At 40.9% G+C, this 215,000-nt stretch overlaps 4 protein-coding genes and 2 long non-coding RNA genes across 10 annotated transcripts in view; 1 reads left to right on the top strand and 5 right to left on the bottom strand.

Annotated features, from left to right (window-relative positions):
- Positions 1-45,435, bottom strand: part of begain (brain enriched guanylate kinase associated) — a 67,296-nt gene extending 21,861 nt beyond the window's left edge. Inside the window, exons 1-4 of one of the 2 annotated variants that reach the window (XM_089005142.1) lie at positions 43,764-45,435; positions 36,975-37,006; positions 16,182-16,343; positions 13,374-13,440 (exon numbers count right to left, since the gene is read on the bottom strand). In XM_089005142.1, coding sequence (XP_088861268.1) covers positions 13,374-13,440; positions 16,182-16,343; positions 36,975-37,006; positions 43,764-45,380 — 1,878 coding nt within the window. In that variant the 5' untranslated portion in view covers positions 45,381-45,435. Of the gene's footprint in view, positions 1-13,373; positions 13,441-16,181; positions 16,344-36,705; positions 36,818-36,974; positions 37,007-43,763 lie in introns of those variants that run through there. The other variant, XM_089005143.1, reaches the window with a different exon arrangement.
- A 16,805-nt stretch (positions 45,436-62,240) lies between these two features.
- LOC148893569 (uncharacterized) lies at positions 62,241-81,764 on the bottom strand. Its single transcript, XR_016116032.1, has 4 exons — positions 80,601-81,764; positions 79,473-79,581; positions 77,087-77,187; positions 62,241-62,813 (listed from the first exon to the last, which is right to left on the bottom strand). It is a non-coding gene; the product is annotated as an uncharacterized LOC148893569 (long non-coding RNA).
- An 801-nt stretch (positions 81,765-82,565) lies between these two features.
- dlk1 (delta like non-canonical Notch ligand 1) lies at positions 82,566-93,355 on the top strand. Its single transcript, XM_089005153.1, has 6 exons — positions 82,566-83,056; positions 83,340-83,417; positions 83,530-83,587; positions 83,840-83,970; positions 84,306-84,447; positions 89,308-93,355. The coding sequence occupies exons 1-6, from the start codon at positions 83,005-83,007 to the stop codon at positions 90,095-90,097; spliced, it is 1,251 nt and encodes a 416-aa protein (XP_088861279.1). The 5' UTR covers positions 82,566-83,004; the 3' UTR covers positions 90,098-93,355.
- Positions 93,356-98,974: 5,619 nt separating this feature from the next.
- LOC148893566 (uncharacterized) lies at positions 98,975-154,476 on the bottom strand. Of its 2 annotated transcripts, XR_016116027.1 has the most exons (4): positions 154,401-154,476; positions 117,199-117,309; positions 112,601-112,739; positions 98,975-99,917 (listed from the first exon to the last, which is right to left on the bottom strand). It is a non-coding gene; the product is annotated as an uncharacterized LOC148893566 (long non-coding RNA). The 2 variants fall into 2 exon arrangements; XR_016116028.1 differs by lacking the exon at positions 112,601-112,739.
- On the bottom strand, positions 103,007-104,677 carry dio3a (iodothyronine deiodinase 3a). Its single transcript, XM_089004636.1, has one exon. The coding sequence runs from the start codon at positions 104,427-104,429 to the stop codon at positions 103,644-103,646; it is 786 nt and encodes a 261-aa protein (XP_088860762.1). The 5' UTR covers positions 104,430-104,677; the 3' UTR covers positions 103,007-103,643.
- A 7,527-nt stretch (positions 154,477-162,003) lies between the features above and the next one.
- On the bottom strand, positions 162,004-191,627 carry ppp2r5ca (protein phosphatase 2, regulatory subunit B', gamma a). Of its 3 annotated transcripts, XM_089004528.1 has the most exons (16): positions 191,327-191,627; positions 191,063-191,125; positions 189,053-189,203; positions 176,213-176,412; positions 172,340-172,450; positions 172,007-172,099; positions 171,208-171,338; positions 170,720-170,779; positions 169,255-169,363; positions 169,045-169,098; positions 168,180-168,350; positions 167,966-168,093; positions 167,023-167,124; positions 166,852-166,924; positions 164,718-164,834; positions 162,004-162,343 (listed from the first exon to the last, which is right to left on the bottom strand). In XM_089004528.1, the coding sequence occupies exons 1-16, from the start codon at positions 191,513-191,515 to the stop codon at positions 162,209-162,211; spliced, it is 1,887 nt and encodes a 628-aa protein (XP_088860654.1). In that variant the 5' UTR covers positions 191,516-191,627; the 3' UTR covers positions 162,004-162,208. The 3 variants fall into 3 exon arrangements, with proteins under 3 accessions (XP_088860654.1, XP_088860652.1, XP_088860653.1); XM_089004526.1 differs by lacking the exons at positions 189,053-189,203; positions 191,063-191,125; positions 191,327-191,627 and adding an exon at positions 184,235-184,425; XM_089004527.1 differs by lacking the exons at positions 164,718-164,834; positions 189,053-189,203; positions 191,063-191,125; positions 191,327-191,627 and adding an exon at positions 184,235-184,424 and having other exon boundaries at positions 162,005-162,343.
- Positions 191,628-215,000: the final 23,373 nt, after the last annotated feature.

The raw sequence follows: 215,000 nt of genomic DNA, 5'->3' as shown, positions 1-215,000 counted from the left end.
TGACCGTCATCCCAAAATAATAATAATAATAATAATAATAATAATAATAATAATAATAATAATAATAATAATAATAATAATAATAATAATAATAATAATGATACTACTACTACTACTACTACTACTACTACTACTACTACTACTACTAATAATAATAATAATAATAATAATAATAATAATGATAATCATGATAATCATAACAATAATGATAATGACGATGATGACAATGATAATTATAATAATAATAAATCTTCAGCTGCTTTAGGCCATTGCTAATGTTGTTTGGGGGGAAATCGGACCGTTATCACAAAATGATAATGATGATAATGACGATAACAATGATAGTAATGGTAATAATGATGCTAATGATGACAATGATAATAATGATAATGATAATAATATATATATATTTTTTTATTCTTTTGACTTCAAGACGGCGCCGCGAGAGTGGCTGCCTTTCCAGCCGCTCCTGTATTTTGTTTTTCTACTTTCATTCCTTTCATAACTTTGCTGCTGTGAAATGTAAATTTCTCCACTGCGAGACTAATAAAGGCAAATCCAATCCAATCTAATAATAAATCTTCAGCTGCTTTAGGCCGTTGGGGGGAAATCGGACCGTTATCCCAAAATAATGATAATAATGTTAATAATGTTAATAATGCTAATAATGCTCATAATGATCATAATGATCATAATGATCATAATGATAATAATACATCTTCAGCTGCTTTCGGTCGTTGTTTACAACTTAGACCCACAGGGATGTATGTATAAATAAATAAATAAATAAATAGCGGACAGTTAGGATGGCAGAAAAAAATAATTGGCATCGCCCGACCCGCACTCTCGATGTCTTGCACACTGCACGAACCAAGACAAGGGCGCGTAAAATCCTTCTGGACCCTCTGCACCCTGCCCACCCCCTATTCCAGCGACTCGCCTCAGGCAGGCGCTTACGAGGCGCCTGCAGGCGATCCATGCACACCAAATCCAGCAGACATTTAAAAAGCTTCCTCCTCCGTCCCTGTTATCTCTCTCAACAAATGTATATAAAACTGTATCGTGCCTCTTTGCAATTTTGCTCAAACCTGTGGAACAGCATCCAGTTAAAATAATTTCAGCTCTAGCTCTGTGCTCACTTGAACCACTGTTACTGACCAATACAATCTCCAGCCTTTTGAGGCGCTCAAGGACATCTACATAATTGCACACGTGTTGTACCACAAATACAGCGACTGATCACTTTAAAATGTGTTCATTGATTTTCTGCACCAACTATACAACTGTTATCATTCTACCACTGATCACTTTAACGCTGCTTTATACTTTGCACACTTGTTTCTGAGAGGTACCACTTACCTTCCATACGTGTCAAGATTGTTTATGATAATACTAGAGCAGCATGTTCTACCGGAGACAAATTCCTTGTTTGTTCGACTCACTTGGCCAATAAAGATGATTCTGATTATGATTCCGAATGAATAAATAGATACATCAATCAATCAATCAATCAATCAATCAATCAATCAATCAATCAATCAATCAATCAATCAATCAATCAATCAATCAATCAATCAACCAACCAACCAACCAACCAATCAATCAATCAATCAATCAATCAATCAATCAATCAATCAATCAATCAATCAATCAATCAATCGATCGATCCATCGATACATCGATCGATCAATCAATACAAAATTTCCTGAATTCAAATGCACGCATGTGCAGTATTTTCTTTCGCAATATTTCAAATCATGAAAAACAATCCATTTGAAACATGTCGTCGACCTGCCGTCAGTTTAAATGGATGAGCCAATTGCTGTATTTAGTGGAAGTCAGGGCATTCTCAAACTGCATTGATAGAGCAACCCCCTTGAGATTAAATGGAGCTTTGGGGCTTCATAATTAAACACACAAATAGTGTGTGCGTGTGTGTGTGTGTGTGGGGCGGGGGGTGTTGGCCTGGGCTACAGATTAATTGCAGCTCGGAGCAATGCTGTGTGATTTGCTGTGCTGTCATTGATAAGCCATAACTTCACTTAGCCATAAAAATATACACACAAAATACGCCTTCCGGTAAGCCTAAAATACATTAGAAGTATTTTGTCACCTCTATCTCTGGAATTGTATTTTCTATTTCCTGAAACGTCATAGATAAGAATTACATATGTGGTTTTTTTTTTAAATGGGGGAAAATACAGCGTATCTCCAAAACCTGACTCCAGTGGACACGTTATCATGTGAAAAACAAGTCCAAGATGGCGCCCGAGTAGGCAGCCGTCGGCAAGTGCTCTCATGAGTCTTGCTTTTTTTTGTTATTTTTGTTTTGTTTTTGTGTTTTCTTTTGTCACTTTGTGTTGTTGTGCATCGTGTGGAACATACGGATTGTTTGTCAGCATTATTGGCCACGACATTCATCAAGGAGGAGACTGCGATGGGTGGTTGCCGCACAGTTTTTGATTGGTAGGAAATTTGTACGATCTGTATGTAGAACTGTTGCGGCTTGGAATTAAAGCGGATTTACGTGGGAAAGGAGATGTGAGACAATCTCTTTTCGTCAATGGATGCTACAGCTTCATGTTTGTTTCCAACATTTAGATTGTAGTAGACGTGCACATTCCACCATGACATCTCTGATCCACTGGTGAAAGAATGTTTTGATCCTCTCCTCTTTCATCAAGAACTGCTTCATGCAGCAAAGCGGGTGGATTGGATTAGCCTTTATTAGTCTCGCAGTGGAGACATTTACATTTCACAACAGCAAAGTTTTGAAAAGAAGAGGAAAGGAAAGAAAGGCGTAGAAAAACAAAATACAGGAGCTGCTGGAAAGGCAGCCACTCTCGCGGCGCAATCTTGAAGTCAAAAGAACAAAAAATCTAAATAACAAATATGACAGCACAAAGACACAGATAATCATTCATTCTTAAGATCTTTCTGCACCCTTCTTGTTTCATGAAGCAGTTGTAGTTGAAAGATGAGAGGATCAAAGCGTCCTTTTCACCAGTGGATCAAGGACGTCATGGTGGAATGTGCACGTCTGCTACGAGCTAAATGTTGAAAGCATACACAAAGCTGTAGCATCCATTGACGAAAAAAAGACTGTCTCACATCGCCTGTCCCACATAAATCCGCTTCAATTCCAAGCCGCGACAGTTTCACATACGCATCGGCGCTCTACGCTGACGCTCATTGAATGACTGTCTGTGTCTTTGTGTTGTCATATTATCGGTTATTTAGTTTTCTGTTCTTTTGACTTCAAGATAGCGAGTGGCTTCCTTGACAGAAACTCCTGTATTTTGTTTTTCTACTTCTTCCTTTCCTCTTCCTTTCATAAATTTGCTGCTGTAAAAGTTAAATTTCTCCACTGTGAGTCTAATAAAGGTGAATCAAATCCTGTCAAAGTTGCTTGTAAGGACACATGAAGCCATCTCTGAGTCATGCTCTTGACTATGAGTAAGAATGCTTTTTGTGATCATGTAATTAGATAAATATGGATTTGGATTTATCGACATGGCACTGTAGCACGCTGTTATATTGCGTTTTTTTTCTACGGTATTGATGATTTCTATCACGGTGACCTGTCATTTGTTGTGAATAGAAGTGGATTACAAGTCCCCACCGAAGGTCCGCATACCAATTGTACGATCAGCCACTGACAAAACGTGCCCATAGAATGTTAATGTTGGCTCTCTTTCACTCGGTTAAAAATAGCCCTTTCACGACTCTGCAATGAGCAAGTGCATGGCAACAGCAAAAGGTTCCCCATTTGTCTCCAGCACAGAACATGCACTACAAATCCATCCCGCTGCCCCCATTTTGTTTTTCCCAACTTTTTTTTTTTGCAGCAGATGCACATTGTTGAATGCACTCCATTGCAGGACAAAGTTGGGCGACTTCCCAATGAGGCGAACAGTCATCTTATTAGGAGGAGTGAGACTTTGATTTCCTGCCAGCGGCCGAGCGGCAGTGAGTTCGACGACCCTGCCAAAGACTCTTAGGAGTATTACAGGAGGAAACAATTATTTGCAGCCTTTCGCAACCTATGCGTGCTTTTTTGCTTTTTTTTTTCATTTTGTGGGGAGGCCATTTGATGCAGCAGTTTTTTCATAGCTCTTTCGCATTGTAATCATAACTTACATTATGTTTCAAGAAAGGAAGTCCAAGATGGCACAGAGTCGGCAGCTTTCAGCAAGTGCTCTCACGAGCCTTGCTTTTTTTTGTTGTTTTTGTGTTGTTTTTGTGTTTTCTTTTGTCACTGTGTTTTTGTGTGTCATGTGGAATGGATACGAATTGTTTCTCAGCATTTTTGGCCACAACATTCATCAAGGAGGAGACTGTGCAGAGCGGTTCCGCCTTTTTGTCAGCACGAATATGCCAGTACCATTTTTGATTGGGAGGAATGTCAGTATAGTTTGACTGGACAGCACAGTTTTTAATTGGGAGGAATGCCGGTATAGTTTGACTGGCCAGCACCATTTTTTGATTGGGAGGAATGTCTGTATAGTTTGACTGTTATTGCTGGACAGTTCTGGGGGCGATTGTGCTTTTTTTTGTGCCTGTAGTAGGCAACATTTTCACAGCCCCGCTTTGTTCAGCAAAAAGGTCAGTGCTGTTGGACAGTCTGCCGCTGGATGGCTTGAGAAACCCACGATGAGAAGAGAGGTACGGTAGCGCAGAGCGCAGGTGTGTTTTCTGTATTTTGAAGGTCCTGATATGTTTAACATTCCTGTTGTAGTAGAGCAAACATTATTACCATTATAATCCATATCGTCCCAACCGTAGAGCAAAAACATGTATATGTGTGTGTGTGTTTTGTGTCTTTTAAAGGTCCTGATATGTTTAACATTCCTGCTGTTAGTTGCAAATGTTAATTGCAGGCGTCATGTGATCAACAACCAAACTGGAATGAACAACTCAAGGCTCCTCAGTTTTTCTATATTTCAGTAGAGCAAACATTTTTACCCTCATAATCCATATCGTCCCCACTGTAGAGCAAAAACGTGTATGTGAGTGTGTGTATTTTAATGGTCCTGATATGTTTATCATGCCTGATGTTAGTTGCAGGCGCCACACGCTAAACGACCAAACTGTCATGAACAAGTCAAGGCTCGTCTGTGTTTCTATGAGATTTCAGCAGAGCAAACATTTTTCATTTATCATCATAATCCATATTGTCCCCACTATGTAAAAACGTGTGTATATATATATATATATATATATATATGTGTGTGTGTGTTTAGTGTATTTTAAAGGTACTGATATGTTTAACATGCCTGATGTGAGTTGCAGATGTTCGTTATAGGCATCCCGCGCTAAACAACCTAACTGTAATGAACAAGTCAAGGCTTCTCAGTTTTTCTGATATTTCAGTCGAACAAATATTTTTAATTCACCATCATAATCCATATAGTCCCCGCCACGTAGCAAAAACGTGTATAGGTATGTGAGTGTGTGTGTGTCTTCTGTATTTTAAATTTCCTGATATGTTGAACATGCCTGATGTTAGTTGCAGGCATCACAAGATAAACCACCAAACTGTAATGTCAACTGTAAAGTCAAGGCTCCTCGGTTTTTCTATGATATTTCAGCAGAGTAATCATTTTTTTAATTTCCATCTGAATCCTTGCAGTGTCATCACAGGTGCTTCCTGTCACCTCAACTGCGATAGGTTTTGTCACTCCTTGGCGCCGACCTTGCACGTCCTCTTATTCTTCTCTTAATTACGCCTCTGATTTCATTCTTATTGCAAAGGAACGCATCCCCGCCTCGCACTGCGCTTTCACCCGCCATGACATCAAACCAAACGGCGATGTCGCAAAGCCCGCTTCCAAGAGAAGGAAAAAAAATTGAACGCTGTCCCAGACAGGTGCTTTGAAAGGATGACAATGTTCACCTGCTTGGAATGTAATCACCTGTGTGTGCATGTGTGTGTGAGAAACAGCGTAGATGAATGGGCCGTGATGGGAACAGGCAATTATTCAACAAGAAGGATTGCTTCACATTTGCACAAAGCACAGTGGTGTCTGCACACCTTGTATTTTTTGGGACGCTCGTCTGATTTTGGAATTCTTCTTTCTTTTGTCGACCGTACAAAAATCTCTCGCTTCTTTGTGCGTTCTCCTCGTCACAAATCCACTGATTCGTGTTTTGTTTGGCTCTTACCGCAGCACTCTAAGATGGCTTAAAATGATTCCAAAGTTGTGTTTAGAGTAGGAGCTGGCCTCAAGCAAGTAAAATGTAGAGAGCAAGCTGTTCTGGAGAGACTCTCGCAACTTCCAGTAACACCCCTCCAGCTAAAATGAGCTCCTTGGTGGTGCATGTATATGTATATGTATATGTATATGTATATGTATATGTATATGTATATGTATATGTATATGTATATGTATATGTATATGTATATGTCGTCGTTTACGTAGCAGAGTCTTTACGAACTGAAACCTGAGGATTGCCGTATACAACGCAGTATGTCTGTCCACTCTGCTCTATGGGGCAGAAACATGGACCATATATCGCCGGCACATTACCACCCATGAGGCCTTCCACATTCGGAGCCTGCAGAAGATCCTTGGCCTGTCCTGGGAAGATCGAGTTCCCCATTCAGACATCCTTTCAGCGCACAAATTCCATCTGCGTGGAAGCGGCAGTTGCCAAGAAACACCTTCGGTGGATTGGACACACCATCCGCATGCCACTGCCTGCCCCGCCAAGTCCTCTAGGGACAGCTGAAAGACGCAAAGCGCTCTGCAGGGGGGCAAAAGTGACGCCGCAAGGACTACACCGGGGACCTCCTCAAACGAGCCAACATCAACACCGTGCAGCTCGAAACTTTGGCCTCCAACCGACAAACCTGGCATACCACTTGTGCCAGGATAGTCTCTGAAATACATCAAATCCACCAAGACAGACAATTAGAGAGACGCATTCAACGGCAACAGCGGGCGGCTGGTACCCCCCTACCATCCGTCTCCATGCCATGTTCCATCTGCGGACGTGTCTGCCCCCCCCCTCCCGCCCCAACATCCCCTCCCTTGGAGCAAGCGTCATCATTACCTATGATGGACAGCTAGTATATGTATATGTATACGCATATGCACATGCACACGTACACGTACGTATACATATACGTATGCACATACGTATACATATACGTATGCGTATACCTATGCATATGCATATACATATACATATACATATACATATACATATACATACTAATCAGAATCAGAATCATCTTTATTGCCAAGTATGTAGAACACACAAGGAATTTGTTTCCGGTAGAACACGCTGCACTTGTATCGTCGTCAAAAAAAACTGCTAAGTGGCACTATACAATTATAAATATATAACTATTTTATTCAAACGCCAAGGATGCATATAAACCCTCCCCCCTCCCCCCTCTCGGAAGAGCAGACCACAATATGGTTTATCTCCAGCCTGTGTACAAACCCCTTGTCCAGAGGCAACCAGCTGTGACCCGCACGATCAAAAGATGGTCCACAGAAGCTGAAGAAGCTCTGCGGGACTGTTTTGATTCAACCAGGTGGGAGCTCTTTACTGAGATTCATGGGGAAGACATTGACTCACTCACCAACACCATCACAGACTACATTAACTTTTGTGAACAAAACACCGTACCCACCAGGACTGTGCGGTGTTTTGCCAACAACAAACCATGGATTAATCCCGACATAAAAGTCCTCCTGAAGGAGAAGAAAAGGGCTTTTGTGTCGGGCAACAGAGAGGAACTGAAGGCCGTGCAGATCCAACTGAGGAGGAAGATCAGAGAGGGGAAGAAGGCCTACAGGATGAAAATGGAGGAGCAGCTGCAAGCCAGCAATGTCGCTGGTGTCTGGAAGGGCCTGAAAAACATCTCAGGCCACAAAAGCCCAGTGACATTGAACGAAAAAGACAAGGACTGGGCAGATGAACTCAACCGCTTTTTCAATCGGTTTGACAAGACGCCAGCCGCCCCCGGCCCACCGTCAACTTCACCTGTAGCTGCACCTGCACCAACTCTCACTGTGGCCTTACCCTCCCTGCCCCCTCTCACGACCAGCTTTCCACAACCAACATCTGCCCTCCCAACCGTTGCCACACCCTCAGCCGCCACTCTGCCTCCTGGTTCCTGCCTGTCTGTCACAACTGCGCAGGTGAGGAACCAACTGAGGAGGATGAAGGTGAGGAAGGCAGCAGGTCCGGATGACATCAGTTCCCGACTCCTCAAGACCTGCTCCGACCAGCTGTGTGACATTGTCCAGCACTTGTTCAACCTGAGCCTGAAGCTGGGCAGAGTTCCACAGCTGTGGAAAACGTCATGCCTGGTCCCAGTGCCCAAGATTGCCAACCCCAAAGAGCTCAACAGCTACAGACCGGTGGCACTGACGTCTCACCTGATGAAGACGCTGGAGAGACTCGTCCTCGCCCACCTGCGACCGCTGGCAAGCTCATCGCTGGACCCGCTGCAGTTTGCCTACCAGCCCAGCATCGGTGTGGAGGATGCCATCATCTACCTCCTCCATACGGCGTTGCTGCACCTGGAGAATGCTGGGAGCACGGTGAGGATCACATTCTTCGATTTCTCCAGTGCCTTCAACACCATCCAGCCCAGTCTACTGGGGGACAAGCTGCAGCATGCCGGAGTCGACCATCACCTCACATCCTGGATTACAGACTACCTCACAAACAGGCCACAGTACGTGAGGGTAAAGAACTGTGAGTCGGACAGGCTTCTCTGCAGCACCGGAGCGCCGCAGGGAACAGTCCTGGCTCCATTCCTCTTCACCCTCTACACCTCGGACTTCAACTACAACACCCCAACCTGCCACCTTCAGAAGTTCTCTGACGACTCAGCTATTGTCGGCCTCATTACTGAGGGAGACGATAGGGAGTACAGGGGACTGACAAAGGACTTTGTGGACTGGTGCCAGCAGAATCACCTCCAGATCAACACTGGCAAAACCAAGGAGCTGGTGGTGGATTTCTGCAGGAAACAATCGTCACCTGCACCATTGAACATCCAGGGTTCGGACATTGAGAGGGTGACCTCCTACAAGTACCTGGGTGTTACTCTCAACAATAAACTGGACTGGACAACAAACACGGATGCCCTAATCAAAAAGGGACAGAGTCGCCTCTTCCTCCTCAGGAAACTGAGGTCTTTTGGAGTTCAGGGGTCACTCCTAAAGACTTTCTATGACTCTGTGGTGGCATCAGCCATCCACTATGGCATTGTCTGCTGGTCAGGCAGCATCACCACCCGGGACAGAAAAAGACTGGAGCGCTTTGTCAAGCGGGCCAGTTCTGTCGTGGGCTGCTCGCTGGACTCTCTTGAGGAGGTGGGCAACAGACGGACGCTAGCTAAACTAAAAGCTATGACGGACAGCCCCTCCCACCCCCTCCTGCCCATCCTGACAGCTCTGGGTAGCTCCTTTAGCCAGAGACTATTACACCCGCGCTGCAAGAAGGAGAGGTACCGCCGCTCGTTCCTACCGACTGCTGTCAGGCTTCACAATTCCCAATGATCACATGTGAAAAAAAAAAAAAAAAAAAAAAAAACTGGACACTTGTAAATATGGGTTGTTGCAATATATCTAAATGCATCTCTTGATTCTGCACTATGTACAGTCTTGTTTATAGAACGGTTTTTGCACATCTACATTTGCACAGTATACAGTTGACATTTTTATTTTGTTATGCTTAGAATATCTTGTTTTCTATCCTTTCACTCCCACCCCAACCCCATCCCTCTTCAATTGCTGCTGTGGACTGCAAATTTCCCCATTGCGGGACGAATAAAGGTATTCTGATTCTGATTCTGATTCTGATTCTGATATACAGTTCCATTTTGGCTACTGTTGAAAGAGTTCAAAGAGTTAATGGCTTGGAGGAAGAAGCTGTTTAAATGTCTGCTGGATTTGGTACGCATGGATCGGTAGCGCCTGCCTGAGGGGAGTACCTGGAAAAGGTGGTGGGCAGGGTGCGGAGGGTCCAGTAGGATTTTCCGCGCCCTAGTTTGGGTTGGAAGTGATATGCGAAAGAGATGTTTAAGAATGTTCGTATAGCGAATTACCCCAACACATACATATGCATGTGCATGTGCGTGTGCGTGTGCATGTGTGTGCGCGTGTATGTGTATGTGTACGTGTATATGTATATATGTATATCTTCTTTTCCTTTCGGCTTTTCCCTTCAAGGGGTTGCCACAGGGAATCAGTGTCCTCCATCTTCAGAGGTTTGATCCACATGTTTGTTTTGGCCAAGCTTTTACGTCGGATGCCCTTCCTGACACAACCCTCTGTATTTATCCGGGCTTGGGACTGGCACAAGAAGACTTATGTCCCCTTGGAGCTACAGAACAAGCAACTCGCTCAGTAAAAGGCTCCCAAAATGGTCATCGGCACAGCAACAATCAAAAAAAGCAAAACTATACTCACCACTTGATGTCAATGCTCTGATCTTACCGTGAAATGGGCATCTCTTTTTGATAATAATGATAATAATAATAATGATAATAATAATGATAATAATAATAATAATAATAATAATCATAATAAAGGGTTTTAATCTTTTTCGATTTACGACCATTTGACTTTGGACCGTTTTGTCGGAACGGAACCCGTTTGTAACTCGGATGTTACTTGTATTTTTTTCCACTAATAGTCATCTGATCTTTTTCCCATTTTGCTGGCTCAAAACAAGTTTCAATCAAATGGATTTGTCAGGTTGCTATGACAACCTGACAAATCCAATTGATCCACGCTGCTTCTTTGAACAAGCCTTTGGCACGGCGGACTCTATCGAATTCGGACATGAAAGCGAGGACAAATCAGATGACCCCCCCCCCCTTCCTCCCATGCCCCCGTTTGCCCGTTTAGCTTGGCGTGGGTCAATATTCCCGCGCCCGGCTAATCATTTCCCATAGTCTCTTTTCATCGTGGTGTGTGCGGCGGGGCCGACAAGCACCCCCGTGGATCAAACTCGTGATGAGATTACGATCCACTTTAATCGAGATGCTCGAGTCACACGGATGGAGCTGGCTTGTAAGGGTCCATGCTCATCCTCTCCTCTTCCTTTCATAACTTTGCTGCTGTGAAATGTAAATGTCTCCACGACGAGACCAGTAAAGGTACATCCAATCCATCATTTAGGCCAGGGGTCGGGAACCTATGGCTCGCGAGCTATATATGGCTCTTTTGATGATTGCATATGGCTCGCCGATAAAACAAAATACATATTCTCGCTTTTTCGCCGTTCATTTCCTGTTGGGGCTGCAGTTGGCGGAAAGTGCAATTTTGATTGGATGATACTGGCCGTCATGTTGAAACAGGTAAACGCCCCTTTAAATTAGCCCAACAAGTAAAAAAAAAACGGCAAAATGTGCGAAGATGATGGCTTTAGGATCCAAGGAACTGCTTTTTGTAACCTGATTTTTTTTTACATACCAATGCTTCGTTAATTCTGTTAAATTTCATATGTTTTATAATGGCTGACTGTTTAAAAACTGGGGCAATAAAAAACCCAAAACAATAGAGTACATCCCACAAAAGCTGAATCGATGTCTATCTCGTAAAAGAAGTATGCCGTAGGAGATCAAACTTTGGATCCTAAACGGTTTAGTTGTACGCCGTCTGCGTGGGAAATTGACACACACACACACACACACACACACACACACACACACACACACACACACACACACACACGTTTCCCAAATCCGCACGACCTTCATGCATCTTGTCTGAGAGTCTTGGTGGGAAGTGTTTGTTCTTCCCACAGCGATGAGGATTAAACATTTCTTGTTGACTATGAAACACAAACAACCTCTTAACATCTGTACTGAGAAAATCTCCAAAAGCAATGTCTGTAATAACGCCTGCCCGGCCGCCCGGGGCGTACAACTTTTACGCCGGGCGTACAACTTACAAAACGTCTCTGCCCGGGTGGCTGACAACTTCTTCAAGAGAAAAAAAAAAAACAACAACAAAAAACAACTAGTTTTTTTTTTTTTTCAAATCACACGTTTGCTTTATTCAATAAAGCAAACGTTTGAACGAAGATTTCGAAATTGGAATAAATTAATCTTTGTTCGGTTTGGAAATTTCTGAATTTCAGTCCGTTTGGAAATTTGCATACTCAACACGGCAACCAATCAGAAGCCTGGTTCATGCTTCCGGACTTTCCCAAGCATTATAAGGTCATGCATTTGCATATCATTTTCCAAAGTAGATGCACAGAACCTCAGCCCCAGAAGAAAGATTCAAAAGAAGCTAACGAAATTTATGACGCGACGAAACATAAACGTACATTATCCCGTGACTGTAAAGTGTACTTGAGAGTTTTGAAAGGCGCTTAGAAATTAAATGTAATATTATTATGATTCAAAGCATGGTGGAAAGAGTAGTTCACGTGGCTTGTAGCAGGCGACACCACACAAACATTGCATTGTGCACCATGACGAAAGGTGAATGGACAAACGACAACTGGAGCAAAATAATCAGCAAGGGATATTTACCATAAATTAAGCAAGGGAGTATTTGTGGTAGGTACATCCTTAAAGGACAACCGACGCCTCCGGACAAGTTGTGTCCATAATTTGTAAAATCACTTCAAATGACTTCTACTGAGCGTATTTTACAAAGATTCCATCACATATACAGTAAAGTCTCGTTATATCGATATTCTCGGGAGTCGGAAAAAATATTATATATATATATATATTATATATTATATATTATATATTATATATTATATATTAAAATATATATAACCGGACTATCGATATATCCGATATATCGTAAAAGACTGGAACTTTGCCGGGGTATAAAAATAATATCGTAATAAGCAGTACTATCGATATAACCGATATCGATATAACCGATATCGATATAACGAGACTTTACTGTAGCTATATTTTATGTTTTAAGACTTGCGCTGAATATTCAGGAAGTCTTGTTTTCGAGTTGATGACGATGCCTGACGTGACGTCACATCTGGAACGCCCCTGACCGAGAAAGCGACACACAATGCATTTTGGGTACTTTGTTTGGTCTGAATACTTCGAGTTGATCTGTGTTGATGGCGAAATCAGAAGGAAAACATAAATAACGCCATGGTGAATCGTTGTGTGTTGCACCAAGACAACTATTTGATATTCGCTGACACAAATTCCCAACAGACAAATCAGCCCATTTCCAACAGATCTTGGGCGCCATTTTGTACATTTTCTGGGACGCTACATTGGAGTCCTGGCGGCTCGAATTTATACGGGAGGACTTCTTTAATCGATTGCAAACATTTATGCTTTCCTCTTCAGAACTATTTGAATCATACATAACTGGATGAGTAACAAGAAATGTTAAGTCTCCTACCGTCCTGTGCATCTTGTCCTCCAAATCTTGATTGATCCTCTGCAGAGCCGCATAGCTGCTCTGGATCCTAAACAAAGAAACAAAACAGTTGCAGCCGTCTTACAATACAAAGCACACAAATGAACTAGTAATCTGCGCGTATGTTTTTCTTATTTTTAGTTTGTAAACCAAAGGCAGATCTTCAATGACTGCTTTTTAATGGATGACATCTGCTGCACGATTTACTCAGGTTTGAAAAAGCAAATCTGCTCCAGATGAAACGTAGTGAATTGATGCTTTGCAAAGAATTATGCGTAAATATTTAACGAGGAGACATCAGTAAGTTTGTGCAGCATGTTTGAGCTCTTTTGTTTCACTTTTCTTCTCCTAAAAGAGAAGGAAGCAAAAAATAAAATGATAACTGGCCTCCATTTTACTCTATGCGTCTCTGCTCCAAAGCTTTTTTAACTCATTCACTGCCATCCCTGAATGTATACAGGAATTGCAAATATGACACAGCAACATTCCCGAATTTGTTCGGGTTTTAGTATTTCTTGCGGTAGTGTCAATAAAGTGCTGGTCAGACCTCTGGCAATGTTTTTTTTCAATTACACAAGGGGGCAGCATTTCCCCCTTTTCTATTTTAGCGCTTTGTTCTAGCTTCAGCTGTTGCTAAAGCGCTACATAAACCAATATGTGTATGCATTGCATTGTATTTTGAACAGCTGTCTTCATTTCAAAATCCTATAACTCCAGACCCATACAATTTAGGAATTAACTCTTTGTTTCTGATGAAAGAAGAGAGTAATGTTTCTTACACTGCATTGAATGTTTACATAGTCCTAAAATTCAATATTCTGTGGGTTCTTGAATTCAATATTTTGTGGGTCCTGGTATTCCAGTGACAATGACAAAAACCCTGGCACTGAAGTGCACACATTTTTGCACATCATCTGCCAGTGAATTATTATTATTATTATTATTATTATTAGTAGTAGTAGTAGTAGTAGTAGTAGTAGTAGTAGTAGTAGTATTTTTAGTATTATTATTATTATGATTAAACTATACAATCATTGATTGTATATTTTGCGGACCCCCTAGTTACGGTCAGGTGACCCTGGTTTTAGTACCGTCAAGCTTTTATGACTCTGAGACAAATTATTTATTATTGAGGTCAACCAATGTCGCCTAATATATATATATATATATATATATATATATATATATATATATATATATATATATATATATATATATATATATATATATATGTGTGTGTGTGTGTGTGTGTGTGTGTGTGTGTGTGTGTGTGTGTGTGTGTGTGTGTGTGTGTGAGACTCAAGAGGTACTTTTTGTCGTTTAACAGAAGTATACTATAAAGGCTTAGGTATAGGAAGTCTGAATAAGAGCTTCCCCGCTGGCTATATGTTAAATTTAGCGACATGATGGTATCATCGATGGAGGAAGAAATAATTTTATACGACTTAATCTTTCTACAACAAGGAGCACTAAGAGCCACACGAGCGCAGCTCTTATTGCTGGTCACAAATGAAAACTCAGTGCCTTAATGGCCGCTCTCCCCGCACTTGTTTGAGCTCCATCAATTTAGCGTTGACACCTCGTCCCTGCCTTCCCGCCCACCACTGCCACCGTCGCCACGTGTTCATTTACTTGCCTCCCTCACCCTTCTCCAACCTCTCTCAGGTCGTTACTCCATCATTTTTGTCTGTGGCTGATTCATGGATTCATTAAAGAAAAAAAACACACACACACACACACTGAGGCACCTAAAGCGGTGGGGTGAACAACGTTATGGAGTGGTAAAGAAAAACACTTTGTTGAGATCTTGACAACAAAGTGTGGCCCTCTTCTTCCATTAAGACTGTGCCACGGTGTACTGTGAAAGAGTACACCGATGCTTCCTAAAGTCCTAACCAAAATTTTAAATCGTCCCATGTAAACCACTATAACAATAATTACTTTTTGACTTCAAATTTGAAAACTAGTTCCTCATTAATTTGTTGTGGAGGGAATTAAACATTTTAATGGTTTCCCCAATTTCATAACGGAGTCAGTATGTGTCAATTTATGTTTCGGACTATGGTATAAAGTAGAACAACAGAGTTTGTACCTTCAGCAGATCAAAATATTGAGGAATTGGGAATGGTGTGGGGTCCTGTTTGTTGATTAAAATTAAAAAAAGTTGTAATGTAATTCGAGGAAAAGGTTTCTTCAGCCTTCATCTGTACGTCTTTGGAGGTGTTGGACGTTTCGCTCCTCATCCGAAGAGCATCGTCAGTGAACTCAAGTTGTGCTGGTAACCCCTATATATTGAACACCTAATGGACAGAGGTGGCTGTGCCAGTGCTCTGCTCTGATAGATCCCTGTGCAGGACCCCTGCTCTGATAGGTCCCTGCCCCAACGGTTGGGCCCTAAGTTAGGCCGATACCACATAGTCTTAGTCATGCTAATGAGGTAAAACCAGATCAGGGATAGAACAATAGAGGTAACCAGATAGGCTTCAGGGAGTGGTCCACTGCTCCCCCAACCTTAGGGCCAGGGTTCCGAGCACAACTTTAATTTGCAGACGAAGCTCTTCGGTTGAGGAGCGAAACGTCCGACACCTACGAAGAAGTACAGATGACGGCTGAAGAAACCTTTTCCTTGATGGACCACGACTGAGAGCCTACACAGAGATATTGTAACGTAATGTATTCATATCCTATTAGGCACACTTACAGGGATATTTGAGGGTTTTTTTCAGGGAGGCGGGCCGACATTTTCTCGAAGCGGCGCTGCCTATAAAATCCGACAATACTTGAACGCACCTGCGTAACTTCTCCGTAAACTTCTCCAGCTCCTCCTGGGCCCGCCGCAGTTCCGTCTCTAGGTACTGACGGGTTGAGTCGAACTCGCTCTCCACCATCTCTAGCTTGTGCGTAGTGTACGACAGCCGCTTGCGGAGATCCTCCTTGTGGTCGTGGAAAGAGCTGAGAATGGCAAAGGGGAAGCGAGAAGTTAGGAAGTTGTTCAGTGAGCCGAGCAGAGAAGAATAGGTGGAGTAAACAGGAAGGTGCGTGTGTGTTTGTTTGTGGATGGAGCGTTATTCAGTCTGGAAGTGAGAGCAGCGACAGAGGTACCATGAAGGAGATGGATCGACCAGGAATACAAATCAGGAAACGTTCACAGGGAGGGGAACCGTACTGAGAAACAACCTCCCTCAGAGGTGCAGTGGTAATTTCTATTCCAACAACCTGCCTGTTGAATTTCTCAGACAATGGAAAATACTGTTGACTGACCCTATGCGAATCCTGAACATCACCACTTTCTGTACACTTATACCGAGGGTGTCAAACTCATGTTTTGGCGTCGGCCACGTTGGAGTTATAATTCCCTCTCGGGGGGATGTTATGAATTTGGGGAAGCCATTACAATATTTCAGCCCCTCCATAAATTATATACAGAGCACACAAGAAATGAATGACGAGTTTTCAAATCCGAAGTCAAGAATATTGACTGCTACAGACGCTCCACACCTTACGAACGAGATAGGTTCCGAGCGGTCGTTCGTAAGGTGTAATCTTTTTTGTATGTTGCTTCAGTGCTATATTTTGTATAGAATGTATGTTCAAAGGACAACCAACCTCACTTTTTTGTTTTTTGACTGACACCAGAAAAACGCTTTATAGCATCTAAAAGAGCCAAAACACGCAGTCTAATATATTTAGTCAAAGGCAAAACACAGATAAAAATGACTTAAAGTGTCCAAAATCTGCAAAAAGTTGAGCTGCGAATTGGGCATTTTCAGAAAGTCCCGCCCCCAGTTCGTAACGTCACGCCAAGACGTCTTGCATTGCTAGTGAATCAAAACAATGGCTTCATATTCGGAGAATATGCTTTCTTGTTACTCATCCGGTTAAGAATATGATCCAAATAGTTCCGAAGAGGAAAGAATACATGTTTGCAATCGATTAAAGAATTTATTTGTGCCATTTTGAGGCAACATTGGGGCGAAATCTCTCACCCAAAAAAAGAGGCACAAAATGGTGACCTCCTGTGGCCACCTCCATTTCCATAGGCTAATAAATTCCTTTTATGGCGCTTGGATGCCCTCTTCTGGCCTTCTGGCGGCTTTTGGGTGCAACACAAGGTCCCCAGACCAAACAAGTACAGCAAAATACATTGACGTGATGGAAGCACAGCTACAAATCGTCTGTTTTACGGTCAAGGGCGGTCCTTTGCTGACATCACATATGGACTCGTCACCAACTCAAAAACAAGACTTCCTGAATATTCAGGGTGAGTCTTAAAACGCAAAATATAGCTATATACGGTGGAATCTTTGTAAAATACGCTCAGTAGAAGTCATTTGAAGCCATTTTACAAATTATAGACACAACTTGTCCGGAGACGTCGGTTGTCCTTTAAGTAAAACACTGAACGGGGAAGTATAAAAAATTGACACTCTAACAAGCGTAAAATAAATTCACACCTACTGTAGTATGATGACATATACCCTTTGGTCTTCAGTAAGTCATTACTGCAGGTGTTAGCACGTAATTACTGAATTACGTGCCAGCTGCCATTACTGTTATGCATTGCGTACTCCTGGAGCGTCAACTGGGAAGAGGGATTTCCTCCCCGCCCACATACTTTACGGAGCCAATTGTAAGCGAGCTCGGCGGATCGGGCCCTGAACTTGTGGCAACACTTCAGGCAGAAGTGCTGACTGGTCAGCCTTGGTGTCCGTCGCGTAAACATGCAGCCCTTGTTACCTCTAATGTGTCTGTGTGTGTGCGTGAAGCACAGTACACGGCCAATTGCAAGTGAGCTCGGCCAGAAAAAAGGCGCGCAATACAAACTCTAACTTACAGCATCTCTGTCCGAACATACCTGGAAAAATGTTTGTATGTACCGTTATTCGTACCTCGAATGTTTGTAAGTTGGGGAGCATCTATATTGTGGTTTTCATTCGACAATTTGAACATTTGTTCGGGATTTTAGCAAGCATCATGGAAATTGACATACTTGATTTGCTTTCGCAGGCCGAATAAAATGATGTGGTGAGCCAGATCTGGTCCCCGGGCCTTGATTTTGACACCTTTGCTTTATACATGACGATCCGGTAGGGGTTTCGTGTCGTCAGTGAGGAGTGTCTGTACTGTAATACGTATTTTTATGAACCCTATTTGTAATTTAACCTGTGGCACTTGTGGTTTGTAGTTTTCTGTACTGTACTGGATCATCATACTGAGAACTCTGATGTTTATTGTATCATTGAATTACTCATCTCGTACTGTATAAGCACTTTGCAAAGTGCACTTCGGCGCAACAAAAGGAGGCTCGGGAAGCCGCCGACCTCTGTCAAGGCTTGAGGCACTCCCACATTTTGACACTGTGAGCATTGAGCCCCGGTTTTTGTACTGTAGATGCTTGACGTGGCCCAAGGGGCGCAACGCCGTGCAGCTGAGCTTGGCGCACTAACGCCTGTCGTGGCGTGGTGGAGCGATTTCCAGCACGGAGGGGAAAATCAAAGCGGTGTCTGAACGACTTAAAGAGAGATACGAGACAGATGACAAAATCGTTGTACTAAATTCATCCTGTCTACTTGATAACTAATGTTAAGCAGATTCCTTACTTACAGACAGTGTATTGCGGAAGTAGTCGCCGAAACATGTCAGGTATTTGAACACCGACAATACACTGTCTGTAAGTAAGGAATCTGCTTAACATCAGATGACAAAATGATGTGGTAAAAGAGAGACTCAAATATGAGCCTAACTCACCCCCCCCCCCCCCAAGCTGCTGTCCACTAGCGTAACAAAAGACTACAGGCTTTTTATTGTATTGTATAGTTGATTGACAGCCAGCACCATTGAGCAATTTTCTAAATTGTTCTTAAAAGCCAGCAAAAGCAAACATCCATTGGAACGGTTCTTTCCAGAATACTAGGCAAAAACCACTTCTGAGAGTGAACATGAACTAAAATGGTTTCAAAATATGACTAAGACATAGTTAACGCGTAGATTTACATTGGACAATTTCCCAAGTTCGATTTGCTTTCACGGGCCGTAGAAAATGATGCGGCGGGCCAGATTTGGCCCCCGGGCCTTGACTTTGACACCTGTAATATAAATGATATACTGCACATCTAATTTTTAAATTGAGTAAATGTGTGTTTTTTTAAAACGTATTAACTGCCATTCACAAATTTATTCAGGAATTGAAAATATGATGGGTGCCGATAAAGCGCTGGCCTGACCTCTGGCATTGTTTTTTTCCCTTCCACAAGAGTGCAGCATGTCCCTTTTTTCCATGTTAGCGCTTTGTTCCAGCTTCAGTTGTTGTTAAAGCGCTATATAAACCAAGATGTATGTATTGCATTGTATTTTGGACAGCCGCCCTCATTTCAAGCTCATATAACTCCAGACCCATATCATTTAGGAACTATTTTTTTGTCTGACGAAAGAATAGAGTCTAAGGTTTGTAAAGCTGTATTAAATGTTTATGTAGTCCTAAAACTCAATATTCTGTTGGTCCTGGAATTAAAGTGGCAATGAAAAAAACCCTGGCACAAGATTGGACACATTTTTGCACGTCTGGCAGTGAATGAGTCAAAAGTTAAATGAGCTTCATTTCTATGTATTGTTTTTTTTACATTGTACACAACTATAATGTATTGGGAAATAATATAATTGTAATGTGTATTTATCACATATACATTACATATTGATGCATTTTTATGCTTCATAAAATATGGATGTCTAAATTTTGGATTGGGTTGGATTTGCCTTTATTAGTCTCGCAGTGGAGAAATTTACATTTAAATTTTGGAGGGGGGCTTGGAACGGATTAGAAAATGTACATGCAAAACATGTCTCTACTTACATTTTAGTTCATAAGTAGAAGTACCACAGTTTTTTTAATTATTTTGGGGCCATTCTAATCATAATTTGCTCAATTAAAAAAAAACAGATGGAAGAAAGAAAAAAGTGACAAATCGCACTTCCTCAGCTTCCTCCCACATGATGTTTAAATATGTCGAAACACTTGTTGTGAATGTTGCCATTCAGCTGCTTTGTTATAGACCAGCAAGTATTAAAACAGAGAGTGTTTGGACTCGAGTAAGAGTCGGTTTTGCCTCCGATTTGCCATGAGTGGCGAGGATGACAAATGGCGATGAAAAGATGCCACATTAACTTGAAATGGCTTTTTAATGCCATTGACTCCCCACAGTGAATTTGTTCCCATTCGTCCTAGTGGATGAAATGGATCCCGCCAGCCCCCTCGTAGTCATGAGGAACGCGTCTTACCTTCTTTTTTGATGTTTGAAACCATTTCTCGGGCTTTTGATGGCTGTTTTGCCAATGTATATCTTTTTCATAACTTTGTTCGACTCGCTTGCTGTTGCTGCTGGCAAGATTGAACTTTAAACAAAAAACAAAATCACTTTTAAGTTTTGTCCGGGGAGGCAGACAGCAGTTGTCTATCTGGGATGACCCTGGCGAGAGAGTAGAAATGGGGGGAAACAAAACAAAAACAGCTTTTGAGGCGACACACAGTTGGCAGAACATTTTGTTTTGGTTGAGCAAAGACGATTTGTCTTTGTTTGAGTGCTTTCGTAAAAGCTCTTCAAAGTGTGCGTAGCAGCAGGTGTGAGTCAAGAGAGGTTATGATTCTTTTCTGTTTAAGTTTCCATTTGAAAATATTGTAGTCATGCAATTATCCAGAATATTTCAAAGCCTTCAAAAACGTCATGCAGTAAATGCATGCAATTTAGAATCTTAAAATCTTAAATAAGTGGAAAAAGCAGTTACCGTTTATGAAAAGACTGAATATATAACTGTTCTTATTTTTTTTTTTAAGATACTGTATGTCCCGTATTTTCTGCTGTATAAGGGGCACCCAAAAGCCTTAATTTTCCCCAAAAGAGGATAATAATAATAATAATACATTTAATTTATCAGCGCCTTTCAAAACTCTCAAGGACACTTTACAGTCACAGGATATTTTTTCTGCGGGTGAGCAGCAGCAGCCACACGCGCCAGCGTTCACTCAACCCGGAAGTAATAAAGATATAATGTGGTGTGCCTTATGCAGTATTTGAAAAATGTTTATATATTATACAGTATTTGGAAAACCTTTTTCATTCATTCAAGTTGCGCCTTACAGTCCGGTTCACCTTATATATGGAAAAGTTTGAAAATACACCATTCATTGGGGGTGCACCTTATACTCCCGTGTGCCTCATACACCAGAAAATCTGTTTTTTTTTAAGATAAAATTGTGTACCATATTCATATATTTAAATTACAGCTTTTTCTGCATCATGACGTGGACGAAAGTGATACAATCTGTAATATTTCTGAGGGGAGAGGGAAAAATAAAATCCCATTTTATATTTTTATTTTTAATCTCAAGAGGACGTCTTTGGTGACAGGACGGGGTTTCTGCCCTTAAAATAAAAAAAATAAAAAAATGTTGTATTTAAACCGGTACAGGAGTATAAGGCACACCCCTATACTACGGTGCGCCTTATACACTGGAAAATACAGTAATGATTGTAATTATTATTACATAATGTAATAAAAATTAAGACACATTTTTAAATGTGTGTGTGTGGGGGGGGGGGGTCTGAATTATAATTATTATTGGTAATATGAGGTATAAACCAATTCTGTGAAAAATGTATTCTTTTTTTTTTTTTTTTACTACTATAACAGATTAGTGTATTGCAAAAAAATAAAGTTAGTTTGTTTGCGATATTTTGCAGGGGGGAAAAAGTCTAGAAAAAAAATGGGGGTTTAAATAAGTGTGTCCTATGACTGCTTTTAAAAATACAGAAGCATGAAAAAAGACTGTCGGCTGATATTAAGGTAAATAAAGTGATGTTAAAAGCCTCAACATGATCAAACTGTGTTCAGGCATTGACAGCAATATGTACAGGGAGCGTCAATGGAAGAATAAGTACTCATTAAAAAAGGGGGGGGTGGATACTGACTGTATGTCAAAACGTGTTGACAGGAAGTTGAACAAAAGCTGACCTAAGCTAACCTCAAATGAATTACAAGACAGAAAATACATTTTTTTTTCCTCCTTCAAGGCGGTATTTCATGAAAAGAGGCACGCTTCCTACAGACATATTGAGCTATATTGACTGGCGGAGTGCAGAGGTCATTCTTCCAGTACATCCATGCGATGATGAATACGTGCGCGTGCATATGTTGGCCTACCTTGAGCAAACTCGATAAACCAGCAAGAGTTAATGTAAAAAAAAAAAAACAAAAGAAAAAAAACAAACAAACAAACAAACCCCTCAAAAAAAATCTAATTGCGTTCTCACTTTCTGCTGCTATATTTTATGAACCCAGTGATTGGAAATTGTCCAAACTTCTGACTCTAAGTGAAACAGCTAGCTCATGACAAGGAAATTGTTTGGTATCAAAACAAAAATAGAGTTCCACTGTAGACAAGGAAACATGTTTATAATTCCCCACCCAAAAACTACAAAACTATTTTATGTATTTCTTTCTTTTTTTGTCAGTGTTTGTGGAACCGATAGTATGTAAACAACATGGAATTGTACAAAAATGGAGCATCATGGACGATATCTGTTTGTCAAAGGCACCAGCTATCTTGATCGCTACTTTACAATCTTTACTGCAGCTACAGCAGTGACTGAGACTCATGTAACCGATCTCTTGTTTCTATTTATAGTTGTATTTTATTTATTGTATACTATTTGTGATTGTATTTTATTTATTATAGTACCGATGCCTGTCTGTTGTAAAGTGTCCTTGAGAACTTTGAAAAGCGCTAAAAAAGAAATTTATTATTATTATTATTATTATATTATTATTATTATTATTATTATTATTATTATTATTATGAAAAGTGTGGTGTGATTTACAGTAAATGGCGGACTGTAAGTGGCGGACTGTAAGTGGCGGACTGTAAGTGGTGGACTGTGAAGGCCTGCAATGCCTTCTCTGCTGGCCTAAAAATATCTGAATCACGGACTGATGTTAACTATATTTTGTCCATGAATTCTTATCAAATAAATCCAAATTGTCTTTCAGCTTCCTTTCATTACTTTTCCCCTGTTGCGCTGCTTCTACACATGCGTGTTTTCGTATTTAAGCATTTAACCAATCACATTTCAGCTATCATTTGTTACCAGGTTCAGAAATCTACCTGGACGCCTTCACAATAAGTTCTGCGGGTCCTGTCGCATCAAATGTGTTAACCAATCAGACTCCGAGTTGGCAACCCAAAAGGAGTACCAATGCCTTCTTGAAGGCACTGGTAAACGTCAGAGTTTTCGCGAACTATGACTAGCTCGTCACTAGCCAATCATAGTTTGCGAAAACTGCTCTGATCACAAGACGCTAGTGACACGAGCATACTGGCCAGAGCTAGCACACAGAGCTGTATTAGCAAATACATTGTTTTGATTCAATCATAGTTTTGTCAACCCACAATGGCTGAAGGACGATAAGAAATGGATTTGGTTGGAGATTTACAGTTAAAGCCATTCTCAAGATGGACTTTTCAATAAAAAATGGATATCATTACGAAAGGTTGGTCAATTATTTCCTGGCTAATGGTACTATCTAGTGAACTTGTAGTAAATCACACCGGACTTTTTTCAGTCTGGATTGATTCAAAAGTAGCAATACTGAAGGCCTAGCGATGAAATCCACTGCCCGCCAATGGATTTACTACAAGTCTACTAGAGGGTACCATTAGCCAGAAAATAAGACCCGCGAGAAGGTCTTTGTGTCTCCACCTCCAAATCTGATTGGTTAAAGCAAGTTTTATCGACACTTATTTTATGCTCCACGGCCCGCAGAACTGATTGTGAAGGCATCCAGGTAGGTTTCTGACCATGGTAACAAATAATGGCTGAATTGCAATTGGGAAAAAGACATCTGGAAGTAGCACAACAGGGTAAAGGCAACGAAAGGAAGCTGAAAGACAATTTGGAATTATTTCATAAGAATGGACAAAATATAATTCACATCAGTCTCAGATATTTTTAGGCCAGCAGAGAATGCCTTGAAGGCCATGTCGGTCCACCGCTGCGATTCGGTGATGAAATGTAAAGTTGACTCCCATCCTGTGGGATTCCCCAATAATATCAAAGTGAAAGCGAGGGCTGAATGTGGCCCGCCAGCCGCCCGTTGCCCATTCATGATATACAATTTTCGGCAGGTGAAAAGCACGACATACAAACAGGCTTGGCCCTGAGTCCCAACATTTATCTTCTCTTGCAGAGTGTCGCCATTGCGCCTGGACGACAAATACATGTAATGGCCTGTCGCCTTTCCTTAATGGCACCGCAATTTTCTTTTTAATCTTCCTCCGACAACGGCTACGGAAAGAAAATGGTCTTCGATGTGTTTTTATGTGTATATATATGCGTTGGGATTTTGTTCAGTAGTGTTACAGATTTAAGCAACTTTTTCTTGTAGCCATACTTTTCTTGGCCCATTATTATTATTTCAAAATGGCCAAACAATGCCCTCATACTAATAATTAATTCAACTTTCCAGAAGATATTCATCCAAAATGGCATGCTGGGTATTTCAGCAACTCATCCGCGTCTTCTCTTGAACAGCATAGTAAGCATATGAAGACATAAATTCAAACCGGCGTCGCCAACAGCACTACTTTTATCCTCTCCCGCGGAGTGTCGTCGTTGTGGTTCAATGCCGAGCCAAAGTTTACACATTTTCCTGGGCTGTCAATTTTCCTTAATGGCTCGGCGAATTATTATTTTTAATCTTCTTTCGCCACCGGCTTCGGAAACAATGGCTGTTTCTGGAAGAGCCGCTAGTACGCTCGCTATATGGCTTTTCTTATCTGCGCAGACCCGGAGGCAGAGTCGGCACAACAATTTAAATAGGCGCCGAATAGCAAAAGAAGCGTGGCCGCGCACACTACACACAACCCTCGCACAACTCCTCGTGGTGTGTATCATCTCCTAGAGGGAGGGGGGGGGGGATAAACGAGCTACCTCAGGTGCTGTTTGGCCGCGTAAACACAGCGAGGAACAAGTTTTAAGTCCTCTCCCAAGTCCTGATAGGATGCTGCGGCACAGTTTGTAGATCAGCCTCACGCTTCTCTCAATTATCGAACGCATTAAGACTTGTAAGTGTGCGCAGCAAGTACAAACACTTCCAAGTGAGACAATCCGCACACATGACGCGAGCTGCTTGTTTTTCCCGCGTGTTGTACTGTAATCTTATTCCTAGCTTGTAACACCTTCCGTTGCGACTAAACAGTAATCAAGCTCCTGCGTCCGCAGGCGGCAAGTGTACACACATTTCTACCTCAGTCGAAGCGCAGATTAAAGTACAAACTGTGTCTTCTTTTGAACTCACAAAATGGAACTCACAAAAAAGTCTATCCCCCCCCCTCCGAGTTTAAATGCCATTTTTTTGTGATAATTTAAAAACATATCCCACCTTTATTTTGAACACGAATCCATGTATATATGTTCAGCAATATAAATATAAATATAAATATAAATATAAATATTACTGTATGTATATAGGTGAAAAGTTTGTGAGCTAAAGCCTTCGTAAGCCGAAGTATCACCGTATATATATATATATATATATATATATATATACAGTGTGTGTGTGTGTGTATTGTATATATGTGTATTGTATATATGTGTGTTGTATATATATATATATATATATATATATATATATATATATATATATATATATATATATATATATATATATATATATATATATATATATATATATATATATATATATATATATGTGTGTGTGTGTGTGTGTGTGTGTGTATGTATGTATATATTGTTTTTTTTTTTTGAATCGTAAAAAATTTGAACAACAGCTACATATACCGTTAAGTAGCACTAACTTGTCAAATATTCCAAACTTAGCTCGGCAGAGCCTTTTGCTGAATTTTGATGACAAGCATATCACATCAAACTCTTAAAGTTGAGGTTGGAAATTCAGCCCTTAGGGCCAGCTTTACTTAGCATTCAAGTCTTTTTGTGGCCATGTCTATCAAGACACCCCCCCCCCCCCCCCCCCCCCCCCGACAAAAAAAAAATCAACAACCCGTGCTTGAAAGGTCTCCCAAAAATAAAGAAATAAAACCTCAAGAAGCCATGCCTGAAAAGTCTCGAGAAATGTGTGAAGTTCGAGCTTTTTCAAATTTTTAAATCACAATTCCCAGACGTCCTTTAAAAGTGAACTCATGCATCTTGTCCGATTCCTGTCAAATATGAATCGTTCAAGCCAAATTGTGGTAATTTGTAGATTCTGTCATGTGGATTGAGAATGTGCAGAAGAGATCGATGACTCGCCTGACATTGCAAAAGAATAATCACTCAACTCCACATCGCCTTGATGTGTGATGAAAGTCCCTCCTGGGAACTAAATACACAAGTACACAGTCAATAACAGCTCTCCCAATCATCTTCATATATCTCTGTACGGCACACGTTCAATCCCAGTTGCAAATCCAAAAGATTTCATTTCCGAGCACCTAATACACCATGATCTCTGATCCACTGGTGAAAAGGACACTTTGAGAAAGTGCTTAAGGGACAACCGACACCATTTTTTGTTTCCTAACTGACATCAGAAAAACGTTTTATAGCAACTAAAATACTCAAAACGTGCAGGCTGATATTTTTACTCAAATGCAAAACACCAATAAAAATGAGTTCAAGTGTCCCAAAACTACTTCAAAATGACCCTGGAAATGGCGAGTTTGAGAAGGTCCCGCCCCCTTGTTCGTGACGTCAGGCCAGGACGTCTTGTCGTCTAGAATCAAAACAATGGCTTCAGATTCTGAGAAGATGCTTTCTTGTTACTCATCCAGTTATGAATATGATTCAAATAGTTCTGAAGAGGAAAGCATAAATGTTTGAAATCGATTAAAGAAGTCCTTCAGGATCATTTTGAGGCGTCTGGACTCCAATGTAGCGTCCCAGGAAATGCACAAGATGGTGCCCAAGCTCCGTTGGAAATGGGCTGATTTGTCTGCTGGGAATTTGTGTCAACACACAACGATTCACCATCATGTTATTTATATGTTTTCCTTCTAATTTTGCCATCAACCCGAAGTTTTCAGACCAAACAAAGTACCCACAATGCATTGTGTATCGCTTTCTCGGTCAGGGGCGTTCCATACGTGACGTCATGTCAGGTATTGTCATCAACTCGAAAACAAGACTTCCTGAATATTCAGCGACAGTCTTAAAACATAAAATATAGCTATATGTGATGGAATCTTTGTAAAATGCGCTCAGGCGAAGTCGTTTGAAGTGATTTTACTAATTATGGACACAACTTGTCCGGGGGCGTCGGTTGAGGCTTTAAGGATTGAATGACTTACTGTGTGTTTGTGTTGTCATGTTATTGGTTTTGTTTTTGTTGTTGTTTTGACTTTAAAATGGCGCCGCGAGAGTGGCTGCCTTTCCAGAAGTTCATGTATTTCTTCTTCTTCTTCTTCCTTTCCTTTCCTCTTCTTTTCGTAACTTTGCTACTGTGAAATGTACATTACTCCACTACGAGATGAATAATGTCTAATCCAATCCAATCCTCTCGCAAACAAGTTGTTTATACATAAAAAAATGGCTCCCCTTCACAGTCCAAATGTTTACTCAGTACGTAATACCAAAGTCCCCATTGAGGTTACCGCAAAAATGGCGACCTACGACAAAGAAACCTCAAGGGTATTTCGCCTCTTGTGAAATGCTGAATACGATTCGCAGAATATAACCGACCGCTGCCGGTGATCTTTGGTTTTTCAATCTGCATATCAAACGAAACCTAACCTTCAAGATGTGACATCTTGAAACATGCATAATGCTCATTATGTATGACTTCTTACAGAGAGAGGCTCGACATGCTATACTTTGTTTAACTTGGATCTTGTATCTATGTTTGCGGGGGCCCTGGCAGCTCGTGTGTTTGAATTCGTTTTCAGGCTTGTCACTGCTCTCGCTTTACCAACACACACTGGAAATAAATTAACAGATAATGAAGAGCCTCCCCTGCTGACTCATAAAACTCCCTCCATTCTTTCCTACTGTATATCCGCGAGCCCTTAAACGGGAACGAGCGGCGCACTTTTGATTTGCGTTGTTGAGAAACGAGAGGGCGCGTAACGAGCTTAGGAGGAGAGCGGCGAATGTTCAGTCAATTTGGAACATTTGATCGGAATGTATTGGGAGCCTCCTGTGAGGTTTGTTGGGGCAGGTTGGAGCTTTCCTTTCATTTTTCTTTTGGAATCATTTGGGGTTGACCAATAAACGGCTAACACGCTTGTTTGTTTTCATCTCGCGGATATTTTGATTGCATTTTGTTTGTGAAAGAGAGTCAGCAAAAAAAAAGAAATAGGAAAAGAAAAACTGTCGCCGCTACGAATCGCAAATGATGGTTCAACAACAGAAGTCCAAGACGGCTTCCGAGTAGGTAGCCGTTAGCAAGTGCTCTCATGAGCCTCGTTTTTTTTGTTGTTTTTGTGTTTTTTTTTAACTTTGAGTTGTTGTGCATCATTTGGAACGGATACAAATTGTTTTTCTGCATTTTTGGCCACAACATTCTTGAAGGAGGAGACTCTGCCGAGCGGTTGCGCCTTTTTGGCAACACGAATGCGCCAGCACTGTTTTTGATTTGGGAGGAATGTCAGTGTCATTTAACTGTCATCGCTGGACAGCTCTGGGGCCATTGTGCTTCTTTGCGTCATTAATGGACAGAATTTTCACAGCTCCGCTTTGTTCAGCGGAAAAGTTGGTGCTGTTCGATGCTGTTGCTGGATGGATGAATGGCTTGAGGAGCATCAGCGCAGAGCGCCTATGCGTATGTGGAACTGCCGCGGCTTAGAATTGAAGCAGATTTACATGGGACTGGAAAATCTCTTTCGTCAATCGATGCTACTGCTTCGTGTTTGCTTTCAAAATTTAGCTTGGAGCAGACACATTTCACCATGACGTCCCTGATCCACAGGTGAGAAGGACACTTTGATCCTCTCCTCTTTCATTTAGAACTGCTTCATACAACAAAGACGGTGCAGAAAGTGCTTAAGATTGAATGGCTTTCTGTGTCTTTGTGTTGTCATATTTGTTATCTATTTGTTTTTGTTGTTTTGACTTCAAGATGGCGCGGCAAGAGTGTCTGCCTTTACACCAGCTCCTGTATTTTTTTCTACTTCTTCCTTCTTACTTTTTTTCTCTTACTATCATAATTTTGCTGCTGCGAAATGTGGCATGCAGAGCCGGCGTCTTCCATACTTCGTGACCCCAAGCGATACTTATCGGTGAAATATGCTTGAAAACAATATCTTATAATATATGCACATTTATATGGCCATAAGTGGCTCGTTCTCTAACGGCAAGCATAAGCAATTTGGCCTTTATATCCTCACGTACTATCATATTGTTCTGCTGGCCCAGTGATATTGTGTTACATGTACAGTCTGACGACAGGCATCCTGCTGTGTTCGCCTTCTGGCCGTCTGTCTCTCCCTTTTTTTTCTTTTTATTTTTTTTATCATCATAGCACAGACTGACACCCTGGAATTTCGCCATGTAGGACGTAGGACGCCACCGGAGGGAGTTTTGGTCGAAATAGTGTCCATGGTAGTTGGAACATCACGCAATGGGGCTCTGAGGGTGCACCAGAACTGTCTGGTCTTGTGAAATGAGTGCGGTTGATATGCAACCCCCTTCAAGTGGGTGAAACGGTGTGATTTGTAGGCTAGTTCGACACTCAAAGCGAGTGAAACATGGATGAATTTGTCAGATGTAAAGTAAAATGGCACGATCCACTTTGTGAATTTTGGATATTTGAGATCAATTTTTGTTGTGTGGAAATGGCCGACAGATGTTTTATGGCGATGGTTGCCGAGTGTGTCCGGAGTTGTGCTCCAATTCCTCCCAAAATGTGCCCTACTTCCCACGGCCTGTTCCTAAGAAAGACACTACGTTGTCCATCAAAGCAGTACCCCTCATCCTCTATCCCCCTTGACCCCCATGACAGTGTGGAGAGGCCACTTTCTAGAGATGAAAAATGCAAAAAGGGCTTTTTTTTTATGTCATTCTGGAGCGCACGTCAGCCGTCTTCCATTCACGAATGGCTTTTCCGTAAATCCTTTTCTAATCTTCGGTCTCTTAAGATGTAATTGACGGCAGAGGTAAACTGCCGCCGGCTCGCGCAGCGTCTGCGTGTGGATGTTAAATGCCAAAGTTGGAGGCAGGCGACCGATGAACCAACTGTGCTGTGATGTCTCCCAATGGCTGATGGTGTGCTTTTAATTCAATTGCCGTTTTTAACCCTTGTTTAGTAACGCTATGAAATGGAAATGCTATTAAATAGAAACGCTATTAAATGGAAATTGTGAGCTGGGTTTACAGACTGTTTGAGGATCTTTTCATTGCATGTGGTCTTTGATAATTTTGTCAGGAATGTGATGATCACCGATCCCTTGCTGAGGTGCGGATTGAGATGTAAGATATTTCTCTTGTAACAAGAAGCAATATTTTCCTTTTGAGGCATTTTGTACCTTCCAACATTTTTGTATGAAGGTGTCAGTAAAAATCGGTGTATTGAACTTCTACTGGACCCTCTGCACCCTGCCCACCACCTTTTCCAGTGAGGTGCGACTGGTCCCTGTGCACCAAATCCAGCAGACACTAAAACAGCTTCTTCCCCTTAATCATTAACTAGCTAAACAGTAACCCAAATATAACTGTATTGTGTAAATTTAGCCCAACTCTGCGGAACAGCATCACATTGTAGCTCGAGCTCTGTACTCACTTGAACTACTGTCTGCTTGATACTTTGCACGTTGTCTCACAGTTATTCCTAAAAGGTACCATTTACATTAAGGGATTGGATTAGATGAAACTTTATTAGTGTCCTCCATACTTATTTGTCATGTCTTTTTTTAATGATGATATGAGAGCAACGTGTTCTACCGGACACAAATTCCTTGTTTATTCTACATACTTGGCTAAAAAAAGATTATTCTGATTCTAATTATGATTCTGAACAATTGCTGTAGCACAAGTTAACAAAAAATGTATGGCAAAATGTGTAACTGTTTCTTTAGAGAAGACAATTGCAACAATTATTGCCGTTAGGTTACAGAAGTGAGCAACATGGGGGCCCAAGTTGTTGATCACCAAAGCAACTTGTACTTCCAACACAACTAATAGCGAAAAAAATACTGTCATCAACACAACTCAGACTACGTTCCATAAGTGCATAACAATCAATTCCAAACTCGCATTTGACAAAAAAAAAAAAAAAACAATATGGCACTTCTCATATAAGGCGCACCGGCATACAAGGCGCAGGGTCATCTCTTGAAGAAAATCAAGGCTTTTGGGTGCGAATTATAGATAATATTAATATTAGATAATACGGTTATCAAATTCAGAAAATGGGTTACTAAAAAAAAAAAAAAGAGGCACAGACTAAATTATATTATACCGACGCTCCCTGAATTATGAACATTTGAGCTACGAACAATGGTACAACATTTTTGTAGTAGCATATGTAGTATTCTCTCAGTTGTACATATACCTGTCTTTATAGAGCATATATTTGATTAAATGTTTATTTTTCAGTACAAACAAATACAGGTTACTTATACAAGCCTTAAAGGACAAGTTGTGTCCATAATTTGTAAAATGACTTCAAATGACTTCTACTGAGCGCATTTTACAAATATTCCATTGCATATCGCTATATTTTACGCTTTAAGACTTGCGCTGAATATTCAGGAAGTCTTGTTTTCGAGTTGATGACGATGCTTGACGTGACGTCACGCCAGAAACACCCCTGACCGCGATAGCAACACACAATGCATTTTGGGTACTTTGTTTGGTCTGAAAACATCGTGTTGATCCGTGTTGATGGCGAAATTAGAATGAAAACACATAAATAACGCGATGGTGAATCGTTGTGTGTTGCACCAAGACTACCAATTGTGGTAAGACCATACAGAAGTTCCCAGCAGACAAATCAGCCCATTTCCAATGGAGCTTGGGCGCCATCTTCTGCATTTTCTGGGCGCTACATTGGAGTCCAGACGGCTAGAAATGATACGGAAGGACTTCTTTAATCGATTGCAAACATTTATGCTTTCCTCTTCAGAACTATTTGAATCATATTCATAACTGGATGAGTAACAAGAAAGCATCTTCTCCCATGAGCCCATTGTTTTGATTTTTGAGCAAGGCAAGACGTCCTGGCGTGACGTCATGAACTGGAGGCGGGACTTTGTGAAAATCCCCAGTTCCGATGTCATTTTGTGGCAGTTTTTGTCATTTTGTGGCAGTTTTTGTCATTTTGCGGCACTTCTGAAATTTGAAGCCATTGTTGTGATTCTCTAGCAATGCAAGACGTCTTGGCGTGATGTCACGAACTGGGGGCGGGACTTTCTGAAAATTGCCAATTCGCAGCTCATTTTTTTGATTTTGGACACTTTAAGTCATTTTTATTGGTGTTTTGCATTTGACTAAAAATATCAGCCTGCGTGTTTTGGGTATTTTAGATGCTCTAAAACATTTTTCTGATGTCAGTTAGGAAACAAAAAATGGTGCCGGTTGTCCTTTAAACATACTTATGTAAACCCCAAACATACTTATATAAGCCTTAATCATACATTCCATACAAAATATAGCACTGAAGAAACTTACGAACGAATTCACCTTACGAACGACCGTTCGGAACTTATCTCGTTCGTAAATTGGGGAGCGTCTGTAATTAAAATTATAATACAGTAAAGTCTCGTTATATCGATATCGGATATATCGATAGTCCCGGTTATATCGATAGTATTTCTATGCACGCACGGAGAAAATTACATGCAAACAGGGTCTGATATATCGATAGTCCCGTTTATATCGATATTTTTCGGACTCCCTTGAATATCGATATAACGAGACTTTACTGTATCATTATAAAATATCATATACAGTTATACGTCTGTGTAAGCTCTCAGTCGTACAGGAGTGGTCCATCGATAAGAAGGTTTCTTCAGCCGTCATCTGTACAAATTTGAAGGTTTCGGACGTTTCGCCTCCTATCCAAGAGGCTTCGTCAGCAGATGTCAACCTTCAAATGTGTACAGATGACGGCTGAAGAAACCTTCTCATCCATATACAGTTATGGTCAGACAAATAAAGGCAAATCTAATCTATTCTATATTTATACTAAATCAACTTTCCTGCTCTGTGTCTTGTTTTGTTTCAACTTTACAAGACAATTTTGGCATGTTTTTACCCACACGAGATTATCTCAATTGAATTGCGATCAATCCGGTTTCGGCCTATTAGTGAGCCGCAACCCTCGCGGGGTGTTCGCTTTTGCTTTATTATCCATGACAAGAATCATTTGAGGGAAGCAAGGAGGGAGGAAGCCGCACAGAATGTTGTTGTTGCCGCCGCTGCCAGACACGCCGTTTGTTTGGATAGCCTTCAATGGCGTCGTGTGTTGGACCAAGAGATTAGTCCAGCATTTCCTCAAAGGGTTTTGATATTCGACGACACAACGGTTTGTTGCGGTTAATTAGCCTCTTGGCGATTGTGTGGCGTTAATGTCACTCATAAAACGCTTTCAACGGTCGAACCCCCCCAAAATTAAAATAAACTTACGGGGGTTTCATTTAAAATTGCGTCAGCAGATGTCAATAACACATCAGCTAAGCGAGAAACACAGCACAGCCACGTATAATCACATTCAAAGCTTCCAATCATTTTTTCCCCTAATTTGTTTAGTCATGACGGCTTGATGGTAGTCAATGATGAATAGAATCTCCCTAGGTGACTTTTGACCCCGTTCCCTGAACCTCAATCATAACGGGGTGTTGACACAAGGCAAAATGTGTTTTAATCAAACCCAAATGTAAATTTCTCCACTGCAAGACTAATAAAGGCAAATCCAATCCAATCACCCCCAATTTTAACCCTCAAACTCTAATCCTAACACGAACCTCCACCCTTTACATAAAGGACAACCGACGTCTCCGGACAAGTTGTGTCCATAATTTGTAAAATGGCTTCAAATGACTTCTACTGAGCGTATTTTAAAAAGATTCCACGGCATATAGCTATATTTTACGTTTTAAGACTCGCGCTGAATATTCCGGAAGTCTTGTTTTCGAGTTGGTGACGAGTCCGTACATGACGTCACTGAAGGAATGCCCCTGACCGAAAAAAAGGACACATTGTAGCAGTCCTTCCATCACGTCAATGCTTGTTTGGTCTGAAAACCTCGTGTTGCACCAGAAAGAGCCAGAAGAGGGTGCCCAAGCTCCATATAAGGAATTTATCAGCCTGTGGAAACGGAGGTGGCCACAGGAGTTCGCCATTTTGTGCTTCTTTTCTGGTGATCGTTTCTCCCCAATGTTGCCTCAAAATGGCATGGAATAAATTCTTTAATCGATTGCAAACATGTATGCTTTCCTCTTCAGAACTATTTGAATCATATTCATAACTGGAGGTGGAACAAGATGATTCTCAAGCAATGCAAGACGTCTTGGCATGACATCACAAACTGGGGGCGGGACTTTCTGAAAATGCCCAATTCGCAGCTCAATTTTTTTGCAGATTTTGGACACTTTAAGTCATTTTTATTGGTGTTTTGCATTTGAATAGAGATATGATACTACGTGTTTTGGGTATTTTAGATGCTATAAAACGGTTTTCTGATGTCAGTTAAGAAACAAAAAAGTGACGTCGGTTGTCCTTTAAACATTTTTTGGTGAGCCCTCAGGTGTTTGCCCATAATACAATTGTCAGACAGATAAGTCGTGCCTTCTTTCTCTGGTTGTTTTTCCTTTGGTGTGGTGGTTTCTTGATCATCAAACCATTGGGACTAAAAATGATTTTTTTTTTTTTTTTTTTTTTTTTTTTTTCATTCATTGCCAGACGTGCAAAAATGTGCCCACTCCACTGCCAGGGTTTTTGTCATTGTCACTCAAATTCCGGATGCGCAAAATATTGAGTTTTAGGATTACATAAACATTCAATGCAGCATAAGAAACATTAGACTCTCTTCTTTCATCAGAAAAAAGGTTAATTCTTAAATGATATGGGTCGGGCGTTATATGAGGTTGAAATGAGGGTGGCTGTACAAAATACAATGTAATATTAGTTCATATAGCGCTTTAACAACAGCTGAAGCTAGAACAAAGTGCTAACATAGAAAAATGAAATGTTGCCCCTTGTGGAAGGGAAAAAACATTGCCAGAGGCCATGGCCAACACTTTATCAGCACCCAAATAAGAAAAAAACAAAACTCAAACAAATTCAGGTATGGCGTTTTAATTCCACAATACATTCGTGATTGGCAGTGAATGAGTTAATCATGCTCCCCATGCACCCCTGTCAATTCATAACTGTTATAATGAATATGATTAAAAGGTTTTTTTTAGATTGGGGGAAATGCTAACTCTAACTTTAAGTTAGCATGCGTTTTAGCGTGTTTTTTGTGGTAGTTCGGAATGCAAATATGAAACTTCAAAAGTTGCCTCACATCGCATTTTTTGAAGAGTGGCGGACATGGTAACCCTAACTTTAAGCTAACTTGTTTTTTTATGCTAGTTTGGAATGCAAATACATGACACTTCAACCTTGCCTTACATCACTTTTTTTAAGAGTGGGGGAAATGCTAACTCTAACTTTAAGTTAGCATGAGTTTTAGCATGTTTTTAGGGTATTTCAGAATGCAAATATGACACTTCAAAAGTTGCCTCACATCACCCCAGCGGATCATTTGTACTCTTGGGTCATCTTTTAATACAAGCAGAGTATGACGTTTACATCCTTTTATATATTTATTTATTTTTAAACCTCTCTCATCACCATAATGGATGTTTAACTTTGCAATAATATGACACACTCCAGCAGGCAACACACTGATAAATACTTTACTCTGTACTCATGCAGGAGAAAAATGTAATTGATTTCTCATGCTGCAGTTCAACTTTTTGTCTCATAATTGCCTCCTCCCCTTCGCCCTCTTTATTTTAATTTAATGTCTTAATTTTTTTTGCAGCGACATATCGGGAATTCATGACATCTGTGAAACCAACTAGATGAAAGCAATCAAATCTAAATGAGATATCATACAAGTGAGGCATAAGAAGCAGGTTCAGTTGACAGCTGTCGAGATGTCAAAATTCATACGCACACACGCACATGCGAGTGAATAGACAACCATGCAACACCTGGTCACAGCTGTTTCAACCAGCATTCCCACCAGTAGGTATGTGTGTGTGTGAAGGGAAGGGGGGGGGGAGGGTTGTCATGCACACATTTATTAGCCTATACGCTCTTACCGTCTCAAGGCTTTCCGCCTCATTTTGGCCGCATGTGGATCCCTCCAGAGTGGCATGCATCCCTTCTCATTGTGAGTGAAGACTCAACCGGCATGCACGCGGAGTCAAAGTGAGGATTGAACGGGAAGCGGAGGGAGGGAGTGTACGCTGAGAAGGATGGGGTTGGGGGGGGGGGGGCTAAAGATAAAGAGAAGAAGTCGAAGAAGAAATGCTTGGAGGTGGTTGGTGACTCTACCAGGAGGAGAGAGGAGGAGCGAAAAGTGTCTAACCTCATGTCACGCTGCGTCTTTCCATCACAATCCTGGCGGGAAGAGAGGAAGAAAAAGATGGGGCGGGGCGAGCGATTAGATTTATTTGTAAGGCAGATTTATAGGCAGGAGCTCGTCTCATGTGGCGTTTAACGAGCTCTCCTGTCCCGTCAAACAAACACATCCTTTCTGGCTCCCCGTACCGTGTCACCGGTGAAGATGACGACAACGGCGGAGTGGGAAATGACAGATGAAGCAGCATTGCAAAAGAAAAAAAAATGCTGCGCCCGGCAGAATTGGGAGAAAGGGACCCGAAGGTGGGAGGCAGACTCACGTAGAACACTTTGATAATCCATTATAGAACTGTAGGGAGCCCTCGTTTATCACCAGGGTTGCATTCCAGACGTGGCTGTAAATCTGCAATATGGAGAGCATAGCTTTTTTTTTTAATTTCTTGGTCATTTATTGAGTTTAATCCGCCATTGTAAAATCGATTGCTGTAATTTTACTAGTGAGTATTTGGACTCTTGGTGTCACGATTTGCGAGGTGGTGATGGTGGTGCACCCCAAAAAAAAGCAGGCAGGAGGGAGCAGGGTGTATTCGACAAATTGTATTAAAATAAAGTCAGCATCACAGTCATCAGAACAGCAAAGTCCAAAGTATCAAACAAAACCATGAGTAGAAATATGACAAGAACAAACAAACCTGACAGGGTGAAAAAAATAATGACTCGACATTGAATGGTTGGGTCAGGAATCCTTTTAACTGCCACTGATTAAAACGACCAACAGCTGTGCAGCTGCAGGCGGCGCCCTACAGTGCCGCCTGTTGGATGCCAACCAAAACTTGACAATTGGGGTTTTCAGTGAAATGGAAATACAGTAAAGTCTCGTTATATCGATATCGGATATATCGATAGTCCCGGTTATATCGATACTATTTCTAGGCACGCACGGAGAAAATTACATGCGAACAGGGTCGGATATATCGATAGTCCCGGTTATATCGATATTTTTTCGGACTCCCTTGAATATCGATATAACGAGACTTTACTGTAATTAAAAAACTATATTCTCAAGCTATATTTATCACATTTTTAATTTTCTCCCAAATGAAGTTTTATCATTTGCAACATGTTGGGGCAAATCTAGATGAAAGACGAGAGGATCAAAGCGTCCTTTTCACCAGTGGATCAGGGATGGTCATGGTGGAATGTGTGTGTCTGCTACAAGCTAAGTTTTGAAGACAAACAGAAAGCTGGAGCATCCGTTGACAAAAAGAGATTGTCTCACATCTCCTGTGCCACGTAAATCCACTTTCGTCTTGCAGTGGAGAAATTGACATTTCACAGCAGCAAAGTGATAAAAGTAAGAGGAAAGGAAAAGAAGAAGTAGAAAAACAAAATACAGGAGCTGCTGTAAAGGCAGCCACTATCATGGCGCCATCTTGAAGTCAAAAAAAAAAATCTAAATAACAAATAATTTGAAAACACAGACAGTCATTCAATCTTAAGCACGTTCTGCACCCTCTTTGTTGTGTGAAGCAATTCTAGATGAAAGAGGAGAGGATCAAAGCGTCCTTTTCACCAATGGACGTCATGGAGAAATGTGCACGTATGCTACAAGTTTTGAAAGCAAACACGAAGCTGTAGCATCCATTGACAAAAACAGATTGTCTCACATCTCCTGTCCCACATAAATCTGCTTCAATTCCAAGCCGCGATAGTACCACATCCGCATCACCCCTGATCCACTGGTGAAAAGAACGCTTTGATCCTCCCCTCTTTCCCCTCTAGATTTACCCCAACATGTTGCAAATAAAAAAAGACTATTTGGAAGACAACGTTAAATTAAAATGTGATAAATATAGTTTGAGAATATATTTTTTTCATCTAGAACTGCTTCATACAATTAAGAGGGTGCAGAAAGTGCTCAAGATTGAATGATTCTATGTCTTTTGTGCTATGTCACATTATTTGTTATTTAGTTGTTTGTTGTTTTGACTTCACGATGGCACCGCGAGAGTGGCTTCCATGTTGCAACTCTGTATTTTGGTTTTCTACTTCTTCCTTTCCTTTACACTTCATTTCATAACTTTGCTGCTGTGAAATGTAAATGTCTTCACTGTGAAACTAATGAAGGCTAATCCAATCAAATAATGTTTTTCACCTATTCTTACTTTTCCTACCAGGCCTAGGTGATAATTTGGTGACAGAAAATTGACTACTAATCTTTTGATCAGCTAAAAGCAGTTCTAAGTTGTGGTGTGGGTGTTGTCATCCAAATTTGGTGTCTCTAATTGAGACGGGAAGGGCGTGGGGATCATGTTCATTCGCAACAATAATGGCACACTTCCTATTTTCACCTCACAAATTTTATGTCCATTAAATCTGGCTGCATGTGAGCATTTGTAATTTTAAATTAGTTACTTAAATTGCTATTTGTCCCTTCCAAATAGACATAGCAAAAAGAACCACTAATTCCTCTTTGGCAAGACAAAATATATTGAGTTCTTTGGTTTTGTGTGAATGGCCGTAAACCCATTCTCCTTTATTGTCTACTCGGTTTAGTTTTTAACGCAACACCATAACCTGTCACTGTGTCAAAGCCGACACAATGGAGCCAAGGTTCAAAATAAATGTCCAGCTTTTACTCAGCCATCTGCCATCAAACCTTCTTGGGTTTTACGATCATCATCATAAGAAGGTGAGAAGGATCTCTTCGTTTTTATGTGTGTCACATCTAGCACTTATCCTGGGAATTTATAGTATAATTTCGAGGTGATAAAATACTGTAGCGCCGTGATGCGCTTGCAAGTGTGTGAGAAGAGTGAGTGAGGTGCGACGAGGTGCCGCATGGACGTCACAAAACACAACAGGATGAGTCATACGCAGACTGAATGAGGCTATGCTCGATAATCCATTCTTTCCATCCCATTATCCTCCCCTGTGTGTGTGTGTGTGTGTGTGTGTGTGTGTGTGTGTGTGTGTGTGTGTGTGTGTGTGTGTGTGTGTGTGTGTGTGTGTGTGTGTGTGTGTGTGTGTGTGTGTGTGTGTGTGTGTGGTTGGTTCAAGGAGGATCAGCATTCCAGGAAGGCATAAATGACACCTCATGATATGCAGCTAGCTCATTATGGATAGGGACAAGTTAATTCAAAAAAATAAACAAACTACCACAACTTTAAAGGACAACCAACACCATTTTTTTGTTTCCTAACTCACATCAGAAAAACTTTTATAGCATCTAAAATACCCAAAACACGCAGGCTGATATTTTTAGTCAAATGCAAAACACCAATAAAAATTAGTTAGTGTCCCAAAACCACTTCAAAATGACCCCGGAAATTGCGAGCTTCAGAAGAACCCGCCCCCTTCTTCGTTACGCCAGGACGTCTTTGCCTTGCTCTCGAATCAAAATAATGGCTTCAGATTCAGGGAAGATGCTTTCTTGTTACTCATCCAGTTATGAATATGATTCAAAGAGTTCTGAAGAGGAAAGCATACATGTTTGCAATCGATTAAAGAAGTACTTGCTTATCAATTCGAGCCGTCAGGACTCCAATGTAGCGTCCCAGAAAATGCACAAGATGGCGCCCAAGCTCCATTGGAAATGGGCTGATTTGTCTGCTGGGAATTTGTGTCAACTAGTATCAAATAGTAGTCTTGGTACAATACACGATTCACCATTGCGTTATTTATGTGTTTTCCTTCTAATTTCGCCATCAACACGAAGTTTTCAGACCAAACAAAGCACCCAAAATGCATTGTGTATCACTTTCTCGGTCAGGGGCGTTCAATACGTGACGTCATGTCAGGCATCGTCAACAACTCAAAAACAAGACTTCCTGAATATTCAGCGCAAGTCTTAAAATGTAAAATATAGCTATATGCCGTGGAATCTTTGTAAAATACACTCAGTAGAAGTCATTTGAAGTCATTTTACAATTTATGGACACAACTTGGCCAGAGGCGTCGGTTGTCTTTTAAGCAAAAAAAACCTTCACGCAAAAAAAAAAAAAAATTGAATGAATGAATTTAAATCTGCATGCTTTGCTTTCTCTTCTGTTGTTACCTGTGTTTACCCACAGATATGCTCTGAAAGACGAAGTTGACAAACAAAGCGCCATTTTATAAGGTGTCACTCTCTCGAAAGTGAAAATTCTCAAGAATGTGCTGTTTATTTATGGCTTTATTCATTCGTGTCGCAAAAAAAAAGTAATAGTTTTCCATTTTTGGATCATTTCCCACATGCTCTTCCTCTCTTAGTTAGTCATTTGGCTAAGCTAGCATTAGCTTAGCTACAAAGCGATCACTTGCGACCTCAATAGCTGTTTAGCTAGCTATATTGACATTCAACATGATTACTCATTGTTCTCTTCAAATCTATTCTGCCGGTATGTACTTGGTATTAGATACTTGGTATTTACTTTAGAAGTTGGTCAAAAGTGCAGCCAATTGAATGTGAGAGGTCATAACAAAGAAAGATGATATATGTCCACACAGGAAGTTGATTTATTTGTCGCCCCTAAATACAACTTCAAGCTGGAGGCGAATTTGCGGCAAAGGTCGAATATATTTTTGAATATTGCATGTTACTTGTCCCTCTTTGTTCATCTCTGGATTGGTGGAAAGCTGGGAGGCTAGCGAAAAGAAAACCGCTAATGCATTTAAATTGGAATTAAAATTTGACCTTTACCGTGGCCCTTTCACAAACAACCTGGCGTGTGACTGTCAATTGGAGGTTCAAATATTCAGTGAAGGTTCAAGAAAAATACAAATTAATTTTTTTTCTGTAAAAACTGAGAAATTTTCTACACTCATTTTACCACACAGACATTATGTCAATTTATTGCTAGTGTTTTTCCGCATCTTTTTTTTTGTTTTGTTTATACTTTAACTCACAGGTGTCAAAGTCAAGACCCGCGGGCCACATCCGGCCCGCCACATCATTTTTTTCGGCCCGCGAATGCAAATCTAACTTGTGAAATTCGATGATGATTGCTAAAATCTGAGCCAAAATTTCATATTTTTGGATGTCAACCACAATAAAAGTCATTATTCTTGACTTCAGATTTGAAAATGAGTTATTCATTAATTTGCTGTGTGCTCTATATGTAATATTTGAAGGGATTTAAACATTCTAATGGCTTCCCCAAATTCATAACGGCCCTCGAGAGGAAACCATAACTACAATGTGGCCCGCGGCAAAAAAATGACTTTGACACCCCTGTAAGTCATTCACTGCCAGACATGGAAAAATGTGTCTACTCTACACCCACAGAATACCACATAAAAAGTCAATGCAGCATAAGAAACCTTAGACTCTCTTCTTTCATCAGAAGAAAATTTATTAATTCCTAAATTGTAAGAGTCTGGAGTAATATGAGGTGCAAGTGGGGGCAGCTGTACAAAAGGCACATGCTTCCCCCTCATGGAAGGGGAAAACATTGCCAAAGGACTGACCAGCGCTTTATCGGCACCCCCCGCAAGAAAAGCTAAAACCCGAACAAATTCAGGAATGGCGTTCCACGTCACCTTTTAAATTCGGAAATGGCAGTGAATGAGTTAAAAAAATTTCCAGGGACAGTGATTACTACAGTGGACAGTTTATCTTGTCGTCGCGGTACGGGCTTCATGAAAGGCTTAAATGCTTCTATTCAAATATTTTGAAGGAATAAGACTGAAGGCAGGGATGTCCAAAGTCGGTCCTCAAGGGCCGCTGTCCTGCCTGGTTTCCAGCTCTCCCAGTAGCAACACACCTGATTCAAATCATCAGGACTGTTTTGATGCTGCATCAGGGCTGGTAGATGAGCTGATCATCTGAATCAGATGGGTTGCAGCCGGGTCAGATGGAAAACAGCCAGGACAGTGGCCCTGCAGGCCTGGAGCTCGACATGTCTGACTTAAAGAACAACCAACACCTTTTTTTTTGTTTCCTAACTGACATCAGAAAAACGTTTTACAGTATCTAAAATACCCAAAACACGCAGGCTGATATTTTTAGTCAAATGCAAATCACCAATAAAAATGAGTTAAAGTGTCCCAAAACTACTTCAAAATGACCTCGGAGATGCCGATTTTCAGAAGGTCCCGCCCACTTGTTGTGACGTCACACCAGGACGTCTTGCTTTGCTCTGGAATCAAGACAATGGCTTCAGATTCGTAGAAGATGCTTTCTTGTTACTCATCCAGTTATAAATATGATTCAAATAGTTCTGAAGAGGAAAGCATACATGTTTGCAATCGATTAAAGAAGTCCTCCCGTATAAATTCGAGCCGCCAGGACTCCAATTTAGCGTCCCAGAAAATGCACGAGATGGCGCCCAAGCTCCGTTGGAAATGGGCTGATTTGTCTGCTGGGAATTTGTGTCAACTAGTATCAAATACTAGTCTTGATGCAACACACAACGATTCACCATCGCGTTATTTATGTGTTTTCCTTCTAATTTCGCCATCAACACCATGTTTTCAGACCAAACAAAGTACCCAAAATGCATTGTGTGTCTCTTTCTCGGTCAGGGGGCGTTCCTGACGTGACGTCACGTCAGGCATCGTCATCAACTCAAAAACAAGACTTCCTGAATATTCAGTGTGAGTCTTAAAACGTTAAATATAGCTATATGCAGTGGAATATTTGTAAAATACGCTCAGTAGAAGTCACTTCAAGTGATTTTACAAATTATGGACGCAAGTTGTCCGGAGGCGTCGGTTGTCCTTTAAGGTAATGACAATAACAACAAAAAGGGATTTATCGCAGAATCTGTCAGATCTGTTTTTGGATGAGTATGCGGACATAGACCAGACTACTCACCATGATGTTCACTGCCCTCGGCAGTGAGATAGACCTGTAGGACATTCTTGGAAAACCCTCTGGCCACTTGAAGGTGGGACATTGGTTACTCTTTCCATTGGAGCCCCACTTTGGCTCATAGTGGTTATACATGACTTCCTTCTCTTTGTCCTTGCTTTCCCGCTCTTTTTCCCACAGATGTCCCCTGCCTTGATCCGTTTCTTTTATTTTCTCGGTTGTTATGGCTCCATTTCTCTCCCAAGGACTTCTGTCTTCTCTGTCTTTGCCTCTCTCATTTCTCTCTTTTATCTGAGTACCATTAGCCATGAGTTCGTCAAGTCGCCTCACTCTGTCAATGTCCGTCTCCAGATAAAGCCTCCCAGTGGAGTCCCGCGATTGGATCTTTGTACAAAGCTCCATGCCATGCTCTCGGTATGAGGGACATTCCCCTCCTAGTTTCCTCAACATGTCTGCTGGTTCTAAGACTTTACAGCTGGGTATTGTCTTGCTCCATTGATGGATGGAGCTTGCGATGTCCTTTGAGTCATTTTCATTGATGGTCTGGAGGTTGGAGCTGGTGGGGCTGCACCAGGAGTTGGTAGGCGCCGGTAGGGTTGTTGAGGTTGGATGAAATGACGGCAATGGGGATTGCGATTGGCTCGCCAGGGGAGGAGAAGAGTAGCGGTGCCGCAAGGAGTGTTTCTGTGAGGTGCCGCTGTTCGATTTCAGTACCCTGCCAGTCACTTCGTTGAGGAACTGTGAGAATTTGCGCTTGTCCTCTTTCTTCTTATCTTCTTGAGGAGTGGAGACTGCCAAGAGTTCCGCGTTTGGACAAGATGAGTTCACGCTTTGGGTTCCTGCGTTTTTATTCTGCCCCAAGTCGGTTTTCTCCAAACTACCTTTAATTTCAATTTTCGAGGCGGGCCGTGTAAATATTAGATTTTGGTAAATGATTTCAGGCTCCACCACTGAGCTAGTGGACGCCTGCTCGGTGTTGCCGAGTATTCCACCTGATTTCTCTGATTTTTGCGTGCTATTTTGCGTTGAAGGTGTCCGGAGGAGGCAAGTAGCCCCTGAACTCCAGCTGTTTGTGTCCCAGCTTCCGTCCTCGTCACTGGAGCTCCCAATGCCGCTATGGAGACTGGGGCTGGTACTCCGCTCGCTTGGACCTGGGCTGGAGTTGTCTAGACTGCTCAATGAATGCCTCCTCAACCGTGAGAACGATCCCTTTAGTCTTGGTAAAGAGAAGTTAAAGTTTGTAAGAGATCCTTGCAGGCTTGGTAATGATCCTTGGAGGGAAGTGATAGAACTTTGGATTCTGGAAGAGTGCCTTTGTTGGCTCGGTTTGGTGGTGGTGTAGAGACTTGAGAGAGGACTTTTGATTAGCGGTGATGATTGACGCCGCAGCGGCGGGTCTTCTTCGTGGTCACTGTACAGGCCAGAGAACACGGGGCATGATGCGGTGGAAGAACAGGAGCCTCGATTCTGTCGAGTCAACGGCGTACTGGATCTCGGATGTTGTTCCATCATAGTCATGTTTGTCTTTTTTGCCCTTTTTCTCGCCGGCTTGGGTGATACTTTTTTTATAGACTCCAGTCGGACACCATCGTCTGATATGGACACACACAAGTCAACCATATCAGCCTTGGTAGCGCAGCATTCCAAAGTCTTTCTGTTCTCTCTCAACCGCCTGCCCTAATTGTTCAGCGCCAGGCTCTCGCAGTGTGACACACCTTCACTTGTCCGGCGAATCAGCCAATGAGGTTCCTAAGAGGCTTGAGTCCGATGGTCCATTTCACATCAACAAACCTACTTTCATGCGTTGTCAATTGTTTTTCTCCTTTATGCTACAGACCAACGACCAACCGGGCGACTACATCCGCGGGTGTCATCAGGAATGAAATGTCCGTCGATACAGTAGGCACAGGGAAGCAATTGCAAATTCAGGTCATTGATATTGAGCGGGACAACCATGTGACTTTTTGGGCCAAGTTATCAATCGATGCTTGACACTTTACCGTGGTTGTTTTTGTTGCCTTGTCTGTTGCATGATGAGAATTATTTGATAAGGCGGTTCTTACAATGATTCACCTGTGTCCCTTTTTCAGGCGATAACTTAGTTATTTGGTGCACAGACATTTTGACTGCAGACGCCTGGATATATAACTCTGCATGAATAATTGACTGTGTTCGCATCTTATTCTGTAGATATGGACCTCTTTTTCACTCCATAATGTTCTTGTGGCATCCAAGAGCATGTCAGATATAGCAGACAAGCCACAAGTAGGTGAGTTTTGTTCAATAAGTGGGCGTAGATTCCACAGGGGAAACAAAACAAATTTTAGAATTTATGATTTCGGATCTTTCATGGCTTTTCTCCATTGCTGCAACTGCGCTCCGTTTCTCAAACATTCCAAGGTGATTGAAGGAAATACTTTGTAATAATAGTTTAATCAGATGCGGCAATGCAAGCATTCCCCCAGCTCTTAGAATAATACCCACTGACTTTGCTAATAAGATCTCTGCCGACTCATCAGATCCTGTGAGTACATCCCGATTCCCCAAAGCCGCCGCAACAGAAAGATCAGATGCCTCATTTCATCCCCGCCAGCAGCAGACTGATAAACTCTTGAGAGAAATCTGTTTTGGCATCTGGCATACAGAGAGCTTTTATGTTTGCTGTACATTCCAAAGTTCTTTGTGAGCAAGCGCACAATGGACAGAATGACCTGATTGATTATTTGACATGTCGGCGGTCGCGTTATAAAATACGTACCGAAGCATGAAAATGAATTTATTCATCCAACACGACAAAACCTATTTTTTTATTTTTAAATGTCATTTTCTGTCAAGTTGGTCAATGCTATTGAATATTACACTACAGTTTGATTTGAAAATAAAATGGCTCAATCCAATCAGAAAAATCAGGATTTCCTAAAATAATTCAGCCTATATAATATCAACATCGAATAAACTATAAACAAACTACATGTTGCCTCTACCTGCCCAGACATTCAGAGATGCGCATTTTGTGTTCCTGGCTGATCCGAAAGCAATAATAATAACAATAACAATGCGCTATTTTCATTTTCACCGTCAAATTTGGTACTGCATTTTCCACACCGGAATGCTGATCCTACATAAACCACACGCACACACGCACACACACGATTTTAGTTACGTGCACATCTTCACACATACTTTAACTTTCTCATTTTCATTACGTATTTGCATGTGCAACATCGCCATCTAGTGGTCATTTTTTACCAGCCCAAAAGCAAGACGTGCTTTTCAAGGAAAGTAACTATCGGCTCTCTGTGTCTCAGTTGACGCCATCCAAGGGTGAGGGGGGTCAGACAGGGCAAGTCAGTAAAGTCAAGATTCCTGTGACATCCCAGGCTATGGGCAGATACATCGGCGAATGCTGCTCCATCCATGAGCTTTGCCTCTTAGAGAGGATGGAAGGTTATCCTTGCAGGACTAAAAATAAAACCTCAAATCAAATGAGGGCCACAAACTAGTTGCTTCCATCAAGGCTATAGCCAAAAGGGTCCATTGCTTCCTTGTGATTGGTGCCATTAATTGGACTTGATCCTGCAGGAAGACATGTTTGATAAGAGGGCCTCAACCGCTTTGACACAAGGTTTGCCACATTTACATAAATGTGCGTGTGCGTTTTGGGTCTGTGCATGCGTGAGCGTGTAAATGTCACAGCAGTGGCTAAAAAATGCATAATTTCCACACTTCCACACAAGTGTTGATTAAAAAGCAGGTTGGATTTTTCTTAATTAGTCTTGCATTGCATGTCACAGCAGCAAAGTGATGAAAGGAATGAAAGTAGAAAAATAGAATACATGAGCTGCTGGAAAGGCAGCCACTCTCGCGGCACCATCTTGAAGTTCCAATGTCTTATTGAAGTGGACGGTCATATATAAATCATTTTTCAACATCTCAACCATTTTTTAATGATGAGGAATCCCGTAAGTCCCGTAAAAAAATATAAATTAATACGAGTGTGTGCGTGTACGCATGCGCGCATGTGTGTATGTGTGTTCTTCAGCAACGAGGGTAATAATAATGCATTTAATTTCTAAGCGCCTTTCAAAACTCTCAAGGACACTTTACAGCCATTCGCGCCAGCGTTCACTCTACCTGGAAGTAACACAGCAGAAAAGTTATGAAAGGAAGAGGAAAGGAAAGAAAGATAGAAAAACAAAATACAGGAGCTGCTCGATAGACATCATCTCGCTAGCTGATATATCAGCTATCTATATATCAGCTAGCTAGCTGACATATCAGCTATCTGCTGTATATATCAACTAGCGAGCTAGCATAAGAAGATACCCGCATACAGGTCGCCAATTTTGGTGCAAACAAAGAATGCTAATTATAATGATCTGCCATTTTAGGTCACCCCCTTGAAACAAGCCTGCTGTAGTACCAATGACGACTTGTAGGAGGTAACCTTCTGCCACACACTATCGACATTACTGGAAAATACAAAGAAGAAGGAAGAGGACACTCAAACCCTGCCTTTGTCACTGGGCTAACAGACCCCTCTTGTAATTAATGCAACAGCAAGGCTAGTTGTTTAGTTTGTGTTGTCGACTGAAGATATTTGGGTTTCGCATTGAAAGACAAAAGTCCATCTTTTATTTCATGGTGTGTACAGCTAGATGTGTTTGAAAAAAACAACTCACCGTTAGTATTAGGGGTTGCAATTGGTGTTAAAAATGAGATTGTGAGCCATGGGTTGAGGTTAGGTAGTTAGTGTTTCGGTCCAATTATGTTTATCGGGTTGGGGTTTGGTTTAAAGGACAACCGACGTCACTTTTTTGTTTCTTAACTGACATCAGAAAAATGTTTTATGGCATCTAAAATACCCAAAACACGCAGTATGATATTTTTATTCAAATACAAAACACCAATAAAAATGAGTTAAAGTGTCCAAAATCTGCAAAAAAAATGAGCTGCGAATTGGCCATTTTCAGAAAGTTCCGCCCCCAGTTTGTGACGTCACGCCAAGACATCTTGCATTGCTGGAGAATCAAAACAATGGCTTCAGATTCGGAGAATATGTTTTCTTGTTACACATCCAGTTATGAATATGATTCAAATAGTTCTGAAGAGGAAAGCATACATGTTTGCAATCGATTAAAGAAGTCCTTCCGTGTCATTTTGAGGCATCTGGACTGCAATGTAGCGTCGCAGAAAAATGGCGACCAGCTTCTGTGAGGAATGAATCAGCCCGTTTCCACAGGCTGGTAAATTCCTTCCATATAGCTTGGACCCCCTCTTCTGGTGACTTTTGGGTGCAACACGAGATTTTCAGACCAAACAAGTACAGCAAAATACATTGACTTGATGGAAGGACTGCTACAATGTGTCTTTTTTTTCGGTCAGGGGCGTTCCTTTAGTGACGTCACGTATGGACTCGTCACCAACTCAAAAACAAGACTTCCTGAATATTCAGCGCGAGTCTTAAAACGTAAAATATAGTTATATGCGGTGGAATCTTATTAAAATATGCTCAGTGGAAGTCATTTGAAGCCATTTTACAAATTATGGACACAACTTGTCCGGAGACGTCGGTTGTCCTTTAAGTAAAGGGTGGAGGTTCCTGTTAGGATTAGAGTTTGGGGGTTAAAATTGGGGGTGATTGGATTGGATTGGATTTGCCTTTATTAGTCTTGCAGTGGAGAAATTTACATTTGGGTTTGAGGTAAGAGTTAAATTATGAAGAAACCATTAAGGTTGAGGGTTGCAGTGACGGTTTGTGGGTTAAAATTAGGGGCTTAGTTAATTCATTCACTGCCAGACGATGTGCAAAATTATGTCCACTCCATTGCCAGGGTTTTTGTCATTGTCAGTCAAATTCCATGACCAACAGAATGTTGACTTTTAGGACTACATAAACATGCAATGCAGTGTAAAAATTCTTACACTCTTCTTTCATTGGAAAAAAAGTTAATTCCTAAATGATATGGGTCTGGAGTTATATGAATTTGAAATGAGGGTAGCTGTCCAAATTACAACGCAATCTATACATATTGGTTTGTATAGCACTTTAACAGCTGGAGGTGGAACAAAGCGTTAACATGGAAAAAAGGGAAATGCTGCCCCTTGTGGATGGGAAAACCAATGCCAGAGGCCATGGCCAGCACTTTATCGGCACCCAAACAAGAAAAATCAAAACCTGAACAAATTTGGAAATGGCACTCTTTGTCATATTTTATATTCCTGAATACATTTGTGAATGGCAGTGAATGAGTTAAGGTTAGCTTTATGATATGGGGTTCGGATTATTGGATCTGGTGTCAGGGATAAAATAGGGGTTTGGGGTTTGGTTTGGTTAAAATTCGAGTTGGGTTTAGGTTATGGGTAAGGAGGGAAGGGTTCGAGTATGGGGGTTCGGGATTTCAAACTATGAGTTAGATTTAGGGGTTAGAATTATAGTTAAGTATTAGAATTAGAGTAAAGTAATTATAAAAGAGGACAGAGCGCTAAAAACAGAAGTCTTTAGGAAGGCTACGCACACTGACCAATACTTACTTTTTGACTCTAACCACCCTTTACAACATAAACTAGGAGTTATCAGAACCCTCCAGCATAGGGCTAAACTAATACCAACTAGCACTGAAGGTAGAGAAAAGGAGGCAAAACATATCAGGAGAGCACTCACTAACTGTGGGTACCCTCAGTGGTCATTCAACAAATGTCAGAAAGAAAGAATAGCGAACGAAACCAATAATTCTCAAGATTCTAAAAGGAGAGGAGTAGCAGTACCGTACATTGCAGGAGTTTCTGAAAAATTACAAAGAGTCCTTTGGCAACATAAAATTCCTACTTATTTCAAACCGATAAACACGTTAAGGCAAAAATTAGTGCATCCAAAAGATAGGCTACCAAATGAAAAACAAAGTAATGTAGTTTATTCCATACATTGTAAGAATGAAAATTGTAAAGAGCAGTACATTGGGGAGACTCAACAAATTCTCAAAAAAAGACTTTATCAACATCGCAGGGATAATACTAGTGGGCCTCAATCGGCAGTACATTTGCACCTAAAAGCTAGCAACCACTCATTTGACGACAATGAGGTTAAAATCTTAGCGAAAGAACATAGATGGTTTGAAAGGGGGGTGAAAGAGGCGATTCTTATAAAACAACAAAATCCTTCATTAAACCGGTCTGGTGGTGTGAGGTTCAATTTGGATCGTTCATACAATAGCCTGCTCAGGCAAAACAGGTTAGGCAACTTTCGCAATGCTGATGAGGGTCGTTATGCTGATGAGGTGATACCGGGGGGAGTGGGTGTAATAGGCCAATCGTTAGTCAGGAATGTAGGAACAATCAGTGGGGCCACAGGGGGGGGGTCCCACGCCCCCCCCCCCCCAACCTGAGAGTAGGGACCTATCATAGCTGTGTCCGGCGCCACCAGGTCTGGACATTAGGGATATATAAATGGGGCCGATACGACCAGTCAGACTTTAGTTCGCTGACGAAGCCTCTTGGATAGGAGGCGAAACGTCCGAAACCTTCACTTTTGTACAGATGACGGCTGAAGAAACCTTCTCATCGATGGACCACTCCTGTACGACTGAGAGCTTACACAGACGTAAGTTAAGTATTAGGTTTCAAGGTTAGGGAAACATCACACACCACTTGATAATCCATCTCGCCAATCTTTGAGAGCCGTTTGACACGAAGGCCTCCGCAGATTATGATCACAGGAGACTAAACAGGTTTGTCAGAACCCGCTGAATCAGTTTCAAGACATTTTTCCAACAACAGTGCACACAAGTACTCTTTATAGACATGGATGGTAAATTTACAATAAGGCTATATTGATTAGGATTTGTGTTGGGGTACAAATACACAAAGAGAGGACAAAGAAGCAGATAATTAGAAGAAAAAAAAATGTATTTCGCCAGCGTTAAGCCTTTGTTTTCTGCTGCTGGCAATGCTTGATTTATAAATTGGAGCAGGATTCACGAATATCACTTAGATCGCACAAGAGAGGAGGGGTGTCAGCGACGCCAAGTAAATGACGCTGCGTGAAGAATAAAAAAACAGACATATCGTTTCTCTCCGCACTGCCGCGCTCAAGCCTGAATGCTCGTGGGAGTGCTGAGATTAGGATGTTTTCATAGTCCTCGCAAACCGAATCCGCCAAAGCTTGTTTCAGAGACGCATTTCAAAAAAACAAAAGGAATTCATTTGCACAATACGGGATCAGCCTTTAGAAAATCGCTTACAGCCAAATTCTGACAAATGACAGTCGTACCAAACGCTTCTTTTGCCTTTTATATAAACAACGTTGAGGTTGTAACAAACTGTAACTGATTTTTGGAGGCATGTAATGACAATGACAGGGATGAGAATTTTCCCGCCAATCGGCGGATTTCCAACTTTTTCAGACTAAAGTGACCAGATAAAACTACATATGTACTGTACTGTATTCTCGCTTTTTTGCTGTTCATTTTCTATTTCGGCTTGGGTTGGCGGAAATCGCAATTTTGATTGGATGATACTGACGCCTGTTGGCTGAAAGCGCCATTTTGATTGGATTGATCGTTGATGTCGAAACAGGTAAACGCCCGCTTTTGAATAATCGAACGAGTGAAAAAAATCAGGTGTTATGTCGGACGAACGTGAGGAGACAACCTGTGGCAGGTGGCATATGCCACATCAGATTGAATAGACCGAAGGATTCGCCTTTGTGGAGAGAACAGGTTCTAATTTGATAGATTCTAATTTGAAATTAAACAATAGCATCGATGAAACAGTCGAATGTCAATGGCACTATGACAAGCCCCATGCTAACGTTAGCATCAATAGTACTACTGTGAGAGGCAGCAGAAAGCAAGCGTGCAAGCTAATGAGCAGTGTGCAGGCTAGCTAGCAGTTACCTTGTACCCGGCAAATTGACTTTTATTCTGATAGTTTGGCTGGATTTTTACCAATTATGAGCAACAGAAAACCATTCATATTAATGGTGAGTATTATCAAAAATGTATTTGAAGTTTTATATATATATATATATATTGTGATGTCACGAGAGGCTGTGTCCTGGAGGGCAAATACTACCCCTAAGATGGCTCCACCCAGAGAGAGTCTTGGCCCCATCTGGTGGAAGGCAGAAAAACCACACACCTGCAGCTGATCAGGGCGGGATTGGCAGGCAAGGCTCTTAAGGCAGAGAGCCTCTGAGTGTGTGGCTTGGGGAAAGACAAGCTCGATTGCTGTGCTCTGTGAAGAAGTTGATTGCTGCGTGGAACTCATTGCCAGTTGGGACCACACGACAGGACACTGGATTTGGACCTTGCTAAGGTGGCTAGGCTACATGAGGAGGACGTCAAGAGGGGTGAGGCCTAGAGACTCTTGGAAAAGAACTCCGTCTTCAGTTTTACCTCAGAAGAGACTTTATTTTGATTTAAGTATTGGAAGAGACACTATTCAAACCTTTGTTGCTTGTGAATTCCCCCTGAAACCTTTGATTAAAACCTTTGTTTGTATCCAAATATATACAGTAAAGTCTCGTTATATCGATATTCAAGGGAGTCCGAAAAAATATCGATATAACCGGGACCATCGATATATCCGACCCTGTTTGCATGTAATTTTCTCCGTGCTTGCATAGAAATAGTATCGATATAACCGGGACTATCGATATATCCGATATCGATATAACGAGACTTTACTGTATATATATATACACACACACACAATTTATTTAAGTCATATGAGGAAGGCTGCATCTCACGTGCGACCCTAATTAGGACGAGCACCACGGAAGATGTACGGATGAAATCGCCACAGGTCTCTTTTGTAATTACTCTATTTGGACCACTAGAGAGAATAACATCCTGTAGTCATCATTACCCTCTTTCACGTAGAGATTGTGCAAAACGACTGCGCCAGACATAACACACAATAGCTAGTAATTATCTGCTGTGCCTTGTTCACAGAACGTCACATCGGCAGGGCACCGCTGGGATGGTGTGGCATCCCACAATCGGTGAATAAGACGATGTCAGCGCCAGCAACTGATACGACAGAGAACATGTTTCTTGGTCAACGACCACTTGCACAATAGGTCAACTGAAGTGAGTGAGTCCCACTATGATGTCGTTTCGTTTGAACTCAGGTCAACTCAATTTTTTTCACTTCACAAAACAGTGCTTCACATGAATCAACATTTTCATGCACCCCGTAACCTGCTGATAAACTGTCTGCTGTCCCCCGTAAAGTGAATATTAAATACAAAACCCAAGCACAGTAAAATCAACAATAATGTGATCTAAATTTGTCATCAAAATGTCACCTTTCAAAGCATGACAAAAACAAGCTGAATAAGCATGGCCTACCACAGGAGGTTCTACGACAGTTCTACACGGCAGTCAGCCTGTGTTCTTCCATCATGGTTTGGTTCGAGGCCACCAAAAATGGACAAAATATGCCTTCAATGGACAATTAGTACGGTGGAAAAAAATCATTGGCACCGCCCTTCCCACTCTTTAATTACACACTGTATGAACCAAGACAATGGCATGGAAAATCATAGCAAGGCTATGGATAGCTTTAAATGTATAAAGAAGAATTTTAAAGTTGATTCTATATTTGACCGGGACCCAGTGGAGCTCTAGGAGGACAGGGGTGATGTGGTGAAAGGATGAGGTTCTGGTGATGATTCGGGCTGAAGAATTCTGGATGAGTTGAAGTTTTTGGAGAAGTTTCTGAGGGACACCAAAGAGAAGTGAATTGCAATAGTCAATCCGGGAGGTGACAAGACGATGAACATGGATAGCAGTGGTGTGAGGAGTGAGAGACGGCCGAAGACAGTCACGTTTTGCGAGGTGGTGATGGCGGGTTCGGATCCCAAAAAGCAGGCAGGAGGGAGCAGGAGGTTGTTTGACAAATTGTATTAAAATAAAGTCAGCAGGAACAAAATGTAAAACATCAAAATGATCTGAATGGAAAAAATACAAAGTAGCAACAGAAAACCAAGTGTAAAAGTCCGCCAAGGTTAAACAAACACGTACACAATGCATGCTGCAACCAAGCAGCAAACAAACAATGAATCGGCACCGGATGATCGTGCCAGGTGTCCTTTTAAGTGTCAATGATTATAACGACCAGCACCTGCGAGGCTGCCGGCAGGGCTGACGTCGCTACCCGCTGGTCGCCAATCTGATCGGGACGACCAGCACCTGTGCAGGTGCAGGCGGGGCCGACAGCGCCCCCCGTTGGTCGCAAACCAGATCATGACAGTACCCCCCCCTTCAAGGGGCTGCTTCCAGAAGTCCCAACAGTCTCCCAAAAGGTCCACTCGCCAGGGAACGGTCGGTGGAGAGGGCAAGCGCTGCCTCTCCAGCATACGACGGGCGGCGGCCTGATGGGAACGGGACTCGGCCTGGGGTGGACGAAGACGCGGCACGGATCGTCGTGGGCGTGAGTGCGATCCCTCTCGCACGTTCACGCGACGGCGCATGGCTCTGCGTGGACGTCGAACTGCCAGGCAAAGAATGGCACCCCGTACGGCCATATGGGAACAGGTCTCGGCCGGACGCCGACGTGGGCGTGAACTGCCCGGCTCCGGGGGAACGAGACCAGTCCAGAGCCGCTCCGGGATCCAGCGGTGAGTGGGGTCTCGGACTGACGTTGACGCGGACGTTGCACGGCTCGTCGTGGATGAGACTCAATTCGTCATGCACGACGACAGCGTGGCTGGACGTGGGCGTGCAATGCCAGTCACCCAGTGTCACCCTGGACGGCCACCTGGAAGGAGGTCTCGGCCGGACGTTTACGTGGACGTTGCGGCTCGTCGAGTGACGCAATTCAAACGCGACGATGCTTGCGCTAACGTGGACGTAGCATTGCCAGCCACAGGGTGGAAATGAGACGGGTCCGATGTACCTGCGGGATCCGATGGTTGGCCGATTCATTCTGTCACGTTTTGCGAGGTGGTGATGGCGGGTTCGGATCCCAAAAAGCAGGCAGGAGGGAGCAGGAGGTTGTTTGACAAATTGTATTAAAATAAAGTCAGCAGGAACAAAATGTAAAACATCAAAATGATCTGAATGGAAAAAATACAAAGTAGCAACAGAAAACCAAGTGTAAAAGTCCGCCAAGGTTAAACAAACACGTACACAATGCATGCTGCAACCAAGCAGCAAACAAACAATGAATCGGCACCGGATGATCGTGCCAGGTGTCCTTTTAAGTGTCAATGATTATAACGACCAGCACCTGCGAGGGTGCCGGCAGGGCTGACGTCGCTACCCGCTGGTCGCCAATCTGATCGGGACGACCAGCACTTGTGCAGGTGCAGGCGGGGCCGACAGCGCCCCCCGTTGGTCGCAAACCAGATCATGACAAAGACGATTGATATTGCATTGATGGAAGTACGCAGATCGAGTCTTTTCACCTGATGGGAGGGAGAATCGGTCGAATTATCAATAGTGAGAAATAAACAAATACAGTAAAGCCTCGTTATATCGATATCGGATATATCGATAGTCCCGGTTATATCGATACTATTTCTATGCACGCACGGAGAAAATTACATGCAAACAGGGTCGGATATATCGATAGTCCCGGTTATATCGATATTTTTTCGGACTCCCTTGAATATCGATATAACGAGACTTTACTGTATAACTTTCTCGTACCATTTTGCACAACCCTGTGGAACATCATCCCGTTATAATCATTGTAGCTCCAGCTTTGTACTCACTTGAACCACTGTTACTGACCTACAGTATATATTCCCCAGCACCAGACACTTTGAGGCACTCAAGGACATCTACATAATTGCACACTTGTTTTACTACAAATACGGCACCTGATCACTTTAAAATAGTTCACTGATTTTAAAATGGTTGACTGATTTTCTGCACCAACTGTACAACTGTTATCGGATTTTATTCTACCACTGATCATTTTAGCTCTGCTTGATACCTTGCACATTGTTTCAGTTGTTCCTGAAAGATACCACTTATATTAAGGAATTAGATTAAATTAGCCTTTATTAGTGTCCTCCAGACTTATTTGTCATGTCATTTTCATGATAATACTAGTGCAGCGTGTTCTACCGAAGACAAATTCCTTGTGTGTTCTACACACTCGGCCAATAAAGATGATTCTGACATCGAAGCACTCGTGCCCCACCCGCACTCTTACTTTCGAACAATAAAGAGTATTTGTTCGTCGTGTGCTGTTTCTGGTGGTCTCACAACGGATCAAATTGTGCTCGTATTTCCCAGAGGAGGGAGAGAAAGGAGCCGTCTTCTCATTGGCTTCAGAAGGTACACATTGTCTCATAATTTACAGTTTCGTGGAGTTGTAATGGGAGAGCGACATGACTCAAGTCCCTACAGACCAGGGAGGAGACCACCGGACTGGCCGAATTGTAATTGGATCACAGCATGCATGACGTTTTCTGCAGCTGATGGTCGAATGTAAACTAACAACTGCGGTTTTCTAACAGCCATTAGTTCATCCGTTACCCGTCACGATCGATGGAAGGAATAGTCGAAATCTCCAGTGCTCTCTCCTCTCAATCAATCCTCTCTCTCAGTTTCCATCATTTGTTTGTGGCGGGGCTGGTGGGGCTGATAGTATTGATATTCTCTGCCGCTACATCTTGAATTAAAACAAACAGTCAATACATAGGTGTAAATAATATAAACTAGAAATGAAATAATTTAAGAGAATGTGAATCTGTATCTCCATTTTATTTTGGTTGTTGTTTTTGACAGCTTTGAACACAATGTCATTTTGGATTCAACCGGATGGAGGAAGACGACAGAAACGAGCGCTCGTTTAATTGAAGCATGTTTGCTCAAGTAAAATTGGAGATTTCAGCCTCTGTTGCCATGGCGACCCCATATTGAAGGGGTGTGCGCAATGGGACCAATTATAGTTGCGGGACAAAGAGATGTAGCCAGTCTATTGGAAGGGAAGTTGGTGTCGTGTAATTGTGCTGATTAAGAGAACATCCCTGGAATGAGGATAGTTGAATGCGGAAGAAAATAACATTTGCTTGAGCAACGGCGTGATAACTTGCTATGCTAAAAAATACATAAATAAATAAATCTAAAAAGTCATTTGCTAGTGAATACTTACAGTAGACTTGCACAACTAACGATATTCAGAGCAAGAGTTATGTTGAATATACTGCAGTTTTATTTCAGTACCATTTATCAAAATGCAAGGTGAAAAAAATGTATTCAAACAAATGTTGTGGATCCAAATGTAAATATTGTGACATGAAAGTATTTGCTTGTTTGAGAAATAAGTACCAGTAATTTGAACAATTCCATTCCTCCAGCAGCGTTAAAAGATTATTCCCACATTAAATGTACATTTCACAGAAGCGCAGTGATGAAAAGAAGACGAAAGGAAAAGAAGAAGTAGAAAAACAAAATACAGGAGGTGCTGTCAAGGCAGCCACTCTTGTGGCGCCATCTTAATGTTAAAAGAACAAATAAACAAAATAACATATGATATGACAACACAATGACACAGACAGTCTTCAGTCTTTTGCACTTTCTGCACCCTCTTTGTTGTATGAAGCAATTCTAGATGAAATAGCAAAGGATCAAAGCGTCCTTTTCACTATTGGATCAGGGACGTCATGGTGAAATGTGCACCTCTGCTACAAGCTAAATTTGGAAAGCAAATAAGAATCTGTAGTCTCCATTGATGAAAAGAGATTGCCTCACATCTCCTGTCCAACGTAAATCCGCTTCAATTCCAAGCCGCAACAGCTCCACATACGCATTGGTGCTCTGCTCTGATGCTCTTTTCTTCTCATAACGGGCTCCTCAAACCACGCACAACAACACAAAGTGACAAAAGAAAACAGAAAAACAAGACCAAAACAACAATCCGCTTCAATTCCAAAACGTGACATTTCCACATCCACTTATTTGCTTTTCGTTCCAAAGTACTCAATTAATATAAATCATATGCAAAAAAATATGTTCTTGAGCACCAACGTAAATGTTTGTATTTGTAGGTGAATTAATCGCTAATTATATTTCATAGAGCCAGGATCCCCTGCAGGAGGGTGCCATTTTCCACTGCCAACTATCGGCTACGGATACCCGAAGGAGACATTTTTTTTTTTGTTCGACACAATATCAAGAGCATGAAAAACAAATGAAATTATAATAAACAAATCATTTGATTCACCCACATCAAAACAATATACAATTCCAAAGTGCTACAAAGCAAATGGAGCAGGAAATGTTTGAGTAATTTTCACAGCGGGCCTTTTTATGAAAATAATATGTCACATTTTGACAGCTGGAGGGAAAAGAAACATGAGCCTAATTTAGCGTTTCCATGTAGGTGCTTCCATAAATGATGGATGCTTGTAAATATGCGCCCACACTCCACCAGCATCTTATCTCATAAACCACTGCGGTGAAGCGGTACAAAAAAAACCATGAGGGAAGAAGGTTGTTTTTACTCCAGCTCCAAAGATCCGGGTTGATGGACACACATGCCACAAAACCCCCTGAGCAGTCTTCTTTCACGGGTTGAAGGGGTCATCTGCAAGGGTCAGTCATGCGAGACTAAAGCCAGAGAATTGTCTGTTTACAGTTTACACCAAGGATGTGCCGGCTCAGAGCAGCCACTGTTGCTGTGCATGACTGCTGAGGGGTGGCATTTGGAATAGCATAAAAAGTCCATCCATCCATTTTCTAATTCACTTATCTGATATGGGGTGGGCAAACCTTTTCACTCGTGGGCCACAATGGGTTCTAAAATTTGACCGTGGGGCCGGGCCAGGAGCATTTTGGAGGGAGTGTTTGGGCCGGATATACTAAAGCATTAAATGTAGTGTGTGTAAACCTCATAGCACAGTAAGAACACTACAACCCAATTTATTAACTGTCTTTCAAATGTGAAAAATAGCCCTTATCAGTTAATACATTTGTCTCAAGGAATATGCAAGATATGGCATGTACATACTATTTCGCAGATACTCGGAGGATGAAATGTAGATAGATTAAAATGACACGAACTGTGATTTATCAAGATTGCGTCTGTTTGTAATAAGATTCAATCGAAGGTGCAAAGTTAAAGAAATCAACATTTATTGAAAAATGGAATCACTTTCATTATTCAAAACATATTATTACACAACGAAATATTCAAGCTCAATAATATCTACTCGTGTTGAACTTTAATAATAATAATAATAATAATAATAATAATAATAAAATTATGAAGAAAGAAGAAGGCTACGTTCCTCATCATGTGTTTAATGCTGATGTAACCGGCCACTCCATTCCATCAAGCCATCAACGACCATCACAAAGGTAAATAAAACCACTTCATTATACAGTACAGTTTATTTCTTTTATTATAATACCATAGAAAATAAGGTATATTTTGTGTAGTTTTAAGGCTTAGAAAATTAGAAAGTAGAAAATTATGTTTTATGGGGACCTGGGCACAGGTTATTCTCATTTTAATGGTTTCCTATGGGAAATACATTTTTGGGATACACACTTGTCACCTTACACACTCTGTCTGAGAACCAATTAAGTTCGTAAACCAAGGTATCCCTGTATTTTCTTTTCAGTATTTTCACCCCAGTTATTACTGTGCCTTTTCCCAGATCTGACTTTCTTCTGCTTAGGAGTTCACCAGCTGCTTTGACATACGCAGAGCAGTCTCCAAATGTTTCCACTGGGATTGACAGTTATTTGATTGTTGAGCGTGAGGATAATATTCTGTTTGTATAATTCCGTATTTATTGGCGGGGCTTTTGAAATCATCATTTATTCCCGCCCGGAGAAAGACTATGAGAGGAAAGCTCTTGATGTTACACTCATTCTGTCTCTCTTTGGAATTGTCTGACAGTTCTGTCATATGGAATAATGAGACGGACGATCTCATTAGAAGCCAGGGGGTATCCTCGCTTGTTTCCTGCTTCCATGCTGTGATTGTTTGCAGCTCACGTCAAGTGAATCCTTAATGAATGGATGTCTTTATTAACCTTTGTGTTACTCATTTACAAACTCCCGTCCTCCATGTGCTTTCTGCGTGTGGGATCTTATTATATGTTTAGAATAGATTGACCCCTCGCTGAGAGCAACACATGATGTGAGGGGAATTCAATGTGTTCTTTTATCAGCAAAGAGCTGAACTATTTGTAATAACTAGTGCAGCACTGACACTCTGACTCAAATGAGAGAAAATATAAAGTGAGTTCACTGATCGGGAAAGTCACGAAATAACATGTGTAAGCATGTCACTTCTAGGCCTTCAGTAGTGCTACCGTGCACTCCTAGGCCTTCAGTAGTGCTACCGCTGAATCAATCCACGGAAGCCACTGTAAAAAAGTGTGGTGTGATCTAGTTTAGCAAAGGAGCAATTTCTCTAGCTAGCTAGCTAGCTTTCTATATGTTTGAGTTACTTCCTGGTTGGACGTACGCTGGCGCGTGTACGCTGCCGCTGCTCACCCACAGAAAAACTGATCCTGTGACTGTAAAGTGACCTTGAGAGTTTTGAAAGGCGCTTAGAAATGAAATGGATTATTACTACACGTCCTGAGAGTACGAGAGGGTACAGTTAGCCAGGAAATACATACTGTCATTAAACTACTCGAGTTTTTACTACCATGTGTGGATTCGTGATGTGAGGTCAGAAGTCGCTCTTTCACCCCATAGAGAAGATGATTGGCGAAGGATGGTGAAGCATCAATAATAACCCCATAAGGTTATATTATTTGCTATTTTTGAATCGTCTGAATGAAGTCAGTCTTGAAAATTAGTTTAACAGTAAATCTGAAACCAAATCCATTTCTTCCGCTCCTTTAGCCATTGTTGGTTGACAAAACTGCTATAACACTATATATTTGCTTATGCAGCGCACGACCGATACAGTGCGCTAGCTCTTGCCAGTATGCTCTTGTAAAGGGCAGTTTTCGCAAACTATCCTTGACTAGTGACTAGCCAATCATAGTTTGCAAAAACTCTGACATTGACCCCCTTAAAGAAGGCGCTGGTATCCCTTTTGGGTTGTCAACTCGAAATCTGATTGGTTAAAGCGAAAGTTTGATCAACACATTTGATGTCAGAAGGCCCGCAGAACTGATTGTGAAGGTGTCCAGGTAGATTTCTGACCATGGTAACAATGATGGCTGAAATGTGATTGGTTAATTGCTTAAATACAAAAACACACAACTGAAAGATGCGCAACAGGGAAAAAGTAACAAACGGAAGATGAGACAATTTGGAATTATTTAATAAGTATTCATGGACAAAATATAATTAACATCGGGTCTGTGAATAGGATATTTTTAGGGCAGCAGAGAAGGCTTTACAGCACAGGTGTCAAAGTCAAGGCCCGCGGGCCAAATCTGGCCCACCACATCATTTTTTTCAGCCCGCGAAAGCAAATCAAACTTGTTAAATTCTATGATGATTGCTAAACTCTGAGCCAAAATTTCATATTTTTGGATGTCAACCACAATAAAAGTCATTATTCTTGACTTCAGATTTGAAAACGAGTTATTCATTAATTTGCTGTGTGCTCTATATGTAATATTTGAAGGGATTTAAACATTCTAATGGGTACCCCAAATTCATAACGGCCCTCGAGAGGAAACCATAACTACAATGTGGCCCGCGGCAAAAAAATGACTTTGACACCCCTTCTTTACAGGCTTTGACGGTCCGCCACTGCATGGCATCATCTTCGCAGAATGTGTTGGGCGAGGTGTGATGACAATGTATATATTGCTAACATGCAAAGGTGTGCATTTTATTTGGGTGCTTTATATTAATCATTTTTGGTCACTGGGCCTGATATGATGTGGAACTGTCAGTATTTCAGGTTATTTTGGTGAAGGTAAAATGATACAACAATTGGCTTTTATGAAATTGAACAATATTTTGCTTTGATCACAACCACTTTGTGTCTCATCCTGATCTGTTGCCCACTCACCTTTCTCTTGAAGGATTCGCGTCCCCTTATGCCACTTTGCATCCGTTTTCATCCTCTCCCAAATTCATTAAGGCCATTTTCTTCCGCCCCATGATGGCCCTTTGTGCGGTGAAAAGACATTTTTCAGTCAAATTAAATGAGCAACGACGGAGAAGGCGACTGACAAAAGCAGACAGAGAGCATCAAGGTCAGACTGTACCTTTTGCTTGCATGAATATTGCATGACGGAGCTTATTTCTTTCACTTTACTTTCCCTTCTACAAATTACACATTGATCACAGCTGGAAGAATTCGATTCCCACAAGCAGAAAGCGGAAGCCATTTGTGCGGATTTATATTTTCTGAATTTCAACTGAGTGTCTGATTCCCCAAACTGACATTTCCTCAACAACGGTTGAACAACATCTTCATTCTCGAGCTCTGCACCCGATTTGTGGAAAAACGAGAGACAACCGTTCACGCTGTTGCATCATGGGAAATGGGATCTGACGGCGGGAAAATGGCCTCATCAAGTTGGTTACAGTCGGAGGAGCACTGACACTTTCATTATCTGCTGCCAGCATGTCAGGAATAGAAGGCATGGCAATTGTTTGCGGAGGTCAGGTGAGGGTGACCTTGACGCGGGCGAATGGTGTGTAAATTGTTTAAATTGGACTGAAGACCCTTTAAATCGATACATTTACCATCAGAAATGGGGAAAAAACGACAACATATATATATCCAGGATTTAGTGTTTCTTGTCTCAGTGATACTACTCATTTTGTTGCATTTTCAAATAGGCTATTCACTGTGTCCCACTGTTCAGTCAGCGGCGGACTGTCAAGGCCTGCAAACCCTTCTCTGCTGGCCAAAAATATCTGAATCACGGACTGATGTTAATTATATTTTGTCCGTTAATTCTTATTAAATACAGTAAAGTCTCGTTATATCGATATTCTTGGGAGTCCGAAAAAATGTTGATATAACCGTACTATCGATATGTCCGATCCTGTGCCGTACTGCATGAAGCAGGGGCAATAAATGGGGGATCTTTAATTTGATAAAATATATGTAATTTTCTCATTGGGTTCATGGATTACGTTCTAGCATGCTTTTGTACTGTAGTGAAGTGAAAAATAAACTTATGCATTAAATAAAAACATCATTTATTATTTTTATAACGCACTCTTGCATTCGTGACTCTGCATATCACTCGACATTGTTTACATTGTACACACGAGAGAAACCACGAACTCCAGCATGTACAAACATGAAAAACAGTGATTATTGCAAGCGATAAAGATATCTGAATACAACACAATTAAATACATGAATGGAAAACGAAAACTGCAACTATTTCGCAATGAAGGAGTTGCTTGTTGGATTGTTCCCCACAGCCATGATTGCCTTGTACGTTGTTCGGATATCACAATTTGTTTCCCCATGGTTGAAATTGGTGTCAAACAACTGTATACTGTATAAGAAGACTACAGTATTGTGACGTTCTCATCGTCTTTGATCCAGGTCCGAAGTTCAACGCTTCGTATGCCATCTTTATTATGGTAGAAAATGGCGCCTGCTACACTGCGCAAGACATGGAAGCTGGTCACGTGACGAACGGTGCGACTGATACAGATTTCGAGAATGGTGGTACTGTATAGAAACCCCTAAGCAAATATCGATTCACCTTAAACTGCTTTTGTATCGATATAAACATAGCAAAATGGCCGACGGGAGATGAAAAAGAGCACAGTAGTAACCGGATTATCATAATAACCATTTATCGTACTAAACTGAATTAATTATACATAAAAAGACTAGAAATTTGCCAGGAAATAAAAATAGTATCGTAATAGGCAGTATTATCAATATAACCGATATCGATATAACGAGACTTTACTGTAATTCCAAATGGTCTTTCAACTTCCTTTAATTACTTTTCCCCTGTTGTGCTCCTTCCAGATGTGTTTTTATAATAATAATACTAATCATAATAATAATAATAATAATACATTTCATTTCTAAGCACCTTTCAAAACTCTCAAGGACACTTTACAGTCACAGGATATTTTTTCTGCGGGTGAGCAGCGGCAGCCACATCCGCCAGCGTTCACTCAACCCGGAAGGAACTCAAATAGATAGAAAGCTAGCTAGCTAATAGATACAGTAATAATAGAAGACCAACTACAAGCTGGATTGGATTTAAGCATTTAACCAATCACATTTCAGCCATCATTTGCCTGGATGCCTTCACAATCAGTTCTGCGGGCCTTGTCGCATCAAATGTGTCAATCAAGCTGTTGCTCACACCAATCAGATTTCGAGTTGGCAACCCAAAACGGGTACCAGCACCTTCTTGGCTGGTCAACGCAAGAGTTGGCCAGCTCTGATCAGAAGTCGCTAGTGACAAGAGCATACTGGTCAGAGCTTGCATACTGTATCGGTAGCGAGCTGCATAAGCAAATACATTTTTTTGTGTTGATTTAATTGCAGTTTTGTCAACCCACAATGGCTGAAGAAGGACAAGATTTGGTTGGAGATTTACTGTTAGCCATTTTCAAGATGGACTTTTCATGAAAAAATGGACATCATAAAGAAAGGTTGGTCAGTTATTTCCTGGCTAATGGTACCCTCTAGTGGACTTGTTGTCAATCTCACCACACTTTTTTCAGTCTGCATTGATTCAGACATAGCACTACTGAAGGCGTAGCGATGAAATCCACTGTGTTCAGTAGTCTTGCGTTTATAAAATTAACCACCAAATTGCTTTTTTCCCATGATGCTACAATTTATATTTACACAGAATAGCAATTTGGAATCAGCTTGACCAATACCAATTTCACTCAGTGGCCGATCAATGACTAACACAAAGAATGAAAACCATAAATTAACGTTTTAGAAGTACAAAAAGCACATCTGAAACGAGAGACCCTGCAAAGGGAAAGCCACTGCGGGCAAAATATCTATGCACAAGAATCTTTTATCCGCAGCTGCCAGAAATGAGAGGTTGGATCTTCTACAGTTCCTTTTTTTAATAGTGCGGGGGGGGGGGGGGGGGGGGGGGGGGGGCTTCTGGCGCGAATAATTCATAGGCAGCAGTTGTGGCGCGTGTCAGCCTACGGTCGGGTGCCGTCATTTTGGCGTAAAGAGGTGCGATTCAATTACACGTGCGAAGGAAGACTTTGAGTCCATTGCCGATCATGTTAGGAGCAGATAATCAATAATGAATAATAATAGTAAGGAGTGATTAATAATGCATTACTGATGGGTTAAAAATGATGATTATTTCTGGTTCATGGCTCTTCGCGGTGTACTAGACAAATACAAATGAGTAGAAAATAAGTGACATTGGATGTTTAAGGATGTGCATTCTATCAAACAAAGTCAAGTACAGGTAACATCCGACTTACGACCAAGTTCAGTTCCGACCAAACGGTCGTAAGTCAAAATGGTCGTAAGTTGAAATCCATTCAAAATGTTGAATAGAGACTCGGAGGCTAAATGACTCACAAACTCCCCCCCTCTGGTGCCATCACACGGTCGATTGCTGTGCGAGTGTGAGATGCTGGCTGGCTGGCCACAATTGTTGTACAGTGAACCCTAGTTTACTGCCGGAGATACGTTCCAAAAATAGCCCACGATAGGTGAAATCCGCGAAGTACAATGTAGTCAGCTTTTTTTTTTTTTTTTTAATTTTATAATGCAAAACTGTACATACTGCAGAATGAAACAAAAAATAAAATCTCTTTTTTAATAGTTTAAAGAATGGTGTTGTAAAACGATATTTTTTTGCTGCGCCTATTCGTCCTGACTCCGCTGCGCTGTAGCGTCTTTTTCTACTGAAGGAGTCTTTCTCCGAGAGAAGAACATTGTTATCGGTAGTTGTTGGCACTCTATTTTTTTAAGCAAGAAGATTTTTAGGAACCGACATGGCTCGATTTCTAGAAGCAAAATGCTCCATGAGATGTTCAAGGCCAGTGTGTTTGATTTTATTCTGCTTTGTTTGCAGTGTTTCTTTTACTTTCTTTGTTTTTTTTTCCCTTGAAAAAAAAGTGAACCGTGAAGTAGTGAGGGATCACTGTACACGTTACCGGCCTTCTAGCGCGTCACAGTCCCAGGCGTAGAATCAAAATTTTAAAAATAGGGTCTGGAGGTCGTAAGTCGAGCTGGTTGTAAGTCGGATGTTACCTGTATACCATTACAGCAGGCGTTGCGACATGACTAAAAAGCAGAGGTCATCTGTGTAGAATCATTGTGGTGTCATCAATACTGTGCACACAAAGGAGTCCAAGATGGCGCCCGAGTAGGCAGCCGTCAGCAAGTGCTCTCATGAGCCTTGCTTTTGTTGTTGTGTTTGTCTTGTTTGGTGTTTTCTTTTGTCACTTTGTGTTGTTGTGCGTCATGTGGAATGGATACGGACTGTTTTTCAGCATTTTTGACCACATTCATCAAGGAGGAGACTGTTCTGAGCCGTTGCGCCTTTCCGGCAGCATGAATATGCCAGTACTGTTTTTGATTTGGGAGGAATGTCGGTGCCATTCATCGCTGGACACCACAGGGGCCATTGTGCATTTTTTGCACCTGTAATGGGCATCGTCTTCACAGCCCCACTTTGTTCAGCGGAAAGGTCGGTGCTGTTGGACAGTCTACGGCTGGATGGATGCATGGCTTGAGGAGCCCGCGATAAGAAGAAAGGAGCGTCAGCGCAGAGCGCCGATGCGTATGTGGAACTGTTGCGGCTTGGAATTGAAGCGGATTTATGTGGGACCGGAGGTGTGAGACAATCTCTTTTCGTCAATGCATGCGACAGCTTGTAGTCGACGTGCACATTCCACTATGATGTCCCTAATTCACCGGTGGAAAGACGATTTGATCGCTCCTCTTTCATCTAGAACTGCTTCATGTAACAAAGAGGGTACAGAAAGTGCTTAAGAATGAATGACTCTCTGTGTTGTCATATTATTTGTTATTTAGTTTTTTTGATTCTTTTGACTTCAAGACGGCACCGCGAGAGTGGCTGCCTTTCCAGCAGTTCATGAATTTTGTTTTTCTACTTTCATCACTTTGCTGCTGTGAAATGTAAATGTCTCCACTGCGAGACTAATAAAGGCAAATCCAATCCAATACAGTATATTGAGGCAGCTATTTTCAATGAGTCCTTCAAAGTCAAAGTTGCCCTTGAGGTTTTTCACACATCACTACCTTATTTGGGCCATGGCAAGAAAAGACACCAGACAGATGGCTGATGTGAAATTGATAAACAGTTGAGTTTGTGTTATTATTGCTGGTAGGCTGAACATGGCAGCAACATTTGATGACTTAGAAAACTCCAATAATTCAGCTCCCCAAGGTCAGAACTTGACCAAACATCTTGTGTGTTATGTTTATCCCGCCCTGAAGAAATTCAGAGGAACTGTTCCTCCCTGATTTTTACAGCTTTAATTGCCACTTTTGTCGTCATTTGGGGGACATGAAAGCAAAACAAACAAATGAGAATGTCTCGTTAATGGATGCTCAGCATTGTTGAAAACCCTCACGCTAAGACAGTAAAAGGGTAGAGCAGCATTGATGAGCAACACTTGAGTTGATAAATTATCACCAATTTGTGTGAAGAGGCGGCACAAGACTGATTGCAAATCACCGGGCTTCTTCCCGCACAGTTGTGGCCGACAATGCGCACATTGCACTTCCTCCCTTTATTTATTGATTTGTTTCAGGTCACAATAAAGTATTCTGGAAGAAAAAAAACATGAACGTGCTATGACTGAAAACTGGAGTTCACATGAATTCTGTTGAATAATGTTGGTCATGCAATACTGTATGGATCTGTTAATCAGATCAACACTACGGATACAATTTTGGATAATGATGATAATAATGAAGATGTTGAAAGAAAGAGCAATTTGCTCCAATTGCCTTGCATGGATAAATATCATTTGGTATTGTTGTAAAATACAATATATGTACCGAGTGCACCGTGCCTTGCCATTTGCTGTCTTTCACTGTGTATATACAGTAAAGTCTCGTTATATCGATATTCAAGGGAGTCCGAAAAAATATCGATATAACCGGGACTATCGATATATCCGACCCTGTTTGCATGTAATTTTCTCCGTGCGTGCATAGAAATAGTATCGATATAACCGGGACTATCGATATATCCGATATCGATATAACGAGACTTTACTGTAGCTCTATCTATATATACATCTACTGTGTAGGTCTGACTGTCTATCTATCTATCTATCTATCTATCTATCTATCTATCTATCTATCTATCTATCTATCTATCTATCTATCTATCTATCTATCTATCTATCTATCTATCTATCTATCTATCTATCTATATTACTCTCTCTATCCATCTATCCCACCCTCCCTCCAACCACCCATCCACCCATATACTTTTTTTGTAGTTTTGATTCCTTAATGAGTCTGCACAAAGCTTGAGCCGAGGCTGTTTCTTTCGGGTAATGTTGCCATGACAACCACACGCTCATAGAACCAAGTGTAACAACAAACGAATTCTGAATGTGAATGCTAAAAAGACGTCAGACACATGCTCGCGCACTTGGTTTACTCCCCGCCTTCTGTCATCACAAAAAGCTTGTTCAAGTGGAAATTATTGAAATAAATGGTGACTATGACCACACAACTGAAAAATGAATTCGGATGAAAAATGTTTCATTGCACGTTAATGTATTTCCCATTCGTCGATGCTTTTGAGAACGTCTGCTTCAAAACAATCACTTAAAGGACAACCGACGTCACTTTTTTGTTTTTTAACTGACATCAGAAAAACGTTTTATAGCATCTAAAATACCCAAAACACGCAGGATGATATTGTTATTCAAATGCAAAACACCAATAAAATGACTTAAAGTGTCTAAAAAGTGCTTCCATTTGAAAACGGAAATGGCCAGTTTCAGAAGGTCCCGCCTCCTTGTTAGTGACATCACGCCAAGACGTCTTGCCTTGCTCGAGAATCAAAACAATGGCTTCAGATTCGGAGAATATGCTTTCTTGTTATGCATCCAGTTATGAATATGATTCAAATAGTTTTGAAGAGGAAAGCATACATGTTTGCAATCGATTAAAGAAGGTTTTCTGGGTCGTTTTGATTGCCCAAGACTGATGTGTAGTGTCACAATAAATGCAGAAGATGGCGGCAGAGCTCTGTTGGAAATAGTTTTGTTTTGCAGTTTGGAATTTTTTTCAACAGAGTTGTCTCGGTGTAACATACAACGATTCACCATTGCATTATTTATGTGTTTACCTTCTAATTTCGCCATCAACACGGATCAACACGAAGTTTTCAGACCAAACAAAGTACCGCAAAATGCATTGAGGTGATGCAAGGTATGTCCTTTCTCAATCAGGGGCGTTCCTTCAGTGACGTAGGGTGAGGATTCGTCACCAACTCAAAACCAAGACTTTCGGAATATTCTGCACGAGTCTTAAAATGTAAAATATAGATGTATTCGGTGGAATCTTTGTAAAATACGCTCAGTAGAAGTCATTTGAAGCATTTTACAAATTATGGACACAACTTATCTGGAGACGTCGGTTGTCCTTCAAGCTTCGCAGACCACAGTCTCTGACCTTGCATTTACTTAATGGGCTGCTCATTCCCAAATACAGACGCTCCTTACTTACGAACGAGATACATTCCGAACAGTCGTTCGGAAGGTGAATTCATTCATAAGTTGATTCAACGCTATATTTTGTATGGGATATATGATTAAGGCTTGTATAATTCACCTATATTGGTTTGTAATGAAAAGTATATATATGCTCCATGTACAACCAAAGAGAATACTACATATGTTACGACAAAAATGTTTGGATGTACCGTTGTTCGTAACTCAAATGTTCGTAAGTAGGGGAGCGTCTATACCATTTATTGCTAAATGTACAAACGAGTGTCTCCTAATGCTTTCAACGTGCTGTGGTTATTATTTCAATGCATATTTTTGAAATGTATAATTTGGAGGGGAAAAAAAACATGTCTGCTACTACCTTTGTGTGAAGCCACACTGCACGCAAATTTGGCTCTGTCCTCTGATTGGATGAGCAGAGAATTCTAAGATCATATTCTGTACCTCTGCCATTGTAGTTATATACTACCTTATAAAACTTCACCATTCACAATAATTGCATGTGGTTACAGTAAAGTCTCGTTATATCGATACGCAAGGGAATCCGAAAAAATATCGATATAACCGGGACTATCGATATATCCGATCCTGTGGGGGGGGGGGGTGCGTAAATGCGGCATCTTTGTTATGGCATGTAATTTCATCATTGGGTTCATGGATTGCGTATCTAACATGTTTTTTGTACAGTAGTGAAGTGAAAAATAAAGTTGTGCATAAAATAAAAACGTCTTTACACTTTTTAATGACTATTTCCTTTCAAAAATGCAACCAACCAATGCTAAATCGTCAAGTTCTATTCACACGAAGCCACGAACGCCAGCATGTACAATCATATGAAAAACAGTGATTGTTGCAAACAATAAAGATATCTGGATGCAACACAATTAAATACTGTACATGGATGAAAAACCAAAACTGCAACGTTTACATAACTTACGTGACGTTCGAGAGTGGCTGAATAGAATCCCGGCGCGCAGCTGTGACGTTACAACAGCTTTTTGACTGACTCAAGAAACACAAAAAGTGATGTTGGTTGCCCTTTAATGCACAGTATGGAATGTACAGTCATTTTCAAAATCATGACGCTTCAGCAGACAAAACAACAAACATTGTTGCAAAAAACGCTTGCATTCATGTAACAGTACATGTACATAACACTGCAATTAGTATGTATGTAAGCTATTTAAAAAAGTCATCAATCTTCTTCTGCTTCCCATTTTTATATTTTAATATGAACACTTCCATCTTGTTTAACGTTTCTAAAAAACTGGATGCATTTTCTACGGATTCAAAGAAAGATCGCGTGTCCGCAACCCCTTGCAACGCTTTTGTCGAAGTTGCAAAAGGTGTGCATTCAGTCGCTTCTTCTTCATCGTCATCAGCATCATCATCATCACGGTACTGTGGCATACTTGGCTTTGACCTCCGCTGCGATATCCGCATCTGATGAGCTTGGGAATGTCGCAATGTCTTTGTCGACTGCGACATACGATGCAATGTCGGCGACTTTTAGCTTTTCAGCCAACACTGCAAGAGGAATGTTGTCGTCATCCTCTTCGTTAGCTGCAGATGTTTCCTCACTGCACCCTGGATTTTCAAATTTGCAGTGACGGAAGCAGTTCTTGATGGTGTTTTCGGACACCGTGCTCCACGCTTTGGAAATTGCTCTGATGGCATCCAAAACAGTCCATTGTTGAAGACACACGAGCAGCCGTCTGATACACACGAGCTGCCGTCTGAAAATGGCGTCTGCTCGGGAGAGCTGCTCACGTAACAAGACACGTGACCAAGTTGACCAATGGCGCGACGGATATATCGATGTAAACAACAAAAATGGCCGGCGGGGGATGAAAAGGAGCACCGTAATAACCGGATTATCGTAACAACCGGGTATCGTACTAAACGGTACTAATTATACATAAAAAGACTAGAAATGTGCAAGGGAAATGAAAATAATATCGTAATAAGCGGTACTATCGTTATAACCGATATCGATATAACGAGACTTTACTGTATTTACTTTTAAATCCAAATCAAAGGTCGAACTTGTCCACAAAGACTTGTGATGTGTTCCTTTTAGGTCCTTTTCCCTTGGGGGGTCTGTCGGCTGGTCCTGGTCTTTGGTGACATGGTGAATGAGCATGTATGGTGTACACTTTCATTGTGTGAGATGGCAAGTAAGTGGAGATGTAGCTCATTGGTAGAGCACATGCTTTGCGTGTATGATGTCCTGGGTTCAATCCCAGTCATCTGCAAATCATGTTTCCCCCCCAAAAAACGACCTTGCACTTTAAACTACGATCAGGCGTTTTTCGCCTGAAAAAAACACCTGGTTCCGAACAGGTTTGAGATGTTTGAAACCGGTTCCAGTTCAAGCCAGTTTCAAACAAGTATAACCAGTTTGAGCCAGTTCAAACCAGTTGTAACTGGTCAGAACCAGTTTTGGTTGGAACGGTCAGTTTTTAACTGGTTCCAGTTCAAACCGGTTTGAGACAGATGAAACCGATTTGAAACGGTTCGAACCAGTTAAGACCGTTTTGAACCAGTTTGAACTGGCTCCATTTCAAACCAGTTCAAACAATTCGGAACCGGTTTGAACCAGTCAAAACCGATTTGAACCAGTCGGAACCCGATCTGACTGGTTTGAACTGGCTCAAAACGGCCGGTTCAAACCAATTCACACCGGTCAGAACCGGTTTTACCCAGTTACAACTAGAATCAGTTACGACCGGTTTGAACCAGTTCAAACCGGTTTGAACGGGCTCAAACCGGTTCTGACGATTAAAACCGGTTTGAGCCAGATGAAACCGATTTGAAACGGTTCGAACCAGTTTGAACTGGCTCAAACCGGTCGTAACTGGTTGCATTTCAAACCGGTTCAAACCAGTCAGATCCAGTTCAAACCAGTCAGATCGGGTTCCGACTGGTTCAAATCGGTTTTGACAGTCGAAACCGGTTTGAACTGGTTCAAACCGGTCTTAACTGGTACCAATTCAAACTTGTTTGAACCAGTTCCAACCGGTTCAAACCAGTTCCGGCCAGTTCAAACCGGTTTGTATCGGTTCTGACCAGTTCAATATGGTTCTGAACAGTTCAAACCAGTTCTGATCGGTTTGAGCCAGTTCAAACCAGTCAGAACCCGTTCTGACCAGTTCAAACCGGTTTAAACCAGTTCTGACCAGTTCAAACCAGTTCAAACCGGTTTTAACTGGTCAGAACCGGTTTGGACTGGTCAGAACCAGTTCTGACTGGTTTGAGCTGGTCAGAACCGGTTTGAACTGGTTGACTGGTTCAAACCAGTTTGAACTGGTTCAAACCGGTCTTAACTGGGACCAATTCAAACAGTTCAAACCAGTCAGTTCTGACGTTCAAACCGGTTCTGTTCAGTTCTAAAACCAGTTAAAACCGGTTTGAACTGGTCGGAACCGGTACAAACCGGTTCGAACCAGTTTGAACTGGCCGGAACTGACCAGTTCAAACCGGTTTGAACCAGTCAGAACCGGTTCTGACCAGTCCAAACTGGTTCTGAACCGGTCGTCACTAATTCCAGTTTAAACCGGTTTGAACTGGTTTTAACCAGTTTGAACCAGTTTAAACTGGAAGCAGTTAAAACCGGTTTGAGCCAGTTCAAACAGGTCTGAACCGGTTCAACCCGGTTTGAACTGGTCAGGACCGGTTCTGACTGGTTCGAACCGGTCGTAAATGCTACCAATTCAAACTTGGTTGAACCAGTTCCAAACCAGAACCGTTTGGAACCGGTTCTGGTTTGGACCTGTCAAAACCGGTTCCGACCAGTTCAAATCAGCTATAACTGGTTCCATTTCAAACTGGTTCAAACCGGTTTCAGTCACTTCAAACCGTTTTGAACCAGTTCAAACCGGTCATAACTGGTTCCATTTCTAACCGGTTCAAACTGGAAGCAGTTGAAACCGGTCGGAAGCAGTTCTGGTTGGACCCGGTCAGAACCTGTTCTGACCAGTTGAAACTGGCTGTCACTGGTTCCAGTTCAAACCGGTTTCAGCGAGTTCAAACCGGTTTCAGGCAGTTCAAACTGGTTTGAACAGGTTCAAACCGGTCGCAACTGGTTCCAGTTCAAACCGGTTTCGTAGTTTAAAATGCATGGTTGTTTTTTTTTTTTTTTTTTGGGGGGGGGGGGTCTTGATGTCATGATGACGGGGATCGAACCCAGGACTTCATACATGCAAAGCATGCGCTCTACCAATGGGCTACCACTCCACTTACGTGCCACCTTACATATTGAAAGTGTGCACCATACATACTCATTCAACACGTCTACGAAGACCAGGACCAGCCGGCAGTAAGATGATTCCCCGTTCAGCCATTCCATTCCATTTTCAGTACCGCTTATTCCTCATTCGGGTCACGGGTGTGCTGGAGCCTATCTCAGCTGTCTTCGGGCACGAGGCGGGGGACACCCTGAATTGGTTGCCAGCCAATCGCAGTATAACAGTGACAACAGTCACTCTCACACACACCGAGGGACAATTTGGAGTGGTCAATTTGCCTGCCATGCATGTTTTTGGAGTGTGGTAGGAAACCGGAGGACCCGGAGAAAACCCACTAATAACTAGCTAATAGATAACAAATAATAGAGCAAATGACGCTAGTGTCTAAGGACACACTACTTATTCACATTTTTTTCTAGAACAATGCATCACTATGTGCTGTATATTTGAATTTCTCAATTGGTTTCACCATTCTAAATTAATGCCCGAGTTTCATTATGATAAAATATGGATGTAAAAATATCCAGCATTATTATTTATTTCATTGTATTTCTTTTATCCAAATGACCCAGGAAACTGAGAGGGAACACAATAGTTGAAAATAAATAATAAGCCCGCAAGTATAAAAAAAACAAATCACAAATTATTTTCAAAATGTTAGATACTGTATTGTATCAGTGTCTGAAACTCATGACAAAAAGTTAGTGGACACCCGGGCAGACAACTCTGAAAAGATGCCGGCCCGGCCATTAAAGTCAAAGTCAAAGTCAGCTTTATTGTCAAATATGCTAATATGCATGACATACAGCACAGATGAAATTAATGTCCTCTCGGACCCAGCGTGCAAGACATGCAAGGCACTTATAACGTGGCTAAAAAAGACATACAATTGACAACAGACAATACATGTAATTTCTGTATGTAAAGTGAGGTAGTGTCGTATGGAAAGTGAGGTAGTGACGTATGTAAAGTGAGGTAGTGACATATGTTAAGTGAGGAAGTGACGTACATAAAGTGACGTAATGTCGTAATTGCAAAAACAAACAACTAGAAAGGGTTGAAGTGAGGTCTTGTCTAATGAGAAATAACCAAAAATAGAGTTCAGGATGATCATACAGCATGTAGCGTGTACTCAGAGTTCGGTGAGTGTGGCAGTGGGAAGGGGCAGGCTGGGCAGGGCTGGGAGGGAGTTGAGTCATTAAGTTGCCTGCCCGATTTTTCACACCTTAAAACACATAAAGACATGTAATCGCCCCAAAAAAATGTAAAGGTCTTTTTTAAAATTAAGGCAGTACCAACCACAAATGCAACCTTGCCTAATTTAGGGTAAACATACCTTGCTGAAGATTTTGCTCCAGCTGTCGCATAGCGTCATGGCGCACACTGCAACGTTTGCGTTGTGTTGCCTGCTTAACACTCCGAGGACTCCACTTTCTCAGCGGCTTTCAAAAGTCTGAAGTATACTTTTAAGTCAGGGTGTAGTCCGAAACAGGCTTCTGATTGGCTGCCGGTGCCGAGTATGCAAATTGCCAAACAAACGTTCGAAGATGTGAAAAATTATGACACATAATGTTTGTTAAATCCGCTCGCAAATTGCCAAACGAACGTTCGTTTGGCAATTTGCATACTCGGCACCGGCAGCCAATCAGAAGCATGCTTCGGACTACACCCTGACTCAAAAATGTACTTCAGAGTTTTGAAACCCGCTGAGAAAGTGCAGTCAACGTGGCTTGTAGCGATTTGTGGCTTTTGAGTGATTGAGTAAAACAAAGGAAGTACCTACCACAAATGATCCCTTGCTTAATTTATGGTAAATATCCCTTGCTGAAGAATTTGCTCCATTTGTCATCATGGTGCACAATGCAATGTTTGCGTTACGTTGTCCGCTAAACGAACGTTCGTTTGGCAATTTTCATACTCGGCACGGCAGCCAATCAGAAGCCTGTTTCGTGCTTCGGACGATACCGTGACTGTAAAGTGTACTTGAGAGTTTTGAAAGGCGCTTAGAAAGAGGAGTCCACATGGCTTGTAGTGGTTTGCTTGTCGGTTTTGCTTTATGGAATAAAACAAAGGTTTGATTTGAAAAAAAAAATCTATTTTTTTTCTTGAAGAAGTTGTCGGCCACCTGGGCCGAGACGTTTTGAAAGTTGCACACCCCGGGCCTCCGGGGAGACGTTATTTCAAACACTGATTGTATGTATGAAAAAAAACTAAACCCGGAAGAATTAAAAAAAATATATATATATATCAGGATGTCAGTAAACATTACCCTAAAAATAATATTTTTTTCCAAAACCAAAACAAAATAAAATGAGATTGAAATGTGAGTGTTTCAGCCCTTTTGCAAATAACATCCAAAAATCATCAGCCCACATCATAACATTGATGGCCCCATCAAATCCACAAGGCCCAAACTATGCAAGTGGCTTCAATCGGAGGAACCTGAACGACTCCATGCACCATTTACCATATGTGAAATGTTGCCTACATTTAATTAGCTGAGGTTGTGAGGTCGTTCTCTCCATGGCAACGGTGCTCGTCAGGGTAGAGATGCTGGAAGCAGATGGACTCGACCGACGGGGATGATTGCTGTGAAAAAAAAGAGGGGGGAGCAATTGTTAGGCAAGAGTCACAGTAAAAAAAATGATTCCAACCCACACCCCGCCTTCACTTCAACATTTCCAAGGTAATGCAGAAAAAAATGTTGCAGAGGCAATTGAGGCCATATCGAATGTCACTTCCACATTATCTGGCAGTGAGAATGACACACTTCGTCACCGCAAGACTCGGTCACAGCACAAATTGTTGGCCTGTTTCGAGTGAAAGACGGTGTCAACAGACAACAGAGCGGCTGCCCACATTGTAATGAAACGATGTGCATTGCGGCTGCCTTGGCTGTATTTGTTGACAGGCGAGGGATTTGTTTAATCATTTCTCAGCATGCTTCTCCCCCTACCCGTGCATGCGTTGAGAATTTCAATGACATTTCTCACTATGCTTTAAATATCTCATTGATGCTGGTAATCACCTCGGAGGCTGTCTGTGCATGTAATTTGTTTTATTTGATACCTTCTCACTTGCACAGCTAACCTTTAGGAAGGTTAGCAATAGGAATCGCTTCATCCAAGTGATACCTTGGCTTACGAACTTAATTGGTTCCCATACAGAGTGTGAAAATATTTCCCATAGGAAACCATTAAAATGAGAATAATCCGTTCCCAGGTCCCCATAAACATAATTTTCTACTTTCTAATTTTCTAAGCCTGAAAACTACACAAAATATACCATATTTTATTTCTTTAATTATAACACTAGCGTATTATAATTAAAGAAATAAACTATACTGTATAATAAAGTCATTTTATTGACCTTTGTGATGGTCGTTGATGGTTTGATGGAATGGATAGCTTTTTGCATGAAGTGTCTCAAAGAGCTCTGGGTTGTACATATTGGAAATTGTGATATTTCAACAGCAACAGATGCAAGCAGACACACTAGAACATCATTAATAGCTGGTTCCCTTGCTTGTCTTTTCATTTCAAATTGAACTGATGGCTAGTGCGGGTTATTTGTGGAGCCTGATTGATGGGAGTTTTGACCTTGACAAGTCCAAATTTCACTGTTTTCTATCCATTTTGTCACTCTCTCTGTGTCGTCTGCCTGTCTCTTAAATGTTTAAACCACCTCCCCTCACTGCTACGACTTGACCAATCACGTGGCTTAACCAACGACTGAGGGCTGGAAATAGAGGACCAAAACAAGCCGGCTGCCATTTTCTTTTAGAATGGGCTCGTTCACGAATGACACATTGTGGCAGCTCCGTGTGTATCCTGAAAAATAGTTCGTATGCCAAGGTAAAATTGTCATAAATTTAACATTCGTAAACTGACAAGTTCATAAGCCAAGGGGTTCGTAAACCGAGGTATCACTGTACAAATATCCACTCCCCAGCTAATGCGCTGTCCAACGACTGGGAGATTTAACAGTCTGATTGCGTTTTGGAAATTTTTTAACTGCTAGAAAGCATAGAGTTGTCTGCGTTGTTTCTTACACCGTGCGGACACAGCACATATTGCATTTGATAAGGTCTGTAGAAAATGTGTCAAACTATTCGTGAATGTCGTCATCCCAAATTTATGTCTGACTGCTCACCCGACAGTCTTGAATATTTTTCTATTTCCCATCCTGACTTACACAAGGCTGCGATATACATCTATAATATCAGAACCACCATAGCATGAAGTCTATGCAAAGATAAATAAAATGACATAAATACAAGATTAGAGCCAGTCTGGTGAAAGAAAAACAAAACAAAACGATGGACGACTCCTTCACGCTAATAAAGCAGGCACTGGAGCTTGAGAAAAGGGAGACTGTAATCTACCTTCCCGCAGGCAACGTTTGTAATGTAATTCCCGGGACCCCCCCAACCCCCTTTGTCCCTGGAGGATGGCCAATAAGCGCACCAAACAAATACAAGTGAGGGAATGCATCAAATCTCAGGTTATCCCTTTCTGATGCCTTCTCGTCTGGGCAGCCATTGTGGACTCGAAAAAAGACAAAAACCATTTGATCCTCAAGATTTTCTCTTCTTCCCTTCACAGGTAATTTGACTGGGGGAAATTATCGATCCATCGATTGATCGATCTATCCATCCATCTATCTAGCGAACTATCTAGTGAGCTATGTAGCTAGCTAGGTTATTACCTAGCTATCTACCTACCTACCTACCTGGCTTGCTAGCTAGCTATCTACCTAGCTATCAACGTATCTAGCTAGCTACCTAAATCAATATGTATTGTATCTATCTATCTGCCTGTCTAAACCAACAAATCTGGTAGAGTATTGATACTTGTCTTGCTGTTGATTCATACCTCAATGATGAGTGAATGATCTTCGTCATCACAATTAACATAAATTCTTGGTGGGGGGGGGGCACCGCCGCCCTTGGCAGGCCTTCGACTGCAGACAGCAATAAGTGTACTAAAAATAGAGACCGACATTGTTATGTATGGCACCAAAACACTGTGTGGGCAGACTATTGCATTTCATAACAGGAAAAGGAGAAAGCGATTGTTTGGGTTTTTTTTTTTTTTTTTTTTGTGATTCGACACAGTCATGGAATGAATTAGCCTTCTGCTTGGAGTTTTGCACACTGCATTCATCATTGATTCATTGAATTATTTACAAATGTGTTCTTTTAGTTTTTACAGCTGGTTTTCGACCTATCATTTCTTCCTGTTGTTTTTGTGACAAAGACTTCACGGCTTGTCATAGCAGATACCAGATAACATGCTGTTACACTACAATGCTTTAGGTGGCGCCCCAAGCTAGTTGGGTAATTAATCACCCCACAGTGTTCCTATTCCCGTGACTCCGAGGGTGTGAGCAATATCCAGGTTCCAGTTCCTGCTCACTGTTCATTTTTGGAACAATGTCCTATTGCCTTAGCTCCTGATTCTTTACACTCGGTGCCCCCAAGTTATCGCGTCAAATCAAATTCTAATGTGGCATGAATATGCTGATTTTTTCAGAAATAAGAAGTCCAAGATGGCGCTTGAGTAGGCAGCTGTCGACAAGTGCTCTCACGAACCTTGCGTTTTTAGTTGTTTTTGTGTTTTATTTTGTTACTTCATGTTGTTGTGCGTCACATGGACCAGACGCGGATTGTTTTTCAGTATTTTTGGCCACAACATTCATCAAGGAGGAGACTGCGTTGAGCGCTTGCGCCTTCTCAGCCGCACGAATATGCCGGCACTGTTTTTGATTGGGGGAATGTCGGTGCCATTTGAATGTCATCCAGTGACGTGCGGTGAGGTTCATGGCTGGTGAGGCACTGACGTCATCACAGTCAGATTTACAAACGAACTCTACGGAGTAGCTTATTCACCATTCGATTGGCAACAGTTAATGTGTTTTGTTTAAAATGTCATGTCAGCAGTCTTTATATATACAAACTGTAGCATAGGAAAAAAAGAATTAAAAAAACGTTATCGTGTTACCTTTACTTATAAATGAAGTCCATGCACCGCTCTTTCTGAAGAAACTTCTTTGTACAAGCCTTCCTTAGCTTTCTTCAGTTTTAAAAGTCTCTCTGTGTCAAGAGGCAGAGAGACAAGGCAGTAAAAGCAGAAAAGGCGATTTCTTGCTGGACTTCCACACAGCCAGCCTTTTCGTGTGTACCAGTCCGTCTTCTGTCCTGTTGTCTGAAGCAAACCTTTTAGCTCCGGTGTTGGTCTTCCTTTAATTATTATCTCCTGCTTCGATTGAAAGTCCAGTCGAGAAAATTCTTTCAATTTAGATATGTAATTCTCCATTCTGAAAAGAAGGCCAAGCAACACGAAAAAAATTATTGGATGGTTGCACTTAACTTGCTAACTGTTTACAGTAGCTGGCTGTCACTAATTCTATTATTCTGCAGCCGAGGGGTTGCAAGAAGAATCTCTGGAATCACCAGCGCCCCCTGTCATGAGGCAGGAGAAATGTGTGCCTCACCGATGCACACAGTTTTGATAAAAATAAAATAAACACTGTAGTACAATTTAGTTCATATACTAAAAGTGTTTCACACTTTAATAGCGATATGCAGAGAGACATCAATGCAGTCTCACTGCAGAGCAAGCCAGCACAGTTAGCATAGTCATTGCGCGATCCATGGTGAGGCTCAGCCGGCTGCTGCCTCACCGCTCGTCTCGGTAAATGTGAAAATTCAGCGATTTTGAAAACAAATCCAGAAATTGTGAAGTTAAATGGAAAAGAACTTTAAAGTACAAATCACTCAATAAATATAACTGTTGAATTTATTTTTCATTTGATATTTCCATGACGACACGGTCTCACCTGCCTCCCCTGACTGCACGTCACTGATGTCATCGCTGGACAGCTCTGGGGCCATTGTGCTTTTTTGCGCCTCCATATTTATTCCATATTATTATTATTATATATTTATTATTATTATTTATGATTTATTCTCATTATTATAGCGTATAGTTTAGCTTTTTTGATTGTTGCTGTGATGATGACCATTTTGTGTTTGGGAGCCTTTTACTGAGCGAGTTGCTTGTTCTGTAGCCACAAAGGGACATATGTCTTCTTGTGCCGGTCCCAAGCCCGGATAAATACAGAGGGTTGTGCCAGGAAGGGCATCCGACGTAAAAGCTTGGCCAAAACAAACAAAACAAATGCGGATCAAACCTCTGACGATGGAGGTTACTGATTCGCTGTGGCGAGCCCCGTGAAGGGAAAAGCCGAAAGGAAAAGAAGAAGTGGGCAGAATTTTCACAGCCCCGCTTTGTTCCCCAAAAAGACCGAAGAGTCTGCGGTTGGAGGGATGCACGGCTTAAGGGGCCCATGATGAGAAGAAAGGAGCGTCAGAGCATCGCACTGATGTGTAAATGGAACTGTCGCGGCTTGGAATTGAAGCGGATTTACGTGGCACAGCAGATGTGAGACGATCTCTTTTCATCAATGGATGTTACAGCTGCATGTTTGCTTTCAAAACTTAGGTTGTAGCAGAAGTACACATTCCACCATGACGTCCCTCATCCACTGGTGAAAAAGATGCTTTGATCTCTCTTTCATCTAGAACTGCTTCATACAACTAAGAGTGCAGAAAGTGCTTAAGATTGAAGACTGTATTTTGTGTCGTGTCACATTATTTGTTATTTTGTTGTTTTTGACCTCATGAAGGCGCCGCGGAAGTGGCTGCCTTTACAGCTGTTCCTGTATTTCGTTTTTGCCACTGTGAAGTGGCTGCCTTTACAGCTGTTCCTGTATTTCGTTTTTGCCACTGTGAAATGTAAATTTCTCCACTGCGAGACAAAGGCTCATTTTCTTTTGTGCATAGAACTGTGTTCGTCTTTTGCCCCCCCCCCCCCCCCCCCCCACACACACACACACACACACACACACCCCCTTTCAATTTTGCTGCTTTAGATTGCAAATTTCCCCATTGTGGAACTATTAAAGGCTTTCTTATTCTGATTTAATCTAATAAATGAGTCGCTGTATTTCATCAATTTGAATTCAACAGCACACCGGTGTATAAGAGACAATTATCACCTTTCAGTTTTCCTGATGCTATTTTTATTTGTTTTTATACAAAATCATCACTATTTACTTTGGCAGTCGATGGCATCACAGGGGTGGCACTTGATTGCACCTCAGACCTTTGGAAGAGGGTTGGTGAGGGGTGGGGGGTATCACGCTGCTTTTACGCACGCTTTCCCCTTTATGGAATAGGAGGAGCTTGTTGCATCGGGATGCTGCTCGATGCAGCAGTCCTGTCAAAACCATCCGTGTCCTCCCCCTCATCCCCCGACCCCTCTGCCTACCTCTCCATCTAGAGCAGCCCCGTTATCACTTTCATCTACGCACCCTGGCTCTTGGCTCCCCCAGCCCTGACGCATGCCTCAAAATGAGTCGCATCACCCGGAGACTGCGCGCAGGTGCTACATAGGTAAGATTGTTTGCGTATGAATGACTCAAAAGGATTTTTATGGTAAAAGTGAAGCTTTAGGAAGTGGCTTATCCCTTTGTCTCTTGATGACTAACGCGCGGCTGCTTTGTGCATGCAGACGTATTCACTAGAATAAAAAAAAAAAGATACGACGGGAAAAAAAAAGCATGCCTTTTACTGTTCGCTCAACTTTTTTGGGTGTATTTAATTTGTCAACTCTGAACTACAGTGAATCATCTTGCATGTGGAAACTATTAAAGGAATCTGTATTTCTTATTTGTAGGAATCCATTCCAGACTGACCATCGCAATGCATCTCACGGCCGCACTCTTGTTTGTAGCCGTAACAGGCGTCGCCGGAGGTAATTCGATTAGACGATAAGTCACATTGTCAACTCTATGGGCTTTTGTATTCTTATTGCTGTTATACGACAGCATGAATAAAACAACACATCTCTTTTTTCCTCTCATGAGGTTGGGGATGCAGCTGCAACGCCGAGAATGGCTTTTGTGAGAAGACGGGAAAGTGCAGGTAGCGATGCTTGCGATTAAAAAAACAACAACAAAACTCATATCCTGTGTTTTTAATATATCACCTGGAGAGCCGTTTGATCGTTTCTCTTCCATCAATTGCCAAACCGACATTTTGTTTGCTCAAACAATGGATTTTCTGGTTATAATCAAAGCCTCATCTCATCACAGCACACTGGCATTATGGGGACAGGAGCAACATGGGTGTATTAATAGTTCAGGATTGTTCCCAATTATGTATTTTTTTTCGCAGGTGCAAACCAGGCTGGCAGGGAGAGCACTGCGAGCGCTGTATCCCCTTCCCGGGCTGCCTACATGGCTCCTGTGAGAAAGCGTGGCAGTGTGTCTGTCAGCAGGGCTGGGTGGGCAGCCTTTGTGACCAAGGTGAGATCTCGTTAAGTATCACACATACAGAGGCAGACGAGCTTGTGATTTATTTTTAGATTGGGGGATGGAGAGGTGAGTGAAGGTTGCTAAAGGTCACCTTGGTCGTGAAACAAAAGTACTTGAGAACACATTCCCCCATTATAAGGTATGTGATTTGGGAGTTACAGCAGAGAATGTCATAGCGGTGGAGTGGAAATAAAGGACACAAGGAGAGATGGTGCCAAGTATGTGGGAGGTGGAGAGAAATTTTTAATAAAAGGAATAGAGAGCCAGATCCAAAGAGAATGCGTTTTTATGCCTGTGTGTGCGTGTCTGTGTGTGTGTCGTTGCAGATACTCGCCTGTGCTCGTCACAGCCTTGTTCTGGGAATGCCACCTGCATAGAGACCGGAGAGGGGGGATACTTGTGCGTCTGTCCCCAAGGTTTTGCTGGACCAACCTGTCAGTTGAGGAGGAACATCTGTCTTATGGATGGGTACACTAATTCATTAATTTTTTTAGTTGAATTTTTAAACACAATTAGTACCTCGAACTACAGAGCCCAATCTGTTGCTTTAACTCATTCACTGCCACTCTCGAATTTGGGAATTGAAAAGCATGACATGGAGCGGCATTCCTGAATTTGTTCAGGTTTTGTTTTTTTCTTGGGGGAGGTGCATTTCAAGCTTTGGTCAGACATCTGGCAATGTTTTTTACTTCCCACGAGGCAACAACATTTACCTTTCGTACAGCCACCCCCACTTTCAAGACAGATAACTCTACTACAACCAAGTAAGATTGAAATAGTTGTTTTTTTTCCTGATGAAAGAAGAGAGTATAGGGTTTCTTACGCTGCATTGAATGTTTAAGTAGTCCTAAAACTCAATATTCTGGGGGTCCTACAATTTGAGTGAAAATGACAAAAACCTTGGCACTGTAGTGGACACATATTTGCACATCGTCTGGCAGTGAATGGCTTAATTGTACAGGAATTTCTATTTAACTCATTCACTGCTAGACAAGTGGAAAGAAGAAACCTTAGTCTCTCTTCTTGAGCTGGAAATGAGGGCGGCTGTCCAAAATACAATGCAATACATACATATGAACAACAGCTGAAGCTGGAGCAAAGCACTAACACGGGGGATGCTGTCCCCGTGTGGAAAAGAATAAAAATGGCCAGAGGCTATGGCCAGCGTTGTATCAACACCCAAAAATGAAAAAACAAAACCTAGCATACGGCAGCTTTCCAGTCATCAACGTAGCCATCTACGATCATCCCGAAAAATAAAATCAAAAGTCCATTCTTTGCTATTTTTTTGTCATACTATGACTTGACAATAGTGCATGATAAAAAACTGCTGTCTCTGACCCCATGTTTTGTATTCAAGAAACCCCTACCTTAAAAATGTGTGAGTCAATTTATGCCATTAGCACGTAGGCGCCACTCCTGTGTTAAATTTAAAGGGCGCTGCTTCCATTGGCCAAGTAGCAAGTCAGCTGTGATCACTCCCACAATGGCGCAAACGTCCGTTTCCAACAGCTTTCATCTACTAACCTTATGACAATAAAGTTCCAGATGCCCCTTCTAAAAAGAAATAACACTCCATTTGAGTCATCCATATGAGTGCTCAGCTGTGACAATCGTGGCTCACCAAAAGGAAGATTGTTTCTGCTCCAAAGCAAAATAATAATAATAATAATAATATGTGATGCCGACTGAAATCAGATTTACTGAGGCTAGGTTTTCACTCCCTGATATTCTTACAGATTTCAAATTTTGAACCACCTTGAGATTACCTCTGTCCGTGGTAAAATGAAATATTTGTCACCTTATTAGTTCAGGAACCTAGAATTCTACTGTTCTTTACTGATTAACAAATAGAACTCGTTTGGTTTTTGCATCGTCGTCATGAGGCATACAGCGCCCATTTGAACTCCCAATCTAAAAAAATAAAATAAAATAATAATAATGGTTCCAGATTAAGGGTTATTGTCGTTCCCATAGAAGTCCAATTGGATTTGGTTTACTGATTCCTTCAGTTCTCAGTCTCTTGAGGATGACGAATCAACATGAACTGAATTGAATTTGGATATCAGTTGACCAGAAAAAGCGAGAACTGAAGTCGGAATTTGACAACAGAGTGTTTTGCCAAACGTCTTTGGTCCCTCTGAAGGCGACCATTTTATTTATTATTCCAGGACACAAATGGACCTCAGGGACAAAAGGCCTCACCAAAGTAATAGTATCATCATAAATAAGACATGATAAATAAGTATGGAGGACATGAATAAAGGCTAATCTAATCTAATTCCTTAATGTCAATGGTACATTCTCAGGAACAACTGTGAGACAATGTGCAAAGTATCAAGAAGACAGTGGTTCAAGTGAGTACAGAGCTGGAGCTACAATGATTCTAACGGGATGCTGTTCCACAGGGTTGTGCAAAATTGCAAAGAGGCACTATACAGTTAGATTCTCGTTACAGTTTAGAGAGTTAATGGTGACGGGGAAAGAATGTTTGCTGGATTTGTTGGTAGCGGTAGTGGATCAGTAGCGCCAGCCTGAAGGGAGTAGCAGGAAAAGATGGTAGGCAGGGTCCAGTAGGATTTTTGGCGCTGTCTTGATTCTTGCAGTGTGCAAGGCCTCGAGAGTGGGAAGGGCGGTGCCAATGATTTTTTTCCGCCGCCCTAACTGTCCTTTCAGGTTGAGGTATACTTTCTTTGTATTGAAGACACTACGTCTGTGTAAGCTCTCAGTCGTACAGGAGTGGTCCATCGATGAAAAGGTTTCTTCAGCCGTCATCTGTACTTCTTTCAAGTACAGATGACGGCTGAAGAAACCTTTTCATCTATTGAAGACAGTATTAGAAGAAGAATACTGTAATTATTAAGCTTGAGGAGAGAATATGTGCTTGCCCCAAACCTTGACACATCAATGAGATGGCATGTTGACGCAGTCTTCAAAATGCTGTGTGTCAGTCGGGGAGCCTCCCCGTGAACCCAAGCCAAGAACCCTCCCCCCCCGATCCAATATCTTTCACATGCATGTCAGAGTGCTGGTATACACTGAATCTTATTATACTAAAAATTAGATGTGATGACCTTCACTTGGCATTCACGGCGCTTGGTCTTCATTTAAACATCTTATTCCGAAGTCAATGACCCCCAACACAAACACGAGACACAATAGCAATGCGTCGGGAAGATGCAGTATTAGTCACACGCAGGCAGCAACGCCCCCGGTGCAAAGGGCCGTGACTCATTGATTCTGCTCCAACATTAAATGTTTTCAAAGTGTGGCCGCTTTATAATGGATCCAGAGTCACAAATATGTAATTTGCTGTGGTTTTTATTTCAGGTAATGTGATTGTAACCTGTCTCTGGGTAGATTAGTTACTGTTAAATTAACTTCTGTGGGGGGTTTTGCATAAATATCAAGTTAGCTTATTATTTTAAGTGAAATGGACTAAATTGTGAAATTGAAAAGGTTCCAAGATAGGGCCCCTGAGGCACCTCATAAAACAGCCTTCTGTTTATAAAAGCAGACCATGACCAAAAATGAAGGTGTGATACGATCAAAAACTCAATGATTGAATTGTAAATTCATCAGTATGAAATGTGCAAAATATTCAAGACATCTTTGAAACCAAAACAACACAGAAAAAATACTGTTTTTTTTTTTAACAAGTCAAGAATATTGTAGACAGACTGACGGGCAAGGCTTATAAAGTGAACCGACTGATGTGACAAATTGAACACATGACAGAAATAAAGAATGAAGAACGAATCGGATGAGAACTGAGGCAGGAAAGAGGTGACAAGAACCTCTTGCTTGCTGGATTCAAAATCAATATGTTCTTTCTACCGATCAACCTATCTTTCTGTTTGGCTATCAATCCCTCCATCCACAGTATTGACTTAACCATCCAAACATATGTCTGCCCGTCCATCCAACTTTTTTTTTTACCAATTATGCAAAACCCCACAAGAAACGTGTAGATGATAGTAGCTGAATTTAGTACGAGGGGGGCAACTGAAGAATCAGGGGGCCGAATATACTGCCCTTAGGAGCATCATTAACTTGCACATGATCTTTAACTCATTCACTGCCATTCCCAAATGTATTTGAGAATTGAAAATATGTATTATATGTATGTAAATATGTAACGTAGAGTGTCATTCCCAAATTTATTCAGGTATTGGTTTTTCGTGCATGGGTGCCAATAAAGCCACCTCTGCCGATGTTTTTCCTTTCCAGGAGGGGGCAGGATTTCCCTTTTTTCCATGTTAGCGCTTTGTTCCAGCTTCAGCTGTTGTTCAAGCGCGATATAAACCAATATGTATGTATTGCATTTTATTGTATTTTGGACAGCCGCCCTCATTTCTGTACTGGTAGAGACTAATCGTTTTGCTGAATAAACTAGGCAGGATTTCGGAACTCTTTTCATAGCCAGCATCAACAATACCATATCGAAGATACATTTTTAAAAAGTAGTGTATTTTCCAGTGTATAAGGCGCACCGCAGTATAAGGCACACCCCCAATGAATGGTGTATTTTCAAACTTGTTCCATATATAAGGCGCACCGGAGTATATTATTGTGCCGGTCCCAAGCCCGGATAAATACAGAGGGTTGTGTCAGGAAGGGCATCCGACGTCAAAGCTTGGCCAAAACAAACATCTGAATCAATCCTCTGAAGATGGAGGACACTGATTCGTTGTGGCAACACATTGAAGGGAAAAGCCGAAAGGAAAAGAAGAAGACTGGAGTACAAGGCACACCTTCAACGAATGAAAAAAGTTTTCCAAATAAAATATATAAATATATAAGTTTTCCAATTATAAGGCGCTACAGTAGAAGCTAGGGTTACGCACTACTTCTACAGGAGGAAGTGGAGTCGGTGGCAGCTGTCTAGTTGCAAGACGTGTTGTGGCTCAATATGACTCCACATAAGGCGCACCTGCGTATAAGGCGCGGGGTCATCTTGTGAAGAAAATCAAGGCTTTTGAGTGCGCCTTATACACTGGAAAATACGGTAGTCTGAAAAAGGAACGTTTTTCACCCAAGAAAATTGTTGGGGAAGGGGTTAAGGGAAACACAAAATGAAACAAAAGGGACCTTAGGACATGAGCTTGAGACACCTCACAAAACAGGCAAATGAAGGTGAGGGATAAAGCAATTTTTCAAATTTCTAGGATTTTATTTGTATTTTTTAGGATTGCGTTGAACATACAGACAACGATTCACGGTGACTCTTGGTGGGGATCAAAAGAACCCTTTATCTCAGACGAATCTATCCACTAAACTGTCGGCGCACACCTTCCTGACCAATATCTTCTCCATTCTGTCCTCCAGCTCTCCTTGCCAGAACGGAGGTACTTGTACCGAAACGGATGCCACCTTGGAAGCTTCCTGTTTATGCAGCGCTGGATTTTCTGGAAAATTCTGCGAGATCACGCCTGACATCTGTCATTCCAATCCGTGTCAAAATGGTGGCAACTGCACAGACCACGGCGCGACCTTCACATGCTCCTGCCCGCCGGGCTTCATCGGTTCGACTTGCAACGACACTGGCAACTTCTCCGCATGCGCCGCCGCACCCTGCGCCAACGGGGCCACGTGTGTCGGACAATCTGATGGAAATTTCCGCTGCATTTGCCCCAAATGGTTTTCGGGCAAGCTGTGTTCCGCGCAACACCGTCCCAAAAACAAGCCCAAGCAGCTTGCGGCTAAGCCCGCCGAGCACAGGGTGTTTTCGCTAACTCCGCAGCATTACTCGCTTCCTGCCCACGCCTTCCACAAGCTTCTCCAACCGCCCGAGAGGGATCTGCTCAAGATCACGCTTAAAGAGACGGTCCACCACTCCCCCGGCGTGCTCTCCAGTCACGGTCAGCTGGTGTGTTTCGGCATGCTGGCCCTGCTCACCTGCCTGGTCATTCTGGCCACTTCGGGCATCGTGCTGTTTGGCCGATGTGAGGCGTGGCTGGTCAACGCCAACTACAGCAAGCTCGTGCGGCAGCAGCGCGAGCACCTGCTGAAAGAGGCGGGCGGGTCGTGCCACGAGGACACGGAACACTCGGTGAACATCATCTTGCCAGAGAAGATCCGACTCAACAACTTTGGGAGGCACTATACCTCCATCTGACCTTTGGAAGGTGCTTGCAGTGAATGTCGAGCAGACCTTGTCCATATCCGTTTGAATGTAAAGTCCAGCACAAACGTGGCACTTGATTGTCAGTACTTTAACGCAGGGATTCTCAAACTTTTGCGGTCCAGAGACCCCCCCTTACAGGGCGCAACCTTTCTCCAAGGACTCCCTCATAATACCAATTCATTCGCTGCCATTCCCAAATTTATTCGGGAATTGAAAAGTGTGACGTGGAGCGCCATTCCTGCATTTGTTCGGGTTTTTGTTTTTCTGCCGATAAAGCGCTGGTCAGACCTCTGGCAATGTGTTTGCCTTCAAAGAGGGGGCAGCATTTACCTTTTGTCCATGTTAGCGCTTTGTTACAGCTTCAGCTATATAAATCAATATATATGTATTGTATTTTGTACAGCTGCCATTTCAAGCTCATATAACTCTAGACCTATGTAACTTAGGAATTAACTCTTTTTTTCCTGATGAAAGAAGAGAGTCTAAGGTTTCTTAAACTGCATTTAATGTTTATGTAGTCCTAAAACTATGTTTTGTGGGTCCTGCAATTTGAATGAACATGACCCTGGCAATGGAGAGGGCACATTTTTGCACATCGTCTGGCAGTGAATGAGTTAAATAATGATCCATTTACGTATTTACGTATTAAGACATTTCCGGAGTTGTAACTGACTGCTTTCGGAGCCCCAGATGTCTGCCCCCCCCCTGCTTTCAGAACCTCTAATGTAATGTGTATGTAATGTAAGGCGTGTCATTAGTTGAATATATGCAAACATGTTAGGACCACATGGAACGTTGTACATTTTTTTTCATGCTCATTCATGCAAAGCTGCTGCTAAAACATTTGGTACGCGTGCACATTCTAATAATTATAAAATAAGGAAAAAATGCTTTCCAACTACAGCTCTCTGCTTTGCCCCAAGTGCAAGTTCACGAGGACCAGCCGGTAATTTAAAATATAACGTTAAGCGCCATTCCCAAATTTGTTCGGGTTTTGTTTTTTCTTGTATGGGGGTGCCGACATAGCGCAGGTCAGACCTCTGGCAATGTTTTTTCCCTTCCGCGATAGGGCAGCATTTGCTTTTTGTACAGCTGCCCCCACTGACATCTCAGACCCATATAACTTGGGAATTAACTCTTTTTTTTCTTATGAAACAAGATCGTCGAAGGTTTCTTACGCTGCATTGAATGTTAATGTAGTCTTAAAGGACAACCGACGTCACTTTTTTGTTTTTTAACTGACACCAGAAAAACGGTTTATAGCATCTAAAATACCCAAAACACGCAGTATGATATTTTTATTCAAAGGCAAAACACCAATAAAAATGACTTAAAGTGTCCAAAATCTGCAAAAAATTGAGCTGCGAATTGGGCATTTTCAAAAAGTCCCGCCCCCAGTTCGTGACGTCACGCCAAAACGTCTTGCATTGCTAGTGAATCAAAACAATGGCTTCAGATTCGGACAATATGCTTTCTTGTTATACATCCAGTTATGAATGTGATTCAAATAGTTCTGAAGAGGAAAGCATACATGTTTGCAATCGATTAAATAATTTATTCCATGCCATTTTGAGGCAACATTGGGGGGAAATCTCTCACTAAAAAAAAAAAGAGGCACAAAATGGCGACCTCCTGTGGCCACCTCCGTTTCCACAGGCTGATAAATTCCTTATATGGCGCTTGGACGCCCTCTTCTGGCCTTCTGGCGGCTTTTGGGTGCCATATGAGGTCCCCAGACCAAACAAGTACAGCAAAATACATCGACGTGATGGAAGGACCGCTACAATGCGTCTTTTTTACGGTCAAGGGCGGTCCTTTAGTGACATCACGTACGGACTCGTCACCAACTCAAAAACAAGACTTCCTGAATATTCAGCGCAAGTCTTAAAACGTTAAATATAGCTATATGCGTTGGAATCTTTGTAAAATACACTCAGTAGAAGTCATTTGAAGCCATTTTACAAATTATGGACACATTTATTTACACCTTTAAAACTCAATATTCTGTGGGTCCTGGAATTTGAGTGAAAATGACAAAAACCCTGGCACTGGAGTGGACACATTTTTGCACGTCTGGCAGTGAATGAGTTAATGGGATGTTACAATTAAACAAGTAACACGTTCTTTCAATATTTTTTTTCTTTTCATCAAAGGTTTTTTTGCTTACTTTGTGATTGGATGGTTGAGGCTGTGAAGGCTTAATGACACATGGCAAGGCTAAAAATAAATATTTCTAGAATATATGTGTTCAGAATATATGGCCAAAACAAACATGCAAATAAAACCTTTGAAGATGGAGGACACTGATTCGCTGTGGCGGCCCCTTGAAGGGAAAAGCCGAAAGGAAAAAGAAGAAGAAGAAGAAGAAGAAGAAAATATATGAATATATGTGTTCGTGCAAAAATTGTAACAAGGGTGTCAAACTCATTTTTTTGCTGCGGGCCACTATTTCTGTTATAGATTTGGGAAAGCCATTAAAATGTTTCATCCCCTCCACTTATTATGGAGCACACAACAAATTAATGAATGAAGTTTTCAAATGTAAGTAAAAAATAATGACAGCTATTGTGGTTCACATGGGACAATTTGAAATTTTGTGTCGGACTTTAACAAGCATCATGGAATTTCACTAACTGAATTTGATTTCGTGGGCCGAAGAAAATGATATGGAGGGCCAGATGTGGCCTTGACTTGGACACCTGTGCACTTGAAGATGCTATATTTACCTAGAATAAGTGCAGAGTGTACATTTCTTACCTTACTTTGTTCGAGAACTGTTGATCATGATTGTGAGAAATCGTTAACAAGATCAGTGTTTCATATTTAAATTATTAATTCCTCCCATTAATAGTGGATAACTATTTGAGAAAAATGTATTGTATTAAATTGATAGACCTTTGCAATCATCAAGCAGTGCTCCGTTCCTAAAAGCTCGGTGAGCCCCTGTTGTGCGCAAATTCAATTTCAAATGAAGCAAGTGCTTAGTACAAATGTAAAGACTCATTTTCATGTGAGAATCGTAATTACTCAGTGTGCCTGGAAGTGACTGATTGCAACTTCCCCCCTGTGGAGATTTTTCTTTTTTTTTGTGTTTTTTTTTTTTTTTTTTTTTTTTTTGCTGCTTGTCCCCTGCCATTGTGAATGAAAATCATCACGTCTACGCAGTTTTACTTTTTAATCGTTCCCGTCAGTTACTGATCAGTCTGGATTACATTTGAAGTTTCTCCTCAACTTAACTTACCGCTGAGTGACAGCTCTGCTGAGCTCCAAAATTAAGGTTGGATCAAAGCTGCAAACAATCTTTCTCGAGGCAGCCACTCGCTTCTCCTGATGTATGGGGAAAAAGACAACAAAATAAGATTTGTAATTTGTAAATGTGCTGAGGCTGTGTGTCACTTTGCGATAGAATCACATGTGTGCAGCACACTGCATGGAAAACAATAGATATATTACAATTTATGAGCTAGTGATAAGTAAATGGTTGTATACAGAGGCAGTCATATGTTTTAAGAATAGATCCCTCTCGCAGTGTGCGCTGCTTTAGAAACGTGCCTGTATTAAATGAAGAACAATGATGGGGTGTGTAGAAGTGGTCGACACTTAAATTGCCGGTGTGCAAATTAATTGAAGTTTTTTAATTAAATAGTGATGAAGTGCAAAGGAGCAAAAAAATTGAATAAAAATGTATTGTGTTGTATAAATACGTATTTGGTAAACAAATGTAGGATGACAAATCAACAGCTGGTATGATATTGTATAAATTAATTATTTCTAATGTTTCATTTCAAGTTTCCTTTTGACCTATCTCCAATGATTTAGTATATATTCAGCCATGTATTTATATTGATTGAAATTACTACAAGATGCATAATTAATCTGAATACTGCGAGGCTTGATTCAACGTTCTGCTTTTACTGCAACTACGATATTCTTATAATCTCAAAATCTATATTTACTCTTATGCTATTTGTCTGAGACTATTTTTACTGACTGTACTTTTCTGTACATCATCATACTGTATGTCATCTTTAAATAAAAATGTATTTGAGGAGGACAAAAAGTGTCCATCAGCGTTTGATGTGATTGAAATCTCAACCTCAGGCTTTTTACTCCACATATTACCACCATATTGCCTTATCGTGTTACTAAATCTCGGTACGCCTTTCAATCTTTTTGACAAGATCATGTCTACAAATCACATTTGGTTGAGATGTCGAATCAATTTCAAGAGAGCTAATGCCCACACGCATCATTTAATAATAATTGAGTGCAGCACTCCACGCATAGGTGGCACGTTGATTGGGGGGGTTCTTGGTCACGTTTTGGTCTTTGTCTCCCTCTGGAGGACAAATTGTCACAACAGACGTGATAAAACAATAATGGAAAGCATTGGGAAGCTTTATGCTGGCATAAAGGAGTCGTTTGTGTGTGTATAAGCATAACCATCTTAGCATTGTAATTTTGTTTTGTACTGGCTTGGGTTGGTGTTTGAAATGGTCAGTCGTGACCAAAATTCATTGGCACATTCCTACTCTTCTCTACTTCAGGGTGTGATTTTTATTTTACAAGTTGAAGTGGATAACAGTATACACTAAATATGCCTTGTGAATTTGGGTGGCGACTATTCGTAGATTTGGGCCATTTAGCAATACTAATGTTAATTTTGATTCCATATAGACAGACATGGAGAGGAAAAATACTGTTGTGAAATCCAGTACGTTCACGTTGGCGGTGAAAAAGTAGGTATATACAAAATACAGATACATAAACCAAACGGGCTTCGCGGGTAGCATTATGTTTGCGGAGAGCTGCTCATTTACTCACTCTTGAACAAACCATGGAAAGGCTAATCGTTTTTTAGAGGTTGAAGTGGGTGGACATGTCCACATATATTTTTGGCCTGATTAGTTTTGATATTATCGATATATTAACAATGGTTTAGAATTTTAAAAATGGTCGTTAAGGAAGTCACGAACAAAGTATGCACACAAACAAACGTACAAAAAAGACACTTCGTTAGCATGCTTTCAAGTCAAATAGGAAGTCAGACTTACAGCAAACGTTTGGGGAAGGGGCGTGACCATCATGCTCATTTCCGGAGGAGGTTTTCCAGGTTGTCCATTTTTTTATTGGATTCTCCACAACAAATTAATACAATTCTAAATGCGAGCTATTATCATATTTCTAATTTTAAAAATATAAATTGAGCTAATAAACACATTTACCATCCTAGTCCATGTGTCCCTAAAGGACAATGTGGTTTAATTTAGCCTTGTTTTACAAACAATGGTTCAAAATCTTCCAGTGTAATCTGCACTCCAACCACACGATGTCACCCATTCATTGCCAGAGCCCTGTGTACAGTTATCGTCGAGCAAATGAGGTCCCTTTGTGGCAGTTGCTCTCCACTGATATCTCATAAGAACAATAACAACAGCAGCAACAACACCAACAACAACAAATATAATAATAATAATAATTATTATTATTCATTTATAAGCGCCTTTCAAAACTCTCAAAGACATTTTACATGTCCCCCCACACACACACATAGCACCAACTCAAACAATAACATTATAATAAAGTAAAATTACTCACCATTTGATGACAATGCTCTGATCCTACCTTGAAAAAAAAATTCTCTCTCACAAATCCAATCTTTATGTTTGACCAACAAACACATTTATTGGTTGACATAATCTGTCAAAGCTAATACTTAAATTTTTATTTACGCTAATACGTCATTAGTGCAACCTAATATTATTTTTTACCTTCATGCAAACTAATGTCTAAAAGGACAACCGACGTTTCTGGACAAGTGGTGTCCATAATTTGTGAAATGGCTTCAAATGACTTCTACTGAGCCTATTTTAATAAGAGTCCACCGCATATAGCTATGTTTAACGTTTTAAGACTCGGAAGTCTTGTTTTTGAGTTGGTGACGAGTCCGTAGGTGACTTCACTAAAGGAACGCCCCTGACGGAAAAAAGACGCATTGTAGCGGTCCTTCCATCACGTCAATGTATTTTGCTGTACACGTTTGATCTGGGGACCTCGTGTTGCACCCAAGAGCCGCCTGAGGAGGGCATCCAAGCTCCATGGAGGGAGTTTGTCAGCCTGTGGAACGGGTTGATTCATTCCTCACGGGAGGTGGTCGTCATTTTTTCTGCCTCTTCTGGGACGATACCTTGCCGTCCAGAAGCCTCAAAATGACACGGAAGGACTTCTTTAATCGATTGCAAGCATGTATGCTTTCCTCTTCAGAACTATTTGAATCATATTCATAACTGGATGTGTGACAAGAAAGCATATTCTCCGAATCTGAAGCCATTGTTTTGATTCTCCAGGAATGCAAGACGTCTTGATGTGACATCACGAACTGTGGGCGGGACTTTCTGAAAATGCCCAATTCGCAGCTAAATTTTTTTGCGGATTTTGGACACTTTAAGTAATTTTTATTGGTGTTTTGCATTTGAATAAAAATATCATACTGCATGTTTTGGGTATTTTAGATGCTATGAAACATCCTTTAAAGGACAACAGACGTCACAATATGTTATATTGGTAATATAAGCTTTTTTTAAAGGTTGAAGAATGATGTTATAACATAGGATTTAACTAAATACAAAGAAAAAGGTATTTTATAATCTTTCATATTTTTATTTACTCAGTGTGAAACCTGGGCCTGTTTGGACGAACAGAGCTGATATCCTGGATGAAAATGATGGATGAAAGACACACACGAAGCTCTTCCTCCACAGCTCTCAGTCTTTCTCTGTCTTATGTTTTTACTGCAGTCAGGCTTGAAAAGCTCACCTCACACAGATATGTTGTGGAAAATGGGAGCAATGTCAAAATAGCTTTGTTAGCCAGCATGGAGAACTCCTTGGTAGCTGCCAACCAAAAACTGTCCAAAGGTAGATCAGCAAAGGTTAGCTTGAGGCCACGATCTTGTCTCAGATCAGTTAGTTCCTCCTGCTCCTGTAAAGACATGTTTATTCCAACAGCTGATGCTGAGCTGAATGGGTCCCTAACCCAGCCAAGGTGCTCCGTGGAGGCATGTCATCTTCTCCTCAAGAGTTTTCAGATGTTTCACTATTAACTCACACAGTGCAGCAGTATTGACATCTTGCCATTTATTGGTGAGTGGGAATATTTCAAGATTGCCCCTTTCCACATGATGCTGTCAGAGGTGCACCTTTGAATTAACGAAAATCATTTATTTTATCTGAACTTGTAAGCAGATTTTCATTTCAACTGAGGGGTGTTTCGTTTGGAGATGGCGTTTAAGCTTACTTGGGACCATAGCGCTGTTGGAGAGCTTTTCACCACAGACCAAGCACAATGGAGTCGGTGCCGTAGCATCTCGGGTAAAAAAAAGTAAATCCAAATGAAACATAGCTTTCGTTGTATTGCCTCGCGCCAGAAACTTTGCTCGACGTCACTGTCTTTGCTTTTTTTTTTTTACCTCCATCCATACTAGGGCCTTCATTTGGGTGCGGGCTTTGTCCAGGGTCCACTTCTGAATCAGCATTTTTCCTCTTCAAAAACCTCATCACTTTGACCGTCGTCCCGCTAGCCACAATCTGCACTTGCCGCGCTATCCATGCGTCACTAATTCACTTGTCTCAAAGCGAATTAGTGACGCACAACTACCCGCTGTTGCCACATGCTGGTATGGAAGAGTACTACATGATTACTCTGCCAGGCGCTAGACTGCACAGGCACACAAATAATAATAATAATCCATTTCATTTCTAAGCGCCTTTCAAAACTCTCAAGGACACTTTACAGTCACGGGATATTTTCTTGTGTGCAGGTGAGCAGCGGCAGCCATTCGCGCCAGCGTTCACTCTGCCCGATAATAATAACAATAATAATAATTATAATAAAAATAAATATTAATTATAAATGGGATAATTTCCCACGGCACACCTGACAAGATCTCGCGGCACAGTGGTGCGTCGCGGCACACTGGTTGAAAAACACTGCCCTAAGTGACGTCACGTCTGGAACGTCCGTGACCGAGAAAGTGACACACAATGCATTTTGGGTACTTTTTTCATCTGAAAACAACGTGTTGGTCGCAAAATGAGAAGGAAAACTATAGAAATAACGCGATGGTGAATCGTTGTGTGTTGCACCAAGACTACCAATTGTGGCAAGACCATACAGAAGTTCCCAGCAGACAAATCAGCCCATTTCCAATGGAGCTTGGGCGCCATCTTGTGCATTTTCTGGCCGCTACGTTGGAGTCCAGAAGGCTCGAATTGCTACGGAAGGACTCCTTTAATCGATTGCAAACATGTATGCTTTCCTCTTTAGAACTATTTGAATCATATTCATAACTGGATGTGTAACAAGTAAGCATCTTCTTCAAATCTGAAGCCATTGTTTTGATTCTCGAGCGAGGCAAGACGTCTTGGCGTGACGTCACGAACAGGGGGGCGGGACCTTCTGAAACTCGCAATTTCCAGGGTCATTTAGAAGTAGTTTTGGGACACTTTAAGTCATTTTTATTGGTGTTTTGCATTTGACTAAAAATACCAGCCTGCGTGTTTTGGGTATTTTAGATGCTATAAAACGTTTTTCTGATGTCAGTCAGGAAACAAAAAAGTGGTATCGGTTGTTCTTTAAAATCTGTTGTTCAACTTGAGGTTAGAAATCCCGTGTACGTAACGCAAGGTGCGGATGACAGCTTGGCCCTTCCAACAAAAGGTGAGACATCAATAACAAATGATGTAAATAAATGTTTAACATATGTGCTGGTAAACGATTCAATTAAAGGTGCCACCCCCGCACCGTACACGAAGCGATGCGGTCGAACGCTGCTGAAGTGAAAAAACGCAAATGAATTGGATTGGATTAGCCTTTATTAGTCTTGCAGTGGAAAAATTTACATTTCACAGCAACAAAGTGATGAAAGGAAGAAGAAAGGAAACAAATAAGTAGAAAAACAAAATACGCGCCGTCTTGAAGTAAAAAAAAACGAAATAAATAACGTGACACAATACAAGACACAGACAGTCCTTCAATCTTAAGCACTTTCTGCACCGTCTTTGTTGTAGGAAGCAGTTCTAGGGGAAAGAAGAGAGGATCAAAGCGTCCTTTTCATCAGTGGATCAGGGATGTCATGGTACATGTCTGCTACAAGCTAAATGTTGAAGGAGACACGAAGCTGTAGCATCCATTGATGAAAAGAGACTGTCTAACATCTCCTGTCCCATGTAAATCCACGCCAATTCCAAGCCGCAACATTTCCACAGACGCAGACTGTCCAACAGCACCGACTTTTCCGCTGAATAAAGCGGGGCTGTGAAAATGCTGCCCATTACAGGCGCAAAAAAAGCACAATCACCCCAGAAAAGTCCAGCCATGACAGTCAAATGGCACTGACATTCCTCCCAATCAAAAACAGTGCTGGCATATTCGGTGCTGCCAAAAAGGCGCAACGGGTCAGAACAGCCCCTCCTTGATGAATTTCGTGGCCAAAATTTCTGAAAAACAATCCGTGTTAAAGTCACCAAAATGCTGGCAACCGAGTATACATTGTGTGTAGCCTACTTCTGGATTCGGCAAATGCCTCCTATCACTTCCTTGACAATATGGCCGACTGACCTCATTCGGGGTGTTTTCCATGTGCTGTGAAGGAGAAGCATTCAAAATGTGTTTAACTGTTAACTTATACACATCTTTGTATGTGCCAGGGCCCGGGGTTCCCACCACACACTTTCATGTGACTACTTCTAATCTCTGGAGGCCAGAAGGGGCCCCTCTCCATCAAATGGCTCATCTCCTTGACGAGTTTAGCCTACAAGTAAAAACAGAGCATCACACGTTAACCCTTGACCCTTTGCTGTGACGAATGAGGGTGCAACATGCACATGGAAAGACTCCAGAGTGCTTTCCTTTGAGGGATGCACACATTGGATCGAGTTACTGGATTCTTCGTTTTAGGTTGGCACCCCATTCTCAACTGTCGGTTCCCAGCATTTCAAATGATTTCCAGATGAGCAGTGAAGTCAGGATATTTCAATCACATTCAGACGGCATCAAACAAAAAAATTGAAACATTTACTCCATGCGGTTCAGCGTCCAAACACGAGCCAGCATGTTTTCGTCCATGTTTTTAATTGTCGGTTTCTTAATTACTTCGTGTGTTACATGCCGAAGGATAGTCACTTGCGAGGGAAAAAAAACACAATCACACAAAAACAAACTAACAAAAAACAAGTCACTTCGTTAGCATGCTTGCAAGTCAAATAGAGTGTTAGCAAATTAGCAAGGGGTTAGTTCAGGTTCACAAAGTAATATAATGACCCCAAAAAAGGCAGCAATTTGGTAATTAGCTGGCTAGCTAGCTAGATAGCTGGCTCGCTAGCTATCTAGCTAGCTTCCTAGATGGCTGGTGGGCTATCTATCTGTATATCTATTAGCTATATAACTGGCTAGCTTTCTAGCTAGCTAGCTGTTAGCTATCCACTAGTTAGCTGGCTAGCTTTCTATCTATTTGAGCAACTTCCAGGGAGAGTGAACGCTGGCGCGTGTGGCTGCCGCTGCTGCCGCTGCTCACCCACAGAAAAACTGGTCCTGTGACTGTAAAGTGACCTTGAGAGTTTTGAAAGGCGCTCATAAATGAAATGTATTATTATTATTATTATTATTATTATTATTATTATTATTATTACATCAAGAAAAAGGATTGTGTCCAGGAAACACATTTGGTACATAGTAATTTATCAAAAAAACGTTACAGTAATAGCTGAAAACATTTGGTAGCTTGTGACATTTGTCAGGTGAAAAAGTAAAAAGTCTGCCAATTAGCGGTAGTTATTTAGCAAACAACTTAGTTATTCGATCAGCCAGTTGTTTGGATGTTAATGTCAGCAAGAATAGTTACTTAGATGGTTATTTAGCTGCCAATTTTTAGTTAATTATTTAGTTAGTTGGTTAGCCATCTAGCTAATCGCCTGATTACTCGCTAGTCAGTTAGGTAGATGGTTAGTTAGTGGTTTAGCCGGTTGGTTAACAAGTTAGTTGGTGACTAAATTTGAAATTAGTTGGTTCATTAATTTGTTAGTTAGCTAGCTAGCTAGTTGACTGATTGCTAGCTAGTCAGTTAGTTAGCTGGTTAGTTACTTGATTAGCCTGTTGGTTACCAAATTACTGACTAAATTTGATTACAAGTACAGTTGAAGAGTAGACAACAAGTTAGTTCTGAAAATGAAATGTGGTATAGCTAGTTAGCGATTTAATTTACAGGTTGTTTTTTTTTAGTTCTGATGTTAACAAGTTGGCTAGCTAGTTATCAGTTATCTTGATTTTGTTTTCTTTTGGTGCATTTACAGTAGATTTACATCACAAATAATGTAGTCGTTTATAAATTAGAAAGGCAGTAGTTAGAGCTGTTTAGTTGTTAACAAGTTGGCTAGCTAGTTCTTAGTAATCTTGTTTTTGTTTTCTTTTTGTGGATCTAGATTTACACAAATAATGTAGTCGTGTATACATTAGGAAACCAGTAGAGCTGTTTAGTTAGTTAATTTGCAGGATTTCATAGAACAATCTATGCTTTCTTATTTTCATCAGAGTACACACGATGTATTTTTGAAACTGACATACAATGTGTTTGAACAAAAAATATCTATTTTATTTGTTGTTGATTTATTTTTTATGTATTTTTTAACGTTAATTTTCTCTTTTTAACATCTGAATAAAATATGTTATGGTCCCATCATCTGATGTCATCTTTCACATCCAACACAATTATGATTTCAGTGACTGAGTAGAGCTTGTTGTTTATGACACCGCTTGGGGGGTGAGGGTAGGATGATTCATCCACTGTCTAGGCGGTCATAGAAAGCACGCTGTTGATTAGATAGCCAGCCAGCGAGATAGACAAAACACAAATACAGTTTAAAAAGTGGCCTTTTTAAAATTCAAATATTACAGTTCAGATTCACTTATTCAATATAATTATTGAATCTCAATATATATATATTATATAATATATAAATCCATCCTATATCTGAGTCACTCAACTTTAAGTTATGTAATTCAAATTCCGAATAAAATATTCATGATTATTATTAGTAGTAGTAGTATCATTATTGATGAATATGTTTTCTTCAGCCATCATCTGTGCTTCTTTGAAGGCGTCAGATGTTTTACTCCTCATCCGAAGAGCTTCGTCAGCTATTATTATTTTTACTTATCTTGAGAGGGCCAAAATATTAGGGACAAGAACAAAACTTTACCCCTTTCATCAGAAGTCTGTTGGATCAAAGGAAACCTCAAGATGTATTTCTTTACATGGTTTTGTTAGATGTAATTTGTTGTAACATTACACAGAATATGTATTTATTCACAATGGCGTGTTAGTATATTTTGGTACACATTTTTAAATGTTACTTTGAAACCCAATGCACTGGATTTAATGAATGCTCATTTAAAAACCGTTTGAGAATATTTGTTAAAAATGTGAATTTACTCATGTTTACCCTGAAAATATGTATCTGTATATTTGATGTGAAATATATATATTCAATCAATAATTGAATAACAGCAGCAGTCTTGATTGTTCTTGAGAGTGTTGAAAAATTGTTATTAATTAAATGTATTAATATTGATTGAAAAGTTGTAATTTCGCATGAATTGATGAGAATACGTTTTTAAAAACGAGTAAAAACATTTAATTCAAATACAATTGTTTATTAAACGTTGATAATTGAAATATGCATGCAGTAAATTGACCCATATTAATGATGTATTATTTCTTTTATGCAGATGAGTTGTAACTGCAGATATATTTGCTATATTTGAGAAAATTAAAAATACACCAGTGTGCACCCCCTAACCATCCACCCCCCTCCCAAAAATATACTCTGATCATAAAAAAAAATATTCCACAATGTCTGCACCCCAACAAATGAACTTTGCCCAAGGGATGCATGCATAGCCCTGTTTTGCCTAGTCAGTGCAGGAAATAGGGGACTCTGTCTTTTGTTTCTCTTAAAAAAAACAAGAATCCGAACAAAATGTGAGTTTCTATGAATCCAAAGTGGCGTGAGAGACCCAGTCAAGAAAACACAAACAGTTATTCACAGCAAGAATGGGCAACAGTGCTTAGAGGTAGATGAAGACATTTTATTGAATGAAAAAATATACGCATAAAAGCACACATACACACACGGTCTATATATACAAAAAAAAACAGGTGATATGGACAAGAAAGCATCAATTGAAGCTCCTCGGGATCACATACATCAGTACCGGATCTCCGGACGTTCGCCGTTTCAGAACCGAACTTCACAACAATACCGAGGAGCGATGACGCGCACTTGTCTACATCGCGAGTCTAACGCAAACGAACCTTTTTTATTTATTCTTTTGCCGGTATAGTATCTTAAAAAAATCAATTACAAATTGGCGCGGAGGGATACTCACACACAAAGAAAACACTACAGTAGGATCAAATAGGAGTTTTACTACCCCACAAATGTGCAGCATCTCGGTTGTTCTCAAGCAGCTCTACGAGCGCCTACACGTGAATAATCAGACCGCCGCTTCGCACCAGCCGTTCCCGGTACCGCCGCAGCCAGTCTCTTAGCTCCGAGATCCGGTAGCCCTCGGGTCCCCTGCCCCCCTGGTAAACGATCTTGCCTTCCTGGAGGATGTAGAATCTGTCGAAGTAGGCGCCGTAAGCGGCGCTGCAAGGGTTCTCCATGCCGTCGACAACTACCGGGCACCCGGGCGCCTCGGAGCGCATGAGCTGCGCCGCGTGGAGCCGGTCCTCCAGGCAGCGGTGCTTGGGGATCTGATAGGGAGCGTCGGTGCTGACCCAACCGTCCGAGGGGTGCGCTTCCTCGATGTACACCAGCACCGAGTCGGCGATGTCGGCGTGGTCCAGTACAAGCCCATGGAACGCCTTGAGGCGCGCCATGAATGGGGGTCAAGTGCAGCTGCCGAAGTTGAGGATGAGCGGTCTCCTCTCGCGGGCATAGTCCAGGATGCGCCCGCGACGCTCGTCCTCCAGCCGGACCACCTCTGTGTTGGGCGCAGCGCGCCCGAGGTGCGCCGCCTTGAGGAGGTCCAGTTTGTGTCCGTGCCACACCGCCTTGAGGGAGTCCAGCGTGAAGAAGCGGTTGGAGTCTGAGATGCACAGAGGAGGATCCATGGTGTCGCGCTCCCGTTCTTTCATACGGAGGAAAAACCTCTTGCGGATGCACAGAAAGTCCAAGAGCCAAAACATGAACGCAGCCAGCAGGAAGCGGGGGAGAAGCACCAGACACACCAACGCGTTCTTGACGGCCTTCATAGTGTTCATCGTGCGTCCACCACCGCCAACCCCCCTCCCTCCCTCCGACCCCCACCTGAAAAAAAATGCGTGCCGGCTTCAAGTTGGGTGACTTGCAACTTCGCCTCTTTTTATAGCAGCCACAGGTCTCAATGATGCACACCCCGCCTCCCGCACAGCGGGGCCGAGGCCTCACATGGCGAGGATTACCTTCTGTCAACTCCGCAGCTTTGAGCCGCTGCCATGCAGATAACGTGCAGGCAAATGATGAGACCCATCAATGTGACATCCACCTCAATGGAGACATTTGATCCTGTTGCGACAGAAATGTGACTTTGAGGCAATTGACACTGATGAGCGAAGTTGATTAAAGTCAGCTGCGTGTTATCACCTCCATTTAAACTAATTCACTGCAAGACGATATGCAATCGGAGTGGACACATTAATAAGGTGTCCACTCCAGTGCCAGGTTTTTGTCATTGTCACTCAAATTTTAGGACCCACAGAATATTGAGTTTTTAGGATTACATATATAATAAGAATACATTTCATCCATGTCATGATGCAAGAAATATCTAATTGAAATATATCAATATGGTTTACAGTTTTATCTTTAAAAAACTTTTTACATGTAAAATGTTTATTTTATTTATTGTCTTGCTATCTATTAGCTATCTATATGTCTATCTATCTACAGTGAGACCTCAACTTACAAACACCTTATCTTACAAACTTTTCGTCTTAAGAACCTCTAATTTATGAAAATTAAACCTTATAATAAGCACTATTTTCATAATACACACCCACCACGGCTGGCGGAAGCACACGACCGAACAGCGCTCGAGCCGGGGCTACTTTGCACACCCCCTCTCATTGAATGCACACGTTGATCGCCTACTTGGAGCTTTTTGCTGATAATTTTACCATGATGGGACCGAAAAAAACCCCACAATGGTGTATTTCTTTCATTACAATACAATAGCACATTTATTATACATAGAATAATGTATGTTGTGTGTAGTTTTAAGGCTTATTTAGTTAAAAACTATATTTTATGTAAAGCCGGGAACGGATTATTCCCATTTTAATGGTTTCCTATGGGAATTTTTTTTTGAGATACACACTTTTCGCCTTACACACTCTGTCTGGGAACCAATTAAGTTCGTAAGTTGAGGTCTCACTGTATCTCTGTCTAGCTATCTATCTAGTTATCTATATATCTGTCTAACTATCTATCTGTCTGTCTGTCTATCTGTCTGTCTAGCTGTCTGTCTGCCTGCCTGCCTATCTATCTGTCTAGCTAGCTAGCTTTCTATCTATTTGATTATTCCGGGTTGAGTGAAGGCTGGCGCGTGTGGCCGCCACTGCTCAGCCACAGAAAAACTTATCAGAGGAACGTCCTATATGGCCGCAACACTCTTTGGGGTGAGTGGTAAAATTTAAAAATGCCTTCAAAAGAAGATACAAAGCAAATACTAAGTGCATGAAATTTGGAACTCACCATTGTCGCCTGTTAGGAAGAGTGTGCTTGATTCCTGGGAAACTCCTGTTGAGTGAATCCATATTTGACTCCTGGTCATGTTTTTCCCGCCTTTTCCTGTTTTTTCCCTTCCCCAAAGAAACTTTTCAGTATTTTTTTTTAAAATGTACTTATTTTGACAGCTCTCGGCTTTCATTCTAGCGAAAACTCATTGCGCCTTTACCTGACTCAAAAGTGAGAGAATGTGGTCATTTTTCAAAATAAAATATCTCATCTCGCAGATTCTGAAATAAAGAAAACAAAAGTAATGTGATTGTATAAAAAAACAGCAAGGATAGCGGTAAATGAACGTGACATTTAGTCCTGTGTGAGAACACACTGCAAACTAACTGATTGCATCACAAGCCTACCCACGAAAACATCAGGGCTGTACAAAAGCGAGGAACCACTGTTCGCCACAAAAAAAAAAAAAAAAAAAAAACTGTCGAGTGAACAACAGGAATGCTCAAGTCTGGTTCCGCTGAATGTCTGCTGACTTCACATTAATGTAACGGAGTTGTGCACTAAGATTATTAAATTATGACATAAGTGACGCAACGGCACACAGTGTGGCACCGAGTCCCGCCCATAGTTTTCAGAACTACTTGGACGAGACTTATGGTGAGTCACATTTCTCTGATAGTCTGGATTAATGCGCATTTTCATGACAATATCTTATTTTGTTTCCCCTTTTGTACTGTCTGGTGTTATCTAATTAGTTCCCTAATTTCTATCGAGTCAAGATTACTTTTTGTGTCATTATTTAATTAAAGTTTTGTCGAGTGTAACTTTGAAGCACATGTGCTTTTCTGTTGCGCAGTTAATCACAAGACGAAACCCATGCGACTTCACCCATCCCTTCTGCCATACTGTGTTGCAGCAATAAAAGAAATAAAAAGACACATCCACACGTCTTGTATTATTAAGACAACAGCATTGTGGAGCTCAAGACAGTCACTGTTGTGACACCCGTCACATTAACCTCTGGATAATAGTCATCACACATTAAACTTCTCCTAACAGACCTTGTTCATGTTAACACCTTTTTTTTTAATATCACCAAAGAAAAAAAGCACAAAGCACAAATAAATCACGTGTGACGTAAAGCGCTCGGATCGGAACTATTTTATAGAACATCAAATGTCAGAAAAGTTCAACTTTGCGCTGTGCTTTGCTCATGTTAACGTATTCACTGCCAGACAATGTGCAAAAATGTGTTCACTCCAGTGCCAGGGTTTTTGTCATTATCACTTGAATTCCAGGACCCACAAAATATTGAGTTTTAGGAGTACATAAACATTCAATGCAGCGTTAGAAACCTTAGACTAGAAGAGTTAATTCCTAAATGATATGGGTCTGGAGTTATATGAGCTTGAAATGAGGGTTGCTGTCTAAAATACAATGCAATAAATACATATTGGTTTATATAATAACAATAATACATTTCATTCATCAGCGCCTTTCAAAAACTCTCAAGGTCACTTTACAGTCACAGCATCAGTTTTTATGTGGATGAGCAGCGGTAGCCACATGTGCCGGCGTTCACTCAACTGGGAATAACTCAAATTGATCAAGTTAGCTAGCTAGCTAAGAGATAACTAATAGCTAGCTACATAACTAGCTAGACAGTTAATAGATAGCAAAGAGATAGCTAGCTAGGTAGCCAGCAATGGTGACCCCGTTCAACCGGTAATAACTGAAATAGATCAAGTTAGCTAGCTAGGTAATAGATGACTAATTGATAGCTAGCTAGCTAGTCAGCTAATAGATAGCAAATGGCGCTTTAACAACAGCTGAAGCTGGGTAAAATAAAAAATACATTTAATTTATTAGCGTCTTTCAAAACTCTCAAGGACACTTTACAGTCACAGGATTTTTTTTTCTGCAGGTGAGCAGCGGCAGCCAGACGCGCCAGCACACAAAAGGTAAGTATGTAACATTTATCAATTAACTGTACAGTAAACAGTTTTGTATAAATTACAGGTACAGTTATACGGTAATAAAAATCGATAATATGAAAAAAAAATGATAAAAATGACACTAAAAGGTAAGTACAACATTTATAAATGAGCTGTACATTAAACAGTTTTGTATACATTACAGGTACAGTTATACAGTAATAAAAATTGATAATACAAAATATGAAATGATAAAAATGACACTAAAAGTTGTAAAAATTATAAACAAACTGTAAACAAAGTGCTAACATGGGAAAAAATGGAAATGCTGCCCTCTTGTGGAAGGAAAAAAACATTGCCAGACGCCATGCCCAGCGCTTTATCGGCACCCAAGAAAAATTTAAACCCGAAGATATTCGGGAATGGCGCTCTACGCCATATTTTCAATTCCCAAATAAATTTGTGAATGGCAGTGAATGAGTTACTGAATTATTTTTGGTTAAAAAAATGTTTAAAACAAATCACGAGCAGCATGAATTTTTCCCCTTTTTTCTCTTCTTCTTTCATATCCTCAGTGTGTTTCTTGTGAATGTCAATGAAAGGAACATTAGCATTTCAAAGAAATAATACACACACATGCGCGCGCACGCACACACACACAAACACACAGACACACACACAGCGGAAGGCATAACTCTTGTGCATGTTTCAAGAGATTAAAGTCAACATTAGGTATCATTTGATATTCTTATGACCATAAGAAATATGAAAAAAGACAAATGTCAGAGTAAATAAGACCATAATTAAAAAATATTGTTTGCTCCTACATTAAAAGAACAAACAAAAAACAGTTTGTCCCCTATTTCCTGCACTGACTAGGCAAACTTTTCTTCCCAATTTTCTGTTACGCAATAAATAAGCACGTCACTGGCGCAGAAGATCTAAATAGAGTAAAATGAATCATCTGACTGACACACCGATTGGCTACTAGAAGAGTAAAGGGGATTGGGTGTAACTAATCAGACCAAACCAAACGAACCACCGAAATGATTGATATGATGATTTGATATGAAACTTAGCAAATGAAAGAGAATTTAGCAGCACATGCAGGAACAACGATCAGGAGAATGGCTTAGATACCTGTTCCTGCGTTGTGCCCCATTTACAACTGCTTGAATGACAAATTAAAGGACAACCGACACCATTTTTTTGTTTTCTGTCATCAGAAAAACGTTTTATAGCATCTAAAATACCCAAAACACGCAGGCTGATATTTTTAGTCAAATGCAAAACACCAATAAAAATGAGTTAAAGTGTCCCCAAAACTACTTCAAAATGACCTCGGAGATGCCGAGTTTCAGAATGCCCCGCCCCCTTGTCCGGAGACGTCGGTTGTCCTTTAAAGGAGCTACGGGCCGAATGAAAATTGACCATGGGCCACATTTGGCCCCCAGGCCGGATTTTGGACATCTGTGTTAAACCGCCTTGATGTACAAAGCAGATGGGAGTATCGTAGTGAATGCAATTGTACACTTGAAGTGACTGAGCACTCATTATGACCACATGGCTTCTATATCATTAACTAATAAAGACTACACTGTAGGGGGGGGGGGTAAGGATGCGCTCAGACAAGCCACAAGGAAATGATTGTTCCATTACTAATGTTTGTTTGCTTTTCCAACATCAACAAGTGCAGTACAAGAGTTGTTACACACACATGCCAGAGGTTCACACTGTTACGCTTGGAGGAAGCGTCAACAGAAGATGACAGCATCGCGCTGACTTTTCGACATGAGTTATAGTGTGACAAGATGACTCACTAACCCCAAAAAAGATTGTAAAGACAGATGATCAAGTCAAAGCCTGACTCACGAATTTCTCTTCCGAACTCTTGTTCTTTGGTCTTTGAGTCATTTTTATTTGTTCACCATTTCTAGCGAGGGTAAGGACCGCCATGGTTTTATTTTACACTGTAAAACTCGCCCTCTCTCCCAAAAAATAATAATTTATGGAAAAAGGGACAAAAGCATTGGTGTAGAATAAGAAAGGGGGAAGGAATAATTGTATTTTGAAATCAGACTTGAGTTTTAAAGTTAGCAAAAAAATGAAAACTTCAACAAGAAAATAAAATAAACAAAGATTTTACATGTAAAAAGTTTTTTAAAGATAAAACGGTAAACCATATTGACATATTTCAATTAGAGATTTTTGTGCATTATGATGTGGGCAAAATGATTTTATTTGCAAACCAGACTTGAGTTTTAAAGTTAACTTGGCAAAAAAAACTGACAATTAAAGGAAAATAAACTACAATACAGTGAGACCTCAACTTACAAACTTTTTGTCTTCCAAACGTCAAATTTATGAAAATTAAACCTTATAATAAGCACTATTTTCATAATACACACCCACCACGGTTGGCGGAGTGATCTTCGGCGGAAGCGCACGACCGAACAGCACCAGAGGTTAAGTTACCAACAGTCCTTATGGAAGGTGACACTCCTTCCATACGCCATCGACGACCATCAAAAAGGTAAATAAAACTTTATTTTACAGCACAGTTTATTTCTTTAATTACATTCGTCATGTAATGCGCCTCTCTTTCCAAACAGCAATTTCCTTTGACCTTCGACCTCCAACGCCATTCCATCAAGCCATAAATGACCATCACAAATGTAAATAAAGTGACTTTATGATACAATGCAGTGTATTTCTTTCATTACAATACAATAGCACATTTATTATACATAGAATAAGATATGTTGTGTGTAGTTTTAAGGCTTATTTAGTTGAAAAGTATATTTTATGGAAACCCGGGAACGGATTATTCCCATTTTAATGGTTTCCTATGGGAATTTTTTTTTTTTGGAGATACACACTTTTCGCCTTACACACTCTGTCTGGGAACCAATTAAGTTCGTAAGTTGAGGTCTCACTGTATAGACAAATATTTTACATGGAAAAAGTAATGTTTTGTAAAGCTAAAACTGTGAACCATATGACTTTTTCAGCACCATCATATGGACGAAATAATTGTATTTGCAAACCAGAATTGAGTTTTAAAGTTAACTTGGCAAACAAAACAGAGATAACTAAAAGAAAATAAACTATAATCGGTCACATATATTTTAAACAGAAAAAGTAATGTGTTTTTTAAAGATAAAGTTGTGTACTATATTTTTATATTTAAATTAAATATTTTTCTGGACCATGACGTGGACGAAATAATTGTATTTGCAAACCAGACTTCAGTTTTAAAGTTAACTTGGCAAAAAAAACAACAACGAATTTTCGACAACAAAAATAAAATATATTATTCACAAATATTTGACATGGAAAAAGTAATATGTTTTTTCAAGATAAAATTGTGTACCATATTCATATATTTAAATGAGATATTTTTGTGCGCCATGACGTGGACAAAATAATTGTATTTCAGTTTTAAAGTTAAGTTGTATAAAAAAACAGAGACAACTAAATAAAAATAAACTTCTATATACACAAACATTTTACATAGAAAAAGTAATAATGAATAAATTAAGATAAAACTATGTACTATATTCCTATATTTAAATTTGAGATATTTCTGCATCATGACATGGATGAAATAATTTTATTAGCAAAAAAAAAAGAGGTTTTAAAGTTAACTTGTCAATAAATAAATAAACAAATAAATAAATAAATAAATAAATTAAAAACGGAGACAATTACAAGAAAATACACTATAATATACACCAATATTTTACATTGAAAAAGTACCGTATTTTATAATTGTTTTGTTGATTGTTGGCATTTTAGATTTTTTTTAGAAAGCTGCCATTTTTACAGACAGACAGACAGACAGACGGATAGATAGATAGATAGATAGATAGATAGATAGATAGATAGATAGATAGATAGATAGATAGATAGATAGATAGATAGATAGATAGATAGATAGATAGATAGATAGATAGATAGATAGAATAAAAAATTTACACACAGCAGTGCCGTATTTTCCGGTGTATAAGGTTCACTGAAAAGCCTTGATTTTCTTGAAAAGATGACCGTGCACCTTATACGCAGGTGCGCCTTATATGTGAAGTAATATTGAGCCACAACAGTTCTCGCAACTACTGTTAGCAGCCGCTGACTCCATTTCCCCCTGTAGAAAAAAATCGTGCGTAACCCCATCCTCTACTATAGCACCTTATAATGTGCTGTGCCTTATATTTGGAAAACCTTTATATATTTAAATATTATATTTGGAACACCTTTTTTATTCATTGAAGGTGCGCCTTATAGTCCAGTGCGCCTTATACATGGAGAAAGTTTTAAAAATACACCATTCATTAGGGGTGCGCCTTATACTAAGTCCTCATAAACCACAAAATAGGGTAATTGGATTGGATTTGATTTGCCTTTATTAGTCTCGCAGTGATATGGTTTTTAAAGATAACTTCTTATTCTCCATCGCATATTCATATATTTAAATTACAGATTTTTTTTGCGCCATACAGTGTGTAATATTTTTTAGGGTGGGAAATCCTGCCTATTTTGTATTTTTAACCTCAAGACGGCGCTTTGGGTGACATGACAAGGTTTCTGACTTTCTTGTTGTTTTTTTTTCATTTTATATTATTTAAATTATGCACATTTTTGATGACGATATTGAATATGTCCAGGTGGAGGACCTCAGTTCCAGTTACCCACAAAGTCACTACTTCTTGGAAATTATCGCTGGGGGCAGGGGGGGGGGGGGCACAACATCCTGTAACAATGAGTGTACACGAGTCTTTCCTCACCTCACCACCTGGTACATGTTGCCTACTGCCAAGGACAAAGCTCAGAGCGCAGCATATGATTGGCCGCGATCCCCGATTTGAAACCCTTCGGGACTTGAACCACTCTCTTGGTGGTTGAGGTGAGCAGATCACATCGTTCCTGGCAAAATATGCCGATGAGTAAAAATCCGACAATACGACGCCATCGACACGGTTTCTGCTTATGACCTAACTAACACCAACGTGTTACGACAAAGTCTGCTAGAAAGTCTGCTCAGGTAGTCTTCTCTTATCATCTTACAGAAAGCAAAGGATGGTTAAAAAAATCTGTTCCAAAAGCATGCATGCGGAATTAATCCTTTAATTCTGTCAGAAATGAGGTGTAACTGGCACCTGGTGTGAAATGATGACATCATGTATGATGAGAATTCCAGCTCCAAAGTCTTTTTTCTTTTTTTCTTCCCATGAATATAATCCACTTTGTGGAAGTTAAATTAGATCAGCAGTCGTTATGAGCTTCGACTATGTTGATGACAACAACTGTCCGATTCTCATTTACATCCCTCACGATGCCGCGTGACATTTTCTTAACTCATTCACTGCCAGATGATATGCAAAAACGTGTGCAGTGCAGCGCCAGGGTTTTTGTCATTGTCACTCAAATTTCAGCGCCCACAAAATATTGAATTTCAATGCAGCATAATTTTTAATCTTTGTTTTGTAAATTTTGCAAAAAAAATTATTGGACACATATTTGCTCATGTCTGGCAGTGAATTTCCTGTCTGAAATGTCTTTTATAATAATAATAATTTTTTATAAGCGCCTTTCAAAACTCTCAAGGTCACTTTACAGTCACAGGGTCAGTTTTCTGTGGGTGAGCAGCGGTAGCCACACGCGCCAGCATTCACTCAACCCAGAAGTAACTCGGCTAGAAAGCTAGCTATCTAGCTAATAGATAGCTAACAGATAGCTAGCTAGGCCTTCACTCAACCCGGAAGTAACTCAGATAGAAAGCTAGCTAGCTAATATATAGTGCTGCAGCTGTGGTGCAATCGCTTGCCGGGTTAAACTGTCTTGGTTCATCTGAAAAAAAAAGTTATTTCCTAATTCCTAAATTATATGGGTCTGGAGTTATATGAACTTGAAATGGGGGCGGTTGTCCAAAATACATATTATCAGTGTCTGAAACTGATGACAAAAAGTTAGAGGACACCAGGGCAGACAACTCTGAAAAGTTGCCATAACCTTGCCTGCTCCATTTTTTGCAACTTGAAGCACAATATGACGACTAATAGCAAAAAAAAAAAACGGATTGATTATCAGAATATATAACAAAACAACACTTTAAAATTAGTAAAGTAATTGATGTACCTACCAAAAATGTTCCCTTGCTTAATTTATCGTAAATATCCCTTGCTGATAATTTTGAAAAAGTTGTCGGCCACCCGGGCAGAGACGTTCTGTAAGTTGATATTAGTTTATATAGCCCTTTAACAACAGCTGAAGCGGTAACAAATCGCTAACAGGGAAACAACTAACAGGGAAAAAGGGGGAATTGCTGCCCTCTTGTGGAAGGGAAAAAAACATGGTGAGAGGTCTGGCCAGACCTTTATCGGCACCCGAGCAAAGAAAAAAAAACAACAACAAAAACAAGACCCCAACTTATTCGGGAATGGTGCTCTATGTCATATTTTTCAATTCGTGAATGGCAGTGAATGAGTTAAAGCCAGTAGCTCACCGGTGTCAAAGTTGTGGCCCGGGGGCCACTAGCGGCCCTCCACATCATTTTACATGGCCCACAATAGCCAATCATATGTTTCAAATTCTGTGATATTAGTCTAAAATGGTACAGAAATCATTTTGTTACCCGGTTTACACTTACGTGAACAATAATTGAAGAAACAACAACCAGTTGACTGATTTCAAAAGTACTAATCCATCTCCATCTTTTGTGTGTGTGTGTGTGTGTGTGTGTGTGTGTGTGTGTGTGTGTGTGTGTGTGTGTGTGTGTGTGTGTGTGTGTGTGTGTGTGTGTGTGTGTGTGTGTGTGTGTGTGTGTGTGTGTGTGTGTGTGTGTGTGTGATTTTTTTTCACATCGATGAAATTGAAATCCTGAGAACATCGTGTACAACGTACCATGACCCCATAGATACAGGTCACGCAGGAGACGTCTGTTCAGCGTCTGTCTCTTCACATCTGGACACACACGTTAGTCATAACTGGATCAAGGCCAACTGCTTTTTTTCCACACAAGTATTCCGGGTTGAGACAGCACATGGTTGATTGGTTACGCCATAATCTTTAGTTACAGTCAATCCCTGTCACAATTGACCTGCGGGAATGATGTAAATTGTCTGCGCCATGACTCAGACAGCAGACGGCGGGAGTCCAACCAGCATTTTCCCCATATACAGTAATCCCTCACTTTTCACGGTTAATTGGGACCAGGACCGCCCGCGACAGATGAAAATCTGCGAAGTAGAGTTAGATAATTACCCATGTGATCAGACATAAGGGGGAAAAGATGCACAGCAAGTCCACATAGCTGTAAACTATGAGATATCATGCTGTCATTGGGGGACATCAGCGCTGGGAACCAATCAAGCTACAGCCAATAACAAAACCTCTGAGTTATTCTGCATTTTTTTTTTTTTGAAATGTTTTTTCCTCTGTAAAAAAATCTGCGATGCACTGAAACGATGATAAGTGAACCGCGAAGTAGTGAGGGTTCACTGTCGTCCTACAATCGCTCAATGTGATTATTTTTTTACTAGCAAGGTAACCAAACGATATCCTTTGGAGATTAAATTCCATCTTGGAGGTGCTGGACTGTGATAAATGGAGAACATTTTCTTACTACTGTTCAGTTCAGAATATTTTTCAGTTTATACCGATAGCTCCGCCCACAGCTGCAGCACTATCTATTAGCTAGCTAGCTTTCTAGCCGAGTTACTTCGGAGTCGAGTGAATGCTGGCGCATGTGGCTGCCGCTGCTCACCCACAGGAAAAAAAAACTTACCCTGTGACTGTAAAGTGACCTTGAGAGTTTTAAAAAGCGCTTAGAAATAAAATGTATTATTATTATTATTATTATTATTATTATTATTATTATAAAAAAAGACATTTCAGACAGGAAATTCACTGCCAGACATGAGCAAATATGTGTCCAATAAATTAGTTTTGCAAAATGTGCAAAACAAAGATTAAAAATATGCTCATTTAACTTTTAACTCATTCACTGCCAGACATGCAAAAATGTGTCCACTCCAGTGAAGGGTTTTGTCACGTACGGACTCGTCACCGGTCACCAACTCAAAAACAAGACTTCCTGAATATTCAGCGCGAGTCTTAAAACGTAAAATATAGCTATATGCGGTGGAATCTCATTAAAATACGCTCAGTAGAAGTCATTTGAAGCCATTTTACAAATTATGGACACAACTTGTCAGGATACGTCGGTGGTTGTCCTTTAAGGAGGGGAAAGTCAACTATCATGTCTAACAAGAAGAGCCCCCTCCCTCAACATGACGCAGACTTCCACATTTATTGCTTATTTTTTGGGCGGGTGACCATTTTGAACATCAGAATCAGAATCAGAAAAACCTTTACTCACAACATAACATAATGTATGTACAGTGAGACCTCAACTTACAAACTTAATTGGTTCCCAGACAGAGTGTGTAAGGCGAAAAGTGTGTATCTCAAAAAAAAATCCCATAAGAAACCATTTAAATGGGAATAATCCGTTCCCGGGTTTCCATAAAATATACTTTTCAACTAAATAAGCCTTAAAACTACACACAACATACCTTATTCTATGTATAATAAATGTGTTATTGTATTGTAATGAAAGAAATACACTGCATTGTATCATAAAGTCACTTTATTTACATTATTATTTTACATTACATTATTACTTTATTATTTACATTTGTGATGGTCATTTATGGCTTGATGGAATTGCGTTGGAGGTCGAAGGTCAAAGGGAATTGCAGTTTGGAAAGAGAGGCGCATTACATGAGGACTGTAATTAAAGAAATAAACTGTGCTGTAAAATAAAGTTTTAGTTACCTTTTTGATGGTTGTTGATGGCTTATGGAAGGAGAGTCACCTTCCATAAGGACTGTTGGTAACTTAACCTCTGGTGCTGTTCGCTTGTGTGCTTCCGCCGAAGATCACTCCGACAGCCGTGGAGGGTGTGTATTATGAAAATAGTGCTTATTATAAGGTTTAATTTTCATAAATTTTAAGTTTGTAAGACGAAAAGCTTGTAAGATAAGGTGTTTGTAAGTTGAGGTCTCACTGTATTTGTTCCATCCCTTCAAACCCGTTTTCCCCGCTCACTGGCCTACATCCCCCCCACCGCTCTCCCACATCGATGCATCTCTATCATCGAAACTGTCTTTTGCCTTCTCACAAGAAAATAGGAGTTGGGGAGGGAGGGAGTGGCCACCTGCTGAGACCAAATTTGCTTTGAGGAATGACTCTTTTGTGAACACTGAGAGGCGTATTCTCTAACCTGCTTAGGTTTACCTCCTATAAACTTATTGGCGGTGGCTTGTGAGTTCATGTGAGGACAATGCAGATCCTGGAGGGGAGTTTTTTTAAGGGTACTTACTTATTGACATGGCGGTGTTCCAGAAACCACAAGTGATGAAATATCTCAACGACTTGGCAAAACAGATTTTTAACTACCTTCCATTTTTGCCTTCGGTCCTTTCAAGTCCACCTAGAACAGAAGCAAAGAAGAGATAAGAATCCCGGATTTCACCTTTCATACCTCGTCGAAATCAAACAACACTAGTGTTTACGCTAAAAGTGCAATGAGGCAAAGAGTTGACCGTAGGTTGTTTATTTCTCCGTAACTGCCAATGATGGATGCGCTAACATGATATCATAATCGCTTTCATCTCGCTAGTCGTATCACGCTCAAAGCGTCATTGCACGTTTCATTGAGTGATAAAGCAACAAAAAAAAAACTGCTCAACCGATCTCAGCAGAAACAGGAGTGACAATGCACGAGTCTTATTTTTTTGAGGTGGCAGCGAAATGTTTCATGGACAGGGCTTGATGCGAAAACTGAAGCATCTAAACCACAGGTGTCCAAGTCAAGACCCGAGAGCAAGATCTGACCTGCCATATCTTTTTATTCGGCCTGTGAAAGCAAATCATGATGCTTGCTATAGTCCAAACCAAAATGTCAAATTGTCCCATGTGGACCACAATAACAGTCAGTATTTTTGACTTCATGTTCGAAAACTAGTTGTTTATCAATTTGTTGTGGATTGGATTGAATAAGTCTCGCAGTAGAGAAATTTACATTTCACAGCAGCACATTGATGAAAGGAACAGGAAAGGAAAGAAAGAAGTAGAAAAACTAAATACAGGAGCTGCTGTAAAGGCAGCCACTCTCGCGGTGCCATCGTGAAGTCAAAACAAAAAACTAAATAAATAATATGACAAAACAAAGACACAGTCATTCAATCTTAAGCACTTTCTGCACCCTCTTTGTTGCATGAAGCAGTTCTAGATGAAAGAGGAGAGGATCAAAGCATTCTTTTCACCAGTGGATCAGACGTCATGGTGGAATGTGCACGTCTGCTACAAGCTAAATGTTGAAATCAAATATGAAGCTGTAGCATCCATTGATGAAGGTTGTCTCATACACCATGTAAATCCGCTTCAATTCCAATACGCGACAATACTCATTGTATGTAATATGTGGAGGTCATGAAACATTGTACTGCCTTCCTCAAATTCATGACGGCCCTCGAGAAGAAACCGTGATATAATGTAGCCTGTGGCAAAAAATAAGTTGAAATGTTTGTTACACGGAATATTTGCTAAAAACCTCGATTGAATCTATTCATTCTTCTTCTTGTCTCAGTTATGTTTTCAGAATGACCCCTTGGTCTCGGCACAGAAATTGAGAGGTCAGGAGGGTGATTCGGCCTCACATGTGAAAACATACTAACGAGGTGAAATGGAGCCATCTTTGGGCAGTCGGCAAAGGACACCCTGAACGCGTTGCCACCCAATCGCAGAGCACACACACAGACCGATAACCATTCGCAGTCCCACTCAAGACAACTGTCCCTCATGACAATTTAGATTGTTACATTATTCTGTCATGCATGTTTTTAACTCATTCACTACCAGACATGCAAAAATGTCTCCACTTCATTGCCAGGGTTTTTGTCATTGGCACTCGAATTCCAAGACCCACAGAATATTGGATTGGATTGGATTGGATTGGATATGCCTTTATTAGTCTCACAGTGGAGAAATTTACATTTCACAGCAGCAAAGTGATGAAAGGAATGAAAGTAGAAAAACGAAATACATGAGCTGCTGGAAAGGCAGCCACTCTCGCGGCGCCGTATTATTAAATAATAATAATAATAATAATAATAATAATAATAATAATAATAATGACAATAATAATAATAATACAATACATTTTAAGTGCCTTTCAAAGCTCTCAAGGACACTTTACAGCACAGGTGTCAAAGTCAAGGCACGCGGGCCAAATCCGGTCCGCCACATCATTTTTTTCGGCCCGCGAAAGCAACTCAAACTTGTTAAATTCCATGATGATTGATAAAATCTGAGCCAAAATTTCATATTTTTGGATGTCAACCACAATAAAAGTCATTTTTCTTGACTTCAGATTTGAAAACGAGTTATTCATTAATTTGCTGTGTGCTCTATATGTAATATTTGAAGGGATTTAAACATTCTAATGGGTTCCCCAAATTCATAACGGCCCTCGAGAGGAAACCATAACTACAATGTGGCTCGCGGCAAAAATGACTTTGACACTCCTGCTTTACAGTCACAGACAAGTATAGGCACTATAATAAATAAAATACAATCACAAATAGAATGCAATAAATAAAATACAATTACAAATAGAAACAACAGACCGACACAGAAAATGAATTTTAGGACTACATAGACATTCAATACAGCGTTAGAAACCATATACTCTGCTTTCATAAAAAAGAGTTAATTCCTAAATTATATGGGTCTGGAGTTATCTGAGCTTACATACAAATTGATTTATATAGTGCTTTAACAACAGTGGAAGCTGTACCATAGCGTTAACTTGGACTGAAGGCAAATGCTGCAAGGGAAAAAAAACATTGCTAGAGGTCTGACCATAGCTTTATTAGCAACCCTCCACCCCCGCAAAAAAAAAACAAACAAACAAACAAACAAACAAACAAACACATTCAGGAATGGCGCTAAACGTCACACTTGAATTCCCAAATAAATTCGGCCATGGCAGCGAATGAGTTAAGAATGTGGGAGGAAAACATGAGTACCCAAAGACTACTTGTACAATATTCAACATTGATGTGAGCTTTTATGTCTCAAACATAGACTATTAAGGGCTAAATGCGGTGAAATGGCAAGGAACAAGCCAGACGCCGCGGAACAAATATGTTTACATAGCTCTGTGGAAGACAACCACAGACACACACAACATTGAGTTGTGCTGGAGTCTATTCGAGGGATGATCTGCTATATTCGGAAACGTGGCAATATTTGTCTGTGTCGCTTTTAAACCAGACTGAAGATATCTGAAGACAGATTGTACTCCTTTACCTTTCTCGGTCACTATTGTAATAATAATACATTACATTTTAAGCACATTTTAAAGCTCTCAAGGACACTTTACAGTCACAGACAAGCATAGGTACTATAATCAACACAGTGGCGGAGGGTGGAAGAGGATCTGAGGGAACGAGAGGGAATAGAAATTTGATGAAGATCAGATAGTTATAGGGCAGGGGGCAAGTTTATGGATAGCTTTAAAGGACAACCGACATCTTCAAACAAGTTGTGTCCATAATTTGTAAAATGGCTTCAAATGACTTCGACTGAGCGTATTTTACAAAGATTCCAACGCATATAGCTATATTTTACGTTTTAAGACTCGCGCTGAATATTCTGGAAGTCTTGTTTTTGAGTTGGTGACGAGTCCTCACCCTACGTCACTGAAGGAACGCCCCTAACTGAAAAAGGGACACATTGTAGCAGTCCTTCCATCACGTCAAGGCATTTGGCTGTGCTTTGGTCTGAAAACGTCATGTAAGAACAAAAAGAGGCAGAAGAGGGCGACAAAGCTCCATTAAAGGAATTAATCAGCCTGTGGAAACGGGCTGATTAATTCCTTACACGGCCTTGTCGCCATTTTGTGCCTTTTTTGGGTGCGACATTTCCCACCCCTGATCCCTCAAAATGACATGGAATAAATTATTTAATCGATTGCAAACATGTATGCTTTCTTCTTCAGAACTATTTGAATCATATTCATAACTGGATGAGTAACAAGAAAGCATATTCTCCGAATCTGAAGCCATTGTTTTGATTCTCAAGCAAGGCAAGACACCACGAACATGGGGGCGGGACCTTCTGAAACTGGCCACTTCCGGTTTCAAATTGAAGTACTTTTTAGACACTTTAAGTCATTTTTATTGGTGTTTTGCATTTGACTAAAAATATCATACTCAGTGTTTTGGGTATTTTAGATGCTATAAAACGTTTTTCTGATGTCAGTTAGGAAACAAAAAAGTGACGTCGGTTCTCCTTTAAATGTCTAAAGAAGAATTTTAAAGTTGATTCTATATTTGACCGGGAGGCAGTGGAGCTCTCGGAGGACGGGGGTGATGTGGTGAAAGGATGAGGTTCTGGCGATGATCCGGGCTGAAGAATTCTGAACGAGTTGAAGTTTGTGGTTTGTGGTGAAGTTTCTGAGGGACACCAAAGAGAAGTGAATTGCAATAGTCAATCGGGGAGGTGACAAGACTATGAACGAGGATAGCAGTGGTGTAAGGAGTGAGAGACGGGTGAAGACGATTGATATTGCGGAAGTGAAAGTACGTAGATCGGGTAAAGTCATTTATATGGGAGTGGCAAGGTAATGTGCTGTCAAGAATGTCACCTAGACTTTTCACCTGATGGGAGGGAGAAACGATCGAATTGTCAATAGTGAGAGAGAAACGGTTAGCTTTGCTCAAGGTGGATTTGGTACCAACGAGGAGAATTACATTTTTTTCACTGTTAAATTTGAGGAGGTTATGGGTAAACCAGGATTTAATTTCAGAGAGGCAGAGTGAAAGGGAAGAAGGCGGAAGTGAGGCATTGGCTTTGCTGGAGAGACAGAGCTGGGTGTCATCTGCAAAGCAATTAAATTGTATACTGTATACTGTGTATTGTCTGGTCTTCTCTGGGTTACTGGCGAGTGCTCGGACAAGTTAGCGTCAAGAAAGTCTTTGGCCTTATTTGAACTCCTCCAGTCATGGCGATAGCGCGCCTGTCGGAGGGGTGTCCTCATGTGGCTTTTCCCCACTCAGGCCTGTTTGAGCTTATTAGTGTGCGCCCGTCTGTACACTCATTGATGCCAGTCCTCGGGACAGATGGTGGCAAGAAGGGTGAGCAAGCGTGGCAAACACACACACACGCGCATGCCCGCAGACACACACTCCATGTAATTTTTTTTTTGCCGTTACGTCCGTTGTTATTGTATTTCTGCCACGATAAAAAATACATAAAAATCTATTGAGTAATGCTGTCGCTTAATATGCGATACATTTGAAGGCCGACTGTCCGTGTAACTAAACAATCCCTTCGTAGCGTATTTGCGTCAGCTCATGAATCTTTATAATGTCACTGCTCATTTAAAGGACAACCGACGTCACTTTTTTGTTTTTTAACTGACACCAGAAAAACCTTTTATAGCATCTAAAATACCCAAAACATGCAGTATGATATTTTTAGTCAAAGGCAAAAGACCAATAAAAATGATTTAAAGTGTCCAAAATCTGCAAAAAAAAATTGAGCTGCGAATTGGGCATTTTCAGAAAGTCCCGCCCCCATTTCGTGACGTCACGCCAAGACGTCTTGCATTGCTTGTGAATCAAAACAATAGCTTCAGATTCGGAGAATATGCTTTCTTGTTACACATCCAGTTATGAATATGATTCAAATAGTTCTGAAGAACAAAGCATACATGTTTGCAATCGATTAAAGAATTTATTTGGGCCATTTTGAGGCAACATTGGGGGACAAGTTCTCACAAAAAAAAGAGGCACAAAATGGCGCCATCCTGTGGCCACCTCCGTTTCCACAGGCTGATAAATTCTTAAATGGCGCTTGTACGCCCCCTGGTGGCTTTTGAGTGCAACATGAGGTCCCCAGACCAAACAACTACAGTAAAATACAATGACGTGATGGAAGGACAATGCAACAATGCGTCTTTTTCACGGTCAGTGGGTGGTCCTTTTGTGACGTCACGTATGGACTCGTCACCAACTCAAAAACAAGATTTCCTGAATATTCAGCATAAGTCTTAAAACGTAAAATATAGCTATATGCGGTGGAATCTTATTAAAATACGCTCAGTAGAAGTCATTTGAAGTGATTTTACAAATTATGGACACAACTTGTCCGGGGACGTCGGTTGTCCTTTAAGCGGTGCAGAGAAGCATATTTGGTGAGGTAAGTGGTCAAAAAGGCACCACGTGCGCTATTTTGAGGCAGTAGTAGAGAATCATGTCTTTATTCTTGATGGGTTTTAATCACGTTCATAATGGGAGCTGAAATGCGTTCGCTCAACTGACTGTGTGTTTTGTTTGTTAAATGGAGTTTATTATCATCTTGTGACAATAAACAAAATATAAGTGTGTGGCATGAAAATACGAAGTTAAGAAGTTTCAGTCGCCAAATTGATTTGGAATGTTTCATTTGTTCATTGTTATTGTGTTTTTAAAAGTTTTAGTTTTTGTGGGTTTTTACATGTGTTTTAGATTGCGTTGTGTTAATTTTTGGGGCATGAAAATATGTTTTTTTTTTTTTACTTTCTTCCCTCCATATTTTGCTACTGAAAATTGTTAATTTTTCCATTGTAATAGTAATAATACATTTCATTTTTAAAGGACAACCGACACCTCCAGATAAATTATGTCCATAATTTGTAAAATCACTTGAAATGACTTCTACTGAGCGTATTTTACAAAGATCCCACGGCATATAGCTATATTTTACCTTTTAAGAGTCACGCTGAATATTCAGGAAGTCTTGTTTTCGAGTTGATGCAAACAAAAAAAAGGTGCCGGTTGTCCTTTAAAGGACAACCGGCACGTCACTTTTTTGTTTCTTAACTGACATCAGAAAAACGTTTTATAGCATCTAAAATACCCAAAACACGCAGTCTGATATTTTTATTCAAATGCAAAACACCAATAAAAATGACTTAAAGTGTCCAAAGTCTGCAAAAAATTGAGCTGCGAATTGGGCATTTTCAGAAAGTCCCGCCCCCAGTACGTGATGTCACGCCAAGATGTCTTGCATTGCTGGAGAATCAAAACAATGGCTTCAGATTCGGAGAATATGCTTTCTTGTTACACATTCAGTTATGAATATGATTCAAATAGTTATGAAGAGGAAAGCATACATGTTTGCAATCGATTAAAGAATTTATTCCGTGCCATTATGAGGCAACATTGAGGGGAAATGTCTCATCGAAAAAGAGGCACAAAATAGCGACCTCCTGAGGCCACCTCTGTTTCCACAGGCTGATAAATTCCATATATGGAGCTTGGACGCCCTCTTCTGGCGGCTTTTGGGTGCAACACGAAGTCCCCAGACCAAACAAGTACAGCAAAATACATTGATGTGATGGAAGGACCGCTACAATGTGTCTTTTTTTTCGGTCAGGGGCGTTCCTTTAGTGACGTCACGTACGGACTCGTCACCAACTCAAAAACAACACTTCCTGAATATTCAGCACGAGTCTTAAAATGTAAAACATTGCTATATGCGGTGGAATCTTATTAAAATACACTCAGTAGAAGTCATTTGAAGCCATTTTACATCGGTTGTTCTTTAAGCGCCTTTCAAAACTCTCAAGGTCACTTTACAGTCAGGGGATAAGTTTTTCTGTGGGTGAGCAGCGGCAGCCACACGCGCCAGCATTCACTCAACCCGAAAGTAAATCGGATAGAATAATAAGACAAATATATAGATTTAAATATGAATCTACTGACCAGCAATATTTTCAAAATGAATGGCAAAGGAAACATTTTAATCTGTGAGACATGTAAAGTTTTTTTCTAATTGTCATTCTTGTTTATTTTATTTTATTTTTTAAAACACATTTAGATAAATAGCCCTTTTTGGCCTCGACACAAACAAAATGTTAAACATTTTACAGCTCCATTTCATGAATGTTATAAATGATAAAACCGATGCTTGATTTTATCCTAGCTGTCAAGCTAACGCAAGGAAATATTCCAAAATGTTTCTTTTTTTCAAACATGACTTATTTGTTCATGCTTTTGTTTTTTTTTTTCTTTTTTAAACCAAAGTGAAGTACACATTTTCAATTCCTTATTGGCTAAACGTTGTTTTTGTGTCACACCATTGTTTGACACGTTAGCTTGCATATGGGAGGAATGCTAAAGGATAAAGTGTGAATGACGGTTTATTTATTTATTTATCTATCTAGATATTAATTTTCTGTATATTTATTTATGTGTATATTTCTTTATTTATAGAGCTAAGGCTTTGACTTTTTATATTACGGTATCAATCATAATCAGAATCATCTTTATTGCCAAGTATGGAGAACACACAAGGAATTTGTTTCCGGCAGAACACGCTGCACTAATATCATCATCAAAAAATTGCAGAGTAATGCTAAAGTTGTAAATGAATACAATTAGGGATGATGTCAACCTGTTTTTTTTTCTTTGTGTCAACTGGGTACATATTTTTTTGATTCATTTCAATATTTATTATTGACTCATTCATTGCTAGACGTGCAAAAATGTGTCCACTCCAATGCAGGGTTTTTGTCTTGTTTGAATTCCAGGACCCGGATAATACTGAGTTTCAGGACTACATTAACATTCAATGCAACGTAAGAAACTGTTGATTCTCTTCTTTCATCAGAAAATAAAGTTAATTCCTCAATTATATGGGTCTGCAGTTATCTGAGCTTGAAATGGGGTGGCTGGAAAAAAATACAATACAATACATACATATTGGTTTTATATAGGGCTTTAACAACAGTTGAAGCTGGAATAAAGCGCTAACATGGAAAAAAGGGAAATTCTGCCCTCTTGTGGAAAGGAAAAAATCATTGCCAGAGGCCATGGCCAGCGCTTTATCGGCACCCATATAAGAAAAAACAAAGCTGAATAAATATGCGCTTTATGTCATATTTTCAAAATCTGAATAAATTTGTGAATGGCAGTGAATGAGTTCACTTCAAAATTTCCACTGCAGTAAACTCGTTTTCAGTTGCGGTCAGAACGATCATTTTTAAAGCTATTTCATTTTGATCAAATATATGTCCAGCTAAAACTGCTTATTTTTGGAAACTACAATCGCAGGAGTCTGTTCAAATTGTATTGCGTTTCTGAATACAGAGCACATGGCAGTATTCATGTGAAGAACCATAAAACGTTTGGTGTCAGTTTTGCCCAGAAGGGTTCTGCCTTTTGAAAAACGTAAAAGGTTAATTAATCAATGTGAGGTTTACTTGTTTACCAAAAACTAAAAAGGGGGTAAATCAAAGCTCTGTTGTCCTCATGAGGTCATTGTGCACTCAACAGTGTTTAATAGGATGTGTTTTACTGCCTCTGCGGGGTACTGCTGAAGCGTTGCTCCAAACATCAACTGGCAGCGTTTGGGCGAGTGAGGCAAAACTCAAAACGTCTGAGTCAGTCAAGCAAAGAGAAAAGCTGAGACGGTTCATGCAGATGCTACTTGAAATGTGCGGTTAGTTTAGCAATGGGCCCTTTTGACACTTTTTTTTTTCTTTTTTTGGTGGGACTTCAAAAGATCATGTTCAAATATTCAGGGACAGTTTTTGAATGCGCTATTGATTCGGAACAGTCTTAGACAAATGGATGACTTTTGGGCTGTGTTCACATAAAAGGACTTTTTCCATTCATTTCGTCCCGGTTCACTAATTGAATCAAGTTTTGCCAAAGGTACAAGGCACAAAATTGATTGTGCAAACACGCAAACACACGTGGAAGCTCATTTACTAACTGGGCGGAACTACCATTTCGAAACGCTAAATTGTCAGACAATCCAATCTTCAAATTGGTTTGATTCAGCACAGGAAATGTGATTCAACCAGTGGCGGGCCGTGGATTTCATCGCTAGGCCTTCAGTAGTGCTACGTCTGAATGCATCCACAGCTGTGAGTGTGGTGTGATTTACTACACGTCCACTAGAGGGTGACGATAGCAAGGAAATAATTTGTGACTTGAAGCATCTTAATACTGTCATTGAACTGTTCAATTTTTTTTTACTATGAACGTGTATTCATGATAACCTCATACAATTGCAATATTATTTGCTATTTCTGCTAGCTTCAAAGCTGCCCAACCTTTTTTAATGATGTATTCTTGAAAAGTCTGTATTGAAACATGGCTTTAACAGTAAATCTGCAACCAAATCCATTTCGTCTCCTCCATCAGCCATTGTGGGTTGACAAAACCGCTATTAAATCAACACAACAATATATTTATGCATCTTATGCAGAGCCGTGTGCTAGCTTTGGCCAGTATGCACTTATCACTAGCGGCAAGTGATACTATGATTGGCTAGTGACTTGCCGATCAAGTGAGTAGCCAATCAAAGTTTGTGAAAATGTTTCCAGTGCATTCCAGCAGGCCTTCAGTTGCCAACTCGAAATCTGGTAGGTTAAAGCAACAATTTATTCTCCATTTATTTTTACGCTCCAGAGCCTGCTGAACTGCTTGTGAAGGCGTACAGCTAGATTTCTGACAATGGTAACAAATGATGGCTTAAATTTGATTGGTTAAATGCTTAAATACAAAAACAGACATCTGGAAGCAGCGCAACAGGGGAAAAGCAATGAAAATAAGTCAAACAAAAATTGGAAATTTAATACAAATTTATGGACAAAATATAATTAATATCAGTCTATGATTTCTGATATTTTTAGACCAGCAAAAAAGGCCTTGCAGGCCCCGATGGCCCAACACTGCCGGGACAAAGGGCGGTGGCTGATTTTGCATCTTGATCAAATGAGTTTCAGCCTTCCATGCACACTGTAACCTTATAACGTGAGAAGTTGACCACTGTGTGGTCAGACCGAACGTGATATGCGGGGTGGCGTGGCGATGAGCAATAGCTGGGATGCTAATATTTGCGGGGGCAACTATAAGCGGCGAATAGTCAAGGGTTCTCATTTTACTTTGACAGAGAAAAAAATGACTGTGAAAGCAGATGGAAAACGTCATGGTCATTCATTGCCAGACGATGTGCAAAAATGTGTCCACTCAAGTGGCAGGGTTTTGGTCATTTTCACTCAAATTGCAGGAGGCACAGAATATTGAGTTTTAGGACTACATAAACATTCATTTCACCATTTTCTTTCATCAGAAAAAGAGTTAATTCGTAAGTTATATGGGTCTGGTGTTACCTGAGCTTGAAATGGGGGTAGCTGTACAAAACACAATAAATATATCGTTGTACTAAGTTCATCCTGTCTAAATAACGCAATGGTGAATTGTTGTGTGTTGCACCAAGACTACTATTTGAAACGAGTTGACACAAATTCCCAGCAGACAAATCAGCCCATTTCCAACGGAGCTTGGGCGCCATCTTGTGCATTTTCTGGGACGCAACATTGGAGTCCTGATGGCTCGAATGGATATGAGAGGACTTCTTTAATCGATTGCAAACATTTATGCTTACCTCTTCAGAACTATTTGAATCATATTCATAACTGGATGAGTAACAAGAAAGCATCTCCTCCGAATCTGAAGCCATTGTTTTGATTCTAGAGCGACAAGACGTCCTGGCGGGACAACACGAACAAGGGGGCGGGACCTTCTGAAACTCACAATTTCCAGGGTCAGTTTGAAGTAGTTTTGGGACACTCATTTTTATTGGTGTTTTGCATTTTACGAAAATATCAGCCTGTGTGTTTTGGGTATTTTAGATGCTATAAAACGTTTTTCTGATGTCAGTTAGGAAACAAAAAAAAATGGTGTCGGTTGTCCTTTAAGTGACTTTTATGAGGGGTTTGGTCGAAAGAAAAAAAAATGGTTCAGATCTTAGGAAATCATCATAGAAATTGTTTAATTGGCTTTCGCAGATCACATAAAATGATGTGGTGGGCCATATTTGGCTCACAAGTGTTAGGTTTGACACCATGCGATAGGCACTCGGCACAGAGACCACATAAACAACTTTTGGTGATGTGAGTCATGCGTTCGCGTGCTTTGTTGTTGTTGTTGTTGTGTTTTATTCCCCAATCATGATATTAATTCAACTCTGGACCAGACTGCAGTCTATCGGTCAAGCGCAAGCACTCATACATGTTTTCCATGCTGCTGTTTTGTTTACCATTAGCGATCAAATATGCTCAGCCATGTAACCATGTGAAATTGAGAGTATTTGGGAGCAGCAGCAAAAGGAAAACCATCTCCTCCCATTCCAGGAAGAACCAAGATGCAGTTACGGGTTGGCAATCGGCCTCAACTGGATGACGCAGTCGAGCAAGAGACGAAAACTTTGAACCGCAAAAGTGAAGCAAAATATTTGATGGCGGGATAGATAGGCACATTCCATGTCAGCACACCTTTTCAGCACTCTTTTAGTCTTGAGGTTAAACAGAATTTTGGCACAGTGTTGTTCTGTGTTAACATGGTTTTGGCAGCTGGTGTATTTCATCTCCTGCATTCCTGACTGTCTCTGACTTGGTTAATTATCCTCATCATAAATTATTTTCATGCCGGTTCTGCTGGGCAGCATCAATCATCAGATAGCATAAAGTTCAGATCCCGGACTTTACATGTCAAAAACAGAATACTTTATCAACAAGAATTATATTTCAAACACAAGTTATGTTTTGAGTGAATATGGCTGTGTTTTTACAAAAAAAATGTATTCATTTATCTCAAGTCAAATTAAAAGAGGACTTTGATGATGTGTTCATCCAAGTCATGAAATCATCAAAAATAATGACCAAAATAGCAGCCAGTGTCATTAACTCATTCACGAATTTATTCTGGAATTGAAAATATGACATACAGCACCACTCCCGAATATGTTCTGGTTTAGTTTTTTCTTGTTTGGGTGCCAATAAAGCGCTGGTCTGCCTCTGCCAATGTTTTTCCCTTCCACAAGGGGGCAGCATTTCCCTTTTTCCATGTTAGTGCTTTGTTCTAGCTTCAGCTGTTGTTAAAGTGCTAACAAGGGCGTAGAAAATCCTACTGGACCCTCCGCACCCTGCCCAACACCTTTTCCAGCTCCTCTCCTCAGGCAGGTGGTACCGATCCATACGCACCAAATCCGGCAGACAATTAAACAGCTTATTCCCCCGTCATCATTAACTCTCTAAACAGTAACTCAAATATAACTGTATAGTACCTCTTTGGATTTTTTTTATGATGATACCAGTGCAGCGTGTTCTACCGGAGACAAATTCTACATACTTGGCAATAAAGATCATTCTGATTCTCATCTAAACTAATATGTATTCATTGCATTATATTTGGGACAGCCGCCCTCATTTCAAGCCCATATAACTGCAGACCCATATAATTTAGGAAATAGCTCTTGTTTTTCTGATGAATGAAGAGAGTCTGAGGTTTCTTCCGCTGCATTGAATATTTATGCAGTCTGAAAATTCAATATTCTGTGGGTCCTGGAATTCAAGTGACAATGACAAAAACCCTGGCACTGGAGTGGACACATTTTTGCACATCGTCTCGCAGTGAATGAGTTAAGAAAGAAAACTATTTTCAGATATGAGAGAATTTTGTTCAAACGTCAGCCCTCTTGAAACAAGACCTTTGTACCAAAAGAATGTGGACAGTGTCGCGGATGTGCGTCAGGAAAAGTGGGCAGCGAAAAAGGAACATAAAAATTCATTACCAGGCTGACAAGCTCTGAAAATCCACACGTGGAAAAATGGCTTGCAGTAAAAAGGGCTAAAGGGAACAAAAAAAAAACCTCAGCCCTTTACTTTCTAGTTTACAATTCATTCTACTTGAATTCAACTTTTTTTTTAAACTTTCCACCCACGAGAATATTTAATTTATTTAGAATACTTGGCGTGTTACAAACTGGGAAGAATTTGTTTGAAATGCAATCAAATTAAAACAATATGGTTGGCAACTGTTGAGTGAAAGTTAGCTGCTAATGGGTTCTGGGCGAGGTGTTTTAGATGATATTTCAAATGCTATATGTAGACAGATATGTATTTATTTATTTGTGTATTTATTTATGTATTTATTTATTTGTTTCGTAGAAGCCCGTAACAAATATCATTCAAAGAAGAATGTGTCGAACAAAATGTCTGAATTTGTGTGTTTAAAAAAACAAAAGTCTTGGGAAAGTACCAGTACATTGTGTGAAATTCACTATTTGCGCCAATTGGGCAGTCTGCTGCGTGGCCTCATGCCGACTGTATTTGGAGCAAAAAGTTACAATTACACAGCTAAGACTTAACTCATTCACTGCCATTCCCGAATTTATTACAATTGAAAATATAAAGCGGAGTTCACGAATTTGTTCGGGTTTTGTTTTTTTCATGCTTGGGTGTCAATAAAGTGCTGGCGATGGCCTCTGGCAATGTTTTTTCTTTTCCACAAGGTGGCAGCATTTCCATTTTTTCCCATGTTAGCACTTTGTTTTCAGCTTCAGCTGTTGTTAAAGCGCTATATAAATCAATATGTACAGTCACTTCCCTACTTACAAACATCCAAGGTACGAATAATGGTACATACGAACATTTTTATAGGAACATATGTAGTATTCTCTCCAGTTGTACATGTGCATATCTTTATCTGCAGTGGAATCTTTGTAAAATACGCTCAGTAGAAGTCATTTGAAGTGATTTAACAAATTATGGACACAACTTGTCGGAGGCGTCGGTTGTCCTGTAAAGCAGAAAAACGGCCCAAAAAGAATAAAGACTAAAAATGATGGTAATTGAACTTTTAAATGTGTCCTTGTCTGGTTTTTTTTTCTCTCTTTAATCCATGCACTTTCTCAGAAGTGTTTTTTGCCTGGTGTTTTAGAAATAACTTTCAACGATATTTGCTTTTGTAGGTTTTTAATGATCCTTTGAAAATGTCCAAGGCAAACATCAGCAGAGTGAGCGATTGCCCGACTGGTGAACACTTTTTTTTCTGGCGACACCCAGAAACCAAATTTGGCCACTTTCATGTTTCTACACAGCCATTTATTGCTGACAGATGAACTCTTCCAGCAACAAAGCTTGAAAACTAGAGTTGGTTTGTGGTTGTTTTTGACTGAAAATGAGGGGGAAAAACAACTTCAAAGCACAACTGATGGAGACTCAAAATGTGAGCTGCGTGACGACGAGCTAGCTATTTTGGCGGATCCTCAGCGCACGCCACAGCACAGCTTTAAATGGTTCTTCTTTTTGCAAATGAGCACTGAACAATCTTAATTTTCGACACAGTAAGCACCATCGTTCCTTCTCTGCATCCAAGAGCCTTTTCACTGAACTGTTGTGACTGCTCAGTGCGCGTTAAAGCCTATCAAGCTAATTTAGCTTGGTTTTTAGCCTGGGTCGGTTACTTCAGTAATTGATACAAAATTAGATTGGGTATAATAATAATAATAATAATAATAATAATAATAATAATAATAATAATAATAATACGTTTCATTTATAAGCGCCTTTCAAAACTCCCCAGGTCACTTTACAGTCACATGATAAGCTTTTCTGTGGGTGAGCAGCGGAAGCCAACGCGCCGGCGTTCACTCACCCCGGAGGTTAATAGATAGAAAGCTAGCTGGCCAGCTAATAGATAGTCAACAGAAAGCTAGCTAGATAGCTAGCCGCCTAGATGGCTCTATAGCTAATGACTAGCTAGCTAGTTAGCTAGATACTAGTTAGTTAGCTAATACACTGAATGTCTCTATTAAATACACAGATAGAAAGCTAGCTAGCCAGCTAGTAGATAGCTAATAGATAGCGAACAGATAGCTAGCTACAATTACCCCCTAATAAAGGCTAATCCAATCCAATCCAACAAATCCCCCACACGGTAACAAAACAAGCACAGCAATGCCTCAAAATGGATGAATAAATTCTAAAATAACATTAAATCTAATGAATGCTGTTTGCTGCTTTCTGTGACGCGCTGCTGTTTTACACTACTTTACTGTAGTGACTTTGGCTACGATTGATGCGATGCATCAAAGGCCGTGATAATCGAACCGTGAAGTAGCAAGGGATTACTGTACTGTAATTTGTTGGGTAGGGGAAGAAAAAAAATGAGTCAGTCAGTCACGGTAGTTAATTTTTATATGGGGCATTGCATTTAGACATAAGCATCTACAATAAATACACATCCACTCGTATAAGCAAAAACAAAGCTCGGGGTCGCAAATACAAATATCAAGTAAGGCCTTTTTGATTACCGTAATTTCCGGACTATAAACAGCGACTTTTGTCACAAGCCTTCAACCCTGTGGTTTATGCAACGATGCGGCCAGTTTATGCATTCTTTTCTAACGGCCGCCATGGGGCGCTCGAGCACTAAAGGTAAGAGTGAGATATGGCGAATATATGTGCCGAGGAAGACGCAAGTTCATGTAACTACGCGTGTGAATTGTGCATTTAAAGTGGCGGCGTTTTTTTGGAACCCCCCGCAAGAAAAGCCAAAACCCGAACACATTTGGGAATGGTGTTCCACGTCACACTTTTAGATTATCGAATAAATTTGGGAATGTAAACCAATGAGTTAATTATCTGACATTTGCTAGCATACAGTATGTTGTCAAGATTTGTATATTTGTATATTTTTAATTATTGTCAATGTGAAAAAAAATGCCAAGGGTGTTTTTTTTTGGGAGGGTGTGAATAATTTTTATTTCACGGTGACGCCATCATGATCTTAACTTTCAAGTTCTTTCAAAGTGCTGCCGTTTTGGTTAGCAACATGATTCAATCAGCATAAAACAGCGAGTCTTTATGATACGTGTGTGAACTATTTGGTTGTTTCAAATGCGTTCTTGGAAAATGACGAAAAGTCAAGCATCTGTTTAACGGAGGCATTTCATCATGATGATAACTAAGCCTTTGTACATAGTGACTATCGAGTTCGCCTGTGCTGATTTGCGGCCATGAGATGGCAAGAAGCATGGGTGGCAGATCAACAAGCAACACACAGACAATGCAACATATCTCGCTTTCACTTGCACTTTGGCAAGATAACAACGTGAACTCCCTTGGCAGAGGAAGCAAACAGACTAACAATGAGCCATCGACCAACAATAACCGCAGTTCCGAGAATCTTACAATGTGTCTTTCTCAGAAAAAAAAAGATGAATGCTTGCAAGCTTGAGTTTCAATCCACTAAAAGGTGTTGCCGACCTCCTCAGCTTCCTATACGGCACCCAGAAACCTTTAGTGCAAATCATAGCAACCCGATGGACGGCTTACATAACGGGTGCGCACAAGTTTACTTTCAATTTGCTCGTTTATATTTCCGCGATTGTGGAGGAGGTGAGTCCTTTTTTTTTCTTTGTTTTTTTTATGGAGTTAGCGCCTACCCACATAGCCGCCCATGTGTTAGAGCTGACTGTGAGAAATATTTAGAGCTACAAGGAAACCATAAGGTGTAGGAATGATGCAATAATTGGCGTTTTGGGTGGTGATGGATAACCCAGAAACTGTAACGGAAGTCAACTGGCTTTCTCAAAATGAAAGTTCAAGGAGAGATTTTCTCTGTATGAGTGGAACATTGCAACACTGCGTGACCACAAACGGGAACGTTTTGGACAATGAGGCACTAAAATAACTTGAATGGAAACATTTCTAACTCACCTATTAGCCTATTTTTTTGTGCTTGAATGTAACCGGTGCAAAAAGATTTTTATACTGCAAGAATTACAACAAGGGCGCAGAGAATCCTACTGGACCCTCCGCACCCAGCCCACCACCTTTTCCAGTGACTCCCATCAGGCAGGTGCTACCGATCCATGCGCACCAGATCCAACAGGCATTTAAACAGCTTCTTCCCCCAGGCCATTAATTCCCTAAACATTAGCCCAAATATAACTGTATAGTATATATTTTTTATGATGATACTAGTGCAGCGTGTTCTACCGAAGACAAATTCCTTGTGTGTTGTACATACTTGGCCAATAAAGATGATTCTGATTACTCAATGAGATTTATGCACCAGTGCTCAGATAATTTAAAGGACAACCGATGCCTCCGGACAAGTTGTGTCCATAATGTAAAATCACTTCAAATGACTTCTACTGAGCGTATTTTACAAAGATTCCACCGCATATAGCTAGATTTTACATTTTAAGACTCGCGCTGATGACGATGCCTGACGTGACGTCACGTCTGGAACGCCCCTGACTGAGAAAGCGACACACAATGCATTTTGGGTACTTTGTTTGGTCTGAAAACTTTGTGTTGATCCACGTTGATGGCGAAATTAGAAGGAAAACACATAACGCGCTGGCGAATTGTTGTGTGTTGCACCAAGATCACTATTTGATACTAGTTGACACATTCCCAGCAGACAAATCAGCCCATTTCCAACGGAGCTTGGGCGCCATCTTGTGCATTTTCTGGGATGCTACATTGGAGTCCAGACGCCACAAAATGATCCGGAAGGACTTCTTTAATCGATTGCAAACATTTATGCTTTCCTCTTCAGAACTATTTGAATCATATTCATAACTGGATGAGTAACAACAAAGCGTCTTCTCCGAATCTGAAGCCATTGTTTTGATTCTAGAGCAAGGCAAGACGTCCTGGCGTGACGTCACGAACAAGGGGGTGGGACCTTCTGAAACTCTGCATCTCTGAGGTCATTTTGAAGTAGTTTTGGGACACTAACTCATTTTTGCATGGTGTTTTGCATTTGACTAATATTATCAGCCTGCATGTTTGGGGTATTTTAGATGCTATAAAACATTATTCTGATGTCAGTTAGGAAACAAAAAAATGGTGTCGGCTGTCCTTTAAAGTTGTCAGCGTGAAGATTAAAGGCAGATCTGAGCACCAAGCCTTTTTGACTGCCTTCTCGCCTATGAGGAAAAACAGCATCGAAATGTGAACAAATTGAAGTTGACCACGATTAGCGGAACATATTTCACATTGCTTAATATTTCAAATCAGTTTTGCAAATCAAAACAAGCTCACGTGTGTTTTTTTAAAGGATTTCAGGGACAGTGGTTACTGCAATGGGCATCTTATCATGTTATCAGGTTGCAGGGGGTATGAAAGGTTTCATTAAAACTCTGAATGAATACTCAGTGAGGTTTTCGTTATGCAATGCAGGGATTTAACTCGATTGTCATAGTATACAAAACGGAATGAAATAAACCAAAATAAATTCATGGGAGCATGATATTTTTAAAGTGCTAATGAAAAACCATGATTTGAATAAAATATTTGTTTCTAATATGTCAACAAACAATCTTAAATCATTCACTGCCAGACATGTGCATAAATGTGTCCAATCCAGTGCTAGGGTTTTTGTCATTGTCACTCGAATTCCAGGACCCACAGAATATTAAGTTTTTGGACTACATAAACATTCAATAACAACAACAACAACAATAATAATAATAATAATAATAATAATAATAATAATAATAATAATAAATTTCTACACGTTAGAAAACTTACTCTTTCATCAGGGGAAAAAAAAAAGAGTTATTTCCTAAAATATATGGGTCTGGAGTTATATGAGCTTGAAATAAGGGTGTCCAAAATACAATGAAATGCATACATTTCAAAAACAGCTGAAGCTGGAAAAAAGCGCTAAGATGGAAAAAAGGGAAATGCTGCCCCCTTATGGAAGGGAAAACCATTGCCGCAGGTTTAACCAGCGCTTTATCGGCACCCTAGCATTAAAAACCAAACCCGAACAAATTCGGGAATGGCGCTCTAGGTTATATTTTCGATAAATACATTTGTGAATGACAGTGAATAAGTTAATCCAAGTCAAATATTTTATTCATACATAAAGTTAACATTTTCTAATTTCGAATTTTGCTATTTTAATATACAGTAAAGTCTCGTTATATCGATATTCAAGGGAATCCGAAAAAATATCGATATAACCGGGACTATCGATATATCCGACCCTGTTTGCATGTAATTTTTTCCGTGCGTGCATAGAAATAGTATCGATATAACCGGGACTATCGATATATCCGATATCGATATAACGAGACTTTACTGTATTACGTTATTACAGAGAAGATAAGAATAGATTTTGCACATTTTCTTACTGATGTCTACTTATAAAAATGTCTTTACTTTTGAAGATTTCCAATGTGCTGCAACAGCTCTGAAATCATTCCCATTATCCACTAAATTCAAATCATTAACAGCAGTTTGCTGCAAATAATTGTAACTACCCTCCACAGACTTACTCGATTGTTTCTTAAAAAAAGAGAATGTGTTTGTTTGCTGCCTGTTTAATGTCATTTAGAGTTTTACTCTTGTTCTCACACTCCATATTGCAACCATCCACCATGTTTAATGTAAATACTGCAATGCACCGTGGGTAAATGAATATTCGATTAGCCCTTTCGGCAGTTTCTGGGGATGCCGGAAAAGCCCGAAAAATCCTCTACCATGACTTTGGAACGTACCGAAACAAATGCAAGGTGATTATGGCTCAATACCGGTAATTCAAGATGGCAGAGGACCAAAGTTAAAACCTTTGAAGGAAAATAAACAGCTTTCAATTGCTGTTTAACTAACTTTGTTTCTTTAGCTATTTTAACAGAAGTACAGTATGTCATATATGACGCAGATCATGTAGCAATATGCGCTAATCATAATAGACTTGCGCCGAAGCTGGCTCAATGGAGTTACAAAGGTGTCAAAATGCGTCAATGGCGCAAAGGTGCGTCCCAAATGCAACCCCGATGATGCGATAGTCATGAACATCCTTGTCATCTCATGTCAGAAAGTCCTCCCCAGCCATCATTTATCCAACTCAAAAGCATTTTCCCCCTTTTGAGGACAATCCCACATGACAAGACCTTGTGGTTGTCCCCTTTCCACTTGTTTCATTGAATGATTTTGCTGATGTCTCGTTTGAGTCCTATTGAGCAGATGGTGATGACACGGTATGCCTCGGATGTCAACAAATTAGGAAAATCTGGTCAAAGTCTTTTTTTCCTCTCTTTATAGAATTCTTGGGCAAAAATCAGCAAATGTCAGTATGAAGTGTGATAATTTTGCTTCTGGCTTATTAGGGGATGACCGTTGATATCCCTCTCCTAGATTGAAATCAGGAGTTGTCGTGTCAAGATGTGATGTCGCCACGTTCTTGTAGCATCACTAGGATTTATCGCTGTGACGCAATGCAGTATTTTGGGTTGCTCCTGATGCTCTCCCAGCTAAAGCTTCCTTTTTCCGCTTTTTTTTTTTAAACGTTCCTATCATTAGTGCAGCTTTCATTCAGCAAGTAAGTAATTTTTTGGGCAGGGCAAATCTGAATCTGCATACGTGTGCATCTCTACTGTGCATTCCAAATGGCATTCCGGTGACATATTTCAAATCCAACTCATTGATGTCACCTGTCCTAACTTGTTGACATTCTGTGAGCAAGCGGAAGGGGGGTGGAGGGTAAAGGAGGGGTGGGCGATAGAGCAGAGCGAGCTATTGCTGAGCAGAACGATACAGAGGGGAGGCAGCTGCGTATTCGGCGTTTCATCTTTAGCCGAAGTTCAGATGAGGACACGCTCTCACACTGACTGCCTCGGGATGAGCCACACTTATTTTGGAAGGCAGCAGACAGGAAAAAAGACGGGTTCGCCCTCCCACCCCTGTCCTCCACCCAAAAAAAACCACTGCATCACAAACAAGTTCTGCAATATCTCAATGCGGATAAAAAGCATCAAGCCAGGCTACAGTGTTGTCATTGAAAACACAGAATAAAACAAAGTCAACACCAAGACTGAGGGAATAAATTGAATTTGCGAGTTTGTGTTCATTATGAACAACGTTCGTGTCCTTGGTTCCGTCCATTGAAGTGAGATGAACCGCATTGCACCACAGTTCACAGAGACCCTCTCTCTTTGCAGGGCTCTCGGTTCGTTTGCTTGGTGCATTCCAGGAGTTCACACTTGACCAAATGAACAATACCAACAGAGCTAGTTCAACAAAAGTCTCTTATAACCAAACCTGAAAGGGGTGAATATAGTCACAACCCGACTGGACCATTTATATCAATACACTGAATTTCCTGACACTTTCGATTGCTGTTTTAATCCTGGTTTGTGTCTTTGAAGGACATAGGTGACACTAGTTTTACAAGCAGTCTCAATTTGCTTGTCTGGGGGCGAGGGGGTGGCATTGAAGGCGATGGTACTGACACAGGATCAAACCAACCGCAGTAGCAGTGCGATTGCACCACAATTTGTGAAAAATTGAAGGATTATTTCTGATTATAATTTGTTAAATTAATCCTCTGCCATGATATTACGCTTCTCTCAATGATATGTCATGAAAATAATGTCATGATGTGCGTCTTCCGCCATATTTACTCTAGCCTGTATAACTTTCTGATACGCAGAATGAGCAAAAGAAAGTTCATTCTTGGAGCTATCTGTTAACCTTGATACACTGCTTACTGGAGACTTTCTGGAGACAGACTGATAAAAGCTAAGAATTGTTCAGGAAGAATGCCGCCTCAATGTCGTACCATAGTCTTAATACCGCCCTTGATACCGCACGAGTGTGTCCATGGTGTGGACACACTCATGATAAAGCAGCCATTGTCCGCAATTCCTGTACGGAATATTCTGCAAATAAACCCTTCGAAGGTACTATTCATCGACTCCAACCTTTCTTTGGATAACTAACACATTAACGAACACACGGAGGAAAGAAGGCCACTCTCCTCCAACAAATGGTGACCCCGATGTGATATCGGATTGCGGTTTTGGTCAACAGACAGAACATCGGTCGCCCAACAGACTTGACAAGGTAAGAGGACAATTATCCAAATTGATCTTTTGTCTGTTGGCTTAAAGGACAACCGAGGTCTCCGGACAAGTTGTGTCCATAATTTGTAAAATCGCTTCAAATGACTTCTACTGAGCGTATTTTACAAAGATTTCACTGCATAGAGCTATATTTTACGTTTTAAAACTCACACTGAATATTCTGGAAGTCTTGTTTTTGATTTGGTGACGAGTCCTCACCCTACGTCACTGAAGGAACGCCTCTAACTGAGAAATGACATACCTTGTATCACCTCAATGTATTTTGCGGGACTTTGTTTGGTCTGAAAAACTTCGTGTTGATGTGTTGATGGCGAAATTAGAAGGAAAACACAAATAACGCGATGGTGAATCGTTGTGTGTTGCATAAAGACCTCTACGGTGTATTTGACATTCGCTGACAAAACCTCCTAGGAGACAATTTCCATGGAGCTTTGTCGCCATCTTCTTTTTTGGGGTACTGTGAGTACTGAAGAGTTTGTCACTACATTTCTCTCCAGATGCATCAAAATGACCGGAATACATTCTTTAATTGATTGCAAACATGTATGCTTTCCTCTTCAGAACTATTAGAATCATATACATAACTGGATGCGTACAAGAAAGCATCTTTTCCGAATCTGAAGCCATTGTTTTGATTCTCGAGCTAGGCAAGACGTCTTGGCGTGACGTCACAAACTGGGGGAGGGACTTTCTGAAAATGCCCAATTTGCAGCTCAATTTTTTGCAGATTTTGGACACATTAAGTCATTTTTATTGGTGTTTTGCACTTGACTAAAAATATCATACTGTGTGTTTTGGGTATTTTAGATGCTATAAAACGTTTTTCTGATGTCAGTTAGTAAACAAAAAAGTAATGTCGGTTGTCCTTTAACTCATTCACTGCCATTCACTATTTTTTTCGGGAATTAAAAATATCACAGGTGCCAAACCCACCTATTTAAAATTGCATTTTCTGTGTAGCTCTATCTTTTGTTTCTATTCATAATTGTATTTTATTTATTGTATTCTATTTGTAATTGTATTTATTATAGTATCTTTGCTGCTGTGAAATGTAAATTTCTCCACTGTGAGACTAATAAAGGCAAATCCAATCCAATCTATGCTTGTCTGTGACTGTAAAGTGTCCATGAGAGCTTTGAAAGATGCTTAAAATAAAATGTATTATTATTATTATTATTATTATTATTATTATTATTCCCGAATTTGTTCGGGTTTTGTTTTTTTATGCTTGGGTGCAGATAAAGCCCTCTGGCTAGGTTTTTTTCTTTTCCACAAGGGGGCAGCATTTCCCTTTTTTCCATATTAGCGCTTTGTTCCAGCTTCAGCAGTTGTTAAAGCACTGTATAAAGCAATATGTATGTATTACATTGTATTTTGTACAGCCACTTTCATTTTGAGCTCAGATACGTACATCCAGACCCATACAACTTAGGAACTATCTCTTTTTTTTCTGATGAAAGAAGAGAGTCTAAGGTTTCTCACACTGCATTGAATGTATATGTAGTCATATGACAAAAACCCTGGCACTGGAGTGGACACATTTTTGCACGTCTGGCAGTGAATGAGTTTTTAATGGCATAATGTAATTTTCTGACATGTTCCTGTACGTAATGAATTTTGCACCAAAGCCTGATTTTATTAAATTCATTTTTCATAAAATTCAACCATCGTGGACACCGTGTAGAAGTAACTAATTTTGGCCATTGAATAGTGGCCTTTTGTTCTTTGGTCACAAGCCACTGCTTGTGACCAAAGTTGAGCGTGAGAATGAAGATTGACAAGTGAATCAAGATCTTAGCCTTTCGGGTCGCAAGAAAGACCGTATTTATCCGCTCGTTGATCTTTGGAGTGGTCCATCGATGAAAAGGTTTCTTCAGCCGTCATCTGTACTTCTTTGAAGGTGTCGGATGTTTCGCTTTTATCCAAGAGGCTTCGACAGTGAACTAAAATCTTTTTGCTGGTAGTTTCGGCCCTATATATATATCCCTACTGTCGAGACCTGGCGGTGCCAGACTCTGCCAGCTGCCGCTGCTCACCCGCACACAAACAGAGTTCTTATCCCGTGACTGCAAAGTGTCCTTGAGAGTTTTGAAAGGCGCTTAGAAATCAAATGTATTATTATTATTATTATTATTATTATTATTATTATTATTATTGGTCCCTGCTCTCAGGTTGGGGGAGCAGAGGACTACTCCCTGCAGCTACACGGATTACTTCTATTGTCCTGACTGATTACTTCTATTGTCCTGCCCGAGTATGAGTTCTACCACTGGCCTGATTGCCTCATTTGCTCTGATATCACCTCATCAGCATAACTAAGCCTATGTTGCCTAAGAAGTCTGTTGAACAAACGATCCAAATTGAACCTCACCCCACCATGGCGATTTGGTTCGCTGATGAAGCCTCTTTGATAAGAAGCGAAATGTCCGACACCTTCAAAGAAGTACAGATGCCGTCTGAAGAAACCTTTTCATTGACTACTTTTTCAGTTTTTATTTAACCAAAAGTCCTATCTTATGACCTCGCTCAATTTGAAATCATCCCAAACAAATAATTCAAACATCAAAATCCACCCGAAAGTGGTCATAGACTGATATTGGGACAATGACCTGTCTTGAACATGACATGACTGCTGGAAATGTTCTCACAGTTTACCACTGCGATATAGCAACCATAATGAAAAGATTTTAGGGCCAGTCAGTGGTGGATCCTGTATGGAGTAACACATCAGAGGCGAAGAAAATCGCTAAGAGAAGGAGTTCGTCAGAGACATGGCAGCTCTTCCGTGGTAATTGTCTTGACACTTAAATGGCTACAAGGCTACGGGCCCAGAGGGAGAGGTGGCCCCGGACATAATGGGAAGCATGTAATGAGAAGTTGGACGTATGTAGGGGGCTCGGATGTGCCCGGCATGGGAGCGGGTAGCCTTAATTGTTAGCTAGCTTTCTCAGTCTTAATTATTATTGTGGAACATTGTTGTAGCCCAATAATTCTCAAAACGCATGAACTAACATTTTAAGGGGCACCCAGCCACCCCCCGCCGGCGCTGCCTTGGGTACCTCGCATATGTGTTGTATCATCCCCCTGATGGAATTTGGTAAGATTGCTAACCTAAACCCGCCCCCTTTTTTTTCTTTAAAATATCTGCCAGAGTGCGAGCCCTCGATCTAATCAGCCAAAGAGCTGTTTTGTGAGCGCGAAAGCGCGGTGCGCCTCTTGCGCGAAATCAAACATCAAATGCGAGGAAGATAAAATAAAGAAGTCTGCTAATTCATTTGCAACAGCTGACCTACTTAATAGGAGAGTTTAAGGAGGCATCTGTTTGTCAAATGCTTTTTTTTGGGGGGGTGAACGTTCTTTCACACCGCAGGGTGCCTCTAAATGGCTCACGGTAAATGAAAGAAGAAAGGATTGTTAATGGCCAATCACTTTTACTGCGAGGTGAAAACTGCCCGGCAACAGAGAGGTTTTTGTTAAATAAATGAATACAAAATAAAATACGGACCGGGACATGATGCTGTGATTTGCGGCAGCCGACAACTATATGAAAGTAAGTATTTCCTAGAAACGTGGAACTTTTACTGTAAGAACCCGAGACAGCATGATGACTCACTCCAGTTCGGCTGAAGCGGTTCTGACTCTGGGAGCTGATCTAATGTGGACCCTTGAAACTTGATTGCCATTAAGGACCACGGCCACCTTCTTTTCCCAGACCAAAGAAAATCAGCATGACATTCATGGGGGGGGGGGACTATTCCGCTGTGATTCCATTTTACTCTGTTTCTTGCTTGCATTAAATTGTTAACCTTGAAAATCCTGCCAAGATTCTGACATTTCCACTCATGTAAAAGACATAGCCTCCGAATCATATTTATAAGAAAAATGATGTCATAGAGGAAGACTATTATGTTCTGTAGGTGAGGAAGCAAGCGTTTATCTATCCAGCATTTGTTAACACATACGGTTACAAAGCCAGATATTTCGAAACATATCTAGATACAGTAGATGGCTAGCTAGATAGATAGATAGCAAGATAGCAAGATAGCTAGCGAGACAGATAGCAAGATAGCTCGCTAGATAGATAGCAAGATAGATAGCCGGGTAGCTAAATAGCGAGCTAGGTAATGCCACTAACTATCTAGCTCGGTAGATAGCTCGATGGATTGTCAGACAGATAGACAGATACTGCAAGTCATGCAGCGCTTTATAAGTAATCAACATGATCTTGGAGTTTATTCTGAGTTTTCCTGCAAGTAAGAGGAAGTATTCCAATACAGGACAGAAGTCATGGGGGACCCCTCTGGCAGATTATCGGCACAATTCCATATTGAAACCTTCTAATAGCTTCCTAATGGTTTCCGAAAGTACGAGTCCATCTCCTTCCAGTTCACCCAAAACCATTAGCATTGGAATCAAATATAAAACTTGATGACAAAAATAAATAAGTATAAAATAAAAATCCATTGAAAACACCACAGTCTATGTGTTTCGTCGGACTGAGTTTCAAATCAAGAGCTTAATGTAATTCTCGAGCTAGCACAACAGGATTTGTGTTAGTTCCAGAGGGGTCATTGAGGTTAAGAGCTGTTAAGTACGTAGTAGTGTTTAAATCCTTCCTAAGCCAAACCGCCACAATGCCGGGCGCCAAACACTCTTCTGGACTCATTTCACCTCAGGGTGTGGTGCCGGAAATTTCGGGGGGACGAGGGGCGGTCAAATAACACCTCAGGTAGGTCCACTTGATGATTGAACAGAAAATGCCGTTGACAGTGAACATTAAAAAGAAAACTGTCTCTAAAATGTTCCACTTTTTGTGACCGTTTTTTTTGTTGGGTGCCATGCTGGGAGATGTGCCCAAAATAAAATGTGCCTCACAAAAAGAGGAGCATATATAATGAAGGACACTCTGTATGTTTTTAGAAACACAATTACAATTCCTCGCCCAAGAGTGCAAAATAGCATTTGTGGCAAGTAACCACACTGATTATTTCAAAACCAAATAGAATGAGTCTGTTTTCATGAAGGACAACAGCAACCAGGAACATATTACCATTGAGGATGTAAAACATAATAAAATCATAAAATTTGGACAATGTCAAATTCAACAATGATCTTCAACGATGGCTTGGGTTTTAAAACGGTTGTAAATCAAGTTGAGAATGAATTACTCCACATATGTTGACACTTTCTTGTAAGAAAGCTGTCATCCAAAATCGGTATCTACCATCAGATTGAAGAGATTTTACGACCTGCTTTCGATGCTCTTAAAGGTCAACGCATCTTAAGAACATGACGTACCCCTGTTAATACCACCACAACTGCAAAGGATGAGACGAGAAAATTAATCAATGGTAAAGCTCTGTATGTAAAGATGAGAAAGAACCCTCGATTAGATAAATATTCCACATGCAGAGAATAGATAGGCAGGAGGAGGACAGCAGGTCCAAGGTCACAGTGTCCAGAAAGAGTAATTTAGGGCACTAATATCTCCTTTGAACCCTTCCAGATTATGAAAGTTGACCTCCCCTTTAACATCGGCAATATTACTGATGTTAAAGGGGAAGGCAACTCAATTTTTAACAACTACAGTATATGTTCTTTTTGAGTTACTTCCGGGTTGAGTGAACGCTGGCGCGTGTGGATGCCGCTGCTCGCCAACAGAAAAACTTTTCCCGTGACTGTAAAGTGACCTTGAGAGTTTTGAAAGGCGCTTAGAAATCAAATGTACTGTACTGTTCTATCCAGGCTCCATATTTTTGTGAAATATGAATAAAGCAGCAAAATGCTGCCCCCAAATCCATCACTGCGTCTCATTGGCCAGCTCACCTGTTTTCTTAATTAGATCAATAGATCAATAGATCAATAGAATCAATAGAATCAAATCAATAGATTAAAGAAGTCTTTCTGTATCAATTCGAGCCGTCAGGACTCCGATGTAGCGTCCCAGAAAATGCACAAGATGGCACCAGAGCTCCGTTGGAAATAGGCTGATTTGTCTGCTGGGAATTTGTGTCAACTAGTATCAAATAGTTGTCTTGGTACAACACACAACGATTCACCATTGCATTATTTATATTTTCCTTCTAATTTCGCCATCAACACGGATCAACACGAAGTTTTCAGACCAAACAAAGTACCCAAAATGCATTGTGTGTTGCTTTCTCGGTCAGGGGCGTTCCAGACCTGACGTCACGTCAGGCATCGTCATCAATTCGAAAACAACGCTTCCTGAATATTCAGCGCGAGTCATAAAATGTAAAATATAGTTATATGCCGTGGAATCTTTGTAAAATACGCTCAGTAGAAGTTTGAAGTGATTTTACAACTTATGGACACAACTTGTTCGTGATGTCACGCCAGGACGTCTTGACTTGCTCGAGAATCAAAACAATGGGATCAGATTCGGAGAAGATATTTTCTTGTTACTCATCCAGTTATGAATATGATTCAAATAGTTCTGAAGAGGAAAGCATAAATGTTTGCAATCGATTAAAGAAGTCCTTCCGTCTCTTTTTGAGGCGTCTGGACTCTAATGTAGCGCTCAGAAAATCCATAAGATGGCACCCAAGCTCCATTGGAAATGGGCTGATTTGTCTGCTGGGAATTTGTGTTAAGTAGGATCAAATAGTAGTCTTGGTGCAACACACAATGATTCACCATCGCGTTATTTGTGTTATTTCCTTCTAATTTCGCTATCAACACGAAGTTTTCAGACCTAAGTACCCAAAATGCATTGTGTGTCGCTTTCTCGGTCCGAGGCGTTCCTGGCGTGACGTTACGTAAGGAATCGTCACCAACTCAAAAACAAGACTTCCTGAATATTCAACGTGAGTCTTAAAACGTAACATATAGCTATATGCGGTGGAATCTTTGTAAAATACGCTCAGGAGAAGTCATTTGAAGTGATTTTACAAATTATGGACACAACTTATCCGGGGCGTCAGTTGTCCTTTAAACATACATTCCAATCAAAATATAGCACTGACGCAATTTACGAACAAATTCATCTTACGAACGACCGTTCGTAACGTATCTCGTATCTCGGGAGCATCTGCACTTTCAACTCGATGTTCTTTTAGTTGTTGAATGTTACTTTAATTCCAAAGCTTGATTTTCTTTGTACTGTACAGAGAAGTCCATCAATCCTTTTTTTTCCAATGCTACTTGTTCTGTTCAGTTTTACGCATGCCTCATATCTATCCTCGTTCCATCTCTATCTTGGAATCCTTGGCAGTCAGCCACAGGCCACATTTCAAGACAACAACCATCGACACTCACAATCACAATGTTCCTGAATGGGCACGCCCCTCCACCCCATTCGTCACACAGTGGAGAACGCTTGCCTCGCCCATTTTCTTAGACTGCTGATCGTCACGAGGTTTGTGGGTGAGCTGGAAGCCTTCCCGGGACGATCCCTATGCTAGTCTGGTTTGTACTCAATCGCAGGGCACATTTCCGGATAAACGCTGGTAGTCGTATTCATCTTGTGACTGAATGTGAATTGAACACAGGCTGTTTACACTCAAGTCTGGCCAAGCTTACGAGAGATTCATCCTCAAAAAAATAATAATAATCAGAATAGTTGGACAAGCTTTTTGGAGTACTGGTGAAATTAACTCCAGCTGGTATGGTTTTGTTAGACAATTGAGGTTGACCGATGGGCAATTACTGTCAGGGGTTTGATCGTCAATCTGTGCGACTGTCTTGTTGATCGCGACAAAGAGGACGTGGGTCGCGGGTACGAGTGGCAGAAACGATTTCCTTTTGCAGGCGTGCGAGTTGACCCAGACAGGGTGGGTGAGGAACTCGCACGGAAAGAAGGGAGCCAAAGAGGCTGGTTGTCTCTTAAAAAGAGGATCAAGATGCTCCATGTGCGGTTGATACTAAAAAAGACAACAGATTTAATCTGTGGGCAATTCTTTTTTTCTTCATTGACTCATTCACTGCCAGACATGTGCAAAAATGTGTCCACAGTGCCAGGGTTTTTGTAATTTTCATTCAAATTCCAGGATCCACAGAATATTGAGTTTTAGGAGTACATAAACATTCAATACAGCATTAAAAAAAACTTAGATTTTCTTCTTTAATCATAATAAAATGAGTTAATAAATTATATGGATCTGGAGTTATATTAGCTGTCGAAAATACAATACAATACATACCATTGATTTATATAGCGCTTTAACAGCTGAAGCTTCTTCTTGTATATGCAGAGCGTACTTGCTTGGTCACATTCATCTAACTCTTTCACTACCAGACAATGTATAAAAATGTGTCCACCCCAGTGTCCACCCCAGTGGCCAGGGTTTTTATCATTTTCACTCAAATTTCAATACCCAAAGAATATTGACTTTTAGGACTGCATAAACATTCAATTCAGCGTTAGAAATCTTAAACTCTCTTCTTTCATCAGAAACAAATGAGTTAATTTCTAAATAATATCAGTCTGGAGTTATATGAGCTTGAAATGAGGGCGGCTCTCCAAACTACAATGCAATACATACATATTGGTTTATGTAGCGCTTGAACAACAACTGAAGTTGGAACAAAGTGCTAACGTGGGAAAAAGGGAAATGCTAACCCCTTGTGGAAGTGCCAGAAGCCATGGCCAGCGCTTTATCGACACCCAAACAAGAAAAAAATTCGGGAATTGCACTCTATGTCATATTTTCAATTTGCAAATAAATTTGTGAATGGAAGTGAATGAGTTCGTGTGATCGCATTGTAGAATAAATACATATACCTCCACATCTTAAAGTATTGATCAGGAAAGAAAATATTCAGAAGACTCTTTGGGGGGCAAAGGAGCAAGCAGCACAACCTACTTAAAGGACAACCGACGTCTCCGGACAAGTTGTGTCCATAATTTGTAAAATGGCTTCAACTGACTTCTACTGACCGTATTTTAAAATGATTCCACCGCATATAGCTATATTTTACGTTTTAAGACTCGCGCTGAATATTCAGGAAGTCTTGTTTTTGAGTTGGTGACGAGTCCGTACGTGACGTCACTAAAGGAACGCCGCCTGACCGAAAAAAAAAGACACATTGTCGCAGTCCTTCCATCACGTCAATATATTTTGCTGTATTGTTTGGTCTGAAAACCTTGTGTTGCACCCAAAAGCCGCCAGAAGAGGGTGTCCAAGCTCCATATAAGGAATTTATCAGCCTGTGGAAACGGAGGTGTCCACAGGAAGTTGCCATTTTGTGCCTCTTTTCTGGTGATCGTTTCTCCCCAATGTTGCCTCAAAATGGCATGGAATAAATTATTTAATCGATTGCAAAAGTGTATGCTTTCCTCTTCAGAACTATTTGAATCATATTCATAACTGGAGGTGTAACAAGAAAGCATATTCTTCGAATCTGAAGCCATTGTTTTGATTCTCAAGCAATGCAAGACGTCTTGGCGTGTCGTCTCAAACTGGGGGCGGGACTTTCTGAAAATGCCCAATTCGCAGCTCAATTTTTTGCAGATTTTGGACACTTTAAGTCATTTTTATTGGTGTTTTGTATTTGAATAAAAATATCATACTGTGTGTTTTGGGTATTTTAGATGCTATAAAACGTTTTTCTGATGTCAGTTAAGAAACAAAAAAGTGACGTTGGTTGTCCTTTAAACGCTCATGGTGTGGTCTGTCTTCTCAGAATGAACTGTATCGGAACAGAAGCGGCTTTCTTCACATCCTGGATGTAAAGTTGAATTCCTAGGCGAGCGACGCAAGAGCCCGCTGCTACGATGACATCATTTTTACATTGCTCTCGTCTTTTATTTTTTAAGTTGGGTCACGACTTCTGTTTGGTTTCACTCTCTTAAGACTAAGACACTGACAGCATTTGAATTGAGGATTGCCAAAATGTAACCATTAATTCGCAACCAGAGCTTTCTGAAGGTTGTAATTTAACAGTAAATAATGCGTCTGTGGTGTGACAGACCTCCTCGTACTTCCCCGAGGAACTTTTTTTGGAATCTTGGAATAGCCCCCATGGGGGTGATTATTTGCCCAGTGCAGATTTACCTCAGATGAACCTAAGTATTTGGCTGTGGGTAAATGTGGGGGCGAGACAGAGAGCTAGACAGACCGAGTGTGAGAGAGCAATTGACAGAGAGGTGGAGAGAGAGGTGGAGAGAGAGAGAGAGAGAGAGAGAGAGAGAGAGAGAGAGAGAGAGAGAGAGAGAGAGAGAGAGAGAGAGAGAGAGAGAGAGAGAGACAGAATGAGAGAGAATGAGAGAGAGAGAGAGAATGAGAGAGAGAGAGAGAGAGAGAGAGAGAGAGAGAGAGAGAGAGAGAGAGAGAGAGAGAGAGAGAGAGAGAGAGAGAGAGAGAGAGAGAGAGCGCACTCTGAGCAGGCTGAGCAGCGAGATGCTGATTTATAATTACAGTGAATGTCGGTCCAATACCCCCGCTGTTCTGCTGATGGCTCCATTGCACTGAGACGTCGCTTTTCCGCTGTGATCTTAATTTGAATTCAGCAGCACGATAACACACCTTTCTTCCAGAGTGCACACATGGCCCTGAATGTCTACAGACGGCGTTGTTTAAATTTTGGATGTCCTAAGAATATTATATTCGGAAATATGGAAAATGTTATTTCGAGGCAATGTCGAGATCTTATTGACCAAGGATGGAAGAACGTAGACATTTGACCCTAATTTTGATTCATTGGGTGACTTATTTATATGTATTTAATACACAAAATGAGTTGTGAGGTTATTTAAGATGGTGGATTTCACGTTTTGCACGCATATGACAATTGACCCCTGGCCTGTGCTAATTCTGCACAACAAGCATCTATTAGAACGCCGAGGGTTTAAGTTTTGAACGGTAGTTATGGTTATACAATGCGGTTTACCACCAGCATGAGTGTTGAGTTATTCAAAGAGGTTTAAGGGCGGGTGTCTTTCAGCCCCTACTCCAAAAAGAATTAACCCAACTGAAACTACTAAAATAAATACTAAATAAATAAATCAATCAAATACTTTAAAGAAACAAATAAATCTATAAAAAAATAAATACATAAATACATATACACAGCTAAGAATACTGTACATAAATACTTACATAAACAAATAAATCAAAAAATATAAATACTAGCTAAAAATAGCGTAAAAAACAAATACTTAAATAAATACATAAACAAATAAAATAAAATAAAATAAAATCCATCCTCCAAACTGCTTTATCCTCATTAGGGTTGCGGGGGTTGCCTATTGCAGCCGTCTTTGCGCACTCGGCGGGGGACACCCTGAATTGGTTGCCAGCCAATCACAGGGCACACGGAGACAAGCAACCATCCACACTCACACCTTGGGACAATTTAGAGTGTTCAATCAGCCTGCCATGCATGTTTTTGGAATGTGGGGGGAAACCGGAGGATCCAGACAAAACCCACGCAAGCCCGAGGAGAACATGCAAACTCCACACAGGGAGGGGAGACCAGGTTTTGAACTCACGACCTCTGTACTGGGATTACCGGGCTGCAAAATAAAATACAATAAAATAAAATACTTTTTTAAAAAAAGATGCATTTTTCTACAGTTGGTCGTTTCAATTTGTCAAAAATCAACTCCTTAATCTGCAACAAGGAACAATGTACGGTTAACCAAAATGGTTTGATGTTATCTGACCTCTGTCGTTCAGTAAGTTAAATATCATAGGAAAGATGTCATACCCCCCGGCCCACCACCACCACTTCCCTGACAACATAAAAAAAAATACATGAAGTTGGCTTGGTGTCAACAATACAAGCTCTGCTCATTTGCGGGCCAAACCACAGTCAAAGTATTGGAACATGAAAACAAGCCTTATAAATGACAAGAGCGATAATTCAAGAAAACCCTGATGGAAATACTGCTTGGCTTTTCTCAACTCAACATTATTTAAAGGACAACCGACATCACTTTTTTGCTTCCTGACATCAGAAAATTGTTTATAACATCTAAAATACCCAAAACACGCAGTATGATATTTTTAGTCAAAAGCAAAACACCAATAAAAAAGACTTGAAGTGTCCAAAAACTACTTCAAATTGAACCCGGAAGGGGCCAGTTTCAGTAGGTCCCGCCCCCTTGTTCGTGGTGTCACCCCCAGACATCTTGCCTTGCTGGAGAATCAAAACAATGGCTTCAGATTCAGAAAATATGCTTTCTTGTTACTCATCCAGTTATGAATATGATTCAAATAGTTCTGAAGAGGAAAGCATATATGTTTGCAATCGATTAAAGAATTTATTCCGGTCATTTTGATGCATCTGGAGAGAAATGTAGTGACAAACTCTTTAGTACTCACAGTACCCAATAAAAGGCACAAGAGGGTGACAAAGTTCCGTGTAAATTGTCTCCTGTGACATTTTGTAAGCGAACATCAAATACACTGTAGAAGTCTTGGCGCAACACACAAGGATTCACCATCGCGTTATTTATGTGTTTTCCTTCTAATTTCGCCATCAACACGAAGATTTCAGACCAAACAAAGTACCGCAAAATGAGGTGATGCAAGGTATGTCCTTTCTCAGTGAGGGGCGTTCCTTCAGTGACGTAGGGTGAGGACTCGTCACCAACTCAAAAACAAGACTTCCGGAATATTCAGCGCAAGTCTTAAAACGTAAACTATAGCTATATGCGGTGGAATCTTTGTAAAATAAGCTCAGTAGAAGTCATTTGAAGCAAATGACTTCTACTGACATTTGAAGCAAATGGCTTCTTTTACAAAATATGGACACAACTTGTCCGGAGACGTCGGTTGTCCTTTAAAGCTGCACATTAAATCACTCACTGCCAGACAATGTGCAAAAATGTGTCCACTCCTGTGCCAGGGTTTTTGTCATTTTCACTCAAACCTCAGGACCCACAGAATATTGAGTTTTAGGACTACATAAACATTCAATGCAGCATAAGAAACCTTAGACACTCTTCTTTCACCAGAACAAAAAGAGTTAATTCTTAAGTTACATGGGTCTGGAGTTATCTGAGCTTGAAATGAGGGCGGCTGTCCAAAATACAATTCAATACATACATAGTGGTTTATATAGCACTTTACAACACACACACACACACACACACACACACACACACACACACACACACACGCACACACACACACGCACACGCACACACACACACACACACACACACACACAGCTGAAGCTGAAGCTGAAGCTCGAACAAAGCACTAACATAGAAAAAAAGGGAAATTCTGCCCCCTTGTAGAAAAGAAAAAAACATTCCCAGAGGCCATGGCCAGCGCTTTATCGGCACCCAAGCATGAAAAGCATGTATTTTGTATAGCCTGTATAGGCTGTACAATATACAATACATACATATTGATTTACTGTTTATCAGAATCAGAAAGCCTTTAATAGTCCCACAATGGGGAAATTTGCAGTCCACAACAGCAATTGAAATGGGGTGGGGTGAAAAGATAAAAAAACAAGCATAATAAAAATGTCTGAAGACTGAGGTGTATATTGTAACTGCGCAAAAATGTTTCATAAAAAACTACATGTACATGTAGGTCAATGATAAAGGGTGTTTAAGCGCTTTGAGTAAAAAAATAACTTTTAAAAAAGTGCAAACAAATGAGACCTCCATTAATATAAGGCATGAATACAGGTGAGAATTGACTTGGCCAAACTTGCTATCAGCTGTCGGGCTGATTCTTTACTGGTGGTATGATTTTACAATCATTAGCAAGTGGTCATTAAAAACGCAACACTTATGGCCACATTCGCATACCTCATACATGTTAAGTTTCAGAAATCATAAATAGGGAGATTTTCGTACTCCCGGCTCTGTGGTGTGTGTTAAAATAGTGTGAGCGTTACAAAAGTGTAAATTAGAAGTAAATCTTCTTTTCCTTTCGGCTTTTCCCTTCAAGGGGTCGCCACAGTGAATCAGTATGCTCCATCTTCAGAGGTTTGATTCGCATGTTTGTTTTGGCCAAGCTTTTACGTCGGATACCCTTCCTGACACAACCCTCTGTATTTATCCGGGCTTGGGACCGGCACAAGAAGACACAGGCTTGTGTCCCCTTGTGGTTACAGAACAAGCAACTCTATGAAGTTAATAAAGATGAAGATGCTCAGTAAAAGGCTCCCGAACACAAAATGGTCATCAGCACAGCAGCATTCCAACAAAGCAAAACTATACTCACCATTTGATGACAATGCTCTGATCTTAGCGTGAAATGGGCCCCTTTCCCTACATTGCATCACAATACAATACAATACAATACAACAGCTGCTGCTGTAACAGTGTTAGCTTTCGTTGTTTATTTATACATTCAATTATTACAAAAATGTATTTTGTTTTACGTTACAAATCAAATGTCTGTATTGTGTCAATAGTTACTTTATAAAGTGAGTATTGTGGTAAAAATTGGGAATCTCTCGACCAAATCGCGAGACATTACCTGTCAACCTTGGTTAATAGCTGCCTCATATAAATGAGAGTTTTGAAAGGCGCTTATAAATGAAATGTATTATTATTATTATAATTCCCGTATAAAAGTTGCAGTACGCCGTACATTATTTGAAAAGATTTAAAAAACGTATAAAATACGGGGGGAAAATAAATTGACATGTATTTGAGTTACATTGCCGTAGGGGCGTTGTACTCTGCTAACATTCTTCCGTTTTCTGGCCAGCATTGCGCACCTTTCAACACATATAGGTACATGCACGCGTACATATATTGATGTAATAAAAAGCTCCATACGGAATTAGAAATGAAATAAAGGTAATAGAAAACGACGCGAGAACTGGTGAGAACAAAAATGGTGATTCGATTACCCGACTGCAGCTGCGGTGAGATTTTGGGCTTGTCACTGCGACCAAGTCGGCTCGTCTCCTCCTCACCTCAGCTGCCCTCTGCTTCTCTCCGTGCTGGGCGACACCGCCCCCTGTCGAGTTACGGCGGGACTGCGTTGACTGTCTCCTCAACTGAGGGCGTCTGAGGTGAAAGACACACTCGCCACCAGTGCACGTAACAAATACAGTAATCCATCGTTTTTCGCGGAAAATAGGGATCAGGACTACCCGCAGTAGACGAAAACCCGCGAAGTAGAGTTATATATAGTTATATCAGCTCTTTTATTATTGATCATTTTATTTATTATTTACAGTCGGACGCTAGCTAAACTAAAAGCTATGATGGACAGCCCCTCCCACCCACTCCTGCCCACCCTGACAGCACTGGGTAGCGTCTTCAGCCAGAGACTATTACACCCTCGCTGCAAGGAGAGGTACCGCCGCTCATTCCTACCGACTGCTGTCAGGCTTTGCAATTCTCAATGATCACATGTGGGAAAAAAAAAACAAAAATAAACAACAACAAAAATGGACACTTGTAAATATGGGTTGATGCAATATATCAATATGCCTTTCTTGATACTTGCACTATGTACAGCTTTTTATGAAACGGTTTTGCACATTTACATTTGCACAGTATACAGTTGACATTTTTATTTGCTGCTGTGGACTGCAAATTTCCCCATTGTGGGACGAATAAAGGTTTTCTGATTCTGATTTTTTTTTTCTGATTTATGGTTCTGGTGTTGATTGTTCTTTTAATTGTAAGGCGTCCTTGGGTGCTTTGAAAGGCCCTTGTAAATTAAATATTTTATTATTATTATTATTATTATTATTATTATTATTATATTATCTGTGTTATTTTTATTGTTGTTGTGTTGCTGTTGTTGGAGTTATTATTATTATTATTATTATTATTATTATTATTATTATTATTATTATTATACCCACGTGATAAGACAGAAGGCTGAGAAGATACACAGCCATGTACAAAATCTCTGAGTCATTTGTTTTGTTTTTTATTCTGAACATTTTTTTGCCCCCTGAAAAAAAAAAATCACGATGTACTGAAACCGCGATAAGTGAACCAGGAAGTAGCGAGGGATCACTGTTTGACACCGCAGGGGGCAAAAGGGACACCAAAACCAACAGTCGACTTTCACTATTCGTGACAAAATCAGAGAAATTTATCATTTTGCAGTGATTCCTAGTTTTTTTTTAACCCAGAGTTGTGTTATGATTGAATAAAAAGAACCCCTGCCCCTCCTCATTACCATCAGATAAAAGATCAATTCTGTGAATTTTTATTTGTATTTGTGTTTTTTTCGGTGGACTGAAATGTATTGAGAATGCACCAGCCATAAATATCCAGTTAGTATTCTTTCTAGTATCGATGAGAAGGTTTCTTCAGCCGTCATCTGTACTTCTTTGAAGGTGTCAGACGTCTCGCTTCTTATCCAAGATGCTTCTTCAGCGAACTAAAGTTTTACTGGTAGTTTTGGCCCTATATATATATCCCTACTGTCCAGACATGGTGGTGCCGGACTCTGGTATTATAGCTTACACAGACGTATTCTTTCTAGTAGTCATGAATTAGTCTGCATTCCAAGTCTAATGAGTGGCTCAATATTGATGAAGACATTCGGTTGTCAATCGAGGTCATTTATTCATTTATTTATTGCTGTGTTGGTACAGCATAAAAACTGAAAGCTGGTGTGCGTCACAATTCTACTTTTCTTGCTTCCCTCAGTGGTGGACTTGGTATGCATTTCAGGGTACACTGGCCTACTTCCACATTCCAAATACAAACATGTTTGGTTAATTAAAGACTCCAAAATCTCCATTGATGTCAATGGCAGTTCGTCTATTTATGTGACTGACTGGCGACCAGTCTAGGGAGTACCCAGGCTATCACCCAAAAAGAATTAATGAATTCCACCAATTCAGGATAGGATTATTTATTTTTTTTTTGGGGGGGGGGGGTGCTTCAGGCATAAGTCCACAAATGTGGAAGGGTGAATACATGTACATGCCATTGGTCTGCAACTCGGATTGTAACCAAATTAGGAAATCCGCACTGGCAGGCGGCCATTTTCTGTTGGCTCCATGTCACCTTCATGTCCAGCCAGGCAGGTTAAGGGCAGGTGAGGCCGGCTTGGCACTGATACACAACTTCATTGACGTGGGCGAGGAGATGCTTTGCAATCTCATTAAAGCAGACGTCTTCCAAGAGCCTGCTTTTTAAAATCAAACTGTAGTTCTAATCTTAGGGAACACTGACATCATCATAATTATACATTTCATTTCAATCTCTTTTCGTCAATGGATGCTACAGCTGCGTGTTTGCTTTAAACATTTAGCTTGTAGTTGACATGCACATTCCACCATGATGTCCCTGATCCACTGGTGGAAAGACGCTTTGATCTTCTCCTCTTTCATCTAGAACTGTTTCATCATTCTGTGTCATCACAAAGAGGGTACAGCAAGTCCTGAAGAATGAATGTCTCTCTGTGTCTTTGTTTTGTCATATTGTCTCTATGCTGTCATATTATTTGTTATTTAGTTTTTTTTTGTTCTTTTGACTTCAAGACGGCGCCGCGAGAGTGGCTGCCTTTCCAGCAGCTCATGTATTTCGTTTTTCTACTTTCATTCCTTTCATCACTTTGCTGCTGTGAAATGTAAATTTCTTCACTGTGAGACTAATAAAGGCATATCCAATCCAATCCAATCCAATCCAATTTCTCAGCGCCTTTCAAAACTGTCAAGGACACTTTACAGTCACGGGATAAGAACTTTTTTTCTGCGGGTGAGCAGCGGTAGCCATTAGCGTCAGTGTTCACTCAACCCGGAAGTAACACAAACTCACACCGCTAATGTGAGTGTGTATATAGACAGACAATACAATACAATACAATACATCCTAATTTATATAGCACTTACACAACAGCTGCAGCTGTAACAAAGCGCTTCACATAATAGTCAGCACAAAGCAAAATTATAAACAACAGGAACATAAAAACGGACAATTGTGCAATCTTTCCCCACTGTTTTCTATGATGTTTGAGTACAAGACAAACACTTTATTATGTAAAGCAGTTCTAGGTGAAAGAGGAGAGGATGAAAGTCTCCTTTTCACCAGTGGATGGTACATGGTAACTTCATGTGGTAACAACTGATCCATCCTCTTTCGGGTACCTTGAGCTGAAACCAAAGGAACCATATTTGGCTCACTTGAGCCAAAATGGATGCTACGCGGCGCACTGTGGCCAGAGAATCGCGTAATATCTCCCAGGCCAGTATAAATCTGTAAAATTCTACTGTTAACTCATTCACTGCCATTCACAACTTTATTCGGGAATTGAAAATAAGACGTAGAACGCCATTCCCGAATTTGTTCAGGTTTTGGTTTTTCTTTTTTGGGTGCCGATAAAGCACTGGCTGTGTCCTCTGGAAATGTTCCATAAGGGGGCAGCATTCACCTTTTTTTCTGTGTTGGCACTTCATTCCAGCTTCAGCTGTTGTTAAAGCGCTATATAAACCAATATGTATGTATTGCATTGTATTTTGGATAGCCACCCTCATATTTTTGCACGTCTAGCAGTGAAAAAGTTAATCAATTCATAAAAATAAAATAAAAAAATAGACAGAATTTTTGATTGTCAAAATAGTCATCAGTGACCAGCCGATATAGACAAATATGCATCTGATCCTTCACATTAATTGCAATTAGTTAATTTCACAAACACCGTCCAAATGTCCAAACTGTAATATTATCAAGCTAGTCCACCAATTAGATCACTGGAGGTGAACCGAGGACAAAATAGCTTTTGTTGTTGTTATTGTTTTTTTTTTTTACGTGAAACGACTAAAACACATCGCTTTAAAGTCACATCTCGTCTTCTCGTCTGTCACATCTGTGTCATCTCAGGACAAAAACGTCTTTGGGAAACACCAAATGTCCAATTTCCCCTGAAATCACGCCCCCGCCATCCGATCCGCAATCGTCGGCGATGTTCCCCCTCGTGAAGATTTTAATACAGTCACAGCAGTGGGAGATAAGCTCATCCAGCCAACTGTTATACAAGTATATGTCAACTACAGAAAATCAAAAAAATAAAAACAACACGCAAGAAGTGGTGTATATTACAAAATACGTAGTAAGAAAGTTACATTAGCATGAAACTACAAAAATATGAAATTCCATTATGTGTGAATCCTCTCCAACTACTCAGTTATAACTTGAAATTCAAAGGTTTTAATAATTGTGAAATGCATAATTTGAAAAATAAGCCTCAAAATTCTCACGTGACCATATCACTCCCCAGACCTCAACCCAATTGAAAACCTGCAGCGTGGGTTATAGAGGAGAGTGCAGAGAGGACGCAGAGGGATTTCAAAAAATTGCACACATTGCTTAATGAATGAAGATTCTCCTGTCAAAGTGTTCCATTTTGTTGGAGTGATGTTCGCAATGTAAGCCCGCGGGTACGTTGATGTGAATTTCAGTTGACAGCGGGTGGCGTTACAGCATAAAAAGTCAGCCTCCTTGGACGGCTGAAGACGGATGGATTGCTCTTCTTCATTCTTAGTCGACAAAATGAATATTAATGAGAATATGCTCTATTAATGACGGCAGATGCATAGTAAGATTTTATGCTAAGCATTTTCACCGTTAATTCTTGGAATGTGCACTGTCCCAAGGAAAAAAATAAATAAATACAACTATTGCAAAGAACATTTTTGACTTCACGTCCACTTTTGGATTGGATTGTAGTAGCCTTTATTAGTCTCACAGTGGAGACATTTATATTTGACAGCAGAAAAGTGATGAAAGTAAGAAGGAAAGGAAGAAGTAGAAAAACAAAATACAGGACCTGCTGTAAAGCGGTGACATCTTAAAAAAAAACTAAATAAAACTCAACAACAAATAATGAGACACAACACAAAAGACAGTATTTCAATCTTAAGCACTTTGCTGTATGAAGCAGTTCTCACGGAAACAGGAGAGAAACAAAGCGTCCATTTCACCAGTGGATAAGGGATATCATAGTGAAATGTGCACGTCTGCTACAAGCTAAATGTTGAAAGCAAACATGAAGCTGTAGAATCCAGTGACGAAAAAAAAAATTGCCTCACATCGACTCTCCCACGTAAATCCCCTTCAATTCCAAGCAGCGACAATTCCACTTGACACATCAGCGCTCTGCATTGATGCTCCCTTTTTATCATCACGGGCTTCTCAAGCCATGCATCCATCCAGCCACAGACTGAAAATTCTGCCCATTGCAGGCGCAAAAAGGCATAATCCATCCCCCCCGAGCAGTCCAGCGATGACAGTCAAATAAATGACACTGACATTCCCCCCAAATCAAAAACTGTGCTGGCAAGTTCAATTATCTTTTTACAGCCTCGTATCCATTTTCTACCAATCATCATACTGGTCCTCATGTCGGAGATGGAGCCTATCTGGGCTGACTTTGTGGAGAAGGAAGTTTAACCCTGAACATTTTCGCACATTTAGACCTTTCAATTTAACATTCATATTCACTGACAACACTGAACGCATCGATGGATGCCATGCAGAGTGACCAGGGAAACAACCATAAAACTTACACAGACAACGTTCGAACTCCAAACGAGGCTCAATAGCATCCCAACACTGAGAACAATTTACAGCGGTTTACTTCCGAGACATTTTTACACAACTTTTTTATATATTAGCTAAGTTTGAAAAACTTGTTAACGGATATGAAATGTTACTGAACATTGTGTGGACCAGTTTACCGTACTATCCAAAAGCAATGGCGCCCCCTTGTGCTCGGAAGTGGTCATTACAATGATCAATGTTTATGTCAAAACTGTTCGGTGTATTCTGGAAGATGAGGCATATTATGTTCCAGTTAAGTAAAGCAAACATGGATGCATGGTTAAAAATATATATTCAAATTCGGTCTTTATTCATTTCATATCGTTGTACACTCCTAGACAGTGATTGGAACACATGAACATGGATTTAACATTGAAAATATGCACACACACTCTTCAAAAGCATCCTCTTAAGCAAAATGAGAGCCAGTCGGAATAAAATAAAATGTGTGCCAGATTTACGTTTTCACTTGCTATGGAGGTTTTATTCTGTACAGGACAAATTTGTACAAAATTCATCTAGATATATAACACTACATGAAACAAGGTAAATCATATATACAATATTAAATGAATCATATAGTACAGGTCACATACAAAAGGACACTTAAGTTATGTTTCAGAAATAAAATGTTAGAATGAAAAGATCTGCGAAAAGACAAGCCACCCAATAAATTTTTATTCATCTCAATATCCAAAGAACCTTTTTGTGTTGCACTAAAAATAACTGATAAAACCCATAAAAGATCATGTCCCAGCAAGCATGGGTTATTATTTTTTTAAAACAAGAAATTAAGTTTGGTTGAATGGCATTCCTCCGGAGTAAAAGATACATGTTTAACATGGTACTTTTTGAATTTACAACTTTTTGCATTCAAGCAAATACAGTATTAGTACAGTAAAACGAGCCAAGTCACGATGTCAGTTCACTGCTCCGCATCTGTGTGACACTGGCTGTTTTTTTTTTGGGAGGGGGCGGGGGGGCTGAGGTGGCCAAACTAGTTCACCTGCAAGGGACGGGACAACTAGCACAGCGAATATGAAATCAGAATAAGCTTGATGCGTTAGTCGAAACAGGAAGTACTCGTTTTCTGATGGACCGACATTGGTACACCAAACATGGTTGACTTAGGGATTTTTGGGTATTTCTATTTTTGTATTAAGTGCCTAGCTATGTTAACTAGTTTGATTTTAATAATAAATTAGGAGCTTGATACCAATCAATTCTGTATATTAATCTTTTAAAATCATATCCAAGCTTATAGAGATCTGATGTCACATTCAACAGTACCATTATGTGAAGTGAGAGGGCACGAGAGCCGTTTGGTTTTCAAACTTTGCTTGTGAACGCAAGGAAGCAAGCATACATAAAAGAGGCAAATGGCACATTAAAAAAAAAAAAAAAAAAAAGAAAGTGACAGATGTCCACAGGATAACGTCATCTTTCTTCGCTGGACATTGCAAGGCGACTGACAGGCCTGAGTTTGGTCGTTAAGTGTGCTACACTAAAAATGAACAACGGGGGGGAAAATACACTAAAGACCAAAAGCAAGTGCCCCTGTTTAAATCTGAGATTAACAACACACTACAGTCTTGGCACTGGCAAGATGTCCATTTAAAAGACAAGAAACGGAAAAATTGACGACAGGAAAACATCGTCTTGATCTTTGTCTTCCGTGCTTTGGAGAACAAAAAAAAAAATCCATGACTCTCGTGCAGCTCTCCGCATCCCCAGAAAGAATATGAGAACTGTCGCCATTGTCATGAGTTGTTTTGTTTCTAGGTTATAGCGACAGAGCGGTTGGGTGGAACAAGTCAGATGACACGGAAACAACTCCATGGGCTAAAAGACACATGGACACAGATGGACGTCCTTTTCCCCAACCGCCCCCCCCCCCCCCCCCAAAAAAAAAAAAAAAAAAAAAAAAAAAAAAAAAAAAAAAAAAAAAAAAAAAAACCTGAGAAAGCAGAAATCGGAGGAACGTGAAAACACAACTTCTGTACTGGTGACAAGCCCAATGTGCTGCACTCAAAGAGTCAGCCGGAATGGACGACAACCGAGGACATGGAGGTAAAAAAAAAAAGGGAGGGGAGGGGTTAGATGTGTCCATGGCCGTGTATGTGGGGCAGTTAGGTGACTGGATCTAAAGTCCATCGCGGGTGGTCAACATGTCTTCAGCTCTGCGGTGGGTCTCCAAGGCTTTTGTGGTGTAGATGTCCTGAGGCAACTCAGACTTGCGCCGCATCATGGGCCGATCCTTCCACTGGCCGTGCTGCAGCTGTGACACGGAGACAACGTTTGATTGATTGAGTCTTCTGATCCTCCATTTAGTCAAATGAGAAGACTGCGGCAAACGCAGTCCTGGTAAAGGTGACATTGATTTGACGGAGAGGAAAATCTCTTTGAGATTTGTGAGCACAAATAGCAACTTTCGGACCCTCTGTTCACTGTGACGTGTATATTTAGGGTTTTGGGCCAGTTCAAAAACTGTTTTATACTCAACGTCTCCTTCTGCTAATTTGTCTGCGTAATCTTAACGCGACACAGCGGAGTCCCATCAGCTCGAACTGAGGCAATCAGAACCCAGGAAGTACTCTACCAGTGGGGAAAGTAGCAAACAGGACTCACCCAACCCGACTGAATTTACACACAAAACACTCTCTGAACAGTTCAGGCATTGATCGATTCAAATGCCCTCAAGGAAACACTCAAAATTGAAAATTGGGATAACCATAAAAGGTTTCAATCAATTTTTAGTGTCACCAGACTATGAAAAAGGGCCAAATTCAGACACGGCCATATTTGATGCACTTGTATAAACAGACACTCCCCAACTTACAAACGAGATACGTTCTGAGCGGCCATTCGAAAGGTGAATTTGTTCATAAGGTGAATTTGTTCATAAGGTGAATTTGATCATAAGGTGGAATTTGTTCATAAGTTGCTTCAGTGATATATGATGTATGGAATGTATGTTTAAGTAAAACACTGAACGGGGAAGTATAAAACACTGACGCTCTAACCGCTGTAAAATAAATTCACACCGACTGTAGTACGACGACGTAGATCCTTAAAGGACAACCAACAGCATTTTTTTGTTACCTAACTAACATCAGAAAAACGTTTTCTAGCATCTAAAATACCCAAAACACAAAGCAGGCTGATATTTTTAGTCAAATGCAAAATGAAAATAAAAATGAGTTAAAGTGTCCCAAAACTACTTCAAAATGACCGCGGAGATGCCGAGTTTCAGAATGCCCCGCCCCCTTGTTCGTGACGTCACGCCAGGACGTCTTGCCTTGTTCTAGAATCAAAACAACGGCTTCAGATTTGGAGAAGATGCTTTCTTGTTACTCATCCAGTTATGAATATGATTCAAATAGTTCTGAAGAGGAAAGCATAAATGCTTGCAATCGATTAAAGAAGTCCGCCCGTATCAATTCGAGCCATCAGGACTCCAATGTAGCGTCCCAGAAAATGGACAAGATGGTGCCCAATCTCCGTTGGAAATGGGCTGATTTGCCTGCTGGGAATTTGTGTCAACTAGTATCAAATAGTAGTCTTGGTGCAACACACAACGATTCACCCTCGCGTTATGTCTGTGTTTTCCTTCTAATTTCGCCATCAACACAGATCAACACGCAGTTTTCAGACCGAACAAAGTACCCGAAATGCATTGTGTGTCGCTTTCTCGGTCAGGGGCGTTCCAGGCATCACGTCAGGCATCGTCATGAACTCGAAAACAAGACTTCCTGAATATTCAGCACGAGTCTTAAAACGTAAAATCGCTATATGCCGTGGGATGTTTGGAAAATACGCTCAGTAGAAGTCATTTGAAGTGATTTTACAAATTATGGACACAACTTGTCCGGAGACGTCGGTTGTCCTTTAAAGGACAACCGACGTCAAGGCAAGACGTCTTGAAGTACTTTTTAGACAATAAGTCATTTTTATTGGTGTTTTGCATTTGAGTAAAAATATCATACTGCGTGTTTTGGGTATTTTAGATGCTATAAACGTTTTTCTGATGTCAGTTAGGAAACAAAAAAGTGACGTCGGTTGTCCTTGAAGTGTTCAGTAAGCCATTACTGAAGCTACTGACATGCAATTATTGATTGACTTGCCAACAGCCATTACTTTTTGTTAGTCATCACGTCCTCCTGGAGCGTCAATTGGGAAAAGGGATTTCCTCCCTGTCCACATTCACTACGCAGCCAATCGTAAGCAAGCTCAGCGGATCGAGGCCCGAACTCATTGCCAACACTTCAGCATAGCCGGCCGGGCGCTGACTGGTCAGCCTTGGTGTCCGTCGCATCAACATCCAGCCCTTGATACCTTCAATGTGTTTGTGTGCGTGAAGCACAGTATGCAGCCTATCGCAAGCAAAATCTAACTTACAGCCTCTCCGTCCAAACATTTTTCGGCATATCCGCAAAAATGTTCTTATGTACTGTTGTTTGTAACTCGAAAGTTCATAAGTCGGGGAGTGTCTGTATACAAGAAATCCTTTGGATCCGTTTTAAAAATTTACCTAAGTAAAATCAATACATTTCCACAGAGCACATGTCTTGGTGTGTGGGAGGTGGGTGGGTAAAAATGAAAAGAGTTTAACAGGGGACAGATGAATCAAGACAGAGAGAAGCCAGGTTTACCTGAGTCGCGCCTTCCTCAACTGTCTTTTTTAACCTCTGAACATCTTCAATCAAAGGAACATCCATCTCCATTGCTACTGGACTATTGAAGTCAGAGGGATCAACAAGCACAGAGAACTGAGTCCAAAAGAAGGAGGGTAGGGGTGACAACAACAAAACAAAATAAAGGTAAAGGGGGTGGGGGTGGAGAAAAGATGTTGAATGTGCATGCGGAGAAGAATGAATAATCACCAAGTTGTGCACAAACTCCCAAGATTCATTTTGCGACCCTCATTTTGGAAATGTATCCGGTTTTGGAAGTAAGTATAAACAGACGCTCCCCAACTTACGAATGAGATATGTTCCGAATGGTCGTTCGTAAGCTGAATTTGTTCGTAAGTTGCTTCATTGCTATATATGGTATGGAATGTATGTTTAAGGCTTATACAAGAATGTTTAAGGTTTATGTAAGTATGTTTAAAGAACAACCGACACCTCCGGACAAGTTGAGTCCATAATTTGTAAAATCACTTTGTTTGGTCTGAAAACTTCGTGTTGATGGCGAAATTAGAAGGAAAACACATAAATAACGCGATGGTGAATCCTTGTGTGTTGTGACAAAAATTTTGAGCCCATTTCCACACGGAGCTTTGTCGTCATTTTCTGCCTTTTTTGGGTGTATAAAAAAAAAAAAAATAAACATTTAATAAAATATTTAATATATATATATATATATATATATAATATTATATATAATAATATATAATATTTAATAAAATATATGCTCCATAAAGATACGTACATACAGAGTATGAAGCGTTGTTCGTAACTTGAATGTTCGTAAATTGGGGAGCATCTGTAATAGCAACTTAGTTTAAAGGGACCAAGTAAGCACCTGGGCTCGTATACACCCAGGAGGACTCTTGTGATCTACTCAAGCGTTTGTCACAAACGTGTCGCTGTGGTAACTTCTAAAGCGAGTGGAATATATGGCTAGTCATTTTTTTTGAGGTGATACCTAATATGTACAGTATTTTCCAGTGTATAAGGCGCACCCAAAAGGCTTGATTGTCTTCAAAAGATGAGACTGCGCCTTATACGCAGGTGCACCTTATATGTGAAGTAATATTGAGCTACAACAGGTCTTGCAACTACTGTCAGCAGCCACCGACTGTAGTGCGTAACCCCAGCCTCTACTGTAACGCCTTATAACGTGGTGGGCCTTATATTTGGAAACGTTTTATATATTCGTCTATTATATTCGGAAAACATTTATCATTCATTGATTGTGCGCCTTATATGCCAGTCCGCTTTATATCTGGAAAAAGTTTGAAAATACACCATTCATTGGGGGTGTGCCTTATACTCCGGTGCACCTTAGACACTGGAAAATACAATATTTAAACAGAAGCTACTGTGATATAAACAAATACTATTTATTGCTATATAAGATTGCACAACTGTCTATGTTTTTATGTCCCTGTTTATTATTTGACTTTGTGTTGACTACTGTGTGAAGCACTTTGTTCCAGTTGCAACTTTTGTGAACGCGCTATATGAATTAGGATGTATTATCCAAAATATAGAAATTAAAGGTTTTTACATGTCAACGAGGCCTTTCCAGTTTCTGTTGAAACGACTTTTTATTTATCTCTAAAACCTTGACAACTGTAACCATAGCAACAAAAAAAATTGTTAATGCCTCTCTCCTCAATGTGACTTTTATTTTGAAAATCCAGACCATGTACCGGAAGCAGTCTCGGATTGCACTTTGCCAACATTCATTGTGTATGGATTGCATCGGCGCAAGGGCCAGATGCCGTGGTGCGTTGTGGCAAATGCGCAAGGAGGCTGTTCCCAGCGACAAGCCTCAAGTTAAAAAAAAAAAACTTCAACTCAAGAGCGACGTCACAGTGTTGAGAGATGAGACGCACCCTGCTGGAGAGGGCCTGCCAGATTTCAGTTTGCCATTTGGTGTAGTGAGCTTCTGGACAATAGTGAAATGTGGTCGACATGTCGCAAGCAGCATGAAAAGTTTCCTTGTTGCTTCCCTGCAGGCTGCGAGTATGGGCGGGTTGGCTCTCGTTCATGTTTGGGACCCGATCAAGTGCGGCGTGAAACAGCCTTCAAATCATGGCGAGGACACGTCACTCACCTGTGGATTCGATTTGGCGAGGTTCTCAATCTTGATCCACGCTTCTTCGCGCTCCTTTGACTTGGCCTTCTCCCTATCGGGTCAAACGTTTTCAAGGTTATGATGACATCACCGGTTCCTAACTCAAAAGGACCTCGAAGAACGAGGAGGCAAAGAGCAATGTGGCCTTACTTGTTTTTCTCGGCTCGAAATTGCTGCGTGCAGTCATCAAAGAGCTTCTGATTCATCTCCATGAACAGCTTCAGAGCGTTGTAGATGAGACCGTGGATGGTCCTGCGGACAAACGCGACAATTGAGGACTTAATAGTGACCGTCGAGATGGCCATTGAGTTGATTTTGTATTTGGCCATGTGCACTAGAAACGTATTAGGTTACCGTATTTTCAGGACTATAATGTGCGCCGATTGTAAGGCGCACCTTCCGTGAATGACATATTTTTAAACTTTTCCCATACATAGGATGCACCGCATTTTAAGGCGCATGCTCAGCTTTAGAAAAAAAATGAAGGGTTTTAGGTGCGCCTTATAATGGATAAAATACGGTATTTCACTGACAGACGATGTGCAAAAATGTGGCCACTCCAGTGCCAGGGTTTTTGTCATTTTCACTGAAATTGCAGGACTCACAGAATATTGAGTTTTAGGACTACATAAACATTCAATTCAGCGTAACAAAGCTGCGTAACGGGCTGTGTTGCTACCGTAATGCTTGTGTTGCTGCTGCGTAACAGTCAGTGTTTTGAAAGAAAAGTGAAGGTATATTCTTAATTTTTTTCTGTATAGCGTCTTTCTTTATAAATATGTCATGTTTCAATTTGGGCACATGCGGTTTATAGACAGGTGCAGTTTATGTATGTATAAAATGTTTCTCCCTTTAAAAATGTACTGGGTGAAGCCAATAATCAGGTGCGCTCTGTCGTCCAGAAATTACGGTACATAAAGACGAATGCTATATTCTAGCAATTTGATTTGCTAGAATTACACCCTGACCTGTTCTGTAAAATAAAATGAATAAAACTAAAATGTGACATTCCTAGCATTCACCGCGTGACGATTGACGACGCATTGTTTCCTATGGGCGTTGAGGGGGCGCTAGCATAGGTGATGCTTCTCACTTGTTCCAGTGGGTCTTGGAGTTGCGGTACAGAGCGGGAAACATAATTGGGAGAATCTTGGCCGCGTTGTCGCTGATCAGACTCATGATGTACTCGTTATTCCAGTAGTACAGCGCTCGCTCTGCCACCTAGAGAGTAGACGGTTCAGCTCAGCAAGAGGTGCCTTGACTTAATGAATGGATTTTCCGGGATGCGCGTATGGTGTGTACATTACCTGGAAATGCGGGCTGGATACGCATTTGGCCAGTTGCCGGAAGAGAGGCTCCTGCACCTTAACAAACTCGGATGGCTCGATGACGTCCAGAATCTCTTCTAGTTCATTGAGGAACATCACCTCCTTGGGACTGTGAGTTTTGGGCCAGTACTTGAGGAGAGCCATGACCACCTGCAGGGTCGAGTGGGTGGGGGTGGTAGAGATGTTCGGAAGCGGCCGTTTAAGACAAAGCGATATCGATTCGTGTTACATTACTTCTATTTTATTTTTGGGGAATCTAAAATGTTTTATTTTGAAAAATTAGCCAGAATATCTGTTACTTCCATCTGTAATATGTCAATCGATGCAGGTCAACGTGCACTTTTTGCTCACATGATAGGCTACCGGTAAAATTAAATCAAGGAGCGAGCAAAATGATTACAAATATGTCTTTGGAAAGTTTCTTTGGGAAGAGGAAAAGGTCCAGCCACGAGACAGAAGAGGAGCCTATGACTTTAGAGAAAAAGAATGCTACTTTGAATCGACAGTATCCGAGGTCCGACTTCAAATACGGATTTATCTCCCGCACTAAACCTCCTCTCCATAATATGCAATGATGACGAGTTGTATATTTCATGCACTTTATCTTATTTTGAAGGCACTTTTAAACGTTAGCATGGCACTCAGAGTGTTACGGCGAAATACGACGTTATGATTTCATGATTTATGATTATGTTTCTCAAACACCATCGTTTTCATGCAGGTCGTACATTAATTTTGGTTTATTTATCTGACACACTTAATCAGAATCCCCTTAAAGGGGCAAAAAAAGGTTGGGGACCGCTAGTTTAAAACAATGCGACAACAAGACATGACGTCAACATACCGGCTCAGTTAGAGTGCTGTCTTTTTCCAAAAACTGCACCACACAGTAAGCCAGCTACAAAAGACAAAAGTTTGATTTTTAATATTTTAACATCTGCAGCGCCTTTGCTTTGTTTTCAGTGCAGCATTCAACCAAGCAAGACAATCACAACTCGACGATCACTTTCGCTACTACAAAGTCCAATTGAGTAAACAGACAAACACACCGTACCTGTGGATGGTAGACACTGAGTGACTTGACTTTGTGTAGAGGTAATAAAACCTTCAACAGGAAAATCTTGTGCTCTTCTTTTAGAGGTAAGGCAAACCCATTGATAATGCTACGAAACAAGCAAAGTAACTCGTTAAGACCTGTCGTTTAGAATGATGCAACTAAATGTGCGATAATTGTCGCCTGACTAGATGTGCCTTGTGATTGGACATTCTATTGTGCCCGCCCCATACAGACCTCCCAAAGTCAACTGGGATAAGATCCCACAAAGAAATAGGTGGATATTTAGCATGGTGGCGGGGTATCACACATAGAAGATATAGTACTGTATTTTCCGCACTATAAGGCGCACTGGATTATGAAGCATATCTTCAATGAATTGGTGTATTTTAAAGCATTTTCCATATACATACAAAAAAAAACGCACCCCAACTCTAATTAGGCCCCGTTTCTTCGTGTTTTGTCTGAATGAAATGAAACTTTGGCCATCAGTAGTTTATTATATTCAAAACATCACATCAAAACACTTGGGTCTTTGGCCTTTTTTCTCCGTTCTACAGCATATGTTCTAGATGGCCTCCATTTAGCTCCGTGCATTTCTTGAGGTGCAACACAAAGTTGTCCTTGGAGACTGAATTGGTAATGGCTCTCATTTCCTCCTTGATTGGCTTTCTTGAGTTCCGTGACGGTTTTGGCTTTCCCTGCATAGACTCTGTCCTTAAAATAGCATCAAAACATGTCCCGAGATTGGCTGAATGAGAAAAGAGACTGAGTGATCAGCCTCAAGACTGATTTTGAGTAGGCACCGCATAGCCCCGACCTAAGCCCCCAAGATTTTTTTTCTTTGGTTTCAATTCAGGTGGAGAAAAAAACTAAGAAACGGGGCCTAATTAGAGTTGGGGCCCATTTTTTCGGGGGGGGGGGGGGGGGGGGGGGGGGCGCTCAACCTGTATAATTATAAGGCACTACAGTCGAGGCTGGGGTTACGTTATGCATCCATTAGAAGGTGCTAGTCAGATGTTGAATAAACACGTGAAAATCTGGATTGATACATATTGTAAATAACACAACCTTCACATGCTTATATCTCGATTTTATATTTTATCCTGTGTACAGTTCTTTTTGAGAGCCATTTATTTTGGTGCATGCGATTCTGTTTTCTCCATTCTACCCCCGACCTCTTCAAATTTGCAAATTTCCCCTTTGAAAGAACTAATAAAGTTTTTTTTCTTACCCAGATCAGTCAAACTTTATTCATAGACTTCATATCAGATTTCTTTCAACTGTTGCGCCTCATTATTGATTCACATATAAGGCATGCCGGATTATAAAGCGCAGGGTCATCTTTTAAAGAAAATGACCAATTTTGGATGAAAATACGGTAGGTCTTTTGTCGTGAATTACAGTTGACTGTGCGGGTGTGGTGAATGTTGTGATCTAGCGAGGAAAAAATAACGAAGCAAACCTTCCAAGTATTTCCAGTAGTTCAGCGATGCCATTGTGATGTTCTGTCTCATAGATAAACCTGAAAATACAAGAAAGTATTATTCATTTATTTATATTGCGGCACTGCGCATCTCGTTACCTCATATAGTGGCGGGGGGAGTGGGGTGTCATTCATATACTCAACTGCAGTCGATTTGTCCTACTGTGTTTTGGCTGTCAACATTTCAACGATAAAATTGCAGATTTTGTTCCATGAACGGTGAACAATGCATACAATAATATTGAAACAGATTTGCTTTACAGATGCAACATCTGCTGTGAAGGCGATGCATGTTTGAGTACTTTAGACGTATCGTGGTGACCACCTGTTTTCCAAATTTTTTACTATATGTAAACGGGGACAATGGAGGCCACTATTTGAGGAAACAGAGGAAACACAGTATCCGCTTATGTGTAAAGTCTTAACTTATTGTCCATAAGTTGGAAAAAAAGACAACCAGCACCCACCTATAGAAAATATTATTAATCTGTTTTCTGATGTAGGCTCTCAGGCCGAGGAACTTCCCGTAGATCCTGTGAAGAGTCGTTTTGAGGAAGTCGCGCTCTCTTGGATCTTCGCTGTCAAATAGTTCTAGAAGCTTCGATTGTAAGAGAAAAGACACACGTTACATGAAGATTGCAGAATCTTAAATAACCTTGAAAATAAGTTTTTGGAGGGAGGAGGTTTTGGATTGGACTTGCCTTTATTAGTCTCGCAGTGGATACATTTACATTTCATTCGTTGAACTGATTGGAACTGAATGATTACCCTATCCTGGTGTCAAGTCGTTTTTCGGAACCAACAAAAGAGCGCTGATGCGTTTGTGGAACTGTTGCGGCTTGGAATTGAAGTGGATTTACGTGGGACAGGAGATGTGAGACAATCTCTTTTTGTCAATGGGTGCTACAGCTTCATGCTTGGTTTCAACATTTAGCTTGTAGCAAATGTGCACATTCCACCATGACGTCCCTGATCCACTGGCGAAAAGGACGCTTTGATACTCACCTTTTTCATACCACAGAGAGGGTGCGGAAAGTGCTTAACATTGAATGACTGTCTGTGTCTTTTCTGTTGTCTCACATTATTTGTTATTTAGTTCAGTTGTTGTTTTTGACTTCAAGATGGCACCGCAAGAGCGGCTGCCATTACAGCAGCTCCTGCATATTGTTTTTCTACTTCTTCCTTTCCTTGCACTTTCATCACTTTGCTGATGTGAAATGAATAAAGGCTAATCAAATCCAATCCAAAAGCTTCTACTCGTTTTACCTGCATAACAAATTTCTGGTCGATGTATTTCTTTGCTATGTTGGGCTGAAAGTCGGGCGATTCTAAAAACCTAAGGAAAAATTCATAGACGAGCTGCAACAGAAACAAAAGAGGCAGAATTGAGTCAAATACTGGATGTGTGATGTCATGTGCTCATGAACATTAACCGCATCTTTTCGGTTTGGGCATTATTCTAATTAAAAGCTAACATTTGTATTTTTTTTTGCGCAACATACTGAAGTGTGGCGCGTTCTTGCAAACAGAACAGATGATTACTGTTGGCAACAAAGTGAGTGAACCCGTGATGCTGTCATCAATGAAAAGAGTAACAACCTGGAGGTGTGGCCACGCCGCTTCAAGTGTCGGCTCATCCTCCTCGGGATCAAATTCGGCTCCCGTGGGATTGGAGGAAGGAGGCAGTGTTCGAAACATGTTCACAGCAAACTACAGGCGGACAGAAAATGAAAAGGGAATCAATTCGGGGTGAGACAAGGGAGAAAAAAACAATGATTGTATTTGGATTCTCATTTCGTGACGCAGCTTAAATGCAGAGTAACCAAGATGTCAATGCAAAAGCAGCTACATCATGAGATTAAATGTAAAATTCTCCACTGTGAACTAATAAAGGCTAATCTAAATGCAACAGCTGTAGCAGTAACTATTTTTAGTCTCCTTCTTCTTTTCCTTTCGGCTTTTCCCTTGACGGGGTCGCCACAGCAAATCAGTGTCCTCCATCTTTAGAGGTTTGATCTGCATGTTTGTTTTGGCCAAGTTTTTACGTCGGATGCCCTTCCTGACACAACCCTCTGTATTTTTCCAGGCTTGGGACCGGCACAAGAAGACGTGTGTACCTTTGTGGCTACAGAATAAGCAACTCTCTCAGTAAAAGCCTTCCAAACACAAAATGGTCATCGGCACAGCAACATAATGGCTTAAAATAACAAATGGGAAAAAAGATGTTCAGGTTGAAGTAGTGAATTGTTGTGAGCCTTTTTCAATGTTTTCTGTCAATTCCCTTATTTTAGAGGATAGATACACTTTTACATAGATACACCAAATTACGAAGAAGATACGTTCCGAACAGTCGTTCGTAAGGTGAATTTGTTTGTAAATTGCTTCAGTGCTATATTTTGTATGGTACAGTAAAGTCTCGTTATATCGATATCGGATATATCGATAGTCCTGGTTATATCGATACTATTTCTATGCACACACGGAGAAAATTACATGCAAACAGGGTCGGATATATCGATAGTCCCGGTTATATCGCTATTTTTTGGACTCCCTTGAATATCGATATAACGAGACTTTACTGTATTTATGTTTAAGGGTTATATAAGTATGCTTAAGTTTTATATAAGTAGCCTGTAGTGGTTTATACTGAAAAATAAACATTTCATAAAATATATGCTCCATAAAGATATGCACATGTAGAACTGGAGAGAATATTACATATGTTACTACAAAAATATTCGTATGCACCGTTGTTCGTAACTCGAATGTTTGTCAGTAGGGGAGCGTCTGTAGTTTCGGATGAAATTGGTCCTAAGGGGACAAGGGGTGTTCAAGGTGTGCACAATTGGGATGTGTGTGTCATGGAATTGTTTAAAAATAAAAATCGGACATTTTGAGGATGGAGTCGGGCTGTCTGGGTTAAAAAAAATTATCAAATCGGACTTTTGCTAATGCGGCGTATTTAGACACAACTGAAATACAGACGCTCCCCACTTTACAAACGAGATACGTTCTGAGCGGTCGTTCATAAGGTGAATTTGTTCTCAAGTCGCTTCTTTGCTATATTTTGTATGAAATGTATGTTTAAGTCAAATAAATTTGCACCGACTGTAGTACGACAACATTATCCTTGGGCCTTCAGTCAGCCATTGCTGAAGCTGCAAGCATGTCATTACTGAATTATGCGCTAGCAGCCATTACTTTTTGTTATGCATCACATCCTCCTGGAGCGTCAACTGGGAAGAGGGATTTCCTCCTGACCCATATACTTTATGAAGCCAATCGTAAGTGAGCTTGTCGGATGGGGGCCTGAACACGTTGGCGACACTTCAACATGATTGGATAGCGTAAACATCCAGCCCTTGAAACCTCCAATGTGTATATGTGCACGTGAAGCACAGTACGCAGCCAATCGCAAGCGAGCTCTGCCGGAAAAGGGCATGCAATATAAAATCCAACTTACAGCATCTCTGGCCGAACATACAGGCAAAAATGTTCCTATGTACCGTTTTTCGTAACTCGAATGTTTGTAAGCTGGGGATGGTCTGTACTTCAATGATGCAATCTTGCTTGCTGCAGACGCGTCCATCATTAAATAACTGCGGAAGTCGGCTGCGCATAAACAAATCAACTCCGGACAGTATGCCAGACAGATAGAATCCTCTAGCAAGAGCAAAATGTACAGAGCCTTTATCTTCTCATCTTATCAGTCCAAAGTCGATTTTATTTATAAGCTCTTGTAACCGGCGGCGGCGAGGGGTTTTGGCTCACAATAATGCATGCGCGTGTGTGGTAATGCGCCCTCTCGCATGTCAACTGACTCCCCTGTGGGCTGCAGAAGCCAACCGGGCAATCATGGGACAGTGCAGGTGGTCCACTGAGACACTGTAAGCCTTGTTTGACAGGACCGCAAGGTAGACAGGCTTGTTACGGCAGCGCAACACATCAGAACAGGCAAAGATGCGTGAAGTGATAACGGAAACTAAAAGCAAAGGACTACCATGGGACTATATGCTAATGGAGGCTCTGGTGTCTGAATTTGGAGGAAAACCTGTCATTAGGAAGACGAGCCACAGACGGCTCCTTGTGCTCCAAATGTCAGCTTTGGCACTTCCCTTGTGAGCAGGGAAATCCCTCTGGTGGAATTTAGGTTTCAGGACACCACCAAAAAAGAAAAAAAAATATAGGGCACGTTTGAAGGAGTTTAATTTCCCCCCTTTTTCCCCCCAAGAATTAGGTGCAAGCAATTTAACCAGAAAATATCGTGCTCATCACAGAATGTTTCGGAGACAGTACAAAATGAGAATTCACCAGGTTGCCAAGCAACCAACCTATTGCGTATGTGGCAAAGCAAACACATACGCCCCAAAATGTCTAACTTGATTCCCATCATTACGATGACTATATTGCTTGGTAGCGGCGCTGCCCAATCAGCATGTGGAAATGCTACTCACGGGTGTTAAAAAAAAAAGATTTTATTTTCACCATTTCAAATAATCTAATGTTGAAATTCGACTGCTGTCATCTCGATGGGAATTGCAAAACGAGATGCGTCACTTTAAATGACGCGTGAGCCTTTAGATCAAAGTTTCATTTATGTTGTTAGTACGATTGTTCGATTAACGGCCAAAAGTTTCGAATGAGGCCCCCCAAATGTTAACTCATTCGTTGCCATTCCCGAATTTATTCGGGAATTGAAAAGCATGACGCAAAGCGCCATTTCCTAATTTGTTCGGGTTTGGTTTTTCCTCCGATGGGTGCCGCTAAATCACTGGTCAGACCTCTGGCAATGTTTTTCCTTCTGCCCATGTTAGCGCTTTGTTAGAGCTTCAGCTGTTAAAGCTTTATATAAATCAAGATGTATGTATTGTACTGTATTTTGTACAGCCACCCCTATTTGAAGCTCAGACAACTCCAGACCCTTATAACATATGAATTCCATTCCATTGTGGTCCTTGTGTCCTGCCAACTAAGCATACAACAGCATGAAACTTTTAAATATGATAACTTCTATTCTGTCGATTCTCTAAGAGCGATATTAATCAATATGCATGGATTGTATTGCCTTTTGTCCAGCTGCCTCCACTTGCACCTTGCATATTACTCCAGACCCATAGTATTTAGGAATCAACCCTATTTTCTGATGAGAGAAGTGAGTCTAAGGTTTCTGACGCTGCATTGAATGTGCACGTAGTCCGAAAACTCAATATTCTGTGGGTCCTGCAATTTGAGTGAAAATGACAAAAACCTTGGCACCGGAGTGGACACATTTTTGTACATCGTCTGGCAGTGAATGAGTTAATTTACCATCCAATTATTACTTCTATTAGAAGGGTAATTAAACTGATGTCACAAAAACTAAAACTTAGCCAACCAGCCCGCAAATCCATATTCTACAGCCGACTTTGACCCGCATCATCGTTTTTGGGCACCTTCTGAATGCTGCCCTAACAGCAGGGCGGCTCGACTGACCATGTGAACCACCTCCGGGTAGATGGGCTCTGTGATGACATTCCTATTGTGGGTGATGTACTCCACCATCTCGCTCAGTGCAGCCCGCTTCACCTCCTTCCATTTCAGGTCACTCAGCGGGTCCGACAGGAAGTCAAAGAGGACGCAGCACTGCCGCAGCTTCTGGATAAATAGCTTCTCTTGCTCCGCGGGGGCCACGTCTGCGTGAAGAACCAGGCAGGAGAACGGGGTCAAACATGGCATTTGGAAGGACACCTGATAAATGAATCAGTCGAGAATATGGGACGGGGGGCAGTGTTTCAGCGAGGAGCGCGAGCGCAAGGGGAGGATGGGGTCGGCCAACTGTCAAGAATGAATACGCAACACGGCGACTGAACGCGATAAATGTAAGCTGGCAAGTGAGTCGTGAAGACTAAAGTGTCAAGACTTTTCAAAACCCAGGAGTCAGATATAACGACGACGCAAAGAGCAGGCAAGTAGACAAGAAGAGATGTGAGGACGAGGGATTTGGGAAGTGGGTGAACGGTCACGGCCCAGATGCAGGTAGCACGCGACAAAGGGAGGTAAAAAATGGTAGTCGCTATTATTGGTTGTTATTGTTGTTACAGAACTTCCTGTTTCGTTTCATTTCCATGTGTAAACAAACGAGCAGAGGAAATGAAACAAGGGACTCTGCCTTGCATTTGGGCAAGGCAGAGTAATGTTCTAATTGTACTCCCCCTATGGCTTAGATACTGCTAATTGTATGATCACCTTTGGGGGCTCAAAACAATGCTACAGCTCCAATTACACACAACGCTAGAATGGCGTCATTCATTTAGATGGAAAAGAGAGGAGGTATCCAAAAAACAGCCTCTCTGCGTATTTTTCAGACAGCCACGGATAAAAAATATTCAGCCAGTAATTTGGAGTTCAACTCGTGTCCAATTAAAAGGGGCTTGTTACGCCGACCATTTGAAATCAGCAAGTTGTAAAACAAGCGAAGCGATCTTGTGATGCCGAGCAGTGTACAAACATTCCTCGGAGGAGTGAAGGGGACAATTTAGAGCGACCGTCGGTTTGAAAGGTTGGGAATACATGATTGGATTGGATTGGATTTGCCTTTATTAGTCTCGCAGTGGAGAAATTTACATTTCACAGCAGCAAAGTTATGAAAGAAATGAAAGTAGAAAAAGCAAAACACAGGAGCTGCTGGAAAGGCAGCCACTCTCGCGGCGCCGTCTTGAAGTCAAAAGAACAAAAAAACTAAATAACAAATAACATGACAAAACAAAGACACAGAGAGTCATTCATTCTTAAGCACTTTCTGTACCCTATTTGTTACATAAAACCCTCTATGTTCCATAAAGCAGTTCCAGATGAAAGAGGAGAGGATCAAAGCGTCTCTTTACCAGTGGATCAGGGACATCATGGTGGAATGTGCACGTCAACTACAAGCTAAATGTTGAAAGCAAACACGCAGCTGTAGCATCCATTGACGAAAAGAGATTGTCTCACATCTCCTGTCCCCCATAAATCAGCTTCAATTCCACCCCGCGACAGTTCCATATACGCATCGGCGCTCTGCGCTGACGCTCCTTCCTTCTTATCGCGGGCTCCTCAAGCCATGTATCCATCCAGCCGCAGACTGTCAAACAGCACCGACCTTCCACTGAACAAAGCGGGGCTGTGAAGATGCTGCCCATTACAGGCGCACAAAAGCACAATGGCCCCAGAGCTGTCCAGCGATGACAGTCGAATGGCACCGACATTCCTCCCATTCAAAAACAGTACTGGCATATTCATGCTGCCGAAAAGGCGCAACCGCTAAGCACAGTCTCCTCCTTGATGAATGTCTTGGTCAAAAATGCTGAAAAACAATCCGTATCCGTTCCACACGACGCACAACAACACAAAGTGACAAAAGAAAACACAAAAACAACAACAAAAGCAAGGCTCATCAGAGCACTTGCTGACGGCTGCCTACTCGGGCGCCATCTTGGACTCCTTTGATTACAATGATAATACATTTGATTTATAAGCGCCTTTCAAAACTGTCAAGGTCACTTTACAGTCACAGGATAAGTTGTCTGTGGGTGAGCAGCGGCAGCTACACGCGCCAGCGTTCACTCAAGACACCAAAACGTGATTCCCTCATTGATGATAATAGCAGGCCCCAAAATGTGTTTTTTTTTTTGCATTGCGCGAAGTAGCTTAATCATGTCATTAAGAAAAAGTCAGGGCGCTCACATCAAGGCATCATTGTAGGTCCAAAAATAACGTCAGAGTCTAGTTCCGTTCCGCGTCGCTCCCGTGTTTACCTAAGTCCCATCTGACTGAGTAATAAACTTTCAGAGCAGTCCCCAAAATACTTTTTCTTCTCAATGAATGATGATCACAACATTGACAGGAACCACAATGTGACTTCTATTAATGTAACCCATTTGAGCGCTGTGGGGGAAAGGGGAGGACATCTGCAAACACAGTCAGACTCGTTTATTGTGGAGAACAGAGCAGAATCACATCAACTGTCTGTTCAAAACAAAAAGACCGCAATAAATCATTAGTCAAATTGGGACCGTTTTGACTTGGGTGTGGCTGAGATGAGAATCTGTTAGGGTCAAAGTAAAGGACGAACACATTCTTCATTGAAAAAATATTTAACCGCGAACCTTTCAAATGGCAGATGCATCGTACTGGACCATTCGCACCACCTTTTCCAGCTACTCCCCTAAGACATTTCAACAGCTTCTTTTCCCTAGCCATTAACTCTCTAACACTAACCCAAATTTAACTGTGTAGTGCCTCTTTGCAATTTTGGACAAACCTGTGGAACAGCATCCCGTATCAGCATCATTGTAGCTCTAGCGCTGTACTCACTTGAACCACTGTTACTAACCAATATAATCTCCAGGACCAGACACTGAGGCGCTCAAGCACATCTGCATAATTGCACATGTGTTGACTACAAATACAGCGACTGATCACTTTAAAATGGTTCACTGATTTTCTACACTAACTGTACAACTTATCATATTTCATTCTACAACTGATCACTTTAGCTCTGCCTTATACTTTACACATTTGTATCTTCCACACTTATTCGTCATGTTTTTTTAATGACACTAGAGCAGCATGTTCTACCAGAGACAAATTCCTTGTGTTCTACACACTTGGCCAATAAAGATGATTCTGTTTCTGCATGTAACCGATTTTAGAGCATTTGTGAGCATGCCGCAATATTTTACGCACTGTGCTTGCAAGTCAATGAGTAATAAGCCCGGACCTTAGGTGCGTCTGCCGATTATGAAGCTTCTCCCGATCATTTAACACGTATCGGACAGGTGGCAAGTATTTAATGGCAAAGTGACCATTTCATTCAGATCACTACACTACCGCTGACGAAGCTCTTGGGATGAGGAGCGAAAAGTACGACACCTTCAAACAAGTCCAGATGACGGGTGAAGAAACCTTTTCATGGACTACCAAAACAGCACGCACACACACACATCAAAACACACACACACACACACACACACACACACACACACACACACACACACACACACACACACACACACACACACACACACACACACACACACACACACACACACACACGCGCGCGAGTACCTATTTGCAGTACAGTTAGCAAAAGAATATGTCAAAAACAGTGCTTGTATGCAAGGGTCATAATGATTGAGACAGCCACAAAAGGCAGCAGGCTTGTGTGGCTCAATAGAATGTAATCAATAACTGCCCCGGGTTGCAGCTGTGGCCGCGCTGCAGAGTACAGTGGCGCCCTTTCAAACTAGACCGAATCCTCTGTACAAAGTGTGAGAGGGCATGACTGGCGTTGCTCAGCCCAAAGAATGAGATGTTCACGCATGAGTGTGACTCTCAAAAGGGTTCCGGGAAGGAATAAGATAAGACAACCTTTATTTGTCTCACAATAGAGAAATTTCCAATTTACAGTAACAAAAATAAAAATATGAAAGGGAGAAGTAGAAGTGTGGAACTGAGAATAGAGGGATTGAAAAAGAATTGCCATTTCAAGTATGCCCCCCCATGCTCTGGGGCTGTTTTGCTGACAACGGAACTGGTGCTTCACAGAGTAAATGAGATAATGAAGAAGGAGGATTACCTTCAAATTCTTCAAAATAACCTTGTCATCAGCCCGAAGATTGGGTCTTGGGTGCAGTTGGGTGTTCCAACAGGATGACCCCAAACACACATCAAAAGTGGTCATGGAATGGCTAAATCAGGCTCGAAATAAGATTTGTAAATGGCCTTCCTAAAGTCCTGACTTAAACCCCACTGAGAACTAGAAGACAATGCTGAAGAAACAAGTCCATGTCAGAAAGCCATCAAATTAAACTGAACTGCACCAATTCTGTCAAGAGGAATGGTCAAAGATTCAGCCAGAAGCTTGTGGATGGCAACCAAAAGTGCCTAATAGAGGTGAAAATGTCCAAGGCACATGTTACCAAATATTAGGGTTGCTTAATCACTTTTTTTTCTGTTCACCCATAGGAAGTCATAAAAGAGCCAAACTTCATGAATGTTTTTTGAGCCAAAGAAATGTCTGTTCCAATCACTCTATCAGAGGAAAATCAGAGTTGTAGAAATAACTGGAGTCATGCTCAAGAGAGCCGTGACATTATGTTCTTCACAAGTGTATGTAAACTTTTAACCACAACTGTACATATTATTTCTCCATTGCATATAATGTGATACTGAACGGGGAGCTCAGTCTCATTCATTTGACCACATGGTCCGAGTCAATGGACTGTCATCGTTGTGGCCACCAGTGATTGCAAGACGGGGAAGCTTTGCTCTGCGGTTACAGACCACTCAATGAAGTAAACAGGACCTACTAAGTGAGTGACAAAATCGGCAGGGGACATTTTCTTCCTAAACAAACGGCAATATTTCATCCAATAGCTCATCTGAAAGTGCAAATATACTTCTTTGCTGTTTAAACTTGACCAACGAATTGGTGCTGTTAAATCGAACTTTTTTCACCTTGGGCAGCTAGCGAAAATAAAACCTCTCCTTTCTCATGAGCACCTTGAAGCAGTATTTCTTGTCTTTGTCACATCTCAGCTCTATTACTGTCATGCGCTTTACTTTGGAGTCAGCCAATCCTCCATGAAGCGTCTCCAGCTGGTCCAGAATGCTGCTGCTCGAATCTTAACTGGTACTCGTAAGAGGGAGCACATAACCCCTACTCTGACATTCTTTCACTGGCTCCATATACATTTCAGAGCTCTTTTCAAGAGCTTATTACTGTAAGCCGCTTTACTTTCGAGTCAGGCAATCATCCATGAAGCGTCTCCAGCTGGTCCTGAATGTTGCTGTCCGCCTCTTGACTGGTACTCGAAACTACTGGTACTGCTCTATTTCCTGCATATGGTAGCTGTCCATAATAAGCACTCTGTTAAAGTTTCAGCTTTTGTTAAAGCGCTATATAAATCAATATGTATTGTATTGTAAAGCACTATTATGTTGCGTATACTGTCATCAAAGGATGAGGAAGTTCTAAGGGAATTGCAATTTAGTTGCTATTGAAACATGGAGCTCTGTTATGCCACATGAAAAAAACACTTTCTTGTATTTACATGACAAAATGGAATTCCTTTTAAATACACATAATTGTAACCATATCACCATATTCAATATCCATATCACGTTGTGACAATATTTTACAGCCCTCGTTCAGTATGGTAAAGAAAAAAAATCAGCTTTGCAACAATGTGTATAAATGGAAAGTACATCCTGTAAATGTTTAACACAAGTGACCACCAGATCCTTGTCAAGCAAAAAGAAAAACACAGTTGATAATTCTGTCATGTTATTTGTTTCTTCGTGAGGATTAAAGATTGTAGTCTTTCACAAACAAACCACTACAGGGAAGGGGAGAGCAACTAAAACGACCTTGCTCTAAATTAGCTCTTCTCTGTTTGCAAGAATGTTGTTAATCAGTCCCTCCAGGAATAGTCAAAGCGGCAAATGAGACAATTCACACAAATTCAAGCAACCCTTGTGAATTACGCACAATTGTAATTTCATATAACAGAAACTTTCATCCAAGCTTTTGAAGGTTTCGCTATACTACTATACTGCGCAAACTTAATACAATGGTGCCAAATTCACATCCTGATTTTTGGCATGAAGCAGCTGGGAAGTGCAACTTTAACGTCTCATCTCCGGACACTTGAATTCATCTTAAGACGGCGCAAAACACTTGTGAAAGCATCTCCTCCTACCATCCAATGCAAATGATCGAAGCATGAGCAATTGTGAATTTCAACATACAGTATATGCGAGGGATCCTGAGATGACTTGAAAAAAACATACAGTAGTTATGTGCCAGTCACTTCAAATGTGCCGTGAACTATGATTTATCTGATTGTGACGATGGTCATGATGTACGAGCAACCGTGAAGGGGGGACACGAGTGTGAAAAATGTCTGTTGAGTGAGGCATAGGAAAGAGAAATCAATCAGGCAGTGATTATATAGCGCTTGTGTTATTTTTGACTGGTCAACAGTTGGGGTTTCCACACCAACTTACTTCCGATTCGAGCTGTGGCTGTTAGGCGAATCAATGTCCAGTAATTTTGTGTTTCCAATTTGTAACCCCCTTTTTTTGCCAAAATATTTTTCAAAAACACATGAGACAAAACGGCTCCTTCACAACTCCCTCCTGACTGCAAGAAATTGTGAAAAACTGTTAAAACTAATCAGGTTCAGTGGGGAATTTGAACCTGTGACAGGTTGGAATAAAGCATGTTTCGGGCCGATACCCGCTCAACCACAATCCGTGGACTTCCACCTGCGAGGAATTTGTATATGTAGCTCTTCCACAACAGGTGGCAAGTTGGTCACAGGAAAATAACCACTGTGAAGAAAACAAAGTCAATGCTAATATTTAAATCCCAACATAGCATTTTCTAGGGAAGGGCTATACAAAACTATCTGATTGGATTAGCCTTCATTAGTCTGGCAGGGGATAAAATGTACAATATTATCTCCTGTGTAGCACCACTGTCTAAACAAAGGATTCTAATTAATATGTTTGTGGAATAGGAGTTCAAGAGTAACAGCCACCCGTTTTTATTCAGGTCAGATGGTGGCTGTTTTGCCATTTTTTGTCTATTGAAGATTACATCACAGTTCAATACAATAAAGGTTGGCCAACAAAAAGAGATAGTAATTAGTGGATTTTGCTGCTTCATTTTATGCCAAAACCGCAATACCAATCAAAATTCCATGTTTGGGCTACTGAGGTATATAGAAGATATTGTCAGGAGAAGGTTGGCATTGACTTACACTTTAATGAAAACATTACAACGTCAAAATTTGGAGTTGTATGTTGGTCCAATATCAGGTATTTGAGGGTACAATGTTCACAAGTCCAGTTAGCCGATGACTCAACGTACACAAAAATGCATATGTGACTTCCTCCTCCGGATATGAAGCACATACTTTTTTTGTCCTCAACTATTTCTGTCCAGTATATTGCCGTATTTAAGGCAAATAATGGTTACACTTCATTCATTTGGGAAATGTCTTTGAAGATGAGTGCCCTTGAAAGCCTGAAGGGGAAAGCAAGCACGAACGTACACACGTACGTCGGCAAACTCTTAACCATAGAGGAATCATGAATTGTAAACAGAAAACCAGCTAAGACTTTTGTTTAAGTCACCAACATTTCAACTGGAGCCCTTCTTCGCTCTCTAACATCACTTCCGTTCGCGTCACTGGTCGTCGCTGGGGGATGGGCAACCCAATGTGGCTAGCTAGTTAGCTAGCAAGTAAAAAAACGAGCATTTAACGAAGCGTGTTAGCTACAAATCGTACGGAATTAGCGGTACAGCGCTTGCCAATGAGTTCATCGGGCCTGATTTTACGGAGTTAAACGATCGAGCAGAGTTGCCAGTGGTGGAGGAAAAGCTAAGCACAGCAGCGCACACACACATACACCTTTCTCCCTTAATTCCCCGCGACAACACAGGAGGAATCATTTGTCCGTACATACCTCTGAAGTGCATCAGGGCCACCGGCTGAAAAGGCCCGTTGGAATTAGGCGCGTCCACAACCATTCTGTCTGCAGGTTTATTGCATGTCAACATAAACCTCAACCAGGAAGGCAATCCACTCAGGGCGAGAGGCCAGCCTCCATTTTAGCACAAAGCAGGTCAGAAAATGAAGCTGCCTGCCGCTGGAGGGAACTGGCTACTTTGTGACGTCACACAAACCGACAGCAGCTAGTGGCTGATTTCAGATCGTTTCAACGCAATCGCGAAGAGGGCTCCCGCCAACTAAGAAGCCGACTGGCTGAGCAGAGCCAAAGGGGCGGGATATGTTATGGGTTTTTTTTTCCTTCTTTGCCTTGGCTCCACCCCTCAGTTCCTTGTCTCTGGTGACGCTGCCTGGCCCAAGCAGCCAGGCATTTGTACATATTCCAGAGCGAAATCGATTTGTGTATCCCACACTAACCCATTTTGATAGTTTGCATACCTGTTAACCTCTACGGCTCCATGCCCTTACAAACTGTTGTATTTTCCCTTACAAAATACAAAATAATCGTACACCATATATTTTTAAACGTGTTTATTTATGTACTGAAATTACAAGTGTTGCTTAATTACCAGTATTCTCTATTGTATGCTATTGTATGAGAAGGAGGTGGGAGGGATTTGGTACCTGGGCCTTCAGGAGGGACTCAATAGCGACATGATAGCGGAAACCATCAACCAAGCCTGCACCTATGTCGACTACCCTGGACTGACATCATGTACTCAAGAACATCAACGACCTCATCCTGAATTATTTTTCTGATTCAAGGTTACTTCTGGGAGCTCTGGATCTGGCGTAGTGATCTGTGGGCCAACGAATGCATTTGATTTCATTTCAAGTGTTACATCTCATAATGTACGTCTGTGTAAGCTCTCAGTCGTACAGGAGTGGTCCATCGATGAGAAGGTTTCTTCAGCCGTCATCTGTACAAAGGTGAAGGTTTCGGACGTTTCGCCTCCTATCCAAGAGGCTTCGTCAGCGAACTAAAGTCTGACTGGTCGTATCGGCCCCATTTATATATCCCTAATGTCCAGACCTGGTGGCGCCACAGGGGGGGGTCCCGCGCCCCCCCCCAACCTGAGAGTAGGGACCTATCATAGCTGTGTCCGGCGCCACCAGGTCTGGACATTAGGGATATATAAATGGGGCCGATACGACCAGTCAGACTTTAGTTCGCTGACGAAGCCTCTTGGATAGGAGGCGAAACGTCCGAAACCTTCACTTTTGTACAGATGACGGCTGAAGAAACCTTCTCATCGATCTCATAATGTACAAAAACACTGTACAAACTATTTACTGTAGACTAACAATATCTGGGGCTCCTTGTGTATTTAATATGCCCCAGTTAGACTATAATACTTAGCACCGAGAATGCTGCCTAGTTTAGTTATTAGTTTGTTTTCGTCACTTTACTTGACAGTGTTTGGTTTAACTCCCAAGTTGCACTTCTTGTCAATATTTTAATATGTAAAGCTCCTCAAAGAGTGACTACTTATACTACATTCCGCAGCCATGACAACAGGCAACAGTGCTTTGAAAGCTGCCACTTACTGTTTGATTTGACCAGCTCAAAGTAGAATCCGCCAAGGCCATTTTAGACGTGACTTATTGCGCATTGGATTGAGAGCTCCCCACACAGGTTGAAGAAGACGACAATACTTTGTCTCTTCTTTCAGTCCAATGGAAAACCCCTCACCAAAAAAAAGGTATTATGCTGATCCGACTGCTCGTTTGTGACAATCTAAAAATAAACAAATAAGGAAATCCTTAGCCTTTGCCACCAATTACAATCTAAAACAAATACTTGGTTCTGCATACCAACTTTCATATGCTCGTGTGTCTTTTGAAAGGCGCTTATAAATTAAATTTATTATTATTATTATTATAACCCGCGCAGGCACAAGGAAAACATGCCAATTTCACACAGGAAACCCAGAACCTCTGCAGTCAGGTCAACACGCAAACCACGATAGTCCACCAGGCCGCAACCAACGCAACTAATCATGACGAGCGGCTAAAAAGAAACCGGTGAGTCAAATAATTGTGACTGAAGACCAACGGAAAATTACTGGGATATCAAAAGCAAATTGAAACTAAATCCGTAACAACCACAATAATGAACACTTTTTTCCCGAAAAAAACAAGTTAAAATAGTTGTATGTCTCAAGCATGGTGGCAAAATTTAAAGCTATTCCAAAAGACAATATATTAGTTGCAACATTGTAAATGGGCTTAGGGCATGCCTTTTCTCTATTGACTGCTGAAGCCAAGCAGTTCTTGTGTGGTCACGAGTATTATTTGTGACCACACTCAAGGATTTTCCTCCCCATGAATGTGTTGTTATTTTTCCATGACATGGATTTAGAGGTCAGGGGAACTGCTTATTTGTGTCCCCCATTTTCACAAATTGTGAGTGTTTTTTAACAACTAAACATGGAGTTGTTTTGCCAACTACCGTAGTTTATCTTTGCCTATGTCATACATTCAAAGATACACCCTGTATTTATGGTATATTTTTAAATACTCGACATATTCTGAAATAATGTATTATATTAAACCAATTATTAAAATATATGTTTAAATTAAATCTTGAAAATAAAATACAAAAAAAGATTCAGGTGAGTTTAACTCATTCACTGCCAGACGATGTGCAAAAATGTGTCCACTCCAGTGCCAGGGTGTTTGTCATTTTCACTCAAATTGCCGGACTCACAGAATATTGAGTTTTAGGTCTACATAAACATTCAATGCAGCGTAAGAAACCTCTGACTCTCTTCTTTCATCAGAAAAAAAAGTTAAGGGTTAAGAGTTAATTCCTAAGTTATATGGATCTGGAGTTATCTAACCTTGAAATGTGGGTGGCTGTAGAAAACACAATATAGCACTTTAACAACTGAAGCTGTAACAAAGTCCTAACATGGACAAAAAGCAAAAGCTGCCCCCTCGTGAAAGGAAACATTATTGCCAGAGGTCTGACCAGCGTTTTATCCGCACCCTGTGCAATAAAAAAGATAAAATCTAAACAAATTCGGGAATAGCGCTGCACGTCACACTTTTCAATTCGCGAATACATTTGGGAATGGCAGTGAATGCGTTAATTAAACATGAAAGAGTGGTGGGGTTTGGGTCAATGTCTCAAGTTAAAAAATCACCCCAAAATCCTCTGCAGGACATAACACATCTACTTGAGCCTCCTTTAAGTCCAAAAGGAAAAAACATAAAAATAAAAAATATAAGAGTGCAGGTTTACAGGAAACCACTTTGGCCAACTCCCTGTAATGCTGTGTGTAAACAAAGAAGCCATGAAAAATAGATGTAAATTGTCAAACTTCCACCGGATCGTCTTGCCTCGAATTGGAATAGATACCATAAGTACAAGTTCAGGGAATCGATACCGTGAATGAAAAAAACGGCGTGCTTTCTGACCAGTGGCATTATTTATATCACACGACGTGTGTCTTCCACTTAGATCAAGCCAGAGTCAGCATTATCTTGCAATCCGATGAGCCTTGGGATGGAAATATATGATCTGCTCTTGGGATGCAGCTGATTGCACATCATTTGCATCACAAATAAAGGCAGTAGGCAGACGTCTATCAATTATGTAGTGCGACCTCAAGGTTAAAAAGGTGGTTATGAGGATCCACCTGTGCTATAAATTGTTAATATGATTGCCTCTGTTGATGTCGACCAAATAGGCAATCTCCCAAAAAAAGGTCAATAATAGGCCCGGACGGGCATGACGTATTTGAAACATGAGAATAGGAAAAAGCACTGATCAAATGAAAATTGATGGTAAATGCATCGTCGCAGTGGCTTGGGTGAATTAATTTTGCTGCTCAATCAGAAATGTTCAATGACGTAGGGGTTAGAGCCCCCTTTTCAGAAACGTAAACTTTTAAAATTTGCTCCAATAATCTCAATACTTATTGTTGTGTGTGTCTATGTACTTTCTGTCTGCAGTTGATTATAGAACAACCAACATCACTTTTTTGTTTCCTAACTGACATTAGAAAAACGTTTTATAGCATCTAAAATACCCAAAACACGCAGTATGATATTTTTAGTCAAATACAAAACACCAATAAAAACGACTTAGTGTCCAAAAGCTACTTCAAATTGAACCCGAAAGTGGCCAGTTTCAGAAGGTCCCGCCCCCTTGTTTGTGGACGTCTTGCCTTGCTCGAGAATCAAAACAATGGCTTCAGATTCGGAAAAGATGCTTTCTTGTTACTCATCCAGTTATGAATATGATTCAAATAGTTCTGAAGAGGAAAGCATACATGTTTGCAACTGATCAAAGAAGTCCTTCCGTCTCATTTTGAGGCGTCTGGAGAGAAATGTAGTGACAAACTCTTTAGTACTCACAGTACCCAAAAAAAAGGCAGAAGAGGGCGACAAAGCTCCGTGGAAATTGTCTCCTGGGACGTTTTGTAAGCGAATTTGGGCCACCTGTGACTTTCTACATAACACAACAGAATCCATCCATCCATCCATCCATCGAGAACATGCAAACCGCACACTGGGAGGCCGTAGCTGGCATTGAACTGGGTACCTCTGAATTGTGAGGTCAACACACTAACCACTTGCCCACCACTATATTTAATGTCTGGTAAACGTGGAGCATAGCGTAGAATGTGGAAAGAAACCGAAACATGTGGATAAAAACCACCAATGCATGACACCCGGAGAACTGTGTGGATGACCTGAAATTTGATCCAATGAGACTGTGCAGGTGTCCCTAATGAAGTGACCAATGAGTGTATCAACAACATACCTACAAGTGCATCCAGTATGTGCAGCTCTCTGTTTGTGCTCAGGGCGAAGCTCGAAGAGCTGAATCTTTTCTCCCTCCTCGCAGCCGAGTGTGATCCCGGCTGTTTTACCCTCATTAGCTGAGTGGCGGGAGGTACTTTTTTGTTGGAGGCCTGCAGAAACAAGCAATCAGGGAGAAAGGGCACAAGGTAATTCAATGTGGAGAGGAAGACTGATGTGCTTAAGGATCATGTCAGATCGGGTTGTTCTCAGCAGGGAGGAATCCAATCGCCGGCTATTGCATCTCTCGGCAGAGTTTGCAATGACCTCGGGTGGGCAGGCGAATCCAAGGAGCCGAGTCAAACTGTTGCGCAAGCATTCAGGTCTTAATGACACATCCATCAATCCATGTTTCAGAGTACTGTACTTGTACTCAGTCCATCTGATTTTTGGCATTAAATGGGGATTATTTACTCTTGCCTGATAACCAGCCAATCACATAGCACACAGTGTTGCTTTTCGTAAGCGTTGGTCTATAGTCGAACAAGCAAATACGATTTGCTCATAACATTACACACGGGACAACTACAGAACGAGATACGTTCCAAGCGGGCGTTCGTAAGGTGAATTTGTTCGTAAGTTGCTTCAGTGCAATATTTTGTATGGAATGTAAACACTGAATAGGGAAGTATAAAACACAGACGCTCAACAGTCGTTAAATAAATTCACACCGACTGTAGTATGATGACATATATCATTGGGTCTTCATAAGACATTACTGAAGCTGTTGGCATGTCATTAATTAATGACGTGCCAGCAGCCATTACTGTTTGTTATGCATCGCGTCCTCTTGGAGCGGAAACTGGGAAAGAGGGATTTCAAAGTCAAAGTCAAAGTCAGCTTTATTGTCAAATATGCTAATATGCATGACATACAGCACAGATGAAATTACTGTCCTCTCGGACCCAGCATGCAATTTCCTCCCCGCCTACATACTCTACACTGCCAATCGTCAGCGAGCTCGGCCGGAAAAAGGCGTGTAATACAAAATCTAATTTACAGCATCTCTGTCCGAACATTTTTCGACATACTGTAACTCGAATGTTCATATATGTTGGGGAGCGTCTGTAACCATTTATGTAATTTGTAACGGATTATTTCATTATAGACAGTGGCGTTATTGGTTGTTTAATTACCTGACATGTTTCGGCGTGTACTTCCGCCTTCATCAGAGGAGGAAGTGCACGCTGAAACATGGCAGGTAATTCAACAACGCCACTGTCTGTCATAAAAGAATCTGTTACAAATTAGATAACAAGGAGACAGTATGAACTTAACACAACTAACTGTAACCATTTATAGTTTCATTCACAGCTATGGGCAATTTAGAGCAAAAAGGAAACTATTCCAAGCATAATGACATTTGAAATTACACGGTGGTGTCCCACTCTACAACTCATGGACCCCCATGCCTCCATATCCTACCAATTTTGACTCCTCAATGACCCAACATAATATTTTGGCAATGTGGGATGAGGCCAGAGAACAGAGTTCACACAGTGTTGCCCTGCAATATTAAACTGGTTGATAGGTTGGGGATATACAGTAAAGTAATAAAATCATGCTGTGTCACATGAGAAAATTCCTTAAGGACAAAATGGAAGTGAACCCATTGACGGCTTTGAATTGAGCCATAAAAACGATTAAATACTTGTTCAAGCTAAACTAAAAACGGCAACAAAAAAATCGCAGTTTTGTGGGATGTTTTTCCATTTGCTTGTCAGGATTATAGCAACGTGTATTCGACAGGAACTTTTTTTAAGTTCCTTAAACTTAAGTTTAAGTTTTAAGCGAAAACACTCCCCCGAAAAAAAACTATTGATGCCGTTACGGGTGGAGATGATATTACTCATAAAAACAATAATTTCCCCCACCACAAAAAGAGCGTGATGCCCTTTAATATGTTTGTGGTAACTTGTTTTTTTCTACTGTTAATTCAGAGAGAACAAATAACACAGTGTCACTTACTTACATCATCACTTGTGCGCCCATTTTCAATTGAAGATTTTTTGGTCTTGCCAGACTTTGTAGAATCCTGAATTGAACACACACACACACACACACACACACACACACACACACACACACACACACACACACACACACACACACACACACACACACACACACACACACACACACACACACACACACACACACACACACACACACAAGAAACCACCAAGTTTAATAAGTTGACGAAAAATAAAACGAGAGAAACAAAAGTGCACTTTACCTTGTCTCTTTTACTCTTCTGAGGCATAATGGAGTGGTGGCCGGTCACAATCAGACTCACTAGCACGCACTGGCGTGTGGATGTGCGGCGGCTCGTACGATTGAATACATTCACCCACCATGTGACTGATCTCGAGCTGGTTGCTTCCGTAGAGGTTGCTCGCAGACAAAAGTGTGGCGGAACTGACATGGAGGAGAAGTTATTCTTTGATAATAATAAAAAAGCCGATAGGAACGCGTTGTAGCGGGGTAAGTAAACTAATCGTGCCGCTTGGAAGTGACCAGAGATTTTCGAGGTCGGCTGCTCCATCTACAGATTGTCGCCAGGGGGCAGTGCGGAATCATGAGTAATCTTTTGAAACAATGTACGGACTGGATGTAAACCAAGGGTGCTCATGCTCACACCTGTCAGCATGGGAGCGACTTTTGAAATGACTAAATCAAAATGATCTACCCATTATATTTATTGAGAGATATATTAAGGATTCTTGCAACTTATGTTGATGTTTAACTGCATATGTTGCACAACACAACATAATTATATCAATCATTTGCCATTACCTGAGTTCACTTTGATAACTGGCAGACGAGACAATCGCACTTTGAAAATGTCATCGTGGAAAAAAATGTCCTCCTCCCATTCCCGATGATGTTATATGTTTTTTTTTCTTCTTACTTGGTCCAGCTCCGCCACTCAATTGGATTGGATTGGATTGGATTGGATTGGATATGCCTTTATTAGTCTCACAGTGGAGAAATTTACATTTCACAGCAGCAAAGTGATGAAAAGAATGAAAGTAGAAAAACAAAATACAATTGTATACCCTATGAGTGATGTGTCGTTAGCGAACGAGCCGGTTCTTAGAGGCGGATCTCGAAAGTGAAGGAAGAGACATGGGAGCCGCCTTTTTTTCCCCTCTATTCCCCGCCCTGTCTTCGGTTAAAGCCGCATATGATTGGTCAAGATCCGTGGTAGAGGCGGGACGGGAGAATTACAGACACACGCAGCAGTGAGGAGATCGAGGAGTGGTTAGAGAAACAGAAGCACACTGTGAGTAGCACATGAAACAGGAAAGGGCTTTCTGATTCTGAAAAGGCTTTCTCAAAGAATCATACCAGAATCATATATGACAAAGAAGGTGCTGCAGTCCAAGAACGGTTTCAAAAAAGTCACAGCTGTTTGTCTAACAACTGACTGCTGGACATCCCGAACCACGACATCCTACATGTGAGTTACATGCCACTTCATTGACAATTTCAAAGTGGGGACTTGTCTGCTGGATTGTTTTGAGTTCAACGAAAGACATATTTCTGAGAACTTAGCAGAGGAACTGGGGAGGTACTAGGGAGGTACTCTAAAATTGTGTCACATTAGTAAGAATTCTGTTGTTCCTTCTTGGTTGTCAACATTTCACTTTGCGGCCAACAGGTGGCACCATAGGGACCCGCCTGCAGCTACACAGGTGTTGGTTGTTTTAATCGGTGGCAGTTAAAAGGACTTCCGGCACGACTATTCAGTGTCGGTCATTTTTTGTTTCACCCTGTCAGGTTTGTTTTTCTCTTGTCATGGTTTACTCATGGTTTGTTTGCTACTTTGGACCTTTTTGTTTTGATGACTTTATTGTTGAAGATTTTGTTCCTGCCAACTTTAATACACCCTGCTTCTCCCTCCTGCCTGCTTTTTTTGGGGTCCACCACCACCACCGCCTTGCAAAGCGTGACACTGGTAGATATCCCCGTGTATTACACGTGCACTTCCATAGGGGAGCAGTGTTGTAATGTTGTTCTCTTAATAAAGTAGAGAAGTGATCAAGGATTGCTGTCTATGGCGAATAGTGACAGAAAACGAATATATAGGTACATCTTAAAACCATGGACTGCATCTATAAAAAGCATATAAGCAACCAAAATGGATGCCTGTCTGAATTTGAGCAATAAACCCCCCGCCCCATGTGGTTAGTATAGAGAGTGGAACCGTTCTCCATTATGGTTGTTGTGCCGTTTCTTGGAATCCATTTTTATCTCGCTTTAGCGCCACAGTTCATCATCACCACAACGTTATTACTCAGTGATATGCCGTCTTTCATTTCCTGGCCCACCAACATCAGTGAAAGCGGCACCGTGTCGCCCCCCAACTCGTGTATACAAGCATTTATGGATATGTGCATGTGCGTTTGGCTGGCTGGCGAGAAGAACGCCTGGATGTGAAACAACAATACAATGTGTGTTGTCATCCAATAAAAGGACATGAAATGAAGAAGACTTGCACACAGAGTTGTTGTTAAGGTCAGATTTGCAGGCTTCCAATAAATGTGTTCAATATGACTTCACGTCGTCTGCTCTTATTCTTGCAAATCAGCATTTTACTAGCACTTTATCACCTTGTGTGTAACCCCCCCCCCCCCACTGCATTTTTTTTTGTCATTAATGGGCAATTTTTACAGTACCATGGGTGAATTATTTAACCTTTGCTGTAATGGTCCAACCTTTGAAACCCAACAGTGCTGTTACATAGTGTGTAGAGTGTAAGCTGCCTTAACACCTCAACAAGCTTTTTTTGTATTATCAGACGGCAAATCCAATCAGGCTAATGACAAGACTTGTATTACAAAAGTTTATTTTTTGCCAGCAATGAGGGGAAAAAGAGGCAAAGTAAAGGCAGAGGTGCTAAATGAGCAGCTTGTTACAGCGGATGAAAGAAGGACCTTGATCCGCAACATTATTATGAACATACAGTTGTGTGTACATTCGTGAAACTCTCTCACGGCCACAACTGAGATGCTGTCATGCAAAAACACCTGAAACACTGTCACAAATAACTAAAACATTCTCCCACATACAAGTTAAACAATCACATACACTCCTAAAACTCCACCACATACGACTGAAGCATTTGAATGTATTACTGAAACACTCTTCTACAAGCAACTGAAATGCTCTGACACGCAAATGCAGGGATTAATCTGGGCCGGCGCTAGTCTATGACGATTAGCACATATTGCTACATGATCTGCGCTACGTATGACATACTTCTGTTAAAATAGCTAAAGAAAAAAATGGTTAAACAGTAATTGAACACTGTTCGTTTTCCTTCAGAGGTTTTAACTTTTATGTATGCCATCTCGCCTTACCGATATGAGCAATAATCACCTTGCATTTGTTTTGGTGCGTTCCAAAGTCGTGGTAGAGGATATTTCGGGCTTTTCCGTGATCCACCAGAAACTGCCGAAAGGGTAAATTGAATATTAATTTACCTATGGTGCATTGCATTACATCGAACATGGCGGATGGTTTTCTTGACCTGGAGAGTTTTGAAAGGCGCTTATAAATGAAATTTATTATTATTTGTTAGAACTAGTTTATATACACATCCTACAAACATCCAATCTTATTTCATTTCTACTTATTTTTATCAGTTAGTTAGTCTATATATGTATATGTAGTTTAGTTATTTGTATATGTTAGTTTAGTATACATGTACGTAGCTCAGTTAAAACCTTAAGCTATCTTGTTTCAGTCTAATATAATATTCATCCTTGTATTTTGTAGCTGATAGGTCCTTTTGTGAAATAACACTCCTGTGGTCTATATCTGCTGGAGACAACTCTCTCTCTCTCTCTCTCTCTCTCTCTCTCTCTCTCTCTCTCTCTCTCTCTCTCTCTCTCTCTCTCTCTCTCTCTCTCTCTCTCTCTCTCTCTCTCTCTCTCTCTCTCTCTCTCTCTCTCTCTCTCTCTCTCTCTCTCTCTCTCTCTCTCTCTCTCTCTCTGGCTTCCTTCCCTGCCGTGAAGAGCACTCTAGCTGCCTGAGAAATAAATAATCCTTTTTTATATCACCTTGCTTCCTGCTGATTGAATACAACACCAACACAAATGAAGAACTGAACCGGGAGAAGAACATTATTTTTTTATCAGAATCAGAATCAGAATCAGAATCAGAATACCTTTATTCGTCCCGCAATGGGGAAATTTGCAGTCCACAGCAGCAATTGAAGAGGGATGGGGTTGGGGTGGGAGTGAAAGGATAGAAAACAAGATATTCTAAGCATAACAAAATAAAAATGTCAACTGTATACTGTGCAAATGTAGATGTGCAAAAACCGTTCTATAAACAAGACTGTACATAGTGCAGAATCAAGAGATGCATTAAGATATATTGCAACAACCCATATTTACAAGTGTCCAGTTTTTTTTTTTTGTTTTTTTTTTTCACATGTGATCATTGGGAATTGTGAAGCCTGACAGCAGTCGGTAGGAACGAGCGGCGGTACCTCTCCTTCTTGCAGCGCGGGTGTAATAGTCTCTGGCTAAAGGAGCTACCCAGAGCTGTCAGGATGGGCAGGAGGGGGTGGGAGGGGCTGTCCGTCATAGCTTTTAGTTTAGCTAGCGTCCGTCTGTTGCCCACCTCCTCAAGAGAGTCCAGCGAGCAGCCCACGACAGAACTGGCCCGCTTGACAAAGCGCTCCAGTCTTTTTCTGTCCCGGGTGGTGATGCTGCCTGACCAGCAGACAATGCCATAGTGGATGGCTGATGCCACCACAGAGTCATAGAAAGTCTTTAGGAGTGACCCCTGAACTCCAAAAGACCTCAGTTTCCTGAGGAGGAAGAGGCGACTCTGTCCCTTTTTGATTAGGGCATCCGTGTTTGTTGTCCAGTCCAGTTTATTGTTGAGAGTAACACCCAGGTACTTGTAGGAGGTCACCCTCTCAATGTCCGAACCCTGGATGTTCAATGGTGCAGGTGACGATTGTTTCCTGCAGAAATCCACTACCAGCTCCTTGGTTTTGCCAGTGTTGATCTGGAGGTGATTCTGCTGGCACCAGTCCACAAAGTCCTTTGTCAGTCCCCTGTACTCCCTATCGTCTCCCTCTGTAATGAGGCCGACAATAGCTGAGTCGTCAGAGAACTTCTGAAGGTGGCAGGTTGGGGTGTTGTAGTTGAAGTCCGAGGTGTAGAGGGTGAAGAGGAATGGAGCCAGGACTGTTCCCTGCGGCGCTCCGGTGCTGCAGAGAAGCCTGTCCGACTCACAGTTCTTTACCCTCACGTACTGTGGCCTGTTTGTGAGGTAGTCTGTAATCCAGGATGTGAGGTGATGGTCGACTCCGGCATGCTGCAGCTTGTCCCCCAGTAGACTGGGCTGGATGGTGTTGAAGGCACTGGAGAAATCGAAGAATGTGATCCTCACCGTGCTCCCAGCATTCTCCAGGTGCAGCAACGCCGTATGGAGGAGGTAGATGATGGCATCCTCCACACCGATGCTGGGCTGGTAGGCAAACTGCAGCGGGTCCAGCGATGAGCTTGCCAGCGGTCGCAGGTGGGCGAGGACGAGTCTCTCCAGCGTCTTCATCAGGTGAGACGTCAGCGCCACCGGTCTGTAGCTGTTGAGCTCTTTGGGGTTGGCAATCTTGGGCACTGGGACCAGGCATGACGTTTTCCACAGCTGTGGAACTCTGCCCAGCTTCAGGCTCAGGTTGAACAAGTGCTGGACAATGTCACACAGCTGGTCGGAGCAGGTCTTGAGGAGTCGGGAACTGATGTCATCCGGACCTGCTGCCTTCCTCACCTTCATCCTCCTCAGTTGGTTCCTCACCTGCGCAGTTGTGACAGACAGGCAGGAACCAGGAGGCAGAGTGGCGGCTGAGGGTGTGGCAACGGTTGGGAGGGCAGATGTTGGTTGTGGAAAGCTGGTCGTGAGAGGGGGCAGGGAGGCTAAGGCCACAGTGAGAGTTGGTGCAGGTGCAGCTACAGGTGAAGTTTTCGGAGGGCCGGGGGCGGCTGGCGTCTTGTCAAACCGATTGAAAAAGCGGTTGAGTTCATCTGCCCAGTCCTTGTCTTTTTCGTTCAATGTCACTGGGCTTTTGTGGCCTGAGATGTTTTTCAGGCCCTTCCAGACACCAGCGACATTGCTGGCTTGCAGCTGCTCCTCCATTTTCATCCTGTAGGCCTTCTTCCCCTCTCTGATCTTCCTCCTCAGTTGGATCTGCACGGCCTTCAGTTCCTCTCTGTTGCCCGACACAAAAGCCCTTTTCTTCTCCTTCAGGAGGACTTTTATGTCGGGATTAATCCATGGTTTGTTGTTGGCAAAACACCGCACAGTCCTGGTGGGTACGGTGTTTTGTTCACAAAAGTTAATGTAGTCTGTGATGGTGTTGGTGAGTGAGTCAATGTCTTCCCCATGAATCTCAGTAAAGAGCTCCCACCTGGTTGAATCAAAGCAGTCCCGCAGAGCTTCTTCAGCTTCTGTGGACCATCTTTTGATCGTGCGGGTCACAGCTGGTTGCCTCTGGACAAGGGGTTTGTACACAGGCTGGAGATAAACCATATTGTGGTCTGCTCTTCCGAGAGGGGGGAGGGGGGAGGGTTTGTATGCATCCTTGGCGTTTGAATAAAATAGGTCCAATATGTTATTGTCTCTGGTGGCACAAGTTACATACTGTGTGAATGTTGGGAGGGAGAATTTCAGGGAAATGTGATTGAAGTCCCCTGAGATGATAAACAAGGCGTTGGGGGACTGGGTTTGCAGCTTGTTTACAACAGATATGAGGGCATCGGAGGCAGCGCCGCCATTTGCCGTAGGGGGAATGTACGTCGTCACGGCTATGACGTGTGAGAATTCCCGTGGCAGGTAACGCGGCCGGAGGCTAACGGCTAGCAGCTCGATGTCCCGAGTGCAAAGTTTTCCTTCACCGTGATGTGCCCAGGATTGCACCATTTGTCATTCACAAATACAGCAATCCCCCCTCCTTTCTGCTTACCGCTGCCTTCATTTCTGTCCGCTCGTACGAGTTGGAAGCCCTCCAACTCTGCGTGGGCGTCCGGAGTGATTGCCGAAAGCCATGTCTCCGTGACGAGTAGCAAGCTGGCTTCCCGGTACTCCCTCTGATGTCGCGTTAGCGCCGCCAGCTCGTCCATTTTATTTGGGAGCGATCTCACGTTCCCCATGATGACGGACGGGAGAACGTGTCGGTATTTCCTCGTTCTTTTCCGGCGATCTTTCCCGGCCCGACATCCTCGTTTCCTCCTCTTCAATTCATCGGGGATGTCTGGTGCGGCGGCCGCTAGTCCGCTATTAGCCCGCCACGCTAGTAGCTGGTCTCGACTGTAAACAATGGGATTCCGCGTGCGCGTGGATTCCCCGTTCACAGGAGCGATGAAAAAGTAAAAAATAACGGCGATGAGCAAAAGAAAAGATGCCCATCTCCTCTCCGTAGGTTTATGGAGCGAGATCAGGCAAAACAAAAACGGAAAAGTAAAGTAAAAGTAAAGTAAAGTAAAGTAAAGTAAAAGTATCTAACATTATTATTATTATATGGAGCATTAGAACATGAGTAAAACTCTAAAATACATTAAAAACAGGCAGCAAACAAACATATTCTCGATTTTTAAGAAACAATCGAATAAGTCTGCGGAAGGTAGCGACAATTTATTGCACAAACTGCTGTTAATGATTTGAATTTAGTGGATCATGGGAATTCTTTCAGAGCTGTTTCAACACATTGGAACTCTTCAAAGCCAAGAGCTTTGTTTCAGTAGACACTCTTAAGAAGTCTGTTCTCTTTGTCTTCTCTGTAATACCGTAAAATATCAAAATAGCACAGGATTGATAGTGTAGTAACTAAAGACAATTGAAAAGGTTTATTTTATGTGTGATATCTTTGACTTGAATTAAAACTGTTTGTTGATCTATTAGAAAAATAAATTTTACTCACATTATGGTTTTTCATTTGCAATTTAGAAATATGCTCAAATGAATGTATTTTGGTTTATTTTATAATAATGAAGGTATTTTGGTTTATTTTATTATTTTGTCGATGAGAAGGTTTCTTCAGCCGTCATCTGTACAAAAGTGAAGGTTTCGGACGTTTCGCCTCCTATCCAAGAGGCTTCGTCAGCGAACTAAAGTCTGACTGGTCGTATCGGCCCCATTTATATATCCCTAATGTCCAGACCTGGTGGCGCCGGACACAGCTATGATAGGTCCCTACTCTCAGGTTGGGGGGGGGGGGCGCGGGACCCCCCCCTGTGGCCCCACTGATTGTTCCTACATTCCTGACTAACGATTGGCCTATTACCCCCACTCCCCCGGTATCACCTCATCAGCATAACGACCCTCATCAGCATTGCGAAAGTTGCCTAACCTGTTTTGCCTGAGCAGGCTATAGTATGAACGATCCAAATTGAACCTCACACCACCAGACCGGTTTAATGAAGGATTTAGTTGTTTTATAAGAATCGCTTCTTTTACGCCCCTTTCAAACCATCTATGTTCTTTCGCTAAGATTTTAACCTCATTGTCGTCAAATGAGTGGTTGCTAGCTTTTAGGTGTAAATGTACTGCCGATTGAGGCCCACTAGTATTATCCCTGCGATGTTGATAAAGTCTTTTTTTGAGAATTTGTTGAGTCTCCCCAATGTGCTGCTCTTTACAATTTTCATTCTTACAATGTATGGAATAAACTACATTACTTTGTTTTTCATTTGGTAGCCTATCTTTTGGATGCACTAATTTTTGCCTTAACGTGTTTATCGGTTTGAAATAAGTAGGAATTTTATGTTGCCAAAGGACTCTTTGTAATTTTTCAGAAACTCCTGCAATGTACGGTACTGCTACTCCTCTCCTTTTAGAATCTTGAGAATTATTGGTTTCGTTCGCTATTCTTTCTTTCTGACATTTGTTGAATGACCACTGAGGGTACCCACAGTTAGTGAGTGCTCTCCTGATATGTTTTGACTCCTTTTCTGTACCTTCAGTGCTAGTTGGTATTAGTTTAGCCCTATGCTGGAGGGTTCTGATAACTCCTAGTTTATGTTGTAAAGGGTGGTTAGAGTCAAAAAGTAAGTATTGGTCAGTGTGCGTAGCCTTCCTAAAGACTTCTGTTTTTAGCGCTCTGTCCTCTTTTATAATTACTTTACAATCCAAGAAGGCTAGTTGGTTCTCTTGAATGTCCTCACGAGTAAATTTAATGTTTAAGTCTACAGAGTTGAGATGATCTGTGAAGGATTGAATTTCTTGTTTCTTAATTATGACAAAAGTATCGTCCACATATCTAAACCAGTGTCTAGGTTTTGTCCCTGGGAAGGATGTGAGGGCCTGTTTCTCCATCTCTTCCATGTAAAGATTAGCCACTATGGGTGAAACTGGTGAGCCCATAGCACAACCATGGATTTGTTTATAAAATTTTTCCCGAAATTGAAAATACGTAGTATTAAGGCAGATTTCTAATAATTGGCAGATGTGATCCGGTTTCAGTTTGGTTCTTTCATGCAGAGAAACATCCGCCAGCAGCCTCGTCCTCACCACTGAGACTGCTGCTGGGGTTGGGACAGATGTAAAGAGAGAAGTCACATCGTATGATGCCAAAGTTTCCTCAGGTTCCAATATGAGGTCTTTGATCCTCTCTACAAACCCTGTGGTGTTCTCTACGTGGTATTCTGTGTTACCAACCAACGGAGCTAAAATAGTTTTTAAATATTTGGCTACATTGTATGTAGAGGAGTCAATGCTACAAACAATGGGTCGGAGGGGGAACCCTTCTTTATGTATTTTTGGCAGGCCATAGATACATGGCGTGGCCTCTCCCGGGTATAATCTAAAATACATCTGTTTGTCTATATGTTTTCCTTTCTCTAGCTTTTGGAGACAGTCAATCATTTCTTTCTTGTATCTATTGGAAGGGTCCCTTTTTAGTTGCTCATACGTGTTAGAATCACTGATTACCCTATTTATTTTGTCTTCATAATCCAATGTGTTGAGCAGCACTGTGCATCTGCCCTTGTCTGCTGGCAAAATAGTAATATTTTTGTCTTTTTGTAGAGTAGTTAACACCTTTCTCTCTTCTAATGTTATGTTGGACGGAGGAAGTTTGGCACTACTGAGAAGAGCTGATATTTTAATGCGTAGATCATCTGCCTCTGCATACGAAAGTTTGTTATTTTTAATAGCCGATTCAGTAGCTGTGATATAATCTATTGTAGGTATAGTTTTAGGAGTCACTGAGAAATTTAAACCTTTGGTAAGTACCGCCTTTTCTGTCTCTGAGAGATCTCTGTCTGACAAATTTTTGATCCAATTCTCCCTTGCAAACTGTTCATACCTAATTTTACGCGTGTTTACCAGTAGCTGAGATTGTTTCAGTAAAAGTAATTTTTGAAATTTACCCTTTTGTCTCTCTTTGGTTTTGCTGTGGTGCCTCATATAACCGGATTTAGTAAATTCACACACTTCCTGATAGATTTTGTGGGTAAGATTAGTTTGTAATCGCTGATAATAAGTTTCTATTTCTGACTGTTTGTTTTTTATCTCTATGTTAAGTCTCCTAATTCGCAAATTTAGAATTTTCCTAGTATAATTTTGTTGCATTTTATCGGCTAAGTATCCGAGTTCCAGGGGTGCTTGCTTCAAGCATTTAGGAATTAACAGGCTCTGTCTACATCTAAGATTGAATCTGAGGTGGTTCTTTAAATCAGCTAATTTAAAGGTGGCCTTTTCCAAGTTACGTACCAGCAGAAGGATGTCTCTCCCAAAGTTGGCAGCAATACGTCTGTGTAAGCTCTCAGTCGTACAGGAGTGGTCCATCGATGAGAAGGTTTCTTCAGCCGTCATCTGTACAAAAGTGAAGGTTTCCGGGGGGCGTGGGGGTAATAGGCCAATCGTTAGTCAGGAATGTAGGAACAATCAGTGGGGCCACAGGGGGGGGTCCCGCGCCCCCCCAACCTGAGAGTAGGGACCTATCATAGCTGTGTCCGGCGCCACCAGGTCTGGACATTAGGGATATATAAATGGGGCCGATACGACCAGTCAGACTTTAGTTCGCTGACGAAGCCTCTTGGATAGGAGGCGAAACGTCCGAAACCTTCACTTTTGTACAGATGACGGCTGAAGAAACCTTCTCATCGATGGACCACTCCTGTACGACTGAGAGCTTACACAGACAAACTGCTGTTAATGATTTGAATTTAGTGGATCATGGGAATTCTTTCAGAGCTGTTTCAACACATTGGAACTCTTCAAAGCCAAGAGCTTTGTTTCAGTAGACACTCTTAAGAAGTCTGTTCTCTTTGTCTTCTCTGTAATACCGTAAAATATCAAAATAGCACAGGATTGATAGTGTAGTAACTAAAGACAATTGAAAAGGTTTATTTTATGTGTGATATCTTTGACTTGAATTAAAACTGTTTGTTGATCTATTAGAAAAATAAATTTTACTCACATTATGGTTTTTCATTTGCAATTTAGAAATATGCTCAAATGAATGTATTTTGGTTTATTTTATAATAATGAAGGTATTTTGGTTTATTTTATTATTTTGTCGATGAGAAGGTTTCTTCAGCCGTCATCTGTACAAAAGTGAAGGTTTCGGACGTTTCGCCTCCTATCCAAGAGGCTTCGTCAGCGAACTAAAGTCTGACTGGTCGTATCGGCCCCATTTATATATCCCTAATGTCCAGACCTGGTGGCGCCGGACACAGCTATGATAGGTCCCTACTCTCAGGTTGGGGGGGGGGGGCGCGGGACCCCCCCCTGTGGCCCCACTGATTGTTCCTACATTCCTGACTAACGATTGGCCTATTACCCCCACTCCCCCCGGTATCACCTCATCAGCATAACAACCCTCATCAGCATTGCGAAAGTTGCCTAACCTGTTTTGCCTGAGCAGGCTATAGTATGAACGATCCAAATTGAACCTCACACCACCAGACCGGTTTAATGAAGGATTTAGTTGTTTTATAAGAATCGCTTCTTTTACGCCCCTTTCAAACCATCTATGTTCTTTCGCTAAGATTTTAACCTCATTGTCGTCAAATGAGTGGTTGCTAGCTTTTAGGTGTAAATGTACTGCCGATTGAGGCCCACTAGTATTATCCCTGCGATGTTGATAAAGTCTTTTTTTGAGAATTTGTTGAGTCTCCCCAATGTGCTGCTCTTTACAATTTTCATTCTTACAATGTATGGAATAAACTACATTACTTTGTTTTTCATTTGGTAGCCTATCTTTTGGATGCACTAATTTTTGCCTTAACGTGTTTATCGGTTTGAAATAAGTAGGAATTTTATGTTGCCAAAGGACTCTTTGTAATTTTTCAGAAACTCCTGCAATGTACGGTACTGCTACTCCTCTCCTTTTAGAATCTTGAGAATTATTGGTTTCGTTCGCTATTCTTTCTTTCTGACATTTGTTGAATGACCACTGAGGGTACCCACAGTTAGTGAGTGCTCTCCTGATATGTTTTGACTCCTTTTCTGTACCTTCAGTGCTAGTTGGTATTAGTTTAGCCCTATGCTGGAGGGTTCTGATAACTCCTAGTTTATGTTGTAAAGGGTGGTTAGAGTCAAAAAGTAAGTATTGGTCAGTGTGCGTAGCCTTCCTAAAGACTTCTGTTTTTAGCGCTCTGTCCTCTTTTATAATTACTTTACAATCCAAGAAGGCTAGTTGGTTCTCTTGAATGTCCTCACGAGTAAATTTAATGTTTAAGTCTACAGAGTTGAGATGATCTGTGAAGGATTGAATTTCTTGTTTCTTAATTATGACAAAAGTATCGTCCACATATCTAAACCAGTGTCTAGGTTTTGTCCCTGGGAAGGATGTGAGGGCCTGTTTCTCCATCTCTTCCATGTAAAGATTAGCCACTATGGGTGAAACTGGTGAGCCCATAGCACAACCATGGATTTGTTTATAAAATTTTTCCCGAAATTGAAAATACGTAGTATTAAGGCAGATTTCTAATAATTGGCAGATGTGATCCGGTTTCAGTTTGGTTCTTTCATGCAGAGAAACATCCGCCAGCAGCCTCGTCCTCACCACTGAGACTGCTGCTGGGGTTGGGACAGATGTAAAGAGAGAAGTCACATCGTATGATGCCAAAGTTTCCTCAGGTTCCAATATGAGGTCTTTGATCCTCTCTACAAACCCTGTGGTGTTCTCTACGTGGTATTCTGTGTTACCAACCAACGGAGCTAAAATAGTTTTTAAATATTTGGCTACATTGTATGTAGAGGAGTCAATGCTACAAACAATGGGTCGGAGGGGGAACCCTTCTTTATGTATTTTTGGCAGGCCATAGATACATGGCGTGGCCTCTCCCGGGTATAATCTAAAATACATCTGTTTGTCTATATGTTTTCCTTTCTCTAGCTTTTGGAGACAGTCAATCATTTCTTTCTTGTATCTATTGGAAGGGTCCCTTTTTAGTTGCTCATACGTGTTAGAATCACTGATTACCCTATTTATTTTGTCTTCATAATCCAATGTGTTGAGCAGCACTGTGCATCTGCCCTTGTCTGCTGGCAAAATAGTAATATTTTTGTCTTTTTGTAGAGTAGTTAACACCTTTCTCTCTTCTAATGTTATGTTGGACGGAGGAAGTTTGGCACTACTGAGAAGAGCTGATATTTTAATGCGTAGATCATCTGCCTCTGCATACGAAAGTTTGTTATTTTTAATAGCCGATTCAGTAGCTGTGATATAATCTATTGTAGGTATAGTTTTAGGAGTCACTGAGAAATTTAAACCTTTGGTAAGTACCGCCTTTTCTGTCTCTGAGAGATCTCTGTCTGACAAATTTTTGATCCAATTCTCCCTTGCAAACTGTTCATACCTAATTTTACGCGTGTTTACCAGTAGCTGAGATTGTTTCAGTAAAAGTAATTTTTGAAATTTACCCTTTTGTCTCTCTTTGGTTTTGCTGTGGTGCCTCATATAACCGGATTTAGTAAATTCACACACTTCCTGATAGATTTTGTGGGTAAGATTAGTTTGTAATCGCTGATAATAAGTTTCTATTTCTGACTGTTTGTTTTTTATCTCTATGTTAAGTCTCCTAATTCGCAAATTTAGAATTTTCCTAGTATAATTTTGTTGCATTTTATCGGCTAAGTATCCGAGTTCCAGGGGTGCTTGCTTCAAGCATTTAGGAATTAACAGGCTCTGTCTACATCTAAGATTGAATCTGAGGTGGTTCTTTAAATCAGCTAATTTAAAGGTGGCCTTTTCCAAGTTACGTACCAGCAGAAGGATGTCTCTCCCAAAGTTGGCAGCAATACGTCTGTGTAAGCTCTCAGTCGTACAGGAGTGGTCCATCGATGAGAAGGTTTCTTCAGCCGTCATCTGTACAAAAGTGAAGGTTTCCGGGGGGCGTGGGGGTAATAGGCCAATCGTTAGTCAGGAATGTAGGAACAATCAGTGGGGCCACAGGGGGGGGTCCCGCGCCCCCCCAACCTGAGAGTAGGGACCTATCATAGCTGTGTCCGGCGCCACCAGGTCTGGACATTAGGGATATATAAATGGGGCCGATACGACCAGTCAGACTTTAGTTCGCTGACGAAGCCTCTTGGATAGGAGGCGAAACGTCCGAAACCTTCACTTTTGTACAGATGACGGCTGAAGAAACCTTCTCATCGATGGACCACTCCTGTACGACTGAGAGCTTACACAGATGTATTTATTATTTTGTATACTTCGCCAATCGAATATCAATCGGCCCCCATCAATTTTAGAATTCCATAGCCCCCTTTTCAGACACAAGAGTGCCAAACGGCCCCCTTTTTAAATTTCCCAGATGCATCCCTGCACATGAAATGTTTTCCTTCACAACACTGAAACACTCTCACACACAACCGAAACACTCTCACCCAACAGGGTGTATGAGTGTTACAATTGTGTGTGTTATGTCCCTGACAACCCCTCATAACGGTACACATGAATCCTTCGATTGCGATACGGTACGTGTGAGACAAACTGCGTAAACCGAGCAACCGTGGCAAGAGTCGATTCATGTTTAATTAATGTTTGCCTCCGCGAGAGTGAATGTGAATTAATGCCATGATCCTTGACAAATGCTCCCTCAAACAAACAAGTCAAAATTCATCTCATCTTGCGTGGATGATGATCTTTAGCACACAATTACTAATTCATGTGAAAGTGCAGGAAAAAAAATAGAGCATGTGAGCCCGTCGCAAAGCATAAATAAATTGCTTTGGAGTGATTACAGTGCATACTTGCACAATTGAAAATATTCACGTAATTGACAGCCTCCTGAAACAGCCCCTTCATGGAAATCCTTCAAATTGAATAATTACCTCATAGTGTCCAAAAGAACAAATATATTTACATCGAGTAGGATGGTGGAATACAGACTATGGAAATAGTATAAGAAAAAGAAGAATGAAGAATAGCACAGCATGCCCTGGCCGTGACTCACTTGATGGGCATGAAAGAACATTATATACCGCCCACTTCAGGAACTCCCTCATCCCGCGGGATTCAAACTATCCTTCCATGACTTAGTACAGCTTGCAAACCATGGCTATAATAATGGTGACAACGAATATCTATTCGAATCATTCATGTAAAATCCTTCAGATCTGATCATATCCAGATCATTTCACTTCAGAATGTCAGTAAGAATGCTTGCATCCAGATGCGGATGACTCGTACTGTGACTGACGAAGCTGCCTGACACACGAGTGGTGTACGTAGAGACGCTGCGTTGCAGCGTTCACGACTAGTACTGGAGTACTGCAGTCAAGAAGAGCATGCACTTTAATGGTCGATAGTATGAGTGATGGATACAGAAAGTCAATATCAGAGTCATGCTAGACGTTATGATATGAGAATATTTAAGTCTATTATGACCATTGTACTGATGTAAAAAATGTCGAACGAATGTGCAGTTAAGTTTTCTTTATTTTGTATTGTGACGTTCCTGTCATCTGCGCTTCTGAGCTGCTGTTGCTCAGACAGTACGTCAGTAGCATGACATCGCTTTCATACGAGTACAAGCAGACAAAGGAGCTGAACGCTGATTTACAAGCTTACATAGAGTGAGAAGTAGTGAAGGTTCAGACTGACAGTGCTGTGATTGTAGGATGTAGAACTGTGTGAGGTATGTTCATGAGTGTTAATCCTTAAGGCGATCTAGATTTAGGCAACGTAGACCATTATGTAATTACAATGACATCAGAAATTTAGATAGCATAATTACAAGACACATATCCATTATAATATGAATAATGATTCATAATTCCAAAGATCAATGATATGTCAAGTTTCAAAGTGCTCCATTAGTGTAGCCGTACATAGTGCACCACGTCTTCAGCAGCTGCTCATGATACAGATGGAGAACGATGCTTTGTTACTAATCAGTTATGATATGATTAGAATACGAAGAAGAGATAAATTTGTCAACAATTAAGAATACTTGTATCAATTTGCTGTGCTCTCAAAGAAGCATCCCAGAAGAATCAAGATGCGTCAACTTTGTATGCGCAACAGCATGTTGTCTGCGAGTACGATTTGCTGTCTGATTCATAGTCAAAAAGTCTTGGTCAACAACGATTTACCATCGTGTTATATGTGTTCTATATCCACAACGTCACATTCGACCTAATCACAGTACAAAGTTCAGCCGAGTTCATCAACATGTCAGCTAGTCGTGACGCATCAGAGTAGTCATAGATATCAAATTCTGAAATATCAGCGTATAGTGTCTAATAATTAAGCTAATATTGAATTTGAAATTGCTAAGCAGTATTAAAGTATTTAGAATATACAATTGTCGACTGTGTGTCTGTACCTTAAATCATACATTACATACATACAATATAGCACGGAAGCAACTTACAATCATCACTTACGAATCAACACTGCTCGGAATATGTTCGTAAGGTGGGGGCCTGTACATGCTCTCTGTCTCAAGTTTCTCTAATATTTTCAAGTTGAAAGCTCAATATTACCTAATTGACCTAAATAATCTCGGAACTCAGTACTAAAAAAGTATGGACAGAAAACATCCGACTTACTTACTTACATTCCGTTCCGACAAAACGGTCGTAAGTCAAATGGTCGTAAGTCAAAATGCATTCAAAAAGACTGACGCGAAGTTTATTCGACACTATAGTACACGATGTCAATCTGTTGTTTTTATTTTTAATTTTATCCACGCAGACGCTCCCTGTGAAAGAAGACGATGCAGTATTTATTGCGGGAGATGCATGCGGCATGAGGTTGCAGTCATGCATTTAGCATTAGCTAGCTCACCTCACCACACTGATAACTTCAGGCGCATTTTTGGCTGAATTTTCATTATGACGTGTATCTTTCAGCATTGTTCACCAACACTGATGATAAAAAAAGCAATATTATTCATGTGCTCACTTGATCAATGATGAAAAGTTGTCATGGCAACCATTTTTGCTCTTGCTGATCAATAAATGGAAGTTGTACTTAGTTCAAAGACACTATCGTTCGCAGACATATATCAAAAAGATTACAGATTGTTGCGAACCAAAACAGCAGCACCTACAGAAGAATGTTATGCACAGCATTTAACTCATTCACTGCCAGACATGCAAAAATGTGTCCACTCCAGTGCCAGGGTTTTTATTCATTTTCACTCAAATTCCAGGACCCACAGAATATTGAGTTTTAGGACTACATAAACTTTCAATGTTTCAATGTTGCGTAAATTACATGGGTCTGGAGTTATATGAGCTTGGAATAAGTGTGGCTGTCCAAAATACAAATCAACACATATATATTGGCGTGTCTAGCGCTTTAACAACAGCTGAAGCTGGAACAAAGTGCTAACATGGACAAAAGGGAAATGCTGCCCCATCATGGAAAAAAGGGGAAAAACATTGCCAGAGGTCTGGCCAGGGTTTTATCGGCACCACCCGCAAAAAAAAAAAAACGAACACATTCGGGAATGCGCTCTATGTCATATTTTCAATTCCCGAATGTATTCAGTGAAAGAGTTAAGATGTTAGTGTTCCAGTTGACGTGCGATCACTCCACAATATATGACTTCCACAAATGTTCCCAAATCGACATGACTGCAGTTCAGCATTCACTAAATATATGTACTCTATTTCTTCATTTTTGTCATGATCTGGTTGGCGACCAACGGGGGGCGCTGTCTGCCCCGCCTGCACCTGCACAGGTGCTGGTCGTTTCCAATCAGTGACACTCAAAAGGACCCCCGGCACAATCATTCGGTGTCGGGTAATTTTTAAATGTCATTGTATGCTGTTGTATGCAATTGTATGCATTGTGTGCAGTGCATGTGTTTGTTTAATCTTGACGGACTTTTAATCTTGGTTTTCTTTTGATACTTTGTATTTTTCTCCGTTCAGAAGATTTTGATGTTTTAGATTTTGTTCCTGCTGACTTTATTTTCATACAATTTGTCAAACACAACCTCCTGCTCCTTCCTGCCTGCTTTTTGGCATCCGCACCCGCCATCACCACCTCGCAAACCGTGACAATTTTATTATTTTTTTATAACCATCTCATGCCAAAAAAATAAATTGACGTGAGTTGAGATTCAATTGGACAAACATTACGTGTTCCGCTTTTGCTAAAAATGTGAAACATTTAAAGTCTGACCTTTTTTTCATGCCCAACCGTTCCAAAAGAACACGATCAAAGGCTAATTATCCCAACAAATGCCAAATGAATTACAGCCAACTCTGTACGGCAAAATGTTCTGGAACGTTAGTGTGGTTTTTGTGAGAAAATCTTGGCACTTGCGCTGCTCATCTGGATTTGTGACATTTGGCAGTGATAATTCTCTCAAAGGCAAGCGTGATATTGGGGGTGAAAGTGACTGCCAATAATTAAAATGGATTCCCATATCGACCTAGAAATTAAGAAATGCAGATAAGAAGATTCGATTTATCGTTAGAATGTCTGTCAATCTTGAATTACTGTTCAACTTCTTGAGCTTTAGGAAAGACACCAACACAATTTACGGGTACAGTGAACACTGGCGCGAATGGCTGCCGCTGCTCACCCACACAAAGAAATGCCGTGACTGTAAAGTGTAAAGTGTCCTTGATGGTTTTGAAAGGCGCTTAGAAATTAAATGTATTATTATTCTAACTCCTTGTTTTCACAACACAAATTCAGATATTCAATTAATTTCATTGTATAGCATTCTCATCACTCACTTCAATTTTGAGAGGTGGTCACAGTATTGTCTGTGTGCTTGTCACACTGCTTGTCTTTTAGGACTTGAGAATTCAGGGCCTGTTCAACTATAGTGTCCTTGAAGAGATAGCAATGAGATAAATAGTTAAATATCTCTAAATATACACACTCTTTGTTCTTTGACTTGCCCCTTTTTATAATTTTGCTGTAGTAAATGTATCAATTGTAAGCCAAATAAAGGCTTTCTTATCTTAGCTAGATAAGATTAGAAAGCTAGCTACAGTGTATTTCATTCACTCTTTTCTCTTTTTGCCTCAGCCAAATGCTGGCAACATTTTGGTGAATTTTCCCAGAGGATGTAGCCACCCAGCTAGCTAGCTAGATAAGATAAGAAAGTTAGCTAACTGACATTGATTTTTCTTTGACTTTTTGGTAATGTATTCGGAAATCAGCAACAACCGCATGATTACAATGAAAAAGAGTTAGCCTCACTTGTTTGTAAAGCTAATTCAAAATGGTTTGATGTTTTTAGATTACTAAATGTACCACAATTAAGACTTTTTATCACATCTAGGTAGCTTGCTTGCTAGCTAGCTAGATAAGATAAGAAAGCTAGCTAGCTAGCTGGGTGGCTACTCCCTCAGGGGAAATTCACCAAACGGTTCCTAGCGTTTGGCTGAATCATCAACAAAAAGAGAAAAGAATGAATACAAGGCCAACTAACATTGATTTATTTTTTATTTTTTTGGTGACTTATTCTGAAATCAGCAACAAAAATTAACATGAAAAAAGTTAGCGTCACATCTTTGCAAAACTAATTCAGAATAGTTTGATGTTTTTATATTTCATAATGGTGAACAACTGAAATGAAGTTATTGCCACTGACCAATGAAACCATGTCCACCCTCAAATTTGTGCTCATAAATATGCTATGCATACATACGAAAAATGACCTTGACATATTTAGTGTTACATTATTAGAAAAACACATTAATATGAGGATCTTCACACTGTTTAATGTGTATGAAATGATAGATAGCTAGCTAGATAGCTATATAGCTAATAGATAGTTATATAGCTAATAGCTAGCTAGCTAGATAGCTAATATATAGCTAGCTATCTATTAGCTATATAACTATCTAACTAATTTGTAACAGACAATAAGGAGACAGAATGAACTTAACACAAGCTAGCTAGCTAGCTATCTATTAGCCAGCTAGCTTTCTATCTATTTGAGTTACTTGTGACTGTAAAGCGACCTTGAGAGTTTTGAAAGGGGCTTAGAAATGAATTGTATTATTATTATTATTATTATTATTATTATTATTATTATTATTATTATTATTATTATTAATTTGAGGGGGAAAATGGTGAAAATATGATCTGTTATAATGTGGAAAACATGCACAGAGCATTTTACATTCTCCATGGGTTTTGTCTTTTGAAGGCATCGAGCCACAAAGTACAGTTCAGCTGTGCTGGTGCCTCGTGAGCTACACCTCTCAAAATATGCCTGTGCTTCTACATGCGATGAAAGAGGGCAGGCCAAGTGGTCAGGCTGGTTCGGAGGCGGAGGAAAAAAATGTCAGCTCGCGTACACGCATGTTAATCACAGTGTGAGCCTGCTCTGCACAGATCTTCATTTCCCTTGGGATGACTTGCATAATTTAGGTTCTCTTTTACAAACAACAACAACAACAAAAACATTTTCTGTAAGAATCAGCTTTTGTACACTGTTGCATCGGCCTGTTTGTCTTGCTTGCAATTCTGACGTTGCTGCTAAAGAGGGTAATGCGAATTAATTGCGTGCACGAAGGCTGTATTAAAGATGAATTGGCTTCTTTGCAACTTTGCTTCCCCTACAATTGAAATGTCAATGTGGTACAACATTACACTGAATCCTTGGCAAAAATACAAAATAAAAAAAGAAATGCAACTTAAATGTATTATTTTGTGATTACATTCAGGGAAATTGTGCAAATTAGCAAATTTGCTATTAACTGGTCACAATTTCAGTAGTACGGTTTATTTTTTAGGGGTCAAGAACCTATGGCTCACAAGCCATATATGGCTCTTTTGCTGATTGCATATGGCTCGCTGATAAAACTAAATGCGTATTCTTGCTTTTTTGCTGTTCATTTCTTGTTGGGGCTGCAGTTGGCGGAAAGTGCAATTTTGATTGGATGACACTGACCTAGGTTGGCGGAAATCGCAATTTTGATTGAATGATACTGGCCGTCATGTTTAAACAGATAAATGCCCCTTTAAATGAGCCCGACGAGTACACTTCAGCTTGAATGCACTGTAGGATTCGCCTTTGAGGAGGGAAAAGGTTCTGATTCTAATTTGCAATGAAACAATACCATCGATGAAACAATCGAATGTCAGTGACATTTTAAAAAGCCCCATGTTAAACGTGCATCAATAGATTTCTGCGATAAGTATATTGCAGTTAGCAAGTGTGGAAGCTAATGAGCTGTGTGCAGGCTAGCTAGCAGTAACTTCGCCTCTGTACCCGGCAAGTTGACTTTCATTCCGATCGTTTGGCTGGATTTTTACCAATCATGAGGAACGGAAAACCATTCATGTTAACGGTGAGTACTATCACAAAGTTATTTAAAAAAATACATTCTGACATTTTGTTGAAAAGTAGGCGCGAGTGTTTGCATGTGTGTGTGTGTGTGTGTGTGTGTGTGCCAGCGCTTGCGTGTGTGGCTCTCGCTGAAAAACATTTATAAATATTTTACTTTTATGACTCTCTTAGTCAAAAAGGTTCCCTATGGTCAGCTATTCACAGTTAAAAAAAAGAAGCTATACGAGCTAGTGTGCTAGCATCAGTAGTTAGAGGCCAAATGATAACATTGCTGCTAGAAGCCCAGACATAATCATGACATATGGACCCACTAAATTCAACGAAGACAAATGTGAATGGAAGACAGGCGTCGACATGAATAATACATTTGCAGTCCTTTGCAGGCGATTAGAGACTCAAGTGCCCGAGAAAGGACTAAAGCGGTATTGAGAGGAAATAATAGCAAGGAGTGACTATTGGGTCATGAGATCTTATATGCTTCAAAGTGGTTTTATTTTCTGCGAGCCGTCAAAAAACCCTAAAATAGTTGCTCCTGACCGCACAAGGTTTTTTTGGGTCATCTTTTCTTTACCTCTTTGACATTATTAGATGTGCCAAAAACTAAATGGAGGTTCAGAGGGGATCGAGCCTTTTCCATAGCTGGTCCCACTCTCTGGAATGACCATCTTTAAAACCCACCTCAAAACTCATCCCTTGTACTCTTTGGCGTTCGACTCAACTTGATCTTGGTTTCACTCCCTGGTGCTTTCTATTATCTTTGTGACTGCTTTATTTCCTGTATATGACAGCTGTCCATGTTAAGCGCTTTGTTACTGTCACGATCTGGTTGGCGACCAACGGTGGTGGCGCTGTCGGCCCCGCCTGCAGCTGCACAGGTGTTGGTCGTTCCAATCAGTGGCAGTTAAAAGGACTCCCGGCACAACCATTCCGTGTCGGGTCAATGAATGTGTTTGCTTCACCCTGTCAGGTTTGTCTCATCTTGACAGATTTTTACTCATGGTTTTCTTTGATACTTTGTACGTTTCTGTTCGGATGACTTTGATGTCTCAGATTTTGTTCCTCCTGACTTTACTTTAATACAATATGTTAAGTACAACTTGCTGCTCCCTCCTGACAGCTTTTTTGGGATCCACAACCATCACCACCAAGTGAACCTTGACAGTTACAGCTTCATGTGTTCTTAAAGCGCTATATAAATCAAAATGTATTATATTTTTGTCTGAGCCTCACATGGTCAAGGTATTAAGAAATATTTTGATTCTGAATTAATTCACTGCCAGATATGTTCAAAAATGTGGCCACTACAGTGCCAGGGTTTTTGGCATTGTCACTTGAATTCCAGGACCCACAGAATATTGAGTTTTAGGACTACATAAACATTCACTACTAAATTATATGGGTCAGGAGTTATATGAACTTGAAATGAGCGTGGCTGGCCAAAATACAATGCAAGACATACATATTGGTTTTTAATAGCGCTTTAACAACAACTGAAGCTGGAACAAAGCACTAATATAGAAAAAAAGGAAATGTTGTCCCCTTGTGGAAAAGAAAAAAACATTGCTAGAGGCCATGGCCAGCGCTTTATCGGCACCCAAGCATGAAAAATCAAAACCCGAACAAATTTGGGAATGGCGCTCTGTCATATTTTCAATTCCTGAAAAGCAGACACACACACCCACGCACACGCACACACACACACACACACACACACACACACACACACACACACACACACACACACACACACACACACGCGCACACACACACACACACACACACACACACACACACACACACACACACACACACACACACACACACACACACACACACACACACACACACACACACACACACATACACAAAGGGAAGAATATGCAAATTCCACACAGGAAGGCCGGTCCCAGAATCAAATCCTGCGTCTCTACACTGTGAGGCGGACATGCAAACCAGTCTTCCACCATGACGTACCTGTATAATACATTCTTCAATGTTGTGCAAAATGCTCTTCATATTTCCACATGTAATTGAATTATTTTTTTTCCATAGCAGTCTGCTAAAGTGCCCTGGATGTTGTACATGACTTTTCTTTTTTATAATATTCTCGCCTTTTAGTACAGTAATGCATTTTATTGACGTAACAGCAAGTCGAGCCTG

This window comes from Hippocampus bargibanti, linkage group LG09, assembly GCF_051943395.1.
Source record: "Hippocampus bargibanti isolate YZ-2025 linkage group LG09, ASM5194339v1, whole genome shotgun sequence".
NCBI classification, from domain to species: Eukaryota; Metazoa; Chordata; class Actinopteri; order Syngnathiformes; family Syngnathidae; genus Hippocampus; species Hippocampus bargibanti.
The sequence above is the reverse complement of the archived record's forward strand: the minus strand, read 5'-3'. Positions and strand labels throughout refer to the sequence as shown.

Bases quoted from the DNA above. Each gene is read 5' to 3' on its own strand.
- ppp2r5ca (XM_089004528.1), bottom strand. From the start codon at position 191,515: ATGTCAGTTCCGCCACACTTTTGTCTGCGAGCAACCTCTACGGAAGCA. The intron at 171,339-172,006 runs GTAAAACGAGTA...TTACAATCGAAG, and splicing joins ACCAGAAATTTGTTATGCAG to CTTCTAGAACTATTTGACAG. The intron at 164,835-166,851 runs GTGAGTGACGTG...TTTTGGACTCAG, and splicing joins TCGCCAAATCGAATCCACAG to TTCTCTGTGCTTGTTGATCC.
- dlk1 (XM_089005153.1), top strand. From the start codon at position 83,005: ATGCCTCAAAATGAGTCGCATCACCCGGAGACTGCGCGCAGGTGCTAC. The intron at 83,418-83,529 runs GTAATTCGATTA...TCCTCTCATGAG, and splicing joins CGTAACAGGCGTCGCCGGAG to GTTGGGGATGCAGCTGCAAC. The intron at 84,448-89,307 runs GTACACTAATTC...TCTGTCCTCCAG, and splicing joins AACATCTGTCTTATGGATGG to CTCTCCTTGCCAGAACGGAG.